General features: G+C 33.2%; 13 protein-coding genes across 28 annotated transcripts; 6 read left to right on the forward strand and 7 right to left on the reverse strand.

Moving 5' to 3' along the window:
- Nucleotides 1-10158: 10158 nt before the first annotated feature.
- Nucleotides 10159-12167, reverse strand: LOC132754236 (enhancer of split mdelta protein-like). Its single transcript, XM_060744854.1, has 3 exons — nt 12003-12167; nt 11344-11436; nt 10159-10828 (listed from the first exon to the last, which is right to left on the reverse strand). The coding sequence occupies exons 1-3, from the start codon at nt 12051-12053 to the stop codon at nt 10208-10210; spliced, it is 765 nt and encodes a 254-aa protein (XP_060600837.1). The 5' UTR covers nt 12054-12167; the 3' UTR covers nt 10159-10207.
- A 4352-nt stretch (nt 12168-16519) lies between these two features.
- Nucleotides 16520-19183, forward strand: LOC132754238 (enhancer of split mdelta protein-like). The gene is made up of 3 exons (XM_060744855.1): nt 16520-16687; nt 17403-17495; nt 18362-19183. Exons 1-3 carry the CDS (start codon nt 16637-16639, stop codon nt 19007-19009), a joined length of 792 nt encoding a protein of 263 aa, XP_060600838.1. The 5' UTR covers nt 16520-16636; the 3' UTR covers nt 19010-19183.
- Nucleotides 19184-34009: 14826 nt separating this feature from the next.
- Nucleotides 34010-36103, forward strand: LOC132754239 (enhancer of split mdelta protein-like). The gene is made up of 3 exons (XM_060744856.1): nt 34010-34180; nt 34742-34834; nt 35364-36103. The coding sequence occupies exons 1-3, from the start codon at nt 34130-34132 to the stop codon at nt 35958-35960; spliced, it is 741 nt and encodes a 246-aa protein (XP_060600839.1). The 5' UTR covers nt 34010-34129; the 3' UTR covers nt 35961-36103.
- A 2026-nt stretch (nt 36104-38129) lies between these two features.
- LOC132754227 (activated Cdc42 kinase-like) lies at nt 38130-148595 on the forward strand. Of its 12 annotated transcripts, none has more exons than XM_060744834.1 (21): nt 38130-38173; nt 50025-50164; nt 59128-59204; nt 77678-77784; nt 80336-80473; nt 91049-91258; nt 92416-92565; nt 97183-97374; nt 98134-98231; nt 99096-99210; nt 105477-105626; nt 114180-114286; nt 118586-118734; nt 122751-122915; nt 126030-126168; nt 127747-127873; nt 129007-129216; nt 130040-130066; nt 132974-134409; nt 143605-143656; nt 146239-148595. In XM_060744834.1, the coding sequence occupies exons 4-21, from the start codon at nt 77701-77703 to the stop codon at nt 146476-146478; spliced, it is 3789 nt and encodes a 1262-aa protein (XP_060600817.1). In that variant the 5' UTR covers nt 38130-38173; nt 50025-50164; nt 59128-59204; nt 77678-77700; the 3' UTR covers nt 146479-148595. The 12 variants fall into 12 exon arrangements, with proteins under 12 accessions (XP_060600817.1, XP_060600819.1, XP_060600815.1 ...); XM_060744832.1 differs by lacking the exon at nt 38130-38173 and adding an exon at nt 42836-43072; XM_060744833.1 differs by lacking the exon at nt 38130-38173 and adding an exon at nt 46305-46449.
- On the reverse strand, nt 71651-74147 carry LOC132754240 (piggyBac transposable element-derived protein 4-like). Its single transcript, XM_060744857.1, has one exon. The coding sequence runs from the start codon at nt 73839-73841 to the stop codon at nt 72006-72008; it is 1836 nt and encodes a 611-aa protein (XP_060600840.1). The 5' UTR covers nt 73842-74147; the 3' UTR covers nt 71651-72005.
- A 6827-nt stretch (nt 148596-155422) lies between the features above and the next one.
- Nucleotides 155423-157454, reverse strand: LOC132754235 (thyrotropin-releasing hormone receptor-like). Its single transcript, XM_060744853.1, has 2 exons — nt 156873-157454; nt 155423-155440 (listed from the first exon to the last, which is right to left on the reverse strand). Exons 1-2 carry the CDS (start codon nt 157452-157454, stop codon nt 155423-155425), a joined length of 600 nt encoding a protein of 199 aa, XP_060600836.1.
- Nucleotides 157455-163134: 5680 nt separating this feature from the next.
- On the reverse strand, nt 163135-164094 carry LOC132754226 (somatostatin receptor type 2-like). The gene has a single exon (XM_060744827.1). The coding sequence runs from the start codon at nt 164092-164094 to the stop codon at nt 163135-163137; it is 960 nt and encodes a 319-aa protein (XP_060600810.1).
- Nucleotides 164095-176757: 12663 nt separating this feature from the next.
- LOC132754229 (cilia- and flagella-associated protein 107-like) lies at nt 176758-196260 on the reverse strand. 4 transcript variants are annotated; one of them, XM_060744844.1, is made up of 5 exons: nt 196054-196260; nt 194819-195107; nt 192597-192623; nt 183461-183602; nt 176758-180073 (listed from the first exon to the last, which is right to left on the reverse strand). In XM_060744844.1, the coding sequence occupies exons 1-5, from the start codon at nt 196156-196158 to the stop codon at nt 179926-179928; spliced, it is 711 nt and encodes a 236-aa protein (XP_060600827.1). In that variant the 5' UTR covers nt 196159-196260; the 3' UTR covers nt 176758-179925. The 4 variants fall into 4 exon arrangements, with proteins under 4 accessions (XP_060600827.1, XP_060600828.1, XP_060600826.1 ...); XM_060744845.1 differs by lacking the exon at nt 192597-192623 and adding an exon at nt 193661-193675; XM_060744843.1 differs by lacking the exon at nt 192597-192623 and adding an exon at nt 193649-193675.
- A 393-nt stretch (nt 196261-196653) lies between these two features.
- LOC132754228 (small ribosomal subunit protein mS22-like) lies at nt 196654-213711 on the forward strand. Its single transcript, XM_060744842.1, has 9 exons — nt 196654-196801; nt 202586-202749; nt 204131-204298; nt 204607-204759; nt 208400-208486; nt 209175-209320; nt 210383-210479; nt 211438-212970; nt 213305-213711. Exons 1-8 carry the CDS (start codon nt 196696-196698, stop codon nt 211546-211548), a joined length of 1032 nt encoding a protein of 343 aa, XP_060600825.1. The 5' UTR covers nt 196654-196695; the 3' UTR covers nt 211549-212970; nt 213305-213711.
- A 6569-nt stretch (nt 213712-220280) lies between these two features.
- LOC132754230 (uncharacterized) lies at nt 220281-227176 on the forward strand. The gene is made up of 4 exons (XM_060744847.1): nt 220281-220523; nt 221353-221574; nt 222069-222486; nt 225275-227176. The coding sequence occupies exons 2-4, from the start codon at nt 221407-221409 to the stop codon at nt 225547-225549; spliced, it is 861 nt and encodes a 286-aa protein (XP_060600830.1). The 5' UTR covers nt 220281-220523; nt 221353-221406; the 3' UTR covers nt 225550-227176.
- A 1844-nt stretch (nt 227177-229020) lies between these two features.
- LOC132754231 (uncharacterized) lies at nt 229021-239232 on the forward strand. Its single transcript, XM_060744849.1, has 4 exons — nt 229021-229296; nt 229860-230029; nt 233096-233504; nt 238714-239232. Exons 2-4 carry the CDS (start codon nt 229868-229870, stop codon nt 238932-238934), a joined length of 792 nt encoding a protein of 263 aa, XP_060600832.1. The 5' UTR covers nt 229021-229296; nt 229860-229867; the 3' UTR covers nt 238935-239232.
- Nucleotides 239233-239519: 287 nt separating this feature from the next.
- Nucleotides 239520-247928, reverse strand: LOC132754232 (uncharacterized). 2 transcript variants are annotated; one of them, XR_009629049.1, is made up of 8 exons: nt 247809-247928; nt 246187-246307; nt 245270-245570; nt 244604-244826; nt 243353-243608; nt 241937-241999; nt 240591-241170; nt 239520-240538 (listed from the first exon to the last, which is right to left on the reverse strand). XR_009629049.1 is itself a non-coding variant. In XM_060744850.1 (7 exons), the coding sequence occupies exons 2-7, from the start codon at nt 246281-246283 to the stop codon at nt 240944-240946; spliced, it is 1167 nt and encodes a 388-aa protein (XP_060600833.1). In that variant the 5' UTR covers nt 246284-246307; nt 247809-247928; the 3' UTR covers nt 239520-240943. The 2 variants fall into 2 exon arrangements, 1 of the variants encoding a protein (XP_060600833.1); XM_060744850.1 differs by having other exon boundaries at nt 239520-241170.
- Nucleotides 247929-250243: 2315 nt separating this feature from the next.
- Nucleotides 250244-262397, reverse strand: LOC132754233 (transmembrane protein 222-like). The gene is made up of 6 exons (XM_060744851.1): nt 262214-262397; nt 261523-261607; nt 260646-260677; nt 256895-257000; nt 254226-254356; nt 250244-252065 (listed from the first exon to the last, which is right to left on the reverse strand). Exons 1-6 carry the CDS (start codon nt 262348-262350, stop codon nt 251984-251986), a joined length of 573 nt encoding a protein of 190 aa, XP_060600834.1. The 5' UTR covers nt 262351-262397; the 3' UTR covers nt 250244-251983.
- Between the last annotated feature and the right edge of the window lie 1519 nt (nt 262398-263916).

Here is a 263916-nt window from a genome sequence, read left to right on the forward strand (position 1 = left end):
GACCCATAACTCAGCATTATTATGCTCATTTGATAAGAATATATTGTAAACTTAAATTATCATTTTAAACATGCCTGCTTTAAATCAAGTTAACTAAGTGGCATACATGTAATTATACTGTGCTCCTCTTAGTTCACGGCACTTATCACTGAAGCAAGAAAGAAAACAACACATGAACCTTAGGGTACAAAAATTGTCATAAGCTGTAACATATAATTATGTATTTTCTGCTGTATGACACAAGGAAACAACAATATATTTAGTCAAAATCAGTTTAAATGAGCCGGACGTAGACCATATGTCGGCCATTTTGAAAACAGTATGTCATCATTTAAATCGCAGTAATGGTGTTTTATTTCAGTTTTTTTCATGTTTCAGTCAAAATTTCTACGTGTTATTTTGCATAATTTTAAATATTAAAAGTATCTTTACATTATACCTCAAAATTTATTAGAAAAAGATGATTGTTTCAGACCTATGCACAAATTTAACGGACTATTGTTGCTTTTTGCAAAAGTTTGTAAAATGTTGTTCTGTTTTACGTAAAAATCTATAGATTTAAAATATTTTGCACAAACACTTTGTTGTTCAGGTGTTTGAATAAAATATGTCAATTCTGACCAATTTTAACACTGGTCACATGAAAATATGCCATTACCGTGAAATAAGTGATGACGCGGAATTAGTGATGTTGAGTATAAATCAAAATCTAGTTTAAAGTTAAAGGTGTTTAGATTATGTTCCCCGTTACACAATCATAATGAATTCTGAGGTAGGAAGTTACACACAAAACATATGCAAAACGAAGTGTTTTACAAGAACAGACGACCAAGTGACTAAAATAGCCCTTACTCGTTTTTCAAACAGTTGGGCTAAAAATGGTTCATTATGAAACATTAGACAATAATGGTATGTCGACATAATTATTACATTGACACGAAAGTTTATTTTTCAAAAATTAAACAAGACTTACATTACAAAGTTATGATTTCCTTTTTCAAAACCCTAACCTGCTGAAAGCGAGTCCAGTATAGAGCTGGGCCAATCTGTAATTTCGGGCAGTCTGATATGGTGCATGATTGCATCTGCGCGACAAATGTCGTCTGCTAGGATTCTTCCCGTTTCCTGCTTTACGTCTGCTCAATGATCAAAAAACTTTTTTTTTACTATCAATCGAACAATAGTCTGAAATATATAGTGGTAATATTTAGAAATATACAATTTTAACTAGTTTTCTCTTTCAAAATCCAGTGATGTTTTCTTACGCCATCTGAAAACAAACGAAAAACCAAAGAACAATAATATTATACTAGTCTAAAATGTCGCATTCTGCATCTAAAATAATCAGTATAATATTATATAATTGTTAAAAATGTCGCATTCAACACCCAAAAATCATTATTAGAAATGTCACGTTCTAAGTCTTAAACAATCAATGTTATCTTTAAAATATTGTCGCATTCTCCACCTATATTTCAATACAATTATAAAAAATATCACATTACTCATATTAAACATCAATATAATTATACAAAATTGGGTATTGTACAGCTAAAAATACAATAAAACTATAAATGTGTCTGCCATTTCTAATGAAAATGATATAACTATTTGAGAAATTAGACTAGTATAACAAAATCCAAAATTTTCAAATCGATCACAATGTATCAGCACAGAATCAACTGTCTTATCGACCACCAATTCCCAAACTATTCAGAAATAAGGCCTGAATTTTCGACAAAGAAAAACAACCATAACACACAAATGACATTAACAATTCCAACAAAGTCAAAGGAAAAACTACCATAACACACAAATGACATTAACAACTCCAACAAAGAAAAACCACCATAACACACATAAACAACTCCCACAAAGAGACAAACTAAAACACCGAACCCAAATCGAATAACCCAAATCACACACCAACTCCAAAAATTTGAGAAAGAAACCAAAACAACCAAAATCGATATAAACAATGCACACAAAATATCGTCAATATACATAAACATAAAACATAGTTTTAAAATTTGACAAAACAAATCTTCATTTCTAAAATTAAATTTTGTAATTCTACCCAATTCAGTCACTAACATAATACCATTTACATGTGTATATATATATATAATTATGTATATCAAATTTCTTATAATGTCAAATTTTCCAAATGTAAATTGAATTATATAAGTATGCTGTTTTTACGTTGCATAATGTGTGCTGTTCTTGTTCCACAAGAATGGCCCGATATAGTATGATCACTTGCAAGTTCATTGGTTCCTTTTGAAATTTCATCTTCTGAAACTGATAAAACTTACGAAGAAAAGTTAAACTCATTTGTCTAAAAATAACTAGTTTCTAAAATTAGCTAGTTTCTATTTACCTACCTTGAACAACGTCATTTCATCATCATTGTTTCACCTATGGACGTCCTCATCAACATTACCATAAGCAACAACATTGTCATCAACATGGCCATCATTTTTACATATCACACGTCAATCATCCGTGTCAATACTTTGTTAGACCTCATATGCCAACTCTCAATTATTCATATCTGTATTTTGTTTTATATCATAAGCCAATTACCTACGACAATGTTTTGTTAAAAAATCATATGTTAGCTATTGTATCATCTGGTTTTTCAACATGTGACTTTTGAGTATAGAAGGAAATAAATAAAATTATTGTTATTACCATCCTTTAAAACAGAAAAGAATCAGGAATTGTAGGCCCACAGTAAGTGAATCATCACATGTACTAATTATTTACAGTAATAAATAATATAGTGCCACAGTTAAAAAAAAAAAACACACACACACACACAACATATTGTAATTATGCGTTACGATTTATATGCTGAAACCAGTAATCTGCCCTTTGCTACCACTTTAGTATAGAGCCAGGACATCACGCGCATCAGACTACTGTTGTAAGCTCATCAATTCGAAATCCCTTTAACTTCGAATGGAATGTTCCAATGCAATGCTGGACAAAACCATTACACACACTCAGTAAAATGGCATTTAGTGATACAGCATTTTATATCAACTTAAAACATTTTTGCCATCTAAGCATCTATAAAAAAATAATTCTTACCTTTCCATTGCGTATATATATCAGTATATACGCTTCCATGACATTTCGTCGAAAGACATCGCGTCGAATGAATGTGACATTTGGTCCAATACGACAGTTCATTGACACTGAGACTACGACAACACTACAACAATTGATAGAAATTTAACTTTAATCCTATAACACTTGAAATCCCCCACCCCATCACACTAAGTATCAGGTGGTCTTGATTAGATGGCTACAATGGTAAATAAATATGAATAATGATCATAATGGTCAAAAATACCGTTAACTATGATCGAAACGTCACATGAAAATTTAAAAGTTTAACATGTATAATCTTTATGATTAATGCTAATTTACAGTCATTGAAAATTTAACTTTGTGTCAAACAAATTGTACCTACGAAAAATATTTGATAATTTACAAATTTTATCTGATACAATAACATTTCCCGGATTTTCTGTGAAATATTTACATTTTTTCCTTAAAAAAAACCGTAACGCTTTCCCGATTTTCATGTGTAATAATATTACGTTTCGGCTATATAGTTTTAATAAAATATAAAATAACTTACATTTTTGATCCATACTTAGCCCTAAAATAAAAGAAACAATTCCAAACCTCCCATACTTTCCCTCTCACAAACTTCACGCAAATGTAGCTAACAGTAAAGTGCATGGAAAATCACTCGACCATGAATCTTGAGCGATCGGGGACAATCTTCTATGTTTAACCACTGATTGATTCTCACCAAAAAAAAACAACTTTACTAAACAAATCCGTTAAAGACGCCAGCAAAACATTTTCCGATCTCTTTTCAGTCATACGATTTAATTTGCTATGTATTTATATGAAACTATTGTTCCCCGCCTGGATTATTCGGAAGGACCAAAAAGTTAACGTGGTTGGCACACCGTCACGTGACATGCGCGAAGCAGTTTTTATTCGTCATTCGAGCATTAAGACGCAAGAACAGTTGTAAGTGGTATCAAAATGAAATATTGAAAGCAGCTGGGACCTAAATGTTAAAAACGGTTTATAATATATAAGTTTGTTAAGGTATTTAATTAAAGGAGCTCCACTGAGGTCCTAAAACCTAAACACATACAAAAATACATTCTTACATAAATAAACTGCATGGACATTTAAAACGAACAAATATGCAAAAGATGTTAAAAATATATAGAGGATATTCAAGTTTTTTCTGTAAATACATGATTTATTTTGATCAAGTGGTATGAAAATAAATATTTCATGACTGGCGGTAGCCACGAGTGAAATGTGATAATTTTCATGCCACAAGATGAAAATAAATCATGTAAAAAACTTGAATTTTCTACATTTGTCTCTAATTTTAAATAACAATTTGGAAGACTATTCCTTAAATTTTGTGTACTGGCAGAATTTAAAAGAAAGTAGTCCGGCAAGACACCAGTGAAAACACGGAAAATATGTTTCACTAAAATACTTTTTCTTGTGAAAATATTAATTATTTCATCAATATTTCTCAATATTTCATTTATAGGTATATAATAAATATATAAACTCAGATTTGATTTAGATATAAATTCTATTTTGTCATGGATCTTAATTACAATGTATTAAATAAATTCGCGATTTTGTGTAATTCTTGTCCGATATGGGTTAAAAGCGTTTAACCACTTTTCATTTTTGGGTCATTTTGCACCGGAAAAATGGAGTGAGCGAATAATCTGAAATCTTGCACACAAGTTAGGCCTATGGTTCAGACGTGCATCAAATAGTTTATAAATCTCAAAAAAGATATCACCAGTTTCGTCTTAGCAATAACGTTTATCAGAGATGTAGATTTATCTATATGTCTGCGTTAGTTTTAAAAAATTCATACCCTGGTTTGTATATTTTAACTGGAACAATAATATATTTTTGGTCCCAGATTTTAATTAGAATAGGAAACACATTCGTGACATTGTAACAATGTGACCAAAAATGTAAATTACATGAACACAGACTAATTTTTTTTTTTTTTAAAATCAGCATCAGACTAAAATAACAAAATTGAAAAAAAAAACAGATTGCAAAAGTAGAAAATAAAAAATATTCATAAAATTGTTCAAAATGCAGCGCCTATATATCACATTTACCCTAATTTATTTCTGTTGCTCTGGCTATTAAAACGTTCAACGGTAGTAGCAAATAGTATAATACATGACAAATAAGCAAAACTGTGCAAGATTTAATCATTAGTTTACTAAATGTTAAGTTTTCGTCCGCCTTTTTACGTCTTTTTTACGTGTATTAACTTTCGTTTGGTTCTCAACATATTTTCATTTTCGTCACTGTTAATTAATTACGCTTTTTGTCGTCTCTTCCTTTATATTTGTTTATTTCTGCTGATATGTTAAGTTTCGTCTGTTCATATATTGATTTATTTCTTATTCCTTTCGAATGTTTTCGTTCGGGGAAACGGACAAAAACCCTCCCGGACAAAAGCCCTCCCGGCAAAAAATGACAAGGCGGACAAAAGCCCTCCCGTAAAATGACAGGGCGGACAAAAGCCCTCCCGAGAAAGTAACAGGGCGGACAAAAGCCCTCCCAAGTAATTGACTCATTACAAGGCACATTATAAATGTCTTTAGCTTTAATTTTAACTTCTTTTCATCATTTATTTAACTCTATTAATATTAACTTCACATAGGAGTAATCCTTCATATCTACGTGAAAAAATATGCGTTCGACTATTTCTTTACGTATGTTAATGTTTACATATGTTATTTCTTGTCTGTTTCTTAACATAATTAAAAACTGATTTTACACAATTCAAATTACATGTATGTTAATTTTCGTTTGATTCTTTAAATATGTTGTGTTTTTTTTTCTGTTTCTTTGCATAATTATGTTGTTTTGCTTCTTTTTCTATTTCTTTTCATACTAGTAAGCCAATTTTTGTTTGTTTTACACATGGCAATTTTTGTCTGTTTCTGTACATATATTTATTTTAATCTATTTCTTTTAATATTTTTATGTTCGCTATTTCATTACATGTAAATTTCCGTCGATTTCTTCCCCTATTCATTTACATATGTTATATATTTATATAAGTTTGTTTTCGTATTTTTTTTTACATATGTCAGTTTTCTTCTGTTTGCTTACAAATGTTAATTTTAGTGTGTGTTTCTGCTCATGTTTTTATTTGCTCTTCACATTATCATATTTGTCTAATTAATTTATATGATTATTAATATAATTTTATATCTTTTTTTTTCAAAAAAAATATTTAAATGTATATTTTCACGTTTCTTTCTTTATACAAAACGTAGACATTTTTAAGTGCATGTATACTGATCAAAAATTGCTCTTATATTACGTATCAAAATGTTAACGTTGTGTTTATGAACTAGTATTTGTGTTTGTGACCTATTATTTGTGTTTGTGACCTATTATTTGTGTTATGAACTATTTTTTGCGTTTGCTAACTTTTATTTGTGTACATAGTGACGTTATTGATAAAAATGAGTGTAGAAAATGGCCATTTCTGGTGCGCCCTGCAAAACAACAGAATTGTCAACCTTTTACAAACTGCAAAATATCTGGAATAACTATAAAATACATGCTAGACACATCGTCTGATATTATTTTTAAACCAATCAAGTTTGATCAAAATCTGCAATAAAGTTTCGTCTGTTCATATATTGATTTATTTCTTATTCATTTAGAATGTTTTCGTTCGGGGAAACGGACAAAAGCCCTCCCGGACAAAAGCCCTTCCGGCAAAAAATGACAAGGCGGACAAAAGCCCTCCCGTAAAATGACAGGGCGGACAAAAGCCCTCCCGAGAAAGTAACAGGGCGGACAAAAGCCCTCCCATGAAAATGACTGGGCGGACAAAAGCCCTCCCGTGAAATTAACAAGGCGGACAAAAGCCCTCCCGTGAAATTAACAAGGCGGACAAAAGCCCTCCCGTAACAAAAATAAATATGTATGTTGATTACAGTCCTGTGTTTTTTCAATACACTCAACATATTCAAATTGTTACATATATTTTTTGTTGTTTTCATTTGGCCTTAGTATGTGTATGAGCTAGAACCACCTTTTATTCTAAATATACCTTCCTGAAATGTTCAACGAGGTAACTTTTTACACGAATGTCGTTAAAAAACAAAGTCACTTTAAAAAGTAATTGACTCATTACAAGGCACATTATAAATGTCTTTAGCTTTAATTTTAACTTCTTTTCATCATTTATTTGAGATAGAAACAAGTTCAGTGGCCCCAGTGATAATTCTACAAGCTTCAAGCTGTATTTTCTCAATTTCATATTCCTGGTGTATTGTTATGTTGTCCCATACGACATCTGAGTATTCAAGAAGTGGTCTTATAAACGTAATATATATGATTTCTAGAGATTTTCTATCAAGAATAAATTTTAATTTTCTCATGATGTTGATTCGTTGCCATGCTTTTACTTTGATAGTGTCAATATGATGATTCCAAGTGCCGTCATTTGAAAAAGTAACACCAAGATGTTTGTGAGTTATGACTTCCGATATTTGAGTACCATTCATTTCTAGTGGGGGGTGGATAGGCTTAGTAACTTTTCGAGAAATTAATAATGATTCAGTTTTATTTGGGTTGAATGTAACTAGCCATTTATTTGCCCAATTAGTGACTTTATCCAGATCATTGTTCAAAATATTCGCAGCTGTTATCGGATTTTCAACAATTATATACAAGCTTGTATCATCAGCAAATAGTCTAATAGTGGAATTTATATCACAAACAATATCATTGATATAGACAAGAAAAAGAAGAGGACCAAGGATGGAACCTTGTGGATGCCAGAAAAAATATTGATAATATCTGACATGGCTCCAAGAAGTACGACTCTCTGTTTCCTCTCTGACAAATAATCACAGAACCAATCAAGTAATTGATCTGCTACACCAGTCAACTTTAGTTTATACAATAGACCTCGATGCCATACACGATCAAACGCCTTAGAAATATCACAGAAGACGGCACGAACTTCTTTACCAACATCAAGAGCTTGACAGAATGTGTTATAAATAGATACGAGCTGGTTTGAAGTAGAATCATTAGGTACAAAACCAGATTGTAAAGAGGTTATAGAGTTGTTTGAAACAAAGAAATTAAAGACATGTTTGTGTATAATTTTTTCTAAGACCTTGCTGATAGTGCTAAGAAGAGATATTGGCCTATAGTTTGATACATCTTGAGGGTCATTCTTTTTAAATACTGCACAAACATGTGCTAACTTCCACTGAGAAGGTATTTTTCCAATAGATAAGGAACGATTAAAAAGATTACAAAGAGGATTTGCTAATTCTTCAGCAAGTCCTTTTAGTATTTTGTTGTTGACGGTATCTGGCTTCTATTTCTTTTCATACTAGTAAGCCAATTTTTGTTTGTTTTACACATGGCAATTTTTGTCTGTTTCTGTACATATATTTATTTTAATCTATTTCTTTTAATATTTTTATGTTCGCTATTTCATTACATGTAAATTTCCGTCGATTTCTTCCCCTATTCATTTACATATGTTATATATTTATATAAGTTTGTTTTCGTATTTTTTTTACATATGTCAGTTTTCTTCTGTTTGCTTACAAATGTTAATTTTAGTGTGTGTTTCTGCTCATGTTTTTATTTGCTCTTCACATTATCATATTTGTCTAATTAATTTATATGATTATTAATATAATTTTATATCTTTTTTTTTTTCAAAAAAAATATTTAAATGTATATTTTCATGTTTCTTTCCTTATACAAAACATAGACATTTTTAAGTGCATGTATACTGATCAAAAATTGCTCTTATATTACGTATCATAATGTTAACGTTGTGTTTATGAACTATTATTTGTGTTTGTGACCTATTATTTGTGTTTGTGACCTATTATTTGTGTTATGAACTATTTTTTGCGTTTGCTAACTTTTATTTGTGTACATAGTGACGTTATTGATAAAAATGAATGTAGAAAAATGGCCATTTCTGGTGCGCCCTGCAAAACAACAGAATTGTCAACCTTTGACAAACTGCAAAATATCTGGAATAACTATAAAATACATGCTAGACACATCGTCTGATATTATTTTGAAACCAATCAAGTTTGATCAAAATCTGCAATAAATTCGACGCAATAAGTAACCGATCCAGTTCCCTACAATTAATTTGCATTTCAAAACATGATAATGTTTACATTACTTAAAAAAGTGTGATTGTAAATAATCTACACCCGAAATGACAGTTTAGTTTTTGTTTTTATGCTATAGATAAAGTGACAATGGAGAAGGAAATACGTTGCATTTCCAGGAGGGAATTTACATTGAAAGTCAGTTATTTAGTTTATGTTCATGTTCTTTATAATTGACTTGGACTCAATTGAACATGTTTATTCTTAGTCTACCAAAATTTAAACAATGTTCATAGCCAAATACAATTTACCAATGTAGAAAAGTATTTGTTGTACGGGAGTTATTGTCCTTTTTCAGTGATATTAACCTGCATGATAATTCAATTTCTTTAAAAGCGAATTCATCAAATTCAAGTAATTTTATTCAGTTTTCACCCGATGATTATTACATATAAATTACGGTTTTTAGCAAGTAAATCCTCGCGAAATGGACATCAGGGGAGATAAGTAACCACAGTTTGAAACTAAATATACTGTATTAGCTTTCCTTAAATAAGCTAGTAGACCTATTGCCAAACGGCTCGTTCTTTATTTCCTTTTGTATGAGTTTTATCTAGACAAAATCAATCAGTCTTAGATAAGATGTATAATACTGTATATATTAAAAAGCAAAATTGGCCGATTTCTTGCGAGTTATTGATAGATTAGGATTTCTTACAAAATATATTACAGAGTTCCTTTGATTGAATCAAGGCTCTCTACAGAGTTCGGGGAAGGAAAACCGTCTAAGTTCATCAAAGATAAACAAATTCAAGTAATAACGATACGAATTCATCATTTATATACATTTATTAACAATTAGATTGTAGCACATAATGTAATATCCTTTATAAAAAACAAACAAAAAGACAAAAATAACACATAGCAAAACGTAAACACCAAATCTCTTCTGCGGAATAATTTGTTAGAAGTCATCACTACACGTGGTTACACACTTACCAAGGTCTCCATGGTGCCTCAAGTATAATGTCACTTTTACATTGTTGGGATTGCGCATGCGCGATTCCTTCAAGGTCAGATGATGAATCTACAACGTTATCAGAAAATCCTGAAGTACTAGAATCAGAGGCTATGGAAGTGCACGTGGATAAAGTGGGACTCGGCATACTAAACGAAGAACTGACTCTGCCAAAATATAAACTATCCATGGGCGAATGCACTCGATGACCTCGGATCTCAGCAGAAGCAATAGGAGAAAACATACTGTCCGGACAAAATGTTGGTGCTGGTGGCAGGTCTAATGCTGGCGAACTTGTACATCTGCGTTCGGGAACAAATCGAGTATTTCTGGTAGCAGACGACATGATGACATCATCTTGGCCGGAAGTATCACAGACGTTTTGTAGATAGTTGTCAAGTTCTAGGAGAACGGGATTTGGCATCCTAGCAGCTGAGCTAAGGAACCGGCCAGTCACTTTCCTACATTCCCGGAAGCCCGCACGGTAAGATGTAACGTGGTCAGTGTGTGTAGTTCTGGGTCGTTGGTGTAGCTGGGAAATGTGAGACACAGCCAACTCTAGAATCTCCGCCTTGTCCATCTTGGCTACAGAAGCAGGCTGAAATGAAGAAACATATTTCGTTAATCACTATATAGAGATATTTCAAATTTTCCAAGAATGTTGTCTGTACGTAGGTAAGGTAATTGTTATCAAATTTAAGCGTGGGATTAACATTTTATATTTGAAACTAAATAAAAACAGTTTAATATTTTTATATATGAAAGGAGACCCATTGTGATTTTGAAATTCTATCACAAATATGACAGAGGTAAAAGTTCGTCTTTGGACGAATACATAGTTTCTTAATTAATGAGTGGAACTTATACAATAAATCATTTACAAAGTGTTGTTGTTGATGGTGATGATGATATTGTTGTTGTTGTTGTTGTTGTTGTTGTTGTTGTTGTTTGATGTTATTGCTGCTGCTGCTGCTGCTGCTCCTGCTGCTGCTGCTGCTGTTATTGATGATGATGATGATGATTAATTCATGATGATGATGTTTTGTTGTTGTTGTTGTTATTGTCGATATTATTGAAAAGTAAAGTACAAACAAATTCAGAAGAATAACTTACGTTGTTAGAAGATTTTGCCAACAAGGCTTTCAGGCTATCTATACTGACATTCATACGATCTCGTCGTTTCTTCTCTATCAGAGGTTTACGTAACTGAAAATTAGAGAATATACAAAAATTAGATAGTATTAACAAAAAGGAGAGAACACAAAAAAATTAGATAACATAAAATTAGATATATGTACACATGTTCTAGAATCAGGGGAAATGAGTGTAATCGTTTTGTTCGTTATCGTCTCATGGAATAAATCCGTTAGTTATGTTCTAATAAACTTCAGTATATTCAATTCTAGGATATTTCTTAAAGTATTCTCTTTCTGTATACATGGAACAGTTAAAGTGCATTAAAACACAAATTAGAGAAAATGATTTTCAGAATCGAAATTAACATCACGAAATTCACGTGATCACCTCGTAGAACACATTTGGTAGTAATGTTCTTGTTCTAATGGTCTTTTTTTTTCAGCAAAAAAAGAATTATGTTCTTTTTTTTTTTCATTGTGACGTTGAGCTGGGACCAGTATATTTTTGGTCCCAGCGTTAAGGTATATAAGTAATCACTGAAGCTGTAAAGTCCTTCGTAACATAAAAAATGCGTTTTCAAATTTGGTGAATAAAGACAAGTATTCAGGATGACATATTTTGTTAAAGGCACATACCTTCCTAAGGAAAGAAGAATCCGACGAATCACGTGTACTAGATCCAACCATCTTTAAATGTATGTATTTTTGTTTGATAACTCGGAATTTAACAATTTGATTTTTATTTCTAGAGAGTTAGTTGGTCTTGTCAAGCTCAAAGATTATATTGTAAGTATGAAAATATTTGTTAAGTGTACACTTTTATTTCATTTTTCCCCGCAGGAAGTTTTTACTCAGTTAAAAGCACGTGTTGTTTCTGATTGGTTAATATTTTACGCGGGTAAAGTAGTTAACCAATCAGCAAGTAGGGGAATGAAAGTCAATAATTAACACGTGTCATTATGCTTTGAGTGAATTCAACCGCTAAAAAAGTGTGAGAGTGTACAGTCTGGCGCCAAATTGTTGGCGCACGGCTTTTGTTTGGCAATTAGCAATCATTTTGAATTAATTGGTGACACAATTGTTTTCAATTAATAATAATGACCTAGAATTGTGTCTGTAATTAATTTGAATAAAAAATTAATTAAGGAAAACTCCCAGGATGTTAATTCATTAAAAATTTGATATTCATATTTGAGTGTAATAGTTCTCTGTTCTGTCCTGTACTAATAGGATGCAAAAAAGGAAAGAAAGCAAAATAATTACAAACAACGTATTACTTGTCAGCTATAGAAGAATTAATTTTCATTTTGAAACTTTTCATAGGACAACTGTTTCAGATTTCAAAGTCATTTGAATAAATAATTTTTATACCTGTTAAAATACTGCCAAGAAATTTTGGGGATCAAATGTTGGGCTAAGATGAAAATGAGCAAAGTTTACAGTTCAAGTTCAAAAAAAAAAAAAAAAGATTTTGTATTCGTTCTGTGTTTTAAGGTCAAACATTTATTGTAATAATAACTTTTAATAAATAGAAATATTGACAGTTTTTAGGCTTCATGGTCCTTTAAGATTGTATCTTCAACTGTATCGTCAATAGAAGATTATATTAGATCTTTTATTATTTCTTTAAAAAAAAGTCTACAAACATAACAAGTGAAAATATCTATACACACGGACAAGTTTCCAAAGTTCCATTACTAAATTCACGGCTTTAATTTACAAATATTATATTACAAATATCAAAGCCGTGCTAAATCACTTTTCTCTAAATTGTAAAAATGTTTTCTTTCTTTTAACAGTAGAATTCTTACGAAAAAGTGTTTCATAATCTGAAAAACATGCATTTTTCTGCTTCATCAATATTTATTGAACTGAAGAAATAACAATAAAAATAATTATATATAATAATGTTGTTGTTGTAGTTGTTGTTGTTGAAGAAGAAGGGGGAAAAGTCATGAAACAATAAACATTTCGTTTTTCTTTCTTTCTTTATGCTTGACTTTGTCAATTTAGTTCTATAATGCATGATACAGTTTTCTCAAGTTTTGATAACAACAGGGTCAGAATGGTCTGGAAACACGCTATGTAAACCCTTCTCTCTACAATTAAACATGTCTCGGTATAAATCGCTATAATTTGCTAAAAGCAAATTATGTAAGTGTTCAAGAAAAGGGCGAATATTAAATACAAGAGCAAAAATGAAAATTTTAACGACATGATGTTATTTAAAAATCTTTAAGCTTTTGAAAAAAGGATAAATATTTCAAGAAATGATGTTTTTTAAAGCCATCTTTGTTAAAAAACTTAGATAATAGGCGCCATTTTGAAAATGCACCAAATTAAACATCAAATATTTGCAAATAACATCGTGAAATATTATAATATTTTTACATGATACGATTAAATAACATCTTTTCTCTGTAAAATCAATTTCTATTTTGTCATTTAACAATGCATGAATGTTAAAAAAGCTCATGAAACTCGGACCTATTTTCAAATATGAGCAGTAGATTTTTACCTTGACACCGGGAACGAAAAATTTCTTATTTCATTGCAAATCTATAAAATTGTTACTTTTAAAGTAAAAACTGATAATATAATGTAATCAGAGTTAGTTTTTTGTAATTTTTTGATTGATTTAACAAAACATTTTCTTAAAATTTGATTTTTTAATGCCATATCACGGTCGGTAGATAACCCAATCACGTGACTCAACCGAGACAACATCAACAAAAATATTTCGAGAAGTATAAATTTCAAAAACTGTATTTTTTTATGAACAGAACAGAGCGTAGGCTTTATTCATTTTAGAAATGAGCCAACATGACCCTGTTCTATATAATCATGTATGATAATAATCAAATGTATGTTTCAGAAAAATGAACAATAATATCGTCTGCAGGCATTATCTTGTTAATTCTCGGTGCCGTTGAATTTTCGCACGCCATGTTTTGTAACAGTTTCTGCATTAAGGGAGTCATTCTTTAATTCTGTCACCTTAGATTGTTATCCCGGATTGACAAGACAGGCAATAATGAATTAGAAATACTGTGAAAGATTAATGAAATAAACGTGTTACAAAAGTTTGTCTTTTGTTATCAGAAAGGTGATTTGTTTCGCGAAAAGGTACTAGACATTTAGACTAGATATTGCCGGGAAAAATTTGGTGTTTATCCAATGGTCCAGCCACAGTTTTTATAATGTCAATCTTTTTGTTTGACAGATTTTCGCATTTTCCAATCGCATGTTAATTGAATTGACAAAAAGTTTCGATTAATTCACTTACATTAAGGCAATGTTTGAATAAGCTAAGCAAATATTTAAATTGTTTGACTTTCTAGGTAGCAGACGCCTAAATGTTCGATGTGTTTTCGGATGCTGATTGGCCTTTTACTTCTTTTTATTTTAAATAATAAAGAATTAAGATTGTTGCAAAGTTTTGCTTCATGTTATCAGTAAGCTGATTTGTGTAGACACTTTGTCTAAATGTTTGTGTCAATAAAATTGGGTGTTTAACTTGTTTTACTTTGGCAGATTAATACGGTGGCATAGAGGGGACATTAGAAATATATCATCTATCTCGTGCGCGCGCTATAGCTACTACGTGCGCACGCGAGAGGTAAAATATTTCTGATGCAACAATAGATTAATGCTTTGTTTTTTTTTTCGATTATTTGTTGATTGCATGTAAATATTGAGTTATCTATATCGTTGGACGTACATATCAGACAATTGAATTGTTGAGTCTTTAAAGGAACTCCACTAAGGTCTAAAAACCTAAAAGCATAAAATTTGAAATTCTTATTTATATCAGATTTAACTTTTTAAAGAAAAAGATATGCATAAGATAGCCAAGAAATATACTCGGAAATAAATTTAAAATCATATATTCATGCTACTATTATTCCAATTTTAGTGTAAGGCGTTGCAACGCTTTTAAATCAATGGACATTTTTTAACAATGAGAATAATGTTCCTGGGAAAACAGGGTGAATTTTTCACACAAGTCATTGGTCCAGTCTTACATCAACGGAAACATTAATTCTGGAAAAATATTTCCTGCCATGTTAAGTTAGAAAACCTCAGTGAAGTCCCTTTAAAGTAGCCAACATCTAAATATGTTGGACTTTTATTAGTTGTTGATGAACTCGTTTCTTCTTTCTTGCAGCAACTTGTTTCAGATTCTTTTAAAGAGTTTCTTCCCTTTAAAACAGAAAGGATATCCTTATCAGATGCTGTTGCTGCTACTACTGTTTTTGCTGCTGCTGCTGAATAATGCAAGTGGTGATGATGATGATGATGATGATGATGATGATGATGATGATGATGATGATGATGAAAACTTTAATTTTCTTTGAAACATTTTGAGATATAAAATAGTTAGACTGCCCTGATCAGTTTTGCATCTGGCTATCAAGATGAATATTTGTCTTTATAAGTTTAGGCAAAATACTTTCTATTCGTTAAAATACCATTGGAAATTCTACATGTTATTTTTTAAATGTTAATTGCAACTGATTTGCGTAAAACTAGGATTATAGACTGGATCGGACACTTGCCTGACAAAGTATAATGGTGGAACTGTAGGGATGTCTTTAGACCGAAAAATTTTTTACTACAATTTGCTTTTGTTTTTTTTATACTTATTTTACACCACAATCTATTTATTTTTTGAGAGACACGTACTTTTTCAAGTACTTTACATTTTCAATTCTTTCTTCTAAGACATTTTACTTTCAATTCAATATTTCAGACAAATGTCTGTATATTTAATTTGTACTGAATTCAATTTCAATTTCACATCCTGATGAAATTTCCTAAACTTTGCAATTTTCATTTATGTTAATAACTGGCACAATTCTAGGTCATTATTACCAATTGAAAACAATTGTGTCACCAATTTATTATGTCGATTGATAATTGCCAACTAAGCCGTGCGCCACCAATAAGGCGCTAATCCATGCAATTTCCCACTTTTTCGGGGTTGAGTTCGCTCAAAGCGTAATGACACGTGCCAATTATCGACTTTCCATTATCCGGTCGCTGATTGGATAACCACGTTACCCGCGTATAATATCAACCAATCAGAAACGGCACGTGCTTTTTCATGAGTAAAACTTCCTACAAGAAAAACGAAATAATAGTGGACGCATGAACAAATATCTGCATACTTATCATATAAACTTTGAACTTGACAAGTCCAACTCATTCTCATAAAAGAATTTCTGAAAATATTACATTTTATTACATACAACGTAAAACATTTTAAGATGGTGGGATCTTGTACGCGAGACTCAATGGATTCTTCTTTCCTTAGGAAGGTATGTGACTTTAAAACAAACTTTTACATCCTTAATATGTGTCTTTAATATTTATCTGACCCTTGAATGTACAAATCGTTATTGATTTCTTGTACAAAAATCTAAATGAAGGAATACCAGCCTTAGAGTCAACTCTTATCTGATTTGTCATTATTTTGTGTTTAAAATTGTATGCTGTGTCTGTTGAATGCTTAGTTCTGAAAAAAAACGTTGATCGGTTTATTCATCCTCGGTAATTCACTTACATAGCTATTAGTATGTGCATTTGCATATTATGGCTGTCACTTAAGCGGTTCCATGTTTTACGAATAAACTTAATGTGATCGCAATAAATGATACAAAGTGAACCAAATAAGCCTTCATTAAACCATAAGGTGATTGGAAGTAACAAGTGCTCGTGTTCGCAATAAACCATACACGTTGAATTATAGATATTCGTAATAAATGATACAATGATTGCGTTGTCTCACTGAGAAGCTGTGTACTTGTATTATATATAAGTCACATTTAAGATAAATACTTTTACTTTTAACAAAAACTTTGTTGATGATAATTGAAATACAACTAGCAAAAATGTTTGCACGTATTATTCGTGATGCGATACTGAGTACACTTTCCTAAAAAAAAAATCTGTATTTTTTAATCTGTGTATTCTCTAAGTTGTGTATTCTCTAATTTGTATACTCTCTGATTTTGTGTATTCTTTAATTTTCAGTTGCGTAAACCGCTGATAGAGAAGAAACGACGAGATCGTATGAATGTCAGTATAGATAGCCTGAAAGCCTTGTTGGCAAAATCTTCTAACAACGTAAGTTATATATGACGATTTCTTTAAGTGTTGCCTCTGTTTTAATTAACCATACTTTAATTAAATTTTTGATTTTATGTTTAATTTTCCATTTTTAGTTAAATAGATAAATTGTTTTATCGTAGTTTATACTTTAAACTTTATTAACTCGATGTTTTGTACACATATACAAAATGTTCAATAAAGACTAGATTTGGAAACAAGTAAAAAATATTTACAATATAAATCAATTTCCCTCCAAAGAAGAACAAAATTTGCAAAATTGAGATTATTAACAAGAATATTGCAGTTGATATAAAATGATAAATTAAAGAGTTGTTTTTAATGTTATCGAAATGTAATAGTACAGTCAAACCAGTGAACAAAAGACACCCAAAGGAGAAACTAAACATGGTCTTTTCAGACAAGTGGTCTTTATTTGGAAGTAACCCTGTTGTATTCAGTCCATGAAATATTGTCGAAAAGTGACCTTTATTTTCAGTAGGGTCTTTATTTGCAGGTGGTCTTTAACATAGGTTTGGCTGTACTGATTTACACAAATAAATGTTGTATGAATAGCATTACCTCAGCAGATGTTCTATTATTTAAGACAATGTATAAATACTGTAACCCAAATTCGAACCCCGACTCTACTTGGAATGGAGTGTAAAAATGGAGTGTTAAAAAATTAAAACTATACTTCGCATAAGTTAATAATACTCATATTTTTCCTAAAATTTTTCGTTTGTTTACTGTTTACTTCGACTGTAGACATTCCTGTTTCGTATAACTGACACATACGCGCGTAGATTTTATGATTCTTTCATAATAATTATAAACGAATTGTATTGTTTAATCTAATTTTTGTGTGTTCTTGTTTATTTTAGCCTGCCTCTGTAGTAAAGATGGACAAGGCGGAGATTCTAGAGTTGGCCGTGACTCACCTATCCCAGCTACACCAACGAACCAAGACCAAATCTACTGATCGCATGACAGCTTACCGCGCGGGCTTCCGGGAATGCCGGGAAGAGACTGTCCGTTACCTTAGCTCAGCTGCCATGATGCCAAATCCTCTTCTTCTAGATCTTGATAACCATCTACATAACGCCTGTGATACTTCCGGCCAAGATGACGTCATCATGTCGTCTGCTGCAAGAAAGACCAGTTTTATTTCTGATCGTAGATGCGCTATTTCACCAACTTTGAATTTACCACCAGCACCAGCGTTTAGTCCTTTTTGTAGAAGCAACATGTTTTCTCCTATTGCTTCTGCTGAGATCCGAGGTCATCGAGTGCATTCACCCATGGATAGTTTATATTTTGGTCGAGCTGGTTCCCCGTTCAGTATGCCGAGTCCAGCTCTATCGACGTGCAGTTCCATAGCCTCGGATTCTAGTACTTCCGGATTTTCTGATAACGTTGTTGATTCAACATCAGACCTTGAAGGAATCGCGCATGCGCAATCACTACAAACAAAAAGTGACCTAGTTCTTGATAATGTGATTAAACAAGAGGCACCATGGAGACCTTGGTAAGACAATATCACGTGCAGTGCATGACTTTAAGTAAGTCATTCTAAACCAATGGTTTTGACTAGAAACTTCTGACATTTTTTTTTTGGTGTTTATGTTTTGCTATGTGTTACTTTTGTCTGTTTGTTTGTGTTTTTTATGAAGGATGTTACATTATGTGCTATGTTCTAATTGTTAATAAATGTGTATAAAAGATGAAAAGATGAATTCATATCGTTATTACTTGAATTTGTATATCTTGGAGAAATTGAAAAGGTCACCAATCCCCCACTCTGTAGAGTAAAAATAACTAGAGCCTTCATTCCATCGAAGGAATTCTATGATACCGGTATATTTCGACATTCTTTTCTATCTTAGTATCTTAGTCTTAAAACTTCGGACAAAGGATAATTTTTTCTGGATGAAATTGTGTGCCTCTCCTATATTTTGATAGACTGGTACCAAGCGCACTTCTAAAAGGAAAATAAAGTTTCCTTTTAAAAGAAAAGGCTTGCACAGTTGTGCCTTCATCCCAACATATTTATTTGTTTTTATTTTTGTAAAAACGGATATTTTTGTCAAAACGATTTGAAATCTACAGTATTCTCTATTGTATAAAACTAATAAAGAAAATAATCAATCGTAAAAATACTAACGCGAAGATCTATCATACTGAAAGGAAACAAGTGTGCACATTTCATTTAATTAATAAGCATGTTCCCAGATACGATGCGCTATCTATAAATCATCACGTGGTAAGGTTAATGATATGCATGGGCTATTTTTAGATTACCTCACCAAGTTCAGTAGATCTAAATATAACTCGATCATGCACTGTGTGATTTGGACCACCCTTTGAAGACGGAATACTACTACAGTCAACATCCTCTATTGTGTAAAACTAATACAGATAAAGTTTCCTTTTAAAAGGAAAGGCTTGCACAGTTGTGCCTTCATCCCAACCCTTTAAAATTGTTTTTTTTTTTATTTTGGTTTCAATTTATTATCACATTTTTTTTTTTGAATTACGGTATTTGTATATCATAAAGGGTTTATTTAGTTGTTGTTTTTTTTTTGGAAAACCGAATATTTTTTGTCAATCTATTCTCTATTGTATAAAACTAATAACAAGGAACATCGCAATGCGATGCAACCAGGTTTTCAGCAAAATATTTCACAGAAGCTTTGTCATGAAGGGGCATTTGTTTTTAATTGAACTTTTAGGAGGAATTATGGCTTTTTTAATATTCCTCAAACAAAAATGATTGAGAAATTTTATGTTGTCTATTCGCCTTTTTTCCCCAAATATTTTAGAAAGGTAAACAGTACTTTATTTTTGCTTAATTTTTGCATTTTTGCATCTCTTGTCATTTTCTTTTGTCAACAATATTGGCGTGTGGTGTTTTGTGCGATATCAAGAAAAGTAGGTTCACAATTTTAGAAAAATACTTGAATGATGTCTTGGAAGAAACATGGGAATTTAGTGAGCGCCAGGGCACTTGATGACAAAGCTTCTGTGAAAGTTTGGTCAAAATCCATTGAGAAATGTAGGAGAAGTTGCGCACTGTAGAAATTGTTCACTATATATTCTGTATAAGGAAAAAATATACAAAGGGCAAAAATTCGGTCAAATATTATCCAATCACAAAACCCCGACAATATGTGCCAGGCACTTCATAACAAAGCTTCTAAGAAAGTTTGGTCAAAATCCGTTGAGAAATGTAGGAGTTGAGCACAGAAGAAATTGTTCTCTATATATTCTGTATAAGGAAAAAATATACAAAGGGCCATAATTCGGTCAAATATTATCCAATCACAAAACCCCGACAATATGTGCCAGGCACTTGATAACAAAGCTTCTAAGAAAGTTTGGTCAAAATCCGTTGAGAAATGTAGGAGGAGTTGCGCACAGAAGAAATTGTTCACTATATATTCTATATAAGGAAAAAAAACAAAGGGCCATAATTAGGTCAAATATATACCAATTGCAAAACCCTGGCAATATGTGACAGGGCACTTGATGACAAAGCTTCTGAGAAAGTTTGGTCAAAATCCGTTGAGAAATGTAGGAGGAGTTGCGCACAGAAGAAATTGTTCACTATATATTTTATATAAGGAAAAAAAACAAAGGGCCATAATTAGGTCAAATATTATCTAATCGCAAAACCCCGACAATATGCGCCAGGGCACTTGATGACAAAGCTTCTGTGAAAGTTTGGTCAAAATCCGTTGAGAAATGTAGGAGGAGTTGCGCACAGAAGAAATTGTTTACGCCCGCCCGTCCGCCCATCCGCCCGCCCGCCGCCCGCCGACATACCTCAATCTAATAACCAGTTTTTCCTTCGGAAAACCTGGTTAAATCAAAGTGCTGCAGCACTGAATGCGACGGACATGCAACTGGGGAGACATTTTGGGTTTTTTTAGAAAAAAAATAAAACACAAAATATATAACAGAGAAAATTTGTTCCATACAAGGAGCAATATATTTTGTGTCCCAATCTGATATAATCCAGATTTTCTACTTTCAAGCAGAATGAAATATATGCCTAAAACCCTGGTCAAACTTGTAAATCAGTGTCATTATCGATTTATTCCAAGAAATGATATGTAAATGGAAAAAAAACTTTCAACGACATATTTCTAAAATAAAACCATGCAAATAGACTTCAAGCATAATACATTATACCACGGATAAATCCGTGATTATACATGTGAGAATGTTATTTAGAATTGTTTCGTGTTTTAACATAGTGGGCATATAGACAATAAAATATAAGTCATTTGTATTTTTATTTCTTTTGGATATGTACGTCTCATTAAAAATATTTTTGGTTAAAATCATCAGCAATTAATAGTCACCGTATTTTTTAGATTTTTTTTATTTGCAAGGGCCAGAGCACATCGTTTTTATTTTAATCTAAATGTCACAATTTTTTTTAAAAGCACTATAGTGTTTAGTTGTCCTTTTCATTTTCACATTAAATTACATTTTCAACTTGTTTGCTTCTTACAATTGTATAGAATATCTAAAAGTATTGCATGTGAACAAAGTAAGTATCCGCTGGTTTATAACATGTATAATGTGTACTCCCTACTGTCCGAAAATCAGCACAGGTAAAGCAGAATCTATTTTTAGAATAGCGAAGGTTAACTCATATCGTGACCTAGAAAATGTATCTAATTTATTAATAACTGCTGAATATTCAGCTAAACCCGCGGTATGAGTCACGAAAATAGTTCTTCTTTTATTAATGCGCGAGTTATTCTAGAGTCCAAAAAACTTTTGATTTGTTAATAATAATGTTTTGTATAATGTAGAAATATTTATTTCCTACTAATAATTTCTTGGAACTCAGAGCTTACACCTTTATTATAGTATAATTTGCTGTCCTACTTTTTCGACAGCGGTAAATCGTTTCGGCAGTAATTTGCATAATTGCGCAATAATACTACGGGACTACAACGTTTTTTATCAATCATATACGTCCATATTTTTAACCTGGATAACTTAATTTGAAATTGAAAAGGCTAATTATGGAAGATTTTAAGATATCCCGACATAGTATGGGAGTTTTAAAGGATCAAATTCATGTACTTTTTCTTGGGCTGTTAATCGGTTGAGGACACTTTGCGCGAGTGTAGCAGACGAAATCCCATGTAGATGACTTAGCTCTGAACGCGCCTGAGGGCGCGTCCGTCGCAAAAATGATCAAATGATCAATCGTAAAAATACTAACGTGATACTGAAGGAAAACAAGTGTGCACATTTCATTTCCCCTTTTTCACAGCGAAATCATACCTTTGCTTTATAGACAAGTAAATGCACTAAAATACTTTTACTTTTACGTGGTACCAATTAATGAGCATGTATCAACTATGTTACACGATCACAAATAGACGATTCAGCACGTGGCAAGGTTAATGATATGCATGGGCTATTTTTAGATTACCTGACCAAGAAGTTGAATTGCGTTCAGTAGATCTAAATATAACTCGGTCATGCGTGATTTGGTAAGCAGGACCACCCTTTGAACTACAGTCACCATTCTCTATTGTATAAAACTAATACAGACAAAAAACAATTATAAAAGAAACAAACTTTTGCGTCTTGAAAAACAATTGAAACGGAACAATTTTAACGGTTTTAACCGATAAATCAAGTAAAAATAGAAATCCTATTTATATAAACAATCTAGCTGGGATTACCGAAGTAACTAAAATAGCTTAGATTTCCGTAATATTACTTCGTCTGATTCCGCAGTATGACGGAATCGCCCGAATTGTCACGATTGCAATCGGAACTACATCGGCTATTATCATTAATCCGAAGACTGACGGAAAAGGCCGAAAAGTTGCTATTGGCACGATTGCAGCTGGTTTCCCGTTCAATCATGCACCAACAGATGTAAGCAGGAAACCACCTAACCGGAACAAGTTTTCCATATGAAATGGCTTGCAGCCGTGGCTGCAAGCCAACAAAAAACAATTATAAAAGAAACTAACTTTTGCGTCTTGAAAAAGAATTGAAACAGAACAATTTCGTTTTTAATTTATTACGGTTTAAATCAATAAATCAAGTAAAAATACGAATCCTATTTATATAAGCAAACTGGGATTACCGAAGTAACTAAAATAGCTTAGATTTCCGTAATATTACTTCGTCTGATTCCGCAGTATGACGGAATCGCCCGAATTGTCACGATTGCAATCGGAAGTACATCGGCTATTATCATTAATCCGAAGAGTGACGGAAAAGGCCGAAAAGTTGCGATTGGCACGATTTCAGCTGGTTTCCCGTTCAATCATGCACTTATAAATGTAAGCAGAAAACCACCTAACCGGAACAGGTTTTCCAAATGAAATGGCTTGCAGCCGTGGCTGCAAGCCAAAAAGAATATGGCCAGCCATCTTGGATGGGAACCATAATAGGACAAGGAACCAGATTAATATTTTGAAGGTCTCATACCCCAAAATGATCAGAGTTTGTAACATCAACCATTTCTTTAAGAGAACAAGTGGGACTTTTGCCTTGTCCCTCTCGTCGGCGTTAAGGTCCATTTTCTCTCAGAAACAAAGTCATTCACTTTAAACATAATAGTATCATCTTATCATTTTCGGAAATCAACATCGGTTTTTCAAAATTTTCAGTTTTATTTGCCATATAACATGATTATATAGACAATATATTCCTATACAGAAAATGATAATCAAAGGATAATTTGAATTCGGGAAATGAATATATGACAGTAAATGAATTCATTTGCTCGGAATGAAACAAATCTTTGTTGACATTGACAAGAAGCCTTTACAAATAAAGTAACATTTCAGTATCATGCGGACATTTCAACTTCATGTCCAAGGCCCATCACTCTAAGCATAAATTTTGACATAAATATTTCCCTTAAAACTTAGAAAATTCTTTGACAAAATTTTCAAAACAACTGAAGGTATCCACTTGAAAGTTAATGAAAGTCTTCGGGATCATAATTGTAGATAAGTATCCAAGGCCAGTAGCTTTTTTATGGATTTTGACTGAAATATAGGCTTTTTGAAAGTTTCGGTCAGGAAACAAGTATATATTTAAACACTTTGAATAAGTCGATGTTATGGCCCTTGAAATCGGTCAAGAAGCAAGTAAATTACAGTCAATAGGTCGGTGTTATGACCCTTGAATTGGTCGAGAAACAAGATACATTCAATAAACCATAAAACAATTGTTACGACTCTCTTTTACAAAACAAATAGATTGTAAATCATTTATCCCATCTACCAATGCCCCCTTGAAGCAATGCTCTACACCACCCGTCACCGCTGTGTGTTCGAATCCCGGAGGAAGATTTTGCATTATTTTATTGGATAAAGTTATCCAAGAAACTTCCGTTGTGTCGGTGACACAACACTTTTTTCTTTCTAAAATTAAGCACAGAGGGACCTCTGTTCTCTTTTATTCGTGGAAAGCCACCATTAATTGTCTATATGACTTAAATAGACTCCACTGAGGTATTTTGACATGATGGGACTGTAATGTTTTATTCAAGAATTTTATACCATCTGATGTATGTCTGGACAAGTTACTTGTGTGTATAATTTAAGATCATTTGCTTATTCATCACTTTTTCAAAATATCAACTTTATTGTACAAAATGATATGTGATATGAGAAAACTTTCCACTTAAAGTCCCTCTGTACAGAATGAGCTCTAATTGGACTTACAATCGCACTAAAAATCAATTTACTTTTTATTTCTGGGAAAATGAATGTATTTCCTTACTCTTACTATCGTCTGCATATTATCCCAGTTGATCTATGCAAGAATCTAATATATTTAAGGCTTTGAACCATGGTAGAGATTCTTTAACGAAAGATGACTTGTGCATTATGACAACACGTTTCATGGATACGTATACAGAAGTAAATTTGAAATCGTGAATTCGAAATCGTGAATTAGTAAAGTTGAAATCGTGAATTCGTGAAACTGAAATCGTGAAGTTCAGAACGTGAATTCGCGAAGTTGAATTCGTGAAGTTGAAATCGTTAATTCACGAAGTTGAAATAGTTAATTCGTAAAGTTGAAATCGTGAATAAGGCATATATGTTGAAAAAGTGTATTCACGAAGTCAAAATTGTGAATTCACGAAGATGAAATCGGGAATTCATGATGTTGAAAATGTCCCCACCAATCGTTCTTATTATCTATATCAATGGAATTTTCGCACGCCATGTATTATAACAGTTATTGAGTTTTCAAAATCCTCCTGTTAAAGGTGTCTCTTTCTATCATCTTCAATGATTGACATTGATTTCTGAAAAGAGTATAACTGATAAAGCATTAATGTTGTCGAAAAGTTTTGCTCCATGTTTTCCGAAAGTTGATTTGTTTCGCGGAAAGGTACTAGACGTTAGGTCTTAATCTTGTCGACAGTTTGGATCGATGTCAATCCTTTATTTCAGACTAACGTGTAATAGTTATTCAATGCCAATTGTTTTCTTTTACCGATATTTGCATTTTGTTGATTGAAATTTGAAAGTGTTGATCTGATGCAGCAGATATCTGATGAACCTATCTGGCGATAATAAAGGCAACAGACGACTAAATATTTCGCTTAAATATTCTTCTTCTATCAGTTCTTTACTAGAAAATGTCCACAAACGCGAGAAACTTGGTATATTAAAAAAGGAAAAACATGTATTGATAAATGGTATTGGTTTATAAATATTTTATCAAAGAAAAAGAAAATGGTATTGCATGCATAAAGATAGCACAATGTAAACAAAGTAGTATTTTGACTTCCATACAAAATATTATATTTAATTGTACTCATTGTTAAAACGCAAAAAGAAGTGAAATATGTTTCAACTGTATGTCTTATGAGTAACTTTGGAAACTCTAACAGGACAAAAAAAACTGGAAAAAACACTTATGAAAAATAAAAATGATTGCATTTCTGAGGCTTAATGGGCCTTTCCTGAACATTCAGAAGTCTAAACCATACGACATTCGCACGCCATGTATTGTAACAGTTATTTTACTTTTAAAGTGTCCCTTTATTTCATCTTCAATGATGGACATTGATTTCTGAAAAGAGCATAACTGATAAATATACAAAATTGCGCGAGATTAAAGCATTAAAGTAGTCGATAAGTTTTGCTAAATGTTTTCCGAAAGGTGATTTGTTCCGCGGAAAGGTACTAGACATTAAGCCACAATGTTGTCGTCAGTTTGGTTCGGTGTTTATCCTTTATTTCAGACCAACGTGTAATAGTTTATCCAGTGCCAATTGTTTTCTTTCACACATTATTGCATTTGTTGCTGGATTAATGCAGCAGATTTCTGATAAACCTATCAGACATTTGATGGGTTATATAATAAAGGCAACAGACATCTAAATACTTTAAGTAAATGCACAAGAATTTTCTTTATTTTAATTTCTCAATTCATTTTCAGTTTAGTGTTACTTATTTGCCTTTTTTTCCGTTGCTCATGTACACTGCCCTTGATTAAAGCATTGTAAGGCCACATGTGTCACAAATCACATTCGTCACAATTGTGAAGAATGAGATCACATTCGTCACAAATTTTGTGATGCATGTGATCCAATGTTTTAGACAATCACATTCGTCACGAGTTTAAAATCACAAATGTCACAAATTTGAGATAAATATTGTTTTCTTCAATGCTTTTCACTGAGTCACAAACGTCACAAATTTTTAGGACTGAAATCAATTATTGGAACTAAAACTACAGACATTTTTATCCCCTCCCCCGCTGATGAAATCGGGAGTGATGGGACTGTTTTAGCGTGTTCGTCCGCCTGTCAGTCCAGATTTAGTTTCCGCACTATCCGGCCATTGATTAGTTATTATACACTGTATATGGAATCATTTCGTTTCCACGCTATTTTTCAGCAACTTCTGGATGGATATCGATGCTGCAACTTTGTAGGAACCTTCATTCACAAACCAGTTGCACATATAACCAGCATATCTCCATTTCTTTTTAAAAACAGACTTATTGCCCCTTGTTGTTGTTGTTATTTATAAAACACTGTATATAGAACTATTGCTTTTCTGCGCTCTAGGAATTTCAACGAAATTTAGTTTAATATAAAGAGGAGATGCGCATCTCGAAAAATCTCGACGGGACACTAAAGGATTTGGTCCGACTTGAGGGTACGGTCGCTTATATGGGCTTTCCGGCGGCGACTTTAGATAAACACATAAACAAACAAACAAGATGTGCATATCATCATCATCATCATCATCATCATCAGTATTTCCCGTTTGGCCGTTTAATACAGAGTTATGATCCATAATTTATTATCATTTATTGTTCATAGAAAAGCATTAATTCAACCCTATTCTTCAACAAATCTGCTGAATAATTTAAACAAAACTATGTGGGTACATCTAATACCAAGCGGAGATGTGTATATTGACGGCACTTACCCGAAGTTAAGACCCCTGGTTGCTTAATATTCAGTCAGATAACTTAAGTATTTCATGTCTTCAAATGTTAAATATATCTAATTTTAATTGTGTGGGAACCTTCAATACAAAAAGGGCATGTGCATTATCGCCGTGACCTTGAGTGATATGGGCCCTGATAATTTATGCTTTAACCGACTATTTCCCCGGAGTCTTTATTCGAAATGTATCCTGCAATTGTTTAATTTTCAATCAGTATATGATGCTGTCGGCGGTAAACATTAATTCAGCGAATTTGCTTGCAAGATATTTGAATGACCTCGTGTAATTATAGCTTCGCAAGACCAATCATATTCTACAAGAAATGTTAAGTTTTCTTTAAGTTTATTTATTCAACTTCCTTCATGATTCTCATTTAACCCTTTCCTTTATAGATATTACTGGTAAAATAACTATATGAACCGCGCCATATTGAACCCTAGATGAGCCGTCAGTACTAAAGAACTCTGATATAATATAGGAATAACGCATGTTTCTTTTTTCGTGTTAAAATATCTGTAGAAACCCAAGGGATTAGTTGGTACCCGACCCAACGTATCCCGAGGGTTTCAGCAGTTGTTATGACACGGAACAATCATTCGTTAACGCTATTCTAGCATAAAGCATGCATAAATCTAACACAATCCATACACAATCAAGCAACATCACTGATTTTCCTCGGATTGCACGGGAACGTCAGCGTTGTATGTGACCGTGACGTCATTTCCGTTTTAGTTAAGCAGCGTCCGGGCCACAATGTATTGACGCTGTGCCACGGAAAACGTATATCAAAAAGGTGTTTTAACAGCGCATGAGCGCTAGAATCTCCTTGTTAAAAGACCTTTTTGGTCCTGTTAAAACACCCCGAAATCATGGTTATAACGGCAGTTTTATGCTAGAATATAAAGTAATGAATAACAACATGGATTCCAAGAAGACTAAAAGCAAACTCACATTGCACAATACTAGCCGCAATTATAATACTGCTAATAAAGTTCACGAATTTTCATTGGTTTAGAGGCGGGATATATTTATAGGTTATTACAGAGGTCTGATGTGCCTTTATTCGATTTTGGCCCACTAAAAGAGCCCGAGGGCTAATACCGATCTTGTAGACCCATATCGCATTAAGGCACACCAGACCTGTTCTATAACCTTTTTATTGCATGTGCTCATTTATGTTTTGGTTTTCATTATAGAATTAAAAAAATCGTTTGAAAACATTGTTCAGCGACAATGTATAATTTATTTTAAAAAGCGAGGGACTTTTGACGTCGTCTAATGACGTTGACGTCATTTCCTCACAAACATTTGTTTTTAATATATTTTGGCGTTATTTAACTGTTTGGAGATTGTTTTTCAAGTGTTTCTTCAATTTTGCTTTTTTATCAAGATATATTTCAGTTAAACGTATTTTTTCTTATAAAATTGTCAATCTTTCCGCGTTTTTTTAGCAACCCGAAGTGGGAAATCGATATCGGCCCAACCGGAAGTCGGACCGATATCGATATTTGGCGCATCACGTCACCTGACCACAGTCATATTACATGGACAAAACTCATATACGTTTAAATTCACATTTTTTTTCTATTTATAGTGTTTGCCGTTGCGTATTTATAGGTTATTACACAGGTCTAGTGTGTCTGAATGCAATATTGGCCAAGAAGAGGTATTGGCCCGAGGGCTTTAGCGGTCTCGTAGGCCAATATAGAGGATATTACATGAGTGTCTTTTCATATTGAATTTATTAAACGAGTTGGATAAAATAATAAATTGCGAGGCTCTGCCGAGCATTTTATTATTTTATTCATATCACAGGTTAAATTTTGGAGCCGATAAACCGAAAAATTGTTGTTATTTTGCCTTATAAACGCGGTAAAATCAAGCGACGTCCGCTAACGTTAAATGACGTCGACGTCAAAACGATATTATACTAGTTTATTGCATTTGTTACTATAAATAGTAACAAAAATGCTAAGGAAGTGTGCTGATATTGCCCAAAGAGTGCCGATATAAGCATGCATTGAGCAAGTGTGCCAGATATCGGCACACTTGCTAGTGTGCCAAAAATCCATATCATGACGTCACGTCCGGTTGACGTAAACAAGTTTTGACGTTGGAGCGCTCAAGATATAACTTATAGTTAACTTATCAGCATAACACGCAACAGGATAGATAAAGATTAAATTTCTGCACATTTTTATATGATTTTATAGAAATTTAATGAGCAGATATTTAAAATACAAATGTTTGTGGCGAACGGAAAATGTGAAGAAAATAGACACGATTTGTTAGAAAACAGTATGGAGATAAAACATTAAACTTTGTTTAGAAGAATAACATAATTGAGTGTCTACATATGCAATATATAGCGATCACAATATAAAGTATCTTTTCATTATTTTGTAGTTGATGTGCGTATGCGCTTGTAAAACCGGGACACGAAGAACTGAATTAAAAAACAACAAAGAAACGTAAAATCGAATACGTAGAAGCGAAAAAAAAACCGAATATACGACAGCTTAAAGGCTAAAACACGACACATTTTATCTGCCGCATTGTTGCATTTATTCTATCGTGTGTTCGTTTCTTCGCTGCAAAGATTAGAAAAAACGAAAATGCGAAGATAAGACAAACTGTGATTTTGTCGTGCCTTCGTCTTTTCCTGATCTGCCTGGCAAGGACAACGAAACATCAAAGATACGACAGATTTAGGGCGGAAACACGGCACATTTTATCTCTGTATTGTCGCATTTATTCTGACGTATTTCATTTCTTCGCTGCAAGAAATAGAAAAAAAAGAAGCGAAGATACGACAAACTGTGGATTTGTCGTGTCTTCGGTTTTTCGTTTTTTTCTAATCTTCGCGGCGAAGAAACGAAACAAAAAAGACACGGCGTAAATCAGCAACAAAGTGTTTTATTGAAACCGTGTGGACATATAACACAATTCGTAATGTTTGATTATGCGTCCTTTTCAATATTTTGAATTGCTACACGATAATATTACATTACATTACAACTTACATGCTATCCTACTTGATATGTTTAATAACGTTCTGTACTATACAGTCGCGCAACAACATTCTGTATTACACAACACTTTTCAGCATTTAACTACAAAATAATTATTTATCACGTTTGAAGTCGCGGGAGTGGAATAAAGCCATTACATATTTTCCATATTACACTAGTGTAATATCGTTTTGACGTGCTCTTCATGTATACTGAAGGAAATAAAATATCTATCTACGTTAGCGGACGTTGCTTAATTTTACCGCGCTTATAAGGGAAAATAACGACAAGTTTTCGCTTTTTCGGCGGCAAAAGTTTACCTGTGATAAAAAGAATATTACATTCGTGTCTTTTAACATTGAATTTATTAAACTCGTTGAATAAAATAATAAAATGCTCGGCAGAGCCTCGCAATTTATTATTTTATCAAACTCGTTTAATAAATTCAATATGAAAAGACACTCATGTAATATCCTATATTTATTTGATGCTAACTAATGAAATACTGTTCTATCAATGAAATATATTCATATTATATCAGTCACAGTGTGGTGATATAGATTTGGGTGATATAAGCCACGCCCACTCTGCGTACGTATTTATAAGTCTGGATTCCCTAAACATGCATTAAAAATAACTGTTTAATTTCATTCTAAATGACATATTTCTCGATTCAAATGTCCGTAATTTTGTAAGATTGTTGACAATGAGACCGCAAAAAGAAATATAAATAAATAAGGATTATTTTGCTTGCAGCGTTAACGTTTGCCGTCATATTGTTTACGCGCGCGTAGTCTCCGCGCTTCAGTAGTAAACGGTCTAAAAGCACTTTTCAAAAGGCACATAAAATAAAAAGAAAATGTGTTTGCTTTTCGTGAATATGAACTATATCTCACATCGAAGTGAGAAAATGTTCATATTTTCACTCGCGCTACGCGCTCGTGATACATATTTCATTTTTTTTCTCACTTCTCAGTGAAATATATTTCATATTCACTCAAAACAAACAAATATCCTCTATAAAATTCACTAAACACCGTCGTTTGAAACTATCTAATCATAAAAGGCGAAAAAAGCTAAGACGCGTCGAAACTATAAAGCGGCCCCGCCACAAAGACACGATCTGTTTAAACGAATTAACTATATTATTATTACTAGTGGAATAGATATGGAAAGTTCCATAGAGCGTCTGCAAGCAATTGGCACAGACTTGCAAAATCGTCTCAGGAAAGAAGGTTCCTAGATGTCAAAATGTCATACTCTTTAATTGAACCAAGATTCCTGAAAGTCTGCGGAAGTCAAAAGTCTGTCAGACCAAAAAAGGTTCATTGATGTCAAAAGGTCCTAATCTCTAATTAGATATCCTGAAAGTCAACGGGGGTCTCAGCTACTTCCCAAACAATCATATATGGTCTCATTGGTGTAAATATGGTCATAATTTGTACTGAAACTAAGATTAAGTCTGTGAGATTCCTTTAGACTGTCGCTGTATGGTGGGAAGAAATTTGAGGGTTCACAGAGGTAAAAGAGCACTTCCAGTTGAAGTCTGATACTATGCCGTGCATTGTCACCAAAATTTTTTGAAGGTTTCGAGAACGTAAGACGACTTGATAGCAATACCATTACGACAATGCGACAGTTCTATGAAGACAATACAATGCCGACGATACGATATTGCAACAAGTTAGTACGATGGCGATAATGCAATGGTGGTGAAAAGATATTGGTATCGTGATGTCGACATCACAATATCGATTTATTGCATTGTCGCCCTTGTACTATCGCACTGATATAACCACGATTGTCCTTATGATATTCCGTGTATCACATATTGAAAAATAAACTTGTGACATTTGTGATTCGCCTGTTTAAAAATTCTCAATTTTGCTTGTGACGTTTGTGATTGGCATTTTTACCCGATTTTGGTCAATCACATTCGTCACAAAAGTCATTTGTGACGAATGTGATCACATTCGTCACAAATTCATAAAAACTTGTGACGAATGTGATTTGTGACACATGTGGCCTAACAAAGCATTGTCTAGACGATCTTATACTGATAAATGCCCTTTCTTAAGAAGAAGTAATTGATTCATTGGTGAGGCATAATATGCCATTCTGCTTGTATTAAAATGAACGATGAAATTAATAATTATTTTGGACAGCCATACTAAATTTTGGGGCGAAAAAAAAATATACCTCAAAATAACAATGATCGTCTCTACTTATGAGAATTTATTTATTATTAAAAGCAGATGCTAACTCCAATATAAAGAACCGAGGACAAAATTGGGCTTTTTAGTTCCAAAGGTATCTATCCGAACTTAGATTTCTGTATGTTTGGCAAGTGATATTCCCTTTTATATTATCAAATAAAGAATCTCTATTATTTGTATTGTGAAACTTAGACTTTCGCATCATTATGATATCTCATATTTTCTTATATTAAACTTAGGTTTTGACATTCCTTATGATATTATACCAAAAATTACGTTTCGGGGGAACAATTTCATCACTTCAAAGAATAGATTTTTTTTTGCTCGCACTCTTTTTTGGATTTCATAGGCTATAAAACATTAGTAACATGTAATATGCTGAATAAATGATCGTATTAATGTTTTATTTTTCTCTTTTTTTACCCGCTTAAACCGCAGCAGACGAAAGTCTGATCACCCAATCTCTAATGAACTAACATCCTGACAAGTTTCAGAAAACTTTTCTATATAAATTAATTACAGACACAATTCTAGGTCTTTATTACCAATTGAAAATAATTGTGTCACCTATTAATTTAATTGATTGCTAATTGCCAAAAAAGCCGTGCGCCACCAATAAGGCGCTAATCCATTCAATTTCCCACCTTATTTCGGGGCTGAGTTCGCTCAAAGCTTTCTGACACGTGCCAATTATCGACTTTCTATCATCTGGGCGCTGATTGGATAACTACGTTACCCGCGTATAATATTAACCAATCAGATACAACACGTGCTTTTGTTGAGTAAAACTTCCTGCGAGAAAAACGAAATAATACTGGACGCATGAACAAATTTCTTCATACTTTTGATATAATCTTTGAGCTTGACAAGTCCCGCTCATTCTCAAGAAATAACTGATTTTTAAATTTGTTAACATTTTTTTTTATTACACGTTGATATATACACCCACCATGGTTGGATCTTGTACACGTGAATCGTCGGATTCTTTTTCCCTAAGAAAGGTAAGTGATTTTGAATCCTTAAGATTTCTTTGCAAGGTTAGCAATGATTGAGAAATTATCTTCTTTAACGATATAGCATAATTACTTTGTTTACATTCGGTATTCTTTTGTCGTTTTCAAAAGAAGAAACATTGATTTGTGAAATAGTTGTCAAGTGCACAGATAAAGTGACATAGCCAAGCTTACTAACCTATTCACAGAGACCCTGAAAAAAATGCAGAAATAGCCCGTGCTCTGATAGCATTAGTGTGGGACTGTGGTAATTTAAACAGTTACTTCTACCATGTATTGCAAAATAATTGCAAATAATATTTATCAATCTTTTTTTAAGTTTCATTTTTGGAAAAATTCTTTACTTTGTTTTTTTGTTTTTTTTTTTTTTTTTTTTTTTTTTTTTTTTTTTTAGAACGTCTCAGTTCACAGCAGAAAACGAGCACACTGAGGTTACTGCTTATCAATCAAACAAGATGAACATTCTTTATTCTTAAATGTTTTTTTTCTAATTTGTGTATTCTCTAATTTGTATACTATCTAATTTTTTTTCTATTCTCTAATTTTCAGTTACGTAAACCTCTGATAGAGAAGAAACGACGAGATCGTATGAATGTCAGTATAGATAGCCTGAAAGCCTTGTTGGCAAAATCTTCTAACAACGTAAGTTATTAATTGATATTTCTTCTATTTAAACAATACGAATTCGTACTTTTTAAACTATACCCAACCAACGAGCATAAGTTTCAATCACAGTAATAAAATTTGCTCAATTGCTCGTGTGCAGTACGAATTACAGATCATGAGAAACTAATCTTAGTTTAGTTAGCATAAATGTACATACAAGTGTACATACAAATGTACAATTTCGCAATTTTACTCGAGCACACAAACCAGTATAATGCGAAAGAGTGGAATGATAAGTTCTTACAACATGGGCCTACCCTTCCAAATATTTAGATAGTACAGAGAAAGTAAAACAAGTGTTTGTGCTTTAATTATCTATAGAGCTGTGTCTTATTTAATATTCTTTGAGATCTTAATAGGACATAGGAATATAAAGTTCTGTTGCCTGAACATGTGCTTGAATGCATTATCTTTAAAAAAATTGGGAAAAAAGTATGAAATTATACAAAAGTGATTATTTGCTTTTATAAAAATGTAAATTCATTTCATTACTTTTATATTTCAGCCAGCAACCGTGGTAAAGATGGACAAGGCCGAGATTTTAGAACTGGCTGTCACTCGCCTTTCGCAGCTTCACCAACAACCCAAGACCACAAATACTGATCACGTGACATCTTACCGCGCGGGGTACCGGGAATGCAGGAAACAGACTGTCCTATACCTAAGCTCAGCTGTCATGATGCCAAATTCTCTTCTTTTAGATATTGACAACCATCTACATAACGTATGTGATACTTCCGGTCAAGATGACGTCATTGTGTCGTCTGCTACAAGAAAGACCAGTTTTATTCCTGAACGCAGACGTACAAATTCCCCAGCTTTAGACCTACCACCAGCACCAACCTACGGTTCATTTTGTCCGGACAGTATGTTTTCCCCTATTGCTTCTGCTGAGATCAGAGGTCATCGAGTGCATTCACCTATGGATATTTCATATGTAAGCAGATGTGATTCTCCGTTCAGCATGACCGCTTCCTCTGGTTCCAGTGCTTCAGGAATTTCTGAGAACTCGTCAGACTCTGAAGTTTTTGCGCATGCGCAACCAACTCATCATAAAAGTGAAATTGCTGTTGGCCAAGAAACACCATGGAGACCTTGGTAATTTTGAAATTAATTTGCAGTGCAATCATTCGGAACATTTCATTTCAGTCTTCAGACTATGTATATTGATACATCTTCATGTATATATTGTTGTGTGTTATTTTTGACTTTTGTTTACGTTTTTACGAAAACTGCTGTAATATGTGCTATGTTATATTTGTTAATAAATGTCTAAATGAACTTATTTGTTATATACTACCGGTATATGCTATCTATATACCAAACGTTTTATTTTGAAAGTTTCAAAGTTTCTAAATGGTTATGACACAAAACTCACAAATAGCTGCAAAACTTGAATATTTTCCTTTTATGGTTCTACAAGGAAAAAAACCCACAGACTTTTACAAATGTCCTGACTTAACCAGTTGAGTACTTTCTGCACTTGAATACACGACTCAGTAAATCCGTAAGAAGCGAATTTGATTTACTGTATCTGTTTATAAAGATGAGTTCTTTCACACAAAATGTTGAGAGAAGAAAACAACAACTTTTCCCTCGTGAGCAAGCGAACATCTGTAAAAGAAAACTGTAAGAGAAATAGGGAGGGCCTAAGTAAGAAACTGGCTTTAGTTGCAGAAGGAATAATATCATTATGTACGTCGATTATATATTGACTAAATCACAGGCACGCGTATCGGACCTTGGAAGAAAAAAATATGACCAGATTAATAAAAAAAACCTGTGTTCATCTTAAATGTGACAACCCCCTCCCCCCAAAAAGCGGAATATGAGCTAAACCCCATTAAAATATACTATAAGTTAAGAGAAGGCCGGAAACTCCAGATTCGAGTCTACGAGCAAGGGGTCCATTTTTCACGGGCCGTTGTGAAAACAATTGTCCAGACAATTTAAAAAAAAAAACAACTTTTATCACTATTTCACGTTTGGGGGATAGGTCGCACTAACAATGTCAAGAACATTTTCCAGCGACTTTCAAGCTTCACTGGTGTAGGAGGACATCACATCTTTAAATTTGTTTACCTTTGGCATTACCAACTAAAATATCCCGATTTTAATTTAGTTTAAACATACAATGTACAATGTAGTTTATATCGAACAAATTCAGAGTATATATACAGATAATAGCAGATACAAAATACACAATACAAACATGATATGTATAAATGCCTTCTCCTAATAGATTTACAGTGCATTAAGATACGGTATGACAGTATATGTGGCTTGAAATATTTCTGATTTTATATGTTTTTAAGTCATTAAAGTCACAATTGTTTATAACATTTAGTTATAATATAAAGCAAAACAGGTACATATATTAATATACGTACCTGAGCAAAAATATATACAAAGAATGAGAATACAATTGTTATATAAAATTAAAGAGAAATAACGAAAATTAAGATAGAAAGAAATATAAGGAAGAAACGTTCAGTCGATTTTAATTGACAGTGAGTCAAACGTCGGGTTAGGCACACATGTGATGTTAGCCGTGCTGTGAACTGTTTGGATCGAACCGCCACGCAATCCTCCTAACCTAGTAGGCCTACAATATTTTGGAATATAATTGAAGGCACATTATTTCTCAGAAATCCATATAAAATTTATTAAATTCTTTAGAAATGTCAACCAAATGTTTAATAATGTTTAAACAATGGATTTAGAGCATATTCTACTAGATGTTTAACAGCCAAAAATATAGCGCAAATTTAAGTGTTATTTTGAATTCCATACGAAATATTTATTCACTACAGTAGCATTATACAAGTTGCAAAAAAGCAAAAGGAGCGAAGAAAATTTATATGTAGATGACAAAGACCCTGATGGCAAGTCGCTATTTGAAAGAAACTATAACTTGAACGTTTTTGAGGAATAAAAATGATAGCATTTCTGAATTATAATGGGACTTACAAAACAACTGACGTTTTGTTTGATTATTATTAATTAATTATTTGATGCACAGACTTTGAAGTACAGGAAAGGCTATGTGATGAGATTTATAAAATCCGAACATATATATTTAGTTATCTTTAGACACAGATAAAGTAATAATAGACATTTTCAATGTTTTAAAGAAAGAAACGGGGGTTCAGGTGAGGATATATTAGCACCATATATATAATTATAACGCCGTGGCAATGCAAATTAAGAAAGGTAACTCCGAGATGGACTTATTCATACTTTGGAATAGAGTAACTTCCCTTGTATTAAAACCGCCATACTGCAGTGGTCTCGGACACGGTACCTGCGGTTTTTGTAAGTTCATTACAATTAGGTTGAGAATTTAATATATAATCTGGTACAATTTGTAAAAAAGTAGGTCTGCGTTGAAGCAAAAGTGCCGGTTACAATGCAAAAATTCTGGTTATGCGAATAATTTAAATTTTTATTTTTGTTACAATTGTGAAAGAGGTGGGTGGGGTAAGCTTAATTTGGCACAATTTGCAATTCTTAGAATTCATTGGAAAGTAAATGCAAAGATTGTATTTAAATGTTTTCAAATAGTTGCTACACTTAAGCAGCAATAAATTACCATGCAGGCTGCACAAACGAATGCCAGGCAGAGTAAATAGTTTGTCAATGAGTGAATCACTGTTCCAAATTATGGACCAAAAGAACCAAATTACACTATTCATTTAGCTATTGTTTCATTTAGAAACTAAAACTATTTGTGCTGACATATTTTATGCCGACTATTTCTTGACAAGCAATACGTAAAATGAACTGTCAATCATTTTCTTTTCTCAAATGAAATCGAATTTACATGCTAAATTACAATAATTTCTATGAATGAGTAACTTATTATAAGATGCAATAAATCCACTTAACAGCTGTTTTGCCAAACATCTTGCTTTAATGTTTATACTTCATTTGTAACAGAAGAATCTATTTCATTTTTTTCTTACATTTATTTATGTCCACAAGTTTAACTGTTAAACAGTTTAAAATACTGGCTGCATTCAGTTACAAATTCACATATGACCTGTTTCTATATTTGTCATTTTCTCAAATATATTGTGCTGACAGATTGAGGTCAATATTATGCATACTTGTGCCCAATTATTATGTAATTACTGGTAAGTGTAGGTTGGCCTAGTGTAAGATTGGTCAGGTTTTTGGATATATCTGCAATTTAAACTTTAAATAATCTTTCTAACATGCAATTAGTGAAATTTGAGTAAACACTAATGTTTATCTTGCAATTGAGTTAGCAGTTTTAAGTCCCAACATGAAAGAGAAGGTGCTTTTAAAATTACCCTCTCTTTTATTCATTGTGCATTGTTTAGTCCAAAATTCTTTTGTTGTCTTCATTAATTATTTTACTGGTATGCATTTTTTGTCAAATTTTCTTCAATAAATTCATATTTACTTTTTGCATTTCAATTAATGAACAAACAAAAAAACAAAAACAAAAACAAAAAAAACAACAACAAAAAACCCCAAAACATTTAGTTAATGATCTTCGCTATTAAAATATTTTGGATACTATCATAAATTAGTTAAAGAGCTCCAGTGTGCACGCATTTTTGTTATACTTTATTCTGTTTCTAAGTGTTACTCTGAATTTTATTGTAGCTTTGAAAATGTGGAGGTGTGGTATCCCCAAATAAGCAAGTGTGCTAGTATTGGTTATCTTCGAGGGTCCACTATATTACATGTAGTGTTGGGTATCGGACTCAAAAATCACTATCGATAATCGGATCACCACAATCAATTGTCTTCCGATAGTATAATCGAGTTTTGCATTTTTTGACCAATCCTTGTATGTATTTTTTATACAGTAGTGACCATATTAATATTATTTTGAGAATAAATAAGCTCTTGTCTTCTTGATTAAAGTAAGATTTACTCTTTGAATTCAAAACAAACAACGCAAATACCTAATACTACTTTGTGACAGGCCAGGATGAATTTGCTTTGATGTTCAAGAAACAAAGTCGTTCAAATTGCCCACTTATTCACTAGCCATGTTTTTTCTGTAATTCTTTTTTGATAAGGCAAACAAAAAGGACTATAAGATCCTCTGGAATTAAAGAGATTTGGTCGGGAAACTTCTATTTGACCGCGTGTAAAAAAGTTACGCCCTAGGCAATTTAGCGGTGGTAGAACATTAAAATAATCGATTGTTAAAAAGGACTATCGATTGTTGCCGATTTTGGGGTGATCCGATTAGTTATCGATTTTCAGAGACAATCGGGACAACACTAATTACATGTTCCAAATTTTTCTCCCTTTATCACTAGTATTTTTTTGAATTAATTAAGAGAGTTATAATCAAGCCATATATTTTTAAAAAATATTTTTTGAATTACTTCCCTTGATAGTAGGTGGGGAAAATTCTGGGATTGATACCAACATTGTTGGAATTGGTAAAAAAGTGCCTTAAAGTCCAAACTGGGAAATTTAAAGTAACTTATAAAAATTTTGAAGGCCATAATGAATGAAAGAATAGCTTCTGTTGATGGCCTTCATATTTATCATAATTTCATATCAAATTCATTGGAATTGCTTTTCAAATAAAATTTGTTTTTTTTTCAAAGAAAATCAATGTTCCATGAAAGCAGTCTGACAATTGGGAATTTTATGCTTTTAGATTGGAAAAAGCATGCTCTTTTGGGCATTTGCCTCCAATTTTCCAGGAGTAACTACATGCATAATGAATGAAAGGCCTGTATTTAATTTCAGTCATATTTCTGATATTATGATCATATCTCTTTTATCTTATATTAAACATCTTTCCATCTGTTGTACTACCCAGTCCCCACTGTTAAGATTTTTATTCCAAAAGGAATTAAATTTATAAATGAAAGTTGCTGCTGTCTCATGTGAGAATATGACTTTTGTACCTTCAGTTCTGTAGTAATATTGATTAATAATTATGACATTTGAACTAGAAGGACAAAACTGATCATTATTGTATATTGAACACTTTTTCCAGACATTATTCCTCACATGTTGCTTTAAGTTCGTTGTTTTTGTTGTTTCTATTCCTTATTTTGACAGTTGACAGCTTTTTCTGTGTTTTCTAATCAGTAACCACACCTGTTGAAGCCAAAAGAGAATTTCAGCCGAGTCAAGTGACCCACACCTTCATCAGATTATATAATGCCATGCCTTATCTTGAAATGTTGAAATGCTTTAAAACTAAAAGTAACTCTAACTGTATACATATATTATACATCCATCATCATGTTTTCAATACAAAACACCAGAAAATGATTCCTGCAAATCTTTCAGTAGTAGATTAAAGGGTCATTTTTCAACAGGGTTGCCAGTACCTACATGCTATGTTAGTGCATACCCATAAAAATGCTGATGTTTTTTTTGTTTTTTATTTCTGCTGCTGCTGTATAATGATAATGATCAATATTGATTAGACATATTGTTAGAAGTGTACACCCACTAAATGCCACAGTTTTTATGCTGTTGTGGAAATAAATGAAGCAGATGGGAGCTGGCATTGCGATTTTGTCACACACTACTTGGTGCATGTAATGTGAAATTCAATAATTTTGTAACTTACACAATTACATGCAGACATAATGTTAACAAAAATAGAAAATGACGAAACTGATAGGCTGTGGCATCTGTTAATGATGATGGTAATCCACAATGTAATTGACCAACATGTTACCACTGTCTGCAGTGATTGTAAGATTTTATTGTCATAAAATATTTATTTATTTAAAACATGTTTTATTATATAGATATATAGATAACTATAATAAGATAATGGAACATTTGATATATTTTCCTATAAACTTGATTATTTTCTTTATTTTGTAAAAGAGCTTGATGTCGTAGATAAAAGAAAATTACCACAATGTCAAGGCAAATTACCACAACATCCAGGCTTATTACCACAACATCATGGCAGTATAAACCTTGCATGACCCTTCTGGCAGCAACTTATTCTTACCCAGGCCATGATGCCAACTGTGCAGACCAAGATCAGCTGGCAGTTCCAGCACATCTGTGCTATCTGATCATGGTCTGCACTGTTCGCTATTCAGTCAGTACTTATTTTATACGTATATCATATGGATATGAACTTTTCCATAGAAAGGATTTCATGATCAACCTCAATGAAAGTGACCTTCGCCATATGGGAATCAAACCCCGGGTCGCCAGATTCACAGTCCAATGCTCTACCTTTTGAGCTAACCCGACGACTGATATTTACCCTCCATATTAAAGAATTTAAACCTAGTCACTTTCAAATAGACAGGTTATAAAACCATGTTAATGGTTGGAGTAAAGAAAATTTAACTGAAAATTAATTCATCTTTAAAACCTCTATATAAGTACATGTACATGGTTAAGTTTAATGAACTAATGTAAAATAATTACTGTTTTATTACAAACATTAACGAGGTTATCCCTCCAGATAAGTAAGCTGAATGACAGATACCACAAATAGATGTTGCGATTAATTATTTACAATTCAACAATGTTATAACGTCACTTACTGATGAAATGTCACTCTGGCCGATTGGGTCCATTAATTCAATTAAATATATATAAAAAATGAGAAAAATGAGAAGTATCTTACCATCAAACTTTGAAAATCATAATAAAGGTACTATTGAAATTCTTTTGTGAAAAAAAATGCTATTAATTTAAACTTATTGAGCTTGTTATTCAGGAATTCGAATTTCAAGTTACTGAGCCCGCTGTGCTCTGTAAACAAGGTATTGAATTAACTTACCGATGTCAAATAATGATTGAGTCTGAAATATTTAGACAAAAGACAGCCCTCCCGTTGAAAAAAAGCAAAAAAAAGCAGCGTCCCCATTTAACATGGAAAGTACTTGTGGCGAAAGATCAATATTAAAGCCTCGCCAATATTTTGTCTGTAACATCCAGCGTTATACATGAGTCATGTATGTTCTCCATGTAAACGTAGAAAGATGGCAGTGTGCTGCTAAAATATTGGAACCAAATAATTGAGTTATTTGCCGGTGTTACTAACAATTTCGCTTGTGATAATGATCTCGAGTAAAAAAGCCACACAAAGAAACTGGTGCATAAAAATATTGTGTCAGAGAAATTTGGATCTTTAATATGTCGATGACTGTGCTGAAAGGCTGATTTATTCTCTGAAGTTGGATTATATTAAAATTCAGACATAAGAAGTCATCCGTTTAAATTGAGGTTTGGTTATTTCTTTTCTTTCTTAAGCACAAACTTAAGTGACCATGAGTAATATGTGTAGGCTTTGATCTATTTATTTTCATGATATTGATGATATATGTACTGTACTTTAAACTAGGGACTGAGTCAGTGACAGGAAATGTTTCTGGGAGGACAGCATCTCTGACAAGTGTAAAAAATCAATTACGGGATTATCCTACACACAAAAGGAAGGAGTGACAAGAATTTTCTCTTTAGTATTGTAATTTCTAGCTTGATTAATAAAGCCATATGTGTTTATCAGCCTAACTTTACTATATATGTGTCAGTGATATATAATGCTTTGATGTTGATGTTAAAAATGGCACTAAATTAGGGACTTTGAGAAAAAAACTAATTGATAATTTATTCAGTTTTAGGTCTTTATATATAGATTCAGGTATTTGTCAAAGTAGATTCTTATTTATAATGAGTTACATGCACATGTAGTATAACTGACCGTAAAAACTTCGATGAAATTATTCCTATTTTATAATGATTGTCTGAAGTAATGTATTTGAGTGCTTATAATATTGTCTTAGACTTATTTGTTACTTAACAGGAGATCTATTTAACATTCTATTTTGTCAAGATGTTAGTTCTGACAATAAGTGGTCTTCTTATCATTGTTATGATAAGTGGCGTTTTTATCAAATTATTTGTTGCGTCTATAGAGTGTTAAAGTTGTTGATTCAAGACCCTTGCTCTCACTTGTATGGGTTACGAATCCCTACTAGGGTTTGTGTTCTTTCAGTGAGGAAGTTATCAGCTAGCTTACGGAATGTCAGTGGTTCTACTCAGGTGCCCATTTGTGCCTGAAATAATGCACAGAAGGGCACCCGAGGTCTTCCTCCACCAGTAAAGCTGGACAGTTGCGATATGACCTATACTGTGTCGGTGTGAACAAAACAAAAAGTTATCCAAATAATGTTATGATTAGATGGCCAGTGAATATGTTAATTGGCTAATATTTACTTTATTTTCATTGTGATAGATGTTCTAGAATTTTGTTGGAGGACATAAATTACTAAATAGTCAAATAAGACATTGCTGTCTGTTCAAGATTCTCCATTACTTCTGTCAATAAGATACAAAGACAAATAAGTGTTTATTCAGAGATTGTCTAATCTATTGATTTACTATAATTGAACCTCATTACAGTCTTGTATTGTGATTGCTTGGTGTGTCAGGCATTTAAAGGCACATTAAGCTTTAAAATGTTATTATTTTAAATAGCTTTAAATTTTATTTTTGTTGACCTGTTCAAGTTTCCAAAAAAATACTGGTTGACCATATAGGCTTATATCTAGCCTGAGTTCCTTTTGCTTCTTTTACATTTTGGCGATTAGATTTATTATTTTGTGTGGAAGTCAAAGTACAACTTTAATTGTCTACATTTTGCTACCTCTATAACAAAATACAAACTCATTTGTTCCAAAATACAAACTTATTTTTTGTCTCTCTATGGTTAAAAATAGAAACTGATTTGGTCTCTAGAACTTGAAAGCTGATTGGCTGATTAAAAGGTCAAGAGAAGGGCTGGTGACCTCCTATTGTTGACTGTCAGATCCTAAAGAGTAGTGGCATTTAAGGGTTTATTTAATCAGATTAAGGCTGAGTGGTTAATGTTGTTGACTTCAAACCACTTGCTCCTCACTGTTGTGGGTTTTAATCCCGACAAGGACTTATGACTCTACATGTGAGGAACATGTGCGGAAGCTAATCAAGCTAGCTTATGGAACGTCAGTGGTTCTACACAGTAGCACGTTCATGCCTGAAAAAATGTATGGAAGGGCACCTTTGGTCTTCTTCCTCCAGTAAAGCTGGAGAGTCGTCATATGTTGGTGCCACGTTAAACCCATTGAACCAAAAAAAGAATAAAAAATTCTAAATGTTCTAAGAACGGTTTGTTTGGTAACTTCTGTTTATTTATTTATAGAGAAATAATATTCATTTCATGAATGCTGCTTTTTCATGAACAAAAGACAGAAAGAACAATTGTTTTCAAGGTATGAAAATGTTCTTACGCAATAATATAACACAAAAGAAGTTATTCGAACCAGAAGTCTAAAAATAAAATGTAATCACTTAAAACTTGAATCTAAATAAATGTTCAGATGAATCTGTGTTGAAAACATCTGACAAATTTAGTTTTTTGGAGAGAACACAATAATGTTCTCTGTTTTTGCTGATGAGTATCACATCTTTTCCATTAAAACTTCAAAAAAGTTCTAGAATTTGTGGTTTATCATATTGCTAGCAGGATACTGGCAACATTGATATTTTCCAATGATAAGACTTGATCTATGATATTAAAAAAGAGTTTTGTAATAAAGCAAGCTTCCCCCCCCCCCCCTACCATCTTCAAATCTTCAAGTTTCCTGATGATGCTAATAAATTCCACATGTAGGATAAAGTTTTAATCTTCTAAAGACTGGGCTTTAATATATAAATTGTGTTGTTTTTTCCCCCCAAGTCTCTCTGTCTTCAGATAGTGTAGAAAGTATCTAAAGCCTGATATTATGAATTGCTTTATACATGTAGCATGTTAAATTAAATTGAAATTTACAGGAGCAAAATCTTACAGACACCTAAAGGGAACTTGGTTGGGATGTAAAAACAGATGTGGTGTTGACTCTAAGACAGGGTCGAATTTAGAACAGTCATTTATGTTAGAACAAGTTGATCATCCTGAGATCTTCGAATAATTATATCTGTTTAAAATTAAGAATAATCATTAATTTTCTTTCCTTAGAAATTTTGTACTATCAATAAGTTACAGTTCTCCTTCGGAATTCATGGCAAGTAATGTGTGCTTATCTGGAAATATTCCTTCCACTTCCAGACATTGGTCAAATGTAAAGTCATGTTGTGCCCACTTGTTGATGCTTTTATTGAGGTAGGAACATAAAAATAGGGTGCAAACATATTAGAACAGCTTCAGAAGTAGAGCAGCATCATTCTCTAGAATGCAATTGGCACATCAAAAACATAAAAACAAATATCTAACTTTATCATCCGGGAAGCAGGTCTAATAAAACAGTAGGAAAAATAATCCGAAATTTTATCTCTCCATCTGAACACTTAATGAATCTATTTATAGCTCCAAGCTGCCATTAGCTTCTATCCATCAAGCATCTTTGTGTACTTGATCAGTTTGGCAGAAGCTTTACCTTTGGCAGGTTTTTTCTCCTTTCCAAAAAAAATTGTGAGTGTGTGTACTTGTGAAATTATTAAATACTGTGGAATTTTTGTAGTGGTAGGTTGAGGAAGTGTCTTGTGTGGATTTAATTTTAAGGGTAGGAAATACATCTGGATATTCTGTAAATCAAGTAAACAGAAACATTTATGAATTGAAGGTAATTTTATTTGCAGATTTTTTTTTTCCAGTAAGAAAGGGAAGCAAAACATGCCATTTGGAAGAGAGGTTGTAAATAAATTAAGAAGATTTGCATGTAAAAGTAATAATTTTTATTTTGCTCCGATTGAAGAAAATGTAAAATTTTTACTTTAACACATTTCTTTAATTAATTTTATATACATGTACATTGAATTGGTAAATTGGTACCTTTGAGGAAATGATAAAAAATGATTATAACTAATGATAATGATACAAAAATGTAAATATTAAAAATGATGATGATTAAAATAATGAGAATAATAATTATATAAATAATAATGAAATTAATGTAATAATGATGCTGTTGATGATATAAGGGGAGATGATGATAATGGTGAGATGAAGATGATAAATGATGATGATAATAATAGGGGTGTAACAATACAGCAAAAACCGTATTGCAATATATTGCCATTTTGCTGAAGCGTATTGCAATATATTGCAATACGTATTGTCGTGTATATGTTTTGATGTAAAGATGGAGTAACATTTATATATTATTATTATATGTATATATTTTTAGTAGAAACTTAATAAAAATGTAAGGAATAAATAGAAAGTAAAGTGTCACACAATTTGATAAACAAAACTAGTCGCGTGTGACCTTTCACATCTGGGCCGCTTATGTAAATTATGCGGCCGCTTATTGACTTTTAAGTGTACTAGTTGTCGGATACTTTTATCTTACGTTGGCGCCAACAAAATTCGCCAATTAAAGATTTTATGTGAAATTTGTACAAAATTAGAAGGCAATTAATTGAAAATTATGATTTTTATAAAATACCGGTTTTCCAAAAATCGTACCGCGGTACGAAATTTATTTTTTCATATTGCAATATATCGGTATACCGGTAAACCGTTACACCCTTAGATAATAATGATGATAATGGTGATAACGACAGTAATAAATATAAAACCAAAAAAGTGACTTCAGTTTAACATCAATTGCTCATAGTATCACTTGATTAAAGACACTTTTCATTTACTATGAGTAATAATGTTTTCTGCTCTATTGAAATTGAATTGACAGGATATGCATACTTAATTTGAAGAATTCCGGCTGAGTCAATTTGAAGCTTTTATGCATTATATTGCACAGATTTCATGCTTCAAGTGTATCAATCCATATTTCTGTTGCATATTAATTGTTGCATATATAGAAATACAAAATGTAATAAAAAAAGAATAAAGATGGGAATTGGTATAATGAATTAAATTTGGAAATTGTTGATCTTGATTTTAAAGTTAAGTTAAATCTTTCACCTGTGTATAATTCACCTGCCTGGAAAATAAGATGGAAAATGGACTTGACCATGTTCATGTTACTGCAATGTAAACAATTTTGAGGATTTTTCTGTGGTTTTATAAGGACTTTTTTCTGTCTTGTGACCTTTTTGGAAATAGGTTATGGTTTACTCTTTTGGAATTTCTTTAGTGGTGTGGGTAAAAAAGAATGGTTCACAGCAAATTTATGGAGTTTTAGTGTTTTACAGTCATTGTTTGGTAATTTTTTTGACACCTTCAAGTTTATAGCTTGAAAAAAAAAGAGATTCAAATTTTCCATTGAGAATATGCACATAAACAGATCTATAGTGAAATAAAAGTAGTCTGGAATTTGCAATGCTTTGATACAGGTAAGCAAGGGGACATTTTAGTGGATTTTGGAAGAGGCCCTTATAGCTTATAACCAATACCACTCTAAATATCTCATATGGACCTGTCAGTTTTTCAGTAAGGCCAAAAGGAAAAGTTGATTTGGCACTGCCGGCAGATCTTGGTCTGCACTGGTGGCATAGAAAGAACCTGTTGAAGCTAGCAAACAAAGGGTTAAAGTCATCCATGAAATTGGTATCGAGAACTGACGGCACAGTCAGAGGTTTGAACTTATTACCTAATGCTGACACTATATCTGACTTGTTGAGGCTGAAGAAAAGTTCTAAGATAGTAGACTCTAAAATTTGCAGCATTTATTATAAGAAATAAAAAATTTCTGAAAATTCTCCCAAAAAAAAATGTTTTTCATGGATCAGTAAGGGTTTATGGAATTTTTCAGAAAGATAACCATAGAGTAGCAATACATGTACAGTAGATTGTTGATAAGATATATGTGACTGTTATCTGATTGGTGGTTGACAGCTGTTATAACATATGATATAAGCACATGTTATAGTTGGTTATAATGCAAAAAAAATAAAACTAAGGTAATACCCCCATGCGCCATGTCTTTATGTTTCAGGGCAGCTGTTAAAATCTTCACATTGAAGGTTTTTTATATCTCTTTCTTTGATTTAACAAGGTGATGGTTTCCTTGTTGCTGAGATTTGTAAGTGCAAAATTATAGATCTGAATCTCTAAGAAAGATATTATGTATGAACCTTGGGTACCAAAGACATAATAAGGCCTAGGGGTATACTTCTTTGAACCATATGGGGGTAATCGGTATGTGATGAAAAGAATACTGTACATTTATTATCATTTCATGATTTAAGATATAAATAATCATTTATTCTGCTGGAGCCAATGTCTTTGTCATCAGTATAGAGCCATTAGCCAGCCTGTACTTCTTTGTAGTGTGACCAAGCTCTAGCATATCCTTGCAGTCTGCATGACCAGGCTTCATATTATTTTCATCTTGATATCCCCAAAACTGTTAATAGACAGTGTCAGAAATGGAACCAGGACAAGTCCATTTAAGAAATTCAGGTAAAAGGTGGGCTCACTTTATAACACTTGAAATCTCTGACGCCTGTAATACATTTAGTCTATATATCATCACTTTAGTGCAATAAATGATTAACTCATATTAAGTTTAGAAGGACTTAACCCGTTACTGCACTAAGGTTACGATATGAAATTACAACTTTTGTATGATAGGGTATAGTAGTAGTCTTGTAATACAAACACATGTATGTAAAATTGAACAAAGGAGACAAGATACACAATTATGTACTTTACTTCAATCTAGAGGAAAAAAATCAGTCCAAAACCCACATGTCAACTTTTAAGTGTTTTTAATTATAATGTCAACACAATTGACCCTCCAGTGCTTTCAGTGCTTTGATTAGTGTTGCTACCATGTTGAAAATGAAAGAAATTCAGAAACAATAGACACATGTACAGTGAAATACTGCACAAGTTGCTGTAGGGAGAATGAGAGGGAATATATTACTGCCTGCAGCTGTCGCTAGATAACAGACCAGAAATAATTAGAAATATTCGGAAAAGTTATGTAACCCACTTGTGGAGGCTGATTAATTAACCCTGTCAGGATATGTGAAACACTATCCTAACAGATGGACCCCTAGTTCTTTGTGTTAACAATTGTTGTTTCCTTTTGCAAAACATCAAGATTTAATGTTGTAAGTTGTGCAGTACACCAGGTTAAATTGCAAATTTTGAGAAAACAATTCTGGATTTGTTTGTATGTTCTGCTTATTTTTTTCTATAATTAATGTGAAAAACATAGGATGTTTTGGGTTTGATAGTCACGTTTTAGCTGTAACAGTGATATTTTGTTTTTGTTCTTTCGAGCAGGCTGCTGGTATTCAAGCATTATTAGTGGATTATGTGAGTTCACTTGTGGAGAAGTTGTGACCAAGTGTTGATAAAAGTTCGGTGTGCATAATATTTGGATTAAATTTTGACAAGTCAGAGGGATGTTACATAGGAAATAGGTATGTAAAATCTTCCATTGTACTATGTTCTTTCAATACTTTGTTGGCAGAAATTAATGTGTTGAAAGTCTTAACGACTCCAGAGTCAAAATAGTTTAAGTTATGAGGTAACATTGCTTAGTAAAAGTGCAGGAAGACCTGTTTTAGAGAATATTTTAGATTTGTAACTGAAAAGATGCAAACACATTAGCAGAATTTGGCTTTGTGTGCAGCTTGCAAGCGAAAGTAACAATGTCCTTTACTAATGAGCAATGAATCGATTCCCCGACACAGATAAGTTGAGACAGAGCCCATAATTCATGAAGAAGTGACAAGCTCTATTAAGAGCTCGGTTCAAAAGTTGACAAAGCTCGGAAAAAAGAGGTAACAAGAATCAAGGTTTATAGATTGCTAAGAGCTCAGAAAAAGAGGTGATAAGAGCTCTAGTTATGAGGTGACAGGAGCTCAAGAGCTCGGGTAAAGTAATAACAGAACTCAATGGATAGAGTTGACAAGAACTCGGGTTAAAGACAAGAGCTCTATTTTAAAGGTGAGAGAGCTAAGGTAAAGAGATGATAGGACTCAGTGATTAGAGTTAACAAGAGCTCAGGTTAATGACAAAAGCTCTAGTTATAAGGTGAGAGTAGCTAAGGTAAAGAGGTGACAAGAGCTCAGATTAAATTGTGTTTATAGCTCACTGTGGTTAAAGATCCTGTAACACATTTTTTTCATGGTTTTATTTCAAAGATATGATGCTCAAATTAAGATTTGTTCATATTTTAAGTTCCAATAAGCATTATTTATAAAGATATTACCGAATTTAAAATTTCATGTAAATAAAGGGAGGTAATTAGAAATTTATTTTCTATAAATTCTTAGCCAAAGTTTCCATTAAGAAATGAATGCATATAATTTATTGATTAAATATAATGTGCATAAATATTTGCAGTACACATTTTACATATTCTTAGGTGTTTGAAAATTGTTTTATTTGCATAATTATATACATGTATATATAATGTTTTGCAGGTGTGGTATACGAACACTAACAATATCAGTCACAAAACATACAGGATCTTTAAAAATTCCTAAATTTGAGTATAAAACATCTCTTCTATTTGTATAGCAGATTATTAGCTACAGAATTTTTCTGCAGGGGACATATGTGACAGATGCTTGCTTTATATTGATTTATCAAATAAGTAGTTTTGAAAGTTTTGTTTTCGTTTTAATTTCAAATTTATATTAGAAAGTATCAATTGGCCAAAAGAGTTAAGAAATTACTTTTTCAGGTTTGATATTAGAGGATCAGATTTTACGTGAGTATCTGTATTCATTGTCCAGAGAGTATTGAACTTAGCCTATGGGAGATAGATAGAAGTTAAATATAATCTACTGACCACTTGACCCTGATGCCTCTAGGCTGTTATCATTTTAATTAAATTATCTCCTTAGTGTTACAATTGATAGGCCAATACTTTAGTGTGAATTTGATTAAGTGATGATATGGTGTTAATTTGAGGAATTAAACTCTAGAGGGCCACTTCTTGGTTTGGTATGATAGCTGAAGATTGAATTTGATGTTGTATCAACATGGATTCTTTAACATCTGAAGTGTTATGATAAATACTGATAAGTACCTCAAGGTGGATGTTTTAGTGTGTTTAAAGAAGCTAGGAAGTAAAGAAACCCCACAGGTTTGTGTGTGCATGTGTGTGTTTTATGTTAAGGTGAAGTCATTGAGTTGTTTCCTGGAGATGGAACATGATTAGAATTCCTTGTGTGCTGCAATAAAAAAGTGTTCCAAAGTGCTCAATGTGAAGCCAGTTGGTACATTATGTCAACACTTTGTAGGGATGTTTAGGACTAATTTGGGGTAAGATTGGTGGCTTCAAATCATTTACAGCACACTGCTGTGGGTTTGAATCTTTCACTAGACATATTCTTTCTGTGAGGAAGCTGTCCAGCTAGGTTTGCAGAAGGTCTGTAATTATAAAGGGGCTGCCATTTTCTGGGATAAAGTTCTGAGGTAAAGGGAAAAGGGGTCATCAAGGAACTTTGTCTGATGGTTAAAGGTGCAATTCTGACCTTTTTTCGGGTCAAAGTAACTCGAACCTGTAACCCTCTATCCCCCACTCTAGAGTTCAAGTAGCATGTGATTATAGTTAATTGGATACTAATATAGCACTTTCTGGTATAAAAATCATGCAAGACATTAGCTGTACACTTTAAATCAAAATGATCATATCGGCTTTAGCTACAGTAACAAAGAATTCCATTGTTACTAAACTATATTTTTGTTTGAATTATTGGAGCACCTTGACTGTTATTTGTTTTTGGATTTATATCTCCACTTGATTAAAAGCTGGGAAATGATCCTGTGAGTACAGTGGATCATTATGACAGCATGGTTGATATCGGAATTCTTGTCCTAAGCAGGGATTGTCAAACAGTTGCCTGGCTATGATGTATCAAACATGTGGGTTGTTAAGTTAAATAAAGCCGGAGACATTCTCAAGGGAAATGTGTTGTCTAGAAAAAACAAGAGTTTCTGTTGTTTATTTATGTTTTTCATGTTGTTTAGAGGTCTGAAACTTAGGATTTGTTATTCTGATACTGGTATTGCTGCAAAATTGGTATATTTCCTTTTTTAGCTCTTCTGTTGCTGAGTTGTCATCGTTTTTGGCAAACACTTTAATAAAGATCATGACTCAAAAAATTAAAAAAGGTATGATCAACATGAAACTTAGAAAACTTGCCTATCATGACAAGACAAGAGGTATAATTCTGAAAGCAATATTTTTGGAGTGTTTCCTCCACCAGTAAAGCTTGAACAACCATTTATAACCCTTTAAAAGATTTGTGTAGCCTAAGAACTTAATCAAACATAAAAAAGCTGAACATTGTATACAATTTTGATTAAAAATATGACATGTTCATTAAATACGCCAAGTCAGAGGGAGGAGCTAAAACATGTTAATATCCTTGAGTATTTCTTATGTCACCTATGATTACTGTATGCTCCAGTAACATAACAATGTTACCATAGACATGGCAAAACATAAGGAACACAAGAAATGTGTGTGTGTTTGTATTTTTTATAGACATCAGTTGAAGAAATTTCTCAACTGGGATATTTTTTCTCCAGTTGCAAAACTGTAAAATTAACATAACACCTGGATTAAGCGTGGATTGATGTTTATTATTTTAGCTGTTGCCAGGAAAATCTGTAATTATAGGCAAAGAAAAAAAATGCTGTAAATTATCATATGTATATAAGCTGTTTGACAATAACAGATTTAAAAGAGTAACAACTGACCTTGAGTTTATCAATATTTTTCCTGTACTTAATCAAATCTCAGGATTATTATTGGTCAGTGTACATTCTGTGTCGGTTTTTGACCAATCAATACCGGAGATCTGAGTTTTAGCTTCGAAAATTTCTTTGTAAGTGTTTTCTGATCAATCCTCAACTGTTTTCTGATCAGCTCTTGACTGTTTTCTGATCAACCCTTATTTGTTTTCTTATTAATCCTAGACTGTACCCTGATCAATCCTTGAATGTTTTCTGAACAACCCTGGAATGTTTCTGACCAACTGTCGGCTGTTTTCTGAATAACACTAGAATGTTTCTGATCAGCTCTCGTCTGTTTTCTTGTTAGCCCGAACAATCCAGGAGTGTTTCTATCAGCCCTCGACTATTTTTTAATCAGCCCTCGACTGTTATCTTATCAACCCTCAACTGTTTTTTTTTTTTATCAATCCATAACTGTTTTCTGATCAACCTCGACTGTCTTCTGAACAACCCTTAGCTGTTTCTTGACCAACCCTCAACTGCTTTTTGATCAACCCTCGACTGGTTGACTGTTTCCTGATCAACCCTCGACTGTTTTCTGATCAACCCTCAACTTCTTTCTGATGAACCCTTGACTGCTTTTTGATCAACCCTTGACTGCTTGACTGTTTCCTGATCAACCTGTGTATGCAATTTCTGACCAGCCCTCAATATCTTTACATGTCTACACTGTTCAAACATCATGATACTATTGATAGATGTGTTGCATGGTAGAAATTTTCTCTCATCTCATTATTGTACAAACATTCTTGTAACTGGTAAAGCAACATCCTGTGATGAAAAGCATTTGGTCTGTAACATGTAAAAACACATTCCATGACATGATGAGGGGGATCTGATGGCTGCATGTGCAATAAGAAACATTGTAAGGTGACCTTTAGATAAATAGATAAGTGACAATGAGATACTAAGCATACTAGAATGTTCCCTTTGTAATTATAGACATGCCAAAGTGACCTTTTAGATATATAGCATTCTGGAGTGACCCCTATGTAATAATAGGCATGCTAAAGTGATCTTGAGATGATAAGCATACTGAAAGTGACCATCAGATTATTAGCATGCTCAAGTAACCCCTGGATAATTGCTGATTATATGTTAATAATTGATTATGCTACATCCTATGCATCCAGTAATTTATGAAAATGTGGTCTGAAACCTTCCTAGTATTACCTGATTTGACTCGATTGTAAACTCAGCTGAACTATTAAAACCCTTTTAAATGACAATTTAAACTCAAAGCAGGGCAAGTTGATATTGAAAGTGCATTCCTAGGATATATAAGTTTTTCTTCTTCCTATACATGCAAATAGCATTTAAATGCTAAGTTTGTTGTCACACTGCCATTCTTCCAGCCCCCTGATGGATAGATAACTTTTTCTGGCTGTCTTTGGTCCAAAAACTTTTGCCTTGACCATAACACAGAAGTTCTTATACCTACAGTCTCCAAAGCTCACAATCGTCACATGCACCTGATGAGGTCTACTGAGCATAGAGGTCATTGGGTCAAAGGTCAAGGTCACCACTAGGTCATAGCTTTCATTTGAAAGTAGAGGCTCATTTACTTTGAAACTTCTTCCCTTCCAAATACTCTATAACTCATGCTGGTTAATACATTAATTCCCAGTTTGTACAAACTGAATGTGATTTATGGTAAAGTATCCCATGGTCTCAGGGACTAATCAATTCCAAACAGTGCAGCTTTTTCATGAGGCAACTGTTTATTAATGTAGTTATACATGTTTGGATTATATATAAATTTGTTTATGTTTGATCAGGGAGATTCTATATCCCCAGGTTTTCTACCAGCAGATGTTATTACCATATCTTAGTTGTGGCATGTATATTTGTTTACACAAGATCTAATGTATTTTCTTCTAGAAAATAATTAGTTGATCCTTCAAGACATTCTAGATTCATGTTTACTGAGTGTTCTTACACATCAAGTTTTTAGCTCATGAAGTTTTATTTTTGGATACATTCTTACAAGGCATAACTAGAAGCAGCTTTGTCATTGAGTAATTTTGAAAAATAAAACTATACAAAATACAATTTCATTGGTTGAGGTAAATGTTAATTCTGGATGACAGCCAATCAGATGTTTATTTGTTTTTGATTTAAATACAATAGTTTCTGTTTCAAATTTTGTTTGTCTTGATAAGGATTCTTTGTGTTGTGCAAATGTGCAGTTAGCATTAATTGCTATTTTTGGGACATAAAAAAGTCATAAATTTACCTTTGCAGCCAAAATAAGGAATCAGGAGAATGTGATCATGTACTGTATGTAGCCATTTTGACCTAGATGTTCAGTAAGAGCCCGCTTTGAAGCCTTTGAATGCATTATGCCACTGGCCACATTCTTCAGGTATCATAATTCACAAGACAACACAAATGATGCCAGTCAAAATATCCAAAGGCACAACTTCCTGTTAAAATGTTCTGCCTCATTAGAAGATTGTTGATCTGCAAGCTCCTATTGATTGAGAAGAGATTTTTTGCTGAGTCATGGGGACTATTTAGTGTTAGTTCCCTCATTAACCTGTGACCACCTGTGGCTATTTATTGCTTCAGTATGTAGAACTAGTCTATAGGTCTGGTCCCAGGGCAGGGTTTAATGGGGATAACATATGGTGAGTTTTATGATTTATATCATTAGTTGCAGAGCCTCCTCAAACTTTACAGAATTTTCTTATTCATTACCTGTAATATATAGGTGTTACCATTATTTGAGATTTTGTTTGATTATTTAGTTGGATTTGTTTGTTTGTTTGTTTTGGTGCCATATTGACATTTCTGTAAATTAATGTTCCATATATTTCTGTAATGTACCCATTGGCAGTCTCATGCAAGGGTTACTGGCTTTTGTGTCAAATGCTGACCTATTTTAAGGCAGGAAATCTTTTCCTTGAATGAAAGTTTTATATATTTAAAAGATCAAGTGTTTAAGTTGCACTTTGGCAACACCCTGTTTTTAGTAATTTCAGGATGGTTGAATGTTAAAACTTATTTAAAGAAAGTGAGTTGAAGGCGCTGTGTGTTTTGATTATGGAGTGAATTGATGTTAACATTCAAGATTTCTTGCATAGCATTGAGCTTGGGCTTACTGTTTTTGAATGTAATATACATACATTGTAAATGAAAATTTGTTGTTATTTTCCATGCATATTCATCTTTATCTTAAGGGATGTAAAAAATTTGTATTTATGAAAAGTTTAATCCACAAGACAGAAATATCAAATAATGAATAGGAAAAAAAGAAGACATTTCTTTTAAAAAAAATGCACGAGACAGCAATATCAATTATTTAAGGCAACATTATTATTGAGACCTTCCAATTCACAATTTGAAAAGAAACAGACAATCTTGACCCCTGGGAATGCTTCATATTTTAGTGGAGGTCACTGTGTAAGTTGTAGACATACAAAGTTAAACATGTACACATTACAATATAACAGTAATGTGACCTTAGTGTTTATTAAAAGTGCACACCTCCATATTTATGGGAAAACAAAGTTTTATACGAAGAAATATATAATAAGAGTTTAACACTATAAAACTGATTAATCTGTAATCACTGCCCACCTAAGCCGTCTGGTTAGCTCAATAGGTAGAACGTTGGATTGTGAATCGGGCAACCCGGGTTTGATTTCTGGAGGGTGGAGGACACTTTCGTTGTGATTGATCATGAAATCCTTTCTACGGTCATTCGCACTGTATCTCTGCTCAGTTTCAGTTCCTTGCAAAAGTGAAGGCAACTTAAGTACTGGTAGACTGCTTGACAGCCTGCCCAGGAACGATGCGGTGGTTGAACTGTGCTCTGGTAAATTCAATGTGACTTACTGTCGTGATCTGGAGTGAAAACTACCAACACCATCACTGCCCACCTTTTAATATATTTTTAATACTACTAGAATAAGGGAAGTGCCAGTGTTTCCGTGATGTGTATGATTCATTATAGAATTATTATATTAAACGAATATGTTTTTTGCAGAGAATTATTCAATGAATACAAATTATAGCATTTATTCATTCAGACTCTGTGAATGAAAATGTCAGATTCTTTTGTAGTGCAGGGGGAAAAAAGCATTTTAAAAATACCAAGGTTACAACTGAAAGAAAAAATTTATACATGAAATAATGCTAATATTACTGGTTAAAAGTATTTTAATATTTTGATTTATTGCAGTTTTTATGATGAACTTTTTTAATTGTATTGACTTTGTTCTGGAAAAATCTAAAATCCACACCATCCACACCATCCACCCCATACCCCCAATCGCTTCACATCCCCTTAATAAAAAAAGAAAAAATGTAACAATATTATTAAATAAGTATGCAGAGTCTGTAAACTTACTTAGTTGACTTCATTTTGTCTCTTATAATTTTCTAAATCATCATGATTGGGCAAAAAAGTGATTATGACAACCTGGAGTGAAAACTGCTGTGATTAAGGGGAGATAATTTAGTCAGTATTTATGCTCTGTAACATTCAAATCAGTAATTATATTCGGCATTATGATGAATTAGCTGACATCTGTAGAAATGATTTATTGACTGTTTGTGGATAAATCTACCTGTGATCCATGCTATTGTATATATTGTTAAATAAGTACATTATGATCATTTGTCATAATACATGAAGGAATGTCGACGATTTACGTACATTATAAAATAATATTATTCACGGACACGGTCTTTGGTCGGACACTTTGTGTGCGAAAAGATATGTTTGATATAATATATACATTTATATAGGTATTGCAGATATATTTATATATATGTGTGTATATTTATTTACATAATGGTTAAAGAAATAAAATCTAGATCGTTGCGGAGATAACATACCTGGGTGATAGAAAGTATGATATATATGTACGGGGGTATATGTACATGTGTATAATTGTTTACGGAGATGTTATAATGCAAATATGAATTATGTTTATGCTCGATGAATGAAAAAAAATATTGTGAAAGAAAACTTACGTTCATGGATTTTTAACATGGATATATAGTGCTCTGTATAAGGTTGATGTAACTTAAATATTTATTTAATTTGATTTGTTGAAAATTATCAGTATCTGTGTCTGTCATCAGGGAATTATTATTACTATGTATTACAACTTACAAGCAACTGAAATGGTTACATTTTAGACATTTAAGGTAATGTAAAGATTATTTTGTGGAATTGCAAGTGTGGAAAGATTATTGAGAGTGTATATAATGTTTGCAAGTAATGTGTGGAAATTCCTCTTACAGAATGTTAGTGGCATGGGATAGAAAGAATAATAGCAAATACATGAATAAAGCTTGCATGTATAGCTGAATAATAGTGTTACAGACTTAACTATGTGCTCTTATAAACAAAATGACCTTGGGATACAGAGGTGGGGGTAGGGTGGGCTTTGGCTTTACATTTTTATACAATTTAAAAAAAGAAAAAAAAGAAAAGAATATCGTCAGTTTTCTTTTTCATTTTAGTCCATATTGGGAGTAGGGAGTGCGATTATTAAGAAAAAATGTATATTTGAGAATATATGGTCTATAAATTTTATCATGATTGCTGTCCTATTTGTAGACACAACAGCATTTTAGTGAAATATTATAAAATATGTGTGTCCTGTTTTTTCAGGTACCAGTAACAGAATAATGTGATGATTCCTGCAAAGTGACATATTTCGTAATAGAAGGATTTATCTTAATTGAGAGGTAAGCTTGAAATTTTACTTTAAGAGGATGGGGGAGCATATAGATTTGTCCCTCTGTCCCAATGTGAACAGAGGCCCTTGATGTATCAATGAAAACATCCATATTTTAGTTGTAAACAGTATATTTATTAATCCCCTTCCGTCAAGCGGGGAGGGGATTATAGAAATGGCCTCCGTCTGTCAACTGTTAAGATCACACTTAAAGGTCAAGTATTAAAGTCCACATTTTCCTGTCCGTTCTTTTTAAACTATTGAAACTTGACTTTTGATGAGCAAATGTGCTTATGATATGCATAGTACAACATCAAGGTCATGGTTTATTAAAGGTCAAGAAGTACACATCATGTCCGCTGCAGAAGGGGATTTGGCTGTCATTCCCATTATAGCTTGCCAAGATTATGATCCCTTTAATATTTTTGACGTTCTGATTTATTTTAAACCTTCCTGTATTAAATGCATCATACAGTTACTAAACTAGGTATTAGTAAACATTTTTCACTCGGAATAAGCTTACACTTTCTGATTTATCGTGTCATGAGTGGCTCGATGACGGTATATGATATACTGAACACCTGTCATACAAGGTAGATCGTTGCATGTTATATGTTCTTTGCTTAGATAGCAAAATACAGTATATTTTTATCTTGTGTACTTTTACTTTTCCTTGCAAGGATCTGTGTACTGATCTCTTGTTTCGTTACTTCGCGAAGGGTTCGCTAAGGTCGAGGCATCGTACAGTAATTGTGGTAACTTTATAGAAACTGGTTCAAGTGGAAAACTTCAAATTGGAAATGTGATCGGTATATATTTCTGTAAGATACTTCCAAAACTGGAGTAATTGTGGTTTTCCCATATCTTTCATGGTTCTGTAGGTCAGTGCACCTCTGTTAAAATGACATTTAAATATGTGTGTGCGTTTTGTTTAAGGTTACAATCAGTAACGTTTAATTTACAATAAAGGTTTGAAATCGTTTAAAAAAAAAAAATTGTTGATTCACTTGATACGTATGCTTGACAATTAACACTTTTCTAAATTTTATTTCCTACCCCATTATTTGTAGAAAAAGTTATATAATTGGTTTAAACTTGGTATATTCGATCATGTTTAAAGATTGTTGGAAATTTTCATTCATTAAAGTTAATTTACGCTGGGTAAATCGTAACATATATATTTTATGATTTCACCGAAGTGTTACATCTTTGAAAATTCATGCATTTTAACCATGATTTGAAATTCCCTTTTAAGTATTTCTATAAATTTTTGAAATATGTTTATTTTTTGTCTACTTTGGAATGTGAAATATGTAAAATATTAAAATACTAAGTAATTTTCTCTCATTATAGCATACCAGTTGTTCACAGATAAGATCTTGTTTCATGTATCAGTAAAGATTAGCACCTTAAAATTAAAACTTGAAACTGCATATAAATGCTGATATATGTACCGGCTGCGAGATAGCATAAAAAAATAAATAAATAAATGAATAAAAAAATCCAAATAAAAAAAGAAGCTATTAGCTTTAAGTAAGCTACATGCTGACCTTTTCAGTGTCACTATGGCTTAAGTCACTCTTCACCATCAATCTCCACCCCTGCAACACCTAAAAAATACTGGTAGTGTGAGTTCAAGCCTGCATAACCCCAGTTATCTCTTGACAGTTACAAGTATATAATATACTGAGTACATTAATTTTGCACCCTTAATTATTAGGATATGTAAAATGCCGACCCAGTTGTAACACTGTAGCATGCTTGCTGACTCGATAATATTGATAATTTTAGGTATGTAAATCTATACTATGAAAGAAACTGTGTCACGAAAAAACTTAATCCTTACCATTTTTAGCTCGACTATTCGATAAGAATAAGTAGAGCTATTGCAGTCACCCGAGCGTCGGCGCTTATGTTAAAGTTTTTGTAATAGTTCAAATATTTTCAAAGTCCATTGACATATGGCTTTGAAACTTTGCACACTTGTTCACCATCATGACCCCAACCTGTAGACAGGAGGAGGTAACTCTATCAAGCATTTTGACTGAATTATGCCCCTTTTTCGACTTAGAATTTACGTTAAAGTTTTTGTAATAGTTCAAATATTTTCAAAGTCCATAGACATATGGCTTTGAAACTTTGCACACTTGTTCACCATCATAACCCCAACCTGTAGACAGGAGGAGGTAACTCTATCAAGCATTTTGACAGAATTATGCCCCTTTTTCGACTTAGAATTTACGTTAAAGTTTTTGTAATAGTTCAAATATTTTCAAAGTCCATTGACATATGGCTTTGAAACTTTGCACACTTGTTCACCATCATGATTCCAACCTGTAAACAGGAGGAGGTAACTCTATCAAGCATTTTGACAGAATTATGCCCCTTTTTCGACTTAGAATTTACGTTAAAGTTTTTGTAATAGTTCAAATATTTTCAAAGTCCATTGACATATGGCTTTGAAACTTTGCACACTTGTTCACCATCATGACCCCAACCTGTAAACAGGAGGAGGTAACTGTATCAAGCATTTTTTTTACTATCAAGCACTAAGAATAGTCGAGCGTTGCTGTCCAACCGACAGCTCTTGTTTGACGGTTTTGTCATCTTCTCTTGGCTAATTATAATATATTTTTCTGCGTGATGACCTTTAATTAGTGCAGAGATTTAAAAGTGTTCTATTAAAAGTGTCAGTGACTCCCTAAGTAACAATAATTCATTGATTTGCAATGAAACTTGATCATTATCTGATAGACCTGTGGAGCCATCCCTAACTAATGGTATTCTTAATTTATCCAGCATGATTAGATTTCAAATAAATCAAGTCTGAATCAGCCCCAGGTATGTATTTAGCAGATAGATTTGTGAAGGAAGGCAAAAAAAAATACGGCCCATCTCCTATGTCAGTTTGCTTGTGGGTAATTATAAAAATTATAAACACTTAAAAGTGAAAAAAATGAATTTTGATCTTAATTGGTTTTATATTCAGTAATCTTTTGGGGTTGTTTTTTTAGCATTAAAGTACTGAACAGATCAAGCTTATAAATTAGAAATCACGCTGATTAGAATTTTTTTTTGAATTAATTGGATATCTTGATACTTTCTATTTGATAGTTTAACAGCGTAAAAAATTGACAATAAAGTATGTTTGTGTTTATCACAAAGCACTGCCCAAACCTGTTGAAAATGTTAAGCTTATATTTGAATCATTTTGCATTTTTTTAACTAAGTAGTACTGGTGTTACGCGAGGAAACGTGGTGGTGACTGTGAGACTCGAACATTATGATTTCTGGGTTGAGTGGCAGACACCTTTACCATCTAAGGCCACCTCTCTTCCTCATCCACAGGAAAAATTACTACTTTCTCTTTTATGAAGAACAGATGATCAGTACTGGTCATTTGTCCAGTAATATATGCTGGTTCAAGGTTGCTGTCCCTTTGTGGCTAAGGGGTTGCCTTCAGTAGTTGAGGCATAAGAATTTCAGCCACTGCGTATTCCTTCGTGATCATAAGAGGCGACTACATTGGTTCGTATAACTCACTAAACTGTAGTCTTTGCATCTCATAGCTTAAGCAGGTGATCCCTGTTGTTGCTTTACAGTTTGTTTCATCAAAGGTTGGCCAAAATCATGTTTCCTGGGTCCAAGGTTATAAAGAAATTCTCCAAGCTCAAACTCAGATCTCAGGTATTTGATTGGTCAGAAACGGCCACAAAATGTACACTGACCAATGAAAATTCTGAGATTTGAGACAGAACTCTGAAAAGAAGTTTAATAACCTAGTGGGCTGTTTTGGCGCAATATGACCTATACAAGCTGCATTGGTGCGCCATAAAACCAAACCAACAAACAAACAAACCAGGTAGCCGCCATCAGTTAAATGACCATCATATACAATTTCTGGCACTTACACAAATCAAACAAACTTGAAAAGTTTTAAGGTCAGTTGTTGACATGATTTATAAATGTTAATTTATGAGTCTATAAATATATAAAACAATATATATGACACATTTTTATACCTTCTTGAATTATAAAGGTATCATATAATACAAACAAACTGTCCAAGATTATGTACGATATAGAATGATTTATTATTACTTGACTTCTTTTGAACAGCACAGTGTTTAACCTTAAAAAGTCCAGTTTCATACATTTCTGATTTCATTTAAGAATGAGGGATGGAGAGTTTGATTATATCAGGGTGGGTCATGTTGGACATTTGTTTATAGTAACGATGGGTGACAACAAATGTCCCCGTTGCGCCCATGACGTAAAAAGTATTTGATGATTTTTCGTTATATCTTTCTATACTTAAATACATGCCAGTCGTAGTTGGTACATAATTTTTACAGTGTAGCTCTTGTAGGCTTTCCCCAATATGTTGACAGAATGCATCTGCATATTTTCATCACAATCTTGCCAGGTAGAAAAATTTCTGCAAGCATAACAGCTAAAGTGTAAAGTTATATATCTTTGCAACTGGTAAATAAATTATTAAGGTGGTGCGATAGCTCAGTTGGTTAGCCCACTGACTGTCACTCCTGAGGTTTGATCCTGTGTAACACCCGTGAGATTTTTAAGAGACACCTACCTAGAGGTATACTGGCATGAAACCCAGGTAATCTTCGCACTATACACTGGGCATCTAAAAGAACCAAGGGGACTTATTTTTCAGTAAGAGTTAGGGACTGGTTCCTGGATTCCCTTTTATCTCATAGCTCTCTCTGGAGTCTGCTGAGGTAAGGACCCTACTGGAAAAGTGTTTGCACTTTGTAGGTTATCCGATCTAAAGACTTACAAATCAGTTCAAATCAAATTATTTTGATGAAAACAAAAGGTAACCTTGTACTAAAGAAGTCGGAATTTTAAACTTTTGATGAATACAAAAATGTAGGCTACATAAGAGTAACATAGAACTATATGCAGCTTTTAAAATAAGTCAACTGTTGTTTCGTTATCTTTATAAAGGGAACTGTTGTTTTGTTATATTTATATTAAGGAAACTGTTGTTTTGTTATCTTTATTAAGAAAACTGTTGTTTGGTATCTTTATTACAGAAACTGTTGTTTTGTTATCTTTATTAAGAAAACTGTTGCTTGGTATCTTTATTACAGAAACTGTTGTTTTGTTATCTTTATTAAGAAAACTGTTGTTTGGTATCTTTATTACAGAAACTGTTGTTTTGTTATCTTTATTAAGGAAACTGTTGTTTTGTTATCTCTAATCAAGAAACTGTTGTATCATTACAGATTTGTGTAATCCATCAATTTCTTTATTATGAAACACCTTTCAGTATCATTTTCTTGATCAATTATGTTGAACGCAGCTTCTGCGTTGTTGCATTACACAGCTGCTGTCACTGACTTAATGACAATGTTAAATTATTTTGTGTTATTACTGTATACAATGAAAAACTCAGGACTTTATTGCATTATTTGGATGCATTTAAATGAGGGAAATTTTGAAAACCATGGCAAGACAGTGTGTTGTATTGATTGTGAAATTTTGTCAAACATCTGTTAAAGGTGTTAATATGCGATTTTGAACGATTATCTGAAATTGTGGCACATTTTAGGGATTTTTATAAAGTGGTGAAGTTGTGTGAATGGACCATATATCATCGGGATGGTTTTTGGAAAATTTTGATATCATTTGCTCCTAAATTCAACAGATCAGTGTATTGAACATATAATTGTACTTGACTAAATTGTCAACACACAAGGATTTTACTGTTGTGATCAAACGAGCATTCAGATGAGAGATTTGCGATGCAAAGCATTTCTTATGCTTAAGGGAGAAAGAAAAAATATATTAACACTTTCCATTTTTATTATGGTGTCGCTGACTGAAAATGAATGTTCAATTTTATGAGTCATAAATAGCGCATAATTATTATATTAACTTCGAACAAAGTATGGGAATACTAAGATGGGACGTGATCTAAATGTGTTTGTTTGACAATGAACTAACTGTTCGATTGTGTAAAAAAAGGAGATTTCTTCGGAAATGATAATTCGATTTTTTTTATGGATTTATTTACTGTGTTCAACAATGACTATTTGTTAAGAAATAAAGTCGTGTTAGCTTTAAGGCGATATTACGGACTTAACTTTAGCTGAATATTTATTACTTAATTGGAAAATTTTGTTTTTCTAAATAAACACATTGGCCATGGATTAAGCAAACGTGTAAAATTGATTAATATAATTATTATATTTTGATAGTTTTCAAAAGGAAAAATTTGAGCACTTACGCAAATTTTGGAAATTTATGCCTTAAGATTTTAATAAAGTATATATTTACAAGACGGACACTGTGATCGCAAGATAAACATAAATTTACAATATGCCAATTGATTAAATTCAATTAGACGACAATTAAAGTTGTCATCGTTGTGCAGGAATAAACTTGAGGGTTATTTGATCAAGACATTGTCGACTCTGCGTTTAAATGTTTTAATAATGAATGAAGTCAAACATTCTTTCGTAATATTATTGGATTAATAAGGGACTTCGATACAGATCGGTGGTATTGGAAGTTATTTAGCTAAAACAGCTTTTAAAAGAGGACAATTGAAGAATGTTATTGTTTGGTTAATAAATGTTTCTCGAGTGCTAATGGATAAAAATATTGTTGGAAAATATATTTTTTCTCCGGATTTTTGTATAACTTTTTTGTTGTCACTCTTCGAACAGCTGGAAATGTGAAGTGGATGTTTGAAGTGGCCGGCTTTGTGACTTTTATACAATTAAAAATGTTGTCAAGTTGTCTCGTAGAGTGATTTTATACTTACGTGTCTACGATGTGTTTTTGGAAGGGATAAATTTTTAAGGGAATTAGCAAATTTGGTAACATCGTACTAAAGAAATCGGAATTTTAAACTTTTGACTCATCAAAATGCTTTGTGGTAGCGGACGTAAGAAAACAGTGTCCTACAAGAGACACAAATCCGAAGGTATATAATTGTATAATATTTATCAACTTTGTTTTTACAAAAGATTTCTGCCAATTTTTTCTTATGCCTATACAGTACTCCCCATAATTGCAGAGGGCAATGTTTTGTCCCATGACAATTTATATATTAGATAACTGCAGTAATTAATAAAATTTTGAGAGGAGCACACAATGTCAGAACAAGTTAAAAAATTTTTATTAAAAACCTTCTAGTTTCAGGTGTGCACTATCCTTTTTCCAGGTGAAGAACATTAAATATTAGTTTAAAAATGTTTAAAATATTTTCTAATCCTGTTTAAAATCATGACATGTTTATAAATTTATATCAATCAACTGCAAATAAGTATAGTTTAAAAATAAAACTGTGCAGCCATAGTAACAGGTATGATATGGCCAGTGATGATAAATCCATTTTAGATCCTAACTTCAGACATTATTGACCAATTAACTGACCACAAGTACATTATGTCCACTTAAAGATGACATTATGATAACCTCAAAAATTTGTCAGATTAAATGCAAAACCTTCAAGCTTGTTTGAAAATTGAAATACAGAATTGAATTTAAACCTTGAATTAAATGTTGTAGTTAAAATGAAGTTTTAAAACTTGAAACGAGAGGGGAAATTTTTCAGTACAAAAATTAAAAAATTTGAATTTCCCTATGCATCCAAAAGTATTATAAAGTTGGTGTTTAGGTAATGTTCTGTCCATATCACACAATCATCAGGTTTTCATTTCATGGAGATAAAAAAATCTTAATGTTTTCATTTTTTGTTACGGATATGTAAATGCGTTAATGATACAACCATGTATCAGTTTAGTGCGTGATATTTTATATAGCAAAACTCTTTGTCAGTGATAAATTTACTTAATTTTTTTTCCACATAATTTACTTTAATCACGTTATTACAGTAATGAGGTTATACCGACAGATGTAAATGTGTTTTTGAACAGTGTTTAACTTGGTGCGTTTAACTTATATATTTGTCATCAACGTTCAATCATAATTAATAATTAATCGTTATATCTTATTGCAATATCAATATCGTGTCATCGCTCAACAAATATACCTTCTGTTTATTTCTAAAGTTATTTATGTTTAACTTTTAATCTAATCATAATAATTATGTTTAATTTGATTTTGACTTTTACTCATAATTACGTTCAAGTTTAGTTTGTAACATATATTACAAATAAAATAGAGTTTAAATTTTACTCATTGGTTTAAATTTAGTTTACGTTTTATTTGAACCTTACTTTTTCTCATATGTTTAATTTGAGAATATATTTTACATATATAATTCAATTCTAGTTTTAAATTTTTCTCAAATGTTCATTTTACTCACATGTTTTATTCAAGGTTTTAAATTTTACTCATTTAATGTTTAATTTGAGGTTTAAATTTTTCTCATAATGTTTAATTTTACTTCAACTTTTACTGATGTTTAACTTTGATCACACAATTTATATTGTGATGATGGTGCACAGCAATTTCATTTATGAATGTCTTTCATTTGTGTCTATTTTATTAAAATGTTTATATTGTGTTGGTTGTATATAACAAGATCAATCATGGTTTCGTTGATGAGATAACAACCTTGATAGATACGACAAAACATCCATTTCGGGTACATAGGTACACTATATATGACTTCATACTAGTGTTTGCATTTCATGCCACAGACGTTTATCTAGTATATCTATTATCGTAAAAAAAAATTACAAACTGAAAAATCGTTGAAGTGTGCTATATATAAACCACAAGGCGATAATACCTTTCATTAAAGCTGGGATATATCCTAATCTACATGTTATTGTGAATTATAAAATTTCGATGTGAAAATTGAGTTTTATAGATATTTAAGTGAGTTTAAAAGGAATAATGTTAATTCTCTGATATGCCATCTAGTGTATATTTCAATAAAATGGATAGACTTTCAACACGGATGTCCTTGAAAACAAAGGCAAGATTGGGTACGCTGATTTTAATCTCAGATAAGACTTTACAACAAACATTAAACCTGAACCTAAGGGGGCCTGTGCCACATCCATGCAGTATTTTTTTTCAAGATTTTTTACAACCTTACGGTAATTGAAGGAAGATCTTACAAAATTGCAATTGAACTCTGGTTGCAAAATCAACAATTCATTTGCTTTAAAATGAAACCGTTTGATTGAAGGAATTAGATTTTTAATTTGTGAATACAAGAATGACCCGCTAATTTGAGGAAATAAATTTTAAAAACGTTTTTGACTCAAATTTGGCTATTAACCGCACTAAATATCTATTTTCAGTTAAATTCCAAGTATGTTTCTGTAGCTGTAGGTATTATCTGTTTAATATTTTTTTGTTTCATAAATTATGCCCCAGTTGATCTAATTCTGTAAGTAGTCCAACTAATTGTACTACATGATGAGATACTGTGTTACTTTGTGTATGGGCAATACCTCCCCCTCTAGAACCCAGAACAAAACTGTATCAGAATCTATACCTTTGGCAAGTCAATATATTTTGACTAAAATGTAAGATGTTTAAATTTCATGATTGAAGGGTTTTGGCGCTCCGTAATTAAGTTGTTACGAGAAGTGCAACTTTAATTGTTAAATAGTCTTAAAATGTTCACGAGAGATATTTTGTTATTCGTATGTGAAATCTCTAATTGAATGCAAATCCCGTGTATTTTATTTTATTAAGAATACTTAAAACTGTTTGAATTAAAACTTAAAAGGCTTTCACCTTGTTAAATAAATGTAAATATTATAGTATGTTTTCATATTGATTCAGTATAGCAAATTGAATATATTGTGGACCAAGGACAAGTTTTTGTGTTCCTTATATACAATAACATACATTAAGTAAACAGTAAATGCACATTTTAAATTTGAACGTTTTTAATTCTTCCTAATCTATTGAACGCACATGTCATGCTTTGCATAAATTCAGAACTTTCAGAATGTTTTAGAGAATTGTTTGGAAGTGCAGAGTTGCTATAATATATAAATTTATAGCCTTTAGAAGGTAATTAGTTATTACCCTAATCACACTTATAAGAACATGACCCTTATCACACTTATAAAAGAACATGACAAGGATTTGTCAAATGCCTCTCACGATATGGGTTCGAATCTCGACAGGGAATTTGGATTCTTTCATGTGAGGTAGCTCAGAATCCAGCTTGATGGTTCTACTCAGGTGCCCGTTGTGCTTGAAATATGCACATAAGGGCACCTGTGGTCTTTTTCCACCATTAAAGTTGGAAAGTCGCCTATGACCTATTCTGTATGGTGTGACAGAAAACCCAACCAACAACATGAGGGTTTAATGGGGTGGTGCTAGGTTATTTAAGTTCTCCTAATTAAGGTAATGGTTCACCTGTTGAAGTGATTATTATACTCTCCAGTCTACATCATGAGTTAATGTCTATTAGATTATATGAGAACATATGACAAACTTTATTATAACATATACCATCAAATATTTGATATATTATATTCACACTGAACTGTTGTTATTAAATCACAGAATATTGAGATTCATGGTTAAATTGATGTATAATTTCAGCCTCTTTATCACTAGAGTAATTGGCATTTAATTTCAATATTTATGCCAAGCAGTTTATGGGATGGTTTAATATCATTTAATAAACTTTCTAAAACATCTGTGTGTCCATGGAAATTGACATGTTGTGTTTGATCTTCAAGTATATGAGTAAATAGGTATATACACAATTTATTAATGTTCATACCCCTTTTGCCCATTTTTCTGATTTCCTGAGTTTTTTACAATACATGGCTTTGTATAGGATAGCTGTCCATTGCCAGTTCAACTGCTTTAAAGCCTGGTGTGTTAACATTGTTTGTTTTCAGGTTTAGATGCCAATTTTAAGGCAAGTTTTGGGTCATATCTTAGTGGTTGATCCATCTAATAGGCTTTCCTGGTTAACTCGATCACCAGTAATCACAAGCTGCTTTCCAAGTGACCAACTATTAACCGGGCTACTCCTACATGATTCCTGAAATGATCATTGGTGAAAAACAAGTGACCATTAGTCTCAATGTCCATGATCAATTATCACAGAGATATTACATCTTGTTTTGAGGATTGAACCAGGAACCCCTTGATTATTAATACCATACGGGGCATTCTCTTGAGTTATTAAAACAGGGAGATGCTATAAAGCCAGGTTCTGTATTCTACTGTAACTGCAATCAAAGTCACTACTAAGGCCGTGTCTACACCTATTCAAGTTTCTTACATGTCACATTTAGATAAGCTAAATAAATGGCCCTTTCAACATTTTTTCAGGCACAATTTTTACTGAAATGTCTCATTAAGATAGCCCAGGATTTATACCTTTGTCTTTGCAAGACTATCATGTTTCTGTAAAATATGTGAAAAAAGCGGGAAAATGATGCAATTAGCTAAAACAGAATGGAGTAAATGAAATGCGTTCATTCTTTTTTAAAATTGAAAAAATGACAAAAATTTATTTTGATGCAAATTCTTTATTTGATGAAAATTATTCACTAAATGAACAAGATCATTTTAAATCCATTTTGACTCTACTTGAAAAAGAGCTCTTTTTTATTTTTTTTACAATGTATTCATTTTTATTTATTTATTTATTTTTGCTCTTCTGTGTATCAGCGTATTGATTTGTTCCTTTGACCAAGACATTGTAATCATTTACTGAAATTCAAAGGGCATGTACCAAAAAGTCAGAAAATAATAAAAATAACAGCACTATCAAACTTCGGGCACATGTTTTGTGTCAAACCGGTGTTATCAGTGTCTTGACAACCAAAAACTTGTAGAAAAATAGAATGTGTTCTTAACTTTCTTGCAAGGAATTATCTTCTTGGATGTCACATAATTTCTCTTTAAAACTCATTCAAGTAGGGTGTCTACACTATCCAATACAAGAGAATATGATACTTGCATTCAAGACTTGGATAGGTGTAGACGGGCCCTAAGACATTACATTGTTAATATGACAGTGTTACTGTAGTCCAATGAACTCTCATTTTGACTACTGACTGATTGTGGACTCAAAATTGACATATCATCTCATCTTAAATAGATATAAAATACTCTTATCTTTTGTGTACTTATATTTCTTTCTCATCATTATAAAAGAGATTTGAATGAAATTGTACACTTTGATAAATGAATAACTTAAGTGAATTTAAGATTTTTAGCGAAAATTTGATAAAGGCGAAGTTAGTAGTAGTTATTTTAATTGGCCATTTCTTCATGATCTTGTGGTATGCCAAGTAAACTACCACTGCTAACTACCTGCAGTGCCGAATTAATTTATGTAAACAACAGCAGTCTGCTGGGTTAAGGTTAATTGGGGTTAGGTGATTTAAACCTCTCGTTGTACCTGATTATTATTATTTGATATTTAAACCTATATATTTTTTGAAAGAAGATTAAAATATCTACATAATGATATAAAAATTATTTAATTTCATTTAGTTTTAGTTTATAAATTGCTTACAAATATCATAAGAAATGTAAAAATGTACCAAAATTATTAAGCAAATAATAAATATAACTGTTTATTTCACAAAGCTGAATGAGTCAGATCATGTTTTTGTGCAAATTTGTTAATCTCAATATTGTTAGTAACTAGTGTGTAAAAACTGAAATATTTGACAAAAAATACAGTTTATCACAATATAATCTAGACTACTGATTGTAAACATTGCACCTTTTCCAGGGAAGAAACATACCAATCAAGTCATATGTTTTGTTTTGTTATAAGCATAATTTTATGTATACTAGTATTAGACAGTCTTAAAATATCTATAAGTGCTACATTAATTGTTTATTTTGCACCATGGTCACTTCATTGGTCATTTTGTGCACGATAGTTTTTGACCGTGTGATACCGCTCGAAACAGTTTCTAACACAAAGTGCTTTATGGCATTGCTTGCACTGAAATGATGTCTCCTTCCTTTTCCTACTTCCCTCTCCCCTGTCCACATTACAAACTATGCATGGTCGGGTTGGAGCCTGTTTTTTAGCCCCAGGCTTTGGTTCAATTGCACACAAGAAGTGCCGTCCAGTCAGTCTATCTATTGGTTCAGGTGTTTGCCGCCCACCAGATTTTGGCCGTGGTGCATTTGGTGCAGTCTGAATGAGTGAGGCTATGATTTCTGCTCGAAAATCATGATGTGTCTTCTTCTTTTCATCTTCTGAGTATTTCTTGTATAAGATAAAGCTGTTCAAGATCATTAAGTTGAACATGTGAAAAAACAGCTTCCTCCACCATTTCACAGATTTCCGGAGAACTTCATAGTACTGCACAACTTGATCCGAGAGGTCAACGCCTCCCATCTTTTTGCAGTACTCCACTATTGGCATAGGTTTGGTGATTGGCTCATGCGTTTGGCGATTTTCTCTTTCCAAAACGGCTAAATTGGCAGTATGAATGGTGGTCAACATATGGACATCTCTTTTATCATGATATTTTAGAACTAACATGTTCCCTCTACGTCTGAAGATTGCTTCCCCTTTTCGAAGATTTTTGACAGATTGAATTGCTTTAGGAACACCCTTTCTGTTTATTCTAAGTGTGCCGCAAGCGTATGTGTTCAGTAAGTCCAGTTCTTCCATCAGCTCTGGCGATGTATAGTAATTATCCATATAGATGTGGTGTCCTTTTGAAAGTAAACCACAAAACGCTAACATGCCAATGACAATTTTGGTTGTAGTGCTAAGGTCTGAGTATGAACCTTGTGTATCTTCATCTTCAAGTGCTTCTACGTACTGTATGACATCTGTATCACCATGATATACATCAAAGCCAATGGTGTAGCCAGACTTAGCCTCACAAACTTGGTACAATTTAATTCCAAATCGGTTTGGCTTCATAGGGTTGTATACACGGAAATGAGCTCTACCCTTGAATGGACAGAGTCCCTCGTAAAAGCTAATGTCTCTTTCAGGTTCATACTTAAGGAAATTTTTATGCAACATTTGTATGAATGGCCGCACTTTAAACAATTTGTCGAATCCGGGTTGCCCTTCTGGAACAGCAAGGTTGTTGTCGACAATATAAAGGTTTGATAGAATCAGATGGAATCTGTTCCTTGTCATATATTTTCCAAAAAAGGAAGTATTGACACACTCCTTAGTTGACCAGTATTGTGCAATATCGGATTTCCTTACAAGACCCATTGCCATTACAAGTGCAAAGAACACCTTCATTTCATCAACTGTTACATCACACCAATCGTTCAATCTACTGTAAGGTTTCAGATTTTCATTTTCAATTCTTCTTTGTGCATATTTGTTTGTTTCTATGACAAGAATATCCCACATTCCTGCGTCAAAAAGCAGGTAAAAAAAGTCCATAGGTGTGGCGTGGTTAGGAAGATCACATCTTAGACCCGGTCTTCCTTCGAATGGCATCACAGATGGCTCATGATCTTCTCTTTGCCATCCATTGTGACTGTCAATGTCAAAAATCATATCCTTTCCAGACTGTTCAATAGACAGTTCTTGCACTAAATTTGCATTATTTAATAAATCCTCAATATATTCCTGCTCACTTTCTGACTGATCAAAATAATTATCAGTGTCACTAGAACTGGAACTAGAATTATATACATTTTCATCATCAAACAATTGTTCTAAGACATCTTGCACATGCATTCGTCTATTTTGCCCTTCTGCCATTGTTCTGAACGTTTTAACAAATGAATAAAACTGACAACATTCGCCCTTATCATGCCATCACCAACATGTACTGATTTTATGTCCTTACCACAGCTGCCGACACCGAGATATCCTGGATTTGTTAGTAATCCAATACACACCGGGGAATACACTAATCAGCACTGTCATACTGATAAGAAATAATCACCAGTGAATGCAGGAGAAATTATCTTAATTGTTTCTATAATCTGGGGTCAAGTTAAACATAAATAATCCAGGATGGTGGGAATCTTTTCAGTTTTATTCATTTGTAAAAAGTTCAGAAAAATGGCAGATTTCTAGATTATATTGTGATAAACTGTATTTTTTGTCAAATATCATATTTCAGTTTGTATATTGAGGTTAACAATATTTGCACAAAAACATGATCTGACTCAATCAGCTTTGTGAAATAAACAGTTATATTTATTATTTGCTTAATAATTTTGGTACATTCTTACATTTCTTATGATTTTTGTAAGCAATAATTAAACTAAAACGCAATGAAATAAAATTATTTTTTATATCATTACGTAGATATTTTAATTTTCTTTCAAAAAATATATAGGTTTAAATATCAAATGATAATAATAAGGTATAACCAGAGGTTTAAATCACTTAACCCAAATTAATTCGGCATTGCAAGTTACAAGCTAGCAGTGGTAGTTTACTCAGCATGATTAAAAGCGCCATTTAAAGTTATAAACTAGGTCTTAGCTGGCAGCCCCTCTGGATGTCATTGGTGATAAGGTCTCTAATGTCAATGTCTCCAGTGTAGAGGGTCTGCCACTTATAGATTTACATGGAGAGCATTGGATTTGTTATCAATGGGCCCCTGGTTCGATCCTTGGGACAAGGAAACATTTCTCTTTGACAATAATTGATCTTGAACATTGAGTCAAATGGTCATTTTGTCTCTTAATGCTGATTCAGAAATTGGTTAGATTATTAGTTGGTAGCTTGCAAAGAAATTGTTACTTGAAGTTACCAGAATGTCAATCAAGAAAGCGGCTAAGCCTGTATTTGGTGGATTGGTGGGCCAGATGTGACCATATAATTGCCATTAAAAAATCCCAGCAAAACAAACAGACTAGTGAAAAGCAACAAAAAATATAAATTATCATTTTATTTGAAAAATAAAGTGAAAGAAAGACAAGATGTAAATTCACAAGTATATACAAGAGGTTCAAAAGTACATAAAATTGATCAGAAATTGTGTTGGTTATACGAGGGTTGTCCAAAAAATTTGTGCACTGCAGTTATTGTCGTGAGAGTTTTTAATAAAAACAAATGCATTATATATCACTTGAAGGGGATATCTGTCTCAAATAAGAAAACAAAAGAAAAAGCCGACTAACCGGCGTGTCGTGTAAAAGAATGGTCATTTAGTTACCTTAGTAATGTAATACCGGCGCATGACAAAAATTGGGTTAGTTCATTATTGTAATTGTATTAATTATTTGTTGCTTGTAAAGTGCCATTTGCTTTTTATGTTATAATTTGTTTGACTGTCAAAAGAGGAATGATTTATGCAAAGTATTTTGTAGTTTTTATTGTTCTTATGCAACGGACATGAAACATATTCCACCAGTGCATGAATATATTGGACAACCCCCGTCACATAGTCCGGCATTACGGACAGACGTCTGACTGACCGGTTGTCATCGTCTACCGACTCTCGCTCTTCTACAGAGCCTTTGTGCCATTAAAAAAAACAGTCTTCGTTACACGGATCTTGTCCCCGCTTGCCCTTTTAAGTTCTTTGTAGGTATCTGTGTGTGTCTTACCAATATTTACAAAGACTTTAATGATCGTCCGTATTTCCAGACGTTTAGCGACTGACATTTTCACATAATTACAATATTGACGACCTCACACAAATGTTTGTTTACGACCGTTACAATGGGACAAATGACGTCAAATTTTCAAGTGACGGTAGGAATACGTACACATACTTTTCCCTGAATTTTAACGTTTATATGTAGTGTTTAAAGAATACCGTGATGCATCAAAGTAATGAACTAACCCAATTTTTTGTCGTGCGCCGGTATTACGTTACCAAGGTAACTGTATGACGATTCCTTTTCACGACATGCCGGTTACACGTTTTTTTCTGTTGTTTTCTCAATAAAGACATATCTCCCCTTCAAGTGATATATAATTTTTGTTTTTCTGTCAATAACTCTCACGACAATAACTGCAGTGCACGAATTTTTGGACAGCCCTCGTATTTAGGTGTTTTATATCCTCTGGTATGCATTTTATTGCCCATCTAAACTAAGGTTAATGGTAAACTAATGGGGTTCTGTTATTTACGATTGATTCAGTTCTTGTTGAATAATGATGTTTTCAGGTGAAAATGAAATGTAGAAGAACAATTTGGTTGTTTAGCATTGTCAGTTACTAGGTATCTAGAGCAATTAGTGGCTCTTTTAATTGTACTAGCAGCTTGATTGATGAGTGATATTGCCACATTACTGTTTTCTTATTGATGCTGTTTTGGATGGCTCTAATTTTGTTATCAAAACCAAAAATTTCCTTCAAGATAAAATGGTAAATCAAAAACTAACTGAATGTACCATTCACCTACCAATTTGATATTTAAATGGACATGTCCAGCTTCCAATTTGGGAACTTTTCCATTGTTAATTTTGGGGATATCAAAATGAAAGTTAAAAGTAATTTAGTCGACAGACCTTGTCAGACTGGCATAGGGAAGGGCAAATCACTTTCTATAAAAAGCGTTAAATAACATTCCTACTTTGAAGTTTGTGCCATGATTCTACAAAGGAAAGAATATTAATAGGATTCAAATATAAAAATAGGAAATGCTTTAAAAGCAAATTATCAAGATAGAGAACTGAATTTAGACAGGTGTGCTAGCCAGCTAATTCGGTCCATGTGGCAGGCCACTTGGTTCAAGCCTTTCATAATTATTATGGTCTCTTACGCTTAATTGGAAGATCTTGATGCCACATATTTTTACCACTAAAAAAGTCTCAAATAATCTTATACTAAATGTGATCACTAAATACGATAAATATTTGAAATTTAAATCCTGAAATTGCTGTTATAGATTTAAAGTACATGTTATAAGTTATTTGTGGTCAAGTGTCAGTGGATAAATCTGTCTTTTTTTTGGGTTGTACCAGCTGACGGTGTAATTATAACTTCAACATAAAATGCATATAAGCAGCCATGTGAAAATTTACATTGTATTCTTTTTGCATTTTATTGTGGTTTGACATGCTTTTCTGATATTAAAACTTTCTTATTGTCTCCTAAAAACTGAATGTAATTTTACATTCCCTATCTTGTTGACCCTGTATGCCATAAAACTTTCTCATCTTCCATGACATCTGACGTCCTGGTTTAGTTTGGTTCTGTATTATTTTACATTATTCAAATCAGTAGTCGGACTTTTTCTCCTGAAAATGGTAATGAAAGAGACTAAATAGGGGAAAAGAAATTGAAGGCATCCAAAGTCCTGGCCAATAAATCAATAAGAAAAGAGAAAGAGAGAAAGCAAAGGAGAAAAAAAATCTCAACTGGAGCATCAGTCTGTGCATGCCTTCATGTGATAGGTCAATTTGAAATTTTGAATTTAAATCAACCAATCAAAGAAAGAGATTGCCAGACTGGTCTCCTATCTCTTTAGTTTTGAAATTATGTGGTAACAGTATTTTATGTAATGTGGGTCAAAGACTGAAACTGGCTTCAATACTTAGATTGGTACCATTAATTATAACAATTTTTATGTGATGAATGTACTACGGTATATTTCAATCTACATTTTTGTATTTTATTTTGTATTACAGGAGAGGGTCACAACAGTGAAAACATGGGGACAGTTAGAGATCTGAAAGATTTCATGCTGGAAGCAGAACTAGATCATTACTACAGTGCCTTCAAAAATGAGCTCAAGGTAAAACATAAACATTTAGAATGATATGCAGCAATAGTCACTTTAATATAGTGAACTGATAAAGCTATGCCAGTCTGCTGATCTGTGACCAATTGTGGTGGTGGTGATACCGACTTATTTAGTTTCGATCAGAAATCCAGAAGTCAAAGGCAACTTGCACAACAAGAATTTATAGTTATTTTATGTTGGCTATTCAGCTAGCATATGTCAGGTGAACAGCTTTTTTGAAGTGCCTGCATGTTGGACAAAAAAATGTTGTCTTCTAAATTATGTCATAGGTTTGATCCCCTCAAACACAAAATGGATCGGTCTAAATTCAGAACAGGACAAAAGTCCATTGTACAAATAAAGCAAGTGTGTATGAAATGGACCAGCCTGTTCTTTTTCTGTATATCTCTTATTTATTTGGATAGCCTTACTGTTACTTTTATTTTCAATTTTAGTAACTCTAATTGTGTTAGAGAAAAAATAGAGCAACTGCCAAGAATCTACTTTGCAGTGGTGGTGCATTGGTTAACCTTTTTGGTTAAGATTTAGTTAATGGTCATTAATAACTTCAATGCTTAGCTACTATAATCCGCTAACTTTTGGGTGCTGAGAAAAGTACAGCAGGCTTCTTTGACAGTTCTTGTTGTTTAAAAGTTGTTAAACATTGTAATGAAGCAAAATGTGCCAAATTTACACAAATTTACACAAATTACACACATTTAGTATAGCTATATACCCTTTTAACCATCAATTTATGTGTGATACTTTTAACAATGAATGAATAAATGCTTACCTAAGGAATTTATAAATCTCATTCTAAAAAGCTGTATTGCATTTGATAAGATTTGAATTTAATGAAACAGAAATTGTGTTGGCGAACTCCCAAGTCTTCATGTTGAATAAGTGTGTGTTTTTTTTACTGTCCATTCAATTTCTTCTGTAGCTTAGTTATTAATAATGCTAGTTTTGTTTAAGGTGACAATTTTATCATTTATTCACACTCTGCTGGTGGACTTTCTAAAAATTTTAAGTCATTTTTTGGAAAATAAGATTATGAAATTAACATTCTGAATAGTATAATTGTGATGGGGTATAGGATCAAGTTCACTTACTTCAAAATTTTATGCAGGCTGTAATGTGCCATAAATGTATAACATAGCAATGTCAAGTGCCTGCATAGAAGTTTAGCCAGAGCCAAGACACTAAGTCTTTACACATTTAACCCCTGTACTTTAAAGTTTAGCTCTTTGCCTGGTAGCAGAAACTGATTACACCCATTCAACTAGTACAGACCAAGATCAGTTTCCACATCAGCACTGTCTGATCATGGTCTGTTCATTCACTTCATTTTCTCCAAATTAAAAGTGAATTTAAAGTATTAAATGTGGTAATGGGTATGATTACATGGTATAGCGCAATTGATTTTTGAACTATTCTTGATTCTATCCCCAATCCCTCTCCCCTCATGAGTAAGACTTAAACCTAAAGATCCTACTTGACCATAATAAGTAGACCACAATTCATTTACAAATTTTTATATTGAATTAATTAATTCCAGAAATTAACAATTCACCATTACATTATCAGTATCAGGGACGTAATGGCTAAATTATTTTTCGAGGAAATAATCTCATTTACGCTACTATTGCTATAGTTCCAGTGAACTAGTGTGTAGGAAAGATTCATGTGAAAATAAATAATTAAATGATTAAGCACAGTGCCAGGAAGCAAGGAAATTTGCATGAAATAATACTTACAGCAATACCAGACATATTATTATATACACATGTATATATTATGTATATTGTAATATATACAACGATACTGGTGGTGAGGAAATCACTTTTCTCATGCAATGACAGACTATATACTCTATGTAACATAATATGCAGATTCATGCCTGTCTAAAAGATAGCCGAGAGCTTCAAAGTTGGTGTTCAAATGAACTTGTTCAGTTTTACCATTTGAATCAGTCCATTGGTATTTAAAAAGGATTTCAGCATCAAAATATGATAAAATTTAGTTGGAATGTTAGGTCTGGTGACCTACTGGCAGGTTGGCATGTGGCTTTGTAATTGTGGCATATGCAAGATGCACACAAATGCTTAATATTACATCATAGTAGTCTGACTAGTCCCTATGTTGTTGGTTGCTTGGACTTGAACCCTTTACCCGTTGAATTTTTTTTAGGGACTTATCCAGCTTCCTGTTTTGAAAGGCATGACCATTATGAGTATGGGTATGTCGGGATGAAAATTTGAAATTCAATTTAATTGGTCAGCAAACAGTATAGAGCCTTGTCAGACTGCACCAATAAGCAGGCTGGCCTGGCTCTACTGGTTGCAAAGGCTACCTTTTTTTTTGGTTCCAGCAGATACTAAGAGGGTTAAGCGTTGAAATAGGCAAATCTATATTCTAACCCTGAATATGTTGAAAGAAATAAAAATTAAATTTGTTTAAAGCATAGGGTGTGGAAAATTGTCGTCTGCTTTAAATTGTCGTCTGCTTTGGAATTGTCTGTTGTTATGTTTTATGTATGTCTGCTCTTTTTGTGTTCTTGTAGATTGCAACTGTTCCACAGATTAAATATGTAGCAGAAGAGGACCTGTCATCTATAGGAATGACCAAACCTGAAATGAGGCGGCTCAAGAAATTCTACAAGAAAGAATGTCCTCAAGGGAAGCTAGAGAAATTTAAAAGGGTAGGTGTTTTTAAGGTGTTAGTGACTTTTAAAGTGACATTATGCTCATATCTCATAGTCAAGTTGAGCTGAACTGACTTTTTATTTCCAAAGATTGACCGTCAAAATGGTGCTTGACCAACAGTTGATATTGGAAAATGATTAGGATAAAATTATAAATCTGCCTAAAATATATAAAGACTGCCCCACTCTTTTTATAAACTAAGTATAATAGGTAAATTCTAATGGATATTTACAGAGATTTCGTTTGGATCTGTGTTATTTATTGTTTATGTGAACTTAATTATAAAATTAAAAGGAATCATGACAAAATGAAAACTAATTTTGATCTTCACCCATTCACTTACTATTTACCATAAGATGGGCATAATGTCAATTTAACATACAATGTTGATATAATTATTGGATTGTTGACTTGCATGGCCAAAGTTGGGCATTGGAGTGGAGTGGGATGCTGGAGACTTTGCAATAAATTTAATCTCTGTATTAGCAACACCTATTGACAACAACAAAGTTTTTGTCTTCAAAAGAGCGTTGCTGTACAGAAATCATACTGTATATATAAGTTAATAAACCTCATCGCTGTGGATTTGTTCATATGAGGAAGTATCCAGCTAGTTTACGGAACATCAATGGTTCTACTCAGGTGCCTGTTTGTGCCTGAAATATTGCATGGATGGACACCTCAGGTATTCCCCTAACAGTATAAGGGTATCAGGTATTCCCCTAACAATAAAATAAAGAAAATAAAACACCATAAATTATAAAGTTAATATAAGAAGTTGTGTAGGGAGGGAGAGAGAAAAAAAACATGTATCTAGGTCAAATATGTATATTCTACAGCTATATTGATAGAATTATTAATTCACAACTGTATAATCTACATACCTCACAGTTATTCATGTAAACATATATATGTCAGAAATGGTGAATTAAACCATTTAATATTGGTACTTAAAGCCTGAGGGGGATTAAGGTTGTATGTAAAACACTTTTCTTTTCAAGTATTTTCTGTAAACCTTTCAAAGGAATAAAAAAATCATTATTTGGCAGATGCTGAAACAGTACCAAGTTATTTTAAGTGTAAATAAAGTGTAAATAAGATATTTAGGGACCTTCCATAGGCAGTCAGAAGTACAAATTTATTTTTGAGATGCAGAATACCTAATTTAACCCTTAACCTGTTTGAAACGAAATTGATGAACCTTTTCTAACAGCATTGAAGTTAGCCTTTTTTCTACCAGTATAGAACTAGCCTTTTCTGCCAGTATGGAAACTAAGCCTTTTCTGCCAGTATGGAAACTTAGCCTTTTCTTCCTGTATGGAAATTAATCCTTTTCTACCAGTATTGAACTTTGCCAGCCTGCTGCGTGCACATTCAGTATGCTGTTTGAAAATGATTCTACCCATGCAACCAGTGCAGACCATTCATCCTCTGTGCCATCTGATCAAGGTCTGCACTGGATGCATTGAAACAATCATTTACTGGCAGCATACAATTCCAAGCACTTACAATGGACAGCTTGAAATTCCAAAAATGAATTCATTAATAACTGGAGATTTAGCATTTAAATTTTTATCATGACTCATATTCAGTGTTCTGACAAAACATGCTTTTCTGCATGCAGATATGTCTTAAAATAAATCGATCTAGTCTTGTTTTTTTATCGTGTGCACTTTATTCTTATTCACAAAACAGTACCTGTTCATGCAAGTGAAGGAACTTTTCATGTAAAAAGATATAAACATTGTGTTCAAGGTAATGCGATTTACAAGAATAATACAATCATCGGGGATGTATTTATAATGTCATATAAATCCCTTCCTGATTAATTATGACATGTTCAAAGGAGTCATGCAAGGTTTTTGTCCTGACGAGGGTTATTCAAATTCGAAAAGAGAGCCGATCAATGTTTTTGTACGATCTTTAATATATTGATAGATTATATATCGCTGTTAATGCACAATATGGGGTTTGTTTACATTTGCATGTAGCCATGTGAAGACATAATGTAATTCGTTTGATTAAAGAAACATATTCATTTATTTGATGTCAAGGTTTTAATTATGCTGAGAAATTCTTTTCAAATTGTTTTGAACTGAAGTCTTTGCCAGACTGGCCTTTATAATAACATAATGACAAAAACTAAGAAGCTAAAAGATTATTTTATTTCTTTATTCTAAAGTAATTACCACAATAGCTCAGGGAATGGCCCTGCAATAGCTTAGGGAATGGCCCTGCAATCGCTCAGGGAATGGCCCTGAAATCGCTCAGGGAATGGCCCTGAAATCACTCAGGGAATGGCACTGAAATAGCTCAGGGAATGGCCCTGAAATGTCCATTTTAATTCATAGGGAGTATACAACAAAAGTATAATAATGGAAAACCGGTGCCATCATAAACTGAAAAGACTTAACTATTTAAAATAGCTCTAATTTAACTTGGAACATTTTACATAAAACATCTTTAATGTATATTTTAAGATTTTGCCAACTAAGCTACACTTCAGCCTCATTAAAACGCTCATGTTGGGGTCCAATGTCTCAACACCGCGTTCTAACGAGGCTCTCATTAGAACGCTCATTGCGAAATTACCGCATTACCCCACCCACTGCATATATATTTAACGCTGATTTTTAGCTCACCTGTCACAAAGTGACAGGGTGAGCTTTTGTGATCGCTTTTCGTCCGGCGTCCGTCCGGCGTCCGTCCGTAAACTTTTACTTTAAATGACATCTCCTCATAAACCACTGAGCCAATTTCATCCAAACTTCACAGGAATGTTCCTTTGGTGGTCACCTTTAAAAATTGTTCAAAGAATTTAATTCCATGCAGAACTCTGGTTGCCATGGCAACCGAAAGAAAAAACTTTAAATATCTTCTTTTAAAAAACCATAAGAGCTAGAGCTTAGATATTTGGCATGAAACATCTTCTAGTGAGTGTCTACCAAGTTTGTTCAAATAAAAGCCCTGGGGTCAAAATTGGCCCCGCCCCAGGGGTCATTGATTTTCCCTATATGCATATAGTAAAAACTTAAAAAAATTTCTTTTAAAGAACCCAAAGAGCTAGAGCTAAGATATTTAGCATGAAACATGTTCTAATAGGTGTCTACCAAGTTTGTTCAAATAAAAGCCCTGGGGTCAAAATTGGCCCCGCCCCAGGGGGTCATTGATTTTCCCTATATGCATATAGTAAAAACTTAAAAAATCTTCTTTTAAAGAACTCAAAGAGCTATGGCTAAGATATTGAGCATAAAACATGTTCTAATAGGTGTCTACCAAGTTTGTTCAAATAAAAGCCCTGGGATCAAAATTGGCTTGCCCGGGGGGGTCATTGATTTTCCCTATATGCATATAGTAAAAACTTAAAAAATCTTCTTTTAAAGAACTCAAAGAGCTATGGCTAAGATATTGACCATCAAACATGTTCTAATAGGTGTCTACCAAGTTTGTTCAAATAAAAGCCCTGAGGTCAAAATTGGCCCCGCCCCAGGGGGTCATTGATTTTCCCTATATGCATATAGTAAAAACTTAAAAATCTTCTTTTAAAGAACCCAAAGAGCTAGAGCTAAGATATTTAGCATGAAACATGTTCTAATGGGTGTCTACCAAGTTTGGTCTAATAAAAGCCCTGGGGTCAAAATTGGCTCCGCCCCGGGGGGTCATTGATTTTCCCTATATGCATATAGTAAAAACTTAAAAAATCTTCTTTTAAAGAACCCAAAGAGCTAGAGCTAAGATATTTAGCATGAAACATGTTCTAATGGGTGTCTACCAAGTTTGTTCAAATAAAAGCCCTGGGGTCAAAATTGGCCCCGCCCCAGGGGGTCATTGATTTTCCCTATATGCATATTGTAAAAAACTTAAAAAATCTTCTTTTAAAGAACTCAAAGAGCTATAGCTAAGATATTGAGCATCAAACATGTTCATATAGGTGTCTACCAAGTTTGTTCAAATAAAAGCCCTGGGATCAAAATTGGTCCCGCCCCGGGGGGTCATTGATTTTCCCTATATGCATATAGTAAAAACTTAAAAAATCTTCTTTTAAAGAACTCAAAAAGCTATGGCTAAGATATTGAGTATCAAACATGTTCTAATAGGTGTCTACCAAGTTTGTTCAAATAATAGCCCTGGGGTCAAAATTGGCCCGCCCCAGGGGGTCATTGATTTTCCCTATATGCATATAGTAAAAACTTAAAAAATCTTCTTTTAAAGAACCAAAAGAGTTAGAGCCAAGATATTTAGCATGAAACATGTTCTAATAAGTGTCTACCAAGTTTGTTCAAATAAAAGCCCTGGGGTCAAAATTGGCCCCGCCCCGGGGGGTCATTGATTTTCCCTATATGCATATAGTAAAAACTTAAAAATCTTCTTTTAAAGAACTCATAGAGCTATGGCTAAGATATTTAGCATCAAACATGTTCTTATAGGTGTCTACCAAGTTTGTTCAAATAAAAGCCCTGGGGTCAAAATTGGCACCGCCCCGGGGGTCATTGATTTTCCTTAAATGTGTATAGCAAATACTTAAAAAAATCTTCTTTGAAAAAACCCAAATAGCTAGAGTTAGGATATTAAGCATGAAACATCTTTTAGTGAGTGTCTACAAAGTTTGTTCAAATAAAAGACCTGGGGTCAAAATTGGCCCTGCCCCGGGGGTCATTGATTTTCTTTATATGTGTATAGCAAAAACTTAAAATCTTCTTTGAAAAAACCCAAATAGCTAGAGTTTAGATATTAAGCATGAAACATCTTCTAGTAAGTGTCTACAAAATTTGTTCAAATAAAAGCCCTGTGGTCAAAACTGGCCCCACCCCAGGGGTGTTATTGTTTTTAACTATATGTGTATAGTAAAAACTTGAAAAAAATCTTCTTTTAAAAATCCCAATGAGCTAGAGCTTAGATGTTTAGCATGAAACATTTTCTTATGGGTGTCTACCAAGTTTGTGCAAATAAAAGCCCCTGGGTTAAATTGGCCCTGCAACGTTGGGGGGGGGGGGCCTATATACAGGTGAGCGACCTCAGGGCCATCATGGCCCGCTTGTTTTACTTACTGTTCAATGAATATCGACATTATCTTTTTCTAAAACCATTCAATGATGTAAACATATATTATATTCACAAATAATACTAATTATATTTAAAAGAAAGGAAAAACTTTCGAAAGAAAATTATAAATCATGAATGTAGTGTAAAACAGGTAGCCATTACTGTAATGACGTTTTATTAACTAGGGGACACAACTAAAGCTGGACTGTAATTGACACTGTAATTTACAGTCCAGCTTTAGTTGTGTCCCCTAGTAAATCAAACGCCAATTACCACCTGTCATGGCCGCTCTATTTACAGTGCAGGATTTTAAATTGATTTTGGGCTTGTGGGTTATTTAATTCAGCGAGGTTTACATGTCAAATATATGTGTGTGAATTTTAGTTTATTTATACTCACCACCGAATGCCAATGTAACAGTTATGATATGAATTTGAGATTTTGGAAACAATTTGATGCATGACTGATGGACAGGTAAAACAACAAAAGAGCGGATAAACGCTTACCTGGGCATGTTTTTCACACCTTTGGCGATCATAAATGTCCTAATAACAATTGTTTATTGTACTTGGCTATCAAATTGAGCAAGCGTTATAGCGCGCTATAAATCTAAGTCTACTTAAAAAAAAAAAAAATTTTTTTTTTTTTGGAAGTTTTTTTTTTTTTTTTCTTTGGGGAGCCAAGGTCTATGAGCGCTCTACTGAGATTAGCGTTATAGTGAAGAGCGAGTTATCGAGGCTACAGTGTATCTTATACTTGTTTTTATTTTTTTATGCAAGATAAAATTGGAGAAGTTTGAGCATAAAGAAAATGAAGGAAGTGAGAAATTTGATAGCAGACTGTATTTAGAGTTGCTTATTTCCTTCCAAGGAAATGAAGTAACCTTCTTTTTGTTATGATATTAAATACTGGGGCATCTCTGCTGTTAAATGAATATTGTGTTGTTTTTTTGTTGTTGTTTTTTTCTGAAAAAAAAAAATCCAAGTGTTACATTTTCACACATTGTACAAAATGAATGTTTTAAGTTAATGATGTCTTTTATCACTAAAGTAAAATACTAATTTAGACTGACATTAAATTACTAAATTAGGTCACTGTGAGACAGAAAATTAAGTGTTTACTACATTTTAACAATCAACTTCTGATGAAAGCATTTTCAGGTGTAATGTAATAAGATAATAACTAGGTTTTAGAGTAATTTATCCTTATTCATTTCAACAATTTATTTTCACTGGATAAAAGACACTGTTTTGTTACCAAGACTCTTTGATGTCTACAAATAGAATAAAATTTATTTTCAGCTGACTTGCTTACTACCATTGTATAATTTTTTTTGTGGTGGAGAATGTTTGTTATGAACTTTTTCCTATTTATTGTTTACATAGGAGGCATCTGTTGTTGAGAAATTAAGATCATTGACTTAAAAACCACTTGCACCTCACTACTGTGGGTTTAAATACCAACATGGACTTTGGATCCTTTCCTGTGAGGAGGCTATCCTGGGCAAACTTACCTAATGTCAGTGGATCTACTCTGGTGCCCGTTTGTTACCTGAAATAACTCTGTTCAGGCTGGCCTAGCTGTATAGTAGCTGGGTGCTGTGTATAACTGACATTTTATTGTAGCCTGTGAACTTACATTCATAGTTAAAAGTTACTTAAAAAATGCTGATTCAATTAAAGAATGGTACTCAGGCTGTACTTGGCACGAAAAAGCTTCAAAAGTTTGTTGTAAAACTTTGGAAACAAGATATGTCCTGTCAAAATCTGAGCTGCATAAGTAGACCCTTGACTTTTACTCTTTTACATTTGTATGTTGGGCTTTGAATTTAGAAAAAAGAAAGAGTCCATTATATTTTTTGGGGATTTCAGCATCAGTACAATGATGGCAAAACATCCCTGCTCATCAGACCTGGACAAAGCCCTGGCTTTTTGGTGCTAAATCCAAACTAGCACATTCAACTTACAATTTTTAATAGGGAGTAAGAAAGGTGAAAACACTGCTCATTCCCTCCCCCACCCCGAGCAGTTACCCCCAGCTAACTGATGGGCTGTCCTTTAGTTTGGGGAGGAGAGGGTTACTGTTGACTGCTCCGTGCCTTCCAAATTCAAAATCATCCAAAAATTGACTTGGACATTTCTTAATGCATTCATAAAATCTCCCTTTCCATTGTGTATAATTATGTATATAGTATTTAGAGCACTTTTAATAAAATACCTTAAGGCTATAGTGAGAGGTTAGTATAAAAGTATGCCAGCATTAGACTTATCTCCTTATCTCCAGGAATATTTCAATTATGTGATGCCCCATTTAAATGCATCATGCTTCATTTATGGCATATGTTTTCACATATAATGTTCAGGTAAAAAAGTCAGACCTGATTTTATATAAAAGCTTATTTCATCCATGGATTAAGTAGATAAATGATAGATATGATTTAATTTTGTGCCAGTAAGTGGCCAGAGGTATTTAAGACAACATGTTCGGGTATTTAAGGCAACTTGCCGTGGATATTAAGATAGCTGACTAAACATTAGCAGTTTCTATGTTTACTTTGGCGCTGAATGTGTAAAAGATAGATGTATATTTCATAATGATATGTTTGAACAGTGAAACAGTCGTGTTTTGATGTGTCATGACTACAATAGGAGAGATTTACCACCACGTCACTGATAACTGCTGTGTGGACTACGTATACACACAATCTTAGAAGGTCGTACAAACATTGGTAGCATTTTCTGTCAAGTTAACATAAGATGATGTTCCTGGGGCAAAGTTTTAAAGATCAGAATTATCTGCACATATTTTTTTTGTAATATTCAACATGAAGAAAAAAATACAAAACTATTTTCTAAATAGTATTGATATATTTTATATATAAAATAAGTGTGATGTTATAAAGGGTTAAATTTTTGCTAAACATCTACATGTACTTTAATTTTTATGTCTATATCAATCTTGAAACAACTCGCTACATGTGTTCTATGAATTATCATTTTTATGTGAAATATGCCTGCTAATTGCTCAGTTTTGTTTCATTTTCATTTTCCCCTTTTGCAAATATGTTTTATGATTCAAGGGTATTATATTTTAGCCATTGTTAAATGTACATGTATGCTTAAGACCCAAAACTGAGTGTTGTTAACATAAATATATTAAAACTTTATGCTTAGTTCATGTTCAGCTTTAAGTATTAAGCAAGTTAAAGTGACATTATGCTCATATTTTCATAGTCAATTTGAGCTGAATTGACTTTATATTTCAAAAGATTGACTGTTAAAATGGTGTTTGACCAACAGGTGATATTTCAAAATGTTTGGGATAAATTTAATTTATTTAAAAAGTTGACAAAATCCCCAATTAAACAAGTTTACAGCAGCCAATATAAAAAAGAAAAGGCAACATAATTACTCAAAATAGTCATGTGTCACATCTGTGGTTGGAAAAAAATCTGGAATCAGGTAGATATGATAATGACCTCCGTGAATTTATTTCAGAATACAAGTACACCTCTAAAACTTTATCATACTTATAAGCTAGGCATTATATATTTGATGTAGTTAACTAATTATAACTTTTTTAAGGCCACATATTAATAACAAATAACTAAACAATGTCTTTATAATTGTTCGAATATTTCTTTTGCCGACAGTTTTTATTACTGTTTGAAGATTTCTTTTCCCTACAGTTTTATTTATTTTCAATAAAAAATAAATAAATAGGAAATATGAGATAAGAAAAAGTGTTTTGTTTATATAATTTTGTAGTCAGTACCTTTAAAAGTACAATAGAATAGCATCGTTTCATACAATAATTAAACATAATAGCCTATATTTTCCCAGTCACTTTGCAAGCTTAATGTTAATGCTTTACTTTGATTATTTTCAATCACCTGTTTTATTCGCGATGAATTAAGTTTACGATGAATTAAGTGTACGTTATTTTTGCTGATTTGAAAAATGATAACAGTTTCTTGACAATATTTCTAAGCAAGTTTGTTTCACATATAATGTCTTTATTGTAAATAAATAGTTACTCAACATATTGTTAATCTTTTCTTTATTCATGGATCATTTAACTGATATTTTCTTAAATTTATGATAATACAATCATTTTTCTATTCGGGGACTAATGATGCTTTAGCATCAAAAACTCTACTTTATTGAAACAGAGCTCATATTTATTTCTTAATAGACATACACACCATAGTTTTCTTATGTAAAATGACTAGGTAGTACAAAGAGAATGTACGACCAGCAACGGTTGCTATGGTCAGTGCTTATCAGCAATTCTATTTTTAGAATATTGGCCACTGGTAAATCTCTCCTATTGATATAAATGGATGGTTCAATGTAGCCAAGTCAAAAATAAAAATAATGCCAGTCATAACAAGTATAAGGTTTAAATCGAGGCTCGCTGGCAGAGCGGAAAAAAAATCAGCAGCTGTTTTTCTCTGGGCTGACAGGTGGAGACCCAAGATAAGAAAACACATCATTCTGTGCCATTGATCATGGTCTGCACTGTTTACTATTCAGTCAGTAAATATTTTGAATTTTTTCCCTAAAAATGATGAATGGTTTTGTCCAGATTGAAAGATGGGCAAGTCCATTAAGAACATGACAAGATTCTGTAATTCCAATTAATCCTTTGAGATTAATATATACATTTTTACCCTTGCACAATTAATTATGCAGTTTGTCTGTCTGTCCATATAGTTAACCTATTTCAGCTAGTTTCTTAACTTAAATGAAGAGGTCATTGTGACATTTGACTGTTTGATGGTTCCAGTTACTTGTGGACTTTGTTACAAGAATATACTTAGTTTTCTGATACATCTTTTTGTTCATACAGTCTGTCTTTAATTATTCTTCTTTTATGCTGTGAAATTCATCATATATTGATCTTTATTATACATTGAAATGTAAATTACACAGCTGTTATTTCCACCTGCATTATACAGTGTATCTTTTCAAAATGGGTTTGAAAGAAAGAATGATTTATTTTCTTCAGCTGTTTCCTATAATGTTTATAGTACATTTTACCTTTGTTTGAAAGAACATTAAAAAGAGTACATGTACTTTCTTTCATAGTTAGTAAAATATATGAAAATCTTTGAAAATTCCTCATTGATTTTCTTCATTTTGTGTTCAGTATTTAGACGGTAAGAATGAGGATGTTTCTGAATTGTTTCGAGTATGTTTCAGCCATAGTGTTGCCACTTAGTGTTCTATAATTTTTTTATAGTTCACATATAACTGTCTTATGAAACACTTTTCAAATTTAAAAAAACCAAAGCCAAATACCATGAACTTTTCACGATTCAAAATCTTGTAGAAATAAAAAAAATTAGCAATGATATAATATTTGATTATTAAAAAGACACATTGAAATTTTATGACGCTTAATGTGTTGTTTTTTTCACGATCTAGTCTTAAATGAAATATAAATCATATCCCACCAGATGCCATTGTTTCCTTATTTCACTGAAATGAGATATATTTAATATCCCATTCTTTGTATTATTTCAGGCATTGATGGAGAAAGCCAGTTTGAGCCCCACTTCACACAGAACACTCAGTCCCACACCTGATCACCGCATATCCAGACCTATATCTTATATTCGACCTACAGGCAAACAGATCATATCCTCAGATGTTATAGAAGTGAACAAGACGCTAGGGGAAGGGGAGTTTGGGGTGGTCCAGCAGGGGGTCTGGACTACAGAAGAGGGAGAGAAGGTAAGAAGTGACCAGTGTCTTTTAGTAACAATCTTGCTACAGTTAATAATATCCCAAATTTTTTTAGGAAATGGTAACGACACTGTATACTAGTCTAGATTAAACAATATTTTCATCCTTTTGTTATAATTCAAATACTGAAATATATTTCTGTATTAAGTTAAAACTTTACAATTGAGAGGACATGGTGGCCTAGTGTTAAAAGCATCTGCCTGTCAGCCTTGGGATCGTAGGTTTTAGCTTTTCTTGATTCACCCATGACACCAGTACTGGTTAGTTCCAGAAAGCACATTCAACTTGTATGATGAAAATAAATTGCTGGAACTTGTTAAACATTCTTGCTTAAAAGAAATATGTTCTAACTAACAATAAAAACTGATGTTCTCAAGATTAGACATTTTCACACACCATCAACATTACTTGGTATGGATGCTTAGATGGTTTTCTCTAATGAATAATGACATTTTATTGTTGACACAAAAACACAGATTTCTTGTTAACTTGTTAAGCAATCTGTGTATGGCTCATACCTTAGATAAGTTGGCAACATTTAGACAGGTCTGTAAGGTCAGTGACCATTTCAAAATAGAGTTGAATTATTTGTTAATTCAATAGTGATGTATAGGCTGACAAAAAAATTGTGTTAAGATGGGCTAGATCTACGGGTAAAGATTAACTTTTGGCTAGCAATAAATTTTTCAAGAGGTAACTTTATGTGTAGTAAAAGTGGCACTAGTGATGTCAGAACTTAAAGATGTCATTATTCAAATCTTGTTCCAAAACTTTAAATTCTATGTATGGTATGACTTTGTATGAGGCAATTTAACTGTTCTTTATATATCTTTATATAAAGAAAAAAATTGGAACAAGACTTGCAGAAAGGTCTTGGCTGAGTAATAACAGCCTCTGATTTCCAACCATTACCTTAGCCTGAGTTGGTTCGACTTAATTATCAGTCCATTATTGAATTGATTTTTTTAAAGCACATAGACTTCATCTAGAAAAATCTCTGGTGCCTTATTGTGCATTATTCTAGACTAGAATTGGCACCTAAGAAGAACAACTGACTTTCTGTAGCTATTAATTATTGTAGAAAATAAGGCTTATCATTTGCATGCTAATGAAATAATGATTTATTCTTTCTTTCTCATCAATAGGTCCAAGTTGCGCTGAAATGTTTAAGTCGTGAACGGCTGGAGAACGGTACCCAGGAGTTTTTGAAGGAAGCCGGGCTCATGCAGACGATAGATCATGAAAATATTGTACGCATGTACGGGGTTGTGCTAGACAAGAATTCTTTAATGTTGGTAAGATTATAGTGCCGTGGGTGATAGTAACCCATCCATGCCTTATGCCTCAAATAGAGGATGATAATAACCCTTGCCATGCCTAATGCCAAAAAATACAGGATGATAAAACCGGTACTATGCTTCATACCTCAAATAGATTTTTTCATCTTTTATATCTTGACAAGACATTAAAATTTCATCAACTGTTTATATATACATAAACTGCTTTAACTTCCTTTATTTCTTAAATGGACCCGTCTACAGTCAACTTTTGAAACTGTCCATTACCGACTTTGGGGATATCAAGTTGAAAGTTTGAAGACCGATCAGACAAAACGTTATGAACGTTATGTGAAAATAAAGGGGGCGTCTGTGGTTGAGTGGTTAAGGTTGTTGACTTCAAACCACTTGCCTCTCACTGCTGAAGGCTCAAGCTGCTCAAGTGTCATTGGATTGTATATGTGAGAAAGCTATCCATCTGGCTTACAGAATGTTGGTGGTTCAACTCAGGTGCCCGTTTGTGCCTGAAAAATGTAGAGGGACACCTGAGGTCTTCCTCCACCACAAAACCTGGAAAGTCGCCATTTGACCTAAATTGTGTTGCTGCAACATAAAAAAAAGTTGAAAATAAGACATAATTTGGCTTTGGAATAAAATGATATAAGCAATCTATTATTAGAAACGCATTATGCAAGCAGACAGAAAAATGCAAATTTCAATTGAACAAGTTTGCACTGATGTAGTGTATTGTAATATGAACTGAATATGATTAAACCCTACCTTGCTCATTTTATAAAGTGGACTTTTCTTGCTTTGTATATTAGGACAGTCCATTATGAATTTGAGGGATGTATAGTGTCTGTACAAGACTGTTTTGATGCACATGATGGCCTGACTTTATAGTGGTGGTTAAAGAAAAAAAAAAATATTGGGCCTTTTCAAAGAATTAATTCTATTATGCATAAATTTTTAGAAAAATTAACGAGATATTGATTATATTGTATCAATATAACAGTTTTAAGTTAAATGCAGTGATGAAATAATTATTTCCCCCATGCAAGAATTTGATTAATGTGTGTTGCAGTAAAATTAGGAAATGTGATTGAGTTCAATTTGATTGCATTAGAGATGGGTGAACTTAGTGAACTTGTGGCTTAGCTTGTCTTGCTTTGCCTTATGCTGATTGATTGAATTTTTTTTAGCTCACCTGTCACAAAGTGACAGGGTGAGCTTTTGTGATCGCTTTTTGTCCGGCGTCCGGCCGTTGTCCGTCTGTCCGGCCGTCGTCCGTCCGTAAACTTTTACTTTAAATGAATCTCCTCATAAACCACTAGGCCAATTTCATCCAAACTTCACAGGAATGTTTCTTTGGTGGTCACCTTTAAAAATTGTTCAAAGAATTTGATTCCATGCAGAACTCTGGTTGCCATGGCAACCGAAAGAAAAAACTTTAAATATCTTCTTTTAAAAAACCATAAGAGCTAGAGCTTAGATATTTGGCATGAAACATCTTCTAGTAAGTGTCTACCAAGTTTGTTCAAATAAAAGCCCTGGGGTCAAAATTGGCCCCACCCCGGGGGGTCATTGATTTTCCCTATATGCATATAGTAAAAACTTAAAAAATCTTCTTTTTAAGAACCCAAAGAGCTAGAGCTAAGGTATTTAGCATGAAACATGTTCTAATGGGTGTCTACCAAGTTTGTTCAAATAAAAGCCCTGGGGGTCAAAATTGGCCCCGCCCCGGGGGGTCATTGATTTTCCTTATATGCATAGTAAAAACTTAAAAAATCTTCTTTTAAAGAACTCAAAGAGCTATGGCTAAGATATTGAGCATCAAACATGTTCTAATAGGTGTCTACCAAGTTTGTTCAAATAAAAGCCCTGGGGTCAAAATTGGCCCCTCCCCAGGGGGTCATTGATTTTCCCTATATGCATATAGTAAAAACTTAAAAAATCTTCTTTTAAAGAACCAAAAGAGTTAGAGCTATGACATTTAGCATGAAACTTGTTCTAATAAGTGTCTACCAAGTTTGTTCAAATAAAAGCCCTGGGGTCAAAATTGGCCCCACCCCGGGGGGTCAATTAAAGAACTCAAAGAGCTATGGCTAAGATATTTAGCATCAAACATGTTCTAATAGGTGTCTACCAAGTTTGTTCAAATAAAAGCCCTAGGGTCAAAATTGGCCCCGCCCCGGGGGTCATTGATTTTCCCTATATGCATATAGTAAAAACTTAAAAAATCTTCTTTAAAAGAACCAAAAGAGTTAGAGCTAAGACATTTAGCATGAAACATGTTCTAATAAGTGTCTACCAAGTTTGTTTAAATAAAAGCCCTGGGGTCAAAATTGCCCCCGCCCCGGGGGGTCATTGATTTTCCCTATATGCATATAGTAAAAACTTAAAAAATCTTCTTTTAAAGAACTCAAAGAGCTATGGCTAACATATTGAGCATCAAACATGTTCTAATAGGTGGCTACCAAGTTTGTTCAAATAAAAGCCCTGGGGTCAAAATTGGCCGCTCCCCAGGGGGGTCATTGATTTTCCCTATATGCATATAGTAAAAACTTAAAAAATCTTCTTTTAAAGAACCAAAAGAGTTAGAGCTAAGACATTTAGCATGAAACATGTTCTAATAAGTGTCTACCAAGTTTGTTCAAATAAAAGCCCTGGGGTCAAAATTGGCCCCGCCCCGGGGGGTCATTGATTTTCCCTATATGCATATAGTAAAAACTTAAAAAATCTTCTTTTAAATACTCAAAGAGCTATGGTTAAGATATTTAGCATCAAACATGTTCTAATAGGTGTCTACCAAGTTTGTTCAAATAAAAGCCCTGGGGTCAAAATTGGCACCGCCCCGGGGGTCATTGATTTTCCTTATATGTGTATAGCAAAACTTAAAATCTTCTTTGAAAAAACCCAAATAGCTAGAGTTTAGATATTAAGCATGAAACATCTTTTAGTAAGTGTCTACCAAGTTTGTTCAAATAAAAGCCCTGGGGTCAAAACTGGCCCGGCCCCAGGGGTGTCATTGTTTTTAGCTATATGTGTATAGTAAAAACTTGAAAAAAATCTTCTTTTAAAAAGCCCAATGAGCTAGAGCTTAGATGTTTAGCATGAAACATCTTCTTATGGGTGTCTACCAAGTTTGTGCAAATAAAAGCCCTTGGGTTAAATTTGCCCTGCAACGTTGGGGGTTGGGGGGGCCTATATACAGGTGAGCGACCTCAGGGCCATCATGGCCCTCTTGTTTATAAAATAAGCATAATGATATGCTACATGGTAACTTAGTCCTAAATTGAGAAAAAAAATATTGGATGAGAAAAAAGTGATAATTCTAAATTTTAATTACTTTTGTTATAAATTTTTTATTGACATGAACCATTTAAATTTGTTGAGATTGATCTGTCTATTGTTGAGATTTCATAGTTTGTTGTCTATTTATCTGTTTGGAACAATTACTTTAAATCTGTTGGGATTGCAATGCACATTGTTAATGTCTAATTAGATTGAACAGATTTTTGTTGAGATCTATTAATATAATGCATTTTATCGTGAGATCATTTGAGATTGAGAAGCTTGGTTGAGATCTTTTCTTTTTTTAGATTGACCAATTAAAATTGTTGTGATCTATTGTAAATTACCAACTAAATGTGGCTATCTTTTAGCATTGACTTACAAATTGTTGAGATCTATTTACTATTGAGATTGATGATCTGATTAGATGGACTATTTTAATTGTTGAGGTCTGTTTAGATTGGACTAATTAACTGTTGAGGTGTGTTTAGATTGGACATATCATTGTTGAGTACATGTTGACATTTACCAGACCAGACATTTACCATACTTGTTGCTGAAATATGTGCAGATATGTGTGAGACAACCCAGACAAGCTTGATTGTTCCTTAGATACTGATGGAAAACATCCCACAATGTGTGCTTCTGGAATATTTCTATAAATAGAAACAGTTTTCAACTCCCAGCAAACAAAATGTTTTTCAACATTTTAACACATTTTTTTAGATACTTTATTTAATTAAATAAAATAAATTCTCTAGATTTTGCTTTCTTTCTGTCAAGTGTATGTATTTTATAGATCAATGCATATTTTCTTTCTATACAACATTATAAACAAACTTAAATCTGATTCTCTTAAATCTACTAAATATCGAGGGATTGTGATTTTCGTGGAAGTTGCAAAAGATTGATGGAACATTTTCAGATTTTTTTTGGTTTTCTTGTTAATGACATGGGCTTCCATGGCTGAGTGGTTAAGGTTGTTGACTTCAAGATACATGCCCCATGATAATGCAAGTTCAAATCCCGCCAGGGACTGTGGATCCTTTCTTGTTAGGAAGCCATCCAGCTCGTTTACGGAATTTCAGTGGTTCTACTTGAAACCCCACTTGTGCCAAGATTGATATATGGAGAGGGCCCTGAAAAATTATATTGGTACTTGTTTTGACCCTGAATTTGGTGAAAAAGTAATTTTTGGGGAAGTGTGCTACAGTGTCATTCTGATTGCAGACTGTAGGAAAATGGTTTCCATAGCATGGAAAGTTACATTTATTTGTGTAACAATTTTGTCTTTAATCAATTAAACAGATTATGTAAAAATGCCATGTTTTCGTATTTCAGGTGACAGAGTTAGCTCCCATGCGCTCCCTACTGGAATGCCTTAAAGATCCAGTGTTGAAGCAGGATTTTCCGTTACCACGGTTATGTGACTTTGCCCAGCAGATCTGTGATGGTATGAGTTATCTGGAGAGCAAACGACTGATTCACAGAGATCTGGCTGCCAGAAATATACTTGTGTTCAGTAAATCTAAGGTATATTTCAGTTTTATTTCAGTTTTTTCCCCCAGTTTTATTTCAGTTTTATCCCCAGTCCAGTTGCCTTGTTCAATAGGGAAAGAATAGAATTGTAGTCCTGGGGTCGCTGGTTTGATCCTTGGGAGAGGTGAAATTTTTGTGTAACTTGGTCTGGAACAAGTCTAATAGTCTTTTATCTTTCAAAGCTGATTCAGAAATCCAGTGGGATAAGTAGTTGGTCACTTGCGGAAAAGTTGGAAATTACTGGTTAGTTATCCAGGAAAGCTCGTCACTTGGACCGACCCTGAAAGATGACCAAATTTGTGTTGGAATTGACACAAACATATAAACTTGGTATTGTATTAGCTGCAATTATTAGTATTAAGAGTATTAAATTTTATTCACTGCTAATTTGCCAGTTGTTAGAATATAACAACCCTCCTGTGGCTGATGTCAAACATATGGGTTGCCTTCAAGGGTTGAGGCATCAGAATTGCAGCCACTGTTTATTCCTGTGTGACTAAATGGGTTCAAATTGCTGGAGTCTGTGCATCTTTTAGCTCCAGCAGGTGAGGTGGTTTTGACTCCTGGTGTTGCTTTAAGTTTGTAACACCCGAGGTTTGCCAAAATCATCTTATCCTGCTTTGGTGCAATATAATCTAAACAGTAAACTGTGTTGGTGTGCCGTAAAACCATACATACAGAACATAAAAATTGATATATTAAATTGTTGTTTTGTTATTAAATTGATACTAAAGATTTTTTACAATTTTACAGGTGAAAATAAGTGATTTTGGTTTATCACGAGCTTTAGGAAGAGGGAAGGATTATTATCAAAGTAATTTTAGTATCAACCTGAGGCTGCAAATAGCATGGTGAGATAACATAACTTTTTTTTCATAATTTGTCTGCAAATCTTAAGTACATTTAATTTTAGCTCCACTGTTCGAAGATGACCCACTTGATAGTGTAGGCATTGGTTAACCAAATTTGTTATATTTTTAATATGTTCATTTACTACCAGAGCAATATTACCAGTCTACTATTCAACACTGAGAAAAAAACAAAACAGCATGATTCAACATGGTATTAATGAAATTATTTGCATCTTGATGGAAGAAATATGTCTTTTTTTTTTCAAGACCTTGATTTATTATGAGAACTTTTTATAATTCAAGTGTGTTTTATTATACACATTGATTTTTCCGCAACAATGTTCCTTTCTGAATAAAGTATAAAAGTTTGTTTTTACAGCATTTAAAAAAATAAATAAAAAAATTCAGATACAAACATAGATTGTGTGTGAAGGGAAACTATTTTGACTATAACTATGTATACTAAGCTCACCAGGGTTGCTTTTGACTGTGGAAGGTTTCTGAAATACAATAGAAAAAAGTTAAATTGATAGAACAGGTCAGAGTAACATCTGTTTACAAAACAACAGTATCATCTGGAGTTATTGAAGCATTTTATAAGAGACACGTGTCCATCATAATTTACTTTTACTGTTATTTTGCTGGAACTGACAGTGAACAGTCTCCACTACCATCAATATAGTGTCAGGCCAGGTTTCACATATGTGCGGTTCGACCAGGCTCAATACTGTTTCATTGACCTAAATTCAACTTTTATTCCTTGATATCCCAAAAATTGATATGGGCAATTCCAAAAAAGGATGCCCATTTAAGAAATGAAGCAGAATAAGGGGTTATTATGTAGTGTTATTTATCTACGTACAGGTGCGCTCCGGAATGTATCAATTACCTGAAGTTTACCTCAGCCAGTGATGTGTGGGCATTTGGTGAACTGTTTACTAACGGCTTCCAACCATGGGCAGGAATGAACGGCCAACAGGTAATTTAACCATAATAAGCATGATTTTAGGTCTAAATTTATAGGACAGTTTCCGATTCCTCAATGTTTATGTTTTTTAGCTGCATTTTGGTCCGCCTCAATACTTATAATATTCTCTTGGTTGTATCTGATTAAGTCCAAACTGACCGCCTCAAACTCAAAATGGAAGGTCTCTGAAAATTTTTAACAACAACCCTTGGGACATTGTTTGAAAATATGTTGAGCAGGATTATTGTTTAACGAAATGGTTAAAGAATGCACAAAGTCAGAAATATTATCGGTTCAAAAACAAATAAAAATATGAGAAATATTGTTGTTTAAAAACAAGTGCCTCCTGCAAAGGTACTGGATATATGGTATTGATAATAATATGTTTTAATGTACAGTAAACTCCACTTAAAATGATATAGCTTATAGCGATATACTGCTTATTATGATGCTGTTGCAGCGATCCAGACTCTTGTTTTCAAATTGGTTGCCTCTCACATATAACGATATCCTGATAAAACAATGTAAATTTTGCAGTCTCTTGAATATTGTTATAAATAGAGTTTACTGTATTCTGTTGACAGAGGGATATAGTAAGTTAGGTGTTTTTCCTGTTTCCTTTGGAGCACAGGTGTTGTTTTTATTAGTAGCAAAAAAACAGCAAGTTTATTATAAGGTTAGGTAAGAATGACACCAGGTCAACACTGACAGATCAGTATAAGTGTCACATTATGTCATTATTATAATGATTGAACTGTTCCGTCTTTTACTACATACATACCAAAATACTGTGTGGGAGTCATAACAGGTCCAGATGGTCATCAAATCTGACCGCATTATTTAATTTTGACCATGCATTGATGTATTAATTTGGCGATTTACCTGTCGGAATTTGTGAACCCAGCTTTGAATCAGGAACTGTCAATATGAAGTTTAGGGGTTATTTATATTTAAATATAAGAATTTAGCGACAAACAGTATAGAGCATGGTCAGGCTGCATGGCTGTGTAAGCTAGCTTGGCTCTATACTTGTGGCGAAGGCTAGCTTATGGTTAAGATTGGAACATTGTTTTGAATCTATCTTCCTTTATATACTACTTAAACCAAATGCATGTTTTACATGAAATTAAGGATTCAATTACATAATTATAATCATCTCTATAAGTACTGTGTTAATCCTGGCTGATTCCACTCAGTTTTTAGAGCCATTTTATTTTACTGTGATAACAAGACAGACTAGAAATTGAAGAATTTTGGAGAGAGAGGGAGAGAGAGAAAAAAACCATTACATTATTATCATGGCAACAATCTTTCAGTTCAAATTCTTGGCTACTGGTTACTGTATTTTTTTTCTGGTTGAGAACCCTATAAATCTTAGATGATTTATATATGCCAGTTTCCTGTATAAATCAAGACTTTTGCAAAAATGTGTTTTTGATGTTGTAAGTCCAACAGGTTATCGACACTGGTGGCTGAACAGATGGTATCAGTCAAAAAATAACTCATTTATGATATAAAGTCTTGTTATGATAAGAGAAATATATGTAACAGGGATGTTCTTGTAATGTTTTTGAGTTTTACAAAAAAAATGGCTGGACTATTCAGTGCTACAAGTGTAATTCTTTGATACAAGACCACCTATATCTAGCCCATTCTTGCCAAATGTTGTCTGTACTTACTGTGTATATTTAATAAAAAGCATAATATTTGAACACACCGCTTTTCTGGGAATGAATAAAATGGAGCTTAAGCTATGGCCCTCTTCTTTGCTGACGGCATTGGTTATCATTTATGTTCATTTCTTTAAATCTTGCTCACATCAAAATTTGAATACTTATTGCAAGGTCAAGAAACTCTGGTCAGATATTCCTGAATTATTTTCCTTTTGTGTTCCTTTTGTGACTTTTACATTTTGTTATCCTGCATTGAGAGAAACTAAAGGTACTTCCAAGGACAATGGCTATTGTTGTACTATATGTATATTTATACTAGAGTAATATTTAGATTTAAGTCAGTCATAGCATCATCTGGAATTCAAACACACTTTTTCTATATAATAAAATTCCAACAATTTGAAAAAAAAAAGATAGCATTTGTTAATTTGGTTCACTTATAAAAGTTATACAGTTTCCCCTTGATCTTTGAGTAATCATTTACAAAAAGGAAGAGTTTAATCTAATTCTAACGCAAAACATGTGCAAGTGTTTTCAGATCAGGAATATTTCAAAATTGATGCGGTTTTATGAAACTATGAAGTTTGATGCGGAAATTGAGGAATTGTTTACTTTCTGGTTTTGTTATCCTAAGCAAAATTTCAACTGAAAAATAATTAAGGGGAGCTTGGACCTGGTGGTTAAGGTGTCTGCCTCTCAACCCAGGAATCATGGGTTTGAGCCTTAATGGGGTCATGACTATGTTTCTTCATATGATACCAAGCAGTACTGGTTGGATCCAGGGAGTGGACTAGAAAATGATTAATATAAGTTGCAAGAACTTATTTCACAATCAAGCTTAAATAATTATGTTTAAACCAACTGAAGAAAGTTGAATGAGTTTTTTTTGTTTTCAAAATGTGTATGTATAATTTTAATGCAGCACCTGGGAGTATTTTCTGATGATAAGAAATGGGGGTTTTATCTGAAGTTATCATACACTAGAGACTGAACTTCACTCAGACTTGTTTATACAAGAGGGATTCCTGCCAAGTTCTGGTCTTTTATAATGAACTTAATTATCTACCTGCCAAATTCCTTGACTTTAATTTTTCCGATATAGAAATGATTTCAACTTGGAAATGTACAGGGTGTGTGCAAAAATTTGGTCCATACATTTCGGTTCATATCAATTTGGCAGCACTTCATAGAGATACAGTTATAAACAGACCGTGAATTTTTAAATGGACGATTAATGATTTATTGCTGATTACTGGTGTCTGAATTTTCAAAGTTTTGTGAGGTGAAATGATTTTCTCTAAAGGGTTATCTAAAAAATTCCATAAAATCTCATAAATAAAAAATCATGACTGCATTGGGGTAGTTTTCAATTTATGAGCAGATTTAGTTATAGAGTTAAAGATTTGAAAACAGTATTAATCAACAGCTTGGTGCGAAAGAGTTGTAACTCATAATAAATAAAGAAGGAGTTACGACCCTTTCACACCAAGCTGTAGATTTATTCTTTGTACACTGGGGTCATGTGAACAGTATTCCTAAGTTATTTAGCTAAAAAGTTAAGACACAGTATAATTATGCAAGGTCTGATCTTGGACATTGTTTTTCATTTTATAAGAGATTTTTTCTTTGGGAAAACTGATCTAGCTTAAAAATTAAGGGGTTTAAATTGAGTAGTTTTAAATGTTTATTTTCAGTTATAAAGATTTTTTTGCTGTGATAGGTATTTTCCCCCTTGTGACAAATCTTGTAAGCAGAATGGTATCACTATGTGTGGGTAATTTTGGTTTGAAAAATGATCACCCTACCTATGCTTGTAATACTACTACTTAAAATATAGGATTTAAAGTACAAACATACTATATATCTTTTTGAAATATCCAGGTTAATGGAAAGATAAAGGGGATAAAGTTTTTTTTTTACTACTGCCCTGTGAAACTGAGATCCCCATATTTAAATGTCATTTTTATGGCTGGACAATGAATTTGAATTTCACCTACCCTGTGATTTTAGTGTCATGTAAAAAAATAAAAATTGTAACAATTTGAAACTGTTAGATACAGGATATGGTGTGTATATCAAAGACTACTGTTTCTGTTCTTATATAAGTGTTGATTTTTATGGCTTTTTAGCTCACCTGAGCTTGCTCAGGGTGAGCTTTTAGGATCGGTGAATGTCCGTCGTCCGTCGTCCGTCCGGCCGTCCACAATTACTTGTGAACACTCTAGCGGTCGCATTTTTGCCTCAATCATCATCAAACTTGGTCAGGATGCTTATCTAGTTGAAAGCTCGGATGAGTTCGAACATGGGTCATCTCGGATGAAAAACTAGGTCACAAGAGCTAAAAATAGAAAAACCTTGTGAACACTCTAGAGGTCACATTTTTGACCCAATCATCATCAAACTTGGTCAGGATGTTTGTCTAGGTGATAGCTTGGATGAGTTCGAACATGGGTCATCTCGGATGAAAAAGTAGGTCACAGGAGCTATAAATAGAAAAACCTTGTGAACACTCTAGTGGTCACATTTTTGAACCAATCATCATCAAACTTGGTCAGAATGCTTGTCTAGTCAATTGCTTGGATGAGTTTGAACATGGGTCATCTCTGATGAAAAACTAGGTCACAGGAGCTAAAAATAGAAAAACCTTGTGAACACTCTAGTGGTCACATTTTTTACCAAATCATCATCAAACTTTGTCAGGATGCTTGTTTAGATAATAGCTCAGATGAGTTCGAATATGGGTAATCTCGGATGAAAAACTAGGTCACCGGAGCTATAAATAGAAAAACCTTGTTAACACTCTAGTGGTCACATTTTTGCATCAATCATCATCAAACTTGGTCAGGATGCTTATCTAGTTGATAGCTTGAATGAGTTCGAACATGAGTCATTTTGGATGAAAAAGTAGGTCACCGGAGCTAAAAATAGAAAAACCTTGTTAACACTCTAGCGGTCACATTTTTGCATCAATCATCATCAAACTTGGTCAAGATGCTTGTCTAGGTGATAGCTCGGATGAGTTCGAACATGGGTCATCTCGGATGAAAAACTAGGTCACAGGAGCTAAAAATAGAAAAACCTTGTTAACACTCTAGTGGTCACAATTTTGACTCAATTGTCATCAAACTTGGTCAGGAAACTTGTCTAGGTCATTGCTGGGAATAAATCGAACATGGGACATTTCGGATGAAAAACTAGGTCACAGGAGCTAAAAATAGAAAAAATCTTGTTAACACTCTAGTGGCTACTGTTGTGATCCAAATATTCTGTTAATTGGTCTGAAAGTTTGTTTTGATGATTTCTAAGTCAAGATCGAACATGGGTCATCTTGGATGAAAAACTAGGTCACACCGCCCAAATATGGAAAAACCTTGTTAACATTCTAGTGGTCACATTTTCGACTCAATTATCATCAAACTTGGTCAGGATGTTTGTCTAGGTAATTGCTTGGATGAGTTCGAAATCGCATGTGAAACTAGGTCACCGGAGCTAAAAATAGAAAAATCTTGTTAACACTCTAGTTGCTACTGTTTTGATCCAAGTATCCTGGAAATTGGTCTGAAAGTTTTTTTTGATGATTTCTAGGTCAAGTTTGAATATGTGTCACCTGGGTAAAAAACTAGGTCGCACTGCTCAAATATGGATAATCCTTGTTAACACTGTAGTGGTCACATTTTTGACTCACCTGTCATGAGACTTGGTCAGAATGCTTGTCTAGGTAATTGTTTGGATGAGTTTGATAATTCAGGTGAGCGATCTAGGGCCATCATGGCCCTCTTGTTATAGTTTTGTTTAGAATTACAAAAGATTTTTACGAACTTTAAGAAAAAAAAAGTAAAAGGTTAGAAGTTAGATGTTAAAAGCAACGTAAAAAAGGATACCATGAAGCCTGGTCTAAAACTCTATTCATAAGACTTCGCAAAAATGTTGATATTTTTAATGCCGAGAAAGCTGAGCTTGTAAGATAGTGAATGTATCATAAAAACTTTGTATACAGATCAGTTTTTCAAGTGGAAAACTCCCAGCCTCCTTGAGATTCTGTAAATATTTAGATTTATAAGTCAGATTTTATAAACTTGCAACAGTTTATTGTGGAAATTATGGCAGTGGAGAATCCCAGGAATGCCTCCTGATAAAGCCAGTTAGTCAACAGACCTAAAAATTTCTGTAAATAAAATTTCTACAAGATTTTGTTATATCTGTCACTGTTTTCTTTTTATCACAAAGTTATAAAAAGATAAGTTGAGAAAACAATGTGTTATAAATCATGATTTATGAATAAATAAACATATTGATTATAGGTCAAGTAATCTGAAATTTATCTATATTGAAAAGGGAGAGTACTTTTGCAAGGTACCTAAAGTTTAACTTTTGTTCCAAGAGTTGTGTCCCTTTGGAAGTAAAGTTGCTGATGGTGAAGTATTTGGCAAAATTTCATATAAAGGTTCTAAAATATCAGATAAATCAAAAGTTCTTGATAGAGATGCCTATTTCTGTAGTGAGGATGATTTATAATTTAGATAAAAGTCCTAAAAATATTTTGTAGATGAAAATTATATTTTATATTTTATGACTTTATCTTATTCGATTTTTATTTCGTTACAGATATTGGATGCAATCGACTCGCCCAATCACCAAAGATTAGAACAGCCAGAATTGTGTCCAAAGAATTACTATGATCTCATGTTGAAATGTTGGGACCATGAACCTGAAAACCGACCAACCTTCAGTGAAATGTACATAACACTACCACAGGTAGGTCGTCAACACATTTGGTGATTTTAATTTTTCTTCCAACAGATTTTTCATACTCTCCAAAGGGAGGACATATAGTTTTTAGCTCCACTTTTCGAATAGAAAAAGTTGAGATATTCTTATGACCTTCTCATCATTGTTTTGGCATTGGCATTTCGTCAACACAGTCATTGATTTTAACTTTTTTTCCCCCAACAGATTTTTCATACCCCCAAAGGGTGGCTTATAGTTTTTAGATCCACTTTTCAAAAAGAAAAAATGAGGCTATTGTTATTACTCTCTTGTCACCATTTTGGCATTGGCATTGGTGCTTTCTGTCTGCTTTCTTACATGTCTTGTTGAATTGTTTGTCTGTCTGTCTGCTATTTGTTTGGTCTGTATCCAGTTTAAATATTAAAAGAATGGCACAGTTGATAATCCAGCTCTCCTGTGCATTGGTGTTAACATAGGTCAAAAGACATATTTTTCTACATAAAACTGTAACAAAATAGCCCATCATAGGATTTTACGGATTTTTATGCTCCCCGAAAAAATTTCGGGGGAGCATATAGTCGCCGCCTTGTCCGTCCGTCCGTCTTTCCGTCCGTCCATCCCCTTTTCTTGTCCGGGACATAACTTTGAAACAACAAGAGGTATCAACATGAAACTTTGTAGGTAGATAGATCTCATTGAGTAGGTGTGCAGTGCACAAGAACCGTAACTCTGCCTTGCCTAACTTTTGAATTATTCCCCTTTGTTTATTTTTACACTTTGAACTTTGTCCGGGACATAACTCTAAAAGTATAAGAGGTATCAACATGAAACTTTGTAGGTAGATAGATCTCATTGAGTAGGTGTGCAGTGCACAAGAACCGTAACTCTGCCTTGCCTAATTTTTGAATTACCCCCCTTTGTTTATTTTACACTTTGAAATTTGTCCGGGACATAACTCTAAAAGTATAAGAGTTATCAACATGAAACTTTGTAGGTAGATAGATCTCATTGAGTAGGTGTGCAGTGAACAAGAACCTTAACTCTGCCTTGCCTAATTTTTGAATTATCCCCCTTTGTTTATTTTGCACTTTGAACTTTGTCCGGGACATTACTCTAAAATTATAAGAGATATCAACATGAAACTTTGTAAATAGATAGGTCTCATTGGTTGGAAGTGCAGTGCTTAAGAATCATTACTCTGCCTTGCCTTATTTTGAAGTAATTGCCCTTTGTTTATTTTTACTTTTTGACTTTTGTCCTGGACATTACTTTAAAACTATTAGAGATATCAACATGAAACTTTGTAGGTAGCTAGATATAATTGGATAGAACTGCAATGCTTAAAGAACCTAAACAAAGCCTGGTCTAATTTTGGAGTTATTGCCCTTTGTTCATTTTTACACTTTGACTTTTACCCGGGACATAACTCTGATATCATCAGGAAACTTTATAGATAGATAGATCTCTTTGAATAGAAGTGCAGTGCAAAAAAACATAACTCCGCTTTGCCTAATTTTGGAGTTTTTGCCCTTTGTTCATTTTTTTTATACTTTCCTGTGTCCAGAACCTTCTCGGGGAGCATCACCCGGTTCAACCGGTTCTTGTTAAATGTATTTAACTTTTACCCAGAAGTATCACAAGTTCAAGTTTTGGGTATATCCTTATAATTAAGTAACAACAGTATGTATTCACAAGACACAAAAAAGATAAAATAAAAATAAAAACATTTTCAAGGTCATTGTCAAAGGTTCATAATTTTAGCATGGATTGAATATAGCATTAATTTTTTTTCAATGTTTGTTTTTGAGGCCCCAACTGGGTAGCCCTGTTTACATTTATGTTGATTTTCACAAAACGATATCAATTGAGATATGTAGAATACTATGCTTCTTGAGTTTCAGAAATAGAAATACACCCAGAAACAAGACAAATTCTGAATGTTATTGTTGTAAGATATTCTATCTATAGACTTCAATTTAGTAAACATTGAACAATGCAAAAAATAGATCAAGATTTACACCTAGATGTCTCTTTTATATACTGTTACACGCTGTACCGAATTTGGAATAAAAAGACAATAAAGTTGTCTGATTCTATTATCTTATAACATCAATGTTTTTTTCCATTATCTCACATAGACATTGGTAAATATAATACATTTTAATGACATATAGTGATCACATTTAACGGTATTGGGCAATAAAAATGTTAATGACCAGTTATTGACAATAGACAGGCAATGATTGGCTGTTGTCCTTAGGGCAATAAGTTTGCACATTATCCAATAAATTGTACTTTCATGATCTATAATGCAGCAAGTTGGTTATACAGTGTATATTTTAAGTTATGTGATTCAATATAGACAGAATTTGGGTAAGAAATGATTCAGCAGTAAAATTTGGTGTTTATATTGCATGTTAACTCATATCTTGATTGAATTGGTAGTAGCAAAATCTACCGCTGTGATCAGTACAGTTCAATCTGATTTTAGTCAACACTGATCGCTATTCTGTGGGTATATATTTTGAAATTTTCCCTTAAACAGATGAAAAGAATCATCCAAATTGAAAGGACAAGTCCATTTAAGATATTTAGAGGGAGGAAAATGGGTTAATTTAAGTGCATAAGCTGAAAAGTCGCCATATGACTTACGGTGTCACAATGACTTCAAATCCAAACCAAACCTCTGTTTAAAGACCAGCGGATGAAATTTATGAAAAATGTACCCCAAAAAGTACAAGTTTCACTAGAAATTTATTCTAATGTGGTCAATTAACACAGGTTTTATTGTAGTGTCAATCAGTATGCCACTGTCTTAGGTTCAAATTTTGATTGACAGCATTTTACATTTTTAAGTGTCATCCAAACACTTGATATTGTACACCTCCAGATCAGTTTCTACGCTTGTCATATTGAAATATGATGTTGATGTTGATGTTTTTTTGACTTCTGTCCACCATTCACAATATGTTGTCTAAATGTATCTTCAAACAGAGAGATATAAAAATAGCAACAGCTTGTAAAAATAAAGGACTCAATTCTCTGGAATGTGAATTAACGACTTTGACATAATGAGAATATCAGTTAAGATATATGAGTATTTTTGGTGTCATCTTGATAGTGTATCTGGGCTTGGCAAAGTTTAATCAGTGAAATTAGATGTTTTTTCTGGTATATTGTAGGCATGGCAATAGTATTTATTTTATTTCTTGTTGCCCCAGATTTTTTTTTTATAAACTTCTTAACGATTCCAGCTAGATATTTAAATAAGGACCCACAAAGATATAACTGGACTATTGGCTGATCAGATTATTAATCCTTTGCTTGAAACCCCTTTATATAACAATGGATGCTTCTAAATTGCATTTTGTCTTAATTTACATGGGGTTTCATTTCAAAGTAAATCAATTACTTTTTCGTCCGCATACTTTTTCACAACAATTATGTCATTGAAGTATTGCATGTTGCCTCTCCAGTATAAAGTCCCTGTTTCAATACCATTTCAAACTTCCATGTTTTAAGTATACAAACAAAACAAATGCGGTGTGTAACTTAATGTTTTCACATTGTATTATGTTTTTTTTAAGTTTCACAGTTAGTAAGCTATTTTGAATACCTTTAGGAAACAAATGTGTCTTTATTTAACACATCTGCTGTGACGAGTGACAAGCACGTACATATGTATAGTTGAAATGTTTCATTGTTTCGAAAACCGAGGATTGACTGAATGCGCCCCTTGAGCCAAATATTTTGACATACATGATTTTGACACTATAAATAGTATTGTACCTATGGTAGTAATGTGTTTTGATTGGTGGGAATAAAAAATTACTGATGGTCATTAAAGATTTGTTGTACTCAGTGACTGTGATAACTTTTGGTGATTTATTTATTGTTGAGATTTAAAACAAAAACCAACAAAAACCAACACCAAATTAACAAGTTATATAATTTTTGGATATGTACGCATGAAAAGCAAAGGGAGATGTTTTAAAATTAAATTGTTGAAAGTGATTTTTGGATAAAGTGTTCAAAATAATCATGATGAATATTCTACCGTGGAAGTCTTTTGAGTATAAATTGGTAAGTTTAAAGGAATTGATATATAAAGTCATTTGATTTTGGATTGTCATAATGTCCAATCATCAGTTTTCTGAAAGAACATGGAGGAAAATAAAAGTCTAGGAAGGATGAATTCTGTTTACTAATTTTAGTGCATTGGTGATCAATGATAGCTGGAATAGTAATGATAGTAGTTAATACAGTCCAGAGTTTGAAATTGTAACATGAACCAATTTAATACTGCCAATCACAGGTTTTAACCTTAAAGAAAAGTGTTCTTTGAAAGTCGCAGATTTGAACCTTTGAGGAGTGTGTTCTCCTGAGTTTGAGCTTAGAAAATTTCTTTTTAGCCTAGTGGATTCTAAACCCAGGGATTTTGGGTTTTTACCATACTAGGTACAGTTCGATGTTATCATATATAGGTTCAGTACTGGATACAGTTTCACAAGATGTTCAAACTGAGCCTCTAAACCTAAATGATAAACATTAGCTAATAATATTTATGGTAAGGATTATCATTAGCTAATAATATTTATGGTAAGGATTATGGTATAATGTGCCGTTTGTCTGTATGAGTTAAAATTGACAAAAGGAAGATAAAAAAATTAAACATGAGTCTTTGGTAAAACCAGGGATGCCTGATCATTATGCTGTATTTTTCCTCTTGTTATTCCATATAAAGATAGATTTTTCTAGAATTTTAGAACCTTCCAGAAAACAGTTTTAAAAAAAAAACAAAAAAACTTATCCATGACCGTCTTCAAAGTGCATACCATGTATATGGTTTTAAAAATCAAATGCCAATTTCAGCTTAGATTTTAAAATGTCATGAAAATATGCTTATGCATTCATTTTTTCAGTATCAAAAAGAATTTTAATAGCAGAACATTTTATAAATAGTTCAGATACATATCTTAATGCACTCTTCAACTATTTTTATTGTTATCTAAGGGTATTGAAATATGTAATTTCGGAAATATTTGGAAGAATACTTCTTTTTTTATTGTCCCGATTTTTAATTCAATTCAAGCGAATACAAACACATCATAAACGGGTTTCGGTTTAGTATAAGGGAATGGTCTAGCCGCATACTTTTATGGTCTGTGGTTTTGATGGGTTTATAACTTATACGGTGCGAAGGATCATAAACTTTAAGGTGAAAAATGGTAATATGTAGCAACAAGAAAAAACGAATTACCTGTAAAGCTATGTAACTGTAATCAGTTACTTGTAAAATTGTCACATTCGTATTATTATGGTTTTCCGACCCACTGGGTACAATGAAAATATGACACAAATGGAGTGTATACTTCATAGCAAAACACGGGGTTTTGATTTATGGTTTTTATTTCGTATTTTGATGATTGTGTATTGTATGGTTTATAGAGATAGTCGTTAACCTGCTGAATTTCATAAATAAAAACCGTCCAGGTTTCATTTTTTTAACTGTCCATTATCAATTTTTGGGGATGTTGAGGTTAAAATTTGAAATTGGTCAGCAAACAGTAAAAGAGCAGTGGTGTTTCACCTTATAAAACTGAGGCCTTTAATTAGGCCCCTTCTTAATTTGAGTTTTTCTTTGAAATCATGCAGTTTTCCCAAAAATCTGAACTTTTTTTATCCCCAATTTGGAAATTTTAGAAATAATTTTTTTACCAAAATCAAGAGGCTACTGCCTCTTCCCAATTATGTCAGAAAAGTCACTGATTAGAGTCTAATCAATTTCTGCACAGACCTGCAAGCTGGTCTAGCTCTAAACAGTTGGCAAATGCTTATCACCCCAGCAGGTAAGGGTTAGTTTAAATGGCCACAAGTATAAAGCCTCCTCAGCATGCATATAGTATATAATCTGTGAAGCTTCGGATCAAATGGTATGGAAATTCCTAAAATCACAATTGGAGTAGGTCGGAATGCATAATGGGTCAAGTTGATTTCACAAATTTTGAAAAGGTATTGTTTAAAGTACTGTCATTCTCATGGTGGAAGTTTCTAGTTTTGGTTGTTTTCATTATTTATAGATTGGCAATCCATAATTATCATCAGTTTAAATGCTGTTAAAGTGGGTTGTATTTTCAGCCTGTAAATTAATATTATCCATTGATCATCCCCAAAATTGGTTGTTTTCCTTAGCACATTTGTTGCCTCAGATATTAAAAATGAAAACCCTGCATCTGTGAAATCAAAGTAAGCTCTAGATGTTGTCTGCTAAATTTTGGTATTCCGAAGTCCCTATTATCTACAAATGGACTGATCCAAAGGCATAACAAGGAAAAATCCATTAAAGAAATTTAGCAGATGAAGGGTTAAGAAAACCATCTGTTGATTATTAAGTTAAATTCACATTGATTAATGCTGGGAAAGATACTGTCCACCTGTACATATGAATACTGGACATGCATAAACCTTAATAAACAAGCCATTTAAAGATTTACATTTTCTCATAAGAAATTGACACGTAATCCTTATAAGTCCATTTAAACGAAAGATATACATTAAGTCACCTATTTATAAGAGAAAAACTTCCTCCATATCTGATAACATTTAAGCTGAGACCGATTCGTTTAAACCGATACAAATCGGTTCATTCATTTGTGAAAAACAAAAACAACAGTCTTATAATATAACTTACCTATTGAGACAAGCTTGGTGAGTCATACACCATCGGTTTTAATTTAGTTTCGCATTATGTCAATTTTTACCCCCCTCTCTCCGTTTTATGTATTGACAAAATTTTGTTGTAAAGTATAGAGGGTTTATTAGACGCACCATGTGTATTACGGAATGTAAAGATATTATAGATACAAGTGCATTCTTTCACCGAGTTATTGTATAGTGTATTTTCTTGCGGATAAAAGTAAAAATTATTGTATTTTATGTACAAGTGTGTTCATAAAGTGTGTTAATAGTGGATAATAAGTAGTGTTTTGTTGGATAATACATAGCGGTAACGACCAAGAGCGGAAAAAAAAATGTTAAGGAGAAAGTCTAAGGTATATTCGTTAGAAAATTTCGTTATCTTTGAAATTTGAAATATCGGGCATGCTAGCATAAATTCATGCAAGGATAAGAAACCCTAACAAGAATGAGCAAAAAAGTCATGTTATCTATCATAGAGTGCTCACGTTTTGATCGAATGATAATAATGCCTGAGAAATGGGAAAATAGATGGAAATCTCATGAGAAATCTTAAAAATGGACTCATTTTAATAAAAGTTTTGTTGAATTTTTCATCCAAGTTTTGTGTATTTATACAAAATGCTGATAAAACTTGTTGTTTTTGAAATCTGTAAAGTTTTAAACAAATCTTCCACAGGTTTTTATTTATTGACCTGAACAGACCAGTTTAATGGTATGATATCGTTAAGAATATAATTATGGTTCAAACCTTTATATATTAACAGGTTGAGCGACCAGTGACTCATAATGTAAACCCTTTTCAAAATCATTCTTGGATCTGTAGTCTTTAACCATTACATTTGTGGAATACAATGACCTACATTAGGTTGAATTACCTGCTATCATGTGAATTGAGCCAAATTTGGCAATTTTTGAAAATGTACGGTTGGCTACTTTTCCACTTCCCTATACATGTATGTATAATGGCCTAAAATGTTATGCCCTTAAAAGTAGGTGTGTATTGTATTACTCAAATTTCAGTGGATTATTATAAATGTATTAAATTTCCTTTTATGCTATTGACTGTACACATGAAAAAATGTGAAACAAATAAAACAGAACTTTTTACAATATTTTAGCAATATTCTTCCTGATTTAAGTGATTTATGTCATTGAGCTTATTTAAATTGATTCCAGAATTATTGCATTTATTCTAACTATAATATACAAATGTCATTTGTGTCTCAGTCTTTTGGTAGCGTCCCTTAGACACACCAATGGAGAAAAGTGGGGGCTTTGACCCCTGAGTTAATATCTTCATGTAACTAAACAGTTTAACATACAGTGCGATTGTGGTTCTTTCTCAGCTGCCAACATGAAATAATGCTTGCAGTGGCATCAGAAGTCTTCTCCGTCAGTAAAAGCTTGAAACTTGTCATTTGACAATATTCTTTAGTATCAGTGTGATTCAAATTATATGTACATGTGTAACCATTTCTATAGTACATCTAATCTCAATGTTTCAACTGCAAGAATGACCAATTTTACATAGATGTCGAAGGGCGACCATCGTCTATATAATAAAAAATGTCCTGATGCATAGTTTGTTGGGCTACTGTACATCCACAGTTACTCTGTTGTTCTGGCATGTGTAGGAAAAAAGTCCAAAAACGATTTTTGAACAAAATTGATGTTTAAGAAGAATTGATCGAATTATTCTGGGCGATCGATGATGTTATTTGCTGTGTTCATGTTTAGATAAAGTTATATAATTTGCTTATTCTCACGTAGGGAACTATCAGTATGGGAATTAAGCAGTTTTTGTCATATTGATTGCCTTCTCAAGACATTAATAATAAATCATGCAATGCTGTAATATTTATATTTGCTCGTGTTTTTCAGATGCGACCCACTCAGGTAAAGGCAGTGAAAGATTTCCCAGAAATTACTGTCCCGAAAGACTACATTTACTATCGTGCATATGACGTCATTTCTGTCCTCGATAAAACGTAAGTGAAGCTTATACTTGGGCTATACATTATTAATATAATAATGATGCAACCAACATGTTTATATACTGTGATCGGGCCCTTGCAGTTGACTTGATAGAAAGAACTTTATGTCTTATGAACTGAGCCCTTGACCTGGGTATAAAGAATTTTTTTAAGCTCAAACTCAGATCGCAGGTATTTGATTGGTCAGAAACCACTTAAACCAGCGGCATGGCGCTGGCCGAGTGGTTAACACGTCAGACTAGAAATCCTAGGATTGCTGACAGCGTGGGATTCAAAGCCTGTCAGAGGCAAGCCAATGTTTCCTTGAGGAAGAAACTTTACATTTATTGCTTAGTACTGGTTGCTTCCAGGAACGGATTCGAGAATGTTTCAATAAGCTTATAGCTTTCAACTCAATCAAACTGAAATATTAATAAATTTGTATAAGACCATCCTTAAAAAAATAATTTTTTGAATCAGAAAATTATGCCTTGTGCTTTGTTTTCGTTCTTTTAAAGGTTAATAGAAGAAATAAAATGTAGTTCTTATTAAATAAGAATTCAGTTATCAATTTATTAATTGTTACCAGATTATCAAAGCATATTTTGTCCAGCATTTTGAAATTCCATGTTTATTTGAGTGTACAGTTCAATTAAAAAAAAAAAAAAAAATCGACCTACCTACCCACCTTGAAAATTCTGGGTCGGGTTACTGCAAACAAACATTTTTTTAAGGATGGCCTAAACTAAACTAAACCAGCACACAATGAGCATTGAGTATCTGACAAAATGAAAATACTAAGATTCAAGACAGATCTCAGAAAAAAGTTTTTTGTAACCTTGTATCTTGAGCGTGACACATGATATTGTATGGAGACATGCTGCTTTAAATTACAATTGAAATTGTACAAATTTACACCATATTCTGTGAGATAAGATCTTAAATAAAATCATCAAAGATTTTGTGTAATATCTTGATTACAGAAAGCCTTGATTGTATTGTATGTTATAATGTGCTTAATATACTGTATTCCTAGAAATCTTCGCGGATACAATATTTCGCGTTTTTTACAACGTCGGCATTTTCGCGGAGACAAACTTTCGCGGATATGTAGTAACCGCGAATTCCGCGAATGTTAAGTCGCTACGGCCTAAATTACAGTTTTTGGAGGCTACGTTTTTGATGCATGACCTTGTCTGTTGGGTGCTTTGAATTATTTTATTTTTTTGACAAGTCGCGCCTAAAGCGCACCGTTACTCGATACATGTTCATCTATTGACTACTTTCATGTTTCCTTACCTTTTTCATTATGTGATTAAGTAAGATTTAGTCAGACCCGTTAGCTTTTATTCTCATTTGAATCATAACTGACTTTTTCTTCAAAATGTCGATACGTAATTTTTACACATTGTCGGGCTGTACATTGCTTTCATTATAACAACATAACAGTTGTTTATCAATATCGCTATTGTACTTTTAACAAAGGATTACACCTACTCCAAGCAAATAAAATCCAAGTCATTCAATGTTCACAAACTGTAAATGCGTTTGTCAACGCCCTGACTAACCGTCAATAAGCATGATAATTACTAATAATTGATATTTTCTTTTTCAGCGTGCAACTAGTATCAATAACATACATAAATAATTCTTTACACATTTCTATAGCGCCTGTGTTTTTATGTTGTTTTTTTTGTATAAGTAGATTATAATAAATATTCTGCACTTTTTATGTTATATTTGGTTGAAGCTAGAAATGTTCGCGGATTTGTTAAAAGTGACATATTCGCGGCTATTAAGATTCGCGGAATCATGCCTACCGCGAAAAGCGCTAACTTAAAATGCGCGAAATCTTTTCTAGGAATACAGTAAATAAATGCCTACCTATAGCTGGTGTCCTTATTTGAACTTTAGGATAGTAAACAAAGGTTGATGTGAGTCATTTGATATAAATATAAATGATCAACATACATTAAGTACTGTTTAACATTAATAGAACCTGAGTCCTCGACAGAAGATCTCTGTATTTTAAACACATCATAACCTTAATTTAATTTCTATAAATAGAACCTTGGTCCTGACATGTTGTCCAGCTTATTGAAGTACATTACTACAATGATCAATTGTAAATCTGGCCCTTCCCACCTGTGTTGGGGGTTTTACCTTTGAGTCTAATCTCTACATTGTCTGATCAATGTGTCCCTGTTCTTTTGCACAAAAATAATGTGGATATGTTCCTTTTAGGGTCATTTTAATAGGGAAATTACAAAATATGTTCTTTTTAGGGTCATTTGAGTATAAAAATTACATATGTTCCTTTTAGGATAATTCTAGTAGGAAAATTACATATGTTCCTTTTAGGGTTATTTTAATAGGGAAATTACATGACATGTTCCTTTTAGGGTCATTTTAGTACTGGGAAATTACATAATTATGTTCCTTTTAGGGTCATATTAGTAGGGGAATTACATGACATGTTCCTTTTAGGGTTATTTTAGTAGGGGAATTACATGACATGTTCCTTTTAGGGTCATTTAATTAAGTAGAGAAATTGCATATGTTCCTTTTAGGGTCATTTTAGTATGGAAATTACATGATATGTTCCTTTTAGGGTCATTTTAGTAGGGAAATTACATATGTTCCTTTTAGGGTCATTTTAGTAGGGAAATTACATGGTATGTTCCTTTTAGGGTCATTTTAGTAGGGAAATTACATATGTTCCTTTTAGGGTTATTTCAGTAAGGAAATTACATATGTTCCTATTAGGGTCATTTCAGTAGGGAAATTACACAATATGTTCCTTTTAGGGTCATTTTAGTAGGGAAATTACATGATATGTTCTTTTTAGGGTCATTTTAGTAGGGAAATTACATGATATGTTCCTTTTAGGGTCATTTTAGTAGGGAAATTACATGATATGTTACTTTGAGGGTCATTTTAGTAGGAAATAACCATCGGATTATCCCAGCTGTGCAGAGCCTTAACCAGGGATATGATTATTTAAAAGTCCTCGCTACCACTACTCCCAAGAAGTGGGGAGTCCTTTGTTACAACAGACTGATGCATTATAATATATTATAAGGCACACCCACATTTACCCTTTCCCTGCTGATTCTGTTAACATGACACTGCCTGCCAGAAATTTGTGGTTATTGGGTGTAAACTTGCTTGAGTGATTCTAATTATTGATAGTCAAGGTCATATAACTCAATAGTTTCTACACATGTAATGTTTAAGGTTAGGTTGAAATACTAGAATTGACCTCAGAGGCTAACTGTTTAATTTTGAGTCATTTCAAGTTCGGGGATGGGGGGTCTGGGCTTGCTTATTACCAGTTGCATCATAAGTTCACCGAAGTTTTCAGTGATTCTCTGTTAACATTATGATGTAAATGTGTTTTTCCTAGAAATAAAATGTATGCATAGACATTACATAGCATTAGTTAGACAGAACATAAAATTACAATAAATGCACTCAAATGCAGTACAATAATTGATAAAGTAAATCCATTGATTGCCATCTCTTTTTAGTCATAAGGAAATACACTTAATTGAAAAGATAAAGGGGAAAAACATAAACACGACGGGAAATTATTACTCAGCGATATTGAAATGTATTGATTTTGCAAGGTTTAAGGTCGATTAGATAAGGACGTTGATCAGGACCTTGTTTGTAATGTTTAAAAGAAATAACTCGGCTGGTCCACTTAATGATGGTTAAGGAGATAGTAAAACTTCATTAAATAGCCTTCCGACTGTAATGTCTTTGGCTTAAGAGATTGAAGGACATTTATTTGTATAATAGGAAATGTATGAAGTTAATCCGGAAAAAAGATAGTCTTCTTTTCAAATGTATCGAGATAATCTGGAAAGAAGATAGTCTTCTTTACAATTGGCTTTTAGTGTTTTAGTCTCGCTTTATTAACAGATAATTTTGTATTTTCTATGCACTTTAATGGCTGATGACGTATGTTTGCTAAATTTTTAATGGAGTGTTCGCTTGTGCATGAAATTAAGCATGCTAAGAGTTGCACATAAGGGTTTCCTTAACTTAACAAGTAGAGTCGGAATGCCAGTATCAGTGTTACCTTGAATGAACAATTTTAATGTGCGTTATTATGATTGTCTGGTAATTTTTTGGTCAAGTTTTGTACATTTAGTTGTGTACTGACTGGTAGGAACATATCCGACTGCTGGTCACATATTATATTGATGGCTATTGGTAAGTTGGTATCCACTATAAGAAATACCAATATTAAGAAAAGACATCTGTTAAATCTTTATGTTCACCTTCATTATCACTACTATGTTTCAGACCTTCACATCCACCTGTGCCAGGTTTATGGAAGGGTGCACTAACCAGTGGAAAAGTGGGATATTTTGACCCCTGCAATACAGTCCCTTTCATAGAACCAAAGAGTAGCCCTGATGGGGGAACACCAAAAAAGTCAATCACAAGAAAAGGTAAGTCAGCAAGGAAACTGAGAGGTTTGATTGAAAATAATATACTATCCTTGACACACAAAAATACTAGGCTTTAAAAACATCATTCTGACAATGTAAGTATTTCTTTAGATTTCAGATTAAAGGTGTACAAAATGTACATGGCTGAGTGGTAAAGGTCAATGACGGGCACCTGAAGTCTTCCTCCGCCATATGGCCCTAGCAGTGTTAGTGCAGCGTTAAACCCAAACAACAAACAAAAACAATTTTGGGTCTAATTTAATTCCTGCTTTATACAACCCAAATTGAGGAATGTTTAGTTAATTTATAAACTATAACTGTCAGGGAAGAAGGAAAAATTCTGCTGAAAACAAGTGTTATCAAACTTTAAGATGTAATGTAAACAAGAAATTCTGTTTTTATCCTTATCATATGTTATGCACTTTTAAAACAAAATGTTGTTCATTTGCCAAGAATAAGTTTAAATAGGTGTGTACTTTATAAATAACAAGGTGACTCATATTTATCAGTAAGTTGATATTATCCCACACATCCCTAAATTCTCAATAATGGACAAGTCCCACTCTGAATTAGGGAAACTCAGCATTGTTCTAACTCGGCAGCCGACAAAATAAAATGTGGTCCAGACTGAACCAATGTGCTGTAAGGCCTGGCTCTAAACTGACAGCATCCAGTCTTAGCCACTGGCATTCAAAGAGTTAAACTTTTATTTAATCAGCTGAAAGCAAAAGTGATTAGGCTCTACACCACCGTTGGTCGTTAAACTTCAAATTTTCATCTTATTATCCCTCAAAATTGAAGCTGGACAAGTTCATTTAAGAAATTCAGGAGGTTAAGGGTTCAACCATTGGGTTGATGGTTGCTTGCCTATGAAGCCAGTGCTTTTCTTGATCATACAAGGTATATGCCATTACAGTATAAGAGCAATGTATGTCTGTGCACCACCTTGCAAAAGCCCTCTGGTTTAGCACAATAGGGTAGAGCATTTGACCGTCCATCGGGTGACCCTGGTTTGATTCCTTGCAGGTCACTCTCCTTGTGATTAATCATGAAATCCTTTCTACGGCCATTCACACACCACACTGTACCTCTGTCCTGACTGAATTGTGCTCTGGTAAATACATTGTGGCTTATTGCCGTGATCTGGTGCATAATCTACCAACACCACCGCACCTCCCCGACTAGTCTCTATACTGCCAGGTGCTGTAATTCAGTACTCTGATATTAAATTCCCTCGAGTAAAATATGGACTGTTCAAATTCAAAGCTCATTACTCAAATGCAGGAAAGTTTATAAGGTTAAAGAAAAGGGGGAAAAGTAGCATTAAATGTAATGTTATATAAACTAAAAAAAACCTGAAGATAACCTGTAATGAATAACTTGGCTAAATGGTTGATACTGTTCTTAATATATGAGCATATTATGTAAGACAGGTTTTTTGTATTCCGTGGAAAATTTTGCCTTTATCTACTGTGGTTTATTGTGAAGGTAAATTGAATGCATAAAAAAATGGACTGCATTTAATGTGCAGTATATATTGACATAATAGAATGTTTAAGTTTGTCTCTTTTTAGCTGACCTGTCACAAAGTGACAGGGTGAGCTTTTGTGATCGCTTTTCGTCCGGCCATCGTCCGTCCGTAAACTTTTACTTTAAATGACATCTTCTCATAAACCACTAAGCCAATTTCATCCAAACTTCACAGGAATGTTCCTTTGGTGGTCACCTTTAAAAATTGTTCAAAGAATTTAATTCCATGCAGAACTCTGGTTGCCATGGCAACCAAAAGAAAAAACTTTAAATATCTTCTATTAAAAAACCATAAGAGCTAGAGCTTAGATATTTGGCATGAAACATCTAGTGTCTACCAAGTTTGTTCAAATAAAAGCCCTGGGGTCAAAATTGGCCCCGCCCCAGGGGGTCATTGATTTTCCCTATATGCATATAGTAAAAACTTAAAAAATCTTCTTTTAAAGAACTCAAACAGCTATGGCTAAGATATTGAGCATCAAACATGTTCTAATAGGTGTCTACCAAGTTTGTTCAAATAAAAGCCCTTGGGTCAAAATTGGCCCCGCCCCAGGGGGTCATTGATTTTTTCTATATGCATATAGTAAAAACTTAAAAAAATCTTCTTTTAAAGAACCAAAAGAGTTAGAGCTAAGATATTTAGCATGAAACATGTTCTAATAAGTGTCTACCAAGTTTGTTCAAATAAAAGCCCTGGGGTCAAAATTGGCCCCGCCCCGGGGGGTCATTGATTTTCCCTATATGCATATAGTAAAAACTTAAAAAATCTTCTTTTAAAGAACTCAAAGAGCTATGGCTAAGATATTTAGCATCAAACATGTTCTAATAGGTGTCTACCAAGTTTGTTCAAATAAAAGCCCTGGGGTCAAAATTGGCACCGCCCCGGGGGTCATTGATTTTCCTTATATGTGTATAGCAAAAACTTAAAAAATCTTCTTTGAAAAAACCCAAATAGCTAGAGTTAAGATATTAAGCATGAAACATCTTTTAGTGAGTGTCTACAAAGTTTGTTCAAATAAAAGCCCTGGGGTCAAAACTGGCCCGGCCCCAGGGGTGTCATTGTTTTTAACTATATGTGTATAGTAAAAACTTAAAAAAAATCTTCTTTTAAAAAGCCCAATGAGCTAGAGCTTAGATGTTTAGCATGAAACATCTTCTTATGGGTGTCTACCAAGTTTGTGCAAATAAAAGCCCTTGGGTTAAATTGGCCCTGCAACGTTTGGGGGGGGGAGGTGGGGGTTGGGGGGCCTATATACAGGTGAGCGACCTCAGGGCCATCATGGCCCTCTTGTTCATTATGTAAGTGGTTAACATATTCAACTCTTAATGGATCTCCTCAATCAAACTGCCAATCTGGGTTTAAAATCCTATCTGGGATCCGGAGTCTTTCACTTTTTTGGCTGAGTATCCGGCTAGGTTATTGAAGGTTGGTGGTTCTACTCTGGTCCCGGCTAACGCTGCCTGAAATAATATACAAAGGGTCATCTGGGGGTGTGGGGGGTTCCTCCTTCAGTCCAACTGAAAAGTCGCAATATAGGTATAATGACTTTCACAGAGTTATTGTCACCTAAAACCCAAGAAAACATTGTAGTTTTTTGCTGTATTAAAACTTAAAAGCTGAACAAGAAAAACAAGCACAGCATTAACTAGAGCATGTAGCAAAGTTTTATTGCACAATTTATATGCGTGACTTTAAGTAAGTGATTGTATTTACATAATATCAACAGAAATGAAAAGTTATAAAAGTCTTGAATGCAGCAAAAAATGTTTTTGATAAGAAAACATTGCAGGTGTATGGTATCACAAATTTTACCTTTCAGTATGATAACAACTATTTTGGAAATACGCTTTTTTGTCCCTTTTATTTGCATTAAATATCGTCCATAATATAAATTCTATAGGACCATTTTATCAATTGAATTCATATTTGATATGCAAGTATGAATAAATAATATGAAAATACAGGTCAGATTTTATTTTGGTTGCAATTCAATGATTTGTTATGGTGTAATAGGCATTTTGTCTGTGAAATTGTGATTTGTCATGATTTGTCATAACTTGATCAGCATCCAAGACACTTTGGTTACCTCCCTTGTGTTGTAAAGTAAATTATTCAGTGGTGATCTTTTAAGGATTGCTGAATTTTTCTTCACCTGTCCTTTGTATGCCTATAAACACTGTGGTTTTCAATATATTTATGGAATGTTAATTATGAAACAAATTTGTATATTGCTCAGTAGTCATGTCTTGAGTACATTCTGGAGGAACCAGCTGGTAAATTTGGTTGTGACTCTAATATGACATAACCAGGCAACCGCTGTTTTGTAAAAACATCCTGCTTTAAAGCTCATTATTAACAAATTTACTTTCGATCAAACTTGACTAGAATTTTCTCTTAGTTAAATGGTGTATATGTCTTCTTGCTATGGAATAGATGTAATAATTTGTTGCGAAAGCTATGTAAAGTTTGTTATTTTTTTTTCCAGATTCAAAGAGATCTGCAAGTAAGAAGATCCGCCCCGACATGATAAGCCGACCTCAGAATGATCTACGTCATACAGGTCATATAGGATATGATGGTGCCGTATTCGGTGATGTTGGCTTTATTGGCGATAATTATGATAAACTGCCAGTTAAAACTGCTTCAATAGGTAAATGTGTTGCTGATATATACCGTCCCAATTCCTTTGGCGATTTCAGCATATACCTAATATACTTGTAAATCCTCAATGACTTGCAGTTCTTTATGTAATGCATGCTCCACCTGAAATGTTTGGTAGATTGAAATGGGAATTGTTCTTCTGATCTTGTCCGTAAACAGTTTTAATGTACATACTTTGTTTATTGACACAACATAACTGTTTACAATATTTATTTTGTCTTAAGTATTTTGAAGCATGATCTTTTGACCCACATGACATTGAAGTACAAGGTCAGAAATTTTTAAAGTACAAAATTTCATCAGAATTTTGTGAACAGTTTAGGATGGGAGCATTGCATTTTTCATGCTATTTCTTTTTGTGTGATGTAATTAATTAAAAAGGTGGTGGCGTTTCTTTGAAAAAAGCTTTTAAATGGAGAAAAAAATACAAAAGTCATTTTACAGCAATTTTATTGCCCATGCTTTATCTTAAAGTTCATCTTTTTTTATGATATCAATTAAAAAGGTTAAAATCTTTATTTCATGTCTTTATTTTGTCATAGGTTAATTACCTGTTTCTTAATTGACTGAACTTTTCTTTTTCAATTTATTACAAATCCCAACATTTTTTATTTCTTGATAATAAAATTTCACCTGACTCAGACAAAAATATATAGTGAATTAATTCAGTGTATTTCAAGATCTAGTTTTCAATGTGTTTAATTTTGGTAATTTTTGGTAAATTTTCAATGTGTTATGTAAATCAATACGTTGCAAAATAAGATCTTGTGTGATTATGTGTTAAAAAGCCCTTCAAGCTTAAATTGTGGGTTCAAACTTCAAACGATTTGCCGAGCCGAATGTTTCGAGAGATGAGAGATACGAACACGCAGTTGACAAATAGTTGTATGACACTAACTCCAATCTGATCTCATTAACATTAATTGAGAAATTCAAGAAGTGCATTTTAACATAAGCTTAAAGAGATAAATAACCATTATTTCAGATATTAACAAAAAAATGAGGTGGTAAATACGTATATAATAGTAAAGGGAACATAATAAATTGAGGTTGTAGTTAGTTTATGTAAATATTTCTATTATGTAGTTGGTAGATATAAACAGTTAATGTAAATATTTATTATTGAGGTGGAAAAAAAAGAATATACAAATTTCACCACTAATTCAGTATTAGTAATCTTGTAGGAATAGTAGTCGGTCAATTGCCTAGAAATTTGTTATTACTGGTTAGTTATCAAGGAAATCGACCCAGAGATATAACCAAATAATGCTGGTTTGTTATCCAGGTAAACCAGTTAGTTGGATCGACCCTGAGATATGACCTAATAATGTACGTTAGTTATCCAGGTAAACCAGTTTGGTGGATCGGCCCTGCGATATGACCAAATAATGCTGGTTAGTTATCCAGGTAAACCAGTTAGGTGGATCGGCCCTGAGATATGACCAAAAAATGCTAGTTAGTTATCCAGAAAAACGAGTTTAGTGGATTGACCTTGAGATATGACCAAATAATGCTGGTTAGTTATCCAGAAAAACCAGTTTGGTGGATCGGCCCTGAGATATGACCAAATAATGCTGGTTAGTTATCCAGGTAAACCAGTTTGATGGATCATTCCTGAGATATGATCAGATAACGCTGGTTAGTTATCCAGGTAAACCAGTTTGATGGATCATTCCTGAGATATGATCAGATAACGCTGGTTAGTTATCCAGGTAAACCAGTTTGATGGATCATTCCTGAGATATGATCAGATAACGCTGGTTAGTTATCCAGGTAAACCAGTTTGGTGGATTGACCCTGAGATATGACCAAATAATGCTAGTTAGTTATCCAGGTAAACCAGTTTGGTGGATCGACCCTGAGATATGATCAGATAACGCTGGTTAGTTATCCAGGTAAACCAGTTTGATGGATCCATCCTGAGATATGATCAGATAACGCTGGTTAGTTATCCAGGTAAACCAGTTTGGTGGATCCATCCTGAGATATGATCAGATAACGCTGGTTAGTTATCCAGGTAAACCAGTTTGATGGATCATTCCTGAGATATGATCAGATAACGCTGGTTAGTTATCCAGGTAAACCAGTTTGATGGATCATTCCTGAGATATGATCAGATAATGCTGGTTAGTTATCCAAAAAAACGAGTTTGGTGGATTGACCCTGAGATATGACCAAGTAATGTGTAAAAATTGGTGTAAAAACAGAGAGAAAAAAAACAGAAAACCCATAATTTTGCAAAATAGGCGACATCTTGTTGTGTTGTAATCTTGTTTGTAAGACATTTATCATCACAATTAATGGAACAACTATCATAAAGACAGGTGCAAAATGCAGAATTTCTGCAACTATCTCCGTAGGAAACATCTGTTTAACAGGGAGCAATATCTGTCAATAACCTCTCCTGTTAGGTGCAGTATGTAAGATAATGAACTTATTCCAGCTCTTGTTATTTACCCTAACAACGTCTGTTTTAAAACTTAAAACAGCTGAATTAAAAATTGTTTTGTTTACATTTCAGTTTAAATTTTTTGTAGGTAATTTATTTTAGATATATATGGTTAACAGGTATTGCTGATGAATGTTTTGAAAAAAATAATTTTCTATGGTTGCAGCAGTGCTTGTAAAGAAGAAGTAAATAGGAGTTAAAAAAAAGAAAGAAACAGATGTTTTTAAGCACACTTGTGACTAATGGTCTTTTTCCTTTGCATGTCATTGCTCATTTCCACAGTCAGTTTAAATCTTGATAGAGAATTAAGATTTCTTTTGTGTGTGTAAGCTGTCCAGCGAGTTTATTAATGGAAGGTTGGTGGTTCTAGGTGTGGTGCCTGCTTGTGTTGGAGGGCACCTATGGTCTTCCACAACTAGTAAGTCTGAAAATAACCATAATACATTTAAAGTGCCAGTGTAACCTTTTTGAAGGTCAATGGTTCTACACAAATTGCATGCTTATGGCAAAAATTCATGGAAGGGCAGCGCCTATGGTCTTCCTCCACTATAAAAAGTAAGAAAGTCAACATATGGTATTTTAAGTGTCTCATCAAAACAAAGTTTTAGACAAATTTTAATCTATATTTTGATCAATATATCATATATTGTACAGGTAAACTAGACGACAGCCGTAATTCTATTAACCTGACCCGGATGTCAGACAGTCCAGATAGGGAAGTTAAGCTAAGCCTATCCGACTCGTCCTTGAATGGTGGACCAGGACATAAAACTAATGGTTTTGGTAGATCATGGTAAGAACATTGTGCTTCAATCAAATTCATCAAAACTGAAAAAGTGTTTATACATTTTTGCAGTGGTACCATTTGCCTGAAGTTCAGGTTTTTTCTACTCTTGAAAGCCTTCTTTTCCTATATAAAACATTCATAATGCTAAATTCATGGTTTTCAGGTATTCTTATATTATTTTTAACTTGCACCTATGTTTTTGTACCTCAGAATTATGAAAGTGGGATTTAAGTGGTTGAAAGATATGATGAGCTAAGCCCTATTACTGTAAAATTTAAGTGGCTGATGGATGTGATAAGCAGGGCCCTATTAAAAGTGCAATTTATGTGGTTGAAAGATATGCTAAATCTTCACTTGAACCATATTTAAGTTGAAATTTTATCCTGAAATAAACTTTTTAATTCTGAAAATTCTGATATAATCTTGAGTCTTCTGGAAGCAACTGATTCTATCCATGTGACTAGTGCAGACCAAAATCAATCAGGCATATCAGTGTAATCTTTCATGGTCTGCACTGTTTGCTATTAAGTTTGAAAAAAAATCCATAAGAGCGGCAACTGGTTTAATCCATATTGAAATAAGGATGGGTCCATTTGAAATATTAAGCATGGTACAAGTTGGAAGACAATTGACTGAAAGGTGTTCTGAAAACCTACATTGTAAGAACTTGAGATTTGAGCAGTGCCATGACAAAACCAACATAATGCGTTTGCGACTAGCACAGATCCAGACCAGCCTGCGCTTCTGCGCAGTCTGATCAGGATCCATGCTGTTCGCTTACAAACCCTATTACAAGTAGAGAAACTGATAGCGAACAGCATGGATCCTGATCAGACTGCATGGATGCGCAGGCTGGTCTGGATCCGTGCTGGTCGCAAACGCATTATGTTGGTTTTGTCATGGCATAGTAATGTAAGTTATGTTTCTTTAAATTTGGCAAAGAATGAATTGAGAGCAAATTTTATGCTACAATAAAACAATCTTAGTCTGCAGAAATATAGAAATTAATACATGAAAATAACTTTAAAGATAATCTAGTTTTGATAAAGCAAGGTTGTTACGATATGTTTTATAGTCTACATCTGATATTGGGGATGTTGTTTTTTGGATTCCTTGACTTAAAAAATATGGAAAATACAAGTGTTTCTGAATGATAATAAAGTAAAAAGAATACCAATGAAAAACAAAGCAAAAATGAAATTTAAAAAAAAAAAAAAATAAAAAAAAAACACTAAAAAAAACAACAACAAAAACAAATGTTGCAGTTAATTATTCCTGTGTATATTGAAAAAATATTTGAAAATTGTAATTTCACCCATTAAATTTGATTAAAATCCAAGTTTGTCTTCCCTTTTTGCAAAAGTGCCATGTCCCCACCCCCACCAAATTTAGGGAAAGGGCTGGAAAAATTCCTGAGTAAATGCAAGTTCAGTTAAAATGACTTGTTTTTGACAATTTCATTATATTATGGAATATCTAGAAAACTTAAATCCTTATATAGTTGTCAAATATATGGTGTAAGGGAGGTAATCAAATTTGAAATGAAACAAAAATTATTTTATTTCTTGTGTATTTCTTTTGCAGGATAAGTGTAGAGTCGCTGGAGTCACAGTCTACCGGACGGACAGACGAACGAGACGACCACGCTGATGGATATTTAGATATAGACGATGACTCTATCCTTGCTGATTTCAAAATGCCAGATCTTGGGGTAAGGAAATATTGATAAGTCTTGAAAATTAAGTGAACGCTTAACATGCTGGAAACGAAAGTGTTTACCTTTTACCACCAGTATAGAGCGAGGCCAGTAGGGCCGCGCCAGACTGCATCATCTATGTTGTCCGACTCGGCTCTATTTTTAGATTTTTATATTGAAATCCTATAAAACATTAATAGATTGATCTTCACAAATCCGTTGTACATTAAAGAACAGGTATAGGGTTCAAGTAGATGTTTAAAACTAATAAGTTTGACATGCACTATTTGTATTCTGAAATAAAAGAAACAAGAACATTAATTTTGAAAAACTTTATATTGTATGCATTTACTGCCTTGAAAGAAGCAAAAAAACAGTGGTGTATTAAGTTCTTAAGGTTTTTTGAAGTGTTTCTAAAAAGAGCATGCTGATTTGCTGACGTCACATATTTTATCTTGTAGTCGAAAACATGGACTGATCTTCATAAAGCCATTTTACAGTATAGAACATGTATAGGGTTCAAAAAGATGTTTAAATCTAATAAGTTTGTCATGCAATATTTGTATTCTGAAGTAAAATGAACAATAACATTAATTTTGAAAAACTTTATATTGTATGCATTTACTGCCTTGAAAGAAGCAAAAAAACAGTGGTGTATTAAGTTCTTAAGGTTTTTTGAAGTGTTTCTAAAAAGAGCATGCTGATTTGCTGACGTCACATATTTTATCTTGTAGTCGAAAACATGCTGTTTTTGTAATTAATGATTAAAGAAGAAAAATGTTTTTTTCTATATCCAAAGCATGAAAATGTGAGAGATGACTCAAACTTGAGATACTTTCGTAAAACTTTTATCAAATCTAAAAATTGCTGTTGAATGACTTGTGTATCATTTAAATATTGAAGGAAATGCCAAAAATGGGTCTTCCATTTATGTCAAATTTTTATTCGGGTGACCACATGGGGTTATTTTAATCTCTGACAACAAAATACAAAATTACATTACTTTGATATCGCAGTTTGACATGACCCTTTCCTTAGGTAAATATTAACAATGAATCACTATTCTCTTTTCGTGCGCTTTCAATAACTATAGTTTTATGAAAAAGTTACTTATTCTTATGAAGATAACTATAAACTTTTCTCTACAGTCTTCGTTTGATTTCGGTGGATCTTTCATGGATGAGGTACTTAAAGCGCTCAGTGAGAAGGAAACCCAGCTCGAGTCAAATAACGAGAAACAGTCTACGAGTTCTAAAGAAGATATGGCTTCTCCTATTGCAGAACGAAGTTTGTCGGTATCTCCACCAAAAGAGGTTCGATCCCCACCACCCCCACTGCCTACACAGCCTCCGAGAGTGGTAAGTACAAAAACACACACATATATATGTGCTTACATCATTTATATAATCAAGGTTGATTGCATGAATATAGATGAAATCAGAGAATAAAACTATTTCACGCTAGAATAACAAGCATTTTAGGTGCTAGTCTTAACTTATTCAAAATTTTCTTTGCATGATATAAATTTATGATAATATATAAGTTTTTTATGTGTTTTCTAGAGGTTATTTGTCGGTACTTATACTTGTGACTTACTTTTAACATTTGTTTGGAAAATGTTGATTTCTTTTGTAATAAAAAAGTATAAAAGGTAGTGATATGTTTGATAGATTGTAAACTAACCATGATTGGTAAAATGGGGGAAAGATTGACTAGACTTTGAGAAGATGGAAAGGTGGAAAATTTATTAATCAGGGGATGTCAGAAGTTGGGGATTACTCAATAATATAATGTAAAGGGTCAAGAAATTGTTAAAACTGTAAATTCTGAAAATAGTGATTTAGAGCTACTAGGGTTGTTTTGTTTAAATTCTTGGTGATTTTAAGTGTATTTTGGGGGGTTTTTTTTATGGATGGGTCTCTGTATAAGTAAAAGAGTTTACTATTGACAAATGGTTACTAATGTTTTGGTATATGAGGCAGAACTTGGGTATATATATTAAATGTTTATGGGCTTAGAACAAAATATTTTTATTTCCTTCTCTAATAACTTAACATGGTAAAGTTGTTTTTGTATATTGTTGCCATTCTTTGCCATTTTATGTAGAACTTTTGGTGATACAAAATATATATAAATGTTGAATTTTGTATTTTTATTTATTTTCTTTGTTGCTAACTGAAGGCTCCGCGGAGATTTCCTAGCCACAAGGTTTGTTGTTTGTAGTGACACTTGTACTCTCATTATGATAAAAGACAATAAACACACACCCAGCTATTATCAATCTTGGAAATGCTTGGGCAAGGGGCTCTGTCATGCTGGGGGAAAAAATGAAAAATTCCTAAAGCTCGAGAAAAGACTTTAAAGGGACTTCACTGAGGTTTTTTTTTTATATGAGGCAACTGGAAATATTTTTCTGAAATTTTTGTACCATTTGATGTAGGTTTTTTCCAGTAACTTTTGTACTGATTTTCAGATCATTTCTTCACCCTGTTTTTCCAGAATTATAATTTTTATTGTGCAAAATAACCCTAAAGTGTTGCAATGCTTTTAACTCAAATTGGGCTAAGGTTACCACACAAAAAATCAATATTCAATTTAATTTAAATATATTTCTTTATTATCCTTTGCAGGGTTTTCCAATTTAAGTACTTCGTTTGATCTATATAAGAATTTCAAATTTTATGTTTTTAGGCTCTTTGACCTCAGTGGAGCTCCTTTAATAAAAATGGAATGTAATTTCCTGGTATGATTTAAGGGTTTCATAATAACATCCATGTTACAATTCATACATTGATTTTGATTAATTTGCAAACATTTAAACTCAAAATTTACTTGAAAATGTCAATTTTATAAAAAAAAAAAATTAAAGCATGTTTTATTTTTATCATCTCAGTTAAAGGTTTTTTATTATTTTTTAAACAAATTTTATTTTTAGTCGCCTTGGTTAAAAACTAAAAGAAAAATTTAAACTTTTCCTTTGTTAATTTAATCATTTGCTATTAAACATAAAAGAAAAATAATTTCTAATGCTGCAAAGAACATTCAAAATGTTTTGTATATAATGGAAGGGAGGTAACCAGTGTTCTCTATACTTGTAGTATTTTCACAGTTGCAGGCCTTGTATTAAGCCAGCATTTCCAAGTGTTTGAATTTATTTTATATTTTTCTTTTTCAAAACTTTTGCGATACTAATAGAAAATTTTTTCTCTTCTCATAGTAATACATGTAGTTTCTTTGTGAAAGATTTTCCTGTCAGTTTTATAAAAGTAGTTTTAAAGATTTTGGCACTCTTCACTCACTTACAGCACAAAAACTAAATAACTTAAAAATCTTACAAAAACATATAGTTTATATGATGTAGATAGAATAAATGTAATCTTTTAGAAGGAAATTGTTTTTAAACAATAACTTTGCTGGAACATTTGCCACCAGTTTAAAGCCAGACCAGTCTGCACATCTGTGCTGCCTGACCAGGTGCAATGCTTTAAGTTTTCATCTTAATATTCCCAAACATGAAAATGGACAATTTTAAAATGGAATCTGGTCCCACTTGTCTTGTATTTAAGATCAAAAGAGTGAAATGTTTCATGATTGGTCAAATGAATGTAACCTCATGAAATAATGAGACACATCTAAAAGAGTTGTGTAAAATGTTGAGTGTCAGTCAAAAAATGTTGATTGTCAGGCTAAAAATGTTGAGTCTCAGTCAAAAAATGTTGAGTCTCAGTCTTAAAATATTGAATCTTTGAGTCTAAAAATATTGAATCTCGGTTTAAGAATATTGGGTCTCAGTCTACAAATATTGAATCTCGGTTTAAGAATATTGGGTCTCAGTCTAAAAATATTGAATCTCGGTTTAAGAATATTGGGTCTCAGTCTAAAAATATTGAATCTCGGTTTAAGAATATTGGGTCTCAGTCTAAAAATATTAAATCTCAGTCCAAGAATATTGAATCTGAGTGTAAAATTGTTGAGCCTCAGTCTAAAAACCATTTAGTCTGCATCTAAAACTGTTTAGTTTCAGTCTAAAAGATGGTTTGTCTCAGTCTAAAAAATGTTGATTCTCAGTCTAAAAATGTTGAATCTCGGTCTAAAAAATGTTGAGCTTCAGTCTAAAAATTATGAGTATCAGGCTAAAACTTTTGAGTCTCAGTATATAAAACATTGAGTCTTTAGTCCTCAGTCTAAAGATATGATGAGTCTTAGTCTGAAAATGTAAAGTCTCAGTCTAAAAGACATTGAATCTTAGTTTAAAAAATATAGTCTAAGTATTAAAACTCTGAGTCACAGTCTTAAAATGTTGAACAGTAGTTTTTGAAGGTAAATATATAATTTAAATTTATGCTATATAATATACAATAATACTAATATCTGAGTTGAGAAGGATGATTTCCCGTAGGTACAGTTGCACTTGGATAATTGTAATAGAAATAAAATAATTGTTTTCATTAATTTTTTTTATTTTCCTATTATTTTCTCAATAAGTTGTTTCAAATTTAACAAACTCATTCTTATCTAACCATAAAGTCAAATTTACAAAATTCAAACAATTTCATGTTTATTTCATCAAATTATAGATTACAGAAATGAGATATGGAACGATTTTGAGTTTATATTGTATTCTTGGGATTGTATTAGGGGATAATCTATAGAAAATTAATATACTGATATTAAGGGAAAGTACATGTATTCTAAATGGAAGTTTTTATCAATAAGGAGATCCCTGGTGTATTGTTGTTAAATGATTGGTTGGATTTGGTTGACTTTTGTGAAGGGTTTTGCATGAGAACATTGCATGCACATAATTATGTTCTACTAAGGTCACGATTGGTTTATATTTCAAATATATTCAATATCTAATAAAAACAATATTTCTAATAAAAACAATATTAAAATTTTTTCGATTTTTTTTTTTCCTCATAACGGAATGGATAGCACGCAAATTCACAAAATTCTTATATATATTTTTTTGTTATTTCATAATTATGAATATTTAAAACATAGTTTTAAATTGTTTATCATTTTTGGGGTTTTTGGATATATTTTCAAATACTGGTATATTTTTTTTTTTTTGATTTCTCATTATACTATGCAGTATAATCCATGTACTTGCAGGAGGCAAAACCAAGCAAGGCCGAAGCTCAGCGGTTACAGGCCAAAGTAAAACCAATGTCCACATCAGACGAGAAAATGATGGAGGAAGCTATAAACATTGCAAACGAGTTCGCCACGCAAAGTGAGCGCGCACAAATGGTGCGACAAGAATCTCTATCGGACAGACCAGCTGACGACAGCGGTTCTAGTTCCCCGAGACTTATTTCAAAACTTAAGGCGTCCATAAAACGAGGTAGTCCAAAATACGAAAGACAGCGATCTTTTTCGGACAGTTTGAATCAGGAAAACGATGATGTGCCTCCTGAGGCACAAGAAGCTTATAATATGTTAGTTGTTCATGGGTCGGCTAAGGAGACCTCTCGTGGGTATCAGGGTGCTTATGGTAGTGACATTGATAAAAGAGAATCTCTAGTTAGTAATGGAAGTGTCGGACATAATTTCTCCTATGCAGATTCATCGTCTTCTAGTGTATCTAGGACTCCAGACAGGGACACCCCTGTTAGAAATATATCTAGACATTCATCAGAAAGGAGTTCTGTTTCCCCACCAAATTTAAATAGGTCATCAAGTAGAGGAGCTGACAGGCCAGTACCGAAACCCAGACCGGATGTGCCACCACCAACTCTACCTAAGCGTGGAGAAATTCCTGTGCCAAAACCCAGACCAGAGATTCAGCGAGTTGAACCAACGGTGCGAGTTGAACCGACTGTTCGAGCTCCGCCTCCAATACCATCTAAAGACTTTGACACTTCTAGTGCTATAAGTAGTGAAAGTGCTTCAAACAGTGCATTTGATAATCCTTTACTGATAAAGGAAGATGACTGGAAAAATTCAGAAGAAAGTTTACGAAGTGACAGAAATTCTCAACATTTACAAGAAGAGAAAATTGACAGTTTAAACACAAGCACAGACTCTGGGAGAAAATCAACAAGTCCCTCTGATGTGTCACAATCATCCGCTTCTAAATTTTCGTTTTTCGAGGAAGACTTTGATCAGCCGTCACCAAGGGAGATAATGAGTAAACTTGCAAGGGAAAGTCGGTTACGACGATCCCTCGATCACCAGACTGGTGCAACAGCTGCTGGTGATGCCGGACCAAATAGAAACTTACGAGAACCTCAGGGTATACCTGGAAAAAGTTTTGCCACAGTCACAACAGATGAGGAGGAGGTGGAAACGAACCCACTTCGTATGCTTCGTGGTGGAGTGATCCCTGTACGTGGCGGCAGAGGTGGTTCAGGTATGACATCAAACAAACCTACCCTCCGTCACCCCAAACTTCACTTCTCAACCGGATCATCATTACAACATTCGGTTTCCATGGATACAGGCAGGGATAGGAATGCGAGTCAAACGCAATCCAATGTGGTTCTCCAGGAGTCGGGAAATGAATCATTAGATTCGGGGAATGGTTCCCCTCCAGCTTTACCTCCCAGGTCTTTCAGCATTTGTGATTCTAGCATAACCAGTAATCCCTTACCGTTACCTCCGCGTAATCCGCGGAGGACGGTAAGTCTTAATATAAAACCACGGGAAAGGAAGTACCCGCTTCTGCTTAATGATAATGCAAATTCTAACCCAAATTCTCAAAATATGGTTTCGGTAACACAATCTTCCGTTGTACCTCAAAGTGTCACTAAAAGCATGTCTGAAACTTCTAAAGGCAATTTACAAAATGAATTTGAAACTCATGTATCAGAATCGGTATTTAAAGAAATTATTGCAGCAAGTGAAAAATATACAAAACCTTTTCCTATACCTGAAAACACAAACAATGCAAATAAATCTTTACATGTAACAAATTCATTGGCCGAGTTACCGCAGGCCCCGCCCCCACCTTATAATCTTGCAATTACTATGGAAACAGACATGGATTACGATGACGACAGTGTTTTCGAAGCTCCGGTCAACGATAGTAAAAACTTGAATTTATCAAGTGAGGGCGGGGCCTCGGGTTCGTCAACATTTCCGCGTGGGTTTAAGTTATTTGGTATTAAAAACGTAAAGTGCAGTTTAGAACAGCTTGGATTCTATAATCTAATGGATCCATTTTGGGTGAAGAGCGTGGTTTTGAATGAGGAGAGGAGTCTATCGGAACCGGAATGGGATACTTCACCATTAATGCTTGCAAATTACAAATGTTCTGAGGGTGTAAGTTATGAAGACTTGCTTGACTTTGCCTTAGATAGGTAAATGTTGTAATTTTTTTTCTCTTATTTTTTCTCTCTCTTTTTCCACCTCACCATATTTTTTTCTTCACTTCACTTAACAGTAGAAAGAAACATACATTCATGCTAAAAATAATTTTTTTGAAAACTGATTTTCTTTTTCCATTTTGCTTGAGAATCAATGTTGTCAAACTTCTTCATACAATTTCTATGAATATTTCAATCTGTTTTTTTTTTTCCTTAGATATGACCAGAAATGTGTTAAAATTGGCATTCAAAGCAGAAAAACAGTTTTGAATAGCTTGAATGTATGTTTTAAGAGTCATTTTTTCCCATCTTGCAACAGCAGATCACCCTTCGTTCATTTTTGTACTTTTCCTTTCTTTTCTAATTCGATTCATCCTTCTGTTAGATTGATTAATCCACAGGGAAGAAAAAATCTTTCTGTTTGGTGTTTTCTGTAACAAAAAAGTTTGGAAGTGGCTTTCCTATATAGATAATTTCACCTTTAACAACTTTGTTTCCTTTAATTAAACTTTGGGTTTTTTCAGGTTGCTTTATAATAATTCTTTTCCCTTTTCTGTAAAAAATCCCTTTAGTTGTCCCCCTTGATTTTTGTACTTATATGAGTTCCCTCCCCTGATATTCAGATATATTTATTTAGAGACTAGAAAAAAGAAATAGATTTAATTTATTAATTATTTACTCAGAATGATTTAGTTGATACCATTAAAATTTAATACTGTATTTTAATAGGGTAAGCAGACAAAAAAAGACAGCCAACCTTTTTTACTTGCTGGATGATGTTCCAGATTTTAGCACTACTTTATATATTGAATCAATATATATATGTCCATATTTTTGAAAAAAGAAATGGAAGAAAAAAAGAAATTTCAGAATGTTAACAATTGGCATATTGAAATTGTTAGCACTTTTATTTATCATCAGTATCATTTAATGAGACTTAATTGATCATCAAAATATCTTAAAAGTAATGATAGATAGAATGTGTTATCATCATCATCATTTTCATCATCGTCGTCATCATCATCTTTATGGTTATTAAGAGATAAGGACTAAGATGACTTGCCTTTGCAATCAGTGTGCATCCAAGTTGTTTGTCCAGTGTCCAAGCTTTGCCAGACATTGCAATTCTTTAGTCTGACCAGTATTGAAACTTTTGCTTGCCAGCCTTCACATTTGTGTTGTCTGGCCAGTTTCAAAACTATACCAGCCTGCGTATTTGTGAAGTCTTACTCGGCAACTGGATTAATGATAATCTTAACTAGTGTGGGACATTCTTAAATTAAGATGCAGGGCAAGGCCATTATGTAAATTCAGCAGTGTGTATTTATCATCTGCAATTTCTGATTTTGTAGAAGACTGTATTAAAGTAGATGCAAAATACCTTGGATTTTGGAAGAATAAGAAAAATTCTATTGTATACTTTAAAATGCTGTGTCGGCATAAATCTCTGCATAATTATAACTTATATCCTGTGTATGTTTTAATATATAATACTCGTACATCTAGTTAACAAAAGTCAGTTATATAATTATATAAACATTATACCTTATATATCCATTTTTTTTCAAAGTTAAGTCTGGGTCAAGGTCTACGTTATTTATACGTTTAGAATGCTTTTTATTTGCCTGTACCAAAACACTGCATGCTTCTTTTAGATTTTTTATTTCCCATTTTTTTTTTTTCGTTTTCTGCATGTGATTCATTCAGACTTTTTGTTGACGGGATTTTGGTTTCTGTTTATTCAAAACACGCTCTCTGACTAAGCTAGCAAGTCTTCATAATTTCTACCATCGATATAGCAAAAGTTTTATAAAAATTGTATGTATCTACTCCATAGGACATTTGATATTGTCACGTAGTTAATTTCTACGCACCATGTCGGCAGTGAAGAAAATACGAAAATGAATCGAGAGTTTATAATTATTGTGTATTTATATTATACTGAAACTTTTCTTCGTTCTTGTTGATGTTAGAATTGATTTGGCGATCATGTTTTATCAAAAAGATCTTATGCCAAATACAAACATTTATTTGCAAACATTTACGTTCATACTATGGTATCCCAAGCAGGTTCCAGTCTCAAGAATGGGTCAAGCAAAAAACATAAACTATACTGCCCTGGGATTTTTTCGATTACTCTGAAATTTCAATTATAAGAATAATCATAATTTTTTAAAAGACTTAAAGTGGTAACTGGGCATGTCATATATTTTATCTATTTTACCTAATACCAAGATTGTTGGAACAATCCTAACTTTGCCGATCATAAATTTGAAGGTCATTAATTTGCCGATCATAAATTTGCCGATCATAAATTTGTCGATCATAGATCTCTGCGGATCATAAATTTGCAAAGGAAAGTATTTTATGCTGTATAGATATATAGGACAGGTAAAAAGTGACACTTTGAGCTGCAGCAGCCTGCCGCACATGATCAACCATTGCTTTATCAGCACGTGTTTCATCTTATGCTACCATGGTATAATTTAATTAAACCATACCATGGTTTAATTTAGTTAAACCATGTTTTCGGAATTTCGAATACAAACTGAAAATGTTGGGGGGTTTTCCCCACCAGTACAGATAATGATTAGTATATTGGATGAATTGAAATTTTGATTAGGGTTGAAACATTTCTTTCAGTCTGTAAGATTATTGTCATATTGAGATAAGAAATATGGAAACCAATATACAATATCTTTTTAGCTTTGTTCACAAGAGAAAAACTTTATTATTTTTTTTGGAACCACAATAAGTTTTTTAAAATTCTGTACAAACAAACAACAAATTGAAAATTAAAATTCTGAGAAAGATAGAGTTTGTAAGATGAAAGACGTGCTTGATTGTTTTTTATCACAAAGGTGGGTATATTAATGTATCACTAATTGTCTTGTTTCCAGAGTCACCTCCCTTGAATTCTGAGGACACCGAAATGTGAGGAAAAAATCGTAAAAACAAGTTTGTTTTCTTTGAAAAAAAAGTAAAATATTGAAACATGTATATAATTAAGCATACAGTATTAGATTTTCTTTATAACCAAGCATTTGAATTTAGATATTTTATCTTATTCATGGAATATTTAATCTCTAATATGCAATTATTGCCTGAAAATGTGATAATCTCTTTTAATTCGAGTCTCAGTTATATTTCTTCTAATTGCGATGAAAATATTTTTTTATATATATTTAACAAGTATCGGTTTGTTTGACAATGGTCTCCTCAGTTAATTCTTTTTTTTGTCTCTTGTTTCCACAGCAGTCATCAGAATTGAATATTGAGACATTCTTATGTGGTGCCAAAGAGTGCCTCGGTAGTGATCGAACTGTGGCAACAGTCTAGTCAGCCTAGGCCAGTCACCAAGTAAACTATTATTTTTGCTGCCTGTTTTAGTTTTACAATTTTGACGCCACTAATTCCCGCCCCTCTCCCTTGTTTTGGTGTCCATATTAATATTAACCATTTTAAAAAATAGTCAGACTTTTAAAATACTTGTTCACGTTCAAGGGCAGGTAAGTCTGTCAAACGCTTTTGCAAAATTATGCCCCCTTTTCATACTTGCTTTTATTTTGCTATCCAGCATTGAGAAAAGTGGAAATGTATTGTTGCCTGTGTTGGGAATTTACCAAATTTTGGAAAAACTTCAGTATTTATTATAATAAGAAACTTGAATAAGTTTTAATAATATGCAAACTAATGTTTCAAATAAGATTCTGATGACTGTTGCAAGGCCAAAAAAAATGTATGTATGTTTCTGGTTTTCCAAATAAGTTTTGTCGCAAGTCTCGGAGCTTTTAATTTCTTGTAACAAAAGTAGAATTTTGATTTTCTTGTAAAAAAGAAAAGGATGCAGAATTATAAAGATACAAATAATGGCACTGTGTATTCTTCACAATGACAAGGGAAGAAAGATAAGTGTGAATGTACCTGAGAAAATCAGAAACTAACATGTTTTTTATTTGGCCTAAGTATGTTACTATATGTATATATCATTGGATGGAACCATTTTGCATTGAAATACCAGAAAAATAAAAATAGGAGTGCAAAAGTTTATAATATTTACTATTATGATAATTCTTTCTGAACATAATTATTATTCACATACCTTACAATTAATAAAAGATATAAAAAAAAATGACACAATCAAAATATACGATTGTATATATTTTGGCACTTCTGTATTTATCTTTCTATCAAGTGAGATTTGCATTTTATACATGTCTTTTATGTTGAAAAGCAAACTATACATTATATGTATCTGGCTTTTCTTTAATATTTCATGTTTGTTTGTATTTCGTGTCCAATACTCGTAATAATACTTAACTGATATTGAAGCCATTTTTTCCCCAGCCTAGAAATAGAAAGCAAAACATAACTAGTTTTATGGAAAACAGTTTTCAGCCACTTGTTATAGGTTTAATTATTTTATCTTCTTGGAAAAAAAATGTAAGCTGCAGTGCTGCCTACAGCTTATAGGAATCTACACCACTGCATTACACCACTGATAGTCTGCTAACCTATGATTTCGTACTCTTTGAAAGAGTTTTCCTACTTTTTGTTAATTTTCAAGTATTTGAGTTAAAAAACCTTCTTAGTAATTGAGTGAAAATTCGTAAATTAGATAAATAATTAAGTAAAAAAAAATTCTACTTTAGGTTGAATTTTAAAGTACTTTGGGTTAGTTTTTCCTACTTTAGGATGAATAACACTGGTGTCCTTTGTTTTGAGATTAATACAAATCAGTTTTAGTATATATTTTTTAAAACTTTTTTAGGACATAAAATGTTGCTGTGTTTTCCTTCCCCTAAATTTGCACAAATCATCAAGTACAATGCTATGTAGTTATTTATATATCTCATGGCTTTGTAGGTTGGTATAATGAGTTTATTTTTAGCTTGGAATGACTCCCTTACCCCCCAGCATATACCCATGTATACATGTATATAGCCACATATCCAACAGGCATAGAAATTATATATCTTTGAATGCATTTTAAGTTTAACCCTCTTTTTTTTCCCCTACATATGTTTCGCAGATTGGCAGTGATGTAGAATTCATTCACACAAAGTATACCTCCTCAAAACTCTACGTTTTCGTTGGCTGTTTGATATTTTGTTTGCTTACCTCATTAAAAATGCTTATATAACAATACTTCCATTCCTTTCCAATGTCTAGCGACAAATTCTGACCCCCTTTCATGGTCTGGTGTCAAGTTCCGACCCCCTTTCCAATGTCTAGCGACAAATTCTGACCCCCTTCCAAAGTCTGGTGACAAGTTCCAACTCCCTACCATTAACTGGTAACAATGTCTGACTTTTCCCAGTCATTATCTGAGGAGAATTTCCAAGTCTGTAGAAAACAAAATTTCTTTAACAAGAAATAACACTATTTGACCAAATTTTGAATGAAATTTTCCTTCTCTGCAATAAAGAGAAATATATTTATCCCAGCCTTCTGCGATGCCCCTTCTTTCTGCCAGGGGAAGCTACTCTTGCACGGAAAAGAAAAAAACAACTCACTCCACACTTTTTCTAAAGCAATAATAGCAATGTGTGCATAAATAATCACCTTTTTCTTGACACTTTTTAACTATACAGTCAGTTTTTTTAACTCTCTGTGTGGCACCATATTATTATATACTTAAGATACTTGGAAAATAAATATTTTATATAATATATTTATATAACACTTTCACTTTAATATAAATGTACAAAAGAAATATCATATATATATTTTACATGTTTTATGCTACTTGTATTTCAATTAACTCTGTAATGTTTCATTAATTAAATTTAAAAATAAGTTAATATGATAAATTGAATGTCATTATATAAAGTTACTCTTTAACTTCAATTATTGTCTTCACCTTGGTGCAGTAAGGGGTTAAGTTTTATTGTTTCAAAATAAGAGTTAACCTGTTACTGCGTTAAAGTGGCAATGTTTTATGATTGAGATCCATTTTCTCAGTAAATTTTTTTTAATATGGCACTTTTTTGATTGAATGAATATTTATTTTGGTTGATAGACTGATTTTGCTGAGTGTTTTATATTGGTTGATTGAATGATTTGACTGAATATTTTATATTGGTTGATTGACTGATTTGACTGAATATTTTATATTGGTTGATTGACTGATTTGACTAAATATTTTATATTGGTTGATTGACTGATTTGACTGAATATTTTATATTGGTTGATTGACTGATTTGACTAAATATTTTATATTGGTTGATTGACTGATTTGACTGAATATTTTATATTGATTGATTGACTTATGAGACTGAATATTTTATATTGATTGATTGACTTATGAGACTGAACATTTTATATTGATTGATTGACTTATGAGACTGAATATTTTATATTGGTTGATTGACTTATGAGACTGAATATTTTATATTGATTGACTGACTTATGAGACTGAACATTTTATATTGATTGATTGACTTATTAGACTGAATATTTTATATTGATTGATTGACTTATGAGACTGAATATTTTATATTGATTGATTGACTTATGAGACTGAATATTTTATATTGATTGATTGACTTATGAGACTGAACATTTTATATTGATTGATTGACTTATGAGACTGAATATTTTATATTGGTTGATTGACTTATGAGACTGAATATTTTATATTGATTGATTGACTTATGAGACTGAATATTTTATATTGATTGATTGACTTATGAGACTGAATATTTTATATTGATTGATTGACTTATGAGACTGAACATTTTATATTGATTGATTGACTTATGAGACTGAATATTTTATATTGATTGATTGATTGACTTATGAGACTGAATATTTTATATTGATTGATTGACTTATGAGACTGAATATTTTATATTGGTTGATTGACCTATGAGACTGAATATTTTATATTGATTGATTGACTTATGAGACTGAATATTTTATATTGATTGATTGACTTATGAGACTGAATATTTTATATTGATTGATTGACTTATGAGACTGAATATTTTATATTGATTGATTGACTTATGAGACTGAACATTTTATATTGGTTGATTGACTTATGAGACTGAATATTTCATATTGATTGATTGACTTATGAGACTGAATATTTTATATTGATTGATTGGCTTATTTGATTGAATATTTCTTATTTGTTAATTGAATATTTTATATTGGTTGATTATCTGATTTGACTGAATATTTTATATTGGTTGATTGACTGATTTGATTGAAAATTTCTTATTGGTTAATTGACTGATTTGACTGTATATTTTATATTGGTTGATTGACTGATTTGATTGAAAATTTCTTATTGGTTGATTGAATGATTTGACTGAGTATGTTATTGATTGGACATATTTAATGCTCTAGAATATTAATTTCTAGAAGGAAAAAATCATTTTGTTACATGATTATTCTATACCATAAACAATATCATCATTGATTTTGTCTGGTTACATCCATGGTTTGTTGCAAGTAGTGCTCCTTGTGTCACTTTGTTACAAATGTTTTGTTTACTTCTGAGACATGTTTGTCAGTTTAGTTATGCTGCAGTTATGGAAATTGATTCATTCTGTTTCGAGAAGGGATTGATTCTGTTACAAAGATCACGGAAATTACATTGTACATGTATTTAAATTTTAATTCTGTTAAAATTCCGGAAATTGGTCAGTTCTGCAACAATCCTGAAAATGAAAATTCTGTAATTCAGTTCATTGAGATAAACTAATTCTGTTACAGACCTGTAACTTACTTGCTTTAGTTTTGATAAAATTATGTGACTTCATTTCTTGACATGGCACTTTCCTTTGTCACTAACTGTGGCTGTGGACAGCCCTATGTCATGTTATTTCTATGTATCGATTCCTGTTACAAATCAATCATCTTTCTGATACTTTCTTATATTTTATGATTGGATTGAGTTATATATCTGTTGGGTTTTGTGACAATCATTTAAGTTACTTGCTACAGTATTAAGCTCTGGTTTAAATTATTGTAAAATATTGCTATGTGATTTTGTGTGTGACAGGTACGTTACTGTGTTGTTTGTCTCCATGTGACTGTACTTTCCGTTTGTTGCTTCTGTCGTATACTTAAATGAGCCGCATCACGACAAAACCAACATAATGGGTTTGCGACCAGCATGGATCCAGACCAGCCTGCGCATCCGTGCAGTCTTATCAGGATCCGCGCTGTTCGCTTACAAACTCTATTATATAAGTAGATAAACTTATAGCGAACAGCGTGGATTCTGATCAGACTGCGCGGATGCACAGGCTGGTCTGGATCCATGCTGGTCGCAAATGCATTATGTTGGTTTTGTCATGGTGCGGCTCAAATGCGGTTACGTTTTTTCATGATTATTATGTTTTAACGGTATATATGTTGCTTTGTTACATTTAGTTTGTTACACTTAGTTTGTAACATATATTTTACTGGCTCTTGTTACAGGGAGAAGAATGGTGAGGAAGTAGATCTCATGCAAAAACTCTTCGGTAGTGATGTAAGTATACTCGCACCTGGAACCAACCAGTTGTCATGGCAACCGCATATATATATTCAAGGATATTTGAAGCCAAGTTTCATCACCATTTTAGATTATGACCCTGATACCAAGCTTAAAATTGTGAAATGATTTGTCAGTTTTTCAGTCCCAACAAAATTGTTCATCGTTGTATTGGAAACTTTCTGAATATGATAAGGCTGAGATGTGCACAGTGCAGACCATGATCAAACAGCATTTGCTAGCTAATCTTTGTCTGCACTGGTTGTATGGGTAAAATCTGATGTGGGACGGCTGACATTTTAAGCCATGGAAATGAATCTTTTTCTCAGAAGAAAAGAGACTTACCTGTGTTTAATAATGGACATAAAGCATGTTAGATTTCTTATCACATTAACAAGCAGCATTGACCATGAATACCTTCTTTTAAAAAGTAGCAAAAATGTAAAGAAAATGGTATTGTCCCCAACAGAAGCATATTTCATCAACATTTTAATATGCGATCAAGTAAAATTGTGAAATGATTTTCAGTTTTATCAATAAACGTGAAGAGAATGTACATAGACAATGAGTGCCATTTCAGTAAACAAGAAATAAAAAAGAAAGCATTTTGGCTGGCTTCATGAACGAGCCTTGGATTTATCTTGTGCTGAGAAGAAGATATGAAAAAAGAAAGGAAACATTTTTGCCGTTTACTGAATAAGAGATGTAACTTGGCTTCAAACACCCTTTCTATATAATTATATTGCTATAAGTGCCTTAACAACTTAAAATGGGTTCATTAACTGACAATATATAGCGGTATATTTTACAATATTTCAGTTCTTACATATTTCTGGCAGTAGCAAGCCTGTTGGCTCATCTGTTGATGATCGGCAAACTGTTGACCAATTTCCTGTCCTATTGAAATGTGTCCTTGAGGGGTTCGAACCTGTTCTGGTATAGGTGAGCAGTGAATACATGGTGGCTGGTGAAGTTTGATAAATAAATTATGGTGACTGGACTGATATTTGTATAAAACTTGAAATTGATTAATTTATTTGAAATCCTTGTATCTGATTGGCTGTGTCTTTGGATATATTTGAAATTGACCAATAAGAAGCACTGGTGTATAGACTGGTGTACAGGAAACTAATTTTAATAATCTGTGGTTATAAAAAGCACTTGGATAATGCGGGAAAAGTTCTTATTTTGTTTATACACAAAGAAAGTTAATATGTTTTGTAACAAAGCATTTTTGGGCGAGGAGTTACAATTAATGCATGTCATATTGTAAAAGATGTTATACCTGTCTGAAATTGTATACATGTACCTGAAATTATGTAAAAGATAAATGATATCAAAAAAGAAGAGAACTGTTTCGAGGTAAATGGGTCATTTCATTTAATTATTATATAATTAGTTGTATAATTCTGTCTGGTGATACAGTATCTTTCCATATAGATGATATAAGGTGATCTGTAGGCTTTAGGCTTTCCTCATTACATTCACACATTGAACCACAGAGTCTTCATTATAGACTGTCTAAACTTAATTATTGTCATTCAATATACCTAACAGAATATGAAACAAATGATATCATAGTTTAGCTTTAATGATAATAATATACACATTTTAGGATTGTAAATCAATCTCTTATACATGTACAAGTAAGTTAATTGAATAAGGTGTTTTGTTAATTTTGGTTTTTAACGCATCAACTTATTTTTGGTCACGTCTGGAGGGTTTGTCGACTTGTCCAACTGTCGTAGATAACACACTAGTAAATACAATTTCTCTCCAAGTGACCAACAACTGATCCCATAATATTTTAGACCAATGACCATGATAATAAGTCCGAGATCAAATTGTCACAAAGTAACTTCTCCTCACCCAAGGATCAAACCATCAACCCCTGGATTTTTGTTTAACTGAAGTCATGGTTATGTACCACTTTTTTTCTTGTTTTGCATGATCTAAGTGTAGTAAGGCATTGCAAATTACTGATGTTCAAGCAATTATACTACTTTTGATCCGGATATTCCCATATTTAATAATGCATAGTTCTAAAAATGGACCAAACAAGCCCATTGAGAAGTAATTTACCAAGTTGAGGGTTAAGAAATTTACCAAGTTGAGGGTTAAGAAATTTACCAAGTTGAGGGTTAAGAAATTTACCAAGTTGAGGGTTAAGAAATTAACCAAGTTGAGGGTTAAGAATTTTTTCAAGAAGAGGGTTAAGAAATTAACCAAGTTGAGGATTAAGAAATTTACCAAGTTGAGGGTTAAGAAATTTACCAAGACGAGGGTTAAGAAATTTACCAAGTTGAGGGTTAAGAAATTTACCATGTCGAGGGTTAAGAAATTTACCAAGTTGAGGGTTAAGAAATTTACCAAGTTGAGGGTTAAGAAATTTACCAAGTCGAGGGTTAAGAAATTTACCATGTCGAGGGTTAAGAAATTTACCATGTTGAGGGTTAAGAAATTTACCAAGTCGAGGGTTAAGAAATTTACCAAGTCGAGGGTTAAGAAATTTACCAAGATGAGGGTTAAAAAATTTAACAAGTTGAGCGTTAATAGTTTTTTGTTACATTGTGTTTCAGGTGACAAGAGAAGACTGTTTAGAGGCACTACAGGATACAAAATGGGACCTTCATAAAGCTATCAAATTTATTAAACTAAAACAACTTCTTAGCATACAGCTAGGTGATGTTAGTCGGTGCAAGGAAGCTTTGTTAGCATGTGACTGGAATATCCAGAACGCGGCCGATTATATGTTAAACATTGATGGAGGACGGTCGGGTAGACGTACCCCACCCAGTCCCGAATGTGTAGACGTCTAGTCAGATAACCTTTTGACCTTTAAGTGATAAAGTGAATACATTTACTTAAATCATGGATTTGAGAGATACATGTAGTTCCTTAGCGTAGAGTACTGCACTTAACATATGATGTTGAATTAGATACACAGTTTTGAATTGGATTTCTTTAAAAACGCAAGTTCTTTTCTGGTCACATGACTTTAGTCAAGTCACATGACTAAGACAATGCCAGTCATGTGATCACAAAGAGGATCAAGAAAGGAGTTATTGCTCTTCAAGAAAACGACGAAAAGTGATGAAATGCAATTCGGCTGGATGTTTCGTAAAACTGAAACAGTGCTAGTTTAGTCATAATAAGAACTGATCTGATCTTTTTATAGAATAGTGCTAAAAAAAAGTAGTGCATATATAAATTATACATTAATTTTATTGTGCCTGATAAATTAAAGAAAAAAAGTGCAATTTTTTTTACGGTCTGTGTTAAGTTTCCAGGAATGGAGAGTTGAAACTGAACGTGGACTACATTTTTCTTGTGTATGAATTTTTTTTCTCGCGTAAGAATACATGTATCTGCTGTTACTCGTCTGCTGTTCAAAGAGGTTGTTAATGAAGTTAAGCAAATACTTAATCAGAGATAATGTCTTTGTTTTCAACGAAAATTATATGAAGTTTAAAGACCAGCCCATATGGATTTTTCAAGATTTTTTTATCAATATTTAGCCTTGACAACGCTTATGAAATGTGAAGTTTGCATGCAATGCAATACTCCAGTAACTACATATAAAGCAGAAGAAGAGTTATAATCATTTTGCACCAAGTCATCGGGCTGGTCTTTAAACTTTAAACGTTAAAACATTGACTGAAATGAAATTGCTGTATATGATAAAAAGTGCATTTGATAATACACATGAACATTTATAATATATTTATATATTTGTTGCTCATACTTGCGTATAAGAGCTCAGTTATGTGTTCAGAATTAAAGTTACCATTTGAATGGGTGTTTTTTAAACATTTGTTTTGTTTTCCTGCACTTAGGATGTTCCATCTGTAATACATTTATAGTGAGGAAATCTGTTCTGCCAACCTGATCCCACAACATGCGCAAGTCTAGATACTTGATAATGTGACTCCGCGGTGAAATTTTTTTTACTACTTTGATCTAGTTGGGTACAAATAATTTGTTTTCATACAAAATAAACAAGATAGTTAAAAATTACAGATGGAATATCTTGACATGTTCATGAAGTAAAAGTTTAATTTGTTAACATGTTTAAAAAAGACCACATTAAAACGTGCACCAATTTAACCCCTAACCTGCTGAAACCGAAGTGCTTAAACTGTGCCACAAGTAGGGATGTCAAGGCCAGCCTGCTCTGCCGTTCAGTCTGACCTGGCTCTATACTGTTGGTAGCTCAACTTATATATTTGATGTTGAAATCCCTTAAACTTGGAATGGACTGTTCCAAATTCAAAGCTGGGCAAAACCATTACACAGATTCAGCAGGTTAAGGATTAAAACGTCTTGTTCATTTACCATACAGTCAAACCTGTTAACAAAGGCCAACCAAGGGAGAGGTCAATCGGGTCTTTCATAGACCAGTGGTCTTTAATTGGAGGTTCCTATGTTCTTTTAAATCATTAAAGGATTGTCTGAGTGGCCTTTTTACACATGGTGGTCTTTATTCATAGATGGTCTTTTAACACAGGTTTGACTGTATCTACAATTCATATAATTATTATACACTGTCAATCATACATTATATATGCATTATAAAGCTGACATAATTATTTGTTCGTCATAGCACTCGTTAGCAAGAACATTTGTTTTTGTAAGGGCACATTATAAAATTTTTACTTCAGAGTCTATGTAAAGAGCAGTCTTGCATTGAGCCCTGGTCTCAGGTTTCTAAAACTTTTTTCCTGATCTCTGGATTTTCATTGGTCAATATAAATTCTCTTCTGGTTTCTGACCAATCAAATACCTGGGATCTTTAAATTTTGAAAATTTCAAGAAGAGCAAGTAACTGCAGGTGAAGCATTAATTTTATACAATTTTTGATGTTTCTCTGTTAAATAAATAAGCAGACAATCCACACAAACACGAACATTCAGTAATTAATTTTTATTTTTTTATTTTTCTGTTAAACAAATGACATTTTTTATGTTGGATGTAGAAAAATATATTTTAAGTTTTTTGTTTTTTGTCTTCCCTCTCACCAAAGACAGCATTTCAGAGTGCAAAACTGGGTTTATGAGATTAAACTTATGTGATTTATATTTGTTTTATAATTTACCTGTTCAGACACACACACTATTAGCTATTGTAACTGTAAAAGCAGTCATGTATTTCTGTTCTGTTCTGTTTTGTTTCAGAGTAAATCATTTCAGTTAATTGTCTTATGACATTCTGACTTTTCTGGTAGTTTTTGAAATTTATGTATACATTGTGCTATACTTTACTGTCAATTACTGGCAGAAATTTAATAATTTATTATCTTTATTTAGCAATATACAAAATTCTTTATAAATGCTATGCTGTGTCAGTTAATACAGAAATTTATTAACCTTTGTCAAGGCTAGCAGCACAAGCATAATTATCGTATTATTGTACAAAAAATAAACCTAAAAATAAAAACTAGTTAAAAAATAAAACCAACAATGCTTGACTGTGAATATTTTGAATATTTTTAATTATGGCAATATTTTTGGGGAAAATAAAGAATTTTAAGCAATTCTTGGGCGCCAAATATCAACAGCGTGAGAAAAAAAGTATAACCTGACTGGCTCGAACCAGGGACTCACGGATTACCAAAACTGTGGCTGTATCAACTGAGCTGTCCAGCCACTCACACAAGGTCAATACAGTGACAGATTCCTTACATGCCATTGTGAGCTGGATCAGCTACAAACCTTTATTTGCTCATTTCGTTGTGTCTATAATTCTTATTTTTGTTTAATCATTTTTGGTTGTTTTGTTTGGATTCTTCAGGACATAAAATGTCATTGTTTTGTTTCCAATTTGCTCCTTATTTATCTATGCTTAGTTTCTTTATGTTCATGCTTATTGGCATAATTCTAGAATAGTTCTTCCTTTTTTGTGTTTATGCTACTTAATTTATGCAATGAAATGCCTCGTGAAAAAGCAACCTGTGCACGCTTTTGTTGTATGCGGGATTGAAGAGTTGGTTCAATATTTGTTGATCAGTGCTTCAAAAAAATGTTTAGGGCTAATATGGGATGCAAAAGTTAAATCAAAGGTTTAAATGAATAAAGTCATCACAAGGTAACATGACTTGCCAAGATTTTCTATATACAATATGTATTAATGCAGTTCTTATTTTCTTAGCACAACAGATCTGTTCCTGTTGCAATGGTTTTATCAATAGGACTGGATGTGCCAGAGAAAAAAAAAGATAACTTACCTGAAACAGCAAAGAAAGTGTTGTAATGAAAGTAATTTGCTATAAATTGTGCTGCTTTGAACTTTACAAGAGTGCAATGGCCTGTACTCTACATTAATAAAGAGACCTGTGATATATATTGGTGAATTCAGGGGCCTGTACTCTGTACATTGATTAATTAAGGGGCCTGTACTCTACATTGATAAAATAATTGGCCTTTGTTTTAACTCCAAAAAGATGGATCCTTCAGACGTAAAAAAAGGTAATTTCATGATCAGGAAATATTGAACTAACCTTTTTAATACCAAAATATATGTTATTATCTCTTGAACTTATGTTATTTCTAAAACTTGTGTTATTTTCTAAAACTTGCCAAACACACAGCTTATTGCAATACTTTCGTTTATACTTTTATATATAGGTATAAAGTTTTCATTTACATACATGTATTAATTATGTTGTTGTTGTTTATTTTTCATTCATGTTTACTGTATAACTTTTCAGATGTAAATAGTTTAAAAACGAAGTAGTAGTATCACACTGTTATCTTTATTTGTAATTTAATAATAGTAAAATGTGTACATACTTGTATAGTGTTGTCTTCTCTCTACTTATTTCTTGTTTCTTTATCTTTGTATTCTTTCTTTATTTGTTACCATTTGATAATATTTCACATCTGGCCTTCCATACATGTCTGAACACTCGGCCTTCCATAAGATGATTTCTGATTTCTGACGTACATGTATGCTCTTTTCAAAACATGCAGTTCACGAATATGTTATTTGTGTGGCAGATTTTTTATATATAAAAAATTACTTAGACGTCCAGAAGATGTTTATTTATAGAATAGTGTTTTTCTTTTTTTCTTTTTAAAACTAAATCATACATGTAGTTCAGTTAAACAGTTAAATTAAAAGAAACTCTTGATTTATTAATAATATCTAGGAAATGCTAGTTAACGGTTTGAGCAGAAATTTTTAACCGAAATTTTTAATTTAATACTTAAATCCTGTTTCAGTATTAATATAGGCAAGTAGCGGCCATGTCATGCGCGTGGACATTTTCTTCTCTCTTTACTCTTACTCGAGAAATTCTTGACTCTTTTTCTTTTACTTGACTGTTTTACTTGAGAAATTCTTTACTCTTTGACTGGAGAAATATTGTTTGTCTTCCGGTACTATTTGTATTTTTCTCTTTTAAGTTCTGTTTCCTTTTTTTCGTGCCATAAATTAATTATGCATTTATACATTATGTACCTCATATATCAGACACTGTTAAAAAAGACAACCAATCCTGGTATTCTAGTTCATGTTTGTAATCAAGTACATGTACAATTGTTAACGTAAATTGTCATAGCACATACACGTTTACACTTTATAAAGTAAAAAACAATGTATCAATATCTCAATGATTTATTATAATTAATAACAATGTTGTTCATAATTTGATATACTTTGTTCCGTGTTTTTCTTTATCTGGAATTCCCTGTGTGGTCAAGGTCCCTGTTGGCAGTTTATTCGCTCCATATTTAGTGATCCCTTTGTGATTAGAGATTTTCGTCTTGTTTACTTTCCTTAAAATGGTTGGTCAAAAAAATCGTTTGAATACAGTCCGCTCGCTGAGTTGAACAGGGAGAAACTTGGACTTGTAATTCCAAAGGTCGTTGGTTCGATCATTGGGTAAGGCGAATCTGATCTTGTGGTCTTTCGCCGCTGGTTAAAAAATTATGTGAGATTACTAGGCGTTATCCAGGAAAGTCTGCTAGGTGGATCAACCGCCGAGACATGATTAAAACTTGCGGGAAAAACATCACAAGAAAATAGAAAAACCAACAGAATTCAATATAGGGATTTCATGTGTGGACGGAAGGTTTTTGACATACATTACATACTGCATTACCACGTCCCGGAGCAAAGTAAAGCATGGATGAAGAAATGTAACTGGGAGATCTTAATACGCCCCTGAAACTGAGCCTTACCCGCCAGTATAAAGTCATATTGCCTTTGTTGCCAAAAAGTTATAGACAAGTCTGTACAGTCTGTACATTTGTTCCGTCTTGCAAGTTTATTTTCGCACGATTTGCACGTGCAATAGAATTTTAGACGGTCATTTTAAAACAAGTGGTTTTAAACTGCTGAGTTGCATTGTGATTTGTGAGAGGAGCAAAAAGCTTATTGCAAAATATATGGGTTATTGGGTAAAATGCGCGTATCTAGATTATGCTTATGGAGAAAATGTCCTTTCATATCGTACATTTTCCAGGTTGGTATCAATGTTTAAGGGCGGTAGAACTATTGTTAAGAATGATCCCCGCCCTGGGCGGGCAATTTCCGCTATCGCTGAAAAAGCCATCAGCACTGTCAAAGCCATAGTTGATGCAAATAGTAAAAGTTAAGTGTGCGCCCGTTAGGTCCCGTATTTGCTAACTTCTGACCAGAAAAAGGAACGGATTAAAAAAGCATCGGCCTTATTAACTAGGTTCAAAAATCCGAAACCCTAGATGCCTAAGAGAAATTGTCACAGGGGATGAAACGGCTTTATTGCCCTAAAATGTTTTAAAATGGGGGTAGGTTTAAATAGCGATCGCCCAGTTGTTGCCCGACGCAGCAGGAGCGTTAAAAGAGTTATGTACGCAGTGATGGAATAGTAAGCTCGTGCTGCTGTGCCTGAGAGGGTATACAAAGAACCCAAAGTCCAGGGTGTGCAGGATAAAAATATCAGAGGTCCATGGTGAGCGGGAAATTTGAAGGACTACTAATCATTTTCACGGGTATGACTTGTTTATGAAACCCCCTGCCGTTGCCACTAATTAAAATATACCCCCGCATAGTATAGCACTTCATTTTCATAAAAGTTTGTTTTGACATGACTGGACTAGAAATACTTTTTCAGGATAGGTTCCATTTGATGTACTACGAGACTAATAACTTGTGTTCATCCGCTAACTCCGGTTTTCCAAATGATTATTTTAATTGTCAAAAATGACCAAATTTGAAACGCTCTGCAACGATTTTCACTGAAATCATGCCACGAATAGCATAAAAATAAAACTTTCAAATGATTTCTGAGTATATTTGAGCAGCGTCATGACAAAACTAACATAATGGGTTTGCGACCAGCATGGATCCAGACCAGCCAGAGCATTCGCGCAGTCTGATCAGGATCCATGCTGGTCGCTTTTCAACTCTATTACAATTTGGAGAAACTGACAGCGAACAGCATGGATCCTGATCAGACTGCGCGGTCGCAAACCCACTATGTTGGTTTTGTCGTGACGCGGATCATTTCTGAATTATCTTTTGCAAATATCTTCTGCCATCTATGTAAGGAATTCAAATGTCTGTAGGCGTTTTGACCTCAGTGGAGTTCTTTAAACATCCAATACATAGTTAATCAAATGTCATTAAATTTAATACAATAATTAACAAATGAAAGAAAGAAAGAAAGAAAGAAAGAAAGAAAGAAAGAAAGAAAGAAAGAAAGAAAGAAAAGAAAGAAAAAAGAAAGAAAACATGGAAAGATAAAAAGAGAGAAAGATAAAAAGAAAGACAGAAAGAAAAAAAAATGAAAAGGAGAAAAAATAAAGAAAGAAAGAAAGAAAAAATAACAAAATACTGAACAAATTGCATAAAACTATATATTGTTTGTTTAGTGTTCATTGGTAAGGGTCGCGTTACAAACCTTAATTTGTCAAAATCTCCATTAATTTCGTGCTTGGGAGCGGACGTTTTTCTGTTTTACATTCTACAGCAGGTTAGAACTGATCATTCACTTTTTATGATTTCTTTAAAAGATATAGGCCTGACCGTTTATTAATTTTTAAATGTAAAGAAACAAACAAACTTTTTACAGACCATTCTCATTTGTGTCATGAAAATTTCTAAAATTATTATTTCCCAGATGTATTTAAGTAAAACTGACAACTGCCACACCAGTACAATATCCTATTACTTTCCTCTGAATGATTTCAAAATCTCCATCACAATGGTTAATCATAATTATGACTGTATTAATAAGATGGATAATTAGAAATACAACGAATTCAATTTCTAATATTAATATCACAGTCCTCAAATAACGCGTCGCGTCTCCAGATGAGTTCCGTTTTGCGACCACGCCTTTTTTTTAATCAACATCTGTAAAAAACTGAAAGTGACTCAATCGTGCAAGGCAATCAGGATATATACTCGGAAATAAATTTGAAAATCGAATGTTTATTCTACTTTCGGCTCGATTTGATATAAAAGCGTTTGTAAAAATGTTTTTTATTATTTGGTCATTTTCCTCAATTAAAGCCACACGCCTCCAGATTCTTGCTATTTTTATGAAAGTTTCGAAAATGTTTTTAAAGTAAAATATTATGAAGCGAACAAAGAATGTAGTTTAACACACTGCAAACTGCATGTACAATCTCTTAATAACTTTCTTCAAGTTTAATTTCCGTGAAATAGTTTGGCGCATCTTTTAAAATAATTATACTGAAAGAAATGGAGTGAGCGAATGAACTGCAGTTTTGCATACAAATTATCGGCCCAGACCTCAATCAAATTGTACATTGTCTAAAGAACTCACAATAAATATTTTACAGTCATTGTAATTACATCTTTGCATTACCCCATGCCTGAAATCCTGTCAAAAATACCTGTAAAATGACTGTATGCCTGATTTATGCCTGCAAAGGGCATAAACAAGCGCTTGATAATTTGAATAAATAAAGACCAACAAATTCTGAAGCAAACTATAGAAATATATTGATCAAATACACAGCCCCGAAATATATAAATTGTCAATGGAAAGATTCATGATAACGAAACATAATGATTAATAACAATTACTGTAAAGGACATATTAATTTAAATAAATAAAGATCAACAATTTCTGGTGTATACCACAGAAATTAGTTTTTCAATGTGCGCATGCGTAAGACGGTTTGACGGGGAAATTTGTAAAAACTGAGGCCCGGCATGCAAAATATGTCTAAATAAAATATAAGTAATTAGTTGTTTGAAATAGTTGTGATCAAATGTGAATGACATAGGATGGTGGCTTGTGCATCAGACTGTCAATGAATATAACACATAAATAACAGACAATTACACTATATATATATATACATGTACATATACGGGACATAATCAAGCATAATATGATATTCAGACCACATGACTGTTATCGACAAACTTCAAAAAAATCTTTAAAAAGCTATGACTCAGAAAAAACAACATTAAACAGAAAAATGCCGACGACAAGCACAGTCAGACTTGCTACTGATCGTTCCTTTGTAGTAAGGAAGAAATTGCGCCATTTGTTCTAGAGAAGTTCGGACTAACAAATAGACAGACAGACAGACGATGGACTGACAGACGATGGACTCGAGATTTCTGAAAGTCGCGACTGCTTTGAAACATGTCACAGATACTGCGTACAGGCGATTCAAAATCATTAATAGACGAAAATGCCTTTTTTATTCAAGGTTCATATCTCATTTAACTTGAAACCCCGTTGAATATGCACATGTATTTGAGTGCCGAGCAATCCTCAAACATTTTATAGAAATTGCATTAGTAATATAAGACAAACTGTAAAAGAAAAAAAAACATTAGATTAATAACTCTGACAAAAAAACTGGACATGGTAATGATCATTCCTGTAAAGTTTGGATGAAATTTCACCCGAAGTGTTTGAAGAGAAACCCTGACAAGTTTTGTGACAAATTAGAAGTAATCTCTATCCGCCAACACGTCAGTTGATACAATGACGCTTCAATTATTACTTAAAATAATGCTGATAATAATGATAATGAATAAAAAATATGAATTAATGAATATATATGGATTTAATGAGTTTTAGGAACAGTAATATAATTATTTATCAATCAAGTCCCTGTTATTTACAATTTGCCATAATTCCTTTCCGTTTTATAGTTTAATTCGCATGAACGATATCTAATAACTCACATTGTCCAAGAAAATGTCTGTAAATGACCATAGGAATTTAACATTTAATGTTCAAATTATAAAATGAAGTATTTTTATTCTTAAGGCTCATTTATATTCAATCCATAAGATTTTTCATTACCAATACCAACTGATTGTTCATAACCATTATAACAGTCAATCTTTTGAAATATTTAGTCAATGTAGCTCAAGTTGACAAAGAAAAAGATAATATCTTAATCTGGAACTTTATTTTGCTCGAGTGGAATTTACTAAGATATGTTAGAAGGCTGGAATCCTACAGGGACACTAGTATCTGAAATTAAACCGTTGATAACGGTCTAAGAGCATAAAAGCGCAGCAAATGATCGCGTATGGAGGACATGTTGAAATCTTTCAAAAACTGTTATCTTGCGAAATCCCGTCATGTCTACCAATTTTCCTAATTCTGTCAATGTTATGTTTTTCATGAATGAATGATGTCTTTATCTATCATTATCAATTTTTCAATTCGCCGTCTTAAACGGTCACGTGGTTTGTCATATGGGACTTTCAAAATTTAAAATGCAACAAGAAGCGACGACTTATGTATCATAATTATTCTTTTCTATCGTCATTGTACATTTTTTAAAGTTGATATCCATCCACATTTTTGGGCAACGAAATCATTGATGACACGTCATTTTTCTTGCCATATTTTACTTTAATGGCAACGATTTTGATGACATAAAATGTTTTTTAGATCAGCTCTGAACACTGTCGCATTTAAGAAATAGATGAAAAAGTTTGCAGCCGCATTCATCTGTGATGCCGTTGAAAACACAAGAAACAAGGAAAATCCTAATTTGTCCGTAAGGGTAATCGGAAACAGAATGTTGTAAATACGTCTTGGTGCAAGTGTGACGAGAAAGCAAACGTTGGCCGAAAGAAGTGTAGTCGAAACAGAGGAAATATGTTTGTTTTCCTTATTTTGTCGGTTATCTGGCTTTATCTTCATTATGATGATAGTGGAACACACCATAATTACTATAAAGGGGAAAGCAAACCCTAAACAAAAATCCACCCAAGGGTATACGTGCACAATAGAACTTTTAACCGGTTCTCCTGTTGGACAGAACATATTTTCGAAGCCATTGTCTTCGTCAAGTTCGTATTTCACAAGCATTAGTGCATTCAATCCGTACACGATAATTGTCTCCAGAACCATTATAAGTTTGGCGCATCTTGCAGTAAATATGAACTTTGCCTTGTGCGGCTGCGTGACAAAACATGCTCTTTCAATAGCTACTGTTGCAAGTATGCACGACGATGTTTGTGAACTGCATATCCAGATTGGTATGGTAATTTTACAGTCAATACTTGAGTCAGTGCGGAGTACCATCAGATTGTAGAATCCCGACACTAATATCACTATGTCCGAAACAGCCAGGGATGACAAGAACACGGCCGTTGACGATTTTCGATATTTCTTCTTTAATAATACACACAACACAAGAATATTCCCCAAAACTCCGATTGGCAATATGAAAGCCGTTTCAAACCATTTCAACGCTTTCTCAAGTTGTGTTTCCTCATAATTAAAGTTGTAATCAAAGTAAAAATATCTGCTCCCGTTGACGATGTCAGCAGATTCATTCATAAAATCTTTGTCATCCATTTTTGTTTATCTTAATCATCTATCTCATACAGTGTATCTATCTTAATTAATAAATGATTTTCCGGTCATCAAATGACATACTTATTATACACTGTATAATACGGATGGAAATGTAATTTCGTCGACTTCATTAACCAGAATGCAGAATTATTTGCTGCACTGTGTTTTATAGAAGAATGAGAAAAGAATTATTAGGTCACGAAATGTACTACTAAAAAATTTATTACTAAGCTCATTATCAAATGTACCATTCAAATTTCCGGATGAAATTGTAATTATACGTTGCTTTGCAACAGTTGAGGTGAAATCTGGATATATATTGTGATAAGATAATATTTATGAGAGACCAGTCTGTAATGCGGCCTTTAGTTACGTAAATATGTACATTCTATGCCAATTATATGCGTGTTCTTTAAAAAATGTGTTTCTACTGTTCTTTTTATTTTTTAATAATGGCCCATCAACCCTGTTATTTTCAAAGTTTGTCCCAGTATGCTGCAGGTAGGATTCCGAAGTAATATCATTCTTAAAGATATGTGCTTTTTAAAATAATGAAAAAAAAACTGGAAACAAAATGATCCCTCGGAAGCATTTATCACAACAAAATTACAAAAGAACTGCAGACTCGGTGTTTTTGAATCTTTACATGAAGCCGCATAAATGTTAATGAATGTGGGGAAAAAGCTACAATGTCAGGATGAAAATGGTAACAATTTATTGTTTTTCCTAAGACGTGTTTAAGGGTTTCATCCTCTGTTTGTAAAATATTGTTGATAAAGAAGATCGCCTTTGTCAATAATTTACTTAATGTGTCCAAATCGACTTAGTTTTCATTGACTGGCTACGATATGTGTACTACAGAGCGCACTTAAGATGCATATTATGAGTGTTTCTTTTTTTTCTCTTTTCTTTTTTGGCGAGCGCGGTTCTTTTTCAATACCGATGGCGCCGGCACCGTGCCGATTGTTCTATGTGTTTGATCACATTTGAATATGTGTTACAATTCAATTGTAAACCCAGCTCCGTGAAATTGTTTTGTGTTCTTAGCGAAATGGGAAATCACACAAGATGTGTCTCCTTTTGAAAGGATACACATGAGTTGATGTTTACATAAGTTCTAGCCACGTCCTTTAGAATCGAAATTGCATTCAAAACAAATTCTTTACTTGGCATAGTATTCTTTAAATTTTTGAAAAACAAATCGGATAATTTTACAAACTGTGTTTACCTTTTTGTCAAAGGCTCGAGGGCTCTCATTTAATTAGATCACCAAGATGAGGATGAGCCAGCGTTCAGAAGTGGTAGACTTAATTGTTGATTATTTGTAACTTTACAAAATAAATAAATAAATGAAAATACTCATAAATGTATTTCAAACTATTAAAGAATCAATAAAAATACTCATAAATGTGTTTCAAATAGTTAAAGAATATAATTATTTTTATCTGCTTTTATTCAGTTTGACAGTCTTAATACGAGAAGTATGAACATTCCTTATATAAATCCAAACAAACTTATTAGGCGTGAAGAAAATGTAGTTTAGTAACAATTAATTTATTCCTCTTTTGTCTCATATTACTCCAGAAAATGATATAACACGAACCAGTCTCAATTAATTTGCATTATAAAATATCAACAAAAGTTTGTATTTAATAAAAAAGCAAAATTTACAAACGTTTTTCCTTTTAATTGAAAAGGACAGTGAGTGGTTACTTTTTAAAATAGCTGACAGTTTTCTTCAACTACAAATACGGTTTGAATTAACGTTTGACTACCGGTATTCTATACTTCAAAATATTAATATTCTATTAGGTTGAAATGTTAAAAATAAAACTAAAATAAAAGAGCATTTGTCAGGTTTTATTAAGAATGGGAACATTTTTTAATTTGAAAAACGGTTTAATCATCTTTAACCGGAACGCAAAACCGTATAAGAATCTATTATCTGTCTAGTTCAACCACTACTGGTGACCGAGATTTTGTGCATCTCAAGAAGGAGGATAAAGCAAGTTAAAAGAAAGATAAGAGTTCAAAATAGACAGGCCAGAAAATGAAACTTCAAAATAAACAGGCCAGAAGATTTGTAACGGGTAAGCTATGTTCAACCTGGTTTTCATTTAACACGGGCCCTAACAATGTGACAACATTTGGGGATAAGGGGTTAGGCATTCCAGTGATGAAATTAATGGTCCTGAGGTGGGTAAATAATATTTAATGTGAAGAAAGTACATGCAAATTATTTTGTTTGAAAGCAATGGCGCGGTCATTTTACTGGTTTGAGATAGTCAGACAGGGGTATGGCGACCTTATTTTGAAAGATATTTTGGAATATAATAAGAAGCTGATCTAAATATTGTTGCTTCTTTGATCCAATATCCTCCAGGCACGGCTGAAACGACTGATGTCCCACTGTGAACTTTATGACCAAGCGGGCATCACGGCTGTGTACGGACTTATTATGGTGAACAAGAGCTCTAGTTTATGGTAACACTTGAACTGGACTCTGGGGTCGAACACGTGTCTTGTGGCTCGCACTTTTATGTTACTAAGAGTGAACCCTTTAAACAAAACTGTTAATGTAATTGTTCAAACTTGGATTATCTTACGGCGTGGCGCCAAGAAACTATGCTGATGGTACTGACTTTAAGATGGTATTATGCGAGGTATTTTGTAATTTTAATTTCCTTATAGGCCTGGAGGAGTTATTCTTACTGTCAGTTCACTATTTTACCTGTGAAAATCTGGTTTCGAAAGGATGAAGTGGCTGCCAATTTTGTCATGAATTCAGCCTATACTTTTTCGAAGTTCGCTTCAATGGGCCATCACCAGAGAGAGAATTTAGGTGTATGCAACTTAGGGTGATTTCCGTGTCTTGTATATCTTTCGGCTGAATATTTAAAAAGTAAACATTCTTTTTTCATTGGAAGTTATTGCATGAGAAAAAAAATGAGTCTTAACAGAACAAGCAGACGATAAAAGCATGAAACATATGATCATTTAACAAAATTATCCGTGAAACATAAAACGTGTGGTAGACAGATCTATAGCATTATTCAGATGTCGAATATCGTAATTGCACATTGTCAGAAACATATGTTGGACAGAGTCAGTTTCACAGATCATAACTGTATAAATGGATTAAAGTTTTGATTTCTAAATGAAGCACGGTTTATTATATGCCTACGACTAGTTGAAAACATCATTTACTTAAAGAGAAGGAACTTCTATGAGTTATTTATGTATTGGTATTTGGGTTTTTCCTTTTTGTAATTTGGCTGATTAGGCATTTTGAAGGAGAGAGATGCTTAGCTTTGTCGTCTGCGAAGTGTCGATTTGTTTTATGGACAACTGAGGAGACTGGGATGGTAGATGACATGGAGCCGTGCACTACAATCAAGTATGACATATTGTCTAAAGAAAGACTTGAGCCATTGCAGAGTTACTTCTCTTATGCCGAAGTAAAATTTATGGGAGCTTATAGGGGAGTTTTTCAAAATGGTTGACATCGTCATATGCTTTTACGAATTCAAGGAGTAGATAGGCAACGACAGATTGGAAATAAAAACCATTAACTAATATCAAGAGTTCAGTTTGTCAAGATCTCCTTTCTCGGAGCCAAAGCTGCAATTCATGGAACATATCAACTTCTTTCCATGTAACAGAAACTTAATAGACAACAATAAATATTGTTTGTAAAGTATCTAGTATATTAGAAGAGACAAGGTGTTTAAGGGTACGGGTAGGAGATATTGGGTTGGCCAAAGATGTCACATAGTGATTGATTGCAGGGACTTTTGAAATAGTATAGTAAAAATAAGAGACATATCTTTGCAGATTGTTTTTAGAACAATAATGCTTATTTTGTCTAGTCCTGTAGTATGGGACCCTGTAGTATGGAGATTTAGATTACCAAGTAGCTTCTAAGTGTCTTTCTCAGAGATTTCAATGTCTATCATAGGCCGATTGGTGAATTGTAGGTATCGGCCATGTCATTGACTTTCTATGATACTAGCCAAAGATTTAAGAGTTAAATAACACAAACTGAATTGTTGCAAGATGTGTATTTTTGTGACACAGGAAATAATCTGAATCCAGGAAATAATCTGAATCCATACTTAAAAGGGTTTGCACAAATACATACTGTTTTCCAATGTTTCATCTGTGAACTTGTCATGCAAAATCATGAAAAATCTTTCGCATGTGACCAACACTCTTACATTTTAGAATGTGAAAATGTACGAAGAAACGAGCACATTTGTGACAAATGTGATACATGTCAAACGGAATGTCAAAGATGTCAAAGTCAAATCATCCATATTATCAGGTTGACCTGTCGTGAATAACTAGGCAAGATTTGTTCCCTTTAATGCTCATTAGGGTCGTCATATCTTAGCATAGTTAAAATAAACGTTTTCTATATATACTTGTCCATAAAAGGAAAAGGTTTAACAATACTTCCCAATTTATCACATTTATAGTAAAACCATATGCATTTCTGTCCCATAAATAGAACGTCAATATGATAATAGACAATGTACTCGTAAAATTAAAACTTATGAAAACATGACTTTAGGAGAATTCTGTTTTCACAACGATTTGATCACATTTTTCGTTATATTTTAGCGGTCGGTTCACCTAACAGGCCTTCCTGGATTACTTACTAGTGCTTACCAAACAAGAGTGGTTCTAAATAGTAAATACAAAATGTATTCATGTATATTGGATTCGGCATTTTTCTATTTCAATTCAAAGTAAATTATTAATTTATTGTTGCTTAAAGATTTTAAAAAATCAAACAAATATAATTTAAGTTTGTTTTTAATGGTTTTCTGATAACTATATTGGAAACATATGGTCCTAACCTATGGAAACATACTTGCTTAGGATGTGTGAGGACTCGGGTTAGAATGATTTCTAATATAATACTAACATTTATTTTGTTCTCAGGAAATTAGCTAAGACATGCATGAAAATCTTGATTGTGTTTGAAAAATAGAAGTAATGTTTAGCTGCGTAATTGATATTTTAAAGCAAAATTAACATCAATTATTTCTACAAAAAACTTATTTCACATTCGAAAATAATTCCACTTAATAAGCTTTGAAATTTGGGCACAAATAAAAGAAATAGATTAAAAACTACTAATAATAAAAGTAATGAAAAGCTGATTCTCATTGGGGCCCATTGGGATCCGTAATATTTTAGATCAAACAAATCTATTTACAACACCATTGACAAAAAAGTGAGTAGCGCAAATTCAAGGAAAGTGTTTTTCAATGGCGACACAAGCGTACAAATTCCTTCGTTATTGTGTCTCTCACTTTTCAGAATTTTATTAATTCCTTTAATTAAGGTTTTATTTCTAAATGTGTCCAGAAAATGCTTGTATTTTTATAATGTTACGAGTGGACTGTCTCAAATCATCTTGATACGTATATACATTGTGTTGTTATGCTTTCTTAGTGTCATACTGGAACCGAATGTCATCAGTCACTGTCACCAGAATAGACAGCCTGCACATCATGATCATTACATTATGACCATGCTTTATACTGTAAGTAAGTTGATTGGTATATCCCGATATTGTTATTCCTTTGGTAATAGCAGGCAAATCCATTGTACAAATACCGCTGGTACAAACTGTATTTTATTGGTTAAATTACTTAAATTTTGTTCGGTTTTATCTACAACAGAAAAGATCATACACACCTGTTCTAAACTTCGTCGCATTAAAAAAGTAAACGAAAAAGTTGACAGCAGCATTGATTTGTGATACCATTGACAGTACTAGAAATGCTGTGAATTGTTCATCACCAAGGGTTGGTATTGGGAACATAATGTTGTAAATTCGACTTGGAGCAAGTGTGACGATAAAACAGGCGTTGGCCGAGAGAAGAGTAATCGAAACAGAGGAAATCTGCTTACTTTCCATCTTTTGTCGGAGAACTTTATCTGGTTTTATCTTTATAATGATGATAATTGAACAAACAATAATGACTATAAAGGGGAGAGCAAACCCTATACAAAAATCTACCCAAGGGTATACGTGGACAATAGAGCCCGCAATTGTTTCTCCTGTTGGTTCTCCTGTTGGGCAGTACATTTTTTCGAAGCCATCGTCCTCGTCAAATTCATATTTTGCAAACATAATAGCGTTCAGTCCATACACACACAAAAATATAAAAATAACTAAAAGTTTAGCCTTTTTTGGTGTAAGCACCGCTCTTGCTTTGAGTGGTTGCATGACACTAAATGCCCTTTCAAGTGCCACCGTAGCAAGAATGCACGACGATGTTTGTGAACTGCTTATCCAAATAGATAGGTTAATTTTGCAATGTATCTTTGAAATATTAGGGGGTACAATGATATTGTAGAACCCCGACACTAATATAAGTATGTCCGAAACAGCGAGCGATGCCAAGAATACGGCCGTTGACGATTTCCAATACACCTTCTTCGACAATACACACAATATAAGAATATTTCCCAAAACTCCGATTGGCACCATAAAAGCAGTTTCAAACCATTTCAACGCTTTCTCAAGTTGTGTTTCCTCATAATTAAAGTTGTAATCGTAGTAAAAATATCCGCTCCCGTTAACAATGACGGCAGACTCATTCATAAAATTGTCATCCTCCATTTTTGTGTATCTTTATAATTTGGTCTCACCTATAGTCGCAAATTATTATTGACGTATGTATCAATAGATCATTCACTTGTAAATGTCAAAGTATACAGTACAACTTAACAAAAAAACTTTATAACCTTAATTACAAAAGATGTAATTTCCTCATGTGATCGAGCACCAAATGTATCCTAGCGCGTGGATTCTAGAATAACTTACATGTATTTGTACTGTTGCACAGAAGAATAAGCATACCTTAGTTAAATAAAAAATATCTACTGCGTATTTTTCAAATGTGGACCCATCAACACTGTCATTACATACGTCTGGTCTGTGGTGTAATTTTTCTTGGTACTACTCTCATCCCTCTTGGTTGGTCTAGATATTGGATTTTTATGGAATATGATTCAGGCAAAAGTTGTATTGTTGTTTTTTATTCGCCAGTTCGCCCGCAAGATGATTATCGATAACAAAAAAAGTTGCGTTGAAATTTTTAACTTTTACTGTGATTTTTAAATATAATTTTCGTTGTTGTATTTGCGAAAAAAAGGTTGTTGCTTCTTTTAAGTTTCGGAAAAGAATCAAGGGAAGTTTAATAAAAGAAATTGAATACTACAGCAGGCAAGATCCGAGCATAAAACAATACAAATGTTTATTCTAAACAATATATATATACATGTATTTAAAATTATCAACATAGCATCAAGCAAAAACCACTGAGCAAACGGCAATAAGCTTAATTGAGTTTAGTATGACTCAAAATTGCGCCTTATTTCATAAATTTTATGGTTGGATTACGCGCATGTAAACGTTATACTCGTATATGTCATTCATCCTAAAACATGCAACCTAACTTTGATGAGGTTGGCTAGTTACACGATCTAGAGCAACACGAATAATTATGTCGATTGATGACGAGACGCGTATTGCCTCTCAATTTGTGTCACATTGTGCTAAGGGCTTTTGCAAACAAGGTTTTGATCTACACACGTGGCAATTATCTACCAACTTTCGGATACGTGCCTTTTATTATAAATGATTTTAAATAATAATAAAACAAGTACTGTAGGGTCGTGCCATATGAATGCCACATGTGTTTTGTTTCTGTTTAGGTTGCACCACTGACTGAACACAATGTAACAAGTTATCGTTCAGCAACTACATGGTACAGCTAATTGAAGCAAATGACTAAATTAAAGGAAGTATTTCATTTTAACACAAAGAAATTTGAGCGTAAAAAAGAATTTAATTAGTATTTTCACATTTATTACTTTACATATCATATTTTAAACTTTTCAGAAAGGAATTGGAAACTGGCTCTAAGAAACACACACAAATGTCTCCGTCAAAACAACAATTTTTAATGGGTTTCATCTCAAAATGACAATGACAATATGAATATAAATATAAGATCAGAACAGAAAGTTTGTTAACGTATACAATACAATCTCTTGTGAAATACACATAATACCTCAGAAACAAATAAATATTTAATTCTTAAGATAGGTAAAACAGGAGTTTTATAACACGTAAATAATAGTTTAAGAGCATGTTAGATGCTATTGACCTGAAGAAATTAGCTCTGGATGTAAAGTATTTGTCATAAAAGTAGCAAGATGTGAACAAAGTGGTATTTGGAGTTCCATACCAAATACTATATTGTTATAACTGTACGTCTTGACAAATTGCAACAAAAGCACAAAAAAAATGTTTCAGGTAAATGGCAAATAAGTTACTTTTTGGAAACTATAAATGGAAACAAAAAAATAAAATCCCAAGGTTTTGAGAAATGAAAATAAAAGCATTTCTGAGGCATAATGTGCCTGTAAAAATACAACATCGAATTACTATCATTGTAAACAAAGAGGATAGTACATCATATTGACAATTTCTTTTCATTCTCCTATAATGTTATGACATACAAAGTCCCACACCGCAAATTTCTTAATAGAGGAGAAAAAATACAGGACATATGAGCCCCGCCATGACAAAACCAACATAATGCTTTTGCGACCAGCATGGGCACAGACGAGACTGTGCATCCGCGCAGTCTGATCAGGATCCATGCTGTTCGCTTACAAACACTATAACAAGAAGAGCAACTGATAGCGAACAGCATGGATCCTGATCAGACTGCGCGGATGCGCAGGCTGGTCTGGATTCATGCTGGTCGCAAACGCATTATGTTGGTTTTGTCATGGCGCGGCTCAATTATGTACATCACCTACATTACAATAGTATTTACAAGCATACTGTCAATAAAATAGCTATAGCAGTCATGAATATTTGTTTTACAATAACTTTTCATAATTTATGTTTCTGAAATTATAAAAAAGTAATTTATATATGATAAGAAATAAAACAAAATACAGACATGCGAAAGAGAAAATGAATAATTATGATATAAATTATAAAGTTCAACTTTTGAACATTGTGTTTCTCACAGCAAAAGTAATTTAAATAACTGAATTAATAAATCTATACTATTTGTGTTCAAAAGTTGTAAAAAAAATAAACTCGTGATTTCTGATATTTTTAATTTTCATTTTTGTCCCGTAATTCTGCATAGGAACAATGGCATAAACATATGAAATGATATTCGTTTTCATTATCTAAAGAATTACATTATATAGATTCCTTTTTTTTTCTCTTACAATTTTATTTTTATTCTTTTCTTATTATACTGAAATATAACATGAAAACAACCATGAAAGATATCCAAATAATGTTCATAGTCGAAACAACACTTAACGAATTTATACATATACAAAACAGAACTATTTTCTAAAGAAGCATACCATTCCTGTTTGTGTTTGAAAGGTTCAGTTATATGACAAATTATTACGATAAATTCAGTATAAAGCTCGCACTCATTTAATTATAACAAAAAAAAATATGTCACAAAACAACAGTTTTTCACCAAAATCAGGTGTAAGGGCACGTCTTAACATGGAAAAACTAGTTTTTGAGTAATTCCAAGGTTTTTCATCATTTATTGTTAATTAAAAAAATAAAAAAATGTCACAAAACAACAGTTTTTCACCAAAATCAGGTGTAAGGGCACGTGTTAACATGAAAAAACTAGTTTTTGAGTAATTCCAAGGTTTTTCATCATTTATTGTTAATTCAAAAAATATGTCACAAAACAACAATTTTTCACCAAAATCAGGTGTTCACATGGAAAAACTAGTTTTTGGGTAATTCCAAGGGTTTTCATCCCTTTTTTTTGGTTAATTAAAAAATATATATATATAAAATGTCACAAAACAACAATTTTTCACCAAAATTAGGTGTAAGGGCACGTGTTAACATGGAAAAACTAGTTTTTGAGTAATTCCAAGGTTTTTCATCATTTTTTGTTAATAAAAAAAAAAATAAAAAAATGTCACTAAACAACAATTTTTCACCAAAATAAGGTGTAAGGGCACGTGTTAACATGGGAAAAACTAGTTTTTAAGTAATTCCAAGGTTTTTCATCATTTTTTGTTAATGAAAAATAAATAAAAAATGTCACAAAACAACAATTTTTCACCAAAATTAGGTGTAAGGGCGCGTGTTAACATGGAAAAACTAGTTTTTGGATAATTCCAAGGTTTTTCATCATTTTCTGTTAATAAAAAAAATGTCACAAAACAACAATTTTTCACCAAAATTACGTGTAAGGGCACGTGTTAACATTGAAAAACTAGTTTTTGAGTAATTCCAAGGTTTTCATCATTTTTTGTTAATATCATCTATTTATCACAGATATTCGCCACTTTTGCGGCTCCGTAAAAGGCAATGTTTCATTAGCCGCGTCATGACAAAACCAACATAGTGTGTTTGCGAACCAGCATGGATCCAGACCAGCCTGCGCATCCGCGCAGTCTGATCAGGATCCATGCTGTTCGCTATTATTTTCTCTACTTGTAAAAGGGTTGGTAAGCGAACAGCATGGATCCTGATCAGACTGCGCGGATGCGCAGGCTGGTCGGGATCCATGCTGGTTCGCAAACACACTATGTTGGTTTTGTCATGACGCGGCTCATATATTTTTGATATCACGACATTTGCGTAATACAGACAGCTAAGTGTTTGCGTTTTGCTATCAGCATGTCAAAATGGGTGATTCTCTTCCTTATTCTGGATATGTGACAAATATTATATTATATTATATTGTATTATATTATATCATATTCATGTTGGTTCACACTCATTCAATATTATCTATGTACTATCATTTAAGTATTTTTAAACTAATGACATAAGTACATGCAAAAATATGTAGCATCTACATCAGCACTTCCTTTACGAAATCCGAATTGAGAGTCCGAAATATTGTTATGTTCATTACAAAATATCCTTTGCTTACTGATACAGTAACAAATATTTTTGAGATACAGCTAAAGTATATATTATTATTTACACCATTGTGATCATCCTTTTCTGAGAATAAAAACTTCTGTCCGTTTCTCCATTTAAAATACCATAAAATAAATTACAAATACGAGCCGATAAAAAAGCTATATACTTCAATAAAATACTCGTATAAGCCATCCTACCATATGCTTTATCACTTTATCATGCTTAAAGTGAAAAAAGCTATATAAATTTGCTGTCGTTGATTTGTAAAATTATTGTTTACATTGTATTACAGAATGCCTTATTAAAAGCGATAATCAATGCCAAACCTACTAAAATAGCAGTGGAATATTTTGTTCCAAAACATTATAGTCATGTACGTACAACATTTTTGTATATTAAAGAAGCAATAAAGATCAATATGTACAGAGTTGGGCAAAATTTCTATGCAATAAAACAGCAAAACTAAAATACACATACTTTTATGTGCAATATAAAGCACGGGTCTATGAGAAAAACATCTAACTTAATTTCTTATCAGCTCATAATTTGGCAATGACAATGACAATTTATTTATTGATATCGGCCACCGGCCCATTACAACAATATATACATTAAGATAAAATTTCTTGACTGATGTCAGTACAGACTGATATTAATCCTAATAATGTTTATATTAAAACACACAGAACTATTGTTGAATAATTTACCAAGGTGCGTGTCGATCTTGACGAAAAACAAAACAGAAGATCTTCACTTATGGCTATTCTTTGCAAAATAAGAAATACATACTATAGCCTTAACATTAAAGGCAATTTAGTGTTTTGATCAGTCTTAAGCTTTGTACAACATTGCCCGAAATGAAAAGTAAATCCAGTTATCACATCACTGTAGAAACTTATTCAACACTGAAGTTTCAAAATTGAAAACAACAAACTAATCAATACCTAAAAGTAACATTAATGATGTAATAAGCATATTCTCAAATATTTTATAGTGATAATTTCAAATTTAGGTATCTGTGTTATAACATACAAAATGATTCCGAGAATATGATCTCAACAATATAGTAAGTATATCCTAATGATTTCTAACTGTCAGTATCTGTATTACTTAATATCTCATTTCTCTCTTTGAATGCATAATATGCATACATAGCTAAATTTGTTATAACATTATCAGAGCGAGAGCACATTAGAACATTAAATTTATGATTATTATGATTATTAAAGATTTTTTTGTCAATGTATTTTTCTCTTATCAAAGACAACATTTTACAAACTAAAACAAAATGATATTCATTTCCAATTTCTTCGTGACATAATTTACATATCCTGTGTTCTCTGTGGCATTATACAGTATTGCTATAAATAGAAATGAAAGATAGTGTCAAGTATGTACAATCAGAAACAGAACCATTTTTACATAACTGCTCTACACACACACTAATTTAAGAAAACCCGTTTTTGTAAAATAAAACACACACATTAAAGCCGATAGTGTCTAGATTTAATAAATATTTTATAAACTATGATATTAAAAGAAAACTAAATAATGTTGCTTATGTTTCAAAGATAAAGTTCAATTATTGAAATTAAAAGAAGAAAAAGTAAAAAAAATGTTTCAATTTCGAATATTGTGGGTTTAAGTTCATGAAAAGAAATCAAAATATGTACAATATGAATTATGCCGGAAATGATTTGCCTATAGCCTGTAAGTCTGAACATCCATGCAGTCTGGACTGATTCGACGTTGTTAGAAGTGACTGTTTGTATTTCGGTATTGAAGTCCACCAAACTTTGAATGGACAACTGGTCAAATCCATTACAAAAGCCCGGCAGATTAATGATACATTCAATTTTCTACTGTCTCGTTCAGTTTTTATCTACAACAAAAAAGATCCTTTACGCCTGCTCTAAACTTCGTCGCATTTAAAAAGTACACGAAAAAATTAACAGCCGCATTGACTTGTGATACCATTGAAAACACAAGAAACATGGAGAATCCATCCTCATCCAGTGACGATAGCGGAAACATAATATTGTAAATCCGGCTCGGAGCAAGTGTGACAAGAAAGCATGCATTGGCCGATAGAAGGGTTCTCGATACCGAAGAAACTCGCTTACTGTTAGTTTGTCGGAGAACTTTATCTGGTTTTATCTTCAGAATGATGATAAATGAACAAACTATAATGACTATAAAGGGGACAGCAAACCCTAAACAAAAATCCACCCAAGGATATACATTGTCATGTACCTGAACAACAGAGCCCACAATCGTTTCTCCTGTTGGACAGAACATTTTTTCGAAAACACTGTTTCCCTCAAATTCATATTTCAAAAACATAATAGCGTTCAGTCCGTACACAATAAAGTTTTCGAGAACAACCAGAAGTTTGGCGTTTCTTGGCGTCCATATGAAATTCACTTTAAACGGTTGCGTGACACTAAATGCCCTTTCAAGTGCCACCGTAGCAAGTATGCACGACGATGTTTGTGAACTGCTTATCCAAAGGGCTATGATGAGTTTACAATCGATGCCCGAACCAGTACGGAAAACAGTCAGATTGTAGAATCCCGACATTAATATCAGTATGTCCGAAACAGCTAATGATGCCAAGAAAACGGCCGTTGATGATTTCTTATACTTCTTCTTCCATAATATACACAGTATAAGAATATTTCCCAGAACTCCGATTGGCACAATAAACGCAATTTCAAACCATTTTAGTGCTTGTTCAAGTTTGGATTCTTCAAATTGATAATAATCATAATACAAAGAATCGTTTTCGTTTACTGTAAACATGTTAATAAATACGTCATCTTCCATTTTTCTATCTTAATCATAAAAGGAATAATCGGAGCAGTCCTTAATGCATCAATATTTACAAGCCGTGTTATGACTTTACTTACAAACAATAATGTGCGTTAAATTATCAGTTTGTTTAAAAGGAGATAGTACTTTATCTCATGCATTGAAATGTAATGCGATTAATGAGTGGACACCAAACATTTTATAGACCAAAGCTTACAGAGTATGGAACAGCAACGCCCTTATTCGCAAGTGTCTCATTAAAATACCTTCATAGAAGACTAACATCAAATCCCTATCTGTTTCTGTAAAATTACACACGTAACACGTGAGCATTGTGATCATTTCATCACATTGAATTTGATATTTTGGTGGCAATCATTTGTGATCGGGTCGAAAACACATGCTGCGTATGCACGTGACATCAAGACAATGTTCACGGTGGAAAATTTTGGATTTATTTAGGCGGTGAGTGTGGCAATATTAAAATAAAGTACAATTATCGGCTAAAATTATCGTTTGCATGAAGTCGCTTGTTGTTTGTTGTTGTTTTTATGTTGTTGTTTTTAGCAATGTTTTTCCAACATATTCAGTCGATGAAAAGTTTTAGGACAATGTGAATAGCCTTTTTCAAGGTTCTGGTGATGAAGTGATTTTTTTCTGGGCGAATTTTTTTCTAATGCATTAATTGGCTACAATTAAAACACCAAATCACAAACATATCAAATGCGCCAAAAATCATTACGATAAAGACGATTTTTTTATATTTTTAACTTTGCTTCAATACAACTGCAATCGTTATTCAAACGAATATATGCTGCAAAGCCAGAATGACTTCGAGAGCTTTGATAATACTAGTAACAGGGCTATGTAACGCCGCATATACGTAGTCGCATAAAGCTCCCGAGAGATTTGTACGTCAACGGTTTAAAAGGTGATGCCTTGTTCCGACGAAATAAAGATCCCCATCATAAGTTGGTAAGAAAAATCACAACGTCGTGTCCAAGAAAATATCAATCAGTTTCATCATCAAAATCGTATTATCATCATCTACTTCATCATAATCATCATTAATATAATCATTAAGTCCATCATTATCAAAAGCATCACCGTCTTAAGCGTCAGTTTTATTTAGATCATCAAAACGTTATAACCTCTGTCATTATAATCAACAAAATCAACATTATCATTACCAAAATCATCATGATAACTCATTTCACCATTACTTCCATCATCTTCAAAATCATCATCACCTCAATCATCATCATCATCAATATCTAATTATCATCATCTTCTTTAATATTATCATAAAAAGTCATTATCACCAATGCATTATCATTATCAAAATCAATATTAGCATTACATGTATCATTATCATGAACCGTTATCACCTCCATAGTCATCAAGATTTTAATTATCACCGTTATCATTATTATCGTCATCACTTCCATAATCAAATTCTTTATAATCATCACATCCGTGCTCAAAATCATCATGAAAATAATAGTTATTCCTCATCATTATCGTCCGATGAACGCTATTTAATGTTTTCATGTCAAGAACGGGGACGGACATTTTTTATTTCAGCCTGTTTCAAACAGTGTGATATGATTTATATTTCACTTATATTTTCTGTATCTCATCGAAACACGTATCTTAAACACTGCTTGCTTGATTATGAGTAATTTTCATTAGAAAGGAAAAAGTTTTGAATGTATTTCAAATTGATGATGATGGTGTATTTATGATGATAATTGTAATGTACTGATGATGATGTTGATGATGGCGTTGATAATATACTAATGATGATAATGATGATGTACTGAATAAGACGTTGATAATGTTGATGATTATAATGAAGGATGCCAATGTTGCGTAACCTGTTTTTATACATGTATAATGAAAAACAAAACCATATTCCAAAACTAATAATTTCATAATTACACAGTGTGAAATGAGGCATCTTATACAGCTCTTGTTTGTTGGGAACTGTATGTGAGCTTTATCACACCGTATTACCGGCACAGGTAATGACAGAACGTTGCAGTGATGACAGAAATCTAAAATTAAAGGTTAAAAAATTTGGTTAGTATATCTATATCAGGAAAATAAACAATCGTATCGTTATAAACTTACTTCCATTGACTGGAGACACTACAAGTAATTTGGAACTTGTTTCCCCATTTATTAAATATTTGAAAACTAAGGTCTTCATCGTACCCGTGTTTATACTGTGAGGCGTATCAGACGCAGGCACAGGACAAAAGAAGGCTCACTACGACTAATTTGCATTAAACTAGAGCAATTGACAATAAGAATATCACAATGGATTTGTCCTTGTTTGCGTAATATAAATACAAGTATAGCCTCCTACCTGTAGTAATCAATAAATCTTATATGTCTGTCATCACAACAGCAATCTGTCATCACTGCAACCGGTTGTACAGTGTGACAATGCTGTCCACGAAAGGGTGCATTGCAATTGGAGTGTCGAACTCAAAACGCATTTAGATTATAAAAAGAATGTATATTTGTCAATGCTAGCACATGTACTTATTAGAGGTTCAGGCAAAGTTTACGCATGACATTGATGAACCTAAACTGATCAAATCTAAGTAACTATATATGACAGACTAGTATTTTGCGACAAATAATTATGTTATACAAGTTCTACAGCAGTATCATTTCAACATTTTTTTAAATATTTTATCACCTTTTATAATCACGAAGTAAAACAAATACAGTTTCATGTAGTAAATATATCCTACATGTGATATATTTCGACGGCATTTGAGACAATATTTTTATATCTTTTCTCACTTAATTATTAGGGCTTATTTGTATAGTGTAACAAAGCCGTGTGTATTGAAATTTTAACCTTTAGATATATTTAGCATTAACTATTAGCTGACAGCTAGATTAAGGTTAAAAAAGATGTTTTTTACATGTTGTTTTAGATTCAATAGGAACTAATGTCAACCATGGCGGGACAGATGTTTGACCACCCCAGATTTATTTGAATCCCATTTCGTGTAGGACATTTGCCCCTTCATATGTTTTTAAGGGCGGACATTTGCCCCCCAAGCTAAATTTTGTGAAAGGCGGACTTTTGCTCCCCTGTATTAAAACCTTTAAAGGGCGGGTACCCCCCCCCCCCCACTTCCCTTATAAAGTTGTCACTGCTGTTTTATTTAGTATACAATTAAGGGTCCGAGAAAAAGATTAAACACTAAACCATAATTAGCTAGAAGTACGTTTAGTGATCTGAAGCAAGTACCATCAGTTTTATTATAAGCAAAAGATCATTATTTTTCATATATTCCGGTCAACCAACCCAGCTCTAAGAAGATTTTTTAAGTTTTTACTATACACATATATGAAAAACAATGACCACCCCCCCCCCTCTGGGCGGGGCCAAATTTTGTCCCCGGGGCTTTTATTTGAACAAACTTGGTAGACACTCACTAGAAGATAGATCACGCTTAAAATCTAAACTCTAGCTTTTTGGGTTTTTTAAAGAAGATTTTTTAAGGTTTTTACTATATACATATAAGGAAAATCAATGATTCCCCTGGCAGGGCCAATGTTAACCCCAGGGCCCTTATTTGAACAAAAATTTTAGACACTCATTAGAAGATAAAAATCTTAGCTCTAGCTCTTACAGTTTTTTAAAAGAAGGTTTTTTTAAAAGTTTTTACTATCGATACATAAAGGGAAAAACATTGACCCCCCCTAGGGCGGGGCCAATTTTGACCCCAGGGCTTTTATTTGAACAAAACTTAATTTGGTATACACCCACTAGATTATATTTCATGCTTAATATTTAAGCTCTAGCTATTAAGGTTTTTTAAAAGAAGATTTTTTAAGTTTTTACTATATACAAATAAGGAAAATCAATGTCCCCTGGGGCGGGACCAATTTTGACCCCGGAGCATTTATTTGAATAAACTTGGTAGACACTGACTAGATGATGTTTCATGCCAATTATTTAAGCTCTAGCTCTTTCGGTTTTCTAAAAGAAGATATTTTAAGTTTTTTCTTTCGGTTGCCATGGTAACCTGAGTTTTGCTAGGAATTAAATTCTTTGAACAACTTTTGAAAGTGACTACCAAAGGAACATTTCTGTAAAGTTTGGATGAAATTGGCTTAGCGGTTTATGAGGAGATGTTGTTTAAAGTAAAAGTTTACGGACGGACGACAGACGGACGAACACCGGACGAAAAGTGATCACAAAAGATCACCATGTCACTTTGCGACAGGTGAGCTAAAAATTAATATTTTCATCTTTAAGGTCAAAATCATTCAAGAGTCAAGGTCATTTTGAGTTTGATATATGTACATGAAGGTCTTATCCTAAAAGATTACATGTATTATGTTCTAGTTTGAAGACAATCCATTAAAAAATAACAAAGTTATAGCCTCTAATAGCAAAAAAAAAAAAAACAAGCAAAATTAAGACATTTTACCTTGAAGGTCAAGGACATTTATGAAGAAAGGTCAAAGTTAATCTAGTCTACTTGAAGGTCTTGCAACAAGCGTTGTTGTGGCCAATTATGAAGACAATAAACCAAGACTAAAACAGGTTATTGTTTGCACAATGGCAACGGCAACCCGACATGACTATTTTTTTTACACAAAAAGTCTAGCTAAACAGCCTGTATCTTTTGTCCAAATTGCCAACCTTGGGATTGGGAAAAAAAAATTGGATTTGGAAAAAAAATTGGATAGGGAATGTGGCCTATATTTGGACCCATTGGATAGAGGGGAAAAGCCTTGCCATGTCATCTGCATTGTTAACCATTTAGTCGGTATTTGAAAATCTCCTTAAAAAAATTAAGACGGCTGGGTTCATGTATTTAGATATTTAGCGTGGTTAACTGACTTAATCAAACTCAAAACTGGTTCATTTTCTTTGAATTGGATAATTAGATTCTATTTAAGGGGTTTTAAACTCACAGTAACACTAAAAGATACTATTTTGCAGCTTTCAGCTTCAAAACATACATTGTAACCCGATACTTCATTTTACTTCATCGCGTTAAATTGTAACAAATTTCTATTCCTAATTTCGGAACATAGACATCTTTTAAGGGTGGTGCTTAAAGCGCGAGATGTTGTACAATTCATCATTTCTTATGAATAGACAACACATGACAAGTCTTCAAAATCATGAATTTTTTATGTCAGTGATGTGAAGGGATCATTCTCTTAACTTTTGAATACAACTGCTCACCGTCACCAGCAGTTGGCAAATTTTCGTCGTGCAGTGGCCGTAAATTGTCGCCCTGTACCTTAATTATGTCAAAACATAAACATTTTTACTGTCCTGCACACTGTCACCGGCAGTTGGCAAATATTCTATGTGTGGAAAATTATCGCCCGGTACCTTTAAAATTTTTACTGCCCTTTCCGATCTTCATTATAAAATATGTTCAATTTAAACCAGAGACATATAAGTTGGAATGAATAAAGTTCTTTGTTTAAACTAACGTTTAATGTGGCATATAAAAATCACGAACTCTGTAATGTTCATGTCAGAATTTATTGTGAAAGAACGTTATAAATACATGTATATAAATTTAAGTGTTGCTCACTCGATTAACACTTTTTTTCAATCATACACTCTTAATAACGATTATGCATGAATACAAAAATTATGACATCATGAGCATATGTTTATAAAGATTTTGTTGCTGTAAAAAAATATATATATTTTTAAAAAACACTGTTTGATTTTTCATTTTAAATTAGTCCTTTACTGTTTGCCTAATTCTTCCGGAACTTAAAACAGTTTTGCCATTCAACAAATATTTTATTTATTATTGAGCACAATATTTGTTGATCTAGAATGAATTACCCAAACTTTATTTTAGGAAAGATAAGTCACAGAAAAATAACAATATAAACATAATTCATGATGTCATAAAGCTAAAAATTAAATAAACTATGCATGCAACCCATCGTTTTTGGTTAAACATTCCTTAAACCATATATGTTTGGTAGAATACCTCTAAAAACTGGGCTTTAGGTAAAACAACTCTAAAAACAACAAATATTACCCTTTAGTTAATCAAGAATACTGTTTTGTGTAGTAAGCATTATGTATATTTCCATATTTTTAGATATATATATTTGAAGCATAATACTGATGAAAGATTATTAACAATGAGCAAATACCAACATTTATAAAATTTATAAAAATAACTAAAACAATGTATTATATCTATCTTATTTAGTTTCTTACCTATAACATTACATTAAGTTGCTTGAAATACTTTTTAAAACGTTCCTTTTTAAACAATACATTAATACATGTATGTACATGTAAAACTTTGGCAAAATTTATATAAAAAATATAGCCAAAAAAAAAAATAATAATAATAAATAAAATAAAAAAACTGTTAATCTAGAAAAGTTTGAAATTAACTTCACCTAAGGAATAAATTATACTTTATAGGCTATATTTTTATGGATAAATATATTTTAAACATTTAAAGGGACTCCACTGACGTTTTTTTTGCATGACGGGACTAAAAATATTTTTCAGATATTTGTGTTCCGTTCAATGTAAGTCTGGACTAATGTCCTAATTCAGTGTGGAAATTTTCAGATCATTCATTCTCCTCGTGTTTCCAGACATATCAATTTTATTGTCTAAAATGACCAGAAAAAAGCGTTGGAACGCATTCACTCAACTCAGGCTTAGGTTTTTTAGGTTTTTTGACCTCAGGGGAGCTCTTTTAAATCAACAATGCCAAAATATTCACCCATGTCAAAAAAGGTAGCAACTTTTGATACACATACTTTGGTTTATAATCATTCCCACACATGCTTACCCTCTAAATCTACCGTTAATTTCAGATAAAATGTTTTTTACTATAATTACAAAACATAACAATGCTCTCTTATAAAATCATTTCATACAAAAATAAAATAAAAATAAAACAACTTAGTCCCAACAAACAACAAACAGACAATACTGTAAATATACTATGCAAAATAAGGGTAAATACTGTATAAAAACATACACAAAGCAGCAGCTTATGATTTATCACAGAAAAAGAACGATTAATACTGAAAAAAGTGCATTAGCATTCAATACTGAGTGCGTTAATAATATTTAAAAGCATAAAGCATCTCTTTACTAAAATTTTTTTTTCACTTAGGTCCCGCCAACAACTCTTTAACATTCTTGCGATTTTTTGACACGCAGTCATATGTATGTCCTGGCAAGGGGTTTGTCATTAATGAAAGATAGATCTCACCCCCCATGACATGACATATCAAAAATCAATTTGTATGCAGTAAAGATTATCTTCCCCTTAATTAGGACTAAAGTAGAGTGGCTTCCCTTTATTGGCCACACAGAGTGGCTCCCCTTTTATAGCAAGAAAGAGTGACTTCCCTTGAGACAACAAATTTCAAATAAAAATTCTTCTAGAGAATGGGCTAATTTTGGCTCTAAACTTATGTACTATGCATAAAACAGATTATATATACTATACTGCCACAATAATAATATTGTATACACAATAATAATATTGTATATATTGTTGATAATAAGAAAAATAAATTGTATGCAAATTGAAGAATAACAAACATGATATATAACATTGTAAGACAAATATGTAGATACTAGACTATCCTGCCAAATTCTCACAGTATATTATGTAAAATATAGACAGAACTAGAAAAGTGTCTTTGATTGAATTCTTAAGACACATGTGTATGCTTTAGCTATATATGAATCTGGAAAATTTACTTTTTGTGGGAAAAAAAATCATCTGGGAGGGGACACTTTATTGGAATAAGAGTAAGTAAGTTGCAGTGAAGAAATTTAAAACAGATATGAAAAAATTAACAGAAAACTAAAGTATGTATATATATACATGTATATATATTTGGTTGGGTTTTACCTTTCACCAACACAGTATAGATCATAGTTATGCTGACGTTCCAGCTTTACTGGTGTAGGAAGACCTCAGGTGTCTCTCCATGCCTTATTTCAGGCAGAAATAGGCACCTGAAATCCACTGACATTCCATAAGCCAGCTGGATAGCCTCCTCACATGAATTTATGTTTGTAAATTAAAAGTATGAAATTGTCAACAAATAATTCTAGGTAGAGAACTTTAACATTTAACCCGCTTAACGAAAGTGATTACAGTCTTTGCCAGCTCTGTATTGAGCCAGATCTTAAATGGACTACACAAATTGTTCCAAATTCCAAACAGGGCAATTCCATTAAACTCGGCAGATCAAGAAATTAAAGCTTATAATTCTCACAAAAACAATTGATGGTCATAAAAATACTGTTACATGTATGATACCCCTTACCTAAAACTGAATTTATCTTGAGCAATATTTCTTTTCAGTAACAATAACATCAATTCTGCATAAATTTGTATTTCTTTCTAGGATTTAACTTACATTAAATCCTTAAGGTGTGTTTTTAAAACTTGCTACACTAACATTCAGATGCAATAAACAGCAATTTCTAAAAATAGCTTCATTAACAACAGTCACAATGAATCTGTGCTCCATTCAAAACAGTTCATACAATAATTTTACAATTGAAAATAAACAACTTTTAATACCTGAAAAAATATTTTGAAAAAAAAAAAGAATGACTGGAAAAAAAAATACTGACTGAAAAAAAAAAATTACAAAAAAATAATTATTTATCAAAATGTTCTAAACACCAACAGAGGTCATTGCCCTCAATGGCATTTCTGGTAGTTTTTCCGGAGATTTTAAAGCTGATACTCCTCTGAAGTGGAGATCCTTGTTTACTTTGTTTATAGGATGGAGATTGGTCGACTGCTCTCTGGGTACGGCAAATCTAAAAATAAACAATGAAAATTAATATAAAATGTACAATGTATAATTATACAAAAGTCGGATTTAATATGAAAGAAAAACAGACCCTGATGTAGGTTTATAAAAATGACAAAGATATATAGACCTTGAATCACACAATATTTAACTTAAATTATAAACAAGTGTTTGACTTTGAGCATTCCTTTCCTATCGACATTACACAATTTAATATAGACGATTATAACTATCAAATTAGCTAAGCACCAAAATGTCACAATTTATTTATAAAATGATTTTTATTTTTGTATCTGGGACTGAAATTGTTCTTGCTTATTATCATTTATACTAAAAGGCAAAATCGTTCAAAACCATTATTCAATAGACCTTTTTTTCCCCCAAGGCTTTTCATTTTTTTGGTATCCTATTACAGTTTCCAAAAAGTTACTCATTGACCAATAACACGAAACATATTTTCTTCTGATAAGGAAAGTTATAATATTGAATTAGTATTTTGTAAGGAAGTCAAAATACTACTTTGTTTACATTTTGCTAATTTTATGACAAATAATTTCCCATTCAGTGCAACTTTCTTTAAATGATTAACATCTAAAATGCTTTAAACATTATAAAACTCATGTTTGCCCTTTCCAAAGAACGAAAAAAATCATAATTTCTGCAAGTGGCATAATGTGCCTAATAATAAAATATCTGCAAAACCTCTGAGGTTCTGATAAATTGGGATTTTTTTTTATATTTCTGAAAGCATTTACTAGATATTTTTGATTTAAGTTTGATTTGAAAGTTTTTGTTTGTTTGTTTGTTTTGGATTTTACGTCACATCGACACAGTATAGGTCATATCACGACATTCCAGCTTTACTGGTGGAAGAGGACCTCAGGTGCCCTTCCGTGCATTATTTCAGGCACATTAAACAGGCACCCGAGTAGAACCATCAATGTTCCGTAAGCTAGCTGGATAGCTTCCTCACATGAAAGAATCCAAAGTCCCTGTCCGGTTTCAAACCCACAGCGGTGAGGGGCAAGTTGATTGAAGTAAACGACCTTAACCACTCGGCCACGTCACCCTGAGTACATGACAGTATAAATGTGTTCATTGGACACTTAATTAAGACCCCACTGTTTTATCAGTCTACGGACGGACAGCATGACAAAAGGTCAAGGGCAAATCTATATGCACCTCATTCCCCTCTTTGGCACAAAAATTTGTTTCTTTCATTTGAAGGTATAGTAATGCTGCTTTCATATACATTGTATACTATACTACTTAATTTTTTCTAATATTTCTTAACCCTTAAATTAAATGGGACTTAATTTTGCCAAGCTTTACTTTTGGGGGTTTACATCCATTATCTTTTTGGGGGGATTAAAAAAATAAAAATTTAAATTTTTTAAAGTCACCCAAAACATTATAAGACTGGCTAACAGGGTAAAAGTTTAAAATAATTATAATGCATGATTTAGGGAAAAAAGGCTTTTAAAAATAAAATCATTTTTAGGAAATTTGGCTCTTTTGGGGAAATAGAATACAGGACATCATATAAAATGTTTTTTTTTTGGTGAAACTTTAAAATTTAAAGGAGCAATAGGGCAAATGCTGCTTTGCTCCCAACTAGGCCATGCAGGCTCCAAGACCAGAAGTAAAAGAGTTTTTTCGATTGTCTCCCAGCTTACAAATTTCTGCAATATAAACTATTCTAAGTAGGGTTTTTAAAGCCCCATTACAAAACTTTTCCCAAAAGTTTTAAAATTTAAAAATTTTGTTTTCCTTTTTTTTTAATGCTATAAAAAAAATATTTTAAGCAAAACCATCCATTAAGCTTTTTAAAGGTATTTCCATAAAGGTTTTTTTGGGACATCCCGGGGGCCCAAAAAAATAATTTTTTATATTTTTTTTCCCATTTAAATGAAGTTTCTAGACCAAAAAACCTGTGTGCAAAATTTCAGATGGTCGTCTCATTTTGTTTTTCCAATTAATTAATTGTCTACATGTATTATTATTAATTATTATCAAAATTGTGAAAAAAAAAGACCAAAAATTGAAAGCTTTGCAACGCTTTTCAATAATCCAATTATTCTTTGCCCAAAAATATGATTTTATTACTTAATAATCTTTTGCATATCTTTCCATTTCAAGTGTTCAAGCTAGCTGACTGACCTAGATATGTAAGAAATTCAAAATTTATTCTTTTTTTGGCATTTGAACATCAGTGGAGTTCCTTTAAGCATACTATAAGTACAAAACATTGACTAATAATTGTCAAAAACTACTATACAGTTATAAACAATTTTACTGGACAATTACTTTTTTTATGCAAAATTTAACGAACATGTACATGCATAACCATTATCATTGCACTATCTAGAATGGTTTATACTTAAAATGATATATAAATGATACATAAATTATTCATCAGACTATATCATAACCATACCTTATTTTGCACTAAAATTGAATAAAACAAAAAAGACATAGAAAATTAAAAATGAACACTGGAAAAAGATAATAAATTAATTTGGCAACATCTTAGGAATAATTGACTTTTAAAATTATTAGCCATGATTGATATCCATATCTATTTACATGTATTTATAAGTCACCTGAATTACCGGCAAGAAGTTTATTTCCCCGCAGAACAATGATGATGTCTTCATATCATATATCACCTGCTAATATCCTAACACACAACTATTAAACCCTTACCAAGCTTTTGATAACTATTTCCCAACCAAAACCTGAACAATTCAAGAATTTTCTATGTTTACAAAGGATAATAATTCAGTCAAAATGCATGTATGAGTTATGAATGACTTACAAAATATGTAAATAATCGAGATTTTTCATGCATACCAAACTTTGGTGGTGGTGTTGTTAGTAAGCCACAATGAATTCACCAGTGCATTGTTCAACTACCGCAATGTTCCTGGGCAGGCTGTCAAGCAGTTTACCAGTACTTAGCTGCCTTTAACTTTCGCAAGGATCTGATAAATTGGTAGTGATATAAATTTGTTTGTTAAACCAAGTATTACCAAGTATTACTCCGATGCCCATGTCAGTGCTAGAACATTTATTCAAGATAGCTCCACAATACTTCTAAGAGTCGAGCTAAAAATGAGCTGCGTCACGACAAAACCAACATAGTGCGTTTGCAACCAGCATGGATCCAGACCAGTCTGGGCATCCGCGCAGTCTGATCAGGATCCATGCTGTTTGCTATCAGTTTCTCTACTTGTAAAAGGGTTGGTAAGCGAACAGCATGGATCCTTATCAGACTGCGAAGATGCGCAGGCTGGTCTGGATCCATGCTGATTGCAAACCCATTATCTTGGTTTTGTTGTGACGCAGCTCAAATGATAAAGTACATTTTGAAATACACTTATTTAATACTAACCTAACTTTCGTCATAGCATTATTATTGTGACCAACGAATGAGGAACTGTACGTGGACTGGAAATCACCTCTTGTCTCGTCAGCTATTTGTGACTTCCATTTCTCTTGTAGGCTCTGTAACAGCCCAAAATTTGTTGGATTGGCTGAAAAACAATAATAAAACATGGTATATTAAAGAATAAAGCATGGTTAATGGAATTATAAAAGGTATCATATCTAATCAGCTTTCTATTGAATATACAAAAATATTTATAATATTGGAAATTTTAAGTTTGATAATAATTAAAGATACTAAAATCAAAATTTAAAGGGACTCCACTGTTGTTGATTCTTGGCAAAAGGGATTACAAAAGCTATCAAATTTGTTCAGCTTCTTATTGAATACACAAAAATATTTATAATATTAGAAGTTTTAAGTTTGATAATATATTATAATCAAAATTTAAAAATTTAAAGGGACTCCACTGTTTTTGTGTCTTTTGGACATAAATGGACTGGAAATTGTTTTTTTTCTTGAAGATTTTTGTACAATTTGATGTACATGTATAGACAAATAACATGTTCTTTGTGCACAATTCCATATCATTCGCTCGAGTGATTTTTAAAATATTATTTCAAAACATTTCTTTTATGCGCCAAATGTGGCATTCTGAACTAAGACATCTAGCACGTTTACATCATTTCCATTCTAATTTTATCTTATCAGCTGAAGAAGCTTAATAAGGTGCAGAACATGTATAACTGATTAACTGTGCTTCCTATCATATTTAAGAATATATGATACATTTGAATATACATGTATAAAAAAATATGTTTTACATAACAGTTCTGCATATCATAATTATAATATTCAAATCTACCATAAAATCTACAATAAAAAAAAATACATTAGACTATTATAATCAAATTCATAATAAAAATCTACAATGATTACGAGTATACATAAGAATATCATAAATAATCAAAATCTACAATAAAAATATATATTGGAATATAAAAATGATTATAATGTACTTATAAATGAAATATTGATGGAACAAAATGCATATTTTTATTTTCTATTTTTCACTGTAAATTTTTTTTTACTACAGTGAAAAATATATCCTGTATTTTAAATAGTGTCTTAATTGCCAGACTACTTTTTTCCAAATTCAGCCATTATACACAAAATTGAAAGGGGAAGCCTTTCAAATTGTAATGTCAAAAAAATAGAAATGTAAATAACAAACAGAAAATTCAAGGTTTTTTCTAAAAATACAGGATTTATTTTCTTTTTTGTGGTATGAATATATATAATTCACTTGAGGCAACCCTAAACACCACTCATGTAATATTTATTTTCATACCACTCAATGAAAATAAATCCTGTATTTATAAAAAAAAAAACCTTGAATATCCTCTGTTTATTTGATTTACATTTCAGCTACTTAACTTGTGATATTCAACTCTATGATCTACAATAATCTACAAAAAATATTTATTATATAAATTATATACAGCTAAAATATTACAAATAATCACCATGCATAGCAGTCACTTATGATATCTAGTATTGAAAAAAAATTCTACAATAATTATATGAGGGATACACTATTTTAACATTGATCTATAAAGGATATATGTAATGATCGTAATTATATAAATTTGGTCATTTACCTTTCCATATAAAGATTGACAACAAAAATCTAAAATTAAGATAAACAATAAAAGAAAAACTACAACATGTATTTCATTATATAACTAACAATTTTCTCTTGTTACCATGGCCGACCCAAGATAATGTGTCAGTCCATAGAAAGTGACATTGACCTTGATTCCAGGTGATATTCATGTAAATAAAGCTATGTCAAAATATGTGCAAAATAACATAGCTAAAGTTAACCATTAATAATAAGAAACAAAAGGTTTGACATGATTTAGGCCAAATTAGGGTAATAATTATAACCAACCAATCAAAAATAAGGTTACATTAATAAAATATTTGGTAATGATCAGTTTACAAGGACTGACTCCCTCTTTCTGTAATTTTTTGCTTGTTTGGACCAATTTATAGATCTGGTAAAAAAAATGATAAATGTACAAAAAACACTTAATATAATATCATAGAACAAAATATTTTCTAATTTATTTGATCCATTGAAATTACAACTTTTAAAGCAAACATAATATCTATGTTATATTTACATAAAAATTGGCTAGTCAAACATTGTAAAGTAGAGCAGTAGTTGAACACAGCAGGTTTCGTGTCGATTAAAAGTATTTTATAGGCCGTATTGATCGAAATCTTTAAACTAAAACCCCGATAAACATGTAAAAAAGTACAAAAATTTTTTTGACAGATTTTACTTTAATTCCCTTTGCCAAAATTTTTCGTAAAAAACTACTAAATTTGGGAGTAAAAATTTAATTAATATATATTTTTTGGGAAAGTTTTTGTTTTAAAATGACCCCTCATAAAAAAAGGAAATTTTTTCTATTTTTATTGTCACAGAAAAGGGGCTAATAAATTTATCCCCCGTAAAATTATAAGATTAAAATTAAAAGGTTGGGGTTTTCCCAAAAAACGGTTTTTTAAAAGAAAATTTATTTCCCTACTATGCTAAATTTTTTCAAATGCCCCGTTTTTTATATAAATTTGGGGGCCTTTCTGTTTAAAGTTGAAGTTATTTTTTAAAAACAATGTTTTTACATGCAACAAATGGGGTTTAAAAAAGAAGTGCAAAGGGATTTTGTTACCCCCCCACTCCCCGAGCATGCCCCTTGATTTGCTCATTTTTTCTGGGGTTAACTTACTGTGACAACATAGAAAGGGGTAGTGACAGAAATATCATATTCATTGGTTCCTTTTTTCTGGGGTTTCATATTGTGACAACAGGGAACTTGATTTTATGTTTGACTATGATACAAAAGAGAAAGAACATCAAAACAACAGGCAATCTGATTTACACTAGGGGCTACCCCGCCCCCCTCGTACAAATCAGATTGCCTCGTGTTTCCAAATTCTGATGCTCTTTCTATTACTTGATCCATACCTAATTTTTAAAGAAGGCATAGGCTTGAACATACTGCCAATAGCACCCCAAAAGGGTGACCACTTTACTCAATATTACTTTAAATATTAAAAGTTAACAATAATTTTCTGAAAAAAATAACAATTTTACTAAAAAAAAAACAAAACGAAAACATCAACAATTTCATTCACAAAGGGAATAATTTTACTTCCAAAAGGTCTAAAAAGGTTCACAACTTTACTCTCAAAATGTTAACAATTTTACTTTGATAACTCTAAAAATAATTTTACTTTCAAAGCATGATTAATCTATGATATAATATAAGGAAAATTGGGCTTTTATTTTTACATATAGGTATGATTACGGTTGAAATAAATTTAACTTAACAATATAACAAAATGAATTTTACAACTTCAAAACTGTTGAAGTCATATTACAAATTTTGCTTTGACAACATTTTTTCACATGTATATGAATTACAAGTTTAACTTTTACCCTAACCCGGCCTATTACTGTTATTACAATTAGATACAAAATAACTAACGTCAACATATACCTTAACTAAACAAAAGGTAAATTTGTTTAAATCAATACGTTGAAGTGTTAGATTTAATCTACAAAGTGTATCATGCAAAGAATAGCTATTTAAACGTTAATAAATATTTTACCAAATCAAAACACTGTGTTTGTTATATAATAATAAGATCATTCTGGTCCCTTATTTGAAAAAAGGGAAACAATCCTAACAAAGTGCATGATATAGTTACTGGCCTTTGACTACAAATGTACATGTATATACCAAGTATACATGCATTATAGGGTTCAATAATTTGTTGTTGTTTTTTTTGTTGTTGTTTTTTTTTAATTTAAAAGTATTAATTGGTACAAATGATGACTGTAATTGGTACATTGGTACAATTTATCAAGGGCTACAACTCCGACATATATACAAAAGAGTTGCAGAACTTGACAGAATTTCATAAAATACAAATTCTAGCCCAACGGTTATGGCACTCACAGTCACTATGTCATTTAAGAAATTTGTTTTCAATCCTTAATGCTATATATATTTTTGAAATCACATCTCCAACACTTTGATATATTGGATTAATCAGACACTAAAAATAATTAGAGTTTATAATTATTTTTTGTCCAATAGGATTGAAGTTTTTCGAATGAATCATAACACATTTACTTTGGTAAATCAGCAAACTGTGAATCAGTCTAGTAAATCAACTGTTTATAAAAATAATTAAAACACTAAGCCGGTTAAAATTTATTAGTACAAATTTACAAAATTAAATTGGTTGCGTGGTTGCGCGCTTGACCAAATTTAATTTTGTAAATTCAATGGACATACTAATAAGCTTTAACCTATACTAAAAATTGCAAAAAAATGTTGTGGAAGAGGTATTTATACTTATTGTTATGCAATTAAATACAAAATCAACGTAATAGTCATTTAAATGTATCAGAAGACAATCAATCAATATCTATCAGGGACTTTGTAACATTTATGAATTGATATTTCTGTGGTTTATAGAATTAAGTTCATTATAATTATATTGTTAAGGTGACAACGGAGTCAATTATCACTGAAAATACCTAAAATGAGATTTTTTGCTTAGTATATTTATCAACCTTTTCTGAACACATTCGTGATTTAATTTTGGAAGCAGTTAGTCCAAAAAATGTGTTTTTAAACGTTTTAAAACGGTTCCTGTACTATTTTTATCTGCTATCGCGTAACCTGTCAATTATCGATAACGCTCCGCCCCCTGTTGAGGCATCAATGAGGGAAATCGGTAGTTCCATATATGCGTGAATTACCGGTCCCATAACTGGTCCATACTACTCGTAATTCATGTATCCGTACAAATACCGTACATCTTTTAATGAATATCGTCTAACCTTTTAGTTAGCCTTTTTTTTATAAAATAAGAAATTGTCGGCCAATGTACGTACGTAACATAATGTATGAAACATAAATAATTAAGCATAGCGACAAATCGCACGACCACGGGTTTGATTAAAATATAGTTGCTAAAATATCCATAATGTGTGAAAATAATTTGTCTGTCCCGTTAATCTGATAGATATTACATTGAGTTTATGGACTTTTGTACGGATTCAAGGGCTTGCTTTACATTCAACCTCGTGTTTTCTAACAATGTCAAGTAAAACAGAACAAAAAACAGACAACATTTTTTATGTGAACGCCTATATGACTTGTGGTAAGGTCTCCCTGACAAATTTCTAAACCATTTTAGGTTGTCTAAGGATGATTATTTCTCTATGAATCAATAAAAAAGATAATAAAATAAATTATCAGTGAATGCTTTGAATAAATTGTTCGCTAGTAAATCGAACACAGTACTAATAAACCTGGGAGAATGTTTGGAATTTATTGTATATCCCAGTAGAAACTGGATCTCTATGCCGTGCATAGATGATTTTCATGATAATAGAAGTCAAGAAGGTCAGATCATAATGATCGAGTGATACCTTTTATTTCTATTAAAATATGTGAAGCATTTATATCAATTTGGAGGAAAAAATATATAAAATCCCGTTCTTATTTGTACATCTACCATGGACTTTAAAAGACTGTCAGAAGCTCAGTTTTTTTGTTATTTTAATTTATATTTTAACGGAATTTCATACACGAGTACACAGATAGAGTGACACTGGTATAATATAATAATAATGCTGATGATAATAATAGATTCAAAAAATAATAAACTTCAAATGTGAAACAATTAAATACCCCGCTAGCGGTGCACAAATACGTCCCATTTCCCCCCACCGAGTGCCTCAAATTTAACCGAAAGTCACGTGACATGTGCAACCGATACCAGACTGACGGTAAATCACGTTAAGATTTGAAGAAATTTCTGTTATAAACTGATATTAATCAGCAACTTTTTAATTGGTCAGATGTCACTTGGTCATAAAATGTTGTTAGAGTATGTTACCGCAACTTGTGACCCTCTCTGGTGCGATATTTGTGTATTATGTAATTATTTAGCGTGAAACGTAGGGGTCCGAGAGAGAACAGCCGATTTATGACACTTCGTTTGATGCGGGTCGGACTAACTTTGAATCGGCATAACTTTTTTAATAATCAAGCAATTAACATGCGGTTTAAAGCACATGAAAGGGAATTCATTTACTGAGGGAACCGTGTCAGGGATTTTTGTTTGCTCAATCAGCGACTTAATTATCTTTAATTACGTAATATGTATGGTGAAAAAAGTCGCATAAAATGTTCGACGTTACGTAATATTTTTTTGAGAAAAGATAGAAAAAATTTGAGACACGGTTCCCCAGATATTATAGGTATGTTTATTTTCCAAAAGTTTGATGACAAAAAAATAAAAAATGACTTTGATATGACGATTTAAAATTTTAGGATTTTTATTAAAAATCAATCATTTACAAAGGCATTTTTTTCAAATATGTTATTTTTTAATGATGATCAACGACATTTAATGCACAAAGATTAAATAAATAACAATTATTACTAAAATAAGTTGGTTTAAATGACATTTATGTGATTACCACGGAAAGTGTCTGTTGTCACCTTAAAGGAACTCCTCTGAGGTCTTGAAGCCAAATATTATAAAATTTTAATTTTTTACGCAGATCAGTTGGGTATCTTAAAACAGAAAAGTATGCAAAAAAACAAAACAACAACAACTAAAAATATACTTCGAAATGAAAAGCAAACCTTATTTTTTTGTTTTTCTTAGCCAGATTTGAGTTAAAAGCCTTGCAGGGGTTTTCAATTATGGGTCATTTTTCACAATTAGAATAATTATTCTGGAAAACAAAGTGTCATGAATGATCTGAAAATTCAGAATCATTGGTCTAAACCGACATCAAATGGAACATTGATCTCAAAAAATCATTTCCTGTCTTGTCATGTAAAAAAGCCTTAATGGAGTCCCTTTAATCATTTATATCCCTGTGATATAGATTAGAAAGATGGAAGTTTACTGTAAATTGTAAACAAGGTTAGCTTTTAAAAAAGCTAGTAGCGACTCGCTTCGTAATTTTTCCCAGGGGTGTGTTTAAATGTAAAAATGAAAGTTCTGTTAGCTGAAGAGACTTCAGCGAACATCAAAATAAAAGTGACATATAAATTTATGGAAGCCAGTTCTCTCAGTTTAACAAAGAGGAATATGAGTATATATGAAGATGCATGTAAACAGATAGAATAAAGTTCCTATGTCTGTGCACATTTACTATATGGCCTGTTGACCTTGACCAAAAATGTTTTAGATAGGTAGAATTCATAAAGATGTCTCTTTATACGAAGTTAAGTTGTAATATGTTATTTAGTATTGGAATGAGTGACCGACACAAGTCCTATACAGGAATATATTACTGAAGAACTCTCTTGGGCGTGGGCAAATTTAGATTCATGGGGCATGATTAACATTTGATTTGTACAAGTTCTCAAGTCTCGTAAATCCCGGTCAAAATAGACCGGGAGAGACCGGAAGCGACCGGACCGGAGAATAGTATATCCCAGTAAATACCAATCGGAACACCTCGGGCGACTTCAAGAATTCGAACTTGACGGAGATTGCCGAGTTGTTACGATTGAGTAAATACATACACTAAATACCGGAAAGGATAAAATGACCGGAAAAAAAAGAAAAAGAAAAAAATGCACAGAACCAGATGTACACTTATGTTAATTAACCAACAGAGAAAACAGGTGAAATCGCTAAATCAAAAGTCAGTGTAAATATGATTTATTGAAAAGAATTCATGAAAACAAACATTTTAATCATCATTATATCTTTGCGTTCATAGCAATACTTGCTGCTTTTTAAAAATGGCGTGAAAATTGAAGGTTTTTTGACGCTTTGTAAGATTAAATTTGATTGGCTAAATAATTTTGGACTCCAGCCCTGACAGATAAATTTTGTAGAAAGCTGGAAGCCAAGCTTCGATTAAATTTTTGGATGGATTCGGAGTTTTAGGTTGTTTCTAAGTAAAATCCTAACGTAATACCGGCTCGCCGTGGCGAGCCGGCATAATTAATATTTATACAATTTATATTTCTGTGGAACAAAAAGATAAATTCCAATGTAAAGGTACAATTAAGAACACTTGGGAAAAAAATGAAACAGACACGCTGTTACTAAGTGAAAATCATGCTGTTTAGTAAAATAATATGGTGTAATTAAAGGGGAAATATACATTTCATTCTGTGGACACATCAGACAACATAAAAATAGGTTTATTAGTTACAGATATTAAACAAAAAAAGACCATAAATGACAATCAATAATAATTCTATTTATCAATTATGTTAACAAATGAGTATTTCCCCCTCCCCCTCCTCCCAACAATGTCCGAGTATGGCTGATTCAGTCATCAGGCAATAGAACAGTCCTTAAATCAGTATACCCTTTTATAGTAAAATAAAACTCTGAACTTCAATATAAAAGTGTTTTAAGCTTCAAAATAATGGTTTGAGTTTTAAAAATGAACACTCCCATAATGCTTTTATGAACAAAATATGGTGGAATTTTACCTCAAAAGTCAATGGCGCTCGCACAAAAGCATTCCTTAATGGTTAAAATCCTACTTAAAACAGCAGCATAATTTTTTTTTCCAGATATTCTGTTTGCGTGCAATATTCATGCATGTTAAATAACAGAGACATTTTTGTTATCCGTCTGAAAACTTCAAACAAATTTATATACATAATAATTTTAAACGTGTTAAATACTGAAATACAGTCAAATCTATGTTTGTAGCAGCTTTACTTTTTATGTTATTTGAGTCATTATTTTTGAATATGTTTTGAGAAAAAAAAATGCAAACATTTGCATTTGAGAAAAGTGTGCCTGACTGAAAAACAAAAGCCGAAACACAGTATTTCTTCTTTATTTTCTTAATCTAATGGGAAAAAATCTTGTGCTTCAGATCAATATAATCTTTTTTTGTCTTTTAACAACTAACTGGTCTTCATACCAAGGTTTGACTGTACAGAAACATGTAAGGTATATTTTAGAAATTTCAATTTTTGTTAAAATAGGGCTGCAAACTGTAACAAATGAAACAACAAACAGTCATTTAAATTGGAAATAATTATTGTATCAATACCTCCTCCTCTTTTGCTTTCTCTTGAAACTACAGACAAATAATGGCAATGAAAAATAATGGCAATGAATAATGGCAATAAAAAATAATGGCAATGAAAAATGGCAATAAAAAATGGCAATGAAAAAATAACGTAAAAAAAAAACATGTAATGGCAATGAAAACAACAACTGTCGGAGGACAGTAAAGTTCTATAGTAGTTTGGACCAAAATTTATGTTCTAGTTTATAATGGGCCTTGGAAATTGACCTCCTATTATACTCTCCAATAAGCATATAAAAATTCCACCTGTTGCCTTCAGCAGTTTTGGAGATGCCAATTTGCATGCAAAAAACCCAACCATAGTGTGACACCAGGGTGAGTACATTAGCTCTCCCTATTCTTTGAGTAAACAAGTTAATAATAACAAAACAACCAACACCCATTTTTAATTTCTATAAGTATTAATTAGCAATTATTAAAATCAAAATATAGTCAGTTTAATGGTTACATACAGCAAAAACTCATTTAATGCCATATTGATAGCCTGCCAATGGTGACAAAAAGTATGGTACAGATATAAAATCTGCCAATAAGAGGGCCACTATATTGGGCATTTTATTTACTGTATATACAGCTTGTCAATATAACCAAATGTTTTTTTAAATCTTATGAAACTGCAGATGTCTGTAAATTTAACTGTTTATATAGCAAACAACCTGTATATATAAAATTGCATCATACATGTCTTTGAGCAAAAAAAAAAAAAAGAATTGGGTTAGTACTCCCTCATTAATTAATGAAGCAGCAAACTGTTAAACATAAAGACTGACCAAAAAACCTTAAATAATATAACCTCCCTTTATGAAAAAAAAGGAAACATTGAACCCTGACTAGAAAGCAAAATTACATAATCAAAATATCAACAATGTTCTATTTCCAAGCACTGGTTAAGATTCAAAATACAATTTAGCAAGCAATTAAAACAAATTCAATTCCGACATATGCATTTGAGTGTCAATTCAACATGTTATAACAAATGACAGACAGAAAAATTCTGATTATATATTTCTTACCAAGGCGCATACCAATAAGTAATGTTGCTGTAAAATTTCAGTTGTACAAAGTGAATTTTAAAAATCATTAATATAAATTTTAAACAGACTCAGTCTCTGTAATGCTTAAAGGCCCATTGAGCCTCAGAAATGCTTTTACATCTAATTTCTCAAATGTTTTTTTTATTTTGTTGTAATTTTCAAGTCTTAAAATTGATTTTGTAGTGTAAGCTTTTTGGAAATTAGTACAGTACAGTGATTTAGTATGTGAAACTACTTTATTTACAATTTACTATGTTTATGTCAAATAATTTCACATTCAATCTACTTTCTTCAGGTGATAAGCATCAAACATGCCTAAAACAATTATTTAAACATTATAAAACTCATGTTTGGCGCCCTACTATGGAAGGAAAATTAAATCATTTCTGAGGTATAATGTGCCTTTAAATTAGTTGTAAGGTATCTGCATAATGTTCTGTTAGTTTCAACATCTTTTGTTTATTTTATGATGTACATGATACATGTACTGTTACTCAAGATGTTTGAAAATGAAAATAATGTGATGAAAAACAAATACATTAAAAGACAATAATTTCTTGTAATGAATTTTAAATTAAAGAAATTATACAATAATATTAATATATTTCATTAGAACTTCTGAAGATTCATTTTACCCATTAACCAATCTTTGCTGATATAAACAGCCCTGCAGACTGAATATCCATGAAACTTAAAATCTGAAATAGCTCAGACAATTTTAAAGATTATCAACTGCTCCCTTATGGAATAAGAGTAATTTTAAACAGTATTTTTATTTTAAGGTAGTCTTACTGCAATGCTTTTCCACTTAAAAATTTCTAACATTGGTGATTTTTGGAAGGTTATTTTTCGCAATCTACGGTATTCAATAATTTCTAACCATTTATGACCAGAATTTATTGATGAGTGATTGTAAATAATCTTATGCCCAAGATTAAAGAAAAATAATGTTCCGGAAATAAACGATTTGCTACAATATTGGCCGATATTAGAATTTTTTTGGTGGGAAAGCATTACAATAAGACTTCCTTAACTGACAAAGTGCAAAAGGGTGTTATATTACAGTAAGATGACCTTCACTGACAAAGTGAGTTATAATTTACATTCTAAAATATCAAAAGCAATATTGTATTATATATATGTAAATACCTTGTAATGGATAATCTGATCTCTCTGGACCCCACGCTAGTTGATGGCTATTCCACTGACGGCTAGGTGGGAAATCATTCTCCTTCCATCTACCATTATAGTGTTCATCGTACCAGGACAGCATGTTATTTGTGTATCTTTTACCATGATGCCAGAATAAATTTTCCGTTCCTAGACCATCATTTCTTAAAAGGGCCTTCCTGCGTACAACAACATCAGGCCTGTGTCCTTCGTAATTACGGAAATCAACTCTGTGTGTACTGTTATGTTTCTGATTTCCTCTTTGAAACTGTAAGAAATGTGATAATGCTCACTTGAATTTTCATGTTAAAATAACTTTTTTTTGTCTAATTGGGTAAACAGAATTACTGAAAAATACTGAAAAATTATATAGTACCAACATTCTCTAATAAAACATAAAATATTGGGAGAAATTGTTCAATAACTTAAGTGAACAAGGGTGATGACAGCAAAAATCAACATGAGTTCAAGATGTATTTTGTCACCTTAATTCTGACTGTGAATAATAATTCTGGTATGCTAATCCTGATTGGTGGCCGTATTGGTAGAACAGTAAACTGACTCTTATTTCTCATTGACACAGTTATAAACAGATAACCATTTAATGAATACAAAATTATGAATGTTACAGAAATGGGAGGCAAACACATAAACCGTAAGAGTGTATCAGAATATACTTATAATTTACAGTTGAAATTTACATGACAAAATAACACCTTAATACGAAAAATTTGATTTAGATCACCTCTGTTAACTATCAAATGACTGACTTCTCCCTATTTTAAGTTTATGAAAGAGAATTTTGTTTTATTTTGGTTCTCTTTATATCATTCGGTTCTTGAATTAAAATATTTCAGCTGGGACATGAAATATTTTTATGCTGATTTCGAAAATTCCATATACCGACAAATATCATTAAGTGCATGTGTATGTGCATGTGTATGATACCTCACCTATATAATAGTATTGTGATTCTAACATAGATGACATATGTGTTTCATTCCAAAAAGACAGAATCAGGTTTTGTTTTAGCCACATATAAATAACAAAATATTTCTGTTAGGAGTACAATAACTTAGACTAACACTACACGGAAATGGTTATAATTCACCAATATATGTGCCTCAACTTAAATATGCCACTATCCGGATTCAAGATATATGTCGAAATATAATAATATCCACGATTTACAATAACGTCTAAAATAATCTTACCCCATATCTATCTTCATCCCAATTGCCAATAAGTACACCCGGTGAGTATTTTTGTTCTATTCTCCATCCAGGCATATGCCATTTACGAGGATCTCCTTGAGCCATTTTTTATTGGTTCCTTTTTTATTTTTTATCAAAAGTTTTTTATCAATAAACAATCACTTTCGTATACATGGATATTGCGGGAAATTTTGACAGATGACAGAAATATTACTACGCGTATCGAATTCAAAATAACATTTCGGACAATATATTTTTATTAATGGTGCCTGTTAAACTTCAAACTTATTGTTTTATACAAAAGTAACGATTTCAGTGCCGTGAAAGTACCAGGGGATATGTAAATATATTTACTAATTAGGCACTATTTTTCTATTCCAGATTGGTAATGCGGTTCTGATTACGACGTTGCTAAGGAATCACGTGTCAGTCAGACACAATATAAAATTTAAATTCAAACGAATATTTATTTATATCAATTTATTAAATTGAGATTTTTGCAATTGTAAATATTGAAAATGATTTATGTTTTATTTTGTATATTTATTAAGAAAAATTCTTTTGTATAACATAAAAATGAAACATGCTATTTTGTAAAAGATATATTTCGTTCAAAAATAATTTTTGAAATTGTAATTAAAAATGGCAGCCCTCAGGAAAAACATGCAATGTTTCAGAAAATTGAGCAAAGTTTGTAGTAATTGCTGCGACACAGGCTTAGCCAGATATTTTCAAACAAGTAGAGTCGGTAATTATCACTTTTTGGACTTCAGCAACACGCAAATAAGACCTGCTAGTTTTAAGCAACTTACAATTATTTTATTATTAGTTTCCCACCTACGCAGAGGTGTACTGGTAAGAAATCCAGGTAATCTAGCATGTATATAATTTAAAAATTTTGTTGATAGGTAAATATGACAAATAGATAAAAAACCAACTCAAATTTAAATATAATCGATACATGTTTCACTTTATTAGCCTCGTCAGTTGATAGGTAAAGAAATTATTATTGATGGGCCGATAAGCTGGTATAATGAAACAGATTAACTACTAGAAAAGCCCAACTGATTCCTATAATCGATTGTGTTTTTTCGGGGTAGATTATCGGATAGTGGGTACAAATACAGACTGGACTGGGACGGGAAATTTCAAAAGATTCGACTTTAATGTTAGTCTTCAGTATTATATTTTGGAACTTAACAGCTGTGTTTGTGTACTGTTTTGCTAATATATCCTTTCCGCTAAAGAAAGAACCTGAGCCTGTCCACGTGTTTAAAGTATCTGAAATATCATATGATTAATGCTAAACGGTTAAAACTGAAGTATGCCAGCCAACGTAGCATTATTATTTCGTTGCAATTATCAAAATTATGAAAATTGACTTAACATCATACAGTTAGGCACAGCTGTCAATACGGCAGCGCCCCATGATAGCGTCAAACAATAATTTCCCAAGAATTAGCAAAACTTTGATAGATTTTCATATTTTATAACAGTATGTCCTATTGAATCTATCTATCGACAAGGAACAAAAATGCTGGGACATTTCCGTATCCATTATGTAATATAAGTTGAAAGAACTTTATTTTATATGTAACTTGATTTTTTTAGTGACACATTCAATGTACATGTAAAATGTAAAACAGTTTTTTATGTGAATAAATTATTGCTGTTCTTTGCTAATTGTCTAGAAAACAAATAATTATAAATTAGATGTTAACTGTCTTGTTGTAAATTGTTTTTAGAAGAGTAAAGAGAAGTCAATTCTCACAATGCCAGCTACCGTATGTATACACCAGATTGTAATTATGCTCCCACTTCAAAGAAGTTTCAAAATGGTTTCCAAGTGATAACTGAAGAACGTTTAGGCCTAGGAACTTCAAACTTGGTATGGTGATTGGTCATGACCAGTAGATGACCCCTATTGATTTTGGGGTCAAAGGTCAAGGTCACTTTGACCTTGTAGGTAAAAACGGTTTCTGATCAATAACAAAAGAACACTTAGGCCTAGGAACTTCAAACTTTATATGATGATTGGTCATGACCAGTAGATGACCCCTAGCGATTTTGGGGTCAAGGGGTCAGTGTCAAATTGACCTTGTACTTTAAGATGGTTTCTGACCAATAACTCAACAAGTCAAGTTGCCTTGGTTGATATTTTTATATTAAACTAAAAATGCTTTTGGTATATACATTTGAAGGTCTTATGATATATTACAACTTGGCTGTCATTAATGAGGCCTACATGATTCATAAAATTTATGCATATTTTATTTGGTAAGATTTGTAATAACTTAAATTGCTGCACACAACCTATGGAGTCACAATAATTATTACCTTGTGACTTGTCATGACCAGAACTAATCCTTATTAATTTTTTGTTCACTGGGTCAGAAGTCATGCATAATAACCTGATCACATGACTAATTGGCTGCCAACAGGGGGCATACATGTTTTACAAACATATCTTGTTATGCCCCCATTTCGAAGAAAAGGGGGTATATTGCTTTGCACTTGTCGGTCCGTCGGTCCGTAGACCAAATGGTTTCCGAGTGATTACTAAAGAACCCTTAGGCCTAGGAACTTCAAACTTGGTATGGTGATTGGTCATGACAAGTAGATGACCCCTATTGATTTTGGGGTCAAGGGGTCAAAGGTCAAGGTCACATTGACCTTGTAAGCAAAAACGGTTTCCGATCAATAACTAAAGAACCTTAAGGCCTAGGAACTTCAAACTTGGTATGGTGATTTGTCATGATCAGTAGATGACCCCTATTGATTTTGGGGTCAAGGGGTCAAAGGTCAAGGTCACATTGACCTTGTAAGCAAAAACGGTTTCCGATCAATAACAAAAGAACCCTTAGGCCTAGGAACTTCAAACTTGGTATGGTGATTGGTTATGACCAGCAGATGACCCCTATTGATTTTGGGGTTAAGTGGTCAAAGGTCAAGGTCACATTGACCTTGTAGGTAAAAACGGTTTCCGATCAATAACGAAAGAACCCTTAGGCCTAGGGACTTCAAACTTGATATGGTGATTGGTCATGATCAGTAGATGACCCCTATTGATTTTGGGGTTAAGGGGTCAAAGGTCAAGGTCACATTGACCTTGTAGGTAAAAACGGTTTCCGATCAATAACGAAAGAACCCTTAGGCCTAGGGACTTCAAACTTGATATGGTGATTGGTCATGATCAGTAGATGACCCCTATTGATTTTGGGGTCAAGGGGTCAAAGGTCAAGGTCACATTGACCTTGTAGGTAAAAACGGTTTCCGATCAATAACTAAAGAACCCTTAGGCCTAGGGACTTCAAACTTGATATGGTGATTGGTCATGATCAGTAGATGACCCCTATTGATTTTGGGGTCAAGGGGTCAAAGGTCAAGGTCACATTGACCTCTTAGGTAAAAGCAGTTTCCGATCAATAACTAAAGAACCCTTAGGCCTAGGAACTTCAAATTTGGTATGGTGATTGGTCATGACAGGCAGATGACCCCTACTGATTTTGGGGTTAAGGGGTCAAAGGGCAAGGTCACATTGACCTTGTAGGTAAAAATGCTTTCCGATCAATAACTTAAGAACCCTTAGGCCTAGGAACTTCAAACTTGGTATGGTGATTGGTCATGACCAGCAGATGACCTATTGTTGTTAGGGTCAAGGGGTCAAAGGTCATGTAACATTGACCTTGTAGGTAAAAACGGTTTCCGATCAATTAACTAAAAACGCTGAGGCCTAGGAACTTCAAACTTTGTATGATGATTGGTGGTGACCAGCAGATGACCCCTATTGAGTTTTGGGTCAAGGGGTCAAAGGTCAAGGTCACATCGACCTTGTAAGTAAAAACGGTTTCTGATCAAAACTTAAGAACGCTTAGGCCTAGGAACTTCAAACTTGGTATGGTGATTTTTTATGACCAGCAGATTATCCCTTTCGATTTTGGGATCAAGGGGTCAAAGGTCAAGGTCACATTGACCTTGTAAGTAAAAACGGTTTCTGATCAATAACTAAAGAACGCTTCGGCCTAGGAACTTCAAACTTGGCATAGTGATTGGTCATGATCAGCAGATGACCCCTATTGATTTTGGGGTCAAAGGTCAAGGTCACATTGACCTTGTATGTTAAAACGGTTTCGGATCAATAATAAAAGAACCCTTAGGCCTAGGAACTTCAAACTTGGTATGGTGATTAGTCATGACCAGCAAATGACCCCTATTGATTTTGGGGTCAAGGGGTCAAAGGTCAAGGTCACATTGACCTTGTAAGTAAAAACGGTTTCTGATCAATTAACTAAAAACGCTTAGGCCTAGGAACTTCAAACTTTGTATGATGATTGGTCTTGACCAGCAGATGACCCCTATTGAGTTTTGGGTCAAGGGGTCAAAGGTCAAGGTCATGACCAGTAGATACTTGATAACCCTTATTAATTGTTTGATCACTGGGTCAGAAGTCATGCATAATTACCTTATCACATGAATAATTGGCTGCTGATAGGGGGCATACATGTTTTACAAACATATCTTGTTTATTGTGGTGTCCCAATCTGTTTGCATCTCATGACTAAACAAATTCCTGTTAACCTGAAACCAGCTGAATAACATATGCTTGAGTTCTTTACTCTTTCAAAAGATAATTAGAATTTTAATTAAAACAGTCACTTTTGAATTATCTGAAGAAACATATTAAATAACAAGTATTTTTCCGATATATCACATCTGTTTACTAACCAATTCCAACTGATAATCAGTTGCAGTTCTCCAACGGATATCCCATCACTAGAAATTAGTATATCTTTTGATTTGATTTGTTTTTAAATATACACATGTTTTCTTTAGCCTGACGCAGTCCCATTTTTGACTTCCCAGAATAAAAAGATTTTGCAATTTTTATATGCCTGAAAGGGCATATTACGTTATACCCCCTGGCGTTCGTCTGTCTGTCCGTCCGTTAGCAATTTGGTTTCCGGAGCATAACTTAAGTTCAATTTGGCCCACAATGTTCAAACTTCATAGGATGATTGTCCATATTAGGTAAGAGACCCCTATTGATTTTGAGGTCAAAGGTCAAGGTCACTATAAGCTTAATACTGAAAACAGTTTCCGAGGCATAACTTAAGTTCCATTTGGCCCACAATATTCAAACTTCATAGGATGATTGTCCATATTGGGAAAAAGACCCCTATTGTTTTTGGGGTCACTATTCAAAGGTCAAGGTCACTATAACCTTAATACTGAAAACAGTTTCTGGAGCATAACATAAGTTTCATTTGGCCCACTATATTCAAAATTCAATGGATGATTGTCCATATTGGGTAGAAGACCCCTATTGATTTTGGGGTCACAAGGTTAAAGGTCAAAATCACTTTTACCTTTATACTGAAAACAGTTTCTAGAACATAACTTTAGTTCCATTTGGCCCACAATATTCAAACTTCATAGTTTGATTGTGCATATTGGATCGAAGACCTCTATTGATTTTTGGGTCACAAGGTAAAAATAAAAAACAGTTTCGGGAGCATAGATGAAGTTCCATTTGGCACACGATATTCAAACTTCTTAGAATGATTGTCCATATAAGGTAGAAGACCCCTATTGATTTTGGGTCACAAGGTCAAAGGTTAAGGTCATTATTAATAACTTCAGTATTAATCAACCTACAGCTGTAAAATTTTATAGGAGGAACAGCTACTTCCCATGTCTTACAAATGCTTCATCCTTACTAAAAAAAAAAAAAAAAACACATTCGGGCATATAATGCTCCGCCTAGCGGTGCTCTTGTTTAATATGCCATTTACAAGCATCTCCTTGAGCCATTTTTATTATCAAAATATTTTTATCAATAAACAATCACTTAATGAATATTGTGGGAATTTTTGAAAGATGACAGACAGTAATATCATGTGTACAGCATTCAAAATAACATTGCCAACAACATATTTTTATTAATGAAGCCTGTAAAACCTTAAATGTCTTGTTTTAATCATTCGTATAGGTAAAATAGTACTAAATAAGTGCATTACCTAGTATATACAAATGCCTTTAATAAACTTAATAAGGCCATAAGCGAGACATCATTGACTTCAAGTTCAAACCACAAGCCTATGGATTCTTTCATGTGAGAAAGCTATCCAGTTAACATATGGATAATGGAGCAGCGATGGTTCTACTCAGGTGCTTGTTCATGCCTAAAATCATGCATGGAGCTGAAAGTAGCCATATGACCTAAAAATTAACAGTTTTGGTGTGAAGTTATAAACCCAATCAAAAATAATCATAATAATTACAGTTTTGTTTCAAATTAATTTTGTGCTTGTTATTTAATCATGACAGCTTTCTGTATGTTAGGTTAAGCACTTATTAACATGATGATTACTATGCTCCCTTCGCAGCTTACTGAATACATAATGATTCACCAAAACTTGGGGTTATTGGCTCTGTAATTGTGACTTACTTCAATGTTTTCATTAAATGATTAATTGTACCGGGTATTAGAATTTCAGCAGGGGAGATAAGCAGTCTAATTATTATTTTTCAGTGTTATTTGACGAGGATCCACTTACGTACTTCAATGATAAAAAAGTCAATTATATTCTGCGGAAAATCACTGGAGATGATACAAAAAAGGCAATCTATAAACACAAAATTGAAAAGGCTGTTACACCAAAGTACCTGGTTCTTACTGATAAGGAATTGCAAAAGGTAGAAATCTTGTTTGATTTGTTAGTTCAAGTATTTTTAGCCTGCCACCCTCCAGGACTGAAGGTTCTGTATTGGAGGGGGATATTCAATTATCCTGCTCCAATCAATTAATGGGCAGGCTTATTTCAGGTTTGATGTTCACACGTAGCATCATGGTGATACTGAATAGTTAAACTGCAATTTGCTCATTGTACCAATCAGCCTCTTTAAGAGGTCATCAGAACTAAAATTGAAGTACAGGTTTCGTTTTCTTTTTCCAGTCTGATACAGGTATGGATCATTACCAAACTTGTTCGAGGAAAAAATGTGGTCACAAAACAAAGACATTGTGTTTAAAGTAGACTGCTCTTGTTCAAGGGGCAGGACGTGAAGTGGTTGCACACTTGGTTCAAGCGAGCGAATTGGTTGCAAACTTTACAAAATGGCAAACACGGCGTGATTTTTTGAAACGGGTGAACAAATTTTTGCCAGGCAAGTGGGTTTCTTTGTTATTTTGAAGTTCATTAGTATGTCTATTCCATAATGCAATATATATACCACACTCTGTTTAAGGTTTCAGCATCCAAGATTCTGTTTTGACGAAGTTATTGAAGATATAAACTGATCATGTAGATATTTTGAAATTTGACATGTGACTGTTCTGGGCGTTTTTTCTCCTAATTTATTCGAATTTGTAAGTTTTGAACTGTATTTAACAATAACAAAATATGTTTCTGTCAATGCTGTACAAATGGTTTAGTTCGCAAGTCCGAAGATAACATTCAATACACAAAAAATTATTGTTCAAGCACATTTTGCATATACAATGTATATTGCATTATGGAATAGACATACTAATAAACTTCAAAATAACAAAGAAACCCACTTGCCTGGTAAAAATTTGTTCACCTGTTTCAAAAAATCACGCCGTGTTTGCCATTTTGTCAAGTTTGCAACCAATTCGCTCGCTTGAACCAAGTGTGCAACCACTTCACGTCCTGCCCCTTGTTGTTGTTTACTATAAAACTGGCAATAAAAAAAAGTACAAAAGTCACCTACTCTTGAAATATTTTTTTATTGTATTAAACCCTGTTTTGTAAAGATACCAGCTCATTTCATATTGATTGGAATTAAATATTTGATGTCAAAAGTAGAAAGTTTACTGATAAAGTATGTTGGCAAAAACTATTACGGGTTAACAATGGGTGGGGTTTTTTTGTTTTGTTTTTTCTTTATTTTTTGTGAAAATTGGCAAGAGCAAAATTTATTATGTATTTTTTTTTTTCAAGAGCAAAATTAAAATAAATGCAAAGACCGTAACAATTTTTATACAACTTATGTATATAGAGTTCAATAAACAATGATTGAGGTGATACTGATATATTTTACCCACTGTTTATAGACCATGACCAAGGCGGAGGGAATAAAAAAGCGACGTCTACAGATGCCTCCATTTATGAAGTGCCGAGAGGACCGGGATAAACTTTTAGAGGATGACCCTGACATTGCCAGCATCCTTGAATCAAAATATGTGTTTTTTGACATTACAGATGATAATTCGAGATACAAGGTTTGTAAAAGTTTTTGTTAATAATTGTTTAATACTTGGTTATTAATTAATCTATCAAACATATTTCATGTTTGTCTGTTGTGAGTTAGAATAGCATTTTGTTAAGGAATATTTGGTTCCTTCATTCAAACAGAATGATTATGAACCATATATTTTCACCTTAGTGCAATAACTATATATATTGGTTTTGTCATGACGCGGCTCAAATGGTTTTGTAATGATTGAAAGATGAACACGCTCAAGATATTAAGCGCTGCAAAGAATTATTATTTTATTCAATTATTTTTATTTTTGCATATCATTATCAGAGGTATGGAGAACGTCCAATGGTAATACGGCACAGGAATGGGAAGTTAAAAATGGCGGACTGGCATACGTATGACAGAGTATCACAAATTTATAATCCTTTTCCTGGGAGAGAGATTTATATGCCAAAAATGTTCAAGGAGGACCACTTAGAGGTAAATTGTTTGTTTGTTTTTTTATTTGTTTGAATCGTCAGACCAAACAAATACTGGTAAGGAAAAATATTTGACCCTGATGTGCTTATTTGCAAAAGCCTAAAGTAGTCTAAACTCCTTGAAGCGGTTACTTACCTTTATATGTACACTAACGCCAAAAAATTAAGGGGAGATCACCAGTAAAGATTGTGAATTTACAGGCGCATTAGTTTTCAAGCCTTCTCGGGGAAGAAAAAATAGTTATTGATTGGTCATTATGTTATTCTTTATAGATATAATATATTATATTAAGCTCCATGATTTTTATGCCCCCACAATGTGGGAGCATATAGTGTTGCACTTGTCCGTCCGTCCGTCAATCTGTCCGTCCGTACGTCCCGAAATCTTGTGAACGCAACTCCTCTTAAACCGGATGGCAGATTTTGCTTAAACTTACAGGGATGAACAACCTTAATGTGTAGATGGTAGTAAAGGAAGGAATTTTCGCTGCGACCAAATTTAACAGAATTATGGCCCTTTGTTGATTTTTTCACTATATACTATTTAGAAATTTTGTGAACACAACTCCTCTTAAACCGGATGGCAGATTTTGCTTAAACTTACAGGGATGAACAACCTTAATGTGGAGATAATCGTAAAGGAAGGAGATTTTGCTGCGACCTAATTTAACAGAATTATGGCCCTTTGTTGATTTTTTCACTAGATACTATGTAGAAATTTTGTGAACGCAACTCCTCTTAAACCGGATGGCAGATTTTGCTTAAACTTACAGGGATGAACAACCTTAATGTGTAGATGGTAGTAAAGGAAGGAAATTTTGCTGTGACCAAATTTAACAGTATTATGGCCCTTTGTTGATTTTTTCACTATATACTATTTAGAAATTTTGTGAACACAACTCCTCTTAAACCGGATGGCAGATTTTGCTTAAACTTACAGGGATGAACAACCTTAATGTGGAGATAATCGTAAAGGAAGGAGATTTTGCTGCGACCTAATTTAACAGAATTATGGCCCTTTGTTGATTTTTTCACTATATACTATGTAGAAATTTTGTGAACGCAACTCCTCTTAAACCGGATGGCAGATTTTGCTTTAACCTACAGGGATGAACAACCTTAATGTGTAGATGGTAGTAAAGGAAGGAATTTTTACTGCAACCAAATTTAACAGAATTATGGCCCTTTGTTGATTTTTTCATTATATACTATGTAGAAATTTTGTGAACGCCCATTTTACCGCCCACTAAATCATCGTAAATAAACGTATTTTCCGCTCATTTTCGGTATTTACCGTCGCGTAGTTTCCGTTTATCATACCTTTTAGGTGTTTAGTTACTAAACATAATTCACTTGCATGATTGCCTACAATCAACATCAGCGGACTTTAAAGGAATATAGGCATATAAGATTTAAAACGTTGTAGACACCACATTTCCTGCAAAAAGAAACTTAAAAAAAAAACAATAAAAACACCAGGTTACATACTGTCTGAGGTTAAATATTTTTCAAAGAAGTGAAAACTATTGAAAAGACTATATTCAACTACAAATAAATTTTACTGATGGTAATCCAATTAGCATAGGAATGAGTAACATTTACAGATAAGCTGCTACCTTACCACTTTCAAATTTTCAAGTCAACATCTGATAAAGATTTTGATACGACTAATTACTAATACAGACCAAATTCTGGCTGTTGTCTTTCCCAGTAGTACTATTATATTAGTAACCTTAATTCTAGCGTATGACTTGACAATAAAAAAAACCTTTAAGAATAGTAAAATTATAACCAAACCAAAGTTGTATGTACCCTTTCGTACATAACTTTTTATTTTTACCATATATTTTCCCATTTTTCCCATTTTATTTTTCCGTAAGTAATCTTTAAATGAGTCCAAATGTATGTATGTTGATTATCAATTTATGTATACCTTGTTTATTTTATCTCTTAGAAAGCCATCATTTACAAAACTTAATAAATATTCTGTGTAGTATTTCATGTACATAAAAGTAGTTCTCTGTTTTTGATCATATAGACAGCAAATCTAGACAGCAAATCTAGGTAACAGCTAATGACAGCATGTATACACATATTTTAGAGGTGCTATTGAATCAGCACAATGCATAAAAAGACCTTAACCTACGCCAATTTACATATATTTAACAATAAAAGGCTTAATCACATCCTATGACTCAAAATACCTCCCAATGGAGGTTGTTGCCAGGATACACTGAATATTTATTTCAACATTAAAATGGGACAAATTCACAAGCTTTGGTTATACAACGGAATTATCGATAGTAAACTTTGCATTGTTTCGTGGTTATACACTTGGTCACTATAAGTTTTTCTACAACCCAACATAGTCCTTTAAAGAAAGAAGGCACAGGCTTATTGTTCAGTTCTCTTTATTCGTGTTGCCAAAAGTGCCTTCCATGTATCGCATTCTAGTACTATTTGCTGAAGGTAAAAAAAAAAGAGATGCCATAGAGTATCGCCGTGGCTCACAATACCCAACGTTTGGTATTAAAGGATAGTGGTGTGTGCCATTATATATGGGAAACATTTCCTTATGTTATTTCACCAGCTTTAGTTTTTGCATATTATTATGCTCATTATCAGTAAATACGTTGTTACATTTTTACATTATATCTTAACCAATTTTGCATTACTTGAATATCCTGTAGTAGAATACGTTTTAACAAAATCAGAGGATGTTCAAAGTCAAGATTGATGTAACAGTTTCTATATAATTTGAAATATTTTTGTACCAGCAAGAGTTACCTCTCTTTATATTCTGCTTTTGTGAAATTGGCTCCGCCTCTTAATTTTCGTCTATTTCCGTGATAATTCCATATATGGAAGTTGCAAAATCGTTTACAAATGTTTATCGCGTTAGAATGTAAAAGGAAAGTGTGGTGTTGTAAACCTGAGTGTGTCAAGTTGATACAGTTACATTCTCAATGTCATGATGCACAGCATTAAACGTATTGTGTACGTTCTATCGTTTACATTTCTACATGTCGCAAATTTGAAGTTATACATTTATAAATACAGTTTGCAATTTATCTAAGTTGCATGTTAACAGCTTTCATTTTATCAAATCGAGATAATTAAAATGCTTAATACCAGTGCAGTATGTAACTCTCGCATTGACAATTAGATTTTTACTAATCTGTTTAGTAGAACCGAAGTATGCATTGTCAAGTTTCAAAGGCTGGATTTTTGGCAACGAATAGCCTCTATAGGTATAAAGGAGTTTCTGAAATGTGTTTATGATTTATCGCCTGCCAGTATGAGTATCATTATGGTATACTATAGAGTTATGTCACTGAAAAACAGAACACAGGATTCAAAAGGGATTTTATTTCGTTATGTTGTGTTTTAGGAATATGTTTTGTAAAATAGTGCTTTGATTCATGTATAGTACAGTTAAACCAGTGTTAAAGATTGCATCTGACAGTCCAACCTTAAGTAGAACAGAGTAACCTCAAAATACAGACCACTTCAACTTCTCTATAAAGGTCATGTTAAGTCTCTCCTTTGGGTGGCCTTCGTTTGTGGGTGTGACTGTAATCAGAATAATAATGTTAATATAAGTTTTGTTATGTAAAGCATTATACATGTGTTCATTTCAGGAATTATTAGACACATACCAGAACTATTTATACATTCTGGAGAGAGCATGTGTCCAGTTTGAGCCAGACAGTAGTGATTTTATCAGGGTACGTAAATGCTTTGTTTAGTTTGTTTTCATTGCCATACCCGTTTAGATACATAAAAGTGGCCAGGAAATCAACAGTGTTTGTACAGTTTTACCGCTTTTACGGAGGGATTAAACTTGAGTGTCTTCCTTAAAAATGAAAAAAAAAACTCAAGTCTTTGAACTTGGCCAGTCTGTCAATTGGTTTAAAATTTGTCTGAAAATGTGCCTGAAAAGATGAGAGAGTCTTGGTAAAAAGTTGATAGTGTGCAACAAATATTAAGCCCATTTTGTACCAGAATCAATAATGTTTGTATTTCTTAAAATTTCACATAATATTCATAACCAAAAGTGATAAAGTAGTCAAAATAAAGTCTTCTTCAATGTTGTATCATAAAAGACTTGTTATAGTAAATACTTAATCGGTTAACAAAAAGTGCTTTAAAAGTGCAAAGATTTTGGCATTGAATATCTCTTTAAACCCAGCTCATTCAACGATATACAATGAACTTAGTTTCTTAGTTAACACCTCATAATCCACTTCAAATGAATATTAGTTTTCTGCAAAATTAGCTGAAAAAGAATTTTGAAAAGAAATGTTTTTAACATTTTTAACATTTAACATTAATGTTTTATGAACATTTTTATTTTTGCAACACACAGGCTTTATAGTTTAACCCATCCTTTTTCAATCTTTCATGAATTTCCAGGTGACACACAGAATCTACGAGCATATAGCAGAGCATGGCTGTTTTGATGTGTTACGATCAACTCGGTTCTTTGGCCCCATGGCATTCTACTTTGCAATGATTAACAAGATTGAGCCATTAATGGCTGACATGATTGACAGGAACTTGTAAGTGAAGAGTTTGTGAAGTCTTGTATGAATAATGGTTCACAAAATTTATTGAGTTTGTGCAGTATCGTACTCATTTCTGTATTCGCTCACTGCTCTAAGTTTATGTAACTCCTGAAATATGATGAGAAAGTTAATATTTACTTATGGTTATATAATTGAATATCCATTGAATACCTTCAGTGGCGGGTCTTCTGTGACAGAGTGGTTAAGGTTGCCGACCTCAAATCACTGGCCCCCCTACTGCTGATGTTTCGGTTATTTCATGTAAGAAGCTATCCAGCTAGCTTATGGAAGGTCAGTGGTTCTACACAGGTGCTCACATTTGCATAAAGTAATGCACAGAGGACCAAATAAATTTTTATTTGGACAAAACCGTTTATCATTTTGAGGAAGAATTTCAAAATATTTACTTTTTTTCCCTATCCCACTGGTCCATATATGGGCCCCATTCCCCAACCAAATTATGGGTTTTTTTCCCAATCCCATAAAAAAAATCCCAATCTAGAAGTCTGCAATTTAAAAGAAAAAGCACCGCATTTCAATTTTGGTGTCACGAAATAGCATTTCGGAATATATTCATGTTTTGTGAATAAAAACAGGATTTTTAATTGATATCAGTTTTACATTTGTACACATTTTAGCCTGTCCTTGTATTTTTGATATGACAGAAAAAGCTGAACAGTTTAAGTAAGATTTATTTAGATTTATTTTAACAATTGTAACACCTTGAATGCTAGCATATTTTCCCAAATTGGCAAATTTCACGATAACTTTTTTTCCCAAATTGGAAAATTTTACGACACAAATTACCCAAATTTGCCATGTGGCATTTGCCCAAAATAGAGGAAAAAGGCCTGTATTTACTGACAGAATAGCTCACATTGCATACTGTAATGATGACCCCTTTACCCTCCTCTGGATTTGTGCATGATGTAAATGTAACTGAAAATGTGACAAAAGTAATGTACCGTATATGAATATTTCTCAATACAATAAGTTATTTGTTATTATAGATTGCTTAATATAAATGTAGTGAACAATTTAATTTCATACTTACAGACTGTCAGATGCAGTTGATTTAATAAATTTGAAGAAAATACTTCATAAAGAGTCTGAAATGCATACTCAGGGTAGAGAGATTCTTATGATTATTCAGGTAAGCTTGAATTTTAAACTTTTAATCCTTTTAAAAAAAAAAATCTGTTTAAATATTATCTCATTTAAATTATGTGTTTGTACAGGCGCCAATGAAAAATTGTGTCAATTTATAATTCCTTTCCTTAGTTTTTCCTCAATTTTATATTAACATGGTAAGAGTAAAAAGGAAAAATATCTCACAGGTTAGGGAAGCAGCCCTGCCCTTAATTTTGGGGAAAAATTACACCGTATATTTGCAAAAGGGAAGAAAAAACATGATGTTAATTCAATTTTTGGGGAAAATTGCGTGATTTTAAAGAATTTTTCTTTGGGGAAGCAGCCCTATAACGGCCCCTGCTATAGAAGGACAAAAAGCCCTGTATCTGCTTGGTAAATGCAGACTACAATTCACAATACATGTACATAGCCATAAAATGATTTCTTAGTCCAAGCTACCCAATTTTGTCCAAATTTTGTTTCTGGTATTTAAAAGTTATATATAAAGTCTTGAGAAATGTAGTGAAATATGGTTTTTATTGACAGATGGCCTCTTCCAAGAGGTCGTCTTGAAATTTTGTCTTAAACAAAGTAACTAAAATGTGCATGCATACAAGCTTATAGTTCGCACCTACGTCAAGTGGTAAACAATTCCTGGAAAAAAAAAATTCTAGTTCTATTGTGTCATTAAAAATCATTGTGGTCCAAATATTGTCTTAACATTATGTTGCATTGCAGTAAAATGTGTTAAAATGTTTAAAACAAATAATTGGATGTTAATTCAATTAAAATACTTGAAGAAAGACATGAAATATATGTAGAGCCATTATTAGCGCCTCTTTTCATGAAAATAAGCATGAATCTGGAGGCATGCTGCTTTAATAATAAGGTCATGGTTAATAAGTAATCTGTCATTCTGTAAATTGTTAAGGGGTGGTTACCAGAGGTTTGTAATTTCTTTATTTTTTCTCTGTTGATAGGATTTCTATAATAATGAAGCTAATAAGAAACACATACATGTGTTAGAGGAGGCCCTGGGAAGGTTAGAAAAGAGACTTGAAGAGCGCCTACAGGAGGAACAGAGTAACTGAGTGTCAGGATAATAGCTGCCGGAGAAATTGCCATGAAATTAACATTGAAGATCAATCTAGTTTGTTGTCAGAAAAATTATATTCTAACAGTATTGTTTGGGCAGTAGTCAGTTGTGAATTGTGGATTTGTTTTTAGTAAATTCATGTTATATAATAAAAAGAGAGAAAAAAACAAACACTTTTTATCTTAAATGCAACAAAAAAGTGATATCTGTTCATTTTGTACTTCAAATTTTTTTTATTAGAGTTTAATAATCAGAGGTTTATCTTCGCAGAGAGCCTTCTTTTATTGGATGGTATCAAAGATATTTGTGATGTAGATATTTATTACAAAGATATTTGTGACGAAGATATTTGTGACGAAGATATTTGGGATGAAAATATTTGTGGAGAAGATTTTTGTTACAAAAGTTGCTATTGCATTAACACTACCAAATAGATTTTTATACATTTTTAGCTCACCTGTCACAAAGCGACAGGGTGAGCTTTTGTGATCGCTTTTCGTCCGGCGTCCGTCCGTCCGTCCGTAAACTTTTACTTTAAATGACATCTCCTCATAAACCACTAAGCCAATTTCATCGAAACTTCACAGGAATGTTCCTTTGGTGGTCACCTTTAAAAATTGTTCAAAGAATTTAATTCCATGCAGAACTCTGGTTGCCATGGCAACCAAAAGAAATATTTTTAAATATCTTCTTTTAAAAAACCATAAGAGCTAGAGCTTAGATATTTGGCATGAAACATCTTCTAGTGAGTGTCTACAAAGTTTGTTCAAATAAAAGCCCTGGGGTCAAAATTGGCCCCGCCCCGGGGGGGGTCATTGATTTTCCCTATATACATATAGTAAAAACTTAAAAAATCTTCTTTTAAAGAACCAAAAGAGCTACAGCTCAGATATTTAGCATGAAACATGTTCTAATGGGTGTCTACCAATTTTGTTCAAATAAAAGCCCTGGGGTCAAAATTGGCCCCACCCTAGGGGGTCATTGATTTTCCCTATATGCATATAGTAAAAACTTAAAAAATCTTCTTTTAAAGAACTCAAAGAGCTATGGCTAAGATATTTAGCATCAAACATGTTCTTATAGGTGTCTACGAAGTTTGTTCAAATAAAAGCCCTGGGGTCAAAATTGGCCCCGCCCCAGGGGGGGTCATTGATTTTCCCTATATGCATATAGTAAAAACTTAAAAAATCTTCTTTTAAAGAACCAAAAGAGCTAGAGCTAAGATATTTAGCATGAAACATGTTCTAATGGGTGTCTACCAAGTTTGTTCAAATAAAAGCCCTGGGGTCAGAATTGACCCCGCCCCGGGGGGTCATTGATTTTCCCTATATGCATATAGTAAAAACTTAAAAAATCTTCTTTTAAAGAACTCAAAGAGCTATGGCTAAGATATTGAGCATCAAACATGTTCTAATAGGTGTCTACCAAGTTTGTTCAAATAAAAGCCCTTTGGTCAAAATTGGCCCCACCCCAGGGGGTCATTGATTTTCCCTATATGCATATAGTAAAAACTTAAAAAATCTTCTTTTAAAGAACCAAAAGAGTTAAAGCTAAGATATTTAGCATGAAACATGTTCTAATAAGTGTCTACCTAGTTTGTTCAAATAAAAGCCCTGGGGTCAAAATTGGCCCCGCCCCGGGGGATCATTGATTTTCCCTATATGCATATAGTAAAAACTTAAAAAGATCTTCTTTTAAAGAACTCAAAGAGCTATGGCTAAGATATTTAGCATCAAACATGTTTGTAATAGGTGTCTACCAAGTTTGTTCAAATAAAAGCCCTGGGGTCAAAATTGGCACCGCCCCGGGGGTCATTGATTTTCCTTAAATGTGTATAGCAAAAACTTAAAAAGTCTTCTTTGAAAAAACCCAAATAGCTAGAGTTAAGATATTAAGCATGAAACATCTTTTAGTGAGTGTCTACAAAGTTTGTTCAAATAAAAGACCTGGGGTCAAAATTGGCCCCGCCCCGGGGGTCATTGATTTTCTTTATATGTGTATAGCAAAAACTTAAAAATCTTCTTTGAAAAAACCCAAATAGCTAGAGTTTAGATATTAAGCATGAAACATGTTCTAGTAAGTGTCTACAAAGTTTGTTCAAATAAAAGCCCTGGGGTCAAAACTGGCCCGGCCCCAGGGGTGTCATTGTTTTTAACTATATGTGTATAGTAAAAACTTAAAAAAAAATCTTCTTTCAAATAGCCCAATGAGCTAGAGCTTAGATGTTTAGCATGAATTATCTTCTTATGGGTGTCTACCGAGTTTGTGCAAATAAAAGCCCTTGGGTTAAATTGGCCCTGCAACGTTGGGGGGGGGGGAGTGGGGTTGTGTGGCCTATATACAGGCGAGCGACCTCAGGGCCATCATGGCCCTCTTGTTTCTATTTTTTTGCCTATTCAAAACAGTGTCAAGGACTATTTTTTGTGCCACAGTAAGTCATATTTACCATGGGCAAATTTTTTTTTTACTACAAATATAATGTAGATTGAAATAGGGATGATTAAATTTGTTCATTTTGCATTAAAATTTTGTAAAACAGTTTGAATTTTTTATTTACTGAATAACAAGCAAAATGATTGTCATTTTGATTCAAACATTATTCAAATAGTTCTAGCACTATAAAAACATAAATGTTTATGTATGAATTTGTTTGCTAATCATAACACTTTCAAGAGCCACACCTGTGTGTTGCAGCCACCTGTATACAATGGCCACTCTGTGAATAAATGCCATTGTTTGATAAATCTTCACTTAGTCTAATAATTTGGAACAACTGAACTCCACTTAGTCTAATTGACCTTAGAATAAAAAATATCTGTCAGTGAAGTCAGATTTTATTTTTTTTCTTTCCAAAGAATGGTGCCTGTTCACAGGTTTTACTGTACATGTATTGTTAATATATAAGATACAAACAAATTTTGTTATTGAAATATGTGCTCCATAGTCAAAGGAACAAAAAGTAAAAGAAAAAACAAACAGAACATTTGTTTTATTTATTCATATGGTATTTAGTTATTTACACATCATTGAAGGTTGGTGCTGTCGTGGATTTTCAATTAGGCTCCATGCCCCAAGATGAACAAAAAAGATCAATCACCAGAATAATGTTTTAAGATTTTATGAAAAGTAGAAATATTTACAATTAAAATGATAATTTACATTTTTCATGCAATGCATTACTGATTTTGCAGGTTTTTTAGCTCACCTGTCACAAAGTGACAGGGTGAGCTTTTGTGATCGCTTTTCGTCCGGCGTCCGTCCGGCGTCCGTCCGTCCGTAAACTTTTACTTTAAATGACATCTCCTCATAAACCACTAAGCCAATTTCATCCAAACTTCACAGGAATGTTCCTTTGGTGGTCATCTTTAAAAATTGTTCAAAGAATTTAATTCCATGCAGAACGGTTGCCATGGCAACCAAAAGAAATTTTTTTAAATATCTTCTTTTAAAAACCCAAAGAGCTAGAGCTTAGATATTTGGCATGAAACATCTTCTAGTGAGTGTCTACCAAGTTTGTTCAAATAAAAGCCCTGGGGTCAAAATTGGCCCCGCCCTAGGGGGTCATTGATTTTCCCTATATGCATATAGTAAAAACTTAAAAAATCTTCTTTTAAAGAACCCATAGAGCTAGAGCTAAGATATTTAGCATGAAACATCTTCTAATGGGTGTCTACCAAGTTTGTTCAAATAAAAGCCCCGGGGTCAAAATTGGCCCCGCCCTAGGGGGTCATTGATTTTCCCTATATGCATATAGTAAAAACTTAAAAAATCTTCTTTTAAAGAACCCAAAGAGCTAGAGCTAAGATATTTAGCATGAAACATGTTCTAATGGGTGTCTACAAAGTTTGTTCAAATAAAAGACCTGGGGTCAAAATTGGCCCCGCCCCGGGGGTCATTGATTTTCCTCATATGTGTATAGCAAAAACTTAAAAAATCTTCTTTGAAAAAACCCATATAGCTAGAGTTTAGAAATTAAACATGAAACATCTTCTAGTGAGTGTCTACAAAGTTTGTTCAAATAAAAGCCCTGGGGTCAAAATTGGCCCCGCCCCAGGGGGTCATTGATTTTCCCTTTATGCATATAGTAAAAACTTAAAAAATCTTCTTTTAAAGAACCCAAAGAGCTAGAGCTAAGATATTAAACATGAAACATGTTCTAATGGGTGTCTACAAAGTTTGTTCAAATTAAAGCTATGGGGTCAAAATTGGCCCCGCCCCGGGGGTCATTGATTTTCCTTATATGTGTATAGCAAAAACTTAAAAAATCTTCTTTGAAAAAACCCAAATAGCTAGAGTTTAGATATTAAGCATGAAACATCTTCTAGTGAGTGTCTACCAAGTTTGTTCAAATAAAAGCCATGGGGTCAAAATTGGCCCCCCAGGGGGTCATTGATTTTCCCTATATGCATATAGTAAAAACTTAAAAGATCTTCTTTTAAAGAACCCATAGAGCTAGAGCTAAGATATTTAGCATGAAACATGTTCTAATGGGTGTCTACAAAGTTTGTTCAAATAAAAGCCCTGGGGTCAAAATTGGCCCCGCCCCGGGGGTCATTGATTTTCCTTATATGTGTATGGCAAAAACTTAAAAATCTTCTTTGAAAAAACCCAAATAGCTAGAGCTAAGATATTTAGCATGAAACATGTTCTAATGGGTGTCTACAAAGTTTGTTCAAATTAAAGCTATGGGGTCAAAATTGGCCCCGCCCCGGGGGTCATTGATTTTCCTTATATGTGTATAGCAAAAACTTAAAAAATCTTCTTTGAAAAAACCCAAATAGCTAGAGTTTAGATATTAAGCATGAAACATCTTCTAGTGAGTGTCTACCAAGTTTGTTCAAATAAAAGCCATGGGGTCAAAATTGGCCCCCCAGGGGGTCATTGATTTTCCCTATATGCATATAGTAAAAACTTAAAAGATCTTCTTTTAAAGAACCCATAGAGCTAGAGCTAAGATATTTAGCATGAAACATGTTCTAATGGGTGTCTACAAAGTTTGTTCAAATAAAAGCCCTGGGGTCAAAATTGGCCCCGCCCCGGGGGTCATTGATTTTCCTTATATGTGTATGGCAAAAAACTTAAAAATCTTCTTTGAAAAAACCCAAATAGCTAGAGTTTAGATATTAAGCATGAAACATCTTCTAGTAAGTGTCTACACAAAGATTTGTTCAAATAAAAGCCCCGGGGTTAAAAACTGGCCCCGCCCCCAGAAAGGTGTCATTTTTTTTAACTATATGTGTATAGTAAAAAACTTAAAAAAATCTTCTTTAAAAAACCCAATGAGCTAGAGGTTAGATTTTAAGCAGGAAACATCGTTTTGTTGGTGTCTACCAAGTTTGTCCAAATTAAAAGCCCTTGGGTTTAAATTGGCCGTGCTAAAGGAGGGGGGGGGGGGGCGGAGGTCAATTGTTTTTCATTATATGTGTGTTAGTAAAAACTTAACATCATGAAAACATCTTCTAATGGGTGTCTTCCAAGTTTGCTCTCAAATAAAAGCCCTTGGGTTTAAATTGGCCGTGCCAAAGGGGGGGGGTGGGGGGCGGAGGTCATTGTTTTTCATTATATGTGTGTAGTAAAAACTTAACATCATGAAACATCTTCTAATGGGTGTCTTCCAAGTTTGCTCAAATAAAAGCCCTGGGGTTTGAACTGGCCCCGCTCCGGGGGCCTATATACAGGTGAGCGACCTCAGGGCCATCATGGCCCTCTTGTTTCCTATATTTCTACTTGGTGACTAATGCAGTAGGGCCTTTTTTTTGTGCAAATTTTGACATTTATTTGGTAATTTACATGGATTGAAAGTGGCCGTTTGCAATGTGTAAACTAAATCACTTTTTTCACTTGGAAATCTTTAACTTTTTAATACATTTTCAAATTTTTCATTTAGATTAAATTGAATCTGGGGGGCATCCTTCTTCAGCGACTGCTAGTACTTGTATCATCCCTAGGTGACTTGAGCCATCAATTTGTACAGTTTCCATGGCAGATATGAACCTGTCATTTTGTGCAGCAAATAGAAGTTGTAGTCAGAGACAAATATCCATGATGTGAGTAGTATTCCAGAGATTTTGAACTCTCAATTGGTGCTCAAAATCAACCAATTTAATTCAGCAACTGTTTAATTCTGACAAATAGATAAGTATAGATCTAGGAACAAAACCAGGTCAATGTTTTTATGCACAAAATATATCTGGATTTTTTAAAGCGTTCGTTTGGAACCGATCTTTTTCTACCTTTGTGAGAATTTTGAATGCATGGTGGCTGATTTGTGCCATGTCGTATTTATGCCAGTCGAAAACACGGAATTACGAGACAGTGACGACTTTGTCGTACTATGGTGTTTGCGCCCAACGGAGCGGAAGTACGACAATATGTCGCCATTGTCGTGTTTTCGTCCGGTACGACATGACGCAAATCAGTCAATTGAGAAATGCGAAAGTATTAGATAGATAGAGAAGGGTGTTTTCAATATATCGTATTTCATTAGTAATCGATCACTTGCGGGGGTTACCAGTTTATTATCTAGGAAACACGTTTATGAGGACATGACCAAAAATAAAAGTTAATATCAAGACAATCAAAAAATACCACTTGAAAACAGGCACAGAAAGCGAATAAGATTTACATTTCCTTTGTTAACTTTAATAAATATATCATAACCATGTTGATAATACTTGAAATAAATTTCTGGAAAAATGCCGTGTATATACCGTCAAAACGAAATCCGATTTATGAGTAATAATAATACTCATGTACTTGTATGGTGAATATACGAGTATATTTCACTTCAATGAGTAACGCCGAAAAGAAATAAATGAATGGTTGATTTTCATTGCAATTTTGTTGATGCACGGAAGTTAACTACTTCCTTAAATCATTTCTCAATAAATATTTTTTTATTATAATACATATGTGCTCAATTCTTTGTTTTTTACCTCCCCAACTCTTGCACTACTTTTATATTTGACATATTTCATTTTACAAATATCTACATACGCGTTAAAGAAATAAACAAACAAAAAAACAAAACAAACGTTTTTAAATCAAACGCAGTACAATATACCCAATATGATTACTTTTGATAATACATGTATAAAACGAAGATGAAAGCAAATATGTAACTTCTTAAGAGATCTTTTTTAGTATTTTACATACTTAAATCTAAAAAATTTTTTAGATAAGGAAATATTCAAAGCAACTGAAATAATAATTCGCACATCCGAATTCTATAACGTGTAAACAGTGAGACTGATTTGAAGTCACCCACAACGATATATTGCCTGTTAAAAAATTAGTCTTGGCCAATACATGTCGTCTGCTTTATTGAATATTTGTTTATATTCTTTGCCAAATAGCAATACGTTGTATAATTATTTATTCGTTATCTTACCCTATGATCTGTATTAAGATATGATTGTTTTGAACTTATGGAATTAGGCCATATTTAATTAAGTTAAAAAATACAGAGTACTTAACTTAAGCTATCTACTTGTGAAGTATTGTCCACTGAACTCGAACCGGAATTGACACAATAATCGGTTTAAAGAAATGATCAAGTGTTTACAGGATGCGAGTAAAGGAAACATCCCATGTGTATGACGACCTATATCCGATTTAAGCACGTGATCCTGACATTCGTGCAGAAAAAGCGACTGCTTCACCGATTAATGTGTTTATAAATTTACCATTTGCAATGTTTCGGCCACTTCCGTCAGACTTCGGTAAAGTACGAGGGTTTCCGAGTTGTACATTTGTATTTTTACTCAACTTGCGATCCAAGCTTGCGTTACCACTAAAAAGTCGTGTCACAGATTTATCAGAAGCATCAATCAGCTGAAATACGCCACCGGTTTTTACCGGAGTTAGACGGAATAAGCCGAAAGGCTACGGTATTCCGTTGACAGTTTCGGTGTATGTCACTTATTCATCATAATCTTTTTCAATAAATCATTTGGCCTTGCAAACATTGTCATAAGTCCAAAATATAACCTCCTTTTACTCGCGTGCATCTTTTACAAGATTGAATACAGCCGGAAATGTACTGTCCTGTACGTAAACTAATTGACGCTGAACGCAAAATTTGGTCAAAATTCCTTTGCCTAGAACAATATTAAACAAAGCGTTTTTTTTTCTTTCTGCACAGTTTTAATTGTAATTTAAAGTTTTTATTACCTTGACGGGACTGAAAATAATATTTTTTTTTTGGGATTCATATTTAATCATTACTTAATAATTATAGGACTAGACCAGTAACTTGTGTGCAATTTTTTTCATCATTCGCTCAGTCCGTTTTTCCAAAACAATTGCAGTAATTGTGAAAAATGACTCAAAATTGAAAACCGTTACAACGCTTTTCGCTCAAATCTGCTACAAAATGCACAAAAATACGAGTTTTTCAATTTATTTCTGAGTATATTCCTGATTTTTTGCTATATCTTTCCGTTCTTAGTGCCCAAGCTCATTTATGTAAGAAATTCAAATTAAATGTTGTTAGGCTTTTGGACCTCAGTGGAGTTCCTTTAAAACCGTGTTATGTGTTGTTATTTTGTTATGTTTCCCTTTGTATTTCGATGTACATATGTATAAGTCTGTAAATAAAATTCTGTTCTGTTCTGTATTTCATTTGTACTTCCTTTATTATTATAAACGTATAATTATGATATTGATACGCAACTGCGGATACCGGGTGGTTAGGATTGAAATACATTAATTATGCGGTAACGTAGCTTTAATGTTATTATAAAAATGGATGACTGCGTTTAGATTTCAAGATACATGCATTTTTAAGTTTAGATGAAAGAAGGTTTTGTTACATTTGATACCCATTGTTGCTTGTAAACATTTCAAATTGTGATTTTGCCAACTTTTGTTTTCTACATTCGGATGATTGTTTTTCGACAATAGTGAAGTTTCAATGGTTTATCGGTGATGAAATATTTCTACACGTTAATTCTACACGTAATTTATAAGGTAGGTTTTTTTTCTTCCTTGATTATAAATCAGTAGTTATACAATTATTATTTTTGGATACCAAAATGTAGGCTTATTCAAGAATTTTTAAGTAGAGGGTATTGTTGTCACGGAAATTTAAAGATTTCAAAATGGGTATGACGTAAAATTTTTATTTCATTTATGCATTTGGATCGTTACGGATGACCTGCTTGAAGTAAATGGTAAGCTGTTTTCAGGATAACTCTTTCATTACTTTTATAATAAAAACATAAAATTCAAAAGAATGACACGAAAAAAACCCCATAAAAGTTGAAAAGAGTAGCAAATAATTTACGCTTTTTATAAATCGGGTGAAAAATTATAAAGACATAGGACGGGGTTGATTTCTTTTTTAAATATTGTGGTAAGGTAGCTTTAAATTTATAATGTCACTATATAATTTAATATATGAAATGGATGACTGCGTTTTTTTTTTACAAAAAAAAAATGAATGTTCTACTTTCTGAAATAGTACATTTGTAACAGTTAAATAAAATGGATATTTACGCAGTGTATATTAAACATTTTTGAACGTTTGATATTTATATACAAACAAAAGATGTCATTTAGAAATTAAACAAATTCAAAAACCCTTTAATCTGCTAGAACCAAAGGTCATTAGCCTTTGCCACCGTAATAGAGCTAGGTCAGCCTGCACAACCGCCCAGCCTTACAAGGTTTGATACTGTTGGTAGCCCAATTTTTGTATTTTTAAACTTTAAATGAACTGTTTCAAATTAAAACTTTGGTACATCTATTACAAACATTCAGTGGATTAAAAAATAATAATTATTTTTTTCTGTTTCAGATGCTGTAAAGGTTTTAATAATAAAAGAGATAGTGAAAATCGGTACCAATTAAAATGCTCATTACAGTATTGTCGCATATAGCTCTGATTGTTGGATGGAGTATTTGTGTGGAAGGTCATGGACGGTTGGTACAGCCGCCATCACGATCAACCATGTGGCGATTCGGATACAGCACACCACATAACTATAACGATAATCAGCTGTTTTGCGGAGGGTCTTCAGTACGTATTTTTAAGTAGTATGGTATACCATTTTTTAATAGTTTGTAAAGATTCGCCCTTCTTCGTTACATTCAGTATCCAAAACTCAAACAAGCCCAACATTGCATTTACGTCATTCTTTCCTGGCCCCGATCCAAAGGTGGTAGTTTAGGAAAAAGAACGAGATTTTTCCCAGCCGCTGTTTACTGATGAGAAGTAAACGTGAAATTACTAAAATTTTACCACACTCTTCAGAAGAAATCGAAAATAGGGCGATGACTGCAATAAAGGGGTTTATATAAGTTTGTTTCTAACCCAAATAAAAACTACATGGAATTTATTGGATATAACCAATCGAAAAACAATTAAGGGTTATTGAACTGGAATATCATTTACGACGTTTCTTTATCTAAAAAAGTCATAAATTATTTCAGTTTCTAATAATTCATGATTCCCCTTAATTATTTTTTAAAATTTCCTCATCTTCTAAACAAAGAATGCACATTTCCTTACAGATTCAGTGGGGACAGAATGACGGGAAATGTGGCGTCTGCGGGGACCGGTATGATGGAGCGCGCGATAACGAGGCTCCGAACGGCAAATACGCTACTGGTACATTGGTTGCTAAATACGATGCAGGCCAAATGATAGAGATCAAAGTTCATATAACAGCCAATCATAAGGGGTGGTTTGAGTACAGACTGTGTCGCAATGATGACCCGAAAGCGGCTGTGACCCAAACCTGTTTTGACGAAAATCTCTTGGCAGACGAGTCTGGGAAAACAAGATTTACGATCACAACATCCATGTTCCATATTGCACACAAGGTCAAGCTTCCAAACGGTTTGAAATGCAAAGCTTGCGTAATCCAGTGGAAGTACAATACCGGAAACAGTTGGGGAACCGATTTTGAGACAGGAAAAGGATGTATAGGTAACGTGTATTTAAATGGTTTTGTATCAAATTAAAATTAATTGCAATAAGACGAGGACGATTAAATTCTTTATAAGCTCCGTAAATGGTGCGAAATTTTCGGAAAATGGATGGTTGTGTCGTTAATACTTGTATTCGATCTAACCACTATTGCTTTGTTACTATTCCCCTTTCGCAAAGCGGGGAAGGGATTATAGGAATGGCTTCCGTCCGTCCGTCCGTAACACTTTCGGGTCCGCTCCATATAACCGCTGATTTTTTAGCTCACCTGAGCATGCTCAGGGTGAGCTTTTAGGATCGATGATTGTCCTTCGTCCGTCGTCCGTCTACATTTAGTTCGATAACACTCTAGCGGTCGCATTTCTGCCTCAGTCATCATCAAACTTGGTCAGGATGCTTATCTAGTTGATAGCTCGAATGAGTTCGAACATGTGTCATCTCGAATGAAAAACTAGGTCACAAGAGCTAAAAATAGATAAACCATGTTAACATTCTAGAGGTAACATTTTTGCCTCAATCATCATCAAACTTGGTCAGGATGCTTGTCAAGGTGATAGCTTGGATGAGTTCGAACATGAAAATCTAGGTCACCGGAGCTTAAAATAGAAAAAACCTTGTTAACACTCTAGCAGTCACATTTTTGCCTCAATGATCATCAAACTTAGTCAGGATGCTTGTCTAGGTGATAGCTCGGATGAGTTCGAACATGGGTAATCCTGGATGAAAATCTAGGTCACCGGAGCTAAAAATAGAAAAACCTTATTAACACTCTAGCGGTCACATTTTTGCCTCAATTATCATCAAACTTGGTCAGGATGCTTGTCTAGGTGATAGCTTGGATGAGTTCGAACATGGGCCATCTCGGATGAAAAACAAGGTCACCGGAGCTAAAAATAGAAAAATCTTGTTAACACTCTAGCGGTCACATTTTTGACACAAGTGTCATCAAAGTTGATCAGGATGCTTGTCTAGGTACTTGCTCGGATGAGTTCGAACATGGGTCATCGGATGAAAAACAAGGTCACAGGAGCTAAAAATAGAAAAATCATTCTAACACTCTTGTGGCTACTGTTTTGATCCAAATACCCTGTAAATTGGTCTGAAAGTTTGTTTTGATGATTTCTAAGTCAAGTTCGAACATCGGTCATCTCGGATGAAAAACTAGGTCACACCGCCCAAATATGGAAAGACATTGTTAACACTCTAGTGGTCACATTTTTGACTCAATTATCATCAAACTTGGTCAGGATGCTTGTCTTAGTAATTGCTCGGATGAGTTCAAAATGTGAAACTAGGTCACTGGAGCTAAAAACAGAAAAATCTTGTTAACAATCTAGTTGCTACTGTTTTGATCCAATTGGTCTGAAAGTTTGTTTTGATGATTTCCAGGTCAAGTTTGAATATGGGTCACCTTGGTAAAAAAAACTAGGTCACACTGCTCAATTATGGATAATCCTTGTTAACACTGAAGTGGTCACATTTTGACTCACCTGTCATGAAACTTGGTCAGAATGCTTGTCTAGGTAATTGTTCGGATGAGTTTGATGGGTCAGGTGAGCGATCTAGGGCCATCATGGCTCTCTTGTTTAATAACTTGGCACAAGTGATCACCATTATGAGAAAATGTGCAGAGCACAATAATTTGGTCACTACCTCAAGGCCTATGTCACACTTAAAGGTCAAGTGTTAAAAAGTCTAATTTCGTATCCGCTCCGCTGCAATGTTTTTAAACTTTGGAGAAATGATTACCATTATGAGACGATGTGCAGAGCACAACAGTCATGTCACTATCCTTAAGGTCAAGGTCTAACTCAAAGGTCCAGTGTTTAAACATCTATTTTTCATGTCCGCTCTATAACTTGTTGACAATCTAAAGGTTTTAAAATTATTTGGCACAAATGATCCCCACCATGACACAATCTGCAGGGCGCAACATCTAGTTTGCTACATCGAAGGTAAATCCAGGTTGCTATATTCAAGGTCAAGGTCACACTTAAAGGTCAAATGATAAAGTCCATATTCTCCTGTCCGCTCCTCAACTTTTAAACTACTGAAAAAATGAAAATGACTGCACAATTGTCACCATATTGGCATGATGTGTGAAGCGCAATATTCAGGTCGCTTCCCCAAGGTCTAGGTCATCCATAGAGGTCAAATTTTAAAAGTCAACAATTTTGTGTCCTCGTCATAACTTTTTAACTACTGAATTTTTTTAATTATATTGCCACACTTGATCACCATCATCCCCTACAGAGGATAACAAGCAGGTGTCCCCGAAGGTCAAGGTTATAACATAACCAGCAGTCTTGTAATTCTGACCTGAATGATTTGTAAAACATGAAAACTATATAACAAATAAAACATAGGAGTCTCAATCAAAGTAAAATAAGTGAAAACAGGACATATACAATGTATCACTAAAGCCCACGGAACAGCAATTTTGCCTAAACTATGATACTGCCAAATATGTAAGAAACTTGTCAATATACGAAGTGTAAAATTACTCATGGTTACCAAGACCATGGCCTAAAAAATTGAAAAGAAATAAGAGGATATACATAGATATCCACCTTCTAAATATGGATGATAAATGGTCATTTAACTACATGTACAATAGACTTTTGTGATGAGCAAATGTGCTTATGATATGCATGGCACAACATCAAGGTCATAGTTGATTAGAGGCCAAGAAAAACACATTCATGTACGCTCCGGAAGGAGATTTAGCTGTCCTTCAGACTGCCTTGTTGAACTTATGGCATAATTGTTTTGTTACCTTTACCTTTAGGCTGTGGACCACAAGAACAGTTTTACGGCTGCGCAGACGTCGCCATAGGAGCAGACGATATTGTTATGCCAACGCCAGACAAAGACGTAACGGTACCAGACGGTGACGTCGACGAAAGAGAAGAGATTGACAAAACAGACGAATACGATTCTAACGGTGGCTGTAAGTGTAACTGTGCTCTGACGTCATCAGCTTCGAGGAACATGAAGACTTCTACAATTGTTATAGCTTCCCTGTGTTCACTTTTAGCGCAAATTATAGCCTGTTTCAAATAAGTTCATTGCTAATTGACAATGATATGTAAATCTAATACGAGTAGTTTTAGAACATTTTCTCAATGCATTCTTAAATTTCTCATCATGACATGTCAAAGTTAATATTAGTAACGTATATATACGCTGTCTATGACTTCTTTCCAATATTTCTGGAAACCGGACACAGTAACATAAGAAAGGGAATGAAGATTTCGTTGCAATTTTTCCTGAATCTTTACAGGGTCTTATTTGAAAGACCCTGATCTGTACCATCGTTTTAAAATGTTTCTCATGTATCTAAATACTACGGTATTCCGTTAGGACCATCGCCAATGAAAGAAGTTATTTGAAACTCGAAAAGTCGTAAACACGAATTTACATAGACGAAAACGCGAAATCACGAAAACACGAACACGCGAAGGAACGACGACGAAAATGCGAGGACACCATGACGAAAACTCGACAAATTCAAGTCGAGAATCATCACGTTTTCGTCATCGTAATATTGAGCTTCCGTCTTTGTTACTTTGAGTTTTTACCATCGTGTTTTCGACTTTTCGCGTTTGTAATTTCTTTATTCATTGCCGATGTCCCTAACGGAGCACCGTAAAATATTGTTCATATTACCTGTAAGAATAGAATATCAATTTATCATGATCTCTCTGAAATCTGGTAACACGAGTACATTAAAAAAAGCACTTCAGTATACCATCATATTTGGCCGATGTTTTCAACTAACAGGTTATAAAATTGAAATTATATTTTCAAAGACCCCGCACCCGGATTAAATGGAACGCTATTCAACCCCTTTCACTCTGAATATCTTAAATGGACTCGTCCGTCTTTTGTTCTTGAAAAGACCATTCATCATTTTAGGAAAATTTTCACAATGGGTTCAGCGAACAGTGCAGACCATGATAAGACCCGCAAATCTTGGTCTTCAATGGTCGCATGATTTTTGTGTGCTTTTTTTCTGTTGCCGCAAGCAAACAATATAATTATATTAGCCTACATGTACAATAAAATACAAGGCGCAATCTACGGCCATGTTCATATGAAATATGGAAAAGGCATTTGGTGCCGGCTGAATGTTCGTGAAGTAAAACAATTTTGTTCTAGATACACATTTTGTATGCATTTAAAATTATATTTTGTCACCGAGTAATTAATACCTTATCTGTAACCAGTCCTCGATTTCTATGTTTTAGTTGTATTCAACGCTTAAGTCATAAAAAAGTCAATTTCAAGCAGCTTAGGGTTACAGACTGCAGTGACATGCAGGCTGATCTAGTTCTTAATTGATGACCTGAGCATGTTATTGCCTGCCAGGTAGAGTACGGGTAAGAAATGTTGAACTATACAAGTTTGTTAAACTATACAAGTTTGTTGAACTATAAAAGTTTGTTAAACTATACAAGTTTGTTAAACTATACAAGTTTACTCGTACTTTTTGTATGCTATTGGGTTTCCGATATCAGTTACTCGATATTCGAGGCCTTTTTAAGATATAACGTAATTACTAAAAAATCCATTTGTTCTCGTATATTTTGATAAATTAAGGGCTGGTTCCCATCTGTTTTCACGTTTGTCTGCTAAAATGTAATGTCTTTTTTATGATAAGAAAGATTAAATTATATTCATATACTCATTTCAGGTTTTTATAACACCCAATTTCAACCAAACACCGTATATGTCAGTATATATCATGCCTTGACGGACTTTGGAAAACATGGCACATATGTGTGCAATGGTGAAATATATTGGGTACAATGACTACTCAAAGGTCATGGTTATAATAAAAGGCCAAATGATAAAATGTAGATCCTACCTAAAGCTTTGTCATTCCTTGTTTATTTAATGTGAAAAAGCAACAAAATTGAAAATCAAAAACAAAACAACACACATTTCTGCGCACGATACAGATCCATTATCAGAGGTCAAGGTCACGCCAATAGGTCAACGTTTAAATGTAAATACTTTAGTTTAGTTTAGTTTAAATATTTGGCCTATAGCTTCGTCATTACTAGATTGATTTTTGAAATTACTTAACCAGGGTACAATTCTACTACAGCAAGTTTAATATCACACTTATAAATACTCAAGGTTAAAAATTGGTTTTAAATACGAGAAACGTAGAAACGTCTTTAAACATAAATGATTCTCTTTAAATTACTTAGTTTAGTGAACGCTTACCACACTTCAATATTTGAAAAATATTACATTTAATCTTTCTAAAGGCATCTTCCTGAAGTAAAATCCATTTGAGCCGCGTCACGACAAAACCAACATAATGCGTTTGCGACCAGCATGAACCCAGACCAGCCTGCGCATCCGCGCAGTCTGATCAGGATCAATGCTGTTCGCTTACAAACCCTATAGCAAGTTGAGAAACAACTGATAGCGAACAGCATAAATCCTGATCAGACTGTGTGGATGCGCAAGCTGGTCTGGAGCCATGCTGGTCGCAAACGCACTATGTTGGTTTTGTCGTGACGCGGCTCATTTTATATCCCATTGCCGCATAAGCTGGAATTATTTTCAGCTATTTTGATATCAAAACAGATCAACGTCGCGACAGTGAAAAGCGTAAAGATGTAAATTAAATATTGATTGATTTTAGCATTCTAAGCACCTTAATGAGGTTACGTGGCACGTGAAAAAAAAGATAAAGACAATATCTTTGCGAAACTAAAGGCACTAGTAATAGTAAACTGCTTGACGACTTGCCCAGGAGGGACGTGATGGCTGAACTGTGCTATCGTGAACTCAAAGTGGCTTACTGCCGTATCAAACACCACTAGAGTCTGAATGTTACAACCATGTACGGACTTAATGTTACAACCATGTACGGACTTCTAAGCGGTTTTGCCTTATATTACTTATGATAAGTACATGTACATGTATTTTAGTTTGTATTCTGAATGGCACTGCTGATACCGGTATCTCTCATTGACTCGGCAAGTGCGCGTCGTGGAGAGGCAATAAACATCGGAAGATCGGAAGAACTTTGGATGGCGAAAATAAAGACCAGAACTTGCACATGGCTGAAGCCGTACAAAGTAGGCAGGGGGAAGGCTACTAGAGTGCGTGAGACCCTAGAACGCCGTAGGCTGCCCTTTGCTTGACACCAAAAAACGAGAGGGCGTCTAAGGATAACGACTGACATACCGTAAGCTAGCTGAATAAAAGAGCTGGGTATGATGCGAACCGGAAGTGGTTAAGAGCAGGTGGTAAGTCCGGAATATGTTACCAATTACTCACGGTGGTGCCGCTCATACCCTAAGAGGCCTTTGCCTTTGATTTAATGTCATAAAATACGTACATGAATATTCCATCTTTGTACTTTAACTAAAGCATCCCACAAAAACAATCCAGGTCATAAAATATTCAACACCTACTCTCCACCTACACTTTTTTAATGACTTGCAACTTCATTTAGTGAAAGTATAAAATTTCACAAGAAAATAAATGCGAGTCTCTTATTTAACACAATGGATGCTTTCATTGTAAACCTATGCCCAATATTGTTCACTAAATTGCGTGACCGGAGGGTGTTTCGCTAAATTTTCGACCATGAATTTTTTTAATAAAACCCCGTTTTGTTCGTATTTAAAATATAACTACAAATATACCGAGGTATCATGTAAATGGTGTAAATTGAGAAGGTCAATTATGAGAGATAATTGTATCCCTTATGAATAAATTTAGGCACCCGGATCTACAAGTTGATATCCCATCAAGATCATTTTGGAGTTTGATTCGAAACAGGTAAGTTCTTTTTTTCTAACTTTTTTCTTATTATATTTCTGTGTTTTTTTATTTATTTGTTATTTTTGTTCATTTTTGTTTTATCTCTGGCTTGGTGGCCATCTCGCTGATTTACTTAAAAAGTAAATAAATAGTAAATTTAAAAAAAAAGAACAACAACAAACAAGCAAACAAAAACACACAAACACAATTGTTGAGTAATAACAAGATATTGTTTAAGTAAAACATGATAATATTTTCTATGAATTTGCAGGTCTTATGCTTGAATTTTTTGCATTTAAATTAGATGCTTTTATTCTCACTAAAGAAGCAAATCTCTGTGTGCAGCTGCAAACGTTAATATTTTACTTTTCATGACATTGCGTTCAAATAATAACAGATGACTAAATTGTTTTACAAAACCAAAACAAATATCTCCACATTCAGTTATTTAACAAGAAAGTTAGTATTGTTTCAGATTTAACTGACACATCACGGAACCCCCGTATAAATTGTGTTGCAAATGAATAATATAAATAGTTTCCAAATTCAAGAAATAATGATTTTCATTGCTTTGTTTGCAGCTGCAGAAATGAATTTGCTTTTGTTGTCCGCGCATTTTATTGCCCTCTTCGTGGCAGTAGAGGGGCACGGCCGATTGATAGACCCGCCTTCCAGGGTTACTCTGGGAAGGTATTTTCCTGGACACGCCTTCGATACAACTGACATGGGATATAACTGCGGCGGCGTACGGGTAAGGGAATATTTTCATTCACATCTTTGCTTGGCATCAACAGCCCTTTTTAAGGGCTATCCCTTTTCATTATAGTCACATGTTACTGTACATTTAGGGTCGTATTGACCGCCTTACAGTGACTTACTTTTAGCTCAAAAATCATATCTTTGGTTAATACTCACCAAATTAATTAGGAAAATTACCACCGCTTTGTGCTTTAAGGGCATGACTGGTGACATATCCGGGTTCCGTACTCGACAGCGAAAGCTGCTTTTTGTGCCTTAACGGGCGGATGGACTACATACATACTACTCAAGGGAAATATATTTCATTATACTGGGAAATCAATTCGATGCGGTTTAGTTTGAATTAGTTGGAAGTCATTTTCAAGATAGGCATAATAACAAAGATGTTATGGTGCAACGTGATTCAAATGAGCCCAAAAAAAAAAAATCAAGAAAATCAACCTTGCGAAAAATGAGGTTAGATTTTAAGAAAAGTAAAAATACAATTCACGACTTACATGCTAGGATGGTCCCCTATGGTACCACTGTTCTTATTATTTCCAGAAAATTGTACAAATAAAAAGAACTTATATTAACTATTTTATTGAATTGTGTTTAGCTGTCGCATCTTGACTTTAAAATAAACATGTTATTCATGGAATAACTAAATGATTTTAATTAGAAACATCTATACACGATCAGCCATGTTTAAAATGGGAGCTTATAGGGAAAGCACTATGGTACCGTGGTATGTAAATTAATGGCACTTTTTGGCTTCTGTATAATTTTTTGTAACAGAATATGCTGTCACTACAGTTTCAGCAGACGACGTTCACATGTCGGAATATGAAATTATAAGTTTAACCGTTAAATATGGGTTAATTAAAGAAGTTTTTTTTCAGCACACACAGGCAGCTTTGAATTTTCCTATCAATGACAGAATTTATTTGAAATGAAAAAAAAATCTAACAATTTCTATCCAAATTCACAAAAAGCAGCACTTCCACTTTCACTATAATGGTGGAAACAGTATTTGGTAGCATTCAATGTGTAAAGAAACAAATTTCCTATTACATCGGAATAGGCAAGGACGCGGTACCTGCGGGGAGTATCGTATATGCAATGAATGAGTTTGCAGTATCTATCACCATATTTCAACTGCGTAGTTAGGGCCAATTTTGCATACATGTATTTTGATCATGTTTTGGTAATCTACTTGGATAGACGTGCCGCGTGCAATGTGTAAATTACATTCTTTGTTTTGAAAATTTAAAAATGAAATGAAAATAAGCATGAATCTGAAGGTGTGCTGCTTTAACTGATAATTAGCCGCTCCATTTCAATTTAGTTTTGTTAGTGCCCGGGACCCAACTTCCAGCGATATTGCCCTCTACTCTACGAAATTAAAAGTAACAAATGCAACAAAATGTCAATTACAAGAAAGAGGACATTTTAAATGCAAAAGCCCAGGCAAATGTTGATTGGAATTCAATATACTCGCAGTTATAATTCTTTGTAAGGTTCAACTATGGTGGCTGATTTGTGCCATTTGTGTTTTCGCCCCGCGACCCCGCCAAGCGAAAGTCGCTTATTTATTTAAACTTCGCCCCGCGCCCTCGCTAATCAGCGTGTGTTCGCTCCATGTCCCCGCTCCATGTCCCCGCCGTTTTATTTCTTAAATTTCGCTCTGCACTCCCGCGGGGCGAAGTTTTATCTATTAAATTTCGAACCGCGCGCCCGCTAATTAGCGTGTTTTCGCTCCGTGCCCCGCCATTTTAATTTATTAATTCTCGACTTTTCGCTTGGCGGGTCGCAGGACGAAAACATGAATGGCACAAATCAGCCACCATATACCACAGGCACGAGTATCGAACCTGGGAAGAAAATATGACCGACCAAATTGATGAAAAACCACTGTGTTCATCTTAAATGTGTAAAAAACAAAAAAATTTGCCCCCCTCCCTTAAAAATATAAAATATAGATTATTTAATTATTTCGTTATTTGGAATCTCAATACAAACGTGAAATAGTGATAAAAGTTTTGTTTAATTATCTGGACAATTGTTTTCACAACGTTCCGGGAAATGAATCCCTTGCTCGTAGACTCGAATCTGGAGTTCTCTTAACTTATAGTATATTTTTAAGAGGCATTTTTTTTTTTTTTGGTTTTTGACACATTTGATATGAACATAGAGGTTTTTATTTGTTTGGGTCGTCAGACCAAACAAATAATGGTAGCGAAATTTCAGACCCTGATGTTCTTATTTGCAAATGCCGAAAGTAGTCCAAACTCCTCGAAGCGGTTACTTCCCTTCATATGTATATTAACGCCGAAAAAATTAAGGGGAGATCACTGCGTAAAGATTGTCAAATGACAGGCACATTAATTTTCGTAACGAAAAAATAGTTCCCGATTGGTCGAAGATTTCTAATATTGTGTTATTCTTATAGATATACATGCTTATATTCAGCTCCATGATTATTCACTTCAGTGTTAAACAACAGGTTTACCGTGAACAAAATATATCGAAACTAATAACGGTTACGAACTTTAATTTAGAATGATACGGAATTCTTCAGGCTGTTATCTTACAACTACTTGTGGTCGAGGGGTTTACTTTCTCGCTTTGGAAGCGAGAGGTCTGGAGTTCAAATCCCAGTTCAGGCAACTTTTTTTTAAAGCCAATTAAACATTGAATTGAATATCAGTGCAGTGTTGCAATTAGTCTTATAGCCAATTTACTATAGTTACAACACTGGAAACTGCATTGGTGACACTATACAAAGAAATTGGTTAATAATCTCACAACTTTCACCCTTCTGACTTTCTGATACCCAAACAAATTCAGCGCCTTCTGTGCTTTGATTTATCAATGTGGTCTTATTTTCTTCCCAGGTCCGGTACTCGTGCCTGTGCCATATTCCACAATATACAGTAGTACATGTTTTTAAACGTCGACTTGATATATAGAGTTAAAGTATGAGTGATTGTAAATTATCTAATGCCCAATATTTTGAAAAAAAAATATATCGTTCCGGAAATGACTTTTCTTTTTGTGTGTCTTTTTTTCTATGCAGACCGAGGCCGGTGAGGAGTCCCCTAAATGTCCTGTATGTGGAGCTAGGCCCAGTGATAACCCACCAAATGAACCTCCAAATGGAAAATATGCAAACGATTTTATTGTGAAGACGTACATGCAAGGGGAGGTAATTGAGATCAAATCACAGCTGACTGCGAATCATAAAGGTGAAATGGAATATAGGATCTGTGAAAACGATGAAAAACAAGCCGTTGTAGGTTATGATTGTTTCAACAAGAATTTGCTGGTTGGTGAAGATGGTGTCACGACAGCCTTTAAGATCATTACCCAGTCCTACAGTGCAGATATCGCCCACAGAGTAAAACTCCCGCCAAATTTGACCTGTACACGATGTATTCTTCAGTGGAGATACAGGGCCGGAAACAGCTGGGCTAAGGGCTGCTTGGGTACTATTTTTTAAAATCAAATTCTCCACTTTTTAAATAAAATTCTATATTTAGAAAACATTTATGAATGAGCAAATATATTAATTATGTATACCCATGAATTTTATCCCTAAAATTCACACCAGTAGAAAATCTCGTATTATGTTAATGACAAATTCGGTGCCATGTTAGATTTAAGTGCGGACTATTTTCACGTTCATCACAACAACAACATCAGCAACATTTTCTGCCTCTAGCCCAAAATACACAGTATAATGAATAATCAAAGCAGTAGTGCATATTTAAGTTGTGTCTGTATCAATTCATTAACAAAAAAAGAAGAACTTTTTTTCCCCTACACATTTAGAGTTTTCATCCAGTTGCAAAATTTTGGAATTATGGAATATATTTTCATGATTGTATCACATAGATGTAACGTTTTCTTTGTTGGGAAAATCTGTAACAAAATAACAAAAATAGATGAAACTCGTCTTCAATAAAATAATTATCATTTTGCAAACAGTTTTTGCAAATTCGTTCATGTCTTGGTTTTCCTAAATGTGGTCCAGTTTCATTATTGTGACTCGTTCATCTAAATCTGGATACTGTCTTTTTTACATAAAATGGGATATCAATTAATAAATATTATATTTCTTTGCATTAACATGGATTGGAAATATATTACACCGGGTACTGTATTGCGTCGCTGTGAATTTTTACGAACAATTTTTAATTTCTTCTATCCAATTCTGTGTTTAACAATCAACTATTCTTTGTTTAAATTGATGAATAAATGGTTGATATCCCCATTTTCTTTACTAAGCCAAACAATACCAAATCCGTAAGTATAGAATTCATTTTTAGCTCACCTGTCACAAAGTGACAGGGTGAGCTTTTGTGATCGCTTTTCGTCCGGCGTCCGTCCGGCCGTCGTCCGTCCGTCCGTAAACTTTTGCTTTAAACGACATCTCCTCATAAACCACTAAGCCAATTTCATCCAAACTTCACAGAAATGTTCCTTTGGTGGTCACCTTTAAAAATTGTTCAAAGAATTTAATTCCATGCAGAACTCTGGTTGCCATGGCAACCGAAAGAAAAATCTTTAAATATCTTCTTTTAAACAACCCTAAGAGCTAGAGCTTAGATATTTGGCATGAAACATCTTCTAATGAGTGTCTACCAAGTTTGTTCAAATAAAAGCCCTGGGGTCAAAATTGGCCCCGCCCCAGGGGGTCATTGATTTTCCCTATATGCATATAGTAAAAACTTAAAAAATCTTCTTTTAAAGAACCGAAAGAGCTAGAGCTAAGATATTTGGCATGAAACATCTTCTAGTGAGTGTCTACCAAGTTTGTTCAAATAAAAGCCCTGGGGTCAAAATTGGCCCTGCCCCAGGGGTCATAGATTTTCCCTATATGCATATAGTAAAAACTTAAAAAATCTTCTTTTAAATAATCCAAAGAGCAAGAGCTAAGATATTTGGCATGAAACATCTTCTAGTGAGTGTCTACCAAGTTTGTTCAAATAAAAGCCCTGGGGTCAAAATTGGCCCGGCCCAGGGGGGTCATTGATTTTCTTATATGCATATAGTAAAAACTTAAAAAATCTTCCTTTAAAGAACTGTAAGAGCTAGAGCTTAGATATTTGGCATGAAACATCTTCTAGTGAGTGTCTACCAAGTTTGTTCAAATAAAAGCCCTGGAGTCAAAATTGGCCCCGCCCCAGGGGGTCATTGATTTTCCCTATATGCATATAGTAAAAACTTAAAATCTTCTTTTAAAGAACCCAAAGAGCTAGAGCTAAGATATTTGGCATGAAACATCTTCTAGTAAGTGTCTACCAAGTTTGTTCAAATAAAAGCCCTGGGGTCAAAATTGGCCCCGCCCCGGGGGGTCATTGATTTTCCTATATGCATATAGTAAAAACTTAAAAAAAACTTCTTTTAAAGAACTGTAATGAGCTAGAGCTTAGATATTTGGCATGAAACATCTTCTAGTGAGTGTCTACCAAGTTTGTTCAAATAAAAGCCCTGGGGTCAAAATTGGCCCCGCCCCAGGGGGTCATTGATTTTCCCTATATGCATATAGTAAAAACTTAAAAAATCTTCTTTTAAAGAACCCAAAGAGCTAGAGCTAAGATATTTAGCATGAAACATCTTCTAATGAGTGTCTACCAAGTTTGTTCAAATAAAAGCCCTGAGGTCAGAATTGGCCCTGCCCCAGGGGGTCATAGATTTTCCCAATATGCATATAGTAAAAACTTAAAAAAATCCTCTTTTAAAGAACCCAAAGAGCTAGAGCTAAGATTTTTGGCATGAAACATCTTCTAGTGAGTGTCTACCAAGTTTGTTCAAATAAAAGCCCTGGGGTCAAAACTGGCCCCCCCCTGGGGGTCATTGATTTTCCTTATATGTGTATAGCAAAACTTAAAAATCTTCTTTGAAAAAACCCAAATAGCTAGAGTTTAGATATTTAGCATGAAACATCTTTAAGTAAATATCTACAAAGTTTGTTCAAATAAAAGCCGGGGGGTCAAAACTGGCCCTGCCCCAGGGGTGTCATTGTTTTTAACTATATGTGTATAGTAAAAACTTAAAAAATAATCTTTTAAAAACCCAATGAGCTAGAACTTAGATGTTTAGCATGAAACATCTTCTTATGGGTGTCTACCAAGTCTGTTCAAATAAACAAATAAAAGCCCTTGGGTAAAAATTGGCCCGGGGTTAGGGGGGCTATATACAGGTGAGCGACCTCAGGGCCATCATGGCCCTCTTGTTTACTGAGGTAGCCCAATTTTTCCTTTCAATATCATCTTGCCTAGTTAACATAAATATCAATTTCTAGGATATCTATGGAAAGCCTTGACTGTCTTATGATTATAAAAGTGAACGTTGTTGTGTCACTTTTTCTTAATACGATGTGCATTCATTAATATATTATGTAGATGCATCCTTATATGAAGTCAACTGAACAATATATGATGTCAATGTGTCTTTATATGATGTCGACCAATCATTATACGATGTGCATTTATGAATATAATTATGATGTGGTAGAATCATTATATACAGTCAGCTTATCAATATATTATGTCAATCTTTCATTATACGATGTGCATCTATTATTATACGATGTGCATTTATGAATATATCATGTGGTTGCATCATTATATACAGTCAACTTATCAATATATTATGTCAATCTTTCATTATACGATGTGCATCTATTGTTATACGACCGCTGCTTTATATGCAGTGCAAGCCTCCATGGTCGAGGGGTTAGAGTCGATGACTTCTAATCCATAAACCTCTCTGGCGTGGGTTCGATCCCCGGGAGATGCTTTGGTAGTTTAGCGCGGAGGAAGGTAGTCTAGTACTGGTGTAACTCTCCAGGAACGATGGTTAGGAAACTACCCGTCTATATGACTGAAATACTGTTGGGAAAAGGCGTAAAATGAAACAAACAAACAAATTATATGCAGTGCAAACATCATTATGTCGTGTGCTTCTATCATTATACTGATGGGGTTAAATTTACTGGGTTATATCTCACTATGCACCGTTCGGGAAAACTCAAAGTAAATTGTATCATATATTGTTAAGCTGACTCTATATAAAGACAATTTCACACAATAAAGTGTTGTTTTGACTTTATATAAGAATGGTTCCACATAATATATTCGTAATTGCACATCATATAATGAAAGATTGACATCATATAAGGACACATACTCATCATATATAATGTTAATTTGACTGTATATAAAGATGGTTTCACATAATATATTCATTAATGCACATCGTATAATGAGAGATTGACATCATATAAGGACGTGTTGACATCATATAATGTTAATTTGACTGTATATAAAGATGGTTTCACATAGTATATTCATTAATGCACATCGTATAATGAAAGATTGACATCATATAAGGACGTGTTGACATATAATGTTAATTTGACTGTATATAAAGATGGTTTCACATAATATATTCATTAATGCACATCGTATAATGGAATATTGACATCATATAAGGACGTGTTGACATCATATAATGTTAATTTGACTGTATATAAAGATGGTTTCACATAATATATTCATTAATGCACATCGTATAATGAAAGATTGACATCATATAAGGACGTGTTGACATCATATAATGTTAATTTGACTGTATATAAAGATGGTTTCACATAATATATTCATTAATGCACATCGTACAATGAAAGATTGGCATCATATAAGGACGTGTTGACATCATATATTGTTAAGTTGACTCTATATAAATACGGTTCTACATAATATTATGTTATTTTGACTCTATATAAAGATGGTTCCACACAATATATTCATTAATGCACATCGTATAATGAAAGATTTACATCATAGAAGGACACATTTACATCATATTGTTAGGTTATAATATACTGAAAAATGCACAGCGTATATTAATAGATTGACATAATATAAGGAGACATTGACATCATATAATGTTATATTCAGAAATGCACATCGTATAATGATATATTGACATCTTATATAGACACATTGACATCATACCATTGTTCAGTTGACTACATATAAAGATGGATCCACATAATATATTTGTGAGTGCATCTTGTATAAGGAAAGGTTGGCTCAATATATTGCTATTTGGACATAACAATGTTCAGGTTTATAATTATAAGACACTCAAGGCTTTCCATAGTAATCTATGTGTTCTGGCATATACAAAGTAGTTTACACAAATATTTAATCACTTTAATCTTTCAAACAAATAAAAGCAAAGAATATTTCATCTATATGGCCAATGATTCACTTTTAAGGGAACTAAAACAAGATACAAAAGATAACATTTTTGGATTAATAACCTTTAAATTGAGATTTTACTTGTCTGTATTTACCCCAAAGTCCAAATTACATATAAACGCTAGATTTGTTGCTTTTAAAATTAACTTGATCGTTAAGTAACCCGTCGTTCGTCTTTAGACTTTTGTTAAGATACGTTTTAATATAGCAATGTTCTTCGTTTTACTTAATAATTTAATTTCTATTCTGGGTTTTAAAGAGGTAATTTCATTTGTGTAATACTCACTGTTATTGCAGACTTACCGACATTGCTACAAAATTTACTCTGAATCTTCACCAAGCTTTGAATATGTAAAAAAATGTTACGTTGAAAGATTTTAGATTGTCACGATTACTCCACATCGATAATCTTTTTATTTAGGTTGCGGACCACAAGAAACATTTCAAGCATGCGCAGACATTGAAATCAAGCCAAACGGGAATGCAATTGAGCCAGAAAATGAACCGGAAACTCCTGGAAATACGCCGGAAGTAGATGACAGCGTTCCTGTTGATAACGGCAGCTGCGACTGTTCGAAAGCACTTTCTCCTGCAATGTGTCATAGTGTTTCTACAGGACGCCGTTGGTCTAACCGTCATTAAAAACCGCTTGTATTCAATCAGCAGCTCAAATTTAATTCGGAAAACTCCATATGCATGAACAGATATGTCAGCCATTTTAAAATTACGTCATTCGAATAATCTGTTTCCCAGAAACACTGACCTAGAATGCTGTTATCAAAGTTTACCGAATTGATGAATTGAAATTTAAACGAAATCAGGGTTTCCTGAAGTTATTATCGTTTTAATTTACTGACGTGAAAAAAAATAATAGTATGTAAAATACTTAAAAACTTCTTTAATAAAAATATAACTTACATAAAAGCATTCAATTTTCTTCTTTTTGAACTACATGCACATGTACCATTAATATGTTGCTGTCTATAGAAGTAAAAAAATCTTTGTATTTTGAGCTGGATTGTTAAGTAGGTTTGTTGAGATGAATAATGAAACCGACGATCCGCGTTCCTGAATATGAAACCGATGATCCGCGTTCCTGAATAATTTAAAACCGATGAACCAACGGTTATCATATTATCCTGAAATATGCTTTTAAACATTAATGGGTAATCCGTGAAAAAAATTGTGTTCTTTTTTTCCCGCAGTTGTTTCTTTAGTGAATTGACTTTGTATGTTACCGATCTAAATGTATATAGCGAGCATACCTTTAATGATTAAACATGTAATTTCTTTTAAAAATTCATCTTGAATCTTTCATGTTAGGAACCTGAAAGCAAGTTGTTCTACCCAGGCTGACGCTGGTGCACTGAGAGCCAATCCCTACTCCCTGCGAACACGCTCGCGCGCGGGCGCAAAAGCAAACAAATAATAAAAGAAAACAACAACAATAAAATAAATAATCAACGAACAAAAATTATAACAAAATTGTCTTCAGCAATAAAAATACTTCGTTCATGAACTTGAAAAATGTATACATAGTAAAATAAGAAATACGCCTGTTAAAATTTCGTAAAGCTACAGCCTCGCTGACATCCCGCAGAGCCCCGTTAGACGTCCGGGGTGATCCGGGAACGACCGGGGTACGACTGGGAACAACCGGGTACATCCGTAACTTTACCGGCAACGTCCGGAATGATCCGGGAACATCCGGCATTCGACCCGGGGATGGAATAAAATATTTAATATCACCGGGGTAGTCCGGGATGATCCGGGAAGTATAGCTTTGCCGGGGAAGCACCGTAGCTCTGCCGGCATAAACCGGGAATGATTCGGGGTATAATTTAGCCGGTAGAGCTACGGTAGAGCCCCGGTTAATGCTGGCAGAGCCCCGGTGAATGCCGGCAGAGCCCTGGAGGATGCCGGCAGAGCCCCGGAGGATGACGATGGAGCTACGATTGATCCCGGTAGAGCCACAGCAAAGCCCGGTTCATTTCAATAGAATCACGACAATTTGTAATGATTGCACTTGCTTGTATTAAATCCTTCCTATTTCCCTTCTATCCAAGTCTTGCATAAGAATTTTTCAGAAAATCATCATGAATTATTATTCTGGAACAATAGATATATATATAAAATAAAAATTATGTATCAATGTAATCATTTTCGCGCGTTTTCAATCCACCGGGCTTCTACCGGGGCTCTGCTTGAATCGTCCTGGGCTCTGCCGGGGCTCTGCCTGGATCGACCTGGGCTCTGCCTGGGCTAAACGGGGCTCTTCCGGCGTCATCCGGGAACGACCGGGGAGGCACGGGCATGAACCGTAGCTTCACCTGGGCTCTGCCTTGATGATCCGGAGCGCATCCTGGGTGGTTAGTTGGAAATTACCGTAGTACTGCCGGGGCTAGTGTAACCGCAACAATAATTTCACCACGGATCGTCCCGGAACATCCCGGTAGGTGAGACCGCAGCTTTACACAGATCTCTTATCTACATAAATTTTGTATAACTTCCAATATTTCCTTAATAAAAACTATTATAGCTGTTAAATCATAAGAAACCAAAGCAGAAACAACACATATATTGAATGGACATGAGTCATCCTTGAATAACACCCAGGAATAACAAGATGGAACAAGAAGTTTCTAGACTGTTTATGCCCATCCCTTCTTGGTGCCATTTGGCGGGCGTTTTTTCCCGCCTGGTGGTTTCTTGCCAGGACCGCCTTTCTTCTTGCGCGAGGAGCCGTGACCTCCACTGACTTGTCGTTTGGTGTGGATAACCAGGATCAGCACAATAATAGCAAGGATAAACGCCCAGGCGCATACCCCGTACATTGCAAGTTCAAAGTATGTAATACAGGCATTCATCAGTATCATTCCTGTAAACAAAAAAAACATTCATGTCATAAGACAGACCAATCCTTCATGATACAGACCAAATTTGCATGCCTCCATAATTACTAAAAGCATTTAGTTTAAACGAATTTGTTTAGGTCGATTGTGTTGAAAGCTATAAGCTAATTGAAGCACTCTCGAATCCGTTCCAGGAACCAACCAGTACTAAGCAATGAGTGTCAAGTTTCTTGCTCATGGAAAATACGGCTAAGGGGGTTTGCATCCACGTGGCAAGCAGTCCGCTCATTAATAATTATCAAGCCCAAACGACACGCAAGTAGCTACTAGTATTTGAAAGGACACGGAAATACCAAGTCCTCGAGAAATCATATACTTAATAAGACTATACATGTACAATGTGCATTGTACACAATAAAGATTTGAGCCATGTCATGAAAAAACCAACATGATGGGTTTGCGACCAGCATGATCCAGACCAGCCTGCGCATCCGCTCAGTCTGATCAGGATCCATGCTGTTCGCTTACAAACCCTATAACAAGTAGAGAAACTGATAGCGAACAGCATAGATCCTGATCAGACTGTGCGGATGCGCAGGCTGGTCTGGATCCTTGCTGGTCGCAAACCCATTATGCTGGTTTTGTCATGGCGTGGCTCAAAATTTTATTTTACCGATTTATGTACATGATTAAACTGATTTAAGAGTTAAGCTATCAATTTTACATCCGATGTTTGACGGAAAGGGACGAGAACGTCCGATTGAAACTGTCATAGTACATATTATACATTACCGCTGCCGCAAGCTGCCTCCACCGTGACACAGTTTGCCTGGTAATACGACGCTGCTCTGTAGTCTGTAAAAAAGATTATGTCATTTTTTCTTCTTCTTTTTTTTAAATTTTCAAAGATAACATCAATAGATAATGCCTTTTTGGTAGATATGCCAGTTCATCAATTTTATACATATAAATTTAAGAATGATCAAATACATAAAATGCATAGTTTATTGTTTTAATCACGCTCATAAAGAGCATAAGGAAGGACATTGAAATGAAGGGCGCACAGCAGATAAAATATTCATTGAACATTACACCAAACAAGTCCAGTAAAGTAATCATCATAATAGATAGGTCCAGTAAAAGGCTATTATTTTAATAAGTAAAATAAAGGAATAGTATTTCAAACAAGTCAAGTATTGAACAAGTCCAGCAAAGGGTTATTATAATGAATAAGTCCAGTAAAGGGTTATTATATTGAACAAGTTCAGTAAAGGGTTATTATTTTAAACAATTTCAGTAAGGGGTTATTATATTGAATAAGTCAAGTAAAGGGTTATTACAATAAACAAGTCCAGTAAGGGGTTATTATAATAAACAAGTCCAATAAAGGGTTAATATATTGAAAAGTCCAGTAAAGGGTTATTATATTGAACAAGTCCAGTAAAGGGTTATTATAATGAACAAGTCCAGCAAAGGGTTATTATAATATAACGAATAAGTCTAGTAAAGAGTTGTAATAATGAACAAGTCCAGTAAAGGGTTATTATATTGAACAAGTTCAGTGAAGGGTTATTGTATTGAACAAGTTCAATAAAGGGTTATTATATTGAACAAGTTCAGTGAAGGGTTATTGTATTGAACAAGTTGAACAAAGGGTTATTATATTGAACAAGTCCAGTAAAGGGTTATTGTATTGGACAAGTTTAGTTAAGGGTTCTTATGTTGAATAATTCCAGTAAAGGGTTGTTAATATATTGAAGAGGTCCCGCAAAGGAATATTGTAATGAACAAGTCCACTAAAGGGTTATTATATTAAAAAAGCCTATGCAGTAACTGGTTATTGTATAACAAAATCCAGGGAATATTTATTTATCGAATATGTTGTATCGCCTCCGTGGTCGAGGGGTTGGAGTCGATGGCTTCTAATCCAGTTACCTCTCTGGCGTGGGTTCGATCCCCGGGAGATGCTTTGGTAGTTTAGCACGGAGGAAGGTAGTCTAGTACTGGTGTAACTCTCCAGGAACGATGGTTAGGAAACTACCCGCCTATATGACTGAAATACTGTTGGGAAAAGGCGTAAAATCAAACAAACAAACAAACAAACAAAAATTATCGAATATGTTGTGGCTTTAATGTACTCGTTAAGTTGATATAACGCTGGACTAAAATTAATCTAAAATCTGGATTTGAAGTCGCACAAATACTTACTGAGCCAATCAGCCGGCGTGGCACAGGTGATATCTCCGCGGATCTTCATCTTAGTGGTTTGGGCGTGCTCAAAGAGCCAGAGGTTCGAACAGTTGCAGTCGAGCTGCGTGTCATACATGTGAAGTTCAGCTAGGCTGTTAAGACCGTCGAACAGGCCAGTGGGCATACTTGTAAAGCTGTTGTATCCAAGCGATAGAAACCGCAGTTTCGTCGTGTTCGAGAACATAGTAGCATACAGCGTATCAATGCCCATACCCTAAACAAAAAAAAAATCATAGATTAGGAAGTTAAAATCTAAAAAAAAAATTAAAAAATACATTTCAAAAATGGATACATTTTAAATTGGTAATGGTTGCTCAAATCTTTAGAAACCCGTCCTCATACCGGAAAATATAAAATACTTTGATTTTTTTGAAGTGTAAGACCAGAGTCACTATATATACCATTATATTTCTTTGGTAACACGGACCCCTGCTACATGCAACTATTTTGGCGGGAAAACAAATCTACAGCATTAACCTGGCGGTAATAAGCCATTCCTTCGGTATATCCCGGCAGATGCCGGATTTACAAAATAGAGCTTATGTCTTGATTAGAAAAAGACAGTCAATGGGAAAAAACTCAGAGATTTTTTATTATTTGATGATAATAATAGTAATACATTAAGTTTACTCGCAAACATAATTTCTTGAATAATGTGTAAATGTAAAGGGTCGTAACTCTGGTAGAAAATTAACTTTTAAATCCAATTATTTCAGGTCTTACGTCATTATAACTAAATAAAAAAACTATCCGTTCAACGGAGTGGAGCACGATTGATATAATATAGCATAAAATAATGATTACAAATTACAATCATTATAATGATGATGATGATGATGAGGAGGAGGAGGAAGGTGACTATGATAATGATGATTATGGCGATGATGATGATGATGGTGATGATGATAGTGATGACTATGGCGATGATGATGATGACAATGGCGATGATGATGACTATGACGATGATGATGACTATGGCGATGATGATGATGATGATGACTTTGGCGATGATGATGACTATGGCGATGATGATGACTTTTGTGATGATGATGATGACTATGGCGATGATGATGATGATGACTATGGCGACGACGACGATGATGATGCTGATAATGATGATGATGATAATAATGATTTATACAATATCAGCTATGTCAGTTTTAATAATCATGACGTAAAGGAAATAACTAAAAATATAAAATTTGTTACCTCCAAAATCAAGGTTTCTATCCTGCCTTGACTTACGATGAAATCAGATAGGAATGCGGAAGAAGCCACCTTTGAGTTCCGGAATATAAGTTCACCGGTTCTGACAGGGTATGCAGGACTCGGATCTGATAACTTTACAATTTGCATGCCGCTTAATGCACCTGAATCCCATGTCGCCACGGATCCATTTTCAATGACCAGTCGATCCAAGTAAACTAGGTTTCTACAAATAATTAATATTGCCTCTTGATTTATTTTAATGTCGTCTAATCTTGTCGTTTCTGCGGAAACTCTTGGACTTATAAAATGTTTCGCTCTGCTGAGTTGTTTAATGCACAAAAAGGGTGCACACATTTTAGTTATACATAAAGTTTAAAAATGTATTTTGCATGGTATGATTAAAAGTTTTGACAGGTACATATTGGAAGGAAAAAATACATGTATAATCATTTTGAAAATAAAATGTAAAAATAAAATGATGAGCCGCATTTCTTTTTACATTTAATAAAACCTAGATAATGCAAAAAAATTGTGCGCTATCTTAAAATCCGTGAACTTTGCTTAAATCCATGAAAAGTAGCCCAAAGGGTATATATTGTGTTTAATGCAAAAATGACACTTTTCATAGCTAGAATGAATTACATGTTTATGAATATGTAGACTCACGTGAATGTGCTAGCCGGTGCAGTGATGCCACAGTTAACTATCTTGATGTCCCGGATGTGGTTCATCCGGGCGAATGTGCTCTGACCAAGGGTTACGCTGCCACCATTGCACTTAATTTCAAAAGTAGCCGCCCAGTTCGCATCAAACTGTGTTGTATCAATGGAGTCAAACGTAGAACTGAAAATGTTCGTGTTGAGGTTGCCTGACGCTGAAACTAGGCGGACACGCTGTGCCACTGGGGCACTGAAAGACGTCTCCGTCATTGGTAGACTAACTGTTCCATGGGTGCATTCATAAAGCCCTGTAAATATGCATGTTCAAAAAGCATAATCAAAAGCAAAGAAGTCATACGCAAAAATACATTTATACAAATCCAAATGCATGTTAGCTGATTTGTGCAATTCGTGTTTTGACGCGTTTTCGCCTCGCGACCCCGCCAAGCGAAAAGTCGAAAATTAACAAGTTAAAATGGTGGAGGTGCGCAGCGAAACACGCTTATCACTTGTGGAGAAATTGGTAAAAACTAGTTAGTTATCCAGTAAAACCTGCTAGATGGGTCGACCGCGGAGTTAAGACCAAAAACCAAGTTAAAATTTGCGAAAAAGAGGGAAAACAAACTACATGTAATTGTAAAAGATAAAGATTTGTAAAATGTATTGGAAACATTAACTGCAAATATAGTGTGATGACTTTTTTTTTCTTTTTCTTTAAAAAGTGTCAAAATATGTCAATGCAATGTATGAAGCCCTGACACCTTCAAGTGGAAAAGAAAACTTAAAATGTTAAAAGATGCAAACACAAAACAAACAAAAAATTGCAGCAAATCTGTGTCCAACTCTTTTTAGAAATCTCCAATAATGCATGCACAAAAAATGCACGTCAAAAACGAAAGTTTACACGAATTAGCATTTCCTTACCATCAATTTCTACACATCCGGATGGAGCAACACAAAATGCACGTGGCACTAGAAGCACGAGGAAGAAGCTTCCCGCAAGATATTGTACCACGTTCATGGTTGACACGTGTTCAGTATGAAGCTGTAAAAATAAAAAATAAAACATTTTCGGGCCTCTTATATGTAGTTGGATGTAAAGGGTATGTGTTCAATTTTGTTTGCTTCTTGACAAAATGCATACAAATGTATTAGGTTGCAAAAAAGGTGTTCGTAATTTTACGGTAACAGGTTTTGGAGCCTGCACTAAGAAATAAACAGTAATTTGACTGCATTTTCTTTGTTAATTCATTTTTCTTTTCTTTTTCCCCAATGATATGAAGGCGCTATCTAATACTTGTAAAGAACCACGGCTCGTCACTGTTTGACTGAAATAATGAAGTAAAACAACAACAACAATAGCAGAAGCACCGAAGCACCTGCAGCAAAGCTAAATTTTCAACCCGAAATAATGTTGTTTTTTTTTTTAATTTATGCATTTTTATTTTTTAGTACATAAAATTAATGTATTCTAATGTTTAAACCCCTTAAAAATGGATTGGTCTACAATGGGAGCATTTTCCATTAGTATTTTAAAAAAGTTGATACATCCAAAACAAATGTATAATTCGGATATTCTATTAAAATATTGCCTGGAAAAATGTTGATAAAGTTCTAAGTGATTTGTTTTGAACATTTATGTTCTAATAATGTTTTGTTCTGGAACACTTTATTATCTGCTATATAAACATAATGATGTAAGATATGTATATACGATCTACGTAGATCAACTTGAGCACTGAAAACTGAAAATTAATACAATAAAGAAAAATACTCAGAACTGACTTGAAATCGATTTTAGTACTGTGTGAAGTACCAGTTTTGAGTTAAAACGTGTTTCAATGCTTTCATGTATAGGGCTTTCTAAACCCAAAAATGGTTATTTATGAAAACCACGAATGATCTTAAATGTTGTACACCAGTTTTTGGTTTAGACCAACAATATTTTGTATAAAAATCTCGACAATATTATTTCCAGCTCATGTGAAACATTGTAATGGAATACGTTGAAGTATCTTCGTCTATAAGAGGCACTTCAAATATTGATACAACAATAGAAATGTACAATATGGATATTCTGATTAGATATTAATTGCTTGAAACAAATGATCATATAACTATTCTAAGTGATTTGGTATGAATATCTATATGACGAATGATAAGATTTTGTTCTAGAACAGTTTATTATCTGCTATATATCATATCGGATCATGTTTCTCACACTTGCCAAAAATATACATATAGAATTCGTTCACGAATTTTTTTCTTGTCTAATACCAAGTTCAGATGTAACGGAAGGTCTGTAATAAAATGTAATTATCTATTGTATTACAACCTTCCATCAATACACTTTAATTAAGTAAAATCGACGCAAGTTTGTATTTATTCTGTAAAGCACGTTCCATAACTGGCATATGATAGTAGCATACATGTATATTCAAGTTGATTATTACGTAATTACCTAGGAAAAATGGAGAAAAAATATAAATTTGTGAATTTCTACTCATATACAAAATAAAAAATAAATAATTACAATAATACATTACATTATTTCAGGTAATTCAGAAATAATCCACTGTTAAACACTAGCGGTCATTCCATGGCATTGATTCAATTATAAACACACATGTATTTTTTTTTAAGATTTCATTTGGTCACATTTCAAAAATATGTAAGTCAGCCCATTATTGATATTTTTAATCCCTAAACTTGGCATGAGATTAACATATCAGTCACTGCATAAAACACATTCAAATCTGGAATTTATTTTAATTGTTTGAGATTCCATATAAAATGATTCCTGTATGTTATGAAAATTGGTATTCAAAATGTTGACATTGTAGTTGCTGCTACTGCTGCTGATGATGATGATAATTTTACGGATGACGATAATGACAACGACGACGATGATGATATATGATGTTGATGATAATGATACTAATTTTATGAATGCATAATAGCTATTTCAATTGTGGAAATTGCCCACATTGGTCTATATACGCACTCGGCCAATCTGTACTCTCTTACCATAATTATACCCGTCCACTCTCCCCGCCCCCTTTCGTAAGTCTCATGAAAAAAGATTTTTTTGTACTGAAATTACGCTAAACTTTGATGTGACCCGTTTAATAAATGTTTATAAGACCTTATTAAGGTGACGGACTTAATACCCAAGGAAAGTTTTACAGTATTAACCGATTAAGCTTTAACTTAATCAATTGCACTTTTAACGCGCTTTAAAAAGTCTATAATTTGATATAATGGTATGATAGATTACATGAACAAAATCTTTCTCGGCTGACATATTAATTAAATTATTTAAACAGTCTTGTTTGTTCAATGTGAATTTTTTCTCATTTGGTTCCATTAGTTTCCAAAAAGGTTTAGGTGTCTTTCCCTGTCAAACTATTGCAGTGGATCATCGGCAGATAAATAAAACAAATGACGTTTTATCGGCTGGCACCAGAAAATAGTTGGTTTTTTTTACGAAAATTCATACACATTGCAAATCGCCGATCCAAGAAACGACGATACAAAAATTTATACATATTATATACAGAAAGAACAAATCGCTGGACCAAAAAAGCGACTATGCCATGCATGGGCGCTCTTGGTGCTAGTTGCCTTGCAGGGCTCGGGCTCTCCTGGCTAGTTGCCTTGGGCTACAGCTTTGTGCCTTTTAATGCTGTATATGAAAATCTCCAAACTATTGCAGTGACTCATCCTCAACTGAATAAAAAATGGTGTTTGAAAGGCTGGCACCAGTGAATGGTTTTTTTTTTAACGAAAATCATACTTTACATACAGAAAGAACAAATCACCATAATTTTATCAAAATTTATGCCAGTCATTGACCTTGTATAGTGACAACTAATTATAATCCTGGAGACATGTTTTAAGTTTCAATTTTGAAGACTGATGTTACTTGCAACACTTCATAAAGGGCCATTATTCAGTCAAAATCTAAATTAGATTCATGGGCCTTTAGAAAATTACGTCCTGTTTTGATCTCAAGTAAATGTGTTACAATCAAACACCTTGGTGGTGGATAAGATATGATGCACACTAAACTGCAAGTGAAACGTTAACAAAACAAACAGTTAGCACGACACAAGCATCCTGGTGAGTAGGATAGCCCAAACATTCGCTAAAACCACAAATAGCTGCACCAACCCCCATGTCATTTTGGGCACCTTGCAGACATGTTTCTTGGATTAAGGGCCTTTTATAACCATAAAGGGATGCTTTAGAAGTTTAGAGACACCGCACTAGCAGCTAATCTACATTTGAATTAGATCAATGCGTAACTCACGATATGCTTTGGAAAATGATGTGTTTTTACGAAAATGCCAAGAAAATTGATGTACGAGCATACGGAATCGCCGCGATGACTTTTAACGCCTGCACAACTAGGGCATATGGCGGTCAAGTTTCTTCTGCTAGCTCCCTGTGCTTTATATTGTCATTTAATGGAGCCTCCATGTCACGAGTATTGATTTGGCCAAGCCGCAATAAAGTCGGTCCAATTGGTAGCGTTCAATGGTCTCCGACAAATGGTGCTTAAATGGTGGCGGTGTTGGTAGTTTTCACTATGGATCACGGCAGTAAGCCACATTGAATTTACCAGAGCTCAGTTCATCGCTGTCAGTTTACCAGTACTAGTTGCATTCACTTTCGTAAGAAACTGATAACTTCTGTACATGCCAGAGCAGAGGTACAGTGCAAATGACTGTAGAAAGGATTTCATGATCACAACGAAAGTGATCTGCACCGTCCGGGAATCGCACCCGTGTCGCCCGATTCCAGACGGCTTTAATAAAGACGGTTATATAACTTAAAGGGCCCAAACGTTACATGTTATTACAAAATTCCATTACAAAAATACAGCGGGAGCACCACATTCAGTGTAAATGCTCGTCTGTCAGAATATTCACCTTTGACAAAAATTGTTAGTTAAAAAGTGGCTTAATTAACTCAAAAATTATTTTCACTATTTATTTAAAAGATTTTCACTATTTTATTAACAATGTTTTTATGTATACACTGCAAGATAATAAAAACACACACACATTTTGAGTAAGTCAGACACAAGAATTAAACAACACATATATTTTACATCAATATAATTTCTTTTATAACGCATGTAATGTTTGTCAGAACAACACAAATTTATCACAGATCTAAGGAATGAATGCTTAACTATAACTCATGATTTATAATTCTCTGGATTTTAAGCATAGATAAAGTAGTACATCTGCGATAAACGGACATTTGCACCCAGGACAACTGCAACCCCCTTGGACATTTGCCCCTCGGACACCCCCCCCACCCTGGACATTTGACCCCTCATTTTTTTATCACCCCGTTTTTAATTTTATCCTAGATTTTTGTATCGCTTTACCTTTCTTTACATACAGATCAACAATGCTTATTACATGCAAAATATGATTCAAGCCAAGAGGTTAATGTTGTTAACTTTAAACGGTTTTCCCCTCACCTTTGAATCCCACCAAGTACTTTGAATTCTTTTTAGCTAGCTAAAATTACTGAAACTCGGTGATTCTACACAGGCGGCCATTTTGTGGCTGAAATACTGCACAGATGGACAAGTCCTTTTAAGATAATTTTGCATGGTAAGGGCTGACAAGAAGTCATAAGACCCCAAAGCATCAAAATACAAGAATAAAGTAATCAAACTATCAAATTTACTTAAATAAATTAATAATAAAGAATGAAAATAGCAATAACTAAAAATAGAAATATAACTAAAAATAGAAACATGAAGCATAACAAAACACCTGACCTGTATAATTATTGGCATAACAAAAAAACACAATAATGAACAGATCATTTCATATAGGCTTAATTGATGGAAGAAAAATGTTTTCATTCAAGAATAAACTTTATTAAAAATCACTAAATTTCTTTAAAAAAAGGATAGCATAAAACTATAGGCCTTCTGCTTACAGGCCACCTAATGAAGTAGCCAAGAATCAAATACTCATACTTACAAAGTGGGCAATGATCAAAAATTATAAAAAGGTCTGAAAATTAAAAGTAATATATATAACAAAAGTATATACAAAAATAATCTTTACATTCAAGATTTTATAATTATAAAATCTGGTTTAGAAACGCTCATGGACAGTTTGGTCTTTACATACAGGTAGTATCTATACACAGGTAGATTTGTAGTATATTTGTTACAATAAAAAAATTTCCTGGCCTAACAGGTAAGCTTTCTATATTACATATATTTAATTATATAGTCAATATTCTGAAATGGTTTTAAACACATGTTTGAATCTATCTAATGTACATCACTGATCAATTATACAATAATAATTTACAATTATGACATTTAGCTTTTAGCAACAAATTTGATGAAAATGTTTGTTACTTAAAGAAAATGTGTATTGGTTTAATGACATTTTCCCCCCTTAAAGCATATTTGTGAGCTGTTTTTGTAGACTATGTTACACACAGATGTCAACATTGTACTAATTTGCTGAATTCTTCAGAGTTATGTGAGCAAGTATGAAATTTTTTCCAAAGAAAACAACTGGTAAGTTAAAGTACTGGAAATACTCATAATTCAGAAGTTCACTTCCAAGGAAACAACTCCTTGTTCACTATGCCTTGTTCTATGGTGCCAGTATGACATGATGATGATATTGTTGGATGTTTGTTTCCATGGTTACTAACAATCAAACAGAAATATTCACGATAACGTAACAGCAAGAGCAATGATTCCTCCAGCCATTATCAGGAATGGTAACCATGTCTTGATGAAGCCACAAACGCTGAAAATACATAGTACATACATAATGAAATGCTGAAAATACATAGTACATATATAATGAAATGCTAAAATACATAGTACATACATCATGAAATACTGAAAATACATTGTACATACATCATGAAATACTGAAAATACATAGTACAATGTACATACATCATGAAATGCTGAAAATATATAGTACACTGAAAATACATACTACATACATAATGAAATACTGAAAATACATAGTACATACATCATGAAATACTGAAAATACATAGTACATACATATTGAAACGCTGAAAATACATACTACATACATAATGAAATACTTAAAATACATAGTACATATATGATGAAACGCTGAAAATACATAGTATATATATGATGAAACGCTGAAAATACATACTACATACATCATGAAATACTGAAAATACATAGTACATACATTATGAAACGCTAAAAATACATAATGAAATACTTAAAATACATAATACATACATAATGAAATGCTGAAAATACATAGCACATACATAATAAAATGCTGAAAATACATATTACATATATGATGAAACGCTGAAAATACATAGTATATATATGATGAAACGCTGAAAATACATAGTACATACATAATGAATCGCTGAAAATACATAGTTCATACTTTATGAGTAAAGGATTGCTACTTTTCGTTTGTTGAAAAAGTTTCACACTAAAAACTAGAAATGTGTCATCATGCCATGGATGCCCCCGCATGCAGCCAAAATTTCAGATGTTATAATATTTAGTTCCAAATTTGTTTGCACAAATTATTTTTTTAATTTTAAGTTCAAAGCCCTTAAAACTTTTCAATGTTAACACAAACCATTTTCATACAATGTTCAAGGCACTGAAATTATTCAGTCTTAACCTTTTGAAAAAAGCATATTTCATATTTGTAGCCAAAATAATGGCTACATACATTTCCACAAAAGTATGAGTGCTGAAACTGAAAGTTCAAAATTTTTCCAACATTCAAGAAAGATAAGTTTGTCCAAAATCATTGAACCATGACCAATTTCAAACTTAAACTGCTTATTCCTAAGATGTATCTATATTATTTTCAAAGCCAAAAATCATCGAACCATGACCAAATTTAAACTTGACCTGTATTTTCTCATGACATATCCATATGTCAAATTTGAGTTGAATGTGTGCAACCGTTACTAAGATAATGAACGGAAACTGATGATGACGGAATGACAGAATGACGGAAGGACGGAAGGACGGAACAGGGTAACACTATATGCCCCGGCCATTACATGGCGGGGGCATAAAAAGTATGGTAATATGTTGTACTAGAACATACTGGAAAAAAAACAAACTTATTTACATATGTTTTAACATAAACACTACAATATTGAGGCTATTTAATGAATTTGCCTGAAATTTAGGGTCAGTCACATTGCGTTAAATTTATGGTGGTTTGTGGCAAATTATCTTTGCAGTACAAGACTCAACCCTAAATAACCTGCTGTACTCAAAATATATTAAAGACCCTGTAACACAATTTTTTTTTCATGGTTTTATATTATAGATCTGATGCTAAAATGAAGATTTGTCAATATTGTAAGTTTCAAAAAGCATTATTTGTAAAGATATTACTGAATTTTACATTTCATGTAAATAAAGGGAGGTAATAAGTAAGAGCAGCCTGATCAGGCTACAGGTATAATTATACTGTTGGTGGCTTGTTTTTTGTATAATGACATGAAAATCACTTGAACTTTAAATTAACTGTCTCGGCAATCAAGTTCACATATTCAGCAATTAAGGGTAAATAACAAAATTCATCATATAACATATGACAGTTTTGGGAAAACCTTAATGTTTCACCTCTAATTAAAACCTGCAATTTATATAAATGAGCTGCGTCATGACAAAACCAGCGTAATGGGTTTGCGACCAGCATGGATCCAGACCAGCCTGCGCATCCGCACAGTCTGATCAGGATCCATGCTGTTCGCTTACAAACCCTATTACAAGTAGAGAAACTGATAGCGAACAGCATGGGTCCTGATCAGACTGGTCGCAAACGCATTTTGTTGGTTTTGTCATGACGCGGCTCAAATGTATATCAATAATATCAATTTATAGACTTTTTTTATCTAATTATTTTAAGAAAACTGAAAAATACACAAACCTGACATATTTTCCAAATATAAGCATATAGAAACAAAGTTTAACCATATTCCAGGACTTGCTACCACCATATTCCATGATATTCAATGCCATGGCACAGTGACTGTGACAATTATCACAACATAGATTATGCTGAAAAAATAAATCATATGAGCTGTCACACATACATGTACAGTGATCGAGGTTTTCCTTATCTCTGTAGTGAAAGGCACATTATGCCTCAGAAATGAATACATTTTTTTCATCTTTAGAAGGTCACAAATGAGTTTTAAAATGTTTAAATAATGTTTTATAACCTGACCAATGTAGCAATGAATGTGAAATTATTTGTCATAAAAGTAGCAAAAATGCAAACAAAGTAGTATTTTGACTTCAATACAAAATACCAAATCACCGTAACTACATGTATACTAATTAACTAAAGCAACAGAAGCAAAATATCTTTCAGGAATAAAGTTCTGGGAACTGTAACAGGTCACTAAAATAGAAAGCTTTTGAGAAACAAAATTATAAGTATTTCTTGGGCATAATGGGCCTTTAAATGAAGGAAAAGAAGTTTACAAAACTTGAGACATGTCCAATACCTTCAATGGTTGGGAAGATGCATCTTGCACAAAAAAATTTTACCAGACATTTTCAAAGTTTACCAAGGGGTTTAATAGTTTTTGAGAGTGACCAAAGACATGTGTAAATACTCAAGTAATACCTTCACATTGTGGACAATGGTAAAATAGATAAATACTACACAAATTCTTTTATTAAATCTAATCTTATACATGGAAATTGGACAAATATTAAAATAAAATCTTAAATTTAATATTATATTTCAAGGGTGTGGGGCATAATGGTTGTATCATACAGGATTTTTTTTGATATAAAATATCATCAATATATCAAATGGAGCAGAAAATAAAACATTCAAGGAATAAATTCTTTTCATACAGTAATTACCTCCCCTGACTGCCTTTCAAATAATTATATCATATAACAAGAGCTGTCGGTAGGACAGCACGCTCGACTATTCTAAGTGCTTGATAGTAAAAGAGCCTTGATAATGTTAAATTTTTTAAGTTCACAAAGGGCTAATTTTTTTTTATAAATTCATGTTATAGGCCTTAGAGAGAGTCTAATTATACAGTATTGGCTTGACTATTTGGAAGGTAATGTCACGAGGGTGTTTTATTGAGTATAATAATACTAATTACCTATGAATACATAAATTTGACAGAAAAGGTGCAAAGGCTTGTTATTAAGATGTTTTATCAAGTAAATAACTGCTTTATTATTATGAATGCATAAAATTGTCCCAAAAAAGGCACAAACCCTTCAGTAGTTATTGAGATAACAGCTTACAAGCAAAACTTTACCATGAATTTCTAAGTTGAAAAAGGGGAGAAAATCAGCCTAAATGCAAGATAGAATTATGGATTTTTGTCAGTGACCTACAATTATGACCCTAAATGCATATGTGAAGTTTTAAATAAATATCTTTAATAGTTATTGAGATATCTAAAACTTGCATGTAAACATTAACCAAGAGACTAAGTAGAAAAGGGGATATGATATGAATCAGCCTTAATGCAAGATAGAGTTATGGAACTTGGTCAGTGACATACAATTATGACCCTCCAATTATGACCCTAAGTGCTGTGCATGTGTAAAGTTTCAAGTAATTATATTTGAAGACCTTTAACCTTTAACCAAAATTTCTAAGTTTCAAAGGGGCAAATAATTCTGCAAATATTGCAGACAGAGTTATGCAATTTTGCAAACTGATGTACATTGTTACTATAAAAAAGTATTTTAAATTTCAATTGAATATCTCAAGCAATAATTGAAATATTTGACATTACAAAAAACTTTAACCAAAATTTCTAAGTTAAAAAGGGGCATAATTCTGTCAATATTGTAGGCAGAGTTATCCAACTTGTCAATCTGATGTAGCTTGTTACTATAAATAAGTATTGTAAGTTTCAATTGAATATCTCAAGCAATAATTGAAATATTTGACATTACAAAAAACTTTAACCAAAATTTCTAAGTTAAAAAGGGGCATAATTCTGTCAATATTGTGGGCAGAGTTATCCAACTTGTCAATCTGATGTAGCTTGTTACTATAAATAAGTATTGTAAGTTTCAATTGAATATCTCAAGTAATAATTGAGATATTTGACTTTACAAAAAACTTTAACCAAAATTTCTAAGTTAAAAAGGGGCATAATTCTGTCAATATTGTAGGCAGAGTTATCCAACTTGTCAATCTGATGTAGCTTGTTACTATAAATAAGTATTGTAAGTTTCAATTCAATATCTCAAGTAATAATTGAGATATTTGACTTTACAAAAAACTGTAACCAACGCCGACGCGGACGCTGACGCAGGGGCGACTACAATAGCTCTCATATTCTTCGAATAGTCGAGCTAAAAATCTCTCATAATTATATCATCCTCATAAAAACTTATAAAACTCTTTTAACATATTGGTTCTGTAATAATATTTTCCTTCAGATGTGTAAAAGAATTTGACAGTTCACTGAAATCAGATGTTATTATTTATTTTTCACACTCAGTCAATTATATTAAATATAGAATATCGACGCCCCAAAATGGCTGCCACTTTTGGCAAGGGAGGTAAATATTGTTATAAATTGGGAACTAATCTATAGTTACCATTCTTGTTTTATATTCCTCTGAAGCATCATATACGGCCAGGTCCCACGTGTCTTTCTGACTCTGTCCTTTCTTACCAACTTTATCTATGTCCAACTGCCAGTACCTGCAACACAAAAAGTGGCAATTACAGAAATATATATTATGGAGGGCGTTCGTTGCCAAAATTCCAGACATGTAAAGTGTTCCTTTTTAAAATGACTTTTGAAAATGCGAACTTGTATGTCTACCATTTTTATTGTATGCCTCTTAATTCAATCTTTTAATTGAAGGTTACCGCCTTTATATAACAAGTTTACATATATATCGTAACAACTGACCTAACATCTAAAACGACAGCAAATTTACAAGTTCGTATCTTCCATTGCATGCAATACATACGCATGTTTGCACACTTATAGATCTGTAATATACAAATGAAATGTAAAACTCGAATACGGAAAATAGAGTTTAAGAAAACGTGTTACCAATTGTAGAACTACAAGAGTACGTTAACACAGTAACATGTTTAAAATGACAAAAGTAGATTCACAAAGTTAAACGATTTTAAGTCAAGCATAACGCCCCGCCCCTCTCGGAGTATTTACGACCTTCTATTGCGGACAGGTATAAAACGGCGCCTCTCCCATATTTTTAAATAAAACTGAAGGACAACATACGGCATTTTTCATAACATATATATGTTGCATTTGTTATAAAAGTTTTGTCACAAGCAACATCACTTGAAAATTGCTGATTTTACCATTTATGATGAAGATAACTTGTGCATTACCTTATTATTTAACATCGTGTTCTTATCAGTTACAAATTATTTATCATTTTAGTGATTAGCCTGTCCGTGCTATGCCTAGTGCCCTGGCCATGTGTGTTGTTTGGGGACCGCCTGGGCTTCTTGCCACTTGTTCTTGTTGCTGGGTCATGTAGGGTTGCGTTCATTAAGCGCCGCCTTTCCTTGTTGATCTTGTTTATCATATATTCCTGAGAAACATCGGCGATTTGGAAATTTTTAGGGGAAACAATGACCAACTTCAAGGGAGTAATTTTATTGATAATGTAAAAACATCCAATACTCTTATTGGTATCATTGAAAAATGTATTGGCACAAATTTCACTTTCAACAAAAAACTATGCAAGTATTTGCAAAAATAGGATTTTAAAGCGGCCACCGAGATTTCCTTCCGAAATCAAGAAAATACTTATCCGTAGCACATATTTACAATCTTTAATACGGTATTTTCAGTATGAATAAAATCTTTTTGCACTTGTTCATTATCCCTCATGTACAGACTCAATCAAACAGAGTCTGCAATTCTTATGTAATTTTGTAGTGATTAATGCTTCCGAGGGATCATTTTGTTTCCAGATTTTAATACTTCACAACAGCAGGTGCCAAGTGCCGTGTGGCAGTTGTAAATAGTTGCCCCGTACTTCACTTCAGTGTTTTTCTGGTCATTCGGGATCATTGATGCCAGCGCTATTTAAGTGTTTAGAATTGAGTACCGTTCAAGCCAGTGCTAGGGGCTTGTCACTTACGTGTCACATTGAAGGTTCCATGATAATCGTCACTTGTTTCATTATCCCTCATGTGCAGACTCAATCAAACCGAATCTGCAATTCTTATGTACTTTTCCACCGCCTTTCCTTGATGATCTTGTTTATTATCAAAACTGACCAAGAAATAAAAAAAAGTAAGTAAGGGGCGCCATGTTTTTTTCTTACTGGAATTTCAGAGTGTGTGTTTTTTTTATCTTGGGGATCATATGCCGTTTTTTCATGGTATGGCACTTACGTGTCACATTGAAGGTTCCATGATAATCGCCATATTAACACATCTGCGGATGTTTTCAAAATTGTACCAGTTTCATGTTGAATTTTGCTTAGCCGGTGCTAGAGGCGTGGAACGATAACTTGCTCTTTCCATTACCGTCCATGAGCAGGCTCAATCAAACCGGGCCTGCAACATTCTCAATTTTGTCGTTTTGAGCGTTCTCTTTAGGGATTCTTATTTTCTCTATTTTACAAAAGTAACATGATAAACTTTTTAACGAAAGTTAATTCAGTTTGATTTAATTCATTTTTATTTTTAGGCATTATATAATTATATATCATAAATCGTATGAAGCACACTTTTATTTCGATCCAAAATTATCAAAATATATTACGAACTTAAAAAAAAGTTTGGAGGGAACGCCGTGTTTTTCTTTACCAATTCGAGAGTGTTATTTTCAGAGTAAAAAAAACCTAAAAATTCCATACATCTATTTAATTCATTTTTATTTCCGAGGCACTCATAGAAAGCTTATGGAGTAATCTTTCATTTGATTACCAATAATATTGACTTTTTAGTAAAATAAAAAAGTTAGAAGGACGCCGTGTTTTTCCTTCACTTTATTGAGAAAATAGGAGTGAGGCGACGGGTATTATACCTGTCCGTACATTTCCGTGATAGAAGATCGCAAATACTCAGAGAGAGGCGGGGCGTCATGCATGACTTAGAATCGTCTAAACTTTGTGAATCTACTTTTGTCATTTTTAAACATGTAACTGTGTAAACGTACTGTGTAGTTCTACGACTGGAACACGTTTTATTAAATTATTTTCTGCATTCGAGTTTTACATTCATTTGTGTTTTTCAGGTACATATATATATCTACAAGTGTGTAAACATGCTTATGTATTATATGCAATGGGTAGATACGAACTTGTAAATGTGTTGTTGTTCTCCATGTTAGGTCAGATGTTAAGATTTACATGTAAACGTGTTATTTAAAAGCGGGTGCCTTCAATTAAAAGATTGGATTAAGAGGCATATCATTTGCTGTGCACGAATGCAATAAAAAATGCTAGACATACATGTTCGCATTTTCAAAAGTAGTTTTCAAAAGGAACACATTACATGTCTGGGATTTTGGCAACGATCGCCCTCCATAATATATATCTTAATGTTCACCATATAATAAAGTATATAAAATATTGTACCGTATAAATATGACAATACTGTACAATTGTGATAGGTGTGGATCCTGGATTTTTTACCAGAAGGGATCTCGACATTTCAACAAGGTAAGGGGCTAGTGGTTTGAAGTCAACACCCTTAACCACTTGGTCACGGACACCTGTTTGCCTTAAAGTGGAAGGGTGGTTACTAATAAGTGTAATAAGTTTTAAAGCAAATAAAATATCTGTATGTGTTCAATGACAATGTTTGGGTTGAACCAAAAAAACTTAACTACAAGTGTGAAACTAACGAGACCTAAATGCCTGGATGAGTTATATAACTCTCCATCAAGCTAAAATATAAAGTTCAATAACCGGTAACCAAGGTTAGTATTTGACAAAGAGGCGAAAAAGTGTTAAATTGATTTTATTTATTACCTTAGTATTTTTATAACAATTCAATACAATACAATACAATATAATATAATGTGACTATTTGTTTGTATTTTAGTTGTACTCAACTTTACCATGCATTTTTTCCAATCTGATTGAGTATGGTTTGACCCTACCGGTAAATAGTAACTCCATATGTATCGTATTTGTAATCATTTTTAGAAAAACAAGATACAAACAAAATGTATCTTGTCAGTCATAAATAAACACAGTTTATGTTGAAAATCTGAGGATTTTATTATTATGGTCAGTTAAACATTTAACACAGTTATTAGGTTGCCGTTTAAACGATTGGCATTTTTTAAAAACATGACACCCCTTAAAAAATTAAATAAAACAAGGATGATTACTGATAACTTACTTTGTTGGTCTCCCAAAAGCCATTTCATCCTCCTTTGAAATAAACCAACAAATTTTAATTAGAATATAAAATGTCAGCTTCAAATAAAAACAGCATTGCTGAACTAAACTAGGATGAGAATCAACAATTTTGTTTGTTTGATTAAGTTTTACGTCACACCGACACAGTATACTAAGGTCATATGGCATTATTCCAACTTTACTCAGGTGGAGGAAGACCTCAAGTGCCCTTCCGTGCATTATTTCAGGCACCAACAGGCACCTGAGTAGAACTCAGCTAGCTGGATAGCTTCTTCACATGCAAGACTCCAAAGTCCCTGTCTAGATTTAAACTCACAGTGGTGAGGGGCAAGCAGTTTGAAGTCAACGACCTTAACCACTTGTCCACGGACGCCCCCTAGAATCAACAATGATCTATGATGAAATTTATAAATATATATATTTACCATGTGCTTTTGATAGGGCACCTGTTTTTCGTTTTTTTGGCAAGTTTTCATCATGGTAAAGTTATCTTTACTTTTCAAATCTATATTGGTTATCGATCGGCAAAAAACGTATCAAAGTTACATCAAAATCTTTTCTATTAACGACAGCTCTATTTCTACAGATGACAGCTCTAAATTTAACATAATACATTAACTTGTTCAAATAAATTCTTTATAGTTTTTATATCATAACACTAGTCAAAATATATTGACATGCCATTTAGCTTAATTCTGAGATATTTTCGTTCTAGGGCAGAATCTCGATTTTAGAGGCGAGATATTGCCAAGACACGAAAATAGCACAATATCTCCTAGAGCAGTATAATAAGTTGCCTTATCATAACACTAGCACAATTATGCAAGAAATTCCAAAATAATAAACTCATTACTAACCGACACGTAATATGGTCCTGCAAAGTCCCGAATTACCCCAGCTGTAGTTGCTATCCCCATGTGTCCAATCATTGGCAATAGCCATCTGCAAAGAAATCATTTCAAAAATGAATTTAAAGTATAAAGTAATTAGGTTTTAAAACTTGTTTATTATTGAATACTGTGAATTCACTTCATTTTGTAGCACGAAATTTCGTAGTGTTGTCACGAAGAACATTTTCATGGGTTCTTAAATTTGCGGACTGTTTACTTTTTCAAAAGGTAAAATGTAAATAATGTCATACAAATTAATTTTACAGCAGACAAATGGAAATTTTGCTGGTCGTTAAATTAATGGATTGGCCTATGCACGAAAACCATGAAAATAAGTATCCCACGAATAATAGTGATTTTGCAGTAGTCTCAAATCAAGTCTTAAAATTGAACAATTAGCATCAAATGATCAAGTCAAGGTTTCAAGTCTAGTCATCCACTTGCTACACATCTAAAACATCTATCTTCTCTGGTTTAGTTTGATAGATTACATGTAAGTACACAAAGATGTAATTTTCTGATAATATATAAACTATTTGAAATGTTACAGGGTGAGAAAAATGTGCACCTGTCATGCCTGTAACACTGTGTAACAGAAATAAAACAAAAAAGGTGAGGTGATAAATTCAACTGGTTATTTAGTAACAAAAAATAATACGTCAAGCAGGGAATTGGGGTCCACACAATACAATTAGGATATCTCTGTCTTTTGTGGTCAATTCCCTGTGCATCATATAAAGGCAGGGGCATTTTGATTGGTCTCTTTTCAGATCCAATTTCTGGGTTGACTTCCATTTCTTGAGAAAAACCATAACATAGGGATAAGCTGGTAAACTGATCTCTTGTTAAATGTTAATCTTTTTATTGCTTTATATTCTTTCCTTTTTTCTGAAATGTCATTTATAAAAATATATATCTTTACTTTAGATAAAATCTTAGGAAGTAATATTGCGATTTGCAGACGATCAAGGCACAAATAACTGATAAATAGAGCAACACATAATAAAGACTCCTCAAAGAATGGTTCACCACATTAAGAGAATTAACACCAGAAAGTTACGAAATAGTAAAAAAGAACAAACAAAAAAATTAAACGTGTAAGATATCTTAAGTAGAAAGTTTATAAAATGTCATGTGCAGTGTTCTTAATAGAACCAGTCCCTAAAAGGAATTGTTAAATAACTCATACCCGAATGGTAGTTTCTAGCTTTAAATGCTTACTGTACTCACGGATTTATATTAATATAAATCCGTGCTGTACTGTACTGTACAAGTGTAATTAAAGCCTAGCTATGAACGGGGAAGTCGGTAAACGACAGAAGCACACTACACCATGCTTAAATAAGTGTGCAGTAGAATCATTAGCAATTTCACGTATGCTTAGGGATGAAGACATACTTCTTACTTTCTTTTTATTTATAATATGTATATTGTACATTGCTTACCAGTCTTTGTGTTATATTCATTTTTATTTTAAATTAATTTTTAAATTTTGTATTTTAAATTTGAGAGTATAGTCGTTTTATAAAAAATACATATTGACCAACAACAGAAAACAACCACACATTTAACCAAATATGGATTCTTAAGCAAGATACATGTTACATATGCAACGTCTTCTCTGACAAGCTTTGGTCATTTTCTTTTGAAGATTTTATTGTGAGTGTTAATGCGCAATTTATATACCAAATGCATACAATAATTGCTGCAGAGATAACTCAGACATTTAGTGATTCCACAATTATTTTCATTATTATTATTTTTTGCAATATATTTTTGCATATCTTCGCGTATGTTTAAAATATTGACCCTAAAAACAAATTTAAATTCAAAGATTTTACGTACACTACAAAAATATTTATGGAAATGGAAACTTGCAAGTTAAGTTCATATCAAAGTTGTCATATCAAAGTTGTACTAAAGGCGCTCTAGACCCATTATGCACTTTATAGTGTTTCATTTTGTTTCTAATTGATTAAATCTGCGTTTAATATAGCATTTTCCCGATTATCCATAAGAGTTCTTTCATTTTTATATTTTCTTTGATAAATTATTAAATTCAAACGCAGACAAACGTTTGGGCACATAATACCTCAGAAACAAATAAATTTTTAGTTCTTGAGAAAGGGCAAACATATATTTTATAATGTGTAAATAATGGTTTTAGAGAATGTTAGAGGATTATTACCTAAAGAAAGAATCGATTAATGTGAAATAATATGTCATAAAAGTAGCAAAATGTAAACAAAGTAGAATTTTGACTCCCATACAAAATACTTATACACTATAACTTTACTTATTGCTTAAGAGCAACAGATGAAAAAGAGTGTTGTTTTCAGAGGAAAAAATGATAAACTTTGA

Source organism: Ruditapes philippinarum, unplaced genomic scaffold, assembly GCF_026571515.1.
Source record: "Ruditapes philippinarum isolate M1 unplaced genomic scaffold, ASM2657151v2 ctg1253_1_1_1_1, whole genome shotgun sequence".
Taxonomy (NCBI): Eukaryota; Metazoa; Mollusca; class Bivalvia; order Venerida; family Veneridae; genus Ruditapes; species Ruditapes philippinarum.

What these genes read in the sequence shown, in the direction of transcription:
- LOC132754236 (XM_060744854.1), bottom strand. Translation starts at nt 12,053, where the DNA reads ATGGTTGGATCTAGTACACGTGATTCGTCGGATTCTTCTTTCCTTAGG. An exon ending in ATTCTTCTTTCCTTAGGAAG is followed by an intron (nt 11,437 to 12,002) that starts GTATGTGCCTTT and finishes TCTAATTTTCAG; the next exon opens with TTACGTAAACCTCTGATAGA. An exon ending in TGGCAAAATCTTCTAACAAC is followed by an intron (nt 10,829 to 11,343) that starts GTAAGTTATTCT and finishes TCTTCATTTCAG; the next exon opens with CCTGCTTCTGTAGCCAAGAT.
- LOC132754238 (XM_060744855.1), top strand. Translation starts at nt 16,637, where the DNA reads ATGGTGGGATCTTGTACGCGAGACTCAATGGATTCTTCTTTCCTTAGG. An exon ending in ATTCTTCTTTCCTTAGGAAG is followed by an intron (nt 16,688 to 17,402) that starts GTATGTGACTTT and finishes TTTAATTTTCAG; the next exon opens with TTGCGTAAACCGCTGATAGA. An exon ending in TGGCAAAATCTTCTAACAAC is followed by an intron (nt 17,496 to 18,361) that starts GTAAGTTATATA and finishes TGTTTATTTTAG; the next exon opens with CCTGCCTCTGTAGTAAAGAT.
- LOC132754239 (XM_060744856.1), top strand. Translation starts at nt 34,130, where the DNA reads ATGGTTGGATCTTGTACACGTGAATCGTCGGATTCTTTTTCCCTAAGA. An exon ending in ATTCTTTTTCCCTAAGAAAG is followed by an intron (nt 34,181 to 34,741) that starts GTAAGTGATTTT and finishes TCTAATTTTCAG; the next exon opens with TTACGTAAACCTCTGATAGA. An exon ending in TGGCAAAATCTTCTAACAAC is followed by an intron (nt 34,835 to 35,363) that starts GTAAGTTATTAA and finishes TTTATATTTCAG; the next exon opens with CCAGCAACCGTGGTAAAGAT.
- LOC132754227 (XM_060744829.1), top strand. Translation starts at nt 68,052, where the DNA reads ATGCCATCTAGTGTATATTTCAATAAAATGGATAGACTTTCAACACGG. An exon ending in CCTTCAAAAATGAGCTCAAG is followed by an intron (nt 77,785 to 80,335) that starts GTAAAACATAAA and finishes GTGTTCTTGTAG; the next exon opens with ATTGCAACTGTTCCACAGAT. An exon ending in TTGTGTTCAGTAAATCTAAG is followed by an intron (nt 97,375 to 98,133) that starts GTATATTTCAGT and finishes ACAATTTTACAG; the next exon opens with GTGAAAATAAGTGATTTTGG.
- LOC132754240 (XM_060744857.1), bottom strand. Translation starts at nt 73,841, where the DNA reads ATGGCAGAAGGGCAAAATAGACGAATGCATGTGCAAGATGTCTTAGAA.
- LOC132754235 (XM_060744853.1), bottom strand. Translation starts at nt 157,454, where the DNA reads ATGGATGACAAAGATTTTATGAATGAATCTGCTGACATCGTCAACGGG.
- LOC132754226 (XM_060744827.1), bottom strand. Translation starts at nt 164,094, where the DNA reads ATGGAGGATGACAATTTTATGAATGAGTCTGCCGTCATTGTTAACGGG.
- LOC132754229 (XM_060744844.1), bottom strand. Translation starts at nt 196,158, where the DNA reads ATGGCTCAAGGAGATCCTCGTAAATGGCATATGCCTGGATGGAGAATA. An exon ending in ATCAGATTATCCATTACAAG is followed by an intron (nt 192,624 to 194,818) that starts GTATTTACATAT and finishes ATTTGTCTGTAG; the next exon opens with TTTCAAGAGAAAGCAAAAGA. An exon ending in AGAAAGCAAAAGAGGAGGAG is followed by an intron (nt 183,603 to 192,596) that starts GTATTGATACAA and finishes ATTGTTTTTCAG; the next exon opens with CCAATCCAACAAATTTTGGG.
- LOC132754228 (XM_060744842.1), top strand. Translation starts at nt 196,696, where the DNA reads ATGGCAGCCCTCAGGAAAAACATGCAATGTTTCAGAAAATTGAGCAAA. An exon ending in CTGATAAGGAATTGCAAAAG is followed by an intron (nt 202,750 to 204,130) that starts GTAGAAATCTTG and finishes CACTGTTTATAG; the next exon opens with ACCATGACCAAGGCGGAGGG. An exon ending in AGATTCTTATGATTATTCAG is followed by an intron (nt 210,480 to 211,437) that starts GTAAGCTTGAAT and finishes CTCTGTTGATAG; the next exon opens with GATTTCTATAATAATGAAGC.
- LOC132754230 (XM_060744847.1), top strand. Translation starts at nt 221,407, where the DNA reads ATGCTCATTACAGTATTGTCGCATATAGCTCTGATTGTTGGATGGAGT. An exon ending in TGTTTTGCGGAGGGTCTTCA is followed by an intron (nt 221,575 to 222,068) that starts GTACGTATTTTT and finishes ATTTCCTTACAG; the next exon opens with ATTCAGTGGGGACAGAATGA. An exon ending in GACAGGAAAAGGATGTATAG is followed by an intron (nt 222,487 to 225,274) that starts GTAACGTGTATT and finishes CTTTACCTTTAG; the next exon opens with GCTGTGGACCACAAGAACAG.
- LOC132754231 (XM_060744849.1), top strand. Translation starts at nt 229,868, where the DNA reads ATGAATTTGCTTTTGTTGTCCGCGCATTTTATTGCCCTCTTCGTGGCA. An exon ending in ATAACTGCGGCGGCGTACGG is followed by an intron (nt 230,030 to 233,095) that starts GTAAGGGAATAT and finishes TTTTCTATGCAG; the next exon opens with ACCGAGGCCGGTGAGGAGTC. An exon ending in CTGGGCTAAGGGCTGCTTGG is followed by an intron (nt 233,505 to 238,713) that starts GTACTATTTTTT and finishes CTTTTTATTTAG; the next exon opens with GTTGCGGACCACAAGAAACA.
- LOC132754232 (XM_060744850.1), bottom strand. Translation starts at nt 246,283, where the DNA reads ATGAACGTGGTACAATATCTTGCGGGAAGCTTCTTCCTCGTGCTTCTA. An exon ending in CGGATGTGTAGAAATTGATG is followed by an intron (nt 245,571 to 246,186) that starts GTAAGGAAATGC and finishes GCATATTTACAG; the next exon opens with GGCTTTATGAATGCACCCAT. An exon ending in GCACCGGCTAGCACATTCAC is followed by an intron (nt 244,827 to 245,269) that starts GTGAGTCTACAT and finishes AATTATTTGTAG; the next exon opens with AAACCTAGTTTACTTGGATC.
- LOC132754233 (XM_060744851.1), bottom strand. Translation starts at nt 262,350, where the DNA reads ATGGAAGTCAACCCAGAAATTGGATCTGAAAAGAGACCAATCAAAATG. An exon ending in CAGGACCATATTACGTGTCG is followed by an intron (nt 260,678 to 261,522) that starts GTTAGTAATGAG and finishes TTTATTTCAAAG; the next exon opens with GAGGATGAAATGGCTTTTGG. An exon ending in AGGAATATAAAACAAGAATG is followed by an intron (nt 254,357 to 256,894) that starts GTAACTATAGAT and finishes TTATTTTTTCAG; the next exon opens with CATAATCTATGTTGTGATAA.